At 36.7% G+C, this 243,793-nt stretch overlaps 2 protein-coding genes across 2 annotated transcripts; one reads left to right on the plus strand and one right to left on the minus strand.

Annotated features, from left to right (window-relative positions):
* Positions 1-15,427: 15,427 nt before the first annotated feature.
* On the plus strand, positions 15,428-46,232 carry GREM2 (gremlin 2, DAN family BMP antagonist). Its single transcript, XM_026669326.2, has 3 exons — positions 15,428-15,980; positions 40,469-40,548; positions 43,501-46,232. Exons 2-3 carry the CDS (start codon positions 40,514-40,516, stop codon positions 44,006-44,008), a joined length of 543 nt encoding a protein of 180 aa, XP_026525111.1. The 5' UTR covers positions 15,428-15,980; positions 40,469-40,513; the 3' UTR covers positions 44,009-46,232.
* A 3,269-nt stretch (positions 46,233-49,501) lies between these two features.
* On the minus strand, positions 49,502-243,431 carry FMN2 (formin 2). The gene is given in 19 exon segments (XM_087967456.1): positions 49,502-51,314; positions 52,044-52,125; positions 66,394-66,543; positions 79,964-80,015; positions 90,702-90,794; positions 100,908-101,028; positions 102,343-102,402; positions 104,507-104,653; positions 107,760-107,889; positions 109,418-109,509; positions 122,145-122,206; positions 159,300-159,387; positions 176,527-176,671; positions 178,653-178,957; positions 178,960-180,207; positions 201,233-201,294; positions 206,981-207,128; positions 216,239-216,405; positions 241,463-243,431. Coding segments are annotated over 19 exon segments (5,091 nt in total). The 5' UTR covers positions 243,375-243,431; the 3' UTR covers positions 49,502-51,287.
* Positions 243,432-243,793: the final 362 nt, after the last annotated feature.

The raw sequence follows: 243,793 nt of genomic DNA on the forward strand, positions 1-243,793 counted from the left end.
CTTCCACCAGTGCCTTTTAGCCAAATCACTGGAGAAGGGTCATCAATAGAGTAAAACTGCAGCTTGGATTAGTGTGATTTAATTAAGGTGGAGCCTCTTTGAAACATTTTCCTTCCCATATCATTGCCATTAGATTAAGCTGCCTTTTCTAAGATAAAGTGAATGCTTCTTTTCCCACTTCCCACAATATTTTACCAGCCTTGATTAACTGTTCTACTGCTTTTAGTGGCTCATTTCTAACTATGGTTTCAAACTCTGCAATCCTTGCTAGAATGCATTGTTGCAAATCACACCTAATATAAACATGGGCAGATATGCATTCCAAACCAGAAATGGCTACATTTGGATGGACTGTAAAAAGCTGCTCAGAGTCACCTTGCAGCGGGATGGGTGGCAAACAAGATAAACAAACTGTAGGAAGTTAGCACCCACCCCTCTCCTAGAATAATGAAATATCCTGGGAAATATTAAAAAGGCAGAATATTTCCCCTAAAAAGAGTAGAAAGTCAGAAGCAGAAACTCACCCCCACCTTTGTTAATGGGAGGGCCATTAAGGCCTGGGCCAGAATACTTTACATAACAAAGATCTCCAGGTAAAGCTATAGCAATTGCCAAAAGCCCTTTTCAGTGCATCATCTTCCAGCAAGGCTCAACCAAGCCTGGAACTCAGGACAGCCTACAGAGTTGACCCTGCATGGCCTCATGGGAGTCTGACAACCAATCAGAATACAAGCTCCAATTCAAATCCCAACAAAGGTTATAAAACCCAGGCACTCTCAGCACCTCAGCCCTTTCTTGATCTCTTCCTTCACCCTGAAGCATGTGATCATCCTTCCTTTTCACTCTGGAGCTCCAGGCCATGTGGTCCTGTCCACTATTCAACCTTCCAAACCGCCTCCATGTCTCCAGTGTCTTTTTCCCCACTTGGAACTGAACCCAGAAGGATTTTTCTTCCAACAAAACACTTCTTATAAACACTTCTTATAAACCACATACTCCTCCTTTCTTTTTTATTTAACTTATTTTCGATATTATCGGTTGCAACTATTGTTCTAGACTCAATTCAAAGTAATCAAAATTCAAATAATGACCCATAAAGCCATCATGGGACCAGGTTATTTGAGAGATGACCTTCCCAGATTACCTCCAAAAGGTCAGTAGGAGAAGCATGTAGCATTTCCCCATCTGTTATAGATGTTATCCAGGAGAAGAACCTTTTCTTTTGTGATCCCTGCCTATGGACCATTCTCCTCCCAGAGATGAAATTGACCCTGATCCCAACCTTGTATAATCGCTGGGATGATCCCAGAAATAACAAGATTTTATTGTTTAAAAAAATAAAGATCAATAATCAGTAATGTGACAAATGTTTATTTAGGACATCTTTACCAGTTCTCACGTTATTGTTTCATGCACAACTGAATGCTGATGTGAACATGAATGAGCCGGGAATCCATTGATCCTCAGGTCTTTCAGATGCTCTTTGAAATCCTGCCATGATTCACATGTCTGTGAAAGGGGACAAATTACCAAAGATCACCTTGCACTCTCTACCTACTCTTTTACAAACATATTACTTAATTCACGGCTGTCAAACTTGCGATGTCATGTTGCCATCACGTGACATTTCATGATGTTTTTTTCCATTCATGGAGCTGAGATGGGCGTGGCCTGTATGTGATGCATCCGGTCCACCAGTTTGACACCCCTACCTAAATCTTGACATCTTTCTTCAACCTATAGTAGTTAGGTTTTTTTTTAATGTTCTTAGATTGCCCATTTCCAAAAATGAAATCTAATTTCTCATTTCTTTCTATAGAATCAAATGAAACGCTAAGAAAAGATGATACAGTTTTGCTACTACTAAGATCAAAGAATGACAGTGAGTCCCATTAAGGTCCCAAAGCAATCTTCTGTGGCCAAATTTACATCAGGGACTTCAGGGACCTCTGCAGGAGGGGGAAAGTTCAATAAAAGTCAAGATGGATCTTACAACTGTATAAAAAGGAACAAGATGTCAATTGTACGGTTATGACCACCATTGTGACAATTTGGATTTTCCTATAAATGTCCCTGAAGGACTTACACATTTTAATCAAGAAGCAGCACACTCCTCTTACCTACAGGAAAAGAAGAATAAAGATTTTCTGGTTGGAAGAAAGATTGTACATTTGTTTACAATGGCTAGATCTATATATATGAAACTAAATTGTCTTTTGCCAATATGTATCTTTCAGATATGGGGCCTTCATTTTCCACCATGTGGAGTTGGAAAATAACACTAGGGTGGAGACTGCAATAAACCTGAATAGTGCCAAGTGGGGGAGAGCTGCTGGTTTTGAACATTTTTTTTTGTAATGCATCATGAATCAGCTGTGTTCTTTTGTTGCCCTGCACAGGAGAACGGGGATGGAAAGCAGGTTAGTGAGGTGGGGAGAGAATGGTGATTTTACAGTATCCTTCCCCTGCCATGCCCATCAAGCCACCCCACGCCCACCAAGCCACGCCCACAGAACCGGTAGTAACAATTTTTGAATCCCACCACTGACTTGTACGGGAAAGCCATGGACTGGGTTCATATAGCATCTTAGACAAATGCCTGACAAATCAAATAGTGGCTTAGAACCAGAGTGTGTCCATCCTAGGCAACTTTAAGACTTGTGGACTTCAACTCTCGGAATTCCCCAGCCAGCCTTGCTCACACCTCAAGTCTTTAACTTAAAATTGCCAAGGTTGCTCACCATTGTCCATACACCTCCTTTTTTACATAATGAAAGAGTATTTTTTTTAAAAAAAGTGAGAACAGTATTTAATTTATGAAAGTCACAATAAAGCACTGATTTATTCCAAATCCAAATGTGCCAGAAAAAACCCCTCTTGCTTTGATTCTCCAAAATATTCAATAAGTATTCAAGCAAATAGAGACAGTAGTTGAAATTGTTGAAAGGTATTGCTGGACAAGCCTGCCAATCTAAAGAGGCCAAATTGTTCAGAAAATAATAGCAAAAACCATAGAAAAAAAAACCTTACGAAGTACAGTAAAAAAACTAGTGGCATAAAAGATAAAAAATCATCAGCATAGTTATCTAGAAGGACAGCAAAAGTATTAGAAGAATTTAAACATTTATACTTGAGAGGAAGTTGCAGTCATGTAAAATATTTATGAGAAGTTTATGGTTTACCAGAACTGTGTGTGTATATGTAGACACACAAACATATATCTGAGAGCAGCATTATTTATAAGAGAACATGTGATCATATAGCTCTTCAGGAGAGTGGCAAGGTACAAAAATCCTGTCTTACACAATGTCTTGGTGACAACCAGCTACCTTACCTATTTTACACTTCAAGGTGTCACATGGGGAGTCTATGTTTTCATTGTATATATCAGTTATTTGTGTAAGAATAGCTGGAAGCTTTTAAGGCTGCATTTTCCAAACCACAGCCCTCCAAGGAAGTCCAGTCCCTGAAATGATCAGTTCTATACTCTCAACCTATCTGGAGGGCTCCAGGTTAGATATTTGGCTAATGTAACATGAAGTACAATGAGGTAGCTCAACTTAGTTTCAAGAAAGTTCATTTAAAGTCATAGATCTTCACAAGAGGAGCAGGCAAGTGACATCACATGAACCATCATATCATAGTACAAATGATACAAATGACAACACTTGTGTCATCGATGCACAAAATATCATAGGTTCTACTACACTTCCATGCTTAAGGTAGTGTCTATTACAATGAAAGTAAAATATGACATATCCCACATACTAATATTTCAACTCCTATCCCATGCAAAAAAATTAAGAAAATCAGCAGTGATGTTACATTTGGCATCTGTATTATTTCTCTTCAGATTCTTCTCTCAGCTCTTCCTTTCATAACTATTTATGGTACTCCATCACTAAGGATAGTCATATCTATTGTGAGACATCAAATGTGGCTTGCTTTTTGCCTTTCACTAAATAGGAATATCCTTTCTCCACCCTTGTTCCATTTTGTCATGCTCAAATATAATGCAAAACTAGCCCTGAATTGTTTGTTGCATTCAAGAGAAGCAGAGAAAAAGGATTTGTGTTTGTGTGACCACTAGATGGCAAGATAAGCAGAAACTGATTTTATAACACAATCTTACCCAACTTGCTGTCTTTCTGAAGTCTTGTACTAAAACTCATAGAATTCTCAGGCAGTAATAAAATGGCTTGGAAGTCAAAAAGATGGTCCACCATCTCTAGAAAGCACCAGGTTGGAGAATTTTACCTAAATATAATACTGCAGTACTTATGTTCACAAGTTATTATGATAAAATTAAATCCATTGAAATGCGTAAATTTTATTTCTTCCTCTTCATCCTTCTGGCAAGTTGCTTGTTAAATCAATAGATTCATTGGTGGTGAAAACAATAAATAAAACAATATTCTGAGGCCTAAGAACAACAACAATCATTGTCCTTTTCTGTGGTTTTACCTAGGCTATAGACCCTTTCATTAATATTAAACGTTATTTTCCTTATACTTTGTTGATATTCTTTAAAAGTTCTTTATTGGATGACGTAATTCATATGCTTTATTATTCTGGAGCTTCTCTCGTGAATATTAGTATTTTGTTGTTGTTGTGTTGGAACTATACAATGACTCTCAACTTGTTCTTCAATTAGTTAATTAATGATCTTCATTATACAAAAAAATTATCCAGCCAAAGTAATAATTTATTCCCACTGAATGCAATATGTTTTCAGGAACTCCAATAGATTTCAGTTGTTTGAGTCACAGCAAAGTCCCATCAATTTGAAGTCCTAGATGTTCTCCATATTAAAGCAGAATGGAAACGGGAAATGACATCCACTGTAATAATTGTTGTTGTTGTTGTTGTTGTTATTATTATTATTATTATTATTATTATTATTATTATTATTATTATTATTTATTGTAATCTCAATGGATTCTGTAAATGGTGTTTTGATGGTAGCAGCACTTCTATTATTCTATAAGCCCAAAATTATATCTATTTCCCAGCCCTAGCTGAATAATTTATAAAATTTGCAGAAACATATATCCATAGGCAAATGCATCTTTGAAAAAAGGGCAAAAAGTGGCAAGTGGTCCATCAAACTCAGCAGTAAAACTTTGACCACTCTCAATTTAGGACAGCAAGTCAAGACTTTTTGATCCTATACTCGGGGGTTGATTCTTTTCCCACAGCTGGACCAAATATGACCTCCAGGCCAAATCTAGCTTATGAAAGCTTTTTCATCACGTTCTGAACTGATAGCGATACTGCTGTTTTATCCCTGTCGTACAAATGTTGACCCATCAGGAATCGGGATCACAATTTCAGTATTATTTTAATGAATAGCTCAGAGAACCACCTATTGCCTGAAAACAGAATGAGTCAGGACTCCACAGACATGAAAATAGAGATGAAAGCAAGGAGCACAAGTTCTTGCCACAGGATGGGTCCTTTTCATGAACTCCTCTGTTTATAATGCTTTTTGTGACTCATCATTCAATCATTATCTGCAGATGTAGGCCTTGAGCTCCACATGCTGTCCATTTTGGGTACAATCCAGAAAAGGCTAATGCAGAGGTTCCAGACGAGCCAATGTCAAAATGAGAATTAAGCATGCTCAATTCCCTCCACCAAACATTCTTAACTGTGGCTAAATTATAACTTTAATGTTTAATTAGATGAGCCATCTGATGTACATCATCTGTGATATTAATACTGCACCATATTTTTAGAACTTTGATATACATTAAAGAACTACCACATGGAACCCAGATTTCATAAAGCTGCCATTGGAGTAACATATGAACATTCCTGTGCAGTTCCAGTAAATAATACTGTGTTTATAATTTGTTAAGTTTTGTCTTCTCTCCCTAGCTACTTTTTTCCTCTTATTTTGCCAGACTCGTTTCCTTGCATTCTCCTTGATAATCCTGCACATTTCAGTAATGAGAATACATCTGCTTGTCCTCCAGATGTGTAGACTGGGACTACAAGTGCAGTACTTCCCTGGCTGGCAGCATGATAGCAGGAAATTCTGGAAACTAATTCCAACATGTCTGGAAAGCACCATACTAGGGAAGGATGAGCTAGCTAGAGTTTAACAGAATATCTGGTTAAACTTTCTATGGGTAATACAGGAAAATGAGGAGCAGTTTACAGAGAAGTGCATGTCATGGTAGCTTGGCATTTTTATTTCAAAACATTGTCTAGGTTGGGATGGGCTAATAGCTAATTCCTAGCAGCCTGAATAGCACATGCCTAGAGGCCAGCATCTCCTGATGCTAGGGGTTTTCTCTTGAGGGACATATGCTGCTTTAGAAAAATAAGTATCTTAATGGGACAAAAAAGAGAGTTTAAAACTAGTAACATTGGATCCACAGCTAGAGTTGAGTGGTGATTCTAGTGATGGATTGGAGGCCAAGGCTCAAGTTCTGGCTGAGCATAGAAGTCATTGAATGACACCTGCCCCATTATTCTCTGCCAGCCCAGCCAGCCTCACAGAATTGTGATTGTGGGAATAAAAGGGAATTTTCTCTATCTCCCATGTAAGCAACTTTGAGTGCTTAGGGGGAAAAAAATCAGGATGTAAATGCAATCAATCAATAATCCATCAATCAATCAGCCCTCAGGAATCAGTGGAACTCCTGCTTGTTTCAATGGGTCCGCTCAAAGCAAACTGGAGATATCTATAGTACCTGATGTGGAAGAAAATGGGTAGAATCTCTCCTATAGGGTCATTATAGGACAAGGGCACATTGTCTGACCTTGCCTGTTAGAATAATTGCAACTAGCATGTGTCTGTTGAAAGCAGTTCTGGAGCAGTTGTTTTAGTATTATCCCATGTCCTTAGCAAACATTACTGAAAGACTATCTGGCAGTCAAGCAGCTATTTTCTTTATCTGCATGAGCTTTCTGCTAAAGTTTGACTAGAGCCAAAGCCCAGACCCAAACTTCTTTATAGCTTGGATTATGGAAGGAATTCAGTTCTCTTTATGTCCTAATCCTGCTAGTCCTGAAATACAAATCTTCAATTAGGATTAGGTGGTCTTTGGAACAGTTGAAGAATGATGTCAGTAAAATGTCTTTGCATTATTGTCTCTTATGGATAAGTATACAATCAAATATATCTGACGGATCATTTTTGACTTAATATGCTGCCAGAAAGCAAACTTCGATGGTGTTAACACTGAACGTATTTACATATAATATCTCATTCAGCAGTGGCATTTCAAGCTTGTTGTGAATGAAAGGGGGGGGGGAAACCCACGGACCAGCTAATGAGCAATTCACACTGAAGTGGTACTCTTGAAGTTAAGTGGATTGCACTACACAAGTGGTTCATAAATAACTCTTAGAAGTAATCACATTTTCACGAGGAGGCTTTTCTCATGATGATGAAAGTTCTTGTGGATCCAAAGGAGCAGAACAGCAATGGAGACAACCACTGATCTTCCCTAAAGGCCCATCCAGAAGTTTACAATGCTAGGCTAGATAGGCTCCCGTAATATTCTCATGCTATGTATATACTGTATGAGCAGAACACTTCAGCATGTTTATTTAGAAATAAGTCTTATCAACTCCATGAACTTGCTCTGCAATAAGCATGTTTAGGTCTACAGTCGTAGTTTCACTTGCTCATGCAATGCTTGAGCACAAGGGGTAAAAGAGCTCTTCTACACTTTGTCCAGACAGATCATCTTAGGGTCACCGTGTAAATTTTTTTTTTTTTTTGTTAAAAAGCCAAAAGTCTTAACAAAAAACTGGCAAATGCCTGGTGTTTAAAAACCCATCAAACCACAAAGAGGTGGGGAAAAATGGAAACAGAATGTATCATTAAGTTCATATATCATTCTCCCTTTCTTCCTACCCTTGACAATTTTCTCCTAAGAGAAAAAAAATCAGGATGTAAATGCATTTACCTTCCCTCTTCCCTCTGGAACACATTTGAGAAGTGCACAAAATAGGGATTTTAATCGAATGGCAGAAGGTGCACATGCCAGTAAAACAAACCACTAAATTAAATTTATAATCAGGGAGCACACAGCCACATAATAAAAGCAATCAAAGACAATCCTTTTGCTTATCAGTATTACCTTGGGAACCCAAGCACTGACTGGTTACAGCGTCTGTTTAGTTACTTTCTGTTTTTTTGTTCTAAAAGCTGGCAAGGCAGGCAGGCAGGATTTCTTCAATATTTCTTTTTTGGTTACACAGAGATCAAAGAAGGTTCAATTTCCATGGTACTGCAGCAACAGCTCCTTTTTCATTATGTTCATACTTTTCGTTTTAGGGTGCATTGGTAATAAATGAATGTTATAGCTAAATGTATATTTATACCTTAAATGCTCATCTAAACTTGAGAATGTAATCTGAATGAAACCACATATGCACAGATAAGGGAAACACAAAACATTGTGAAGACTGTACTGCACTCTCATTATGGAGGCACAATGTTTCTAGTGCAGCATAAGAGAAGGGTTAGATAGAGAACTAAATTAGACATTAATTTTGGCTTCTTATTTATTTGGCCTCTTGGCCTGGTGGGACAAAATTCTAAGTTTAAGATATAGCACTGGGACAAAATTCTAAGTTTAATTTATATAACCCTGAGCCTAAGCAACACAATATGCAAACACACACTGACATTAACTATGTGCTTAGCACACTCACTGGTTTTCAACTTAACTGCCATTTTATTCCACCTATATGGACTAAATTCCTAATGGACTATATATACAGTAGGATAGATGTGTCAAACATGTGGCCTGCAGGGCAGATCCAGCCCGCAATAGGCCATGGAGTTGCCACGCCCACCCAGTTGGCCATGATGACCAGGCCACACCCACCCCAACCCAAGGGCAAACAAACTTGCAAAGCGGCCCGCGGCGGGATTGAGTTTAATTTACCCCTGCAATAGAGGAATCAAAGCTACAATAGCCCCCAAGAGCTTTCATTCAATTCCTCCACTGATCAATAGAGCTAAGCTACAAGAAAGGACTAATCAATCAATTGGATTGAGATTATATCAATTCCAGTATCTTTAAACCTGACCAGATGAGCAACTTTGCCATTTGCTTCTTTCACACTAACTAGAATTAAGCACCTAATCCCCAATCTGGTGTTCCAAAACAGATTCAGTCAGCCCTTAGCTAACATATAGCCAACATTGATGATGGCAGTAAACAGCTGGAGTTAACAGAGCAGTCTGTAAAACTAGCAATTAGAAATATGTCCCACTGAAAGATATGTTGGGGGATTCCAGGGGTCATAAAAATCGCCTGAGGGCAGCATGTGAGCGGTGGATTATCTACCATTGTTCTAGTCCAACTCCATTCTCAAGGCAAACTTGAGAATGATGCTGATGCTGGATGATCCACTGATGCTGGATGCTGCTACTCAATGTCTACGAGACGGCTTTCCAGGCCTCCATTCAATCAAAAGTCTGCCCACAGCTTTCACTCCTACATAGATTCACTAGCTTAGTCAGCTGGAATCTGCTTTTTTTGTCTTTCCTGCTCATTGATCCAATCCTGCTCTTTGGAAAAGAGTGAATATCTCTGCTCCCCTGTCTGCCTTTGTCAATCTTTCAGCTATTTGAAGCCTGCTATCATGTCTCCTTTGTCCAAGCTAAACATTTCTAGCAGCTCTTTAACAGTTCTTCATAGCACTTTACATTCATCCCCCCCCACCCCCCGCAAGTGATTGTCAAACTTGTTTTCCAGGTATCTTGCAAGGAACTGGCTAGGTTTTTACCATTTGGTAAAGCCATCTCCATTGCAACAGATCAAATTACATGGAACATAAAACAATAACTGCGATGGAGCGTATCTATGTTTTATTCTTCTTTATACCTTATTTTATTTAAAATGGATGCAAATGGTTCGGAATTGGAGAAATGGCTGAATATGTGTATAGTGTATTGTGTATATATGTGTATATATTCCTATGCACTATATTCCTGGCCAAACTAAAATAAAATACCCCAACTTCATATTTGAGAGGGGTACATGATTTAGACTGGCAAAGCTGGATCAGGAAGAAAATCTGAATAACTCATTTAACAGCATAATTAAAGTGTGTATGGATGTATATATACATTGCAGAATAAAAATCTTATGTTCTTATGTTCTATAATTCACCATGCTGGTCCAATGCAAGTTGGCAGATTTTTTTTTTTTAATTTCGCAGTCTAGCACTGAGAGAAAGACATGCATCAGGCTTTCATGCTTAAGGGAGATGTAAAACTTGAATGTCTTCACTCTTAGTCCAGGACTTTAACTAATATACCCATACTTGCTCTCTCCTAAAGACAGATATATAAAACAGTTGAAAATTTAATGCTGGAAAGTCATTATTTAGCTTAGGAATGCTATGTCCAGCATATATGGAGGACACTAGCTTAAAGAAAGCTACCGGACATCATTGTCTACATTTATAGAACAACTTGTTTTCTGACTCAAGATATCAAAGCCCCATTCTTTCACTTAACTTGTTGCCCAGTTAGAATGAAAAAAATGACCATTTCTTTTGCTAGGTTTGGGGGATGGATGGGGATTCCTCATCCCTGCTTGGCCCCCAAATAAGCCAGATAATTGAGCAAATAAAAATATTTGCAAAGTCAAGTGACTTTGAAATACCCATGTTCCTAATAGGATTACAATAACTTGTGGAAGGTCATTATAATTCTAAATGAAAAGATTAAATATGCAATCAGGTGGGCAAAAATTAAACAGACTCATGTAAAACAAATAAGCAGACAAAAATGAAAAAATAAGATTTGGGAAGAAACTTAATGATGGTTTATTTAGAATGATGCATGGAATATGTTGAGGAGAAATTATGCTACTTATATTTTGTTCAATGTATTTTAATGAACTACTCTGCGTATTTAAATATATTTTAAGTAATTTAACATAGTATAGTTGACGGAGTTGAGAGATTGCTTTATCTGATTGAAGAATGAAATGTCAACTTCATACAATTTTATGTTCAGTAAATATTCCTTATTAAATTATATCCCAAATTAATCAACATTTCATTTGTATAGAAAAGATATAATATGCTGAAGATTAGTTTCTATGAAACTAATATGATGAAAGCACTGCTTCCCCTCCTCCTCTCTGTCATACACATATATACCATAACACAGCGTATTTGTATTTATTCTACCAAACCCACACTGACTACTTTTAATTTCCTTTTTCTGTTACTCAGTCTTATAGATTTCATCAATCTGTCTACTTTGAGTGGTGTCTGACTCCTCAAATCTGTGATTTGGGATTTAAAAACAGATTGTTAAACTGTCAACATTTGAAAATTAAAACCATACCTTGTAAGCAGCTATATAAAAGTTAGAACTCATAATAATAATAATAATAATAATAATAATAATAATAATAATAATAATAATAATAATAATAATAATAATAATAATTATTATTATTATTATTATTATTTATTGGCCAAGTGTGATTGGACACACAAGGAATTTGTCTTGGTGTAAATACTCTCAGTATACATAAAGAAAAGATACATTTGTTAAGAATCAAGAATCATAGCGTACAACACTTAATGATAGTCATAGGGTACAATCAACAATCAAATCATACTAGGAAACAGTCAATATAAATCGTACAGATACAAGCAACAAAGTTACAGTCCTACAATCACAAGTGGGAGGGGATGGGTGATAAGGAGTGATGAGAAAATTAACAGAAATAGTAGTGCACACTTTGTAAATAGTTGAACAGTGTTGAGGGAATTATTTGTTTAGCAGAGTAATGGCTTTCGGGGAAAAACTGTCCTTGTGTCTAGTTGTTCTGGTGGGCAGTGCTTTATAGCATCGTTTTGAGAGAAGGAGAGAAACAGTTTATGTCCGGGATGTGAGGGGTCTGTAACACTTAGAACATTAATAATTAATTAATTAATTAATTAATTAATTAATTAATTAATTAATAATAATAATAATGTAATACTCAGAACATTAATAAGGCTAATTTATTCTTGGGAGTCATAGTTACATCCGCTCTGCCCTCAGGACTTGAATTTGATGGAACAATCAAGTCCTCATCGACTTTCTGAAAACCAAGGTGGAGGAGGCTGTTTGAATGTCAGATGTTTCTCCAGACAAGGGGACAGTGAGTGAGAAGTCATGTCTCTGTGTCTTGTGTAGGTGACACTTTCTGTTTAAGAGGACATGTAAAGAGCCCAATTACTAGATTTTATTAGGCAGGCAGAAGTCATCAGGACAATGTGGTCACACTAATATCCAGATCCTGAAGGACTTTAAATGTGAGAGTCAGCACCTTGAATTGTACCCAGAACCCAACCACTGCAACTCTCAAAGTAGGTGCAATGAAGGTGCCTCCAGGTGTACACATAACAATTCAAACTGCTGTGATCTAAACAAATTCTGAATTATCTTTAAGGGGAACTCCTTGTAAACCACATGGCAATTGTCCAATTGAGAGGTTGTTCAGTTGAGACTAAGGCATGAATGACATTGAATGAAAATTCCATTTCTAAGAATTCCCATTCTTGCAAATGGTACATGAGATAATCTTGTGCAAAGACCTTGGGTTTGGGGGAATGCAGCCCCATGCAGAACTAATTGTTTCCCATCCCATTCTGAGACTCCCTGGACACTTGGACAAGACTTTGACAACATCACTCGTTTGGCCAGGGTTGAGATGTAAAATTCAGCCTCATCAAAATAGTAACAAAACATGACCAGATTGTCTGACACATTGTCTTCCCTATTGATTGAACAGATTTTGAATAGGAGTATGGAGCACTGAATCCCATGGCAGCCCACAATTGAGGGGCACAGGGCACAATTTTTCCTCTTATACCATTATTAACTGGACCTGTTCCTTAAGATAGGAGAGAACCATAAAACCATAGACTCCTTACTCATAGAGACAGCTCAGCTCAGACAATGATGACTGATGGTACTGAAAGCTGTTGAGATCAAGCAGGATCAGGAGGATCACACTACACCTATCTTGGTCTTATCAGAAATAATCCACAAGTATGCCTAATGCTATCTCTGTTCCTTATCTAGACCTGATGTCTGACTTGAATGGCCGGGGATAATCTGTTTCCTCCAGGGCTTCCTACAACATTTTATTCTGGTAAAAATGCAGATTTGAAGGTCTTACAAAAGCTTCACCTCGTTTTACCAGACGGCACAGTGAGGGGAAAGTGCCTCATTCAACCTTCTGATTATTTGGGGGGTGGGCGGGGGCGTTATATTAGATCCTTAAGGGACCCCTTCTCAAACTTGTCTCCCCCAGGGCATTTGAAGTACAAAACCTAGAATAACTGCAGAGGTGGTGCAGTGAAGAGAATGCAGTACTGCAGGCACTGCACTGCTCACTCCAGGAGTTCGATTCTGAGCGGCTCAAGCCTTCCATCCTTCCGAGATAGATAAAATGAGAACCTAGATTGTTGGGGGCAATATGCTGGCTCTGTAAACTGCTTAGAGAGGGCTGTAAAGCACTACGAAGTGGCATATAAGTCAAAGTGCTATTGCTATATACAACCTTCAGCCATAACTGACCCAGATGAGGGGGAGGGAGGGAGAGGGAGGGGGGAAAAGAGTGCACCTGCCTTGGTTTTTGCAATAAATACCAGCCCTTTCTTCTTCCCCATTCACTGCTGGTTTGTTGGGTCATTCACATAACTGTATGGTGCTTGCAGCAGAGTGGCAGACTTCAGTAAGTGGGCACCCTTGAAAACTGCTCAAAGAAGTCTACTTAGATCATTAAGCAGCCACCAAATTCACAGCACCTGAAAACTTTTATCCTTTATTCCCACGCACCCACACACTACAGTGAAGTTTCTTTTGAATTGAGCCTGATTGCAGGTGATGCCCATATTGTCAAGAAAGCTACAGCGCAGAAATGGTTTGCTACTACTTTACTCTGTTGTTTATTTATTTGCCAGTCTAGCCTGGGAATTCTGGTTTTGCCCATACCTTTGCCCATACTACATACAGGTAGTCCTTGACTTACAACAGTTTATTCACATGGTCAAAATTCAAACTCTTGGCAGCTGGCATCTGTTTATGATGATTGTAGTGTCCCAGGGTCATGTAATCCCTTTTCACAACTTTCCAACAAGCAAAATCAACAGGGAATCCAGATTCATTTAACAACCATGTTACTAACTTAACTGCAGTGATTTACTTTAACAACTGTATCAAGGAAGGTTCTAAATGAAGCAAACCTAAATTAACAAATGTTTCACTTAGCAATAGAAATTTTGGGCTCAATTGTGGCTGTAAGTCAAAGACTACCTGTACTTAGGCCTCCCTTTGCTTAACTTCTAAGCACAAACAAGGTGGACAAGATGAAAGTGAATGTGCTTGGACACATAACCGATAAAATATTAAGAAGCAAAGTAACACTAAGCCTATCATTGCTATCATAGTTTGTTAATATAGTACTGAATGCTAACAAATTAATTTGGCCATCACGCTACATATTATGAGAATGTATGAACAGTGTCATAGCCTTAGTGTTACATGTAATTCAGGTCAGCAAATTGAACTGCTAAAATATCTCTATTCGGGTTATGTTTTACACAATCCAAACATTCCTCAGACTGGAAAAGTTAAAAAAAAAAACCCTCTGCTTAGCATGTTTCTGGAAAAAAGATCATATCTTCAAGTTATATATTCAACAGTGTTTTCAAATCAACAATGCAAAAGTGCAGTGTTTCCATTTTCATTAATCTGCTCTCTGATATATTTTTCCTAGACTAAATCAGACATATTAAATGAAGGAGTTTCGATTTTTTCCTTTTGTTAGCCACTCCGAAATATATATCGATTTAACTGCATCCTTTTAAAGTTGATTCTATCTTGTTTCTCTGGCTGATGCTCCCCAAAACTCTCCCACACACGCCCTCATCACATATATAGAACAATGTATTATTCTATTGCAAATGTCTTTAGCTTTTATACAGGAAGAATTGAAAAAGCCGCCAGGACGCTTGTATCAGCTCTGACATTTTCCTCTGCCGCTTTCAGAGTTTCGGATCCTAAAGTTGCGACCTTCTGCCATCTCATATCATTTGCATCATCATGTTAATATGATGCAATAAATTCCGAAATGATTTTCCCGACACCAGTTTTCCCAACACCACAGACAAGAGCGAACAGTCCCAGCAGCCCCTCCCCGAATTCATTTTTTAAAGCTTTCGGGCAACTTTTGGCTTTTTCTTTTTTTAAAAAGTATTTATTTCTCCTCAACGGCACGCAGTTCGAGGAGGAGGAGGAGGAGGATGACGGCGGGGGCGGCGAAAACCTTAAGTTTAGGGGTGATTTGGAGAGGGGGGGGCAGAACGGTTTTCTAGGCAAGCTCCGCGGATCCAACGGCAGAAGATACTTGTAGGCTGCAGGTGACTAAAACCCGAACCTTCAGACAAGCGTGCAAACCCCGGAGAAGACCCAGAGAAAAAAGCAGAACGCGCGCCTGACCGGAGGGCGGCCGCAGCGTTTGTTTAAAACAAAAAACAAAAAAACAACAATCAGGAGGGGAAACAACCTCCTGAGCAGAAAGCGGCGGGCGGGGCGAGCAAGCGGGACCTGAGGGGAGCGCTGAGCGGCTCCGAAAGGGGAGGCGAGTGTGATTTGTTTGGTGACCGGAGCCAATAAGAAAGCGTAGAGACTTCGGCAATATCCCCATGCGGTGACCGAGAGGAGTCAGAGCGTAGCGTCCCTTCTCGCACCTTCCCGCCGGCAGCAGCCCTTTTCCACACGGCTCTCCCGCGCCTTGGCTTGCTGCGAAGCGTGGCAGCACCGCGCCGTCCTCTGGGAAGGAAAACGCGTCCCGGGAGCAGCACTCGCTGACTACTCGGGGGTCTCGGGTTGGAAGAGGAACCCAGGGAGAAGCTTCCCTTGAGACCCGGAGGAAGAAGAAGAAGAAGAAAAAACAGGGCTGGCGGCCGTCCGCCTCGGCAGCTGACAGGTAAAGCCGCGCCGTCGAAAGGGGCTGGAGGTGGCGGCGGTGCCTTTTTAGGACTAGAAGAGAGGAAGCGTGGAAGCAAGACGCCGGCGGGTCCCTTTTCTTTCTTCGGGCAGATTTAAGATGCACGTGGACATCGGAATTTCTCTTCCCCCCCCCGCCCATAAAAGAAAGGGTCAGAAGCGGTATTTTTTCCCCCTCACCTTTGGGGTAGATTCGTCCCCTCCCTTTTTTTTGGGCGGGGGGGAGAATAGGGTAGCATCCCAGCCCGCTTTCTGCTCGTGAGCTGCCCTGCACCCTTCAGGCTTTCGCCTTTCTCAAATCAAAATCGCGGTTTCTAGACCACGGACTACAAGGCAGACGTGTAAGCCACACGGTTACATCCTGGTGTGTTTGAAGCAAGGGGTGGATCGGGCTGTGCTCCGCAGCCGAAGATCGTTCTGTTTGTCGCTGCAGGTGTAAAAATTGAGGGCTAAAGCTTTTATAATACTGTATGTCACTTTGAAACACCCCCCCCCCGTACTTTGAGGTAAACCCGGTTTTAAATGATTTTTTTTGGATAGGCCTGGTTTAGCGTAATTAATCCTAAATCAGGATTAAAAAACAACAAATAACTCGGGAGGGGGGAAATAGTTCTAAGGACGTACATCAGTTTATAACCATACGCTTTTGAAACACAGAATGTGATTTTAATGATTTTTTTTGACCAAGAGTGTTACAGGGATAGAAATTCATCCTTGCTACTATTGGGAGGAACTTTAAATTGCACCAAAATTTGGAAATAAATTTGATACGTTTTGAATTTGAGCTAATTTTTTTTTTATTTTTTTTTTTTAGCAAACTGTCTCGTACACAGAAACTTGGAGAAAGTTTTAATTTTAGGTGCAGGCATGTGCAAGTAGTTACTTAGCTTTCTTTAAGGAAGATTTTTAGGAGGATACATTTTATTTTCAAGAAAGCAACCTTCTTAAAGGAGGTTTGATTTTATTTTCAAGAAAGCAACCTTCTTAAAGGAGAAAAAAGGCAGGAGGGAGGGAGAGAAGGATGGGAATGTGGACAAGCACTCACTTTGAAAGCCTCTTCAATACTGTAAGTTGAACCTGGGTTCCAGCCAGTTCCAATAGCTGTAGTAAATGGTTTTTGATGTAAATCTACAGGAATCCAAACAATGCCTTCTGAATCAAATAGCAACAGGTGCATGGTCCACTCACTGGGCCTTAATTAGCACTTTGCATATCAGACCACAGTGGTGCTGCTGCATGCTAATTCACTATGAAATCTCACATCCGTTCAGGTTCTTGACTTCCCACCAGCACAAATACAATGCAGGCACTGTGTTTCCTTGCAGGGTTTATTTTCCTTTTTTTAACATGTTGAATAAGGTAAGGAAACAAATATTGTTGAAATCATTGTTCTGGTATGCTTTGCCTCTGACTGAAGCCAAGCAAATGTAGTTTTCTTTTAACTGCTATGGGTATATTTTTCTAGCCTTTCTCCTTTTGTTATCTGTTTATTATAAACTTGAAAGTAGAGACAAAGAAAGCACTTTTGAATGAAGGCTGATAAGGAAATGGCCAACCCAATCCATAGACCTTAAAACTTGTGGGCTGGGAACTGAAATGATTGACACCTGATCCCAAGCATTTTCAGGTGTAAATGAAAGATCCTGCAGCTGGGAGCATATATATTTTTGCCCTTTTGAGATTATGTTTAGTTTTTGCTAAAGATCTGTAAAGCTGGCTCTTAGTATGCTTGCTTCTTTGACTGTAAGATTTGCTGATTATATGAATCCTCCAACTCAAGTAGTTGGAGTTCAAATGCTATTAGTTTAAAAACAAAAGCATTTAATAATTCAGAAGGTGAATTGCTTTCAACTCAGTGGGACTGCCTTTGGAATAGAGATGCAAGAGTTCTAATGCAAGTCTTTTGAATACATTGCTTGTTCCCAGAGCTAATAACCTGGGGAACATGGGACACATTTGTTAAAACTATATTTATAGGTAGAAGACATTAAATGATTTCATCTAGCACTGGACTGATAGGACATTTGTAATGTAACTTTTTGAAAGCTCTTGGATATACTTTAGAAAACAATGTGAGAGTCTCGATTTAAAACTGGAAGTGAATAATGAACCTATGGTTGATGTTTTCAAGAGTCAGCTTCCTAAGGAGAGCTGATTATTCAGGGAAGCAGTGGAGGAGGTCTTGTTCAATGTTAATGCTAAATGTTTAATATAGCAATTATGTTAACAGTGTCATAGCTCTTTATATCTTCTCAGAAGAGTTGTTTAAATTAGTCTGTTAATGTCAGAAACTTGCATTAGCAACAGATGTTTTTTTTTAAAAAAAACTTTTTTTAAAAAAAATAGAGAACATAATTTAGAACATTTAAAACAACCAATTTAATAAAACAACAGTGAATATTTTTGTGATACCATAGAAGTTGAATCTGTTTCCTTTGGATGGGAGAGTCCTGCAGATGACAAGTTTTGTTGAGCAGAGGAAATAATCTGAGAGAAAGGAATGAGTCTTTCCTTTACAAATACCTCTTTTTGTCATTCTTGTACTTATTTCCTCTACCCAGAATGTGTTCCGTTAAGGATGAAGGGAAAGGAATGCTCCTGACAAGAGAACATAAACTATCCAATTGAGTGTTTTTTTTTTAATGTTCCAACAGATTAATCCAGCTATAACTTTAGAAATGGCTAATTCTGCTTTTATATAATTGCTGAATTTATTTAGGGAATTATATAATGAGAAAATAGGCAAATCTTGACTGTGTTCCCTTAAGATCCCTTTGATGAAGGAATGGGTTCTCTGATGAGTGCTTCTCACTCTTTAATTGTATCAGATTTTTCTGTCTTTTCCCTGGAGAATCCCTCTTATAATAATCTGGAAGTTTTAGTTGCACATCTGATAAACTGCAGTTAACAGAAAGGTATGAAGGTCCTTAGTGAGAACAAGCCTGAAATTATTTGTGTATAAGACATTATGTGTGTATAATTATGCACACACATATGAAACAGCGGTAATAAAAATACTTAAATACACCAGGGAGATTTTTAGTGGCTCCTCATTGCTTTAGTTAGCAGATCTGCAGGAAACTCAAGACAAATCCTGTGAATCTGTCTGCCTTGTGGCTTCAATCATTCAGGATGGCTGTCTTTGCTTCAGTAAGGATACACCTATTGTAAGGAGTCAACTATTATATATAAGTAGTTGGTGCCTACTACCATCTGTGAATCATTTTATTGGATATCACCATATTTTTTAAGCTTATGAATTGGGAAGCTGTTATATGCATGTGTCCAAGATTAGGTTTTTTTTATTGCATCTTTTTAATATATAACTCAAGGCATTGAGTTACCTAATACTCTTGCCTCCTCCTATATTTCCTACAATGACAACTCGGTGATAGGGCTGAGAGGTTGACTGGCCCAAAGTTATCCAGCAGCTTTCATACCTAAGAGAAACCTAGAACTCAGTCTCCTGTTTCTAGGCCAGCATCTTAACCATTCTCCAAATTTGCTCTATTCATTATTTTGTAATTCACTGAGTTACCATGAGGTGTAGGGTTGTTATTGTGGCAAAAGAAAATCTCTGTATCCATATTGTTCCCCTTATGCTTCAATTTAAATATTTTTCTAAATCTGGATTCTTATTTTTTCTTGTTGGGAGACTACCAGTATTATTAACTCTTAAACCTGTAAATTTTTGCCTGGTTAGAAGTATAGCGGCTGGAATGGTGTTACAAAAAAGCTCTTGATGCCTCTAAATTCAATTCTACACATGCTTTTTCAGTTAAATTTTGTGTAGTGTGTAGTGACACACTCATTGTGTGGTTTTTGAAAGAGATGTCAGACCTCTTGAGGCAAATTTATATATTTATTTGCAGAGCTTATAGACCATTTCAATTTGAGCCCAACAATTTGAGTTAGTGTTTTTTAAAAATCAAAAGTCATATGGAAATGTTACTTTTCCAGAGTAATATTATGCATATTTATGCACAACCTGCATTTTCCCTGAATATCCAGTATAGATAGGACTGAAGTGAAAGACATTCAAGCTGAAAATTCTTCTTTTTTCTCTTTTGGCCAAATTAGTAGGTTAAATAATGGCACAATTGAGATGTTAGCCTTAGACAGGGATCCACAAACTCTTCACCTCATCAACTTCTTCATGAAGTTTCAGATTGTTCATTGGCACCCAAAATTATATGGAATATAATTAAGGTAAAGATAAAGGTTCCCCTCGCACATATGTGCTAATCATTTCCAGCTCTAGGGGGCGGTGCTCATATCCAATACAAAGCCAAAGAGCCAGCGCTGCCCCAAGACATGTCCATGGTCATGTGGCTGGCATGACTAAAGGCGCGCGGAACACTGTTACCTTCCCACCAAAGTGGTCCCTATTTTTCTATTTGCATTTTTACATGCTTTTGAACTGCTAGGTTGGCAGAAGCTGGGACAAGTAACGGGAGCTCACTCTGTTACGTGGTGTTAGGGATTCGAACTGCCAAACTGCCAACCTTTCTGATTGACAAGCTCAGCATCTTAGCCACTGAGCCACCGCATCCCCTTGAGTGAATATAATTAATAGTCCTTTAATAGTACTATAATGATAATCATAAAATAGGTAATATTTAAATATGAAAAATATAAGATTTAACATACATTTATCATTAATGGGAAGGATGCTTCTGATGAGTGACAACAAGGGCATTGATATTTGGTTGGAGAATGAATTTTAGTTGTAAATCACTACACTCTTCCAGCTTCAGTCTATTTATATTCAGTATATTCAGGTTCAGTCGAGCGTGAACCAAACAGCTGGCAGCCAAATAACTATTTTGTGTTAGCATTATAGACTCCTGACTAATGTAACATAGATAATTTAGATTAGAGAGATAGATTAGATAGATGATAGAATATTCCTGTTGATCACCAGTCATTTATTGATAACTTGGGTAGTCCTATTGACCCTTGAGAATTAATATTGATCACTTTGGAGAACCCTGGCTTAAGATAAATTCATCAAAGATTTGAGGTCTGTATCTAGAGAGGTTATTATAGGCAAACTAAACCCAACATTTATAAACCAAGTTTGCTTCTTTTTTTATAATAATATGACTTTGAAGTTTTGAAGTCTCATTGGAAAATGTTATATTATACAAGACAAACTCTGTCCTGAACGTAGCCATTATTCCTTTCCAAGTAAAATGTATTATTTCAAGGGAGTTCAGTGGTATGAACTATAACTGAGTTAAAGGAACATTGAAAGTCAAACTAAACTCAAGAGGAAACTGATAAACACACATTGTACTTGTGGGGACACTGCCCAGCAGTATTGGGAAGTTTACAGTTTCATTTTGTTGGTTGTTCAGGCTTCATCATATGGACATTTATAGCCATCCCTTAATAATTGTGTCAGATTTCACAAAGGTTGGGAAATTATGATTGAAATTTGTAACATGTCATTTTATTCAGTTCTCTGAAATTATTCTGCTTTTATTGTTGCTTTCTAAATATTTTAATTCTTGGAACTAATGACCGGGGTTAATATTTAAGAAGACAAAGTAATAAACAATCAATCTCAAAAACAAAAGCAACTATAGTGTGAGCATAATAATAATCATACTGAAAATGTATGTAGAACCTTATAGTTCAGTTGCATTTCTAGAACTGGCATCTTGTCTGATTGAAAGAGAATATTCTGAAAACTTGGGTTTATTGCTGTTTGCCAAATCATGCAGTGTATCTGTATAAGAGTACTTTTAAAAGAACAAAGTTAGAGGTCACATTACTGCTTCTCAGATTTAAAAACAGCACAGGATGGCACACTGTTTATGTACCAAGATGAATGGGAGTAAATACTTGAGTAATAGAATAAGCAAAGATCTTTAGCTTAGAGCAGCTGATTTAATAAGCTGTGGGGAATATAGTAGAGTGACCTTGCAATTTGTTCTGATGGTAGGAAGGCAATATATGTACTAATAACAGGAAAGAATAATGAATTATATCAAACTGTCAAAAAGAAACCGCTGGTGTTTTAGCAAAGTTTCTGAGTTTGTTTGAGGAATGAAATTGAATATGTAGGAGATGGTGTTATGTTGTTTGGATTTGTTGCTGTGTAGGGAACATGTCCTTACAGAAAATTAGATTGCTTTTCTATCAAATAGCAATTGGTGTGTGTTTAGTTCAATGGCTGTAGCTTAAAACAATGAAGAGAGCCCACAAAGGAAATGACAAAGTACACAAATTAAGTCTGGTCAGAATCTCTGGATTCTGTATCCCCCCCACCCTCCATTGGCTTTTTGAAATATTCAGCAACAACTGGAATAAGAAGACCTTGCACCAGTGAGATTTAAACCAGCACAATGAGCTATTCATGGGACTTCCTTTGAAGACCACCCAAACACTACAATTGGTCAAAGTCAGTAGCCTGTATGTTGGGATGTACATGGTGTTAACATATGACACTAATGTTGTGGGCTCTTCATTGGCTACCAGTGATGTTCGGTGTGCAGTTCAAAGTAGTGATTTTGCTCTATAAAGCCCTAAATAGCCTAGGCACTTTCAGAAGCATCTTCAAAGTGAATCAACACATTCTGTATAAGGAATTCTAGGAAAGGTTCCTGGTTCTTTTGCACTTCTGTGATATGCGGAGATTAAGACTGGGAAGTGTGGAATCATCATCCCTGAAGATAATGGGGCATATGATAATTAAGTTCACCATTATTTATTTTACTGCCGTGATAGTTAATATCTTCTCAGTTAATGTAATTTTTAAAGTTATTTTAATTAGCTTTTTTACTGACAATATTTCATCTTTTACATTATAAATATTTTAGTCATCACTTGTAAACCAGAGAGTTTATTATAGAAATACAGCACATCAATTTATCATCAAATGTCTGGAAAGCTACAGGTTCCACAAACTTGTAGCCTAAGTACACAAATATTTGTCAATGAAAAAAAAAGTCCTCTTATTATGGGACCTAGGAAACACACTACTGCGATTCTTGTCTTTGCGAATGATCCTGCCATCAGTGTGGCTCCTACACTTATGTTTAAAGTATTGAAAATCTGGTTACTCTCTCGGGATTTAGGCATGCTGATTGATTGTTGGACCCTCCTCTTGTCGTTTTGCTTGTTTTGATTTGATTGGACTTGTTTTGAATACTTTGCTCTTCCAATTTAGTTATCTGTTGCTTTACATATATACATTCTTAGTTGTAAGATGCCCAGAATCATTTTGGAGTCAGGCAGCTTGGTTTAGGAGTCACTAAAGGAGAGAAAATATTTTTTTCTTCTTTGACTTTTTTTCTTTGTCCTACTTCATTTATTCCATACTGTATACTACTTTTGAAAATGAAACAACCTTTCTTTTCCTGCTGACTTTTATAGAGCTGATTACCTTTGAGTCACACGTTAATACAGCTTCTTAGCTTGCTTTGTGGATGGCAGCACCTGCTGACTTGTTGGATTTAGACATTTAGCAATGTTAGGGCTGATTAATAATACTTTGATGGAAGACAACCAGGAAGTTTTATAACTGTAGACTAGACAGAGAAATAAACAGACAAACCAACAATATCAAAACACCATTCTGGAAGAAAACAGTGGCAAACCACAATCAAATTGTTGCCGAGAAAGCTACTTGGTTTTGTTGATGCAGTCATCAGGATCAAGCCTGATTTTAGAATATCTTTGTCTTTAAATGCAGCCTCCCTCTGTGCTATAACAGGAATTGGGGAAGAGTCGCAGTGACTTTTACTAAGTGATGAAATACTGATCTGTATTATTTGCCAGGCAGCTCTTATTTTGTACTGTTTTAATGCCTTCACACTGACTCTTGGTAAGATTTCTTGTCGTGATTTTTGCTTTTTTTTTCTAGGGTTGAGAGAAAGTGACTAGCCCAAAGTCACCCAGTTGACTCTGTTGCCTAAAGCAGGACTAGAATTCAGTCTTCTGGGTTTTAGCCTGCTGCCTTTAACTGCTACAGATAGATCACTATTATGGCCACTACTGGACCAGAATTTCCATTGCTAAGCAAGGTGGTTGCTAAGCAAGGTGGTTGCTATGACTTTTTTGAGATGGCTGTTAAGTGAGTCACTGCAATTTTTAAGTGAATCATTGTTAATAGGCAAATCTGGCTGAAGGTTGAAAATGGTGATCACATGACCTTGGGATGGTGCAAGCATCATAAATACATGCCAGTTGCCAAATGCTTGAAGTTTGATCACAGGAACGTGGGGATGCTATGACAGTTGTAAGTGCGAGGACTGATCATAAGTTGCTTTATTCGGTGCCATTGCAAATTTGAACAGTTAAAGTCAAGGATTACCTGTACTCCAACCTGGCATTCAATCACAGAATGGGACAACTTGCCACAGCCAACTCGCCATGACCAATTCACCACAAGACAACTTGCTGCGGGACATTTCAACAATTTAATTATTTAAAATATTTTTTAAAATATTTTATTTTTTGTCATTCACATGTCATTTTGCCTCTCCCTTTGCATCCTTTCTTAGATGATTCTAGTCCATCATTCTTTGATGTTTCTGTAACTCTTTTCCTGTGGCAAGTTGTCCATGATGAATTGTCCCACAGCAAGTTGGCCATGGAGGGTTGTCCTAGACCCACAGGATCCCTGCAATGCCTTCCTTTGTATATATGTTGATACGATTCTCAGTTGTATCATGCTACCTCAGGCCATGCCAGAAATGCCATCAATTTATTAAACCAGTATTTGGAGTTACAGGCTGGATGTGTGAAACAAGCTGAAATTTAATCACAGCAAGATAGTTTGTACACAGAGGTTTGCAGTCAGCTCTGACATTGTCATTCATGGGACAGCAGATCCATAACATGAGGATCATCTTGGATTCGTGGCTGCCAAAACTGAAGAAACTCCTTTGATGAGAAGCAAAATGTCTTCAACGAAAAACACAGAAAGTCCAGTTACTTCTTGAAAAAGCAGCTTTGGGACAACCATGACCTGGCTCTCCATTTAGTATTGACCCCATTCTCATAAAATTCAGGAGTCCAAGACTTGCAAGTAGTGTTTTTAAAAGCTGTGTCTGTTATAATTTTCTGTTAGAAATCAACCTTGTTGATATAGTTACTGCTATATAGTTACTCCTCTGAAAACTGGGGAATTGGAGGGCTAGTCTATTGCTCTTGGGGTCTTAACATGTGACCATTGTATGTGTAGAAGATTAGATGAGAAAAGTCTACATTGGGGATGGAAGAAAAACCAAAAGAAAGCTTCTTCTCTGGAAGCTGATTGTTAGCATCTGGCATTTGGATGTCAAACATTTGGGAGCATACAAATGAGAGGTAAACCTCTTTCCCAACCATCCATATTCAAGTTATGATGCTCAGTTCTCTCCTCCCTGCCCACTTCTTGGTTGCTGCATGTAATATGGAATTCCTCAAAACAGTAGATGTGGCCCTACAGCAGGGGTCTTCAAACTTGACAGCTTTAAGACTTGTGGACTTCAACTCCCAGAATTCCTCCACCAGTCATGTTAGCTCAGGAATTCTGGGAGTTGAATTCTACAAGTCTTAAACTTGCCAAGTTTGAAGACCCTTGCCCTGCACTGTTTCTTTCCTAAGATCCTAATGTATAAAATGTCAGAAATATTTATGGCATTTGTAGTGCTGTCTGAGATTGATCATTTGTGTTCAGATGTTTCATTACCCAACTAGATAACATCAGTCCTGAGTGCACTGAAATTACTGTTGGTGATGAAACTTCTGCAAGCGAACAACCAAGCTCAGAGAGCATCAAAAACTTCATAGTTCAGCTTTGAGTTATATGTATGTTTTTCCATTGGAGAAATACCTGTTTAAAACCTTTTGAGTATATAATTCCCTTCTCACCCTTATGGGGCGGTATGTGTCTTTCTCAGTCTTGGATTCTTTGCCAGAGGCTTAGGAGTGTGAAGGTTTTGTACAGCAGGGGTCCCCAACGACCGGTCCGCGGACCGGTACCAGTCCGCGGAACAAGTCCTACCGGGCCGCTGGTTGCTGGGCACCGCCATCTTTTTTTGATGAAAAAGTGCTTCCGGTGAGCTTTTCCGGGTAGAAAGCTCACCGGAAGCACTTTTTCATCAAAAAGAGGGTGGCGCCAGCGCTTCCAGTGAGCTTTTCCGGCAGAAAGCCATTTCTACCCGGAAAGCTCACGAGCGCTGGCGCCGCCATCTTTTGATGAAAAAGTGCTTCCGGTGAGGTCACCGGAAGCACTTTTTCATCAAAAAAAGATGCCGGCGCCCAGCTGATGCCGGTACCGGGCCGCGGCGCCCAGCTGATGCCGGTACCGGGCCGCGGCGCCCAGCTGATGCCGGTACCGGGCCGCGGCATAAAAAAGGTTGGGGATCACTGTTGTACAGTATCTTGGCACTGCCCTCTTCTGGACAGATATTTTTCTGAGATCTGTTGGACCCATTTCCTAACTTAGGAGTCACAGCCCTGAATTCTTTTACCACCATTGGGACCCCTTTGGCTTTGGCTTTTTTACATCCTCTCTAATTCTCCTTTAGGCCCTGGTATTTCTCCATCTTTTCATATTCTTTCTTCCTGATGTTGCTGTCACTTGGCATAGCTACATCTATCACTGCTGTTTTTCTGGTCCCTGTATATTACCATGATGTCTGGTCGATTGGCCGATACTTGTCTGTCCATCTGAATCTGGAAGTCATGCAGGATCTTCGCTCTGTTATTTATTCTATTGACTTTGTATAGTGCAAGGCATTCAGAGATCCATGTGTTTAGCATACAGTGGTCAACTTCATGTCCATGAAAAGCTCACAAGGGTGATGTGAATTCACGAGAACTTCACGGCTAAGAAAATCATATTAGAAACTTACCTTCTCTGATACTAGATCCCCTCTTAATATGACATATTTCAATGTTATCATTGGGTAATGAAACATCTGCAAGCAAACAACCAAGTTCAGAGAGCATCAAAAACTCCATAGTTCATCCCTGAGCTACATACTTAGTGCACTTCTATGTATGTGTTTGTGTGTTTTACAAAATCAAATAATTCATAATTCTGTTTCACCTTTTATTGTATTGTTTCTAATCATAGGTGATAATTTTTGTAAGGGGCAGAAAAAAAGAAATGGTTCCTTCTTGTCTCAAACATGCATCAAACAGGCTTTGTTCATTTTTATCTGCTGTTATGCACCAGAACAACAACCATAAGCTGATCAGAGAAGTTTTTTTTATTGTTGCTTGCCTTGTTACAAGAGTGTCATCAGACTAGCTACGCTCTCTTGGGAACAAGGCCTCAAGGATTTTAGGGTAGGGGTGGGGGAGTTGGTCTCAGTCGCTTTCTCCCCTGCAGCAATTCCAAGCTAGCCAGTCTCTTAACCCCACCACCTACTCCAGCTGCAGATTCTCTCACATCTGCAATATGTGAGATACCATATTAAGAGGGAATCTAATATTGAAGAGGGTGACTTTCCAAGTATGATTTTCTTGGCTCTGAAGTTCTCTTGAGTTCACATTATGCTTATGGGCTTTTCACTGAAATGTAGTTGACCACCGTAGAAAACCAATCTCTTTGGCCTTATGACTTTAATCTGTTTGGATCTTCTGCTTGATTAATCTGAATTAATCTAATATGAAGTTTGTGAGGGAGCATTCCATAAAATTCATTGTAATGTTGTAAAAAATACAAATTTCTGCAAAAGTTATATTTATATATTCCAGGACAATTTCTATCATAACATTGTATTCACAGTATTTATTGCATTTGCAAAGGTATCTTTGCGAGAATCCCTGTAATTGAAACACTATTAGAGGGATTCATTTCTTATTCTGAATCAGGGACAGGAGTGCAGTAGGGGTTTTATTTTGTTAGTGAGCAATGAATCTTGGTGACATTGTTTTTATGTCCTCTGCAGGAAGGAGAACTGGAAAAACTGAAGAGATAGCTAGTTGCATGGCTTGTTTGGTTTAAGCTATAGGGTAGTCAGAAGTGAAACACATTTTTCACATTGTATACAAGCTGCTAGAAATAACTTTTATTTGTTTGTTTGTTTGTCCCACCTTTAATATTTTTACAAATAGCTCAAGGGAGCAAACATATCCAACACATCCTCTGTTTCCCCCCAGATCAACAACCCTGTGAGATAGGTTGGGCTGAAAGAGAGTGACTGGCCCAGAGTCACAGCCTGATTTTCATAGCTAATGTGGGAGTTGAACTCATGGCCTCCCGCTTTCTAGTCTGGTGCCTTAACCACTAGACCAAACTAGTTCTGAATAACAACAACTGCTCCTACCAAATATGACATTATCTGAAAAAAGACTAACATATTTGATAGAAAAATGAGAAGAATAATGGAAGGTTTATAGTATAATCTTATGCATGCCAAATCAGAACTAAGTCATTTCACCACAATGTTCAGTAGAATTTACCCCCAATTAAATAATATAAGCTGAGAAATAAAAGAATTCAGAGTTTGGCTAGGAGTGAAAGTAATTTTTCCATAAATTATTATGTAGTCCAGCCTTAACAAAAACTAATAGCAAATAATTCTAATAATCATCCAAGCCCTCCTTTTCAGTGGAGGTCACCTTTTCCTATCAACTCATCTAATTGACTTTAAAATGTGTCTGTAAACTGAAGCCAGAGTTCACATATATTCACCCAAATCTCTTTCACATATATTTACAAAACCTCCTTACAGAGATAACTTAATCAAGAAAATATCCATGTTTTAATAAGGCACATATAGGACATTCCTTCTGGATTCCTTTAGGCTTATTCTCTTAAGAGCAAACATACCCAGTGCCCAAGCAAGACACATTTTTAGCTATCTGTTGGGAATGGGTGGAATACTGGACACAGTCTAAAGCAAAATGAACCCTGTTTGAACTGTTCACAATCTGAACACAAACTGTACATAATTTAGGGGTTCTTTTAGTTTGCTCTTATCTCTGGACTCTCACTACTGTCTAGGTAGGAGTGTGTTTTGACTACAATGGCTACTCACAAGTATAAAGAAAGCTATCCAAGGCGCTTTCCAGCAGCTATCTATTTTATTTTGGCTACATTCTTTTTCTTCTCTTTGAGTGTGTTTTGTACTTTCCAAACTGATTGATAATTTCATGATTACTAAGGTTTGGAAGAGGAAAAACATGTTTTCAGAGGTTGCCAGGCAGACTTGCTTTGTAAAAACAAGTTTAAAAATGTAATTTTTTTTTGCTACAGGAGTTATTCAACAGGCCAATGCACCAGAAAACAATCCCTTCCACCATTTTCTACTCCTGCCTTTATCATTTCATGAACATTCAAATTCTCTTCTGTTCTCCTGCTCATTTATTTGAAACAAGTGCTAATTTTGCTATAAATCTGGGAAGGAAATGAAGTTATTTCCCATTTTAAGTACTCTCAAGGGGGAGGAGCCCATGCTCAAGAGCCATTATACTCAAATGCATTTTAATGCTAGTCTGTAGCTCTTCTAGAACTGGAGCTGTAAAGCATTGTGGATGGTCATGCTTTGATATTTTGGTTAAAAAAAAAACAGGACCAGTGCCAAGGAACTGTGAATTTGCTGCATTCTGCACGGTAAAGCAGAAAGTATTTAATTCATTTGTGGAGAAGGGGATTAATTACTGTATATTAACCCTGCAGAATACTCCAGCATTTATTATTCCATCTTCTGTTGTGCAGGTTTTAAAAAAAAACAAGAGTAAAGAAGGTCCTGAAATTGATCAGAGAAGCAATTAATTTATTACAGAGTATAGGGGTTCTGGAACATTAAGTAAGGTTACAAGTTTCATTTCTTGGGTGGGTCCTCTCTTTTACTCTTGGAGAGGAGGACTTGCTGGTGAGGCAATTTGTCATATGCCCAGATTTTAGAGTTTTCCTATGTGTCATTTGAAAAAGCCTCTTACTATGAGAATACCCAAAAGAGGTGCAGAATTCTCTGAAGAGGTGCTTTGCTCTGATGAAGATTCAAATGAAGCACCCACTCAAAAGTCGCTCTGAGATTCATTGGCGCCCCATGGCTCCTAGGAACAAAGTGAAGCAGCCATGTGGCTCTGCTTGTCTGTGCTTCGCAGCCCCTCCAATATCTGCTGGCACTTGCTAAAGCTGGAGGAGGCTATTCTACAGGCACAGCCCCTACTCAGAAAACTCCTTCAACTCTGGTGTGTGTGTGTGTGTGTGTGTGTGTGTAAGCTGGCTGGCTGATTGGGAGTCACCTCTCTGCCTCCTCCTGAAATGAAAGCCACAGGCACATATTGGTGGAAATAGCTGCAAGATGACTCTTCACAGCCTTTTGGCTGTGTCAAACCTAATATTGGTAGAAGGTTTGTGAGGAGAAGGATTGCATTTTCCCAGTAATGTACAAGCTTGAAAGATGGAGTGCTTTGTTGAGGTAAATGCATTGTCTCTTTGCTTTGATGAAGAGGTTTATATAATTTCTATGGCACAATACTCTTCATCAAAGTGAATCTAACTCACCGTGTACAGGTAGCCCTTGTTTAGTGACTGTCTTGTACAGTGACTGTCCACCATTATAATGTTAATGAAAAAGCAACATTGGGACCAATCCTTGCAATGTATAACTTTTTCAGGTCTGTAAAGGAAAGAAAATTTGTGAGATCATAAGCACAGTCACTGTTTCACCTAGTAATCACTTTACTTAATGTCTATTCTCATGTTTAGTTGCTAACTAAGGATTACCTGTCTACTATCTACACTTTTTTTATGATATATGGAGAGCAAAATCTTGGGTTGGGCTTATCAACAAGGTCAAGTGTCTGAATCACCAGTGTAGATTCTTTCTGAAGTTAAATCTTATATAAGTTGTAATTAGATTCTAGCTTTTACTGAATGTTACACGATTTAGGGGCATGTTACAACCTTCTGCAAGCATCAAGAGTTTCCTTTCCTTTTTCATGCAAAGCTTTGCCAAGCCCTGTCAAAGTGGTGATTGAGTGGAATGGAGAAGAACTTTCTAGAGAAGATAGATCACTCTTTTTCTGTCAGCCCAATTGATAGGTCATCTCATTTGTTCTCTCCTGGAGTGGTTTATACTCTGGTGAGCTTCTGAATCCCAAGACCTCTGCTTGAGAAGACCACTGAAGACCAACACAAGGAATTTCTCTTTCTATCTTGACTCTGTGTTAGGGTGCTTGCCTTGATGAATCTTTGAAGTATCTCCTTTAAATAACTCATGAGGCTCTGCCATATCCAACTGACAAAATTGCTAAATGAGAAAATTTCTGCCTGGACACTGAGTGAATAGGCCTCTAGCGGCAGAACAACCAGCCTGTAAGGTATAAAATGTACTCTGTTGAGCCAGATCCCTGCAAATCTACATATCACTGCTCTTTATTATATGGAGTATGTGGAGTACAGTAAAATTCTATTGAGTCAAAATCTACCACCTTTCAATATTTGTTAGTGTTTGGGGATTAACCCCTAGCAGAGTATTGCAGCAGTAGTCAAGCCAGGCAGCCAAAACGAGAGTGGAAGGGCCCCAGAGTATACACACACTGAACACAAACACTTCTTTGTAGTTTAAATAGTTTTTAATCCATTTAGAGTTTAAAGCATTGTCATTCAGTCCATTTGTCATTCATTATATTTCCATCCAGTAAGACTCACTATTACAGTCCAAGTTAAGAGTCCTTACAATATCTTTATCAGCCGATAAAGATATCTTCTCCTCCTCCGGTGCCTCTCTCCAGAGAAACAAACGCTGGATATTCAGCAAGACGCTCAAACAGTAGAACAGTTGAATTCCGCAGTAAATCAGCAAACAGTAGCAGACAGGATCATCTCGGTCACAGGCACAGTACAAACAGTATTCACAGTTAGTCACAGTAAGCTTTCCAGCTTCTAATGCTTCCTTATATTGTAACTTCTAACCGCACCCTTAATCGGCTAATTGCCTGCAGCATTGTGCTTAAAGTGATAAGCACTTAAACCATGATATCTAAGTTTTATATATTTATTCACCCAAACCATATTTGGTATCAATGTTATACCTAACAATATTGATTTACTATTTTCTCCTAGAAGATTCTGCCCAGATTTCCTTAATTTATATATTTTATTTGATGACCAAAACCCCCAAGATGATGATGATGATGATGATGATTGTTATTATTGTTATTATTGTGATGATGATGATTATTATTATTATTATTATTATTCTTGTTATTATTGTGATGATGATGATGATGATTATTATACACAAAATGACAGTATACACAGCAAACGAGATAACTATGCTGGGTTTCATATCACAAATCACTAGTTGAACACTTCCCAAGTGTTTAGGACTGTGTGATGTATCGGCTGATTATTTGAGCAGATCCCAGTAAGGTGGCCTTCTGCAGCTGACCAATGGTGATCTTGTCAGCGCCAATTGTTTTTAAGTGCTTGCCTAGGTCTTTGGGCACAGCACCCAGTGTGCCGAGTACCACTGGAACCACCTGCACTGGTTTATGCCAGAGTCTCTGTAGTTTGCTTCTCAAGTCCTGATATCTGGTGACTTTTTCAAGTTGTTTCTCGTCAATTCTGCTGTCACCAGGTATGGCAATGTCGACGATCCACACTTTTTCCTTCTCCACAATCATGATATCTGGGGTATCGTGTTCCAAAACTTTGTCAGTCTATATTCAGAAGTCCCACAGTAGTTTTGCATGCTCATTTTCGATCACTTTTTCAGGCTTACGGTCCCACCAGTTCTTTGCTACAGGCAGATGGTAGTTGTGACACAAATTCCAGTGTTGTGACGTTGTTTGTAGTCAGTCTGAGCGATTGTCTTGGAACAACTCAGTATCTGATCGATGGTTTTGTCAGCTTCTTTGCAGAGTCTGCATTTGGGGTCATCAGCAGATTTTTCTATTCTGGCTTTGATTACATTCGTTCTGATGGCTTGTTCTTGGGCTGCAAGAATCAGGCCTTCTGTTTCTTTCTTCAGTGTTCCATTGGTCAGCCATAACCAGGTCTTTTCTTTATCTACTTTTCCTTGGATCTTTTCAAGGAACTGTCCATGCAGTGCTTTGTTACACCAGCTATCAGCCTAAGTTTGCATCACTGTTTTCCTATATTGATTCTTGGTTTGCTGCACTTTGAGCAGCTTCCTCTTGTTGACCTCCATCAAAGCTGGTTCAACACTGTCTTTCACATAATCTGTCAGAGCATGCTTTTCTTCTTCAACTGTCTGCTTCACTTGCAAAAGTCCTCTGCTGCCTGCTTTTCTGGGCAAATATAGCCTGTCAACGTCACTACGCGGTTGTGTTGTTGTTGTTGTTGTTGTTGTTATTGTTGTTGTTGTTGTTATTATTATTATTATTATTATTATTATTATTATTATTATTATTATTAAGAATAGTATGTAGGACAACAAACTGGCTTAATATATCTTAAAAAATAAAGAGAAATTTGTCCAAATTGACTCCCCATCACCATTCATAGAAATATCTTCCTTGTTACATGATAATTCTGAATCACTGCCCTGTCCATGGGACCCTTACTTAACCTAAATGTATTTTTTGTTTCATTCAAACTATATCAATTTTTTCCAGTCACCTGAGAGATCCAGAAGGGTTTTATCCTAAGCTTCCAAAAAGTCCAGAGATTCCTTCCTTTTTGAAAATAGTCAATGAATTGCTGTAGTTAGCCTGCAAGAAAGTAATATGCTATTGCCTAATTGTATAGGAATACATGAGGTTAAAATAGTGGAAAATGTGTTCAGAAGCAGAACAAAATGTGCCATGATACTGCTTTGAAGATTCCCTTCAGAAACTATCCTGGCTATGGGGAAAATGGGGAGTGTAGGTAAGCCCTTAATGTAAGGCAAATTCCTGTGGTATATCCTGGAATACTTCAGCTGGGAAATTTGCACTGTTAATTTCCCAGGGAAGTAAGTAACAGAAATTGAAATATAGTCTTATAGACAATTTCCAGAGCTATAGAAAGATGCACTTGGATTCACCTATGATAACTCTCATTAAGCTCCCATTGTCTTCCTGTAAAGTTTGCCAACAGTTTATATTAAAAGAGAAATCAAATAGTTGTAGTTATTTTTTTTAATTTGATTCTTGGTGCACTCTTGAATTGTTAACAAAAAAATCAGTCCCTTTGTTATGCTTTTGACTCACACACTCTTTCGTTTTAACCAAGATCTAATAATAGATCTATAGCTCATAATAGATTAGCCGTAATTACTGCCCAGTGGTACCATTACTAAATTCTTCATTTGTACAGGGGGTTGCATTGCACCAAGGAAGATTAGGGTCAGCTCTGCGTTGCTTAAACAATTTGCCTGGTACGGCATTTGCTCAGATGAATGGGGGCGGGGGGGGGGGATTTAAAAAAATACAGGCATTGCAGTGAAAGGGCAAAGCAATAATCAATACACAGACTTTTGTTACATGAAATCAGAAGGAAGAGTTTACAATTCAAGCTAATGTGGTTTTATTTGAGTCTTTTTCTGATAAACACCTCTTTTTATGCTTAAATTATACAAGGATATTTCCAAAAAACCATGCCTGACTTGAAGAGGACTTTTGAATGATTCAGTATCCTTTAGCTAACTAGCTATGTCCTCATCCTGTTGTTCTCCCCTCTCTTCTCAGAATATCGTAACATGCCAGGAAATTTTCAATTAAACATTCTGTTACGTCCAAATTAGGAAAATGTGGTTAAGAGTTTCAGAATGAGATTGCATGCTAAACCATGCTTTGAAATTGGTTTCAGATTTTGTCATTTTTCCAAGGATTAGGAAAGTATGGTGAATGGAAAACTTTGAGGTTATATTAATTGCAATGAATGGAGTGGGGAAGAGACTGAATGCCATGATATGAAGTTTGTAAGAGCCCGTTAAGTCAGGGTGCTAATATTTTTAATTGACTTTGATTTCTACGTTCAGAAATTTAAATTGGTGCTTTTGTGTGGAATATTAAACAAAGTTGATGTTTTTTATAGATTGGATAGAAATACAACAGAAATTTTCATTTTTAAATGTGCATTCATAAAAATACATTGGTACATGAAATAAAGCCTATCCCCCATACTCTCTCTCCCAGTTATCACTCAGAATTCTCTGGTGAGGAAATTCATTCTCCCTTCCATGCTTAAGTCCTGCAGGGCTTTGTTTTTGTGTTGTTTTTTTTTAAAAAAAACAGGATAATAAACAGGGAAAGGTGGAACAAATCTGGGATTTTTTCTCCTTCAGAGCAGGAATAGTAACTAAAATACTGAACTTAGTTTGGCAAGAAGTAAAGTCAGTACACGAACAATGCATTCATGTTTTACTGTTAAAGATAGCATAGAAAATCAGAGAATGTACGTGTTGCTTTCCTTCTCTCTAGCCTTATAAGTGGTAACTGCTCTTTGCCAAATTATTTAATTAATGTAAAGGGCTGCATTTCTTTGGAAGAAGATAACTGTAGGTCTGTAGATAGATCTTAAGTATCTGGGAAGTCTTTATATGTGTAGTCATATCAAATCATGCTAATGCTAACAAATTCTTCTCTGGATTGTTGTCATCCAGAAGTTCAGTGCCATAATCCCCATTCTCCAGATGTCTGTTTAGCTTTACCCAATTGTTAAAACTTTGTGCTGATGCACAAGCAAAGCTGTCTTCTGTTGGGCAATGTTTTTTTTTTAAATCAGTCTATTCATTATTTTGAATGAAATCTTTTCCCCCTTTTCTACTTGAAGTACTCCTAAAACATATTCAACAATTACTCTTCTTTTAAAATATCAGGGATTTCATCATAGCAAATCTAAATGGCTTCATTTACTTCTGAAAGAGTAGATCTCTCTGAAGGTTAGTGCTGTTTCATTTAATAAAGTTGATAAGTTGAGTAAACCAGTTTTCTTCTTAGTAAAATAAATTGCTTACTCTGAAGAGCTGCAGCCAACAGACTGTCTGGTGGCTAAGTTAAAAATTCTTAATATTTAATCAGGGATGTTCTTTTGCCCCTTCCCTGCTTTTCCTTTAAGAATTAATCTACCTGTGTAGAATATGATTCTTTAACTTCCTAAACCATTGTAAGGAAAGGCACTGTGGATCTGAAGACAGTTTCTAAACTAATATTTTCCAAACTTTCCCCCTCTGGATGTATTGGTCTATCACTCCTGTTGTCCACAGGGGACACCCAGGAGATCTGGAAGGCTATCCCAAACCCATTTAATCCAGTGTAATAAACATGTATAATCAGAAATAGCTTGCTTTTCCTTTCCTAGACATTTTCTATTTCTCTCCTACAAAACTGGAGAAAAGTGCTCATTATGGTATAACATTTTATTGCTGCTTACTTGGCCAATTTTTTCAAATGTGCCAATAAAAACTTCATAGTACTCTGTTTATATTGTATATTATATTATCTTGTATATTGTTTATCTTGCTTATTTTTGCTTTTGTCCTTGGTTCACATCTCTTCCCCCCCCTTCTGAAATCGTAGTTTCTATGGAAACTAATTAAGATTCAGTGCTGTGTCTGTAACTGTGGAGTGTGACATGCATCATTGGTCAGTCTTCCAATTATCAACTACAGTTATAGCACTCATCTTCCAAATTATTATTTTGATGGCCCTTTCTGAAAGCTCTGCTTGTAACTAAGATTCAAAACATTACAGGAGTGTTCGCCAAGCCATTTTCACTTGATACCTCTTTGGTCTGGTTTCTCCCTTTTGGGGAAAAGAGTTCTGTAGCACATGCCTGCTTGCACAAGAAAAAAAATAAAAGCTTTGGTGATTATCCCCGTGCTGTCTTGTCATTACGGTTGGTGTAGGGAGTAAACACTGCTTTTCAAGCTGGATCCAAGTTCATTGATCTCACCCATGTCAGTTCTTTTCTAAAAGGCTGGTGTTCATCGATTCTGAAACTGAGACTTTAATGTAGTATTCTGAGATTTGGCAAAAGTTAGAATGAGCAAGAATCTCGAATTTTAATTTAAAACTTCCAAACTGTCTTATTTTTTAGTTTGAATGATGAGTCACTTGGACTTACTGGTGCATCCTCCTGAGTTTTACTTATACTTTACTTTCTTCTTTGTTCACCTTCCAAACTAATGTAAAGCAAAGTCTAAAAGATCCCCAACTTTTCATAAAATTCTAACCTCCAATTCTACAAAATCAAAACAGAATTCAGCTAGGTTTGCTTGCAGAAATTGTGGGTGCTTCATCACTGGAGGGTTTTAAGAAGAGGCTGGTCAGCCATTTGTTTGAAATGGTGTAGGGCAGTGGTGGCTAACCTTTTTGGGCTCCTGTGCCAAAAATTGTGTGCGGGCTGGCACTTGTGCACTCGTGTGCCAGCACCCAGAAGGCAATGTGTCCCCCGCATGCCCCCTGCGCATGTGTGCGCAATCCCCCCCACCCCCCTGCCCCCTTACCTGCACTGCGCCTCACAGCTGATTTTCGGCTGGTTTTGAGGCCTTTTTTGGCCTCCCAGAGGAAAAAAGCCTCTGCAGGCTAAATAGGCCCCTTTAGTCACTTCCGGCATTACAGGAAGTGATGAAACAGGCCTATTATTTGGACTGCAGAGGCTTTTTTCAAGCCTCTGGGAGGCCGAAAAAGGCCTCAAACCAGCCAAAAAAAAATCAGCTGTGAGGTGCGCGCATGCGCAGTGAGGTAAATTTGCCTGCAGCTTGTGTGCCAGCACAAATGGCTCTGCATGCCACCTGTGGCACACGTGCCATAGATTTGCCATCACGGGTGTAGGGTCTACTGCTTGAACAGGGGGTTAGACTAGAAGACCTCCAGGGTCTTCCAACTATTATTCTGTATTCTGTATAATCTGAATATCGAATCACAGTAGAGTCTATTACATTTTATATAAGAGTGCTTGCTGTTTATGCAGAATCTTCTAAGGGTTGTTGTTTTTTTTTTGCAAGCAGGTAACAGAGAAGAATCTTTGCCCCCCCCCAAAAAAAACCCTACAAAGACAACATCTATTTTCCTCTTGAAACATACAAAGACAACGTCTATTTTTCCCTTGACTATTATTATTTCATATTGCATTTCCATGAGATACTCCCATGGACTCTGCTTTCTAATTTCTATTCATCAGTGTGCCACCTTTCCTCTGTTGCAGGCTAGTATAAATTTAAGGCTGCCCCCCCTCCCCCCAATTTAATGTCAATTGTAAGAATGTGGAATTTCTGCACAATCTCTACTGTAAGGAAACCAATGATAGTAGTAGGACCGGACCCAACGTCTTGTCTGATATGTGTACCGATTGTAGCTAGCAGCAGCCAGATGCCTGTGGAAAACGTGCGGGTAGAATGAGCAGGACATTAATGGCAGAAATCACCCATTAATGTTCTCCAGCAACAGATAATCGCAAGCCTACTGCTTCTGATATTGAAAGTAATCTGGAGTCATCATGACTGGTAGCCAGTGATAATCTAATCCTCCTAATCCTTTTAAAGCTATCCAAGTGGGAGGCATCACTACATTTTTGTCTTGGCAAATTGTCTTCCTTTTATCTATTTGGAGTTTTTCATCATTGGATGAGCTAGGGCCCTAGAAAAACAAATAGATGCTTTCCCCCCATTCTGCATAATTTGTACACTTCTATCATGTTCACTTTATTTTTAAGTGGGTTATAATATTGGTGGTGTTAAAAATATTTCTTCCTAAGTATTTTTTTTCCTATTTTTTCCTTTAAAAACAAACAAACCAGAGCAGCATATTGCACTGATTTCTTCATTGGTTTCTTATTCAGAAGATACTTTTTCTAATCAGATAATTTTAGAGCAGTCATTACTTTCAGCTTAGAATTCAAGAATTCTTGTATGCAAAGATGTTTGTTCTTTCAATTTCTGATAGAATAACATTTTCATGAAGATTGTATTGACTGATTGATTGTATTGATTCTGTTTTCAAACTATATTGGCAAACTCTTCTCCTTGATGGTACCTTTCCTGATTTGCAATACTCTTTCATCATAGCCAGAATTTATAGTATTTTTCTTCCAAAAGTTCTAGGAGGATTTGATCCTCTTGATTTCACCATAAAATTTATAATATATTCATATATTTCACATATATTTTGTTATTGCATTTATTTTAAACATTTATATGGCTGCCCATCTTTCAATCAACTATGAATGTCTCCCAATCATTTTCTTTTGAAATCAACCTAAGATAAATCACTAACTTACTTTTGAGATCTGGCACTGTTCTCCACAGTGGCCTGGGGACACTGAGTGATATTCACCAATAGGGATTAAAAAGAGTAAAAGAAGATTGACTAGTACAAGCAAAAGACACCCTACCAACAGAGTATGGATGGGTAGCTAGTCCTCATATCAAATGGTCTCTTGAATAGACACATCTCTGGGGCCATTTTAAAGTCCAGCAATAATGGGGTGGTCCAGACGTGGGGGCAAAATATTTCACAGTTCCACCAGTATTGAGAAGGCTTGATGGGACTTTCAACAAGCTTTCCAGTCTTATCATATGGATAGTTTTAGTTTGGAGAAGGCAATCATAAAGACATCCAGATCCTGAGCCATATAGAATTTTAAAAGAAATAACCAACATCTTGAATTTGGGGATCAATATAGATTCAAAAGGAATGCAATGCAGCTGGTTTGGTTACCAAAGAAAATGCATTATGTGGGGGAACTTTGGAATAACTATCCAGGCCGCCTCATGCATCACACCAGCTGAAGCTTCCTAATGGTCTTAGGGAAATCCTAAGTTGACGGAATTGCAGTAGCCCAGCTTTTTGTTAGGCAAAACTCTTAACAAAGATACCTATGAGAAGACAAAAAGGCAGATTTCTTGTGAACTTTTAGAAACTGATATAGAATGGGGAAAATGAATATAATACTTTTTTAAAAAAAAATCTGTTCTGTCACTAGAAAGAAAAAGGAGGGAAGGATTATTTCATTACAAGAATCTGTACAATGGCATTAAGTTTTGGATTCATATGAATAAGTAGGAAAACCCAGTATCCAAACCAATGATGTATATATGTTTTCCAATCACTTGCATTTTGAATAATTAAATAGGCTTAGATTCAGATGAAATTCTGACTCATTGTTTGTATATTTTTGGGTCTGGCAACAAGGAGGGAAAGGAATAATACTAGATTCAGTTGCATCTCCAGAGAAAGCTGTGATTAGCTGATTGGAAAGAAATTTGGCCTCTGCATATCCAGTTGAGATCCAATGGTTTTGGCCACAATAACTGAGTGTTAGTCAAGTAGAGTGCTATGACTCCTCTGAAGACTGGCTGGAGTCTTTTGATGGAGATAATCATTTTACATTTTGGCTGCGATCCTGAGCATACTTATTTGCAAGAGAAGCTCATCGATTTATGCTGGATTTGATTTTACAAGAGCTAGAAATAAACATCTTCATGATTTAAGATCACTGAACAAGTGAAATTCAGGCTAAGTCAAACTTAATGTATAAATAGTTTAAATTGTGCAGAAAATTGTGTTGGTAAAATAGCTGTGCTCAGTATCATTTTTTAATGATTTTTTTTGCAGGATACTAAGACAAATAGTCCCTTCTACTTCCAGAAGGTCAAGTGAATGGCTCAAGATTTTGGCATCAATTTTCTGCTTAGGTAAGTGGCTTCAAAATGTTCACATCCTAAGTTAAACTCACGTTCTCTTCTGTGTACCAACCAGTTTACACACTTAACTCCCTATGTAAAATAGCCCCCTTCCCACATATACTGTAACTTTGTGTAAAGCAGGTTTGTGCTTGTGCTGCTGAATTCTATGATTATGCAATTCAGTAACCAGTCTCAGTTTTATACCGGAGAATCATTTACTTCCAGTCTCTCTGCATAGTACATGGCCAGAAGGAAAGCTCGAGGGCAAATATTTATCTGATTCCATCTCAGGTGACTCTAACTAATATGGAGTCTGTTCAAAGCATCTGGATATATTTGTTATATAAGCATCATTCTTATTGTATTTGGCCTTATGCTTGGGAAGAAAGGTGTGGACCGATTGCATTGTATTGAGCCCTGGTGACTTAATTCTGTTCATTTCAAAATTGGGCTAGGACAGACATCTGGCAAAGCAGTTCTAGGCTCTATCAGACCTCTTATGTTTTGCATCCTGTCCCTCTTTACACTGGATGCAATCAGTCTGATAATTAACTGATGGGCAAGAAACATAATCATTATGGTGCCTCCTTTCTTCCCAGAAAGCAACTGAAAAAATACTTTCCTTATTGGTTATAAGATCAATTAAAATACTAGAAGAAGAAGAAGAAGGCGGCCTTCTGTATACTTGTGATTGTGTACAGTTGTAAGTTTGTCCTTTTACACCTTGCAGTGCATGGAAGTGAGAAGATGAGATTGCATGTTTGCATAAGACATGTTTTGATGAAGTCATGGAACGCTTTGAAAAGAATTCAGGAAAAAGGGCTATGGAGGGGATAGGAACACTTTCTGCAGCTCTTTAAAAAGCAGCCATGTCTCTTCCTGGGACTTCAGACCATTGACAGACAATTCCAAGGGAAAAAAATAAGCAATTTAAAAAAGTTTCAAATGGGTTCTGCATTCATGCTCCAAAATATTTTTATGGAATTCAATCCTACTGTGCCTCCAGGATGAAAATAAATCATACTGGCTGCATTTTAATATCTTAGCAGGTGGCAGCAGATGGTTGACCTTGTGTGGGCCAACTTAATACTTATCGTGTTTCTCCAACAATACGACCTTCCCCAATAGGAAGACCCAGCATGTTTTCTAGGCATAAAATGAAATTAAGCCCCTCCCCCCAAATTTAGGCCTATTTTAAAACATGCAAAATGGGAAGGGCGGGGGACTTGCCGTTAGGAGCGCCCCGCGGGCAGCAATTCCTCGCCACCAGCTGCTCCTAATGGGTGATCATGGCAGAGCGCGGAGAACTCCCTACTCCTGCCAAGCACCTTTGCGGCAGACCCAAGACCTTCAGCGCCTGCCGCTGTTGATTTCCCTTCTGCCCATGCCGCCGCCACGTTTGGAGCTGCCACTTCCACGTTTGGAGCACCACTGCTGTTTGGAGCACTGCTGCCATTTGGAGCTGCCACTTCTGCATTTGGAACTGCCACTGCGTTTGGAGCTGCCATTTCCACGTTCGGAGCGCTGCTGCTGTTTGGAGCTGCCACCGTGTTTGGAGCTGCCGCTTCCACGTTTGGAGCTTCCGCGTCTGGAACCCCACCACTGTTTGGAGCACTGCCGCTGTTTGGAGTTGCCATGTCCGTATTTGGAGCTGCCGCCGCGTTTGGAGCTGCCGCTTCTGCGTTTGGAGCAGCCGCTTCCGCGTTTGGAGCACTGCCGCTGTTTGGAGCACCATCGCCATTTGGAGCGCCGCCGCCACTCCAAACACGGCAGCAGCTCCAAACGCAGAAGTGGCAGCTCCAAACATGACGGCGGTGCTCCAAATGGCGGCGGCACTCCAAATGGCAGCGGCACTCCAAACATGGAAGCGGCAGCTCCAAACGTGGCGGCGGAATGGGCAGAAGGTAAAGCAACAGCGGCGGGTGCCAAAGGTCTTGGGTCTGCAGCAAAGGTGTTTGGTGGGAGTAGGGAGCTCTCTGCGCTTCGCCATGATCACCTGTTAGGAGCAGCTGGTGGCAAGGCTGCCCGCGGGGCGCTCTAGATGAGGATGCAAGGGGGGGAATTAAGTCACCCCTGAAAAGACGGCCTAGCCGTTTTTTCGGGGCTCAAAAAAATATAAGACCCGGCCTTATTTTATGAGAAACACAGTAGAAGGAAAATCACTAGAGAACATCAAGAAATATGAAAGATTTTAGAAAAAGGCACTGGCATACCTCTTTTGTAATGTTGCCAAGGGCATGGATATGGACCTGAGGCATCTTTACTTTTTAAAAAAATTTGACCAATTTATAAACAATTTCATAGGCACTAATATTTCTTCTATTCTGTCATCCCTTCTTTTATTATTAGTCATATTATAATTAGCCCTGTCTAACCCTTCTGTTTGGAAAGGGTGGAGCCTTGCTGATTACAATCTCTTATAGGACAGCTATACATTATAATGGTACTGTCTTATATTTGTGATATTTTAAGAGAACATTTTTCATAAGTTGGTTTAACTGCAAAGTAATTTTACTGCCAGGTATATGATGTATTATAATTATGAATGTTCAATTGATATTTTCAAAAATTTAATTCCAGAATGGAAGTGACTATTAAGAGTCATTCTGTGGTAAGATAGCAGATCAATACATTTAATAAAATAAAAATAAATTTTGGATTGAAGCAAGAGTCCTCTAAAGCAGACAGATTCTGATCTCCCCCAAAAGATATACTGTATTAGTGATTCTGTTAATGAAGTCAAGTTTTTTTTTTTAAAAGTCCTAATGGTATACTATTCTGCCTTTCCATTTTTAATTACTTATTTATTTCTGAGTTATTTCCTAACTCTCCTAAAAACCCTTTGAGAATGCAGAATAAGACTCACAGAATTAGAATCCTTTGAATGATCCATTTTGAAATGACGTCTTGACTGTTTCCTAGAGGGATAATATCTATCCTTGTTTTGGTATCTTCTTGCAGGATGATCTGGAAACTTGCTTTATCACTGTTTCTCATGTCCACTCTGGTTCAAGTGATAGAACCCAGGAAAAATCGTCCTGCGGGAGCCATCCCTTCCCCTTACAAAGGCAGCAGAAGTAATAACTCTGACCGGCGGCCGCATCTGAACAAAGAAGTGCTGGCCTCCAGCCAGGAGGCTTTGGTGGTTACAGAGAGGAAGTACCTGAAAAGTGATTGGTGCAAAACCCAGCCCTTACGGCAGACTGTCAGCGAGGAAGGCTGCCTTAGCCGTACAATTATAAACCGCTTCTGCTATGGCCAGTGCAACTCCTTCTATATCCCCCGGCATGTAAAAAAAGAGGAGGAATCTTTCCAGTCATGTGCCTTTTGCAAGCCTCAGAAGGTCACCTCCTTCACAGTGGAGCTAGAGTGCCCTGAACTGGACCCACCTTTTCGACTTAAGAAAATCCAGAAAGTCAAGCAATGCCGATGTATGTCGGTGAGCCTGAGCAGTATGGGCAAACAATAAAAGTGACAGTCGGCAGCTGACTCTGCCTTAAACCCTGTCTTCAGGCACAAAACTGGTTGATAGTTTTTGCGTTGACTCGTTTTGGAAACATTTCTACAGCAGCATCCTTTGCTTTGTCTGCCTACTGGAAATGAAGGCTGCTATCAGCTGATTGAAACATGCCATCCTTATTACCCAAACTGCTCTTAGACCACTGGGCTTGCCACTAAGTGAGAAGTCATTGTCGTATGTGAAAATGAACATTTTTGGGGCCAGTGATATAAATTCAGTAATTGACTCTTCCTTCCACTGTGTGGAAATCGTTTTGGCTTTCACCTCACGCTTTTTGATGAATAATGGCTAGATGAAGTATTTGTCATTTTCCTATCTCATTCTCAGTTAACATTTTGGTGTATTTCTGACTACTTAATCCTGTCTTCCGTGGGATGGATATAGCTAGGAACAGCAAAGGGAAGCAGTGATCTGTCTTGATTGATAAGACTTGTGTGCCTTTTAAACAGCCTTATCTTCCATGGATATATCAGCTTGCACTTTCCAATGAAAAGGCTGAAGTGGATTTATACCTATTTTCAACTAAATTGTCTCAAGTACAAGCGCTACAGCAATGTCTCATTTGTCATGTTACCACAAATAATTGTTAAACTTTTAAATGTAGCATTATAAGCATGTATAATTTGTGAGATGACTTCATATTTGAAGGGTTGAGATAAATCTTAAATATGAGAGCAGATTATCCCTCACAGCCCACAGAATTTTACTAGTGTTAATTTTCCTTCCCTAGTCTCACTTTTGAGAATTTATCTCCATCTCTTGAGTGACTATATTTGTGAAGGAAAGCAATATTGTGTTTGATCTATAGCAATACCATAGCACAAAGCAAGCAACATACTGTATTTTTTCTTTAAATTAACTCTGTTTCATTTGTACAAAATTGCATCCATGTACAATAAAATTTAATGTATGAAAACTTGATAAACCCAATTAATACAAGGCTGCATGTTATGGTTTTGCATGTTCCAGAAGTTACCATTTAGATTCCTTTGAAAATTTCTGGGTAACTCTGATGGTGACCTCATTGCATGGCTTGAAGTTTGCATTTGTGATAAGTATAGTCAAAGTATTGAAATGTTCAAATACGTTTTTTTGCTACTAGTTTCCTCCTGACATGATCAGATAGGGTTGAACAAAGCTGCAAATTTATGCCACCTCAAGGGTTCAATGGCATAGTTCTCTTTTTATGCTGGACAGATTATTTTGAGAGGTTTTGAGTGATTGATCTCCATTAGGCTTGTCAATTATGGGAATTGGCACAGGAAGCGAGGATTGGGTAGGTATGTGGGCCTTAGAATTCAATCCCTTGATATTACACAAGAAAAATATCATGCTTAGAAAAGTATAGTAAAGAAGAATGGGGCTTGCTTTAGTGGTTTTAATGATCATAACTTATGATTTCTATCAAAGATCTTAGGGAAAGAACTAGTTAGGATAGCTGTATTTTTATGTACAAGCCTGCTGCCCAAGAACATTGCTTCTTGGTGAAAGAGAACACTGGGTTCTTATTGTTAGGACTTGGTAAAAAAATTGTTCAAGCAATAATGTAGGATAACTAGAGCTCTTTACCAGCCTGTTACAAACAAACCAGATCTGTTATGATAGGGGAATGCTTTTCGGGTTGTTTTATAAGAGTTGAGTTAATGTTGTAATAGTTCATACTATTTAAATTTTGTTTTATAAATGAAAATGAAGTGGAATAAATATTATAAATATAACAATTATTTTTAGGCGTGTTAAATTATAGAAAAAAGCTGCTCTAGAGATATATGGAATTCATGTATATTTGTTTCATGTATATATTCATAGAGCTTAAGTTTAACCTTCATTAGGGAGTTTTCTTCATCCACTTAATTTAAATATGAAATAATTAAAATATCATAGAGCCATTATAGAATATTTCAGTTAAAAGCAGCATACATGTAGCTGAAAATAACCAGTGAAAACTATCACTCTGATATTGTATGTATGGAAACTGAATGTAATAGACGCACATTAATTTCCAATTTTCTGTTATATCACAGACAGAACTTTTAATTCTCCAGTTTTATTGCATGTCATCAACCCCAAGGATATGGTTGTAATTGAGCAGTGTATCAGAAATTGAAGGTCCCATGTCAATGCAATGTATGTTATGTATAATATATATATAAAATCTCAATTCTTAAATAAACTGGGTTTAATTGACTGATATTTTGGAATGGATGAAAGTGAATTTAAGGGTATCATGATTGATCTACTCCAAAGGAATAGTTGTAAGTACACAAACTTCAACATAACATTAACATAACACCTAGTTAACACCTAGTGTGCTCTTTTGATAATCAGTTGGAGGTGGTGTCATATGAAAGTATTATTTTAAGGGAAATAAATGAAGGAAACCTTTCTTTACAACTGTACTAAAATTGGGCTACTGAATTTTCTTTCTAATATCTCAACTATGTTCCTCATTGCAACTTTCTATATTCTTTTTTGAAAGGTGTAGGACTAAGTGTCAAAGCAGTATTACCCTAAACATGACATTAAACAATAAATAGGTAACCATTGGAACAGACTTCTGTTTTGGGATCAAAATTAAACATGTCCCAAAAATATGAACAAGGATATTCTATCAATATCCATAACATATGAGTGGTCTAATTCAGGAAAATCAATAATGTTCAGCAGCTCCATACAATGGAGTCTTCCAAGGTACTCTGAACGTATAGACCAGGGGTATCAAACTCAAGGGCCAGGGGGTGCTTAGATCTGGCCTACAAGGCCACCCTGCAAACAGCAAAGGACTGGCCTGTGGTGCCTCTGCCAGCAAAAATGGAGCCTGGAAATAGCAAAGGACTAGCCCACAGTGCCTCTGGCAGCCAAAATGGATGTGGGGGGCGGGGGGGGGGGCTCCATTTTGGCCAGTAGGGTGCTGTAGGAGGTGTCCATCCTGTCTCTCCCCCTCCCCTCTCCAGCTGGCCTGCAGAGAAGAACTACAATGGTGATCTGGCCTTCAAAGAAATCCAGTTTGACACCCCTGGTACTGTGTAGACACACACATACTTGTTTTCTTCTATAGAAGGGGCATTGAACTGGATCCAGTTTTAGTTCTATGATCCACTGAAATCAGAGTGTTTCACTTTTAGTTATAACCAGAGTTATCATCCAAATTAAGAAACAATCAGTCCTGATCTCAACAGCTTTTTCCTTTTAGCTCTTCCGCTTTTGCTTGGCAGGGGTGCTGAATCTTGCCCAGTAAGGAACTGGGTTAGCCAAATTCCTGAGTTCTAATGGGTTATTGTCAATAGTAGCCATGACTCTAGACAAGACATCTTTAACATCTGGATGTTAAATCTGAATCAAAGCCACTTTATGTTCCTCCCAAATCATACCCCCCAAATCATACCCTGTATTCTTGTTGCATGGTATTCTTTCAATTTTATAGCAAAAAGTCTTGCATTGAATTATTAAGGAACTACTATTGCAACTTTCTCCAACCCGGCATTCCAGTTATGTTACAATAGCTCTTATAGTTCCAAATAACATGGCCTTTGGAATTGGAATGATGGAAACCACATAAATTAATGCAGAAAGATGAAGTCTGAGCTACTGACTGGAATGCTATTCAGTATGATATAAAACTTACAAATAGATAAACCTTTTTTCTTGCTAATTCAAAGCTTCTAATATTTTTTAAGACATTAGTCTGCCATCTAGTGGTAGATAGATTAATCCATCAGTTATAAATTGTCATATTCACAGATAATATCCAATACAAAGATAACTCAGTTTCTTGTCTTGGGTAGGCTTTCAGTTGCCAATCTTGTACTATAAGATATTCTTACAATAACCACATCTTGAATTTTCAGTAGACCGGGAACAAGAACCTGGAAACTTAAGAATTATTTGCAGACATAGGAATATATAGTAAGTTATAGATCCCAAATTAGTGATATAAAACCATTATCTCTAATTGTTTAAGGAGATTCTCTGTTATCCAAGTCATGGTTGTCCAAAAGGTGCTTTTTCAAAAGGCAACTGGACTTTCCTTGTTTCGCTTGAAGATGTTTTGCTTCTCATCCAAGAAGCTTTTTCAGTTCTGCCAGTTCTTTAGTCAGAACTGAAGAAGCTTCTTGGAAGAGAAGTGAAATGTCTTCAAGCCAAACAAAGTCCAGTTGCCTTTTGAAAAAAAATCACCTTTGGGACAATAATCTCTAATAATTCTTACCCGCAACCTATTGTTCTAGGCTTCTTTTCCTGGCACCATAGATAGCTGCGGTAAGATAAGAAAGCAATATGATATAGTCAATAGAAACCAACTAACAAAACCAAAGCATGAATTGCATTTGTTTGAAGAAAGGACAGATGAATGTCATATGATGGCACTTTTAAAAAATAAGCCGTTACGCAGATTACTTGCAACCAATTGACCAAAACAGAAGAGGATGCTATTTTGCCCTGTAATGCTGGTTTAGAGGTTAGAAAAGGGATTCCTTTTTCTGGTAAGGTCCACAGTACCTTATTTAAATTTCATTAATGGGTGAGGCTAAAGCCAAAGTGGATGCAATTCTTATATCTGTCTGAAACCAACAATGACAATACTGCTCCAGGCATTCTGCTAACAACAACTTCTTATAACAGTTTCAGTGTAGGAAATGGGATTAAGTAGATGTCAATAATGTAGAGCAGGATGCATTTTCTGAATGGTGTATGGCAGAGAGAAATGAGGTATGGTCAGAGAAATCCAGAGTAAGAGACCTAGATGTGCAATGGTTAAAGTGCAGTATTGCAGGCAAACTCTGCCCACAACCTGGAGTTCAATCCTGACGGGGCTCAAGGTTGACTCAGCTTTCCATCCTTCTGAGCGTGTTAAAATGAGGACTCAGATTGTTGAGGGAAATATGCAAATAATGCTTCTACACTGTAAATTGTAAAGAGTGCTATAAAACAATTTGGGGTGGCATAGAAGTCAAAATGCTATTGTTATTGGTAGAGGAACTTCCCCTCATTTAGATCTGAATAGGTTGAGAACAATATGACAAATGGCGCCCTGGTGATGCAGTGGTTAGAATGCAGTATTGCAGGCTAACTCTGCTGATTGCCGGTAGTTCAATCCTGACCAGTTCAAGGTTAACCCTTCTCAGTTCAGTAAAATGACCCAGATTGTTGGAGGCTGTCTCTGTAAACTGCTCAGAGAGGGCTCTAAAGCACTATGAAGCAGTATATAAGCCTAAGGGCTATTGCTATTGCCCAAATGCTAAACTGAGCCAGAAAGCATCCCTCAGCTTGTATATCTGTTTTCCCTTGGTGTTGACTTCATGTGTTGTTTTAGATTATATTGTACATTTCTCAAAAGAGGAAGTTTTAATTTTGTTTAATAAAAAAAATCATTTTTTGCAACCAGAGTGATTGTTAATCATCTCAGAGCAACAAAAACTGAAGTACTATATGCATAATACAACATTGATCTCATTATTTCTTTTATTTTTCATATAAATTAACATTCTAAAAAAAATTGGAATAGAAACACTAAATACAATATTGCACATAGCGATCTTAGTTAAGTGTAGCATTATTCAGTTTAGAATGGCAATATACACACAGTAGATACTGAAGGGAACAGGAAATCTACAAAACAGAAACATGCTCCAATGTTTTTAAATGCATTTAAATGAAAAAAAAATGCAGAAATGCAGCAAGACTATAAATTACATAAATACAAACATGAGTTTTAATCAGTGCTATTAAAAATATGTCTTACTTCTTTAATTGCTTTTGATAGGTCTTTTTGTAACAATCTTCTCTTTTCCCTTTCCCAAAGAAATAATCTTTATTCCTGATGCTATTGGATCATATAACACAGTTTTGGGGCTATCCTGAAAGATGATAGAGTTTCAAGCTGATTATGTAACAGGAAATCATTTCCCAGTGGAGGAAAAATATATTTTTTTAGTGATTGGTATTTTAAAAATTCAATTCCTGAGGTCATATTTTATGCAGCCCTTATGATTCCTGGAATCATATATTAATCTCTGGACAACCAGGCATCATATAGTGGGTTACATGGAGAAAAATAAATATTTCAAAACTTAGAAATTGCTTCACTCTAGCACCTTCTATGCTAAGAGGCATTGAGATATATATACATCGTTCCCTACTTTTCGCTTTTTTAATCTTTTAAAATGTTGCTCTTAGAAAGTGTGGAGAAAATGTGGTAAACTAGATCTGTCCAATCATTACATTGTTTTTAGCAGTAGAGACAGAAGTATTGCAAAACAATTGCATCTGTTGTACTTTTTGTAATATGAGTGCTTAATAAAATGTGAGATCAAACAGAAGTAATAATCATTGCTTTATCGCCAGAAAAACTAAGGCTCTTAATAATCCATCATAATTTAGAATGAGAAAAGAGAAAGATCTTTAGTTCTTTAATTTTTTTTAAACTCAAGAGTTTGATAGAAAGTCTACCACAAGTTTCCTGTTACTCTGCAAACAGTTTCTTCAATGAATATAATATTGAAATACCCAAGATTGTTTGGTATCTACCAAGTGAGTCCTGTGCTTAACTGTAACTGGGTTTCCCCCTTTTTGTTTTCATTCCATTCATCAATATCAGCAAATCATGATCAACTTTGTCAATTATAATAATAGCTGGGTTGAATGTCATATTTAGGATATATTTTGTGAGGAGGCAATGAAGTAACTTTGGAGATCATGGCTTAGAGTGTAAAAGAAACACTTGTACCAATTCAGAGTACACTTACAAGGTCAATAGGAAATAGATACAAAGAGTTCTTGAGAAGTAACATTCTCCCTAATCTAAATGCAATGTTGTAATGTATTTGCTTTGGAGAAAAAAAAATCCTACAGGAATGGAACATCTATATGAAGTTAGATGTTTATAAAGTTTTCAGTATGTTTAGGACATACTGAAATACGGCTGCTTACACAGACTACTTTAGTCTTTATTAGTATTTTACCATATAAATTGCAAAATAATGTTTGGATGGAAAGAATGTAGTGTATGGGGTGCCTGTAAGAGAGAGATATCAAATAGCTTCCATTATTGGGTATCCATCGTGCAAATCTGTTTATCAGTGAATGTTCATAGTAGTCAGTGTAAACAGGAAACCAAATGCAAGAAAATCAAGAAAACAAATGGGCTGAATGGTAATATTTCTTTTCCTCTACCTCCCAAGGCATGATCAATTTATTGAGTCTGGGAACAAAGACATAAGTTTTTCTTCTTTCATATTTTCATGCTTATCTTTGCTTTCTGAAAATGAAGGACAGAGAACAGTGTGAGCAAGAAGAGATCCAGTATTTCAAAGCATATTCATAAACACTGTGAAACCTGTTATATCGCCAAAGGTTACCCCATTATTTTTATAGTCCTGCATCTGTTCAGTAATGTTTGATACTGTTCAGTTTGATGCTGTACAGTATTACTCTAACTCTGCTTCCTGAAAAATAACTGTGCTGCCTTATAGGATCAAAAATCTCCTATGCATGCATGAAACAACTATGCAGTTGAAACATCTCCCAATAGAAAACATTAAAAAGCCCTGCACATTGAAGTGGTTATGACCCACATCCTTAGTGAATGTGTGTCTGACAATGGATAGTTAAAAAAGTAGTTACCAGGGAAATGTCACAGAGTAAGATTTGCTGTTAATAGTCCAAAACAAGACAAACAACCACGTGGAACAATGTTTCTATAACTCAAAGATCAAAATTCAATTAAATCAGACTATTTGTATATGAAGTTGAGTTTTCCCAAGATATAATTTCCAGGTGCTTAAAACAAACCATTTATCTTGCATTATGGTTAAGTGACTATAGCAGATCAGTTAGAGCAACTTGGTGCTTAGTCTACTGCTATCACCATCACTATTGCCTAAATCTAGCGATCTGCTTAGTTTTATTTTAAGACCTTGCATTCATTTTTTACATTTTGCTGTTAACATTTAACATTTTTATAGATAGTAAGAATAATCATACTTACAATTCCCGAATCATGCTTTTGTTTTATATTGTAAAGTGATTTTCCTTTTTTCTGTCTGCATACTTCTTCGGCCTCTTTAAGTCTGCAATACATTAAAGTTAATTCATCATCAATAATCCTTGCAAAATACAAGACTGTTGTAGGGCAAGTTCAATATACAATCATCCAGATCACATGCAAAATATAAATTATCCAGAAATACCATCAAGGAAATCCTATCGGGCACCAAAAAACACAGTAGTTACTGTAGCTGCTCTGTGTTACTGTAAAATAGAATTATAATTAATAATCTTAGAATTATCCTGAATAGAAAGAGAACAGCTACCCAGAAATTGCTTTTTGAAAACCGCAGATACATTGCACAATATGTAATTTATATACTTTAAATAAGTAACACTACAATAATTGGCTAACTATGTCTTCATGTGAAAGTTGGCTCAAGAAGAATCTAGACTGTTCCCAAACAAATATACTTTAGACTCTTAGAAAATTGGAGAGCAAAAATGAAGAGCATTCTACTGATATCCTGCTGAGCTTTGTTAGATTTATATCCTGCTTTCTTCCAGGAATTTAAACTGTCCCAAAGATGTCCCTTCTCCAATTTCTTCTACAACCACTACCACATGGGTAGGAACAGATGGTGAGTGACCTTAAGTCATTGTCACCATGCTTGAAGGTGGACTTTAAGCTGTGTTCTCCTGGTCCTAAATCCAAGATATTTGCAGTTATATCACAACTACAAATAGGTCTTTCACTGTACGTGTATGTATATGAGTGTGTCTCTATGTCTCTATAAAAACTCCCGGGCTATGTACCAATTCTTAAATCATTTTGGTTCTAAGATAGTAAAATAAATATGTAACACTTATGCTACTTATTTCATATTTTTCTATTTGTTCTTTTTTCCTTGTTCCCACTATATTTTCAACCTGAACATTTCTAGAAGAATGAACTTGTACAGTATGTGACAAATAAACCAAGAACTCAAAAGATTTTTGAAAGAGCCTCAACAGCATTTTATGCCATCCAATGAGGTGTAAATTCCCACTCTTGAGTGAAACATTTTATTATCACAAACTCTCAGAATCTGAGATTTAATGTTTTCATGAAAGGGAGGGTCTTTGCTCTGGCAAGGCCTTACCATTCCTCTCATACAGTGATTTTGACTTATAAGCTCATTCCTTCCGATATGCAGGCAATTTGTTAGCAGTTGTAGGGAAAGAACAGAGCATTTCAGGAGACAGTGTGGCTACATGCTAGCGTTTCTGGAAGCTGTCTGAGGCTTGTTTAGATGGAAAAATCTACAGTCCAATCCAACACATACACAAAGAAACTACTAAAACTGCAGCAAGAGAAGTTATTTCTCTGATTTTTGTTCAGAACAGATGGCGATGGTGAAATTGGCTATCTGAATAAAAGCATTCATTTGCAAGAGTATTTTCCCTTAGACTAAAATGTTGACAGAGTCCAAATCCACAAACAATAAAATTAATGAAAATAATCATTATAAGCTGCGTTGTGAGAGATAACTTAGATGATGGTTTCTCAGGACCAAACAAGATGCCTGTGGCATGGATGCAAACAAAACTTCAAAAAACTGTGCATATTTTGATCGTTTGCTTTCACCGCAGCACAACCCAGTAGTTCAACCACATTCCTGTTTTTTTGAAACCCTAATCTATATTGGCTGCAGCAATGGCTGAGGAAAAAAGCCAGGGACATAAAAGCTTGAAGGAGATGCAAGCTTTAGGAGGCCTAGTTGATGAATTCTCTTAGCCATAGCAACAACATGTTTGTTCATCTGAAGCCAAGGGAGGCTGATCTGCATAGGCGAACAGAGGCATAATAGAGTCCTGTCTGGGGCGCTCAAGATTGTAGTAAAGACATCGCACTCCCAAGATGGCAATACTTCTGTTTTTATAGAACATGACAGCCTTGGAAAGAAATCCATCACACACAGGAAGAAGGAAATGTTCCTTAGAAATAACATTAGGCAAGGTCTAAATGTAATTTAACCTTCCAATTTTTTTGAAGGGTAACAATAGGCTATTTGGTGATGATCTCAGAAAAACTGTGGCCACTTTATTACTAATGGTAAACTTCAATAATATCGATATGAAATAATCTTTAATTTGAAGTTTTTAAACTCATGATTGGTGCAATCAATATTTCAATATTGTTTCCTTTTATGTGCGACATACAAACTATGGAATGTAGGCAGAAGAAGAAGGCAATAATAATTGTCAGGATGATGCTAAATAAAAAAATTAACTCCAGAAATTTCCAAGATGACTTCCTTGGAGATGCTAGGCATTAGTCCAAGTGAATAGTTCTGTTGTGAGGACAAGATTCCAAGAGTTAGGATTTGGGCTGGCTAAGCATTAAGGGAAATGTTTTGGGACAATCCAATTGGCAAAAGCAGAGAAAGCATCTCTTAATCCAAAATAAAGCCAGATCATTGATATTTAATATAAACAACATAGAGAGCATTAAATTGACCCATGGATAAAAACCAGGAGGTGATTTAAAATGAATCATCCTGTGGGCATCTGAATGAAAATATTTCTGGTCAAATTTGGGACAAGTAGGGTTAAGGAATGAATGAATGTGCACTTGGAAATGCTCGCTAGCCCAAAGAGTTAATTGTTTTCAACACCTACAAACCTATACAAATAGAACTCATATATTTTCCCCCTTATATTAATGTTATATTAATTAATATCTTCTTCAAGATGAACAGTTGGACATGATTACTGTAAATTAAAACATAAAAATAACAGAAAACTGCTGGAATCAAGGGGACTCCCAAATAAGCTATATCTAGATATAAATCAAACAGACCTACTAGACAGAGAGAAGGGAGCTGTTCTGTGTTTCAAAGAGAGGTCTATGTTAAAGTAGAAACTTGAAAAAGTGATAGGTTCCACTTCAGAATCACTGTGGATTACAGAAGTAATTGAATTCAGGAGACTGTGCTACTGCTTCCTAGACCAGGGATCTCCAACCGTGGCAACTTTAAAGCCTGGTGGACTTCAGCTCCCAGAATTCCCCAGCCAGCTGGCTGGGGAATTCTGGGAGTTGAAGTCCACCAGGCTTAAAGTTGCCAAGGTTGGAGACCCCTGTCCTAGACCAAAAGTAATCAGAGTGTTGGGTTCTATTATCCCCAATGAACTTAGCACATGCATTTGAGAAAGGGATAATATTTCTAGATTTCTTATATGGCTACATTTAAGAGAGTATTTTGTGGAACTGATCAAAAGAAATACAGACCAGGAATTAATGATAAGTGGCATGGAGAGGTTTGTGCAAGACATACATGGTGTAGAAGTAAGGGAAGCAGTGACCAGTACATACTGTTCTGAAAGATGATGAAGCAAAATTACTTTAACATGCAGCCTGAACTAGTGGTGACTTGGTCAGGAAAGATCCTGGCATCGTGGTGGATGATGAGAGAAATGAGAGAAACTTAATGATGAGCAGCATGAATTCTACCAGTATTGATCTGTAAAATAACTGGAACTATCAATACCAGAATGTGTAGCATTATATCTCAAAGGCCTATTTTGTGGAGTATATGTACCCATGCTTTGATAAAAGTCTGAAACCTGAGGTTCTATTTTAGATTGTTAAATATTAACGAACATTTTCCTTGTGTGGCAAACTTCACTTTCAAAACGGATCATTTCATGATCAAGGAAAGGCATTTAGAATTATCTATCCCTCCCAGCTTGAAAATAAACCCCCATGCACAAGACTTTCTGTTACTCAAGAGCTGGGGTGAAAATGAAGTCAATATAAATAAGGCACTTTAACTTTTTATACTTTCAAATGAAGTACTTGGGAAAATGACATGACATACCCACATACTTCATTTTGTGTGCACAAATGTATGAAGGTAGATAAAGATGTATATGAAACCTATTCCTAGTACTTAAGAATATTTTTGAATGTTTAAATAGCACTAGCACTTAGACTTATATACTGCTTCATGGTGTTTTACTGCCCTCTCTAAGCGGTTTATAGAGTCAGACTCTTTCCTCAACAATCTGGGTCCTTAATTTTACTGACCATGGAAGGATGGAAGGCTGAGTCAACCATGAGCTGCTCAGAATCAAACTCCTGGACAAAATTAGCCTGCAATATAGCATTTTAACCACTGCACCACCACAGCTCTTAAAGCTGATTGCAAAGCCCTTTATCCACAACATCCTCAAATTCTGAATTGAATAAATTCAGACAGATAGCAGAGGATTAACCTGGACAAATAGAACAGTTCCTTGTTTCCATCATAATGAAATTGTTTGGTTTCTTTTCTTCCCACCCCCCTCTCCATCCCTCTTATTTATTGTCAGTGTATACAAAATGCTGGTTGCGATTAAGACTGAAAACAGCACGCAAGATGAGCAAGATTAAAAAGAAAAAAAGGGGGTCGGGGTGGAAAAGAAGCCAGACTTCCCTGAAGCAACCTTTTATCCTTTTTCCTCCACCAAACACCAGCTGATCATGGGCTTATCCTGGTGGAAATTCTCCCATCCTTCAACCCAGCCAGAAAAAAAAAAAAAGACACTTCCCATGCGACTAAGCATTAATAATTTTGTCTGAAGAAATATCTCTGGGAGACAGATTCATTTCCGACTGGCTCCAAGTAGGCTTGGAGCAGATACCTTTACACTTTTCCCGAGTCTAGTCATACATGACTAATTTAAACAGACTGGCAAGCCTGGAATGGTTGTGTGCTTGAGAGATGAAGGTGTCAGAGCAGCAAGTCCTCTCAGGAGGACTTTAAGGAATAGCTTCCATTCTTTCTTAAACACACACAAACACACACACACACACACACACAGAGGGAGGGAGGGAGGGAGGGGGAGGGGGAGAGAGAGAGTATAAATAAGACACTGTGACTTTTTATACACTCAAATCGAAAAATTGGAAAATGAAATGACATATCCCTACACACATATTTCATTTGCATGTACCCATGTATGTAGGTAGACAAAGATGTATTTGGAATCAAAGTCTAGTACTTAAGAATATTTTTCAATGCTTAAAGCTGCTTACAAAACCCTTTATTCACAACATTTTCAAATCCTGACTTGAATAATTTCAGGCAGATAGCAGAGGGTTAACCTATTTTAGTTCCAAGACCCTAGCATGGCATTTATTCATTTATTCATTTAATACTTTCTGGAAAAGGAAAACAATCTTCCTAACTATTGCATTTTAAAACATAACACCAGTTTAATTTGCATTTGCTTTTTAAGATGAAGGTATAAAAATTCTATATTGATTTCCCAAGATTTATAGTATGGAGATTCCCACTTTTCCATGGCTACTGAAGATTGGATTTTAAAGTAAAATCCACAAATGGTGTAATTTGCATTTGTAACTTAAAGATTGAGCCAACAGATCTGCAGCAGACCATATTTTTTATCAATAATATTTCCTTCACTACGACTAACCACAACCAAATTGTTTGATGTTTAAATGCAGCAACTTGGGTGGGGAAAATTTAAATTGGCAAACTGGCATGATTTAAACCCCACTCCACACCTCCCGATTCCAATCTTTTTCAGAGGGAAGAAAGCTGCTTTTAAATTAATGCAAAGTGCTGGAAGATCAGATGTCATCTCCAACTTAGCTAAGATAATTTGGCTCTTGAATTAGCAGCAACCATTACTGGTGGGACTTCAAGGAGTATGTCAACCTCTAAGCATCAGGAGGATCCAGAATGAAGAAATGGGCATGACATGGAAATTGTAAACTGTGGAGGGAGACTGAGAGGAACAGGCATGTGCACAGAATGGGATGGAAATAGCTGATGAGGAAGAAAATACTCACAGAAATTACCTATGCCCAGTTTTCAGCCTTAAGAACTTTAGCTACTCCTGATTTTGTAGGTAAAACCCAAGTATATGGGGGGAATCTCCCAGCCTCCAACCTTTTGTCTTTTGATTCTCCCAAGAATGAGAATTCCTGTGTCTCCAGGTGTCTTGTTCCTGAGTCAAATTCATTGACTTCTCTTTGGTGGGTAATTTACTTTGAGAGCACATGCCTCGTGCTACAAGATTTAATGCCCTTCTTTGGAAGTAGCAGTGACAGCTTACCGGCATGCTCCTTCCTATGCAGTGCTTAGCTACACAATACCAGACTTTAAATCGTTCAACAGCAAGCTTTAAATCATCCTGCCGAGTAATCTGTAGGGAGACATACCAGCCTTTCTTCGGAGGGAGATCAATGAGCTGTGGAGACGTATTGGCCAGGAATCTATGCTTTCATCTAGAAGTACAACATGACACACCAGGTGCCAGCTTAACTGTTATTCCTGCAGAAGGGAGCAACTTTTATAGCAAAGCAAGTCCCAGATACATCAAGGGGCTTGATATTTTGGAAGTCAATAGTGGGAAGCATTCAGATATTTTTGATTCAATCTGTGATACACTTGGTGAAATGTGATTAAGTGTGTTTTGCATTACATTTAGGGATATACAATTTGGAAAAATTAGTTATTTTCAGACTTTTTATTTTCAGCTTTAAAAAAAATTAAACTAGACTCTAGTGCAAGATAAGAATAGTTTGTGGATATAGAGAAAAAGAAGGCCTGAATAATTTTCATTGAGTGAGCAAGCATTATAAAAATATAATGGCCATGTCTTCACTTTATTTGGTACAATTACCTTAACAAGGCAGAAATGAGAAGATAAGGTTTCAGAAAAGAGATTAACAAGATCTTCAATAATGTCTCCACATTCTCTTCCTTAAATCTATCATCATGAATAAAGATACTGGTGCTTTTATCAGCTTTGGTTAATCTAATTGCAAATATTTGGGGAGAGGTAGAACTAGCCCAAGTAATCCATGCTAAATCTGGATAATCACAACATACTGTACATATGACTACTCCTGTAGATAAATCAAATGTTTCAACCAGTACAAATCAGTTATCTGGTTTTTGGCTGATATAAAATGGTTTATACACATTCCAAATTTAAAACAATTTCACTGGATGTTTGGAGACAAAAATATCTAATCTGACTGGGATCAGACAGAAATGGGATGCCAAAAATCTAACTCAACTAAGCATTACCTGTTTATATACCTTGCCAAAAAGGAATCATTACTATGCTCCCTGAGATCCTAACAGATGCTGTACAATGAGTTCCCAGAAGACTTTCTACAAATTCAATATGTAATTTATAGAAATATACTGCTAGGCTAGACAATGGCCTAGATGCCTTCATAGGAACTATTTTACATACTACTGTATGTCTGGGATGACTTAGACCAGGAGTGTCAAATTCAAGGCCCACGGGCGGGATCTGGCCAATGGAGTGGCTAGATCTGGCCCATAGGGCTGCCCTGTGGTGCCTCTGCCAGCAAAAACGGAGCTCGGAAGGGCCACAGAGATGGCCTCCTGCAGTCCTCTGCCAGTGAAAACAGAGCTCCGTTTTCACTGGCAGAGGGCTGCAGGAGGCCATAGCAGCTGAAAATAGGGTCCAGGGGAGCACATGTGGCCCACCCAAGCTCCATTTCTGCTGGTAGAGGGCTGCAGGAGGCTGTGGCAGCTGAAAACAGGGCCCGGGGGGGGCATATGTGGCCCACCCAAGCTCCATTTCTGCTGATAGAGGGCTGCAGGAGGCTGTTGCAGCCAAAAACAGAACTCAGGAGCCCATTTTCACTGACAGAGCACTCAGGTCACCACAGGTGCCCTCCGTACAAGTGACATGAAGCTGTCCATGCCCACCTTACCCATGCCCACTCTGGCCCCCGAGGTCAAACACAGCCCTGATGTGGCCCTCAATTAAATCATCTTTGACCCTAAATATCTGAAACAGTGCTATTTTCATAGTTGCCATAGTATTGGATTATATTAGCATTGATATAATATATAGTATTGGTATTAGTATTTATCAAGAAAATATTACCGGCATTACAGGCATCAAGTCTAGCATTCTGCCTGATGCAGAAGTTGTATTTTTATATATATATATATATATATATATATATATATATATATATATATATATATATATATATATATATATATATGGATCTTTGGTTATTCGGGTTCTCTCGCGTAAGATTCAAAGTATCTGAGGCAGCGTTTGGCGAGGTCCCACTCGCCATCTTCAGGCTGGTGCTTCGGCTTAGTGCCACTGCTTGCACTGGCACTAAGCCAGCACCAGCCTGAAGATGGCAGTGGGACCACGCCAGCTGCTACAGATACTTTGAATCTTACGCGAGAGAACCCAATAACCAAAGATCCACATACAAATACCCGCGAGAACCTCAGAAAACATATATATATATATATATATATATATATATATATATATATATATATATATATATATATATATATATATATATATATAAGAATTTAGAGACTGTCCATCTCACTCAAAAAGTGACTTTGCGTTTAAAGTAAGATATTCCTGATAAAGAACATTTTAGCCTTATTGATCTCATTTAATAACTGAAAGTGTGCTACTTCTCTAGACATGTGAATCCATGGGCAAACTATATTTTGGTGTTTCGGTCAACAGTCAATTGGAATCAGTTTTCTTGCAATTTTAGCCCATCATTCTGGCACCTACGATCTATAACAATATACAAATCCTGGCATTCTCTTTCCTGATAACAGTGTTATAACATTCTTCAGTATTTTTTCCCTCAGTATAAACACGCAAATCTTTTCAATGACATTTGTTGTTTAGAACAGCTAGACACAAGAAAAGTTTTTTCCTGAACGCCATCACTCTGCTAAACAAATAATTCCCTCAACAATGTCAAACAATTTACTAAGTCTGTATTACTATTACTATTAATCCTCCCATTCTTCCTTTCACCCATCTCCTCCCACTTATGACTGTATGACTGTAACCTTGTTGCTTGTATCCTAACAATTTTATTGACTGTTTCCTAGTAAGATTTGATTGCTTATTGTACCCTATGACTACTATTAAGTGTTGTACTTTATGATTCTTGACTTTTAATGAATGTATCTTTTCTTTTATGTACACTGAGAGCATTTGCACCAAGACAAATTCCTTGTGTGTCCGATCACACTTGGCCAATAAAGAATTCTATTCTATTCTATTCTATTCTATTCTATTCTATTCTATTCTATTCTATTCTATTCTATTCTATTCTATTCTATTCTATTCTAAAGTAGTTTCTACAATACTTCCTTGATAAACCTTTGGCCTTCCCTTGATCTCATTCTTTTTTCAGCTTTGGTGATCAGAAGGGGACACCATACTTGAAATGGATCTTGACCAGTATAGAATAGGGTAACACCACTACTTCCCATATTTGAATGCCATATTTCTATTGATTTCTTCAGTGCTTAGGAAGGAATTCATCTAACTCTGGAGACTTGAACTCATTGAAAATAAATATTTCCTGACCATGTCTCTATCTGGCTGTTCAACTTTCTCCTTTCACATTTTCTATTAGAATACATGCCCATTTTTGGAGAAGACTGAATGAAAAAAGGAATAGGGATACTTATCCTTTTCCGTATTACTTGCTAGGCTAGCAAATTGACATTTTTACTAAACAGATTCTTTTTCTTTCTGAACATATCTGAAAAAGCCCTTGTTCTTATCTGAGCATCCTTTATCTAGTTTAGGTAATTTTGAATTTTAACATTTATAGTTCCAACTTTTGTATAATCTTCCTTGAAGACACCCTTATTTTTAAATTTCAGATCATCACTAAACTCTTTGGTCAACCACATAACTTTTGATACTTTTCTGTTTTTTTGATATTTTTCTGCATAAGAATTACTTAGTATAGTTCTTCATTTTTTGTGTCTATAGAGATTCTCAGTCATCCAGGTCATAGTTGTTGTTCCAAAAGTGCTTTTTCAAGAGGCAACTGGACTTTCTTGTTTTTCTTTGAAGATATTCTTCAGAGCTGAAGAAGCTTCTTGGATGAGAAGCAAAAAATCTTTAAAAAACAAGGAAGTCCACTTGCCTCTTGAAAGCACCTTTAGGCCTCCTTTCTTAGGAATTTCTAATCCTTATAGTTCTTTTCCCCACTAGTTTTTTCTTGTCATGGAATCCTACTTAGCATTATTCTGTATTTATTAAAATCTACTTCCAGTCCAAGCTATGTATCTGTTAAATTTTAGTTCTTCTTAAATTCAGACACTTTATTATTATTACAGTCAGTTGTCTCCAGTACAACATTTCTGTTACTTCTCTTTCATTAACTAAACATTCATTATATATTAGCATTAAGTCATGGATAGCTTTCTTTTGGTATCTTCCTTCAGTAATTTTTCAGCAAGACAAGTCTGAATATTCTGGTGAGACAACATTTAGTAATCTGTCTCCCAATGGTTGTCATAATTACTTATGATTCCCTTGAAAGGTCTGCAAAATGCTTTCTGAAAGTATTTAAAATGATTCTAATTAATGTTTAAAGAGTGCATCTTCTGTACTGTTAATATATTGGTGTTAAGCCATCCTACACTGAAATTTTTAAAAGATCAATAATACACTATCTATGTGGCATAAGGCATAAAAATAAATACAGAACTCTCAATCAGAAACAATTGTAGATTGCTGTTGTGACTAAAACAAACAAACAAACAACAAATAGAAACCTTTATAGGAAAGTCTGCAAAATATGTTAATTGGGTTCCTAAGGAATGATCTGTATTGGTGCAATATTCTGTCCACAAAATGTCTTGCGTTCCCAACAGTTTAGTTAGAGTCTTCACCTCAGTTTTCTAAATCTTCTACTGTAGTAGAGATAACAGTTAATAGTACTGAGAAAAGGCAGTTTCTTCTGCTACAAAGAAAGATGTGATCAGAAATGCTGATGCCCCTCTTCCAGAGACCTAAGAGATGCTGTTCATTTCAGGAATAAAATCTTTCCCTTTCAATTCACACCCTGCCTAAAACACAAGAGAAATGGTAGAGGATAAAAGGGTTAGGAAACCTTGGAATGAGCAATTAAGATTCCTGCCATCAAGTCAGAAGGATAAGTTGTTCTCTCTTAGCCAAAAGTGAAGAATAATGATGACTACTAAAAGAACAGAGTGCAGTCACATTCCATTGCTGTCAATGTTGAGCTAAGTAAACCTTTGGATACCCTCATGCATTATGAATGACTGGAATGTAAGCCATTGTTCATGCAAGCAATATCTGGTTACTCAAAGATTCAGTGCATACCACTCTGAATTGTGGTTTTTTAAAAGACCCCTGCATTTAAAATAAAATTCTAGAAAAGAGAAAAAGGTCAAAGGTTCCAGAGTAAAATTAAAATACAGACAGCAAGTGCAACATTTGGATATGATGTCAATGAGAAAATGCCCATATTTTGCTAAAAACTTGAGTTTGAGATTCTCCTTAATCTGAATACATCATCATATAGATACCATGAAATAAAGCTTATTATAGCAGCTACAATTACAGAATCTTGCAAGTTTGAATGTGCTTCCTTCCATCTCTCCCTCACTTACCTTCATCTGAACTGGGGAGGGGCCTGACTGATGCATTTAATTAAATTAGTTTCTTGCAACGGGCTCAAGCCCCAATTTTCCTCCTGCCCTTCAAGGCTTTTCCCTATTCCCTCTGTACTCAAATAACTGGAATGCTTCTTAAAAGTCCACCAGAGAACAAATATAAAAATAATGATTGATTAGAAAATCAAGTGAAATAGGTGCAAAAGATCCATCTGCCTCGGGTAACTTGGTGCCCACAGAACATTTCTATCAATGGATTGTAGGAATTGAAAATATCTGGAAGGCATCAAGCTCAGATCTATTTTAATCATCTTTGGCATCAAAACTTTTGGTTAACCATGTTTTATTGCCAAATAACTTTTTACTGATTTCCAATTGATATGGGCTATATTGTTCCTTTATATCTTCATCTTTGGTATAAGTAAATTTTCATTGTTGCAGTTTTATAAGCCATAATAAACTTTTATAAACCATAAGGTAGAATATGGTAGAAAAACAGAAGATAAAAAACATTGAAATGAATGTTATTGTACTGAGGATTCTATTTTCTTCTGAGTTCAAAACAGCACTGTCAATGAAAATAATACACAAACACCTTATGTTGAAATAATATGACTGCATGTCTTGAGCAAATAATTAAGAGTTACAACAGTAACATGAATCTCTTTCACATCTATTGTTTTGAATTATTGTGTTGGAGCAGCAGAAGATAAATTGTGATAGACTGGGAGATTTGAGTGATTTGCAAAAGATTAGCAAAGGTTTTCAGTTCTGCTTAAATGATAAAAGTTTTGGTGGGAGCACCTGGAATTGAATTTGGACGCACAGCAACTGAAAACTTTATTTTAGTTTTGCTAATTCGAAATATATTTTAAACTCGGAATTTGGTAAATTTGACAGCATGTCTTTTGCTAAGTCAGGACAAAGCACCCCAAGATTCTTAGCATAAAAACAAAATAATCATACGCTTACTTATGTTTTATGTTGTTAAGGAAATGAACCGAGCAACAGCTTCAAATCACTTAGAGTGCTGTCCGGGAATGGTTGGTGCTGATACATTCAGGCAGCAAAACTGATGCTTCATATTCTTTGCCTGATCTATTCCCACTGTTCAAAAATAGAAAGAGGATGCTGCTCCCTTTGATAGTGAATTAAGAAAACATTTAGTAATAGGCTTGTAGGAGGGCTTATTCCACCTTTTCTTTCTACAGAAAAGGTTAGTCTTTCTGCTAAAAAAAAAAAGATTAAACAGCAAAGCTTTATCCAAGTATTCATTTTTAAATGCAATGAACTAGGTCTTTTCAACTTAAAAAAATAATCCATTTAAAGAGTATTTTGAATTACTTAGGTAGAACATGGCTGACTTTTATGTCTTAACAACGAGTACAGGACACAGAGATAACTGTAGCCTTTGGTAGTTTAGCACAATACTTGAGTTTTTTCTGTCTTTATACTTACTTGATCAAGTCTTCAGGGAGTTGCAGACTCCCACTTCCCAAAAAAGTATTGCTCACTTCAGTTAAAAAAAAAAAGCCACTATCAGATAAACTAATGCAAAATGCACAGGCCTCAGTAATGTGACCTTATTCAAGACACAGACTTGGTCATTCTATACCTGGTGGTTTGCAGTACAAACTAGACTGTGTAGCAAATATTGTCAACAGACACTGCTTAAGAGGAGAAAGTGGAGACCATATGCGCCCCTGGAGTTTTGGTATGATTTCCAGCCTCCTCCTCCTCCTCCTCCTCCTCCTCCTCCTCCTCCTCCTCCTCCTCCTCCTCCTCCTCCTCCTCCTCCTCCTCCTCCTCCTCCACTAATTATAAGTTTAAAATAAATATAATCATTTTAAGATGTATGGCACAGTGTGATAAACTTAGAAAATCTTGGAGAAGACATAGCAAAGAGATTTTAAAAGAGACAAATTTGCTCTGGTATGTCCCAGGTATAAACAGTGCTGTTTTGGAGTCTTATCTCAGGGTAAAATCTTGCCAGGATATTTAGCAATACTGTTGTAAGAAGAAGTACATCATGTTCTATGGCAGCATAACGGAGAGCATATAAATTATAGCATGTGTTTTACCAGACAAAGATTCCACTATAATCTTTGATGGAGATTCTAACATCAAAATAATTAGACTGTAGTAAATTTGCTAGAATTTGAAATGCTCCGGTACACTTTACTATTTTCATAATGACAGAATCTAAAGGGCAGTAAGCCTACCAGCCATTATTATTTATTTTTGTTTTCAGATTTATCTATTGCTTTCTTGAGTTACAACCAAGATTGTCTGTCTGTAAACAGTCACAATACAGGTAGTCCTTGACTTACAGCAGCTCATTTAGTTGACCATTCAAAGTTAAAAGAGCACTGAAAAAAGCAACTTATGACCCCTTTTCACCCAAACATTGCAGCATCTCCATGGTCATATGTTCAAAATTCAGACCCTTGGCAACTGACTCCTATTTTTGATGGTAAGCAGTGTCCTGAGGTCATGTGATCACCTTTTGCAACTAGTTCATATTTATGACTGCCGCAGTGCCCATGGAACATGTGATCAACTTTTTGTGACCTTCTCACAAGCAAAGTCAATGGGTAGGTCAGATTCACTTAAGAACTGTATTACTAACTTAACCACTGCAGTGAATCACGTAACAACTGTAGCGAAAAAGGTGGTAAATCGGGGGCAAAACTCAGTTAACAATTGTCTCGCTTAGCAACATAAATTTTGGGCTCAGTTGTGGTTATAAGTTGAGGACTCCATACATAAGAAATGCATGAAAGAAAGAAAGAAGTCCCCTCCCCTCAGTCAGAATATCCAGGCTAAACTTCCCAAAATGTTCTCACAAATTTAAGTTGATTAGATGTTACTTACCTTTCTTGCAAAATAAGCTTATTTTCTTTTTTCCAAAATTCTTTAAAATCCGAACTGAATTCATGCCATATGCTGAAGAAAGCATTCAAGGAGACCTCTTTTTCACCCATTTTTGGTTTCATACAGAAATATGCTGCAGTCTCCAGAAAGCTATCAAAGAAAACAAAGATGTCAACTATTTATTTAACATTATTTTATCTGCTTCTCTCATACAAAGATGATATTTTTTTTTTACAAATTACTTGATATTTATCTAGAATACATGCATGATTCCTTCATCATCTTAATCAGCTTTAGGAAAGGTAAAAACTGATATTTAGTATCTGCAAGGGATTGCGAAAGCAAAATTGCATTGAAAAGTTGCATTGGACCAGTTTTTAAAACCAAGAAAACCAAGATTGCTCTTACCATTCACACATCACTTTTCCATAGCAAATCAATCCTTTTACAAGGTATGTCATGCCTTGCTGTTGTGATTTTTAGGGAAATTTTAATTCATGGCTAGTACAACAAAGACACAATGTATGCTTTTATCTGGCTGCCTGTTCCACTGGAAGTTTTTTTTTTAAACCAATTAAAAAAATAAAAAAGAAACTGTCACACTGGATAGCAAAGCATCACTGACCAATAAGCTTAGCAATGATTTGTGAGGGCTGGAAATGTTATCTGTGCATGGCTGGCTACATTTTGTGCCTATATGCAATATTTATTGCCTGTATAGAATAGAATTTTTTATTGACCAAGTGGGATTGGACACACAAGCATATTTTTAATTTGTTTTTTGTTTTGTTATATATTTGTATATTTGTTGCCTGTGCAAACACATTAGTTTTTTTCTCTCTGTGAAAATATTCTTTTGTTAATGTTGTGGATATGAACATGCGAAAATCCCAGATCCCACCTTTACTTTCTACTTTTATTCTTGAGCGACCTACTGCTTACTTTTTAGTCTTACCCATTTGTCTTCTAGTCAATGAATTCTTCATCGGTGGCAAAGTCACCATGGCAGTCACTGTTCAGAATGAGCTAGACCCCTTCGTTATGTTAGCTATTTTATGAATGAATGCACACAGGGGTGGGATTCAAATTTTTTAACAACCGATTCTGTGGGCGTGGCTTAGTTGGTGGGCGTGTCTTGGTGGTCATGTGACTGGGTGGACATGGCTTTGTGGTCATGTGACTGGCTGGGCATGGTCAACTCAACATCACTCACATCGAGGCACACATCTCCTCACATGGCCTCTCATGACGGTGGGGATGCTGCAACAGTCGTAAGTGTGAAAAATGGTCATAAGTCACTTTTTTCAGTGCCATTGTAACTTTGAATGGTCACTCCAGACAAGCAAAGTACCAGCAAAGGAGGAAAAAAACAAAACACCAGAGACATTCCTGAGACAGGAAGTCTAGTCCTGCTAAGAATGTAATAAGAGTTAATGGAGAGGCAGTTTCTGTAAGCAACACCAGAATGTTTCCTTCCTGCCTTCCTTATAGGATTAGGCCAGTAATTTCTTCTAACAACCGGTTCTCCGAACTGCTTAGAATGTTAACAACCGGTTCTAGTGAATAGGTGCAAAGTGGTAGAATCCCACCCCTGAACGCACAACATGCCCTTGGCATTCCAAATATGGCCACCAGCAAAGTTAGTATTCAGCAGGTTCTGACCAGTTCTGGAGAGTAGTGGAAATTTTGAGTAGTTTGGAGAACTGGCAAATACCACCTCTGACTGGCCCTGCCCACATCTATTCTCTGCCTCCCAAGTGCCAGCTGATTGGCTAGGTCTTCTTTTGTTGCCCTGCACAGGAGAACAGAGTTGGAAAGCAAGTTAGTGGGGTGGGAATTTTGCAGTATCCTTCCCCTGGAGTGGGGAGGGAATGGAGATTTTGCAGTATCCTTCCCCTGCCACACCTACCAAGCCATGCCCACCAAGCCACGCCCACAGAACTGGTAGTAAAAAAAATTTGAATCCCACCACTGGCCACCAGCCTTAAAAATTGAGGATTGCTGAACAGTTGTATCCTTCTTATGAAATAAAGATATGCCACAGTGGTGGGTAAAAAGGTCCTGCAATCAAATCAAGTCAAATCAAGCCATCCCCAAAACAATTATGAAACAGCCTTGTTCTAGAAAATTGTACTAAAGGAAGACATTTTTCTTTGTTCCTTTTGTTGTAATCTGATAGGTGGCAGATTTACACAGAATAAAACTTGGTCAAAGAGGGATTTATGACAGGTGAAAACAATCCTCTCTCCCAGACTGAGTCAAACTCATGGGAATGGACACTATTCTAGGTCAGGGGTCTTCAAACTTGACAGTTTTAAGACTTGTGGACTTCAACTCCCAGAATTCGTCCTCCAGTCATGTTAGCTCAGGAATTCTGGGAGTTGAAGTCCACAAGTCTTAAACTTGCCAAGTTTGAAGACCCTTGTTCTAGGTCTTCAAAGACACTTTGCAGTCCCAAGGTGCTTTTTTTCAAGAGTCAATGGGACTTTCTTGTTTTTCTTTGAAAACATATCACTTCTCATCCAAGAAGCCTCTACAGCTGAAGAAGAGAGCTGAAGAAGCTTCTTGGATGAGAAGTGAAACGTCTTCAAAGAAAAACCAGAAAGTCCAGTTGCCTTTCGGAAAAAAAGCATCTTTGGAACAACCATGACCTGGATGACTGAGAATCTCCATAGACAGCTCATTCAGAAAGAGGAAACACTAAATTTCACTAAATTCTCCCACAAATGCTTTATATTTCTCCAGACTTCACATATTTGCTAACCACCACTATATATGAAACAACTGGAACTACCTAGGAATGATGTGTTAGGATCACAGAACAACCCTACATTTACCCAAGGATACATAAGATTAAAAGCATCACATTTAAAGCAGTCCCTCCAAGCTGTACATTTAAATATAACAATAAGCCATAATTCTCCATCTCAAGCCTTTTCAACAATCGAGAAGCCAGAGTAGATTGAAATTCTCACAAATAAATACTTGATGAGTTTGATAAATAGCACTAACATTTACTGGAGACATGAAAGCTTTTGTTAAGAATAATATGTGATCAAAGAGGGTAAAAGGCAGGCTTTTGCACAGATCACTGCTAATCTTGCTGGGAACCAACAGAAAGCTGATTCAGACACACGGAGACATTTAACTGCCAACAGAATTCCTTTATCTAAACAGCTACGAGAAATAATCAAAAGTCCTCAGCTGGGTCACTTCTGCAAAAGTGAGCTTGTTTGTAAGATGCAAAACATCAGACACTGGAACGCCATCAAAAATAATACACAAATATCATTTATATACAAATATGGAGAATAGGAATTGGAATACTAGGAGGCTTAGAAACAGGGTTCCTGAGGAATTAAGTTGTTTATCAAATGAGCGCAGGCAACTTGCATTTAAAGTAATCACCTCCATTTGTTCTGAGAAAGTTTCCCATATATGGTGATTAAACCAACTCCACAGCATTCATTTATTTAAAAAAAAGAAAAAAGAAAACAGAGAAGTGAATGCAAGGTTTGGTATACTATCAACCCTGACTTCAGAACAACTAATTCCGATATATAGAGAGTGCAAATATCTGAACACTGAATTTGAAGGGAAGTAGATTTTTTTTTAATAAGCTAATATTTTAAAGTAAATTTTTATAGTTAGAGAAGAATTCTGCACATTTACAAACAACATTTTAATTCATAATCCATTCATTCTGAGTAAGAACCTTATCAAGGTTAATAATTGAAAGATAAAGTTTCTATTGCTAACCAGATTAAAAATGCTAATTTTCCCATGTAAATTTACATGTATAATGAGGGAGTATCTTTTAGCAAACAATTCAGGATTAGTTTTAGGCAGAGATGCAAATGAACTGTGATCAATTCCAAAGGCCGGTAACAAAACTTCAGAAAAACATATGTATTTAAAATGACACTTCCTAAATTTTGTTACAGTTGTATCCAGCTATTTCTCCAAGTTTGGTGCAGAAACAATTTGGCAGCTGTAAGATTTTTTTACTTTGACTTTTGCTATGATCTAACTTGTTTCTTCCTTCTGTCTCTGTCTCCCTTTGTCTTAACCTTGGGTTTAATTTCATTTAGTTTTGGAAAATTGGAAAATTATTTTACTTAATAGTTCATTTTACTGTTTTGCTGTTTTGGAAGGCTTTTTAAAGGTTAAAAAGCAGGGTAGAAATACATTTAACGAATACAGGATGCAGAATTAGACACAACTTTTTATGAGCTATTTTCTGATGGTTTCAAATGCTATTCTGTTATCATCCTGCTTGTACAATGAGGTGTTTCTTTCTCACTTACAGCTCTATAAAACCCCAAACCTATTTTAAAGGATCCTCTCTTTCCTAAGCATGTTTTCCTATGAGTCTTGCAGCGAATAAAAGAATCTGTCCTGTGAATTCCTGGATGTTGTACTGCTGGCAGGTGGGCAAACTGGAAGCAACTGAGTGTTTAGAAACTCATTAAACTAGGAATGAATTGAGGAGCAATTGATCAAAGGAAGTCCACTTAAACAAAGACATTTTTGACAATAACACAAGCGTTAAGGGGGGGGGGGAGAATCTCAAAGTAAGGCAAACTTTAAAAAAAAGGCAATATTTTATTGCTATCACATTTCCTGTAATAAACTAAGCTTGCGAAGGTTGTAAGATAAAAATGGAAATAGAGCATCTCCTATTTATTGACTGCAGCAAATGCTCAATAAATAAATCCTTAAAAGGCAAAGAGGAGGACAAAACCAGGGTCAATGATTTCCCAAGTACAAGGGCTGGACATAGAAAACTGCTGAAGTGTATGTGGGGAGGGTGTAGAAGTAGTGTAATTAAAGGAAAAACCTGCCAGCCAAACTCCCCGGTTCTCATCATGGGTTTGCTAATTACATTCTTGTCCTTTTGGTGAGGACACTTCCTAATGAAGAGCAGTCTTTGCAAACCAGTGCAGGAGGTTGAAAGCTCTCAGCTTAGATGCTTATCTTGAGGGTTAGAACACTGTACCTATGTTTCCACCACTAACACAGAAGGTGGGGGAGGTCACTGTTGGGGATTAATAGAGGCAGCAAAGGTCAGGGGCTTTGCTTCAGCTAGCATGACTTTTCAATCCTGCTTAGAAAAATGAGCCTTTGGTTGTTCACACCGCTATTTTGTTTATGGAGGGCAGAGGCTAAATATCTACTGCAAGGATTTCCAAGCAGCTCAGATCCCCCATATTCAAGACCGAGATATTCTCTAATAAAGAGAGTGCAATTGATATTTGCTTTTTATGGCTTCAATTTTGGAATAATTAGTGGAACGAAATCCAGCAGAATTTTTTCAGGAAAACTAGGGTGGAAGAGATTCTACTAGCAACACTTCAGCTACATAAGTGCAAGAGGATTATTTTGTGCCAAAATAGATCAAAAGGCAAGGCTAAGGGAATATCTTGGCTTGTAATCATCTCCCACCCCCCAGGTTCTGGATCCTCGCCAGCAGAATTTTAAATACTAAAAAAACCCAAATTCTCATGTAAAGGTGACAATTTCGTACTGAAATGTTGTTAAATATCACTTGAGAATGCTGCACTCCTGGGGAAACATCTGAATTTCAGAGGAACTGTATTTTAAGGTATAAGGGATATCCAGTACCTAAAAGCACTCTGTATTGATCCTTGGTCTATGAGAAGTGCATCTCATTACTTGGTTACCATCACAGGAAGACCCTATATTTATCTGCCTAATCCATGAAGACATGGGACATCTTAAGCAAGGCCTAAAGGTATAATTTTTAAAAATACAAATGATTCATTTCTTTATGCATGATCTTTGCTGCAGTTAAGCAGAGATTTTAGATTTGAACTTTTTATCACTATAGAAAGCATGGCAACATCCCTTATAATGCTATTCCTGTTCCTCATGGAAGGGCATTCACAGTGGCAAGATCTGATACCCTAGTCCTTGAAAGGTTATGAATAATAACATCCCTTACCAGGAATGCTTATCAGTGTGCTTGGAAGTAGAGGTTGAGACAGCTGTGCATGTTCTATGGAGCTGCCCTTTATACCTTACCTTGCAAAGCAGAGCTAATTTCTCCCCTTATTAGCAGATGCTTGGGCTGGCCGCAATCAGAGATTGTAAGTATTTTATTAAGGGATCAGTCTAGTGAAATCTCCAGGAAAGTTGCAAAATTCTGCACCACCGCAATTGCTATTGGAAGGCGTTGGGTCTGATCTATGCATAGACAAGAATAGATTTTGATAAACATACTGGATTATGAAGCTTTTAAAAATTATTTTTGCTTGCTTTGTAAGGTTGCTTTCAAGTAACTTTTCCCCCCTAATCTGATGTCAACCTTTGATCTATAAGCTACGGTATGTGTATGTGACTGCATATGTAATATCTATATATCTCTGTGTATGGAAAATGCTATTTTAAAGTTTTTGAAATTTCTGTCCATGAAAACATATACCAGTGCAGGTTAGAGTGCATCTTTGTGACCAGTAGGAGGAGGGTATTCTACAAGAGAGCAATTGCATTGAAACCAGCCTTTTTTATATCACTATATGGTCTATTCCGAGGCAAGGTAGCACCTAGAAGAGAGATTCCTGCTAAATCTTAGTTAACGGGGATGCGTAAATAAAAGGACATACTAGCATTTCTTCAATTCCTAAGCAGTATGGGGCTTTGTATGTTATTATCTCTGCTATGGATTTAGAAAACTGACAGCCAATGCAACATTTTCAGACTAATTTAGTAACTATTCTAACTATTTAATAAGCTAGCTGTGGCATCCTGCACTAGTTACAGTCTATGGGCGAACTACATGGCTAGCCCCACATGTATTTATTTATTTATTTATTTATTTGATTTGCCAATTGTTTACAAGATAATAAGTATAAGTGTATACATAGTTGTGAATACATGAAATGGGTACATATAAGAAAAATACATTTTACTAATCTAAGATTGGGATTATTTTCTAGGTTCATATGACACTTGTACAGAAATCATCCTGAGTGATATATAAAAAATGTAAATGTTAAAAGCATGAAGTTCTCAGTATTAAAAAAAAATCTTCTAATGCTCTAAAAAGATAGGAGAAAAATATGTGTTTTCAGTCATCTTCTAAACCTTTCTCACTTCATGAGGTGGCAGCAGGGGTGGGGGTCAAGGGATGGTTTTGCACATGTGCAAATGAAGCTTTGTGCACCCACTGCTTGCGTGGCCCAATTCTCAACAGCCCATGGACCAGTACTATTCCACAGCCCAGGTGTTGAAGACCTCTGTGCTAAACTATAACAAGGAAGTTACAGGCTTCAATTTTATAGAACTATGTCATCCAGCATGTATCCTGGACTGAAGCCTCGCAAAGGTGCTTTTTCAAGAGGCAGCTGGAAAGAAGCTGAAGAAGCTTCTTGGATGAGAAACAAAACTTCTTCAAAGAAAAACCAGAAAGTCCAATTGCCTCTTGAAAAAGCACCTTTGGGACAACCATTTTGGGACCTTTTGGGACCCCTGGTTGACTGAGAATCTTCATAGACATTTAGTTATGCACTTTGGCTGGACTGAAGTAATGTAAGGTTATACTATACTCGACCTACGTTTGAATCGTGCTGTAGAAGTCACTTGTACTTCCAACAATATCATGCACAGCATATAACATTTCCAGTTCCTGAACAGAGTAACTACATTTTCAAAATGCATTGTCTCCATCTTCTTGAACTCACTACTCTCCTCCAGTGAATACCACTTCCAGATTCTGGTCTTGCACAGACTTTCTTGATACCGATAAAACAAAAAGGTCAGGGAAATAAAGTTGGATAGCAGTGGCATAAATCCATATTTCCCAATGTTCTTGAGATATCAGTGCTTTACTGCCATGAGAAAGAGGTACGCTATACTCCGAGTGCGGCCATACTACCATAATGTTCTGAATTACAGAAGAACATCATGGTGCCTAGAGGTCTAAGAGAATAACTAAAGTTGTGCTTTAATGAAATAGCTGGTGATAGTTTCAAGGCAAGACAAAAAAAGGTACTTCAACAAGGCATTCAATGTTATTTCCACAGTTCACAGAGATACATTATTATTATTAGTTTGCAGACCTCTAGAAACTATTAACAATCAAAGAGTCAGAGCACATTTTTTTGAAGAACACATACCTCCATCAAGATATCTGGCATTATAGGCCAGATCCATCCTGTCAGTCTCCTATAGTTAGAGCAAATTGGCCATAACAGGCAGAAATAGAAGCTGGGAAGACATGGAGCTGAATGCATAGTTGCTCACACGCTTGTGTTTCTAGAGCTGAAATCACTTCTACAAAATGGAAGTGGATGGGACCTTGAATGCCCCCTTGCACTTGCATCAACTGAGGCAAACCACATCAGCACAAAACTGAGTGATTTTATTCCAGTTATGCTGAGGCAGAGCAGATGTCTGTGGGTTCCACAAAGTTCACTGGGTAGCAGCAGATGTTAAAAGCCCCCAAACCAACTACATGAAGCAACTTTCCTGGATGCTGCTATGTTAAAAAAAGAAAAAGGAAAAAAAAGAGAGGACATTTTCCCCTTAAATAAACCTTCTTCTAGTTCCTTGATCTACTTAATGAGAATGACAATGAAGTTTCAAATGCCAACTCTTTATCTTTATTTGAATTCTAGCTCCAAAATAAGTTTGACTGTGTTTGGGATACTATATTAAGATTTCTTTCTTATCTAGACAAGACTATTACAAAGACAACATGCACTGAAATGAGCATGAAAATGGTTTATAATGGCTATTTAAAATAAAATAAAATAAATATTTCTATTTTTAGTTTTCTTGTATGTCTGCTATGAATCCTGCTAAGAGTTACTGGAGTAGGAATTTAAAGCATTGCTGCTTACACAACTGCCTCCACTCTTATTACCAGAAGTTCACAGTTGCTACTATGATACTCAAATAGAGACATGTCAATTTGCATCACAGACCAGCTGAGAAAAAAGGACTACCGCAACATCACCAGTAAAGATACTTTGCTGAGAAACTAGCAGCATCTCTTAGGAACCATTGGATATGGGAAAATATTCATATGCCATTTTAAATAATCAGTCATAGGGATAATTAAAGGACTGTGTTATGATATAATCATGCATTTTTCAGAATTTGCCATGGTATATCTTTTATATATCATCCAAATGCCAAGGAAAGAACATACTGTATGTGCATGACAATAAATAATAGCTAGTTAGTTCTAGAAATGTACCAAACAGTGAAGCACATAAAATCAAAAGCACACACAGAAACAATCTATAGAAAAGGAAGTCCAGGACAGCAAAAATTATTCATCATGATTACTGGAAAAAAATTACTATGAAATGCACACTTTCAAGAATTGACACACAAAGATGCACCACAGAATCCCATGTTTCACCTTGAAACATATATGTGAGCTTCTCTTTTGACTTTGCAGTATATCCACATACATACAGATGCCTGGGTTCATTTTCCTGCTTTCCCAGCTACCTTCCCTCCATCCGATATAAACTCTTCAAGACAGATAAATTGTTCGCTTTCAAATTTCTTTTAAAAAATGGAAGCTCAAATAATAATCGACATCACAAGCAATGTAAGTAATTGTCCTTGACTTATGACCATTTGTTTAATGATTATTTGAAATTAAGACAGTATACAATTATTATACAAAGTGACTTATGACCAGTCCTCACACTTATGACTGTTGCAACATTCACCTCTTTACATGATCAAAATTCGGGGCTTGGCAACTGGTATGTATTTTACAACAGTTGCAGTATCCTGGGATCACATTGTCACCATTTGCAGTTTTGGGGGCGGCGGGGGGCTTCCAAAGAACAAACTCAATTGGGAAACCTGGATTGGTTTAACAGTTGTGTGATTTGGTTAACCACTATGGCAAAAAGGTAGCAAAATCAGCTGGGATTCACTTAATAATCACATGGCTTAATGATGGAAGTTCCAGTCCCAACTGTGGTCATAAGTTGAGAAATAGCTGTATCTAGCATTTAAGGCAGGAGCTTTGCTGGCTGAGGAACTCTGGGAGTTGAAGTCCACAAGTCTTAAAGTTGCCAAGGTTGGACACCCCTGATTTAAGGGCTAAGTCAGAAATTGAGATAGACAAATGAACTGATTTTTAAATTGCTTTAGGCCAGATAGTTCCTTAATTTGAGATTCTAGCTGTTTCAGTCAAAACTTATATAGCTTTTGCACAGAATGCTGAAGATCTCCGCTCTCCAGAAGAAAAGTAGAGACCTTTTTATTTTTTTTTCCCTGATTTCCTAAAAATGGGATTTCTCTTTCTACCTCTCCACCTCCAAATTAAAGACACGGTGCTGATTACGCACACATCAAGTTTCACGCAGTTGAGTCGTCACTGAGCAGAAGGACACGCATTTTTTTTAAAAAAAGATAACAAATTCCATTTTTGCCAGACCTATTTTTGTTTAAAAAAAAAGGATCTCACATAGAATGACTGAGAAAAGACTTGGGGCTGAGATCTTGAAAAAGAGTCTCTGTCTTCACAGAAAATTGTGAATGTTTATGCCTGAGACACTCTCAAATCTTTCTTTTGAAGCAAGCTGTATTTTTCACTTGACTGTGTCAAATATTTTATGGCTTCTTGAGAACTGCTCATGAAAACTGAAATTGGGAAGTGTCATATCTTTTGCTCTTGCACTTTATCAATATTATTCAGGGACTGATGTCATTGTTTGGGGCTGTATCACTTCAACTTTAATAACAGGCTGGAGCCTTCCTTGTCTGCCTGTGTAAGCTGGATAAACACAGAATGGTGTGGGGTTTTTTCTTGTCTCAGGATCCTTACCCAGAGATCACACAATGTGCTGTTATTGGGAAGTAAACATTTCACTTTTCTTTTTTGCTCGTGTGCCAGAAACCCATTTCTTGAATAAACACTTCACACTTTGTCGGTCTTAAAGTCACTAAATATGATAAATAAATAAAAATGTATACAGCCTTTCAGAAACGATTAAACAGCTCACTTCTGACAAATGAACAGCCAGAGACTTTATAGAATCCACAGGTCAAACATACCATTTCATTATGCGTGAAAGATTAATTTTCCATTTCAGCTCAACTGATAAACAATTAGATTTTTCTAGAAGCATTGTGCTTAAAACAGTATCCACTTGAAGAACTTTTTAGCTATTTCATTTTCTTTCATGGCTGGTTGGCTTTACAATGCCATAGAGAGGCAACGTTTGTAAAACCGTTTTTCCATTTCAAACAATGAACCAATGTTTTCTTGTCATTCTAAGACATATAATCATGACATAGACACTCTGTGGCACATAGTCACTTCAAAAAGAAAAATCCAACCACATTAAATCACATTAATTGTGCTTCAGCTAATCCATCACTGCAGCTAGCAGTAACTCGTCTATTCACCCAGTGCCTAGCTATTTTACCCATGATTAGCAGAATGCAACTAATCTCTTATTTATTTAGTTTTCTTGAGCTCTCCTCTCACCCTCCGCCCCAAAAGTGTCTTTGACATTGACATAGTTTGAATGGTAAATAAAATTTTGACAGCATGTATATGTTAGAGGAAGAAAAAAACAACCCAGTTTACTGTGGTAATATAAATAAGTATTTTTCTACACCATAAAAAGAAAATTATTTTACAAACAAATTGCCCTCCTGTTGGTTAGCAATATTAAATGCTAAAAAAATTCTGAAAGTTCATACATACAAAGCAAGTTAAAGACATAGATAGTTGTATTTTTTTAAAAAGCATATTCACGATGACATGCATTTATGATCCCTGGAAGATTTTTTGCCTCTAAATGTTTCAGTGCCACACATGTGTATTATAGGATGGAATCCAAAGGTATATTGTTGTGAATTAATTTCCACAGAAGAATTCCTTTTTTCTTGTATTATAGGATGGAATCCAAAGGTATATTGTTGTGAATTAATTTCCACAGAAGAATTCCTTTTTTCTTGCATCTTTAAAATCTGCTCTAGGAATAAACTGAACTACTATCTGAAATATATGGGGAGAGCATGGGTGGGAAGGAGGGGAGCTGGTAAAATCCTGCTATTTAGATAATCCTGTATTTAGACATTGATCACATAACAATGGATTATCACAGAGTTCAGTAAGATAATGTGATTTTTAGAAAACCACAGCATGTTATGTTGTTGTTGTCAAAAGTTTAAAAAGGTTAAAAGTTTTCAGTTAAAAAAGAGACAAAATAGACAGAGATAGAAAACCAAAATCAGCCGCCTGCTTCAGGGCTACTATTAAACAATGAAACACTGGCAAATTGGAGATTGCCCAATTCATCTAAAGATGCTTTAATGAATTCTTAAGCACTACTGCAATAATTTTATAAATGCAATAACTGAAATATCCTCATATACAAAAGATGAGATCAATCTCTCTCTTTCCCTTCCTTTACTGTATTCTAATAGCCAGTTCTCATTACACACGAGAGGTATATTTTTCAAAGTGCAACTATAAATCTGCAAAAACATGACTATAATCAATCAAGGATATAAGAACTCATAGACTTTATGTGGCCCATGTCTTCAAGACTGCACAGTTCCTTCCTTGTGTCTACTCATACAATGCCTCTAAGTAAAGTGTTTTCAATTTAACAGAGTTTTTTCTGCCCAATATATGAAGACTTAAATTAAATAAATATTGAGATTCAGACTTCTCCAACCTTTTATAGAGTGAGAAGGAGACTAAGGCAAGCACCCAGGGATTTAAACTACTAATGAATATGAAGCAAATAATGGACAAACCACAGCTACAACCAAAATAAATTCAAAGCCGTTTAACCTAAGGAAACATTCCTAACCTAATTAGGAATACATTTTTCCCTAAGGATGTTCTCTAGTGTTCCTAACATTTCTAGAATCTGTTTGGACTTAGGCAGAGATACTTACATATATAAATACTTAATTTTGTAAAGCCATGATTCAAAATTTGGCAGCTCTGTCATTTCCAGCGGATTTGGAAAACATAAATTTTAAGAATTGGCTTTAATAGCAGTGGAAATTTCTAAAATATATTCCATTTGCTACTAAAACCAGTTCTTAAAGTAAGCCGCATTAGCAAGGAAATTGCAAAAAGGAAGAGAAAAGAAATTGTGCAATAACAACTAAAAAGTCTTCAAAGCCTCAGTTCTTGCTAATGCTTACATCATTACTGAATTAGACAGACAGCAGTGGGTTCTTTGCAAACTTAATTTGACACATAAAAGCAATGTTGAATTTTCAGTATGATTAATAATTTAATACCATCTTTTTTCCTTTCCTTTGTATGTAGTGGGGAGCCTTAAATATAGAATAAGAGTAATGCATCTGTTTTTAGTCTGGAGAAAAATTCCCATAATTTCAAGCAAACAACCACTTTATTTGAGTGCTTTGTGTAGCGCTGTAGTACTTTCAGCAAAAGCCTGAATAATAATATGTGAGAGCACTTGCTACCCAAAGATCTCAAATAAACTATCATTGCATGATTGTCCTTTAAGATTTCTTTCATGATCTAGGATCAATGGGTACCAAAGGAAATCTTTTCAAATTAAACTTGTTCATCTCTCACCTTTTGTGCGTCTCTGCCAGAGATTTTTCTTCCATCTCATGGTCAGTTTTAGCTAAGTAACAAACAGAAAATAAAGTTATAGATAAATAAAGTTATAAATAAATTGTTGCAGTGATGTTATTAAATAAGCTCTCATTGCACATACTCTGGGGGAGAAAACTAATGTCTCGGGATTATTTACATGCTTCTTGAATAAATGAGCTTGGCCTTCATGTTAAAATCATGAAATGTAGAGTTAGTACATCCAGAAAAAGTTTAAGACTTGAGTTTGACACCCCTGCTGTATTTGATACCTTTTGATGATGAGTTATAATACAAGATGAATTCTCCCTTTTGGCAAATTATACTAATCAAAAGTTACTGTGAAACTCTGATTTACCTGTAATTACACAAGCACTTATATAGTCATTTTAACAAAAGCTGAATAGAAGCTAGACTTAACAAATCTTGGTGAATTTTTTTTTGGATATGTTGACTGCAGTTAGTGAGAACTTGCCAAACATTTGGTCCAAGAGACTTGAAGAAATAGTTAAACTAAATAGGACAATAGAATATCAGAACCATTAAAGTTTCTATTATGTCTACCATTAAAAGTTAATTAAGTTGAACTAAATTAGGTGTTAATTTAACTTAATGCTGAAGCAGTCTATATCATATCAACAAGAAGTTTCACATAGGTTTTCTTCGTCATTCTCCTTCAGTGATTTTTTGTTGTTTTTGTTTTTGTTATGATTGTGTAATGATCTCTGAAAGCTGTTTCAGAGCATCCTGGTGTATGAATGTACCACTTGTCTGTAACAGTTTAAAGTGACCACTCTGTTATTAATGCTACATAGAGTTTTCTTTTTCTCAAATCCCAATCATCATCTCAACACCCCATCATTAGACAAAATGCTTAGGAGAAATTGAAAAATGACTACAACCACTTTTAAAAACCATGTTTTTAAAATAGAAACTTGACCACTTTTTTTGTTAAGAACCATTGACAAAGGATAGAGAAAGATAAAGCTTTGTTAATTCATGGAAATGAGATCCAACTTTCAGGTAATCTGGATGTATGATTCCACATATTTTCATCATATTGATTTTACAACCCTTGGAGACACAGAGTTTGATGACAGGGCACCCAATTTTCCCATTAAGTTATCCACAATAAGAGTCAATGTTAAACTCAATTAAGTTAAGGCTCACAAACATGCTTCTTGGGGTTGGACAGCAGGAGAAACATAACATTAGCTTCACAACCATTTCATTTTGTTCCAAGCCTGCAATTTAACATTAAGCCAAATTGGGCCTGGAGCCAAATAAATTTGAACTGGGTAAAGCATTACATAATTATCCTTTGAGCAGAGGTATACTTTTTTAAAAAAAAATTAGGCTTAATTACAGCTATTCCTTAACTACAGATACTAAACGTTATCATAAAAGCAGTGCATCTCCTTGGCATCCACTACAGTTGTTGAAATACTGTTTAAGATTTTCCTAGTATAGGAAGGTATGTTAGTGAATGTTACTGCAGTGTACAATTAAGATATAAGTGAACCCCTAGAATGAAGGCAAATATACATGTTGCAGGATAATGTTACAGGATCCAATCTGGGCCAGTGTACAGGACTAGAGGTTTAGTCTTTTGAGCACCAAATATCTAGAGTTCATTGCCAAGCTTATTCATTTCTGAAGGAGCCACTTGAAATGGCAGCGTTTTTTTTTCATTCTTGCTTATTCCATGGACATGTAATCTTGTGTAAAAGTGATTTATACAAACTTTAGACATTTTAGTTTTAAATCATGAAATGTGGAATGTTGTTCAATTAGTTTTCTGAAACTATTAAAACGTTATACCATAAAAATATGGATTGTTGTTCAATTAGTTTCTTGAAACTGTTAAAACATTATACCATAAAAAGGAGATCAAGCAAAAGAGATGAAGATTCCTGCACTATAGGCAGGATATTGGACTAGAAGACTTCCAATGTCTCTTTCAACCCTATGATTCAAAGATGTGTCTCCGTTTCCCCCCTCCTCCCCTTAGGGCAGTTCATAAAAACATTTCTTTTCCAAAATAAGCCTCTTGGAGATGAGAAGGGCAAGAATATGAGAACAATATGTGCATGACTGCATTCCCACTCATGCTAGTAATACTATTGCTAAATTTGCAGATGATACAACAGTGGTGGGACTCATCTCCGGGGGGCGGGGGGGGGATGAGTCTGCCTACCGAGATGAGGTGGACTGGTTGCTTTCATGATGTGGAGACAATAACTTGTTCCTCAACACCAAGAAGACCGAAGAGCTTATAGTGGAACGGATCAGACGTCCAGCCCTTGCTTATCAATGGAGGAACAGATCCGACATCCAGCTCTTGCTTATCAATGGAGACTGAGTGGAGAAAGTGGCCAGTTTTAAGTTTCTTGGTGTTACCATAAAAGAGGAACTGGCCTGGGGTGCTCACATTGCAGCACTGGTCAAAAGGGCCCAGCAAAGATTATACTACCTGAGACTTCTTAGAAAACAACAACTGAATGAAAAACTTCTACTACTGCACCATAGAGAGTATTTTAACTTACTGCACCTCTGTATGATTTGCCAATTGCACAGTGGCAGATAGGACAGCACTCCAGAGGGTTAACATCATTGACCAGAAAATCATTGGTTGCCCTCTCCCCTCTTTGGAAGAGCTTTATAGCTCCCGCTGCCTTAAGAAAGTTCAAAACATTCTCAAAGATCCATCTCATCCTGGGAACCCTTTTTAAAAAACTATTACCATCTGGCAGACAGTACAGAATAATAAAAACATGGACAAATAGGCTGAAAAACAGCTTCTATCCCAGGGCAGTAGCTCTTTTGAATTCTGCTGTATAGTGCAGTATAGGTGAGGTTTCGGGGTTTTTTGGTTCAATGTGTGGAGGGTGAAGGATGTGTGTTTGTATTTATTTTCATGGTCATGATGTGCACTGAAGATGGTGTTTGTATGAGGTGCAATGACAATAAAGTAAACTAAACTAAATTAAACAATAACCAGCACTGTGACTCTCTTTATGATTGTGTGGGACATAGAATAAAAATAGAAGTAGAAACAGAGAACATGGGAATACTTTTCCACTGTAGATAAAAACTGTACAAGTAATAACAAGTCCAGAAGCTTAACAGAACAATGAGAAAACATGAGCCAATGTAGATGAGTGATTGCTATCAACAGTCCTATGCCACATGTCTTACTCTTGAAAGAGGTGGGAAGATGACACAAAACTATGTACAGAAATAACTAGAGAAAAAGGAGCTAATAATTTCTGACTCTCAGTGCCACATTCATACTGCTTAGTTACTGGATCTTAACTCTTAATAAAAGGCAACTGATACTGGGAAGGCTTGTGATGAATAACTGTTGAAATATAGTTATCTTGAAAGAAAGTATGCTTAGCATGAAGTTAAAAAAAAAGAAGATAGCAGGCAATTTCTGCATTACAGCCAAAAATAAATTTGCTGAATGTTCTTGGAGACCAAAAGTTTCATTGTTGTTTCATGAGCTTGCAACTGTAAGAATGGCAATTACTTTTCAAAGAAAAAGTCATCTCATTGACTAAAGTAAGAACTGGATTCAGAAAGACACAACGAATGGAAAAAATGACGAATCATATTAATGAGAAAAAGGTTAAAGATTACTTCCTTTCTAAGAACATGTATGGAACAAGTCCATAGAAGCCAAGCTCTCAAATGGAATATAAAGAATTACCCATAGTGATGAAACCCAATCTTATTTTTTACTAATGTTTTTAATTAAGTTAAGGAAATTATTACACACATCTGTTGAGAAACTTGTACACTGTCCTGAAAAAAGCTGAGTCTCTTTATAATCTTCATGAACTATGGAAAAATTAAATTAAAAAAATGAAAATTCCATTATTAAAATAAAAAAGAGAAATCAACATTCTCTTTAAATACCAAGGTATACAGAAAGCATCCTGAGATCTTGAAATCTTACAGTGGAGTTCAGATTGCAGCTCCCATCATCTTTGATAGGTGGACATGCTGGCTAGAATCAATGGGAACCGGAATCAAATGATGTCAGGAGTACTGTCAGTCTATTTGATCTTAAAAGAAACATCTCAACTTCCCAGGGTAACTAAACATTAAACTGGTATGAATAATCACAGATGGAATGCAGCAAGAAACTTGTCATCTCCTTGTCGGAATGTTTCTGCATGCTTACTGATTTTGATTTTCCTCATTCCTTTGCTACATTTAAATAATACTCACATGGTAAAATTTGGCCATATTTCAAACAGCAAGATGGATAATGTGAATTTTCCACATTTAAATCAATACAGCTCTTTAAACAGAAGTGTTAAAATATTGTGCATATCAGTAGTGGGATTTAAATTTTTTTACTACCAGTTATGTAGACGTGGCTTGGTGGGCGTGGCAGGGGAAGAATACTGTAAAATCTCCAGTCAGAGGTGATATTTGCCAGTTCTCCGAACTACTCAAAATTTCCGCTACTGGTTCTCCAGAACTGGTCAGAACCTGCTGAATCCCATCTTTGGTGCATACATGTAGCAATGTATTATAATGTATTTATATGTGATTAACTTAGAAATCAGATTGAAAATGGTTGTAAAATCATGCAATGACTTAACAATCACATCATTTAGCAACCAAAATTCTGGTCCTAATGTTAGTTGTAAATTGAGGACTGCTTGCATACATACATATATACATACATATATATATATATATATATATATATATATATATATATATATATATATATATACACACACACACACACACACACACACACACACACACACAGACACACACAGAGTTCTAGCACCCAGGCACTTAGACATTTTTCTTATTTTAATTAGGACTTTTTATTCTTAGCACTTTAATACAACTATATCAAGGAGGAAGAAATCAGAACATTTGACATAAAATAAATTATAGAATCATATGGCCGTATGATTCTATAATTTATTTTATATCAAATGTTCTGATTTCTTCCTTTTTGAAGAAAAGGGACTTTGGAGACCTTCTAGTCCAATCCCCTGTCTTATGTGAGTTGCCAAAATAGGTAATCAAAAAGGCAGAAAGTGGAAGCTCCTAATTATCATGTAATGGCAATCCAGATATTTGGAAGTCCAGATAAACTAGCGCTAATATTTCCCTACAGGATTATGTTAATTATGGGAATTAACAGATGTCTGGGGCAAAACTAATTTCCATTTCTGGTTAGATGCCTTTGGGACAGAAGTTTATAAAGTTTATATAAAAGTTTATAAAACAGATAATTTTGTACGTGACTTAGAACTACGTCTGCATTAAATATGTGGAGTTTGAGGCTGCACTAGATAGGAAGATTATGGAAAGAAAGAAAATAAGTCCAGCTGCCAGGACTCAACTTCTAGACCCGGAAGACTGAGAAGCTTCATCAACATATCTGGAAGCAAAGTAGTTTCAAGACAGTAGTTGCTATTGCTAGTTGTAAGTGAACTCCTTATTTCCTAGAAATCCTTTTCTTACAAGATTTTGGCAAATCTGCTTTCAACCAATAGATGAGGCAATACGAAGAAGACTAGACTGAGCAGAAGAACTCGTGTACAAAAAAATACGAAGCGTGATTTCCCTTTTTTTTTTAAAAAAAGGAAATGTTTAATCCATGAACTGCATATTGGAGAACTATATACTCACTGTTAGATTTAAGAAACAAAACTTCAAAAATTGTTTTGAAATTATTTCCTGATTACATCCTTGTACAAACAAATCTTCAAAGTGGTCCTTTTCATTTTTATTTATTTTTTCCACAATGGAATGCTGGAAAGAAATGCCGTGAAGGAGCTCAAAATCTGTCTGTCTGTCTGTCTGTCTGTCAGCATGGCAAGTCTTGCCAAAGTGAAAAGAGCAAGTCTTAGTTTGGTATGGAAGAGACGCCAGCAAAAGAAATATCAAGTTTGAACATGGACTGGATCCAGTTAGGGGCTGCAGAGATTCCCCCCCTCCCGTTTAGTCCTATGGGAGAGGTGGCTGGATAGCAACCTGGAATGCTGCTGGCTGCTCCATTCTGAAGCCCTCCGCCCTCCTGGTCATGTGATCCTGGGTGGGCCTCCTATGAAGGGGTTGGAAAGAATTTCAGAAGCCGTGCTCTGCATGCTTTCCATTGTTTTGCTTGTTCTCCATTATCTGTATGTGTCCAGTCTTGCGGAAGCAACCCGTTGATTAAATCGACCTCAATAACAAATGACCATAGAAAAACCTATTGCAATTGAAGCCTATCAAATTCTCAGGCGGGAAAGAGAAATCCTGCACGGACTTTTTTCAAGTTTGAATTTGATCCAGCCAAATAAAAATGAGAGGATTTTATATTCCAAGCTATATAATGTTACTTTAATTACAGAAATTAACCAAAGGTTTTGGTCATACATCTCCTATAGGGCATTTTTAAGAAAATAATAATACTCTGCTGGGAAAGATATTAAATGGAAATGACATCTGCATGGGAGAATTATCTGACAAGAAGAGCGTATATAGGATCACTGCTTCCCTTTCCAATCAACACATCCATGTCCTTTGTGGTACTTTTCTTTCTATAACAGAGTTTTTCCAGGTGGGAAAAACTGCCAAGAGGAATGTTTCTAAGGGGAGTGAGAGGAGAAGAGGCTAGAGAAAGAGTTGAAATCAGATGGAGATATGATACAATTGGGAAAAGAGCCCCTTTCTTTCCATTGGGGTTCCTACTGTTTCTTTAACTGTGACAGATAAGTAAAGGGAACTATGCAGGGGTGGGATTCAAATTTTTTTTTTTTTTTTTTTTTATTAAAACAAGTTTTATTAAAAGTTTCAACAACAAACAAATCATTACATATTAAATCTTTCCCTGTCTTTCTACAATAATTTCCCCAGTATTCTCATAAAACACAAACAAACACAAACAAACATAAAAAATCTTTTAGTAAAGTACCTTGGCCCCAGTTACCTCTCTTTGCATGGGCTAAAATAATAGCGCATATCACTCTTCACAATTCTATCTTATTTAATCCATCTTAATTAAATCATTAAATTTGTATCTTTTGCCCATTCATTATCCCTCTATCTCTTCTTATAATAAAAAGAATTTCTCCTGAAATCACTAATCAGAGTATGATGCCTTTCTATCCTCCCCCTAAGTTAGTAAAATTAACATTCAACATAACAAATACCCAATTTGGTTCTGCTTGGTACATTCTATCCACCAAAAATGTTTAAATACATTGTATCCTCCTTTCCTTCGATATTTTATTACATTTTAAAAATCAATCATTATTAAAAACTTCAACATTTTAATTTCTTATTAAATCTTAAACCATTCTAATTTACTATTTCAAATATAAATGTTACAATACCATCTTCTGTACCTTAGCAGAATCTTTCTTACAGAAATTTATATTTCATCCTTTGTCTCTAAAAAAATCCCTCTTCTCCCATCCAATTTTAAAGCTTTGAGGCTTTTCTCCGCCTTTCCCCTTTCTTTCTTCCCCCACCAAATCTTCCTACCCCCTTCTTCTTCTAACCTCTGCCTTGCTGGGATCCCTTCTCTGTAGCGTTCCCTTTTTCTCTTGTTTGTTATCATTATATTTACTTTGCATCATATTTTTCTCTTTCTCAAATGTTTTTTTAGATCTTAAGTCCTTCATTTTCCTTGCTCTCTTCCTTCCTTCTTCCTTAGATAAGTTTTGGGATTCAATGAAGATGGCGTCTTCGTCTCTTCCTTGTTGTTCTTCTTCCGTTTCCATCTGTTCCATTGTCTGTTGGTAATTGACCAGCGCCATTTCTAGAAATAGAAAAGCTTTTTCCATGCCATCTTTGCAGGCTGCTTTTGTTTGCTCATATTCATCCCTCAGGTCTTCAAAAAGGAAAGCCATTATAAATAAATCTTTTCTTTTCTTTATTCCTCTTTCTTCTTACACCAACCAAATATTCCGAGAGAAAGGCAAAACAATCCCAAAATCCACAATCCTCAATAAATCCAAGCAAGCCAAAATTCCCCCTTCCTCTTCCAGGGTGGTATCAAACAAATAAAAAAAAAGAGTCCAAATCTATATTTTAAAGCCTTATTAAGATTATATTTCTGTCCTCAAGTCTTCAAGGCATCTCCTCCAACAAGATCCAAATTTATATATTTTCTTTATCCTCTCCCTTCCGGCTTAATTCCGTTAATTACTCAAAATAGCCGCTTTTTTTTTCTCTTGTGGAAAATCATCAAAAAACCATCTTTTCCAGGAATTAAATTAGATAAATCTCAAAGCCCTGGGTCGACCAAGAAGAACTTTCACTTTCAATAACTTTCTCTTCTTCCTCCAGCGCATACTTGCCCGGCTGTCAACTTCTTTGTGGCGGCCATTGCGGACCGCCGCTGCACCGTCCTGGTAAAAGGGGTTCTGCCGGCCAGGGGGGGGTCTGCAACACCCCAAACCCTTCCTCCGGATCCCCTTACCTTCAGCTACCCCTGCAGGGCAGCCTTGCTCCGCACCCGTCCGGGTCGGAGCCCCAAAACGGCTAGCGCGGCAGGGATCGCGCAGCTTCGCGAATCCCTACCGCTCGCGAAGCCGACAAACCGGAAACTCTCCGGGGTGGGATTCAAATTTTTTAACAACCGGTTCTGTGGGCATGGCTTAGTTGGTGGGCGTGGCTTGGTGGTCATGTGACTGGGTGGACATGGCTTGGTGGTCATGTTATTGGCTGGGCATGGTCAATTCAACATCACTCACATCGAGGCACACATCTCCTCACATGGCCTCTCATGACTGTGGGGATGCTGCAACAGTCGTAAGTGTGAAAAATGGTCATAAGTCACTTTTTCCAGTGCCATTGTAACTTTGAATGGTCACTCCACACAAGCAAAGTACCAGCAAAGGAGGGGAAAGAAACTCCAGAGACATTCCTGAGAGAGGAAGTCCAGTCCTGCCAAGAATGTAATAAGGGTTAACGGAGAGGCAGTTTCTGTAAGCAATACCAAAATGTTTCCTTCCTGCCTTCCTTACAGGATTAGGCCAGTAATTTCTTCTAACAACCGGTTCTCCAAACTGCTTAGAATGCTAACAACCGGTTCTAGCAACTAGGTGCGAACTGGTAGAATCCCACCCCTGGAAGTATGGAAATCAGTTTTGAGCCTTAGCAGACAGTGATGGCTACATGGTAGGGAAACCAGGAATTATTCCCCAATTCAGATTATATGAATTTATGAATAATTTAAGGGCTACAAAAGATCACAAAGAAGGGGAGGAGTGTCAACCTATTTTCGAAAACACCAAAAGGCAAGACAAGAAACAATGGATGGAAACCAATCGAAGAGAGAAGCAATCTAGAACTAAAGATAAATTTTCTAAGTGAGAACAATCAACCAATGGTATGGCTTGCCTTCAGTTCCATCACTGCAGGCTTTTAACAAGAGATTGGAAGAGCCACTAGTCTGGAATGGTATAGGACAGGGGTCTCCAAGCAAAGCTGGCTGAATAACTCTGGGAATTGAAGTCCACAAATCTTAAAGTTGCCATGCTTGGAGACCCCTGGTATAAGACAGTGGTGGCTAACCATTTTCAGCTCCCGTGCCGATAACTGTGCATGTGCTCCTCACGTACCAGTACCCAGAAGGCAATGCGTATGTGGGTGCGATCCCCCCACCGTGTACTATGCGTCTGCTGCCCCCCCGTGCATGCGTGCCAGATACCTGACATTCAGCTGTCAGGTGGCGGCGTGCACGCATGCGCAGTGAGGCTCTTCCGGGCGAGCTCTCGCATGCCGGCAGAGATGGCTCAGTGTGTCACTTCCGGCATGCGTGCCATAGGTTCGCCAACACAGGTATAGGATCTCCTGCTTGAGCAGGAGATTGGTGCTAGAGGTCCCTTCCAACTCTGTTATTCTGTTATTTGTCAGTCTTCTGATTCTTGGCAGAGTCAGCAGGTGTCAGAATAATTTAAATCCTCCATTATCACAATTGCATGCCTCTTTGAAATACTAGTCACTTGATATAGAAAGGCCTCATCTGTATCGTCTTCCAGTATTCTGGAAGAATACTGATAGTATATTTGTTAAGAATTTCATGGTACTACTACTACTACTAAAGACACTAGAAAGACACTTTCTCATTTCCAAAGTAGAGGTCCTTTTTTTTCCCTTAAATAATTTGAGTGTGTGTATTTGTGCATATGTTTCTGCGGGCATGATATTGTGCCTGCACAAAAGACATGATAAAGATCAATCACTGAAAAAAAAATGAAGTGAAGATGAAAAAGAAACTATGTCCTACAAACCCACATTTCTTTTTATATTTCCTGAACGTGACCTGGACATTTTTAGAAAATTCTTTGGATTTTGTTTCCAAAACAGATGACTGTCCAGAGGCAATCTGCAAATGAAATAACCCAGAAGTTTACAGGCCCTTTGAAAAATATCACCATGTATCTGGACACAAGTCAAAGCACCAGTTTATGAAACTGTCAAGAAACAAATGTTGGAAAATTGTTTCCAACACAGAATACGAACTCAGAAAACTTTCTTAGTGAATAACGGCCACTAATAGCATTCCGAAAGGGAGCACAGAACAGGTAAGCTATTTTGAAATAAGAAACCATCTGATTAAACTAATCTGCACATTTCTATGGCTCCAAAATAAAGAGACACGTCATTCACCATGTCTAAATATTGTTTCTACAACATTCTTGTGATAAAGCTCTGAAAGGTTAAATTACTAGTCATTATTTACCTTGACTAATGAATTTGTCCATGTTGTCTTTAAAGGGCTGGATGTGTTCTTCTAATGAAAACTGGCAAACCTTGCCTGCTTCTGTCTCACATGCTGAAAATTAAAGTAACATAAGGTTTTGAAATAAAATGTTGCTTTATAATATTCATTATAAAGAAAAGTAGACTTTCATTCATAGTTTCCCTGTGTTGGATCCAAACAGACATTTAGGATGTGTTGCAAAGACTGATTTCTCACTGAAAACGTACATGTTTTTGTTGGATTACTGCCACTTAGTCTGTCTAAAGTTTAATAATGACATATGATTGGTCACAGAAATCTTATGAAATTTTAATGTACAGGAATACAACTTCAGTAGTTATAATTGGCAATGCTGCATATCTAGAATAAACATGTATCTCATAAAAAAAAAATCAGCATGCAGTATCACAGTAGCAATATCCTATCTGTCATATAAAAGATGGATGCATACACAGGCAGAATCCAGTAGCAAATCTGAAAGTCATTTAAATATATTGGCCAAAGTAGAGCTCTTTAACATGCAGATCAGTACATCTGTAGTCTCTTCCCCAAACCCCAAAAACTTTAACCTTAGACTGTCTACTATTGACCTCACCCCTTTCCTAAGAGGTCTGTAGGGGGCGTGCATAAGCGCACCAACGTGCCTACCGTCCCTGTCCTATTGTTTCTCTTATTCTTTTATTTTTCTTATATGTACCTATTTCATGTATTCACAACTATGTATACACTTATACTTATTATCTTGTAAACAATTGGCAAATCAAATAAATAAAAAATAAAAATAAATAAATAAATCTAAATGTTACTATTGCTTTCATTCTCAAAACAAACAAACAAAAAGTATTGAATTCCACTAACTATTTCCACACCTACTGTAGGTGAAATGTGCTGAATAATTTATCTTTTATTATTACAGATTTAATACTCATTGTTAGATTTATAGCTTTTTCTTCAGAACTCAAAGATACATACATAATAACCTTACTCCAATTTTTCTCCAGTAGCCACCACATGGACAAGTTGTGGTAAGTGATAATAATAACTGATCCAAAGTCATCAGTGTGTTTCATGATCACCAAAGTACTTCAACCTGGGTCTTCTCAGTATAGATCCAACACCTTAAACACCCTATATTCTTACCATGATAAATCCATAAAATTCTCTTCCGAACAGGAACTGACATTCACAATTTAAGAGAAAAGCAGAATAAAATTATGATAGACCTTTAAAATGTTGAATGGTCTGCAAAGTTGTGGGTAACCGTAACCATTTATTTCAAATTATATCTGAAAAAACAACTGCTTATGCTCATGCTAAGATATTGAACTGAACAATGTATTTATCAGATTAGGTTATTGAGCTCAGAGAATTTAATGGTTATGCTTCATTGTAAACTTCAAATGTTAAACACAGAAAAGAGAAGTGATCTTAACTATTAAGGGTACACAGGTGTGGGTTTTATTTTGCCTATGGTCCTAAAATTTGGCAGAATGGCAATTAAAGTTTCAAATTTATAATAACTGGAATTAGGAAAAATGACATTTTGTGGTAAAACCCAATTTTTAAAAATTTAAAAAACAACAAAAGGAATTAAGGTAGCTTTTCTCATCTTGGCACCTTCCAGAAATAACTAGACATTCTATAAGAAATACTTCCAATAAAAATTAAAGAAGATTGAGTCAAAATGTACTACAGCTATTTATTTGTTTAATTCCTTAACATTGCTTTTACATGAATATAAAATCAATGACATGGCTTTGAAAATAAAATAGTTTTTGAATCAGTCCTAGAAAAGGTGCATTAAGATTGCATTGGGAAATGAATATTCATTTAAATCAAAACTGCCAAAAGTCTTAATGACAGTAGTAAGACTTGTTTAATAGGTGAACCTGTTTTGATTTTTAAATTAACTAACATTTGCTGCTTGAAGAGATTAAAAAAAAGAATAATGGATCTGCCTTACAGGGATAAGGTTTTAAAACTTATCCACAAGAGTAAATCAGATAGCCAAAACTATTTTTAAATTCTGTAGAATCCTTTACTCAGTTACAACAATTTACCAGGGCTCAGATCACACATGCTTGTAAACATGTTTAACAACCCTACCATGTAAATTCTATTGACCTCAATGAGACCATTCATGGTTACCAAGTTTAGTGTTTATAAGGCTCTGTGTCTAAACAAATGTGATGTTGGGCCAATTACACAGTAAGTGAGGGAGCTGCGGTGCAATATAAGCTTGTTTTGATCGCTTATGTGGTTTCACTGACTTCTGTTGTCTCTTCAGGGAAAACCAGTCTGGTTACTGACTTCAAGAGCAGAAAGTAGAAAACAAAATGTATATGTTTAGAGTAAAAAATGAACCATTGGCAATTGAAAATGGAGTGATTTTATTCTCTTTACAATGCTCAAAGCCTTGGACAAGGCAAACAATGATCCTCATCTAGAATATGCACACAACAGATTCAAGATCACCTCTCTCTCTCTCTCTCCCTCCCTCTGTGTGTGTGTGTGTGTGTGTGTGTGTGTGTGTGTGTGTGAGAGAGAGAGAGAGAGAGAGAGAGAGAGAGCGCTGACACATTTTGGTTACCGAGGTATAGGAGGAAATATTGATGTTATTATCAACAACAATTAATTAGAATCAGTATTTTGTATTATATCAATCGCCTGTCATTTCTTTTGCCCAACTGAAGACAAAATAAGTGGATTCAATTTAAATTTATGGCATCACAAGGATGTGACAACTCACAGACACATATGTCTGGATTCCAAATTTGCTGCTGCTTCTGGTAACAATATGCTATTGACAAAATAGCATGAGATGTCCACAAAAGGACAAGACTTTCTCCAAATACAGCAGCTCATTCCCAAGCTTCTGGGTATATGTGAAGAATCCAATATGCATTGAATTAATTTGTCAAACCGTAGCAAAAACAAAGCAAGCAAACAACAACAGCAAATCAATTAGAATGTAGATGGTATTAATATTGAAGAGTGGAAATGTTATGAAAGTTCAGCCAAACTTCTTTAGTGTATAGTGCATAGTGATGCACTTCCTTGTCTGCTTCATCTTAGTTTGGTGCACATGGAGGAGGAGAATACTGATGTGCAAAATGCTGTTTGTTGATTTTGGTTTGGCGTTCAGCACAGTCATTCTCTAGTATTTGGTGAACAAACTGGGCCTATTAGGTTTTAATACTTCTTTATGTAATTGGATACTTGATTTCCTTATTGATAGGCCCCAGTTTGTGAGAGTTGGAAGAAAAGTTTCCAATTCCATTTCCTTGAATACGGGTTCCCCACAGGGCTGTGTCTCAAGCCTGTTACTGTTCACCTTGATGAGCCATGAGTGCTGTGCCAAGCCTGCTACAAATCATATTGGGATGACATGGCAGGGGTGGGGCTTAACCGGGATGACAGTGAAGATTCTGGTGGACTGGTGCAATAAAAATAACCTGGTTTTGAATGTTAACAAAACAAAGGAGATCATTGTTGATTTTAGAAAGAACTGGTATAGTCATACTCCAATTTGTATCAAGGCTGCAGCTGTGGAGGTGGTCAACAGTATTAAGTATCTGGGGGTGCAGCTAACTAACAATCTGACTTGGTCTCTTCATCTGTTCTCTTTAGTGAAGTGCGCAAACCATGTTTGCATTTCCTGCGTTGGATGAGGAGAGCACATCTTTCTCCTGTCCTGGCCACTTTTTACACAGGCACAATTGAGAGCATTTTAACAAACTGCATCACTGTTTGGTTTGATGGTAGCAGTGCCTCAAATAGAAGGTCCATACAGAGAGGGGTAAGAACAGCCGAGAAGATTACAGGAAGCTGATTTCCCATTATACAGGATACTGCTTATAAGCGCTATGTGCTTAGAACTTGAAGTATTATTAGAGACCCACACCCACCCACTTCACAGTTAGTTTCTGTTACTCCCCTCAGGAGAAGGATTTGAAATATCTATATAGACTACTAGATTCTGTAAAAGCTTTGTTCCTTAATGCCACCCGTCTTGTAAACTCTCAGGATTCTTCTTCTTCTTTTTGGCCATATATATGTATACATCCCAACTAGACTGTGATGTTTCTCTGTGTCATCATATAGGTGTGGGTATGTGAGTATATACATAATGGTTATTTTTTGAGAGCTGAATGCAACAAAATTTCATTTTAATGTATGCTGAGTAGGGTACATTTAAAGTGACACTAAAGTTTTTATTGTATTCTATTTTAACCTGAAATTGGAGGAGAGGATATTATAATACTAAATCTCAGTTGCTACGCCTCTGGAAAATGTATTAAAAATACAGTCAAATTTTACAAATTCAATACATGAATCGTCCCTGCAATTTAAAAATGGAAAGATATGTGTGTCATGAATGCATCTTATTTCCTGCTCTAAACATTCTTCCAAACAATTTTTTATTAATATATCATAGATATATGCATTTAAAAAATATTCACTGCAAGATACTCATCTGATTTGACTACCTCACACCCATACAGAAGCGGTAAAAGTTGGGAACTTTAAAGATATTTTGGAATGTCACATCCAAAGGGGAAATCACATTTGACTGTGGGCATACACCTTCTTCTTTTAGTTATTTGTTCTGGGAAAGGATTGTTCTGATTCAGCCCAATGACTGTTGGGGCTTCATAACCTTCTCCAAGAAGAGCCTTGTTTGAAGCTTTAAGGATTGTAAGACATGACTCAGAGACTGGATGAAGTCTTGCCTTTCATTCACATATGGTTTCAGTTTAGAAGTCTGGATGCAGCAGTGTTTCAGTCAATTAACCCTTTCAGCCATATTTGCAAAGACTACTGCTGTCTATGGATGCGGCAAGGATGATGAGCTGGCCACAGGAGCCTTTTCTGAGAAGGGTCAGCAGCAGTCATGCAAACCACTGAGAACTTGAATAGCCTTATTACCTTAAATTGAATCACATCCAGAGATGCAGCTCTTGTATGCTGCTATTCCTCATTCTACAGGAGAATAGTTTTGGAGTGTTTTTATATGTCACTCTGCAATGGAGGTCTATCTAAGTGGTTTAGGGTTAGCATGGCGTGGAGGTTCCTAAGAGTGATTCTGCACTGCCCTCTATCGGGGTTACTGACCTTGGTTAGCCAGAAAGTTTGTTTTGTATTCCTATATAGCTGATAGATCACCTGACATGCCACTTCTCAGATGTATAATTTTCCCATTAAACTATGTTTCCCAACTTGGCAATTTAAGATGTGCTGACTTTATTTTCCACACATCTTAAAGTTGTTGAAGTAGAGAAATAGTGTCTTAAAACTTACACAAGTACATGTACATACATTAATCACACCGATTAAACACCCATTCAGAGCAAAATATAAGTTAGACATATTTATAGCATAACTGTAGAAAGCATCCCAAGAAAAATGAAAACCTTAGGTGGCAGAAAATTAAAAATAAAGCTTCAAACAAAATTATGAAATTTTCTATAGGGAATTATGTTTTAACCTACTTATAACCTACATATTTCAATGGTATAATGTTTCCTAATGTTGACTGTGAATCATATAGTACATTGTGAAGTAAATCGGAGTAATTCAAATAATAATATGGCATGGTCTCAATATTGTTATATAATTATAAGTTATCATTGAATAAGATTATGACTTTTTCCACTTTTTTTGAGTTCATATTTACTGATCTTGTATTTTTAAAGTTATGTATAATCACGTAGATGTCTGAAAGTAAAATCTCTTAGATTCAAATTTGGATTTTGATACAGTTGGAATTTCACTTACTGAATTGTGGCTAAACTGAGCCGGTTTGTTTCACTTAGTTCTTATAATTTAGAGCAGGGAGTGGCTTTCCCCAGCAATGGATATCATAACACCATGCCTCAAGAGAATACCTCTTCCTAGCAATGTTATAAGATTACAAGTTTAAAAAAAACCATTTTATACCTGAGTTGTTTACAGAAGATTTAGCAGGTGTTTAGCATCAAGGGTGGCATGCTACAGACGCCTGAGCTAAAGTTTCCACCACTGTCTGCTATGATTTAAATAGTGCAATGAACACTTCTCCACAACATACATTAAGTTCTAACTAGTAAGTCCTTCATTATTGATACTGATGTTTTTACTGAGGGTGGCGGGGGTAGGAGGGATATCCCTTTCGATTCAGGGTTGAGTCCTAGTAACTGCCAGTAGTAATCCTGCAATTTTTCTTGGCAAGATTTAGGAAATGATTATCCATTGCCTGTTTCCTAGAACTAAGGGAGTGACTCCTCCTGAGGTCACCCAACTGGCTTTGTGCCTAAGGCGGGACTAGAACTCATGGCTTCCCTGTTAGCTCATTACCTTAATTGCTACATAAAACTGCCTTTTATTTATTTGCTTTTTTAAAAAAAGCAGACAAAGTTTTGCTTTTTAGGTTAATTAATAGAAGTACATAAAGTACTTCTTAATGTAGATACCAAGAGTTCCTCTGTGTCCATTTTCTTCTTTAGAGGCCTTTCCTGCTCCCTTCATATACTATATAATAGATATAGATAAGAGGTAATTCCTGTAGGTGTCCAAGGTTTCACCCTGTGGAATAGCTTCTCTGTATGTATGTCTTACTTAAGATCCTAAGAACCAACATATGTCACTCATAGTCACTTTGAACTGCAAGATGGGTGGCAAATAAATAATAATAATAATAATAATAATAATAATAATAATAATAATAATAATAATAATAATAATAATAATAATAATAATAATAATATCTGATGGCCATCAATCTTATTTCCAAGCTATTTTTTAAAATATCTAATAAAAATATTATGATCAAGTAAAGTGAGATTTTCAGAGTACCCAAAATTAAATTTCCCAAATTAGGATTATGCTGCAGCAAATTTTGAAGGAGGTTTGTCTAACACTGCGTCTTGGCATAAATTGGGAATAAGTTTATCTCAACTTAAAAGAGGTTTACTTCTGGGTAGATGTGCATATTTGCAAAACTTTTTTTTCCTAACTAGAACTGAAGCATCTTGAAAATGTGCACTTTAAAGTCCTATTTTCAGTTAGTTCTAAAATGTGTGCGATTGTGGTGGGAGGGATGAAGCTTTTCAGAAATCGATATCAATATTACATGTAAAATAGCCTTGTGTTGTTTCAATGGACCCAGCCATTCGATGAGCTTTAAGACAGTGAGGTAATTTAGGTCTTGTAGCAAGCACTAACATTTTGAGTGCGGAATGAGTGACTTACCAAAAGTCATAGCTTTTCGTCATTACCAAAAGACACAACTAGATCAAGAAACTCTGATGACAGTCAAGAGAGATCAAAAGCAGATCAGATTGCTTAATAAACTCTGTGTCAAGGAACTGAGAAAAGCACAGCTGAGGATCCTGAGGAGAGCTGTGAAATTGAAGGGCAATTAATGGAGCCAAACTGGTAGATATATTAATAAAATCCTGAGCTGTCTCAGACCCTTTGTTTATTAGAATGTCTGTCTGGTATATAATGGATTAATACCCAGCCACATAAAGCTTTAAAACAAATGGAAAAGAAACGAGTGGCATCTGAAGAAGAAGTATTATAGAAATTGTTACTTCAGCTACAAAAAAAAAAAAAAATAATTAAAAAAAAAACTCGTATTCTTCCTTTTTTTTAAAAAAAAAATCAGTTTAATTCTCCTTTTTAGCCCTATGTATACTAAAGGTATCAGCCTGATTATGTACCCTAAAATAAATATTGTAATTACAAAAATAGTACTGGTTTGTTTGAGAGCCAATTTGATGTAGTGGTTAAGGTATCAAGCTAGAAACCAGGAGACTGTGAGTTCTAGACCCACTTTAGGCACAAAGCCAGGTGAGTGACCTTGGATGTGTCACTTTTTCTCAGTCCCAGAAAGGAGGCAATGACAATTATTTCTCAATCTTGAAGATATGTGGACTTCAACTCCCACAATTCTCCAGCCACCTTGGAGATATTTACTTTTTTAATCGCAACTTTATGCTGTGTTTCAATTTTCATACATTCGTCCATTTGCATTCCAAAAACCTATTTTCTGTTCAGTCCAATGCTTTCATTATTTTAATCCAATTCCCAAAGCAAAAGCTGTTTTTAGCCACTATATTTACTGTATTTACTATTTACTAGTATCTACTGTATTAATCAATTAATCAATATCACACACACTCACAAAAGTGTTGATATTTTGCTCCACTATGTATTTGCTTTTGCTGTATTATGGTGCTTCTGCTATTTTTAAAGCCTGTTTATCCAGTATGAACAGTTCCTTTTGGAGTTCTCTTTGTGAATCACCAGTCTTGGTTTCAATCCTTTGGGACCCAGAAAATGAGGGCCTGCCTATATAATGGAAATCAAAGTTTAGGGAAAGTGGCTAGAGCCAAAGATATTAATTTTGACAGCTGGAAAAAGTTAGTATATTTTATATCAGTTTTCTTGGCAGGAGACATGTTCCCCCCCCCCCTCATTCTTTCTCTCGGTCTCTCTCATTCGTTCTCTCTCTTTCTCTCTTATATAGTATTACATATCTATAATCCTTACAATAGGCCCTTAAGACCTGCCAATATTACTATTCCATATTAGCATTAGCATACTGGAGAGAAGGTTGAGGCTTAGAAACAGAACTAGAGCAGGACACAAAATGCTTCACTATGTTTGTGGGCAGAGCAACTGGATGGATGGTTTCTCCTACAATTTCTCCAAGGTGACCCCCCACCCTGATAACTGCTTTGAAAAGATGGGATGAATTCCTCCTAAAACTTCTCATGGGATTTAACTGATGCACTGGGAATCAAGCAGAATGCATACCACTGAAGAGATATTTCTAAAATAAAGAACATTTTCACATACCCTTTGGCTACATTTTAGCACAAAAAGCCCGAGGCTATCACGTTCCCTTCTTGAAAGGAAGTTTAAAGTTTCTTGACCCAAACAGGCCTGGCTGCCTAGCTTCCTGATTTGGACACTGCATTTGCCACACAATTAAGATAAAAAGGAAAAAAAAAACATAGTAGGGATTTTTTCCCCTTGATCTGTGCTAGACAGAACAATAGTAAATTGCTTTAGAGAAACTAATACTTGTGGAAGAGATTTGAACTGAGCACTTTCAAATCTTTCTATTCTTTGCCCAATCTCCTAGGATTTCCACATAGGTTGCAGAAACATGCAACAACCTTGGTGGATCAGGATTATGGAGGATTTTTTTTTTTTGCAACTTGGCAACAGAATTATATAAGTGTCTGTATGGATAGAAATCAGTGGTGGGATTCAAATTTTTTTACTATCGGTTCTGTGGGCGTGGCTTGGTGGGCGTGGCAGGGGAAGGAGACTGTAAAATCTCCAGTCAGAGGTGGGATTTGCCGGTTCTCCAAACTACTCAAAATTCCCGCTACCGGTTCTCCAGAACTGGTCAGACCTGCTGAATACCACCTCTGATAGAAATCCTTCTGAGTTTCATGAAACTAATTTCTGGGTAATTCTGCATGGGATGTAGCCGAAGAAGTCTCCGAGGTTTGTTTTTAGAAATATACTGATAATTTAAAAACAATCTTCAGCAATTCCTAGATGTAATTTGATTTCATGTATGTATGTGTATGTATGTATGTATGTATGTATGTATGTATGTATATATATATATATATATATATATATATATATATATATATATATATATATATATATTATATTATATTTTTCCAAGTCATTCAATAGTTGTGCTTTTAAAGTTGTGGCAGCGTTTGGCAGAATCTCATCTGCCATCATCAGGCTTCAGACGAACACTATACAGAAGCCTGATGATGGCAGATGAGATTCTGCTGAAACGTTGCTACAACTTTAAAAGCACAACTATAATGACGTGGGAAAATACCCGAACCAAGCCGAACACCATACATGTAGGTACCCGCGAAAACTTAAGAAATATATATATATATAAAATTTAAAATAAAATGGATAATTTCAGATTTGCAATTGAATTTTCCCATTTCCTTTCTTAAAACAAGTCCATCTAAATCTTTAAATATAATTCAAAACGCAACCTAAGGTCTGACACATTTCTGTAGTTGAGAATTTGACTGTCATGGTGGCTTTCTCGTTGCCATTTCTTGTACACTTGATTAGAGGTGTTTACCAGCATGTTCCAATGTATCTGCCAGCATGTTCCCATGTCTGCCTAGAAGTCAAAGCTTTTACCTCTCAAGTCTTTTCTCAGTTTGCGAAGCTCCTTATTGAACTCTTCAAATTTTAGCTGAGAAACTTGAAAAAGATCCTGTGGTTCTGGAAGAGGGAAGATGCATTGTTCTTTGCCGGCATCCTAGTAAAACAAGGTTGAATAGATAACATTGAGACAAGAACTATATATTTGTCTCCCTTTCATTAAATATATTATCAAAGTGATTCAAGAGCAAGTATTACTTAAGGCAGGGGTGGGGAATCTGCTGCCTTCACATTACTTTGTTTTGGCTCAGCTAAATTTCTGTATTAGTGATAATATAATCTGTAAAGGGAATGTTCTTGATTGGGCGGCATTTAAATGTCAGAAAAAACAATTCAGTGACAAACTTAAGAGCTGGTTTGATATAGCAGTTAAAGTATCAGGCTAGAAACCAGGAGACTGTGAGTTTTACTCCTGCCCTAGGCCTGGTGACTTTGGGCCAGTCACTCTCTTTCAGCCCAACTCGCCTCCCAAGGTTGTTGCTATGGGGAAAATAGGAGGAGGAAGGAGTATTAGCAGAGGTGATATTCAGCAGGTTCTGACCTGTTCTGGAGAACCAGTAGCAGAAAAATTGAGTAGTTCTGACTGGCCCTGCCCCCATCAATTCTCTGCCTCCCAAGTCCCAACTGATCGGCTGGGTCTTCTTTTGTTGCCTCGCACAGAACGAAGCAGGAAAGCAGGTTAGTGGGGTGGGGAAGGAATGGGATTTTGCAGTAACTTTCCCCCAGGAGTGGAGTGGGAATAAAGATTTTGCAGTATCCTTCCCCTGGAGTGGAGTGGGAATGGAGATTTTACAGTATCCTTCCCGTGAGTGGGGTGGGAATGGGGATTTTGCAGTATCCTTCCCCTGCCACGCCCACCAAGCCACATCCACAGAACTGGTAATAAAAAAAAATTGATTCCCACCACTGAATATTAGATATGTTTGCCACCCTGAGTTATTGATAAAAATAAAGACAGGATACATATATACACAAATCCAGTCAGTTTTGCTTTGTTTTGGCAGATTTTAGCCAGTGATACTATTGAGTAGTGTGTTAGCAACATCTTTCACTTTTGAAAGTATCTAAGCCATCAGCAAACAACAACCAAATTTATCAACTGCCTTCATTGCATGCTTAAGGAACCAGAAGATAAAAAGATGACATTCAATATTGTGAAAGAAAGCCCTTGAACATGCAACATTTTTTAAACTCGCCTTCACACTGCACAGTTCCTGTGCCCTTAAACACCTTCCTTAGAGGTTGAGGTGGAAAAAGCAGATTTTGAGCACATATGAAAGGATTTGTCACCTTATTCTTAGTTCCCTCAAGAAACTACCCTACTAGATCTCATCAAAAGTTTTTATATTAAATGACAGAAACAAAAACTATCTGAAAAGAAAAAAAGATTAAACTGGAAGTTCATACTTACCTCATCAAAATTGCGCAAATAATATGAGACAATATATGACAGAAGACTCCTGCTGTTATCCTGTATAAGGTCAAAATTAAATAGCGTTTATATATGAAGTATAGAGACATTTAGATTGAATAATTTCTTTTTGTATACATTTGGAGCATAGGTAATCCTCAGATAACAACCACTTGTTCAGCAGCCATTCAAAATTATGATGGTGCTGAACGAGGAGACTCATGACTAGTCATAGTAGCTGCTGCTGTGCGATCGTGATTTGGGCACTTGGTAACCAAGTTGCAATTATGATTGTAGCAGCATCTTACCGTCACATGAGGAGTGCTGGTGGTTGCAGTGGTTAGAATGCAGTATTTCAGGCTAATTCTGCCCACAGTCTGGAGTTTGATCCTGATGGGTTGTAGAAAACTCAGTTTTCTATCCTTCTGAGGTTAGTAAAATGAGGCCCCAGATTGTTGGGGGCAATATGCTGGCATTGTAAACCACTCAGAGAGTGCTGTAAAACACTATGGAGTGGTATATAAGTCTAAGTGCCATTGCTATTGCCATCACATGTTGTGATATTCACTGCCAATTTCCAACCAGCAAAGCCAATGATGAAATTGTCAGGACTTCTCAAATGGTAATTATGTGACAATGTTTGTAACTATAATGTGGAATCCATTTAACAACTGCAATTGGGCTTGCTGGAACTGCTGTTGTAAGTTGGTGCAGTCATACGATGTCACACACTTTATGAGATCTCTTAGCGATGGAGTTGCCAGTCCCAGTTATCATCATTAAGTGAGGACTACCTGTGTTATGCAAGAAAGCAAATGAAACCCAAAAGTGGAAGTGAAAACAAAATCAAAAGGCTTCCATGCATTTATGCAACAGATAATATATATCTTTAATATCACCTTTAAGACAATATGATCGTTTTATAGTGTAGGCAAGAATTCTAAGAAATTTTGAAATGAAAAGATCTTCCCCTTTGTGAGCCTTACAAATGATCTTTATCCAGTTTGTAATTTTTTTTTTATGTTACTGAAATATATAAAAAAGGAAAATATACGCCAGCAGTGGGAAGATTACTTAGATGTTTTATAAATTTATTGTTAAATGGAACACTTATAAAGTTTTAAAACCACTGAATATGTTTATTTTTCAATATTAATAGAATATGTTAGCAATAAACAGGATTTTGTGATAGATTAATTTGTCAGGTTCGGGTTTCTTCCATGAGCACAAGTTTATTTTAATCTATTTCAGTATGAATCTACAAATTTGGAAGAAAAAATACTATAAAGCTAACTGATCATTGTTATACCTCCTGGTACATCCTTTTTCATATATTTTTTCCTAATACACATACAGGTGGCCCTCAACTTAACACCACAATTGAGCCAAAATGTTTGTTGCTAAGTGAGAAATTTGTTAAGTGAGTTTTGCCCAATTTTATGATTTTTCTTGCCACTTTTTAAAAAAGTAAATCACTGCATTTATTAAGTTAGTAACATGGTTGCTAAGTGAATCTGAATTCCCCAATGATTTTGCTTGTCAGAAGGTCACAAAATGTTGACCACATGACCCATGGACACTACGGCAGTCATAAATATGAACCAGTTGGCAAGCATCCAACTGTAAATCACATGACCATGGGGATGCTATAATGGTCATAAGTGTCTCACGTAACTTTTTTTCAGTGCCATTGTAACTTTGAACGGTCACTAAACAAAATATTTTCAGTTGAGGACTACTTGCATTTCCTGAAAACATTTTGTTAGGCTTTGAATTACAAACTACAAAAACCTGTAATTCCAATTTTGTGGACATTAAAAATGAAAATTGTGCAACATCAATTTATTACACACCACTAGTATCCAAGAGTTACTATAAGACTAAATAACATAATAACATGTATTATGTCTACATGTGGAGATTCCTTTCTCCCTCCCTCCCTCCCTCCCTCCCTCCCTCCCTCCCTCCCTCCCTCCTTCCTTCCTTCCTTCTTCCTTCCTTCTCAGGTTCAAACTCCTGGACTGAGCAGTGAGTCAGCCTGCAGTACTAACCATTGCGCCACCACAAGCACTACAAGCACTGTAAGCATGGGCCTTTCATGTTTAATAAAGCAATACAGCATATTAAATGTCATAATAATTAAGGCATGGGAGGTAAAACTTACACTACTCTTGACATCTTTGAGTTTGGGAAGTATGTCTAGTCCAAAGCCATCGGCTTGTCCTCTTGTTCTATTTCCACCATTCATGTAATTCCCAAAAGCCAGGACCAAGCCTAGAACCCGCATAACTCCTGAGCCACTTTTCAACATCTGGGGAGACAAGACGCAGAGAAGTTACTACAGAACATATTAGAAGCATTTCATTTTATTTAATAAAAAATGTACAAACACATAGCTATTGTCAAAATGATTTAATTTTAAGTAGCTCATAATCACATCAGGATGATCCCAAAATAATAAAAAATCTGAAACTTTAGTAATAATTACATTTCTAATTCCTTACTATTACATAGGTGTATCACTAATTAAAAAATCAAGGACATTTATATCTTGAGAAAAGGAGTTATTGAACATTTGAAGCCAATAGTAAAGGTAAAGGTTCCCCTTGCACATAAGTGCTAGTGGTTTCTGGCTCTAGGGGGCGGTGCTCATCTCCGTTACAAAGCTGAAGAGCCAGCGCTGTCCGAAGACATCTCTGTGGTCATGTGGCTGGCATCACAAAACATCAAAGATGCACGGAACGCTGTTACCTTCCCACCAAAGTGGTCCCTATTTTTCTACTTGCATTTTTACATGCTTTTGAACTGGTAGATTGGCAGAAGCTGGGATAAGTAACAGGAGCTCACTCTGTTACATGATGCTAAGGATTTGAACTACTGAACTGCTGACCTTTCTGATCGACAAGCTCAGCATCTTAGCCACTGAGCCACCACGTCCCTAACTTGAAGCCGATACCCAAGTGCTATTTCCAGATGCAGAAATATTAATTCTGTGAGCCTCAAACTTAAAAGTATTTTTTATTGTAAGATTAGTACAGGGCTGGGGGGCTTAAGACTTTTCAAATGTTGTTCAAGTTGTCCACTATTGGACAGGGTGGAAAAGAGTTGTTTTTCAGGAGTATTAGTAATGACATAAGCTCCCCACCTATACCGTAAGAGGAAGATTTTCTAACATTGCTTAAGAGAATAGAAACAAAATAGTGAACTATAGTTTAGAGTTAAAGATATTCAAGTTCAGGTACTTGTCATTTTTTGCCAAAGCTTGTTCAAATTTCTTTAAGTTAAACCTTTTTCCTTAATATTAAACAATTTTAGCATGATAGGGCTGGGCCCAGAACCAATAGTATAATCACTTCTGGAGAAATGATCTAGACAATTCTTGACATGAATCCATCATATAAGAGATGCAGGAAGTGCTGGGTTAAATAAATGTAATAGCATTGGAAAAGACCTTTGGAGACAGAGCCAACAGATGCTGCCCAGGGAACAGTCAGATAAGAGAGCACAGCCCACAACTGGACAGTGGATGGGGCAAGAGACTCAGAAGAAACCTTCCCTAGTTTCTTGGGTTATAAAGGAGGTGAGGGGAGGGAAGAGAGGTGTACTTTCAGACTTGCAAGATTCTCCCAATTTAGCTTTACAATAAAGTATAATTAGCTCATCCGGTTGTGATTTTCATTTGGTTTACTCCGTGAGAGTGACATCAATCTTGCAATCTTTTCCCCAAGAAACTAGGGGAGGAAGGAAGCCTTCTGAGATGGTTGCCCATCCCACGATACAGTTGTAGGTCATGTTGTCTCTTATCCAACTGTTCTCTTGGCAGGCTCTCTTGGCCCAGTCTCCCAAGGCCTTTCCCATACACCATCACACCAGCCTCCTAAAGCTACTATGCAGGCAGTGGAACAGAGACAAGCAGCAATTGTAGGAGAATGAATTAACTCTCCTGGCACTAAAATACTTGAAAAAACCATGCAGGCTGAGCCCTATAATCAGTGCAAACATTTCTGAGTGGAAGTAGGCATCTGGCAAAATTAAACTATGCAAATTAAACTTTATAAAGTATATTCGTGATTTGGCAATTGTGAAAAATACAGAGCTTTGTAATAAAGGGGACACAGATTTATCCTTTCCTTAAGGCATAGGAATTCTTGACAGCTATGAAAAGTCTGGTCAGCAAAAAGTATCCCCCTTTTGTTAAAGAACAAATGGCTATATTGATAATAGTATGATGATAAAAAGTTGGATAGCCTCATCTGTGCCTTCTTGTCCTCCTTCAAGAAAAAGTGGGATACAAATAAACAAATAGGCAAACCACACACTGGATATAAATGGGAAACTTTGATTTAATTGCCTAGCAAAGTGGATACACTACTGCACTGTATATTATTCCCATTCCAGGGAGGGGCATATAGATGGATTCCCATGACAATTTTAGATGGAATACAATGCAAGGACTTTCTATTCCCTTAGTGACACTGCTTCCAAGTTAATTCCATGGATTATATGGAATGGCAGCAAAACGTTCATCAATGGATTGACCTCAGATTGGTTGCAATGCAGAAAGCCTTAAATAGGAGGAAACTGATTCCAGCATAACAGCAGTGGCAGTGAAACTGGCTGCAAACAAGCATGACCCAAGCTTTGAAAAATGGCAACAGAGTTTGGTGACTGAGGAATTATTAAGTCCCTGAGGAACATGTCTTTAACTGAACATTTTTAAGCAATCCATCAATTCCCTGTAGACTTTTTCACATGGAGAATTACAGTTATGAAAGCCTCACGTGGAGTTGAGGGTATTGAAAAAAAAGGAGTGTTATATAACCTCCTCCCACAATAGTTTCAAAATCATCTTTCCAGCATTGTAAATAGCAAGTATGATTTGTTGAGACTGAAGAAGAATCTTGAACTTATAGCGATATCTTCAAGATTATATAGCCTATGTAATATTAACTAATATTTGTTCATTGTTATAAAGCTAAGTGTGGGAGATTGCTTGCTCTCGCCAGTGCTGCCAAAAGTACAGTCGGCTGATTATTATATATTATTACAGAAACAAAGAACTTCTAAAAGAAAAAGTCAATGTATGTTTGTTTGGAAATGCTGAAGGAAAGCCAGTGCCTGTTACAAAGAGAGAAGATTTTGCTTTGGCACAGGAAAAAGGTATATTATTCTCTAGAGGTTGATGTGCATTGGCTATAGACTTGTGGTGTTATTATACTTCAGCACTGAAAGCCAAATCTTAAGATTTACTTTGATCTTGAAGCACAATCATAAAATGTTCCATTCAGCAGGACTGCTATCCTTCACATTTAATGAGCATGTAAAATAAATAAAACTTTTGAAATATGAGTATTGTTGAATAAGGAAGATTAAATATCAGCCAATCTAGGTCTTGCATCAGATGGTCCAGAACCTACCTCACACAGTTTCTGCAACAATTCAAGTTTGCTTCGGAGAGAGGAAATGCTTTCAGAGAATGTTGATTGAAACAGGATACAAAAAGCTCGTTCAGAGAAGTTGGGAATCAGGGAGAGCTCATAAAGAAACCTGGAGGCATTAAGGAAAAATATGACTGAGATCTATTAAAAGAACTTGATGGACAAAAACCAGTTCTGAATTATAGTCTAAAACCATTCCCAATGAAACCAATGAATAATGAAAATTTGTTCTGAATGGGAATAGATTATCTCTATGATTGTGGAACCCAAACATAGGGGGAAGGGTAGAAAAGGACTGGAAGCAGTTAAAGGATATTTAATGGTTCTGGACCCAACGAGACTAAAGAACAATGAGATCCATTTCTTCTCTGAAACTGGCAGTGAAACCTCTGGAGCTACCTAGAAGTCTTCCACCTGAGATGAAATTTTCAGTAGATATAGATACCTCTTCACCACTTACCAACCCACTTTAGCCAGTGCTAAGCAATGGGGAAAAAACAGTTTTGCAGATAGTGACTAACTGTCATTTTAATTTCTCATAAGGACACTGATATCCCAACAGAGAAATGTTCTGGGCACTTTCCTTGAGGAAAAAGACTGCAGGGAAAGAAAAGATTTATTAAAATATGTGTCCCTTGAAAGGATTTAGGCCCTCAAAGAAGTGACTAATAGTGCTATCCTGTTAATGGGGCTCAGAGTTTTGGTTCAGATATTGAATGTGAGTCACTCAGCAGCAGCAGGAAAAAAAATAGATAAAAAAGGATAAAGGTTTTAGATGGAAATATAGACTTGGGGTCTGTACAGGTTTATATACTTCTTCCTGAAGAGGATGGGTACAGCCATCAGAGATTGCTGCAAAACCTTACTTCTCTCTCTTGATAGAGGACTGGTTAATACAGAAGTACACATATATATGCACACATATACATACATCTTTGCCTGAAAATATAAATTAAAAGTCTTGGGACTTTCCATAACAAAAATCTTGAGAGACAGGTGAGATCTTGCAAGATTTCAACTATCTAAAATAGTTGAATTATAATGTGAGATAGCTGAAATCTTGCAAGATCTCACCTGTCTCTTAAGAGACAGGGAGCTCAGGAGATGAAGTAACCTTATAAGAAAACTGACATCAAATATATTTTGGTGTCTATCGAATACTATGTCTGTAAGTGAAGTTACTATACACACATGCACACACAAAGCTAAATTGAATACATTTGAAGTAGGGATTAAGATGTAAATTCAAAGAATGTGCAAGAGAAAAGGAAGTATCAAGGTTATGGGGAAAAAATAGCTAAGCAGGGGGATAAGGATCAAATTAAACCTATTCTCATAAAGAACGAGCAAATACTTTTTTCTGGGGAGGAGCAAACAACCCAAAGGACTTGTAGTAAATTCATCTACTGAAAGAAGAATTGGGAAAACAGGAGGACACCACTATTGTGCATAGCCTGAGGACATTGTAATCCAGTTTTCTCAAACAAAGTGGAACTGAACCTCATAGTTATTGGATGTATTGAACAGGTTAATTATTTGTTTCAATTAGAACAATTTGTGTTGTATCTGAACCCGAACTAAAAAGTTAATAGTTTTGACTCTCTCCAACCAGTGTAGATGGTTTATAATATCCTTACTGTTCAGGTTTGTCCAAAGATTTGGCATTCTCCTTCTCTTTACTTGATTTGCCATGCTTTTCTATCTTTTCCAGTTCATCAGATTGTGCTCTCTTGAAAAAAAGATTCATAAAGAAAATTATGCATGGAAATAATACATAATCATATGTATAAATAATTACCTAGGAAATTAAATAATGCTTAAAATTCAATTATAACCATTCAGTTATAATTCCTTCAATTTATTTTAATTATTTATACAGAAAGATATTCAATATTTAACATAAATATGTGGTAAACTTCCTTCATGAAATAATGTTAGACATGAAATGTTTACTCAGACAACTATCACTAAATAAAAACCTACATAGTTATGATTTTAAACATTTGCAATGTCATTTTATTCAAGCATGGATTAAGCTGATGCATATGTGAACTACAAAGCTACTTTTTGTTTTTTCAATGGAAAAGAAAGACAAAAACTTTTAACAGACAGGCATAATTATTTAAATTCACACTCAAGATGGCTTTAGTTATGGGAGATTCAATCAGTTTAGAGGGCACCATTTAAACAGAAATAGGCATGGCAACTTGAATCCAAAATTGGAGTGTATGATTTTTGCAGTAAATCTTAGTTGCCTTTATATTAATAAATTGATTTTTTTCTCTCCAACTGTATACAAAGGATACCAAAAATGTATTTTTACACAAAAAGCTATTTTGAGATAAAAGCAATACAATGAAAATTCCGTTAAAGCGTTCTACAACTTATCATCTAGAATATACCAAATTGGAAATGACTGATTTACAGGTATGATTAGGAGATGCTATTTTCTTTCAGCAGTATTCTGTTCCAAGTAAAGAATAACAGTTTATTGTTATTAATACATTTACAACCCATCTTTATTTTTATACAGCTCAAGCCAATGTGCATACTGTAATGCTCCTGCCTCCTATTTTACCCACAATAACATCTTCCCTGAGAGGTGGGTTGGATTGAGAGACAGTGATTATTATTTTAAAGTATTTTCAAAGAATTTTTCCTAAATAGAAAACACAGAACATTCACAGAACTTTAATTCCTATAAAAACATGTCCTTCCTTCTGAAATTGAAACCAGACATATAGCTTAGGCTCTCGCCATAACCCTAGCTCTTAAACTATCAACCTTATAACTTATGCATTAAAAAAGAAACTTGTGCAAAATCTTTAATGCTGTTGCATGATTTAATATTGTGAAGCAAATTTCTAGTATCTAATTGGCAAGGATGTTCCAACTGAGCTTTACTTCTAAGTAAGAACTGTGGTAGTAGATTCTGACAATGTTTCATAATTAGACTACAAAGAAGATAATCGGTCTATTTATGAAAACTAATTGAATAAAACACAACCATACCTAGTACAAAATGTTTGAAAAGGTTACAGCATAGAAGTATCAGATTTCTAACATAATATAAAATATTCTGAATTGTGCAAGAATCTGTGTTAGAGCAGTGATAGCTTTATTTCCCCAAATATAGCAATGTATTAGTTATTCACAAAGGAATCATACACTGAAAACTTGCACGAAGTACAAAACGTCATTGTCAGCAACAAAAGTTGCCAGCTTACAACAATGTAAGACACAATCCTGTGAAAGTGGTAAGCGTGGGGATGGGGGAGATACTTTGCCAGATTGAGAGGTCCAAGAGCTGCAGGGCACATGGGAAAAATTATGCTAAATTAATGCTTGAGGATGTTTTGGCAAATCCATGTTTCTGTAGTGGCTGTCCAAATCTTGTTAGATTTTCTGAGATTTACTGCAGCCAATCAAAAGTAGAGTTACAAAAGATCAAGCACTTTCTTAACAATGAACCACTTGCTCAAATCCCCATCTGGAACAAAATGAATAAGCAGCACATGTGTATGCAAAAAGAACAACAGAGGTATGCCCTCTGTGAAATAGGTTCTTAAAAATTACATATTATTCAGTTCTGTAGTTCTCTCTGTTATTTTTTATGCATGCAGAGAGGAATTTTGAGGATGTGGCACAGGGGTGGGATTCAGTTTTTTTAACAACCGGGTCTGAGAGCATGGCTTAGTTGGTGGGTGTGGCTTGGTGATCATGAAACTGGGTGGGTGTGGCCAACTCGACATCACTCATGTCAAGGGGCGCTTCTCCTCACCTGGCCTCTCATGACAGTGGGGATGCTGCAATGGTCATAAGTGTGAAAAATGGTCATAAATCACTTTTTTCAGTGCCATTGTAATGGTCACTAAATGAACTGTTGTAAGTCAAGGATTGTCTGTACAAAAATACAAAAAGCTTCTTTGCTTGCAAAAAGCTGCCCTAAATACCAATCATTAGATTAAAAATACCTGCAAGCCAGAGTTACAAATCAGGCAGGGTGCCAGAGCACCTTGAGGAATGAAAATAGTTAAAATGCAGTGATAACTATCAAGCAGCCAAATCTTGCTCGTAAAGTGAAACCCTTTAGCAGAGAGGTCATTTAAGCTCTCCAGAAAAAGCACACCCGGGGAAAAGTAATCCTTAGATCCATTTTCACCACTTAAAGATACCAGCTGGTCTCACTCACCTCACAAGATATCCTAAGGAAATCATCCAGATTTAAGAAAAGGTCACAGTAAAAAAAATCAGTGCCAAGCTTGCATCCTTCCTCTTGGAAGTATACCCCAAAAGGACAGTGCCGGATAGTACTAAAACAGTGAAGAAGACCCCCTCCCCAGATAGAAAAAGAAACCATGAGACAGGAAAAAATTCAAACACAATACAAATAATTAAATCACAACAGTAGCTGTTGCTTGTTGAAGCTGAATAGAGAAAATTATCCCATCAATAAACACAGGATTAAACCTCACCAAGCAGAGAATTAACCTTCACCAAAAACCAGTTTTAGACCAAAAGTCAGAAAGGGTATGTAATGTTCACGTTTGAATGTCAATCTTTCTAGCTAGCCAAGAAGCCTTGCTGAATGTCACTCATCTTGATTCCCTGTCACTAAAAGCTTTGATTCATTATTCAATTATTTCTTCAAAGTGCTGATTGTCCAGGGAAGTATTTCCTCCCAACAACAGTGTGAAAATCTTAAAACAACCCTTCCCCTTTAAGAAAGTCAAGCCCCAGAAACTCCAGAGAAAGGATGTCTAGGCGTACTGGCAAGAATGTAATAAGGGTGAAAAAAAACAAAAGGAGATTGCTTCTAACTACTGGTTCTCCGAACTGCTTAAAAAGTTAACAAGGGGTTCTATAGAACTGGACAGAACCGATAGAATCCCACCCCTGATGTGGCATCTGATAATAGGAGAGAAAGGCAAGTTATCATTAAAAATCCAGGCTAATGCAAGACAGCATTGCTTCTAACGTATGTGGACCTGGGACATCTATCATAAGTGAAATCTACTTAAAGTTTCCAGAGTAAACAGAATAAGAGATCTTCTGATTCCCTAGAGTTTTTCATCAAAAGACATTCATTGCTTATCAATGTTTATTGATTAGATTTAAATGTTGTCCAACTCTATGACTTTAGGCCAGAAGTCCCCAAGTTTTGTGGACTGGAGAGGGGGAGAGGGGATGGTGCCCTACAAGTGGCAGGTGAGCACATGCACATAGTTCTATTTGCACAAGTGGCGGCACACGCATCCACTGCTCACACAAATGGAGCTTTGAGGGTGTGTGCTTGCCCACTACTTACATCAGTAAACTATGCACATGCATACACTTGCCTGCCATTTCCGTGGCCCAGTTCTGAATGGGGTGTGGCTCGATATTGGGACCCTACCCAAAGGTTGGGATCCCCTTATACTAAAAAACAGAGAAGAAAAAAGTCCCATGGCTCCAGAGAACCATATTCCTATAAAATGTCAGACAACCAACAGGATCTCTATAAATTAGTCTCTATCCATGCCATTCCTCCAGGTTTGCTTATAAATACAAATCTTAGAAATGTTAAAATCCTTAATAAACATATCTAAATAAATTAAATCACACCAATAAATCCATTATTTTCTGAAACAGGTATGTTTTAAGGGCCTAAGAAGAGATCAGTATTACAAATTTATTTGAGTCACTGATTATCGAAGCCCAGATGAGATGGGTGAACATGTTTTCAGGATGGATGACCACTGTATGCCTGTCTGGTTAGTGTATGGAATCTGGGAAGAGACCTCAAGGTCAACCACTCAAGTACTACCAGAGTTGGAAAAAGAAACCATACACCACTGTGACATCCAGCCAAGAGAACTGGAAGCTATAGCAACAGATTGGAAACCAGTGGTGAGCCCTGTGCTTTTTCAACTTTGTGAAAAAGGTGCCACAAAAAAACTAATAGAAAACCTTGAGCAGTCTTAAAATAACACTCGTGGTTACTACAAAATGGACTCCCAGTGCCCCCACTGTGCTTGATTCTGCACTTTCAGACTGGGACTGCAGAGTTATCCCTGTGTCCACAGATGACCTGCACAACAGGGTATCTACTCCAAGCCTGAAGCATTACTCTATATATTGGATTACTGAAGGAATCTGGAATTTTATGCAAACATAGATTAGACTTGGAAAATAATTTTATCTTTCTTTTATAATGCTAAAATTCTGAAATTCAATGAAACCGAGTGGGGAAAAGTTAGAGAAAACTTGCAATTAAAGTATGGGATTTGCAAAGCCCCCTAAATTTCACCTACAGAATTTGTAATAGTCTCTATTGTAAACAGAAACTAAAACAAATTGACCAAAACTAAATGTAATTAGTGTCAAAAAGATCACAAAATTAACTACTAACTCCAGAATCAATACAATATGATTCTGAGTATCCATCTCTTACCAATAATCGTGGATTATAGGATTCATGCCTTACTATTTGGATTTTTATCCACTGTGCACTAGGTAAGATCCAACCAGGCTCTTACAAATGATGAGATTTAGAATAGACTAAAGCTCATTTCGTCTTTGATGTGCACAATACAAAACTTAGCTTTCAAACCTTTAATTATTTCCTGATTACAACATATCTGGATGAAGCTTTGGTGAGATGGCAAAGGATTAAGCATTCCTCTCCCCTGATTCGGATCAGTGTCACGAACAATAACAAGTAGGCTTGGAAGTTATTATTCTGCATCAGTTAGATTACTACATATTCATACATCATGGTGGAAATGTTGTTTATACCATTATTTGGGAGAAAAACAAGCAAACATCTTGAAGACTTCTAATCTCTCTGTAAAATGTCTCTTGTTTTGAGTCTTGAAATCAAACACAAGTTTCCACATGGCACCTAATGTAGTGTGAGCCAGAAAACCTCCTTGATGCAGTGATTTGGGTGTATGAGGCACCATCTGAGAAGGTATCTGTGTGCATGTTGTACAATAGCAAAGGCAGACTTTGAAAATATGATTTTACACCTTTCCAAACATCAATATGAACATGTCCAGGAAATAGATAACTTACTATTCTCACCAGCTCTTTCTGGTGCAAGCAGAATTTTGTAACATATTATTTGGATAACGAGACAGAACCCTTTAAAGATAATTTTAGCTACATATCACTCCTTTCTTCTTTTCTTTTTTTAAAACCTAAGCTAAATATATTGTATATATAGGAAATAAGAAAGAGGAATTTCCCCCTCACAGACATTGTATCAAAGGAATATTTAGCAGATGGTTCACATAAAATTTCATTAGCTCCTGATTACATTTGACACATCTTTGAAATGATACATTGAAATAAGTTAAATAGAAACCTGCTGGGTGAAAACTAATTATAATTCAGAACAAACAGAATGCAGGATTACTATATACTCTTTTACAATTCTCTATTTGTTATCCTTCACATTAGAAACCGAAACATTTTGATGAAAACATCTTGGAAGGCAGTCTTCAGAGCCTGTAAATCTAGGGCTGTTCATAAAGATACAGTTCTTTACAGGTATTATCTCCTGCAACAGAACTATATCTGTGGCTAACAAAGCCAATTTCAGGACCTCTCTTTGGCTGACCCCCTTATTGGACTATAATAAATGCAGTTTAGTGAAGGAAACAAAAAAGAGTAACAAGTCCACACCTTGTGAATGGTTAAATGCAAGGCTGTGGCATCTTGGCCACAATCAAAACTGAGCAGAGGGCTAGGTGAAAGGCAGAGAACTGAAAGTTGCATCTCTTTGTTGTTAGCCCACTCATTCATCTCATGGTACTGGTCTAATCAGCTGAGGCCACCTTGTGAATGGTTAAATGCAAGGCTTCACCATCTTACAATAGAAACTGGGATCTCTAAAACTGATCACCCAGATTGTTTCATTTAAATGAGGAGGTGTTTCAAATAATATGAATCAGGGTGTTCAAAGCTAATGCTATCAATTTAAATTATATAGAGATCACTCATACTCAACTGCTTCTAGATATAGTCAATATTTTTTTTTCATTATATACATAATGGAAATGGAAGAGGTATTACAATCAAAGTCTCAACTTGGGTTGTTCTTCTTTTCGCCTTTCCCATGATCTATTTTATCTGTCTATGAACGAGGATAATAAACATACTATCTTTAATAACAAGGTGCAAATTTATAGAAATAAAGCACTGTAAGTGAGAAACAAATTTGCAACCTCAAGGCTAAATATTCTTTCTTACTGTAATGGAATGTATGAATGACCTTGGGAAAAGAGAAGAGGAAAAAATCAGATAAGATAGGCAGGATCCCACAGTCACTTAATGATCTGAAAAAGGAACTCAAGAAAGACCTGCCCAAATGGATCAAGTAGTTAAAAGTGGACGAAGGAAGTTTGTGCCTTTAGACTTGCAAGAGTTTGTTAAGCAGCCTTACAATAAAGCAAGATTAGTTCATTTTGTCATGTTTCACGTCTGGTTTGCCTGGGGAAGGCCGACACCTACATCTATGTAACAAGTCTGTTTGCATTGTACTTACAGGGACTCTTTTTTCCCCTCAGAATTCTTATTATAATCAGTATCTAGTGGGAACCCCCTTGAATATATAGCACTTCCTTCTGTAATTCTATCAAATTCCTTCCAGAGACTGGAAATGAATGATTAATTGATGCTTTTCAATGGTATATATAACAATACCATCATATATTTCTTGCCTTTTTTCCCACTGCTTCATAGTCTTCTTCCTATCTAGTTCTTTTCTATCTAAAAGATGTATAGGTAATTCTCAACTTACAACCACAGTTGAGCCCAGCGTTTATGTTGTTAAGTAAGAAATGTGTTAAGTGAGAATTTTATGACTTTTCTTGCCACATTTGTTAAGTGAATCACTGCAGTTGATAAATTAGTAACATGGTTGTTAAATGAATCTGGTTTCCTCATTGCCTTTGCTTGTCAGAAAGTTGCAAAAGGGGATCACATAATCCCAGGACACTGCAAGTGTCATAAATGTGAGTCAGTTTTCAAAAATCCAAAAGTAAATCACATGACCATGGCAATGCCGCAATGGTCATATTAAGTGTGGAAAATGGTCATGTCACTTTTTTCAGAACTGTTGTAACTTTGAATGGTCACTAAGTGAACTGTTGTAAGTCAAGGACTACCTGTAATACTTTTCTTCAGTTCAGATGATGTAGTGCAAATTTAATATGAATTAATACGAAGACCTGGCTCTGCCAGTTGGTAGACCTGGCTATCCCAATGGAGTATATCATTGGTTAATGAATTAAGAGAAGGCTCCCTGTTCCCCCTGTGCATCCTGCTCCCTTCCTCCCCAGATTTTTAAGTATAATCTTTACTATTATTAGAAACATTTATTCTTTATGGTTTTACTGGTTTTCATTGTTGTAGGTTGTCCAGAGTTGCCTCAAAGTGAGATGGTTGGCAAAAAAATTACAAAACTAATAAATAAAGTAAAATAAATTAAAAAGTTTGTGTTAACACGAAACATGAATTCTTCCTATACTACTTTATCTTGAATCTTTCATTAATTCTGACATCTCAGTTCATGAAATCATAGCAAGTTGATTATCAAGTATAAGAGACTTTCTAAGTAAAAAAATCAGCAGAAGGTAGTAATAGTTTGATTTCTTTCATTAGCTAAAATGAAATGATTATTTAGACACCTGTAGTTTAGTTAGTTTAGTCATAAAGGAGCAGTAGTGGTCATTTAATGCATTATTATTCTATTTTTATCATTGGGGAGAAAAAACAGTAGTAGGAATGACAGCTTAATTTAACTGGATGAGTGTTCATTTGGCAATGTTGTATTTCTGCAGATGGCTAAATGTTTGGGCAAATCCTAGGGTTTACGTTATTCTTTATAAAGCCTACTACAGTAAAAAGATGGCCAATTACCCATTTTGTATGAATAAAACTTTCCAAATGCTTTCAAAAACAACAAAACAGCAAGATGATCAACAATAAAAATATCAAAATGTATGCAATACCATTGTAGGGAAAATGTCATAATTTTAATTTAAAAGTATAGGAATGTATGCAGAATTTCCCAAATAATAATATATTTTTTTCAAAACTCAAACCACATTAACAATGGGAAAACAGAGGGTTTTCCCCCCAGATATTTATGTATTTTAGAAGTCATCCAATTGCAGAATGATTCTGAATCATTTACATTTAAAATAAGACAAAATAATAACTCCAGGTCTTGAAGGACAGACATGTTTTAAAAAACTTGTGGAATGATGGGATCTAGATAGATAGGGAATCTTAATCCAGAGAAGACAGACCTCCTGGGTCCTAATAATTGGCATTGATTGAGAGGACTCAAATTGCACCAACTCTGTCTGATCTTATTGGATGGACAAACATGATCTATAATCCTCCTATGAAGGCATAAAAGGAAGAACTTAATGGGACGTTATCAATGGCTTGGGGGGTTGGACTAGATGATCTACAAGATCCCTTCCAACTCTGTTAATCTGTAATCTGCTTGAATTAGCCCTCAAACTTCAATGGCAACAAGGGCAGCCAGTGGAGCAATGGAATCATATGGGCATATAAATCATTGTCAATGCCATTGCATTCTGAATCAGCTGCAGCTTCTAAGTAGTCTTCAATGATACTCTACGTACACCACATTGCAATTTTCTGACATAAATGACCATCTGGAGAATTCCTGATCTAGGAAAGGCTGCAACCATTGAACAGATGAAACTGTACCAAAGTCTTAGCTGTGAATCCAAAATGACCCCTACATTGAGCACCAAAGGAAGATATACAATTGAAATAAAATTGTGGAAAAGGCCCAAGTTATTTTAAAGAAACATGACAATGTATATGTTGAGTTGTCCATCTTAGATATTAGTTCAATACATAAAAATTCATCAACTGCCAAGTCATTTGGATGCTTTTTATTAAAATGGTTCCATAAATTAAATTAAGGAATGCAATGATTGCTGAGCAATTGATATATGAATTTGATATTTTATATATGTATTTATGCCTTTATCAAATTCCCTTATTAGGTAAGTAAACCTTTATTGGAGCATTTGACCAACATATGCAATACACGCACACACACACACACCAAATACATAAATATATTTAAAATTAGAAACCAAACTAAAAGAAAGCATGAAGACCAAAGGAAAGTAGTGATAACAATGTTCTCCTTGAAAAAAGGATAGTCTATTTTTTTTCAAATAAAAAAACTTAATAGAAACTGTGGAAAAACAAATACTTGTGTAACGATTAGATAAAACTATATTTACTGTCTCAAAACTAGATAGATTAATAAGCCTGAACTAGAGTCCTTTGCTGTAGGATAATGACCAAAGGACTACAATATGTTTAGTAATCATATAGTCTAACAATACTTGAATTCCTTAGTAAACAGGAATTGAGCCTCGGGATTGTGGCTTTTGAAATTAGGGTGTGTTTAGACTTGGAGGCTGCCCAAACTTCTTTCACATCTAGAAGGAAAAGCACCATGCCAAACATATGTAATCAGCAAAAAAAAAAGTGATTACATTTTGAAGAAAGATCATAAAACAAATGCTCCCATATGTTGTAGAGATCAAATAGAATATCTGAGAACTTGCACTGCAATGTTTTAACTATATAGTGAAAAGAATGTTCTGATCTGACAATTAATGCAGTGTGTGAAAAATAACAGAAAAGGTCATGTAAGTTAATAAAGAATTTTAGAATAAGGAACAACTTATTCTAAAATGTATGTGTGGGTATAAGTTTTGCTTAACATCTAATCAATTCAAGTAAGTAATTTATCATCTCCTGAATCAGAAATTGTGGGTCAAAGACAAAGGAGAATGGGAACCATTTAGTTCTCACCATCCTAACTTTCTTAATGGAGAAATGAATGAAATGATTATCTAAATCAGTATATTTACAGCATATATGGCACATCAGAGTTGTTACTGAGTTTATTTTGAGTGAATTAGATGAGTGAATTAGAATAGAATAGAATAGAATAGAATAGAATAAGCTGGAAAGGACCTTGGAGGTCTTCTAGTCCAGCCCCCTGCTCAAGCAGGAGAACCCATACTATTTCAGATAAACGACTGTGTAGACCACAGGTGTCAAACTTGATCATATCATTAGGCAGGTATTTGGGTCACTTGGAGTTTCTCTAAATAGAAATGCATGATAAAATATTTAGCAGAAATTAAATGAATTGTATATAATCCAAAGTTTTCATCATTTTATACAGCTCACCTGGATAAGAGGACATACTCTGAAAATAAAAATAGATGCTACCTAGGGCTGCATTAGCTTTTTTAAGCAGCTGCTGCACACTTTTGGCTCATACTTAAGTGCTGGTCTGCTAAGACACTAACTCCCTTATTTGCTACGGTTGAGCCAGGCACCACCTATTTTATACCTGTGTATTTGATTTTTCTTCTCCATATGTGGCACTTGCTTTTCTCACCACTGAACTGTATTTTGTTGAATAGGATTCACTGTTCAAACCTGTCAAGACCCTTCTGAATCTTGAGTCTATCTTCTAATTGTTACATATTTCCCCTAGCTTGGTGTCATCTGCAAATCTGACAAGTTCCCTTTCTACCCAGCCCCATGTATATCATTTATGAAGATGTTGAAGAGCATCTTCATAAATTACATAGGGCACAGAACCTTGAGGTACCCCACTGCATGTTTTACTCCATGTAGAAGTAGTTCCATTGAGGACTACATCAATGAGTCCTGGTGGTGCAGTGATTAGAGTGCAGTACTGCAGGCTACTTCTGCTGCCTGCCAACTACCTGCTACCTTCAGTTCAGCGATTCGATTTTCACATGCTCAAGGTTGACTCAGGCTTCCATTCTTCCAAGGTCAGTAAAATGAGGACCCAGATTGTTGGGGGGGGGCAATATGCTGACTCTGTAAATCGCTTAGAGAGGGCTGTAAAGCATTGTGAAGCAGTATATAAGTCTAAGTGCTATCGCTAAATGCTGCTGGCCAGCCAATTGCAAATCCATCTGGTGGTGCACTGTTTATCAAGAAGTAGGCTATGGTTTTGTTTTGTTAAATATATCAAGTATACTAAGTATTGGTTAAATATACCAACTAAACTGTCCACAGCATTATCCACTGATTAAAACATAATTAGTTCCATAGTAAAATAAAGATGTCTGACATCACAAAAAAACTTTCACAGTGAATTTTTAAATAGTAGAAGAAATTAAAATGTATCTTAGCTATTCCGCAATGAAATCAGCAACTGGATTTAAAAACTCATTAACAAATAAGAATAAATCAAAATTTTCTTTGAATAAATATATTTGGTCATGATATTTTTTTCAATGTATGATATCAGATGTAATAATGAGGCATCATATGAATTCTAGAAAGACCTCCAAAGGTCCGTAAGATGGTGTGGATCTCTATGAGAAGACTTGAAACAAGGCCGGCACTGGATCTATACAATATAATCCTGTATACTCTGTTGACATATAGTTAGAATGGGAAAGAGTGCACTAAGTGTAAATAAATTTACACTTATTTATTTATTTATTTTGTCAATTGCTTACAAGATAATAGGTATAAGTAAAAACATAGTTATGAATACATGGATACATATAAGAAAAATTAAAAATAAAATAAAAGAAACAATAGGACAGGGATGGTAGGCACATTGGTGCGCTTATGCACATCCCCTACAGACCTCTTAGGAAAGGGATGAGGTCAATAGTAGACAGTCTAAGGTTAAAGTTTTGAAGGTTTGGAGAAAAAACCACAGAGTCAGGTAGAGTATTCCAGACATTGACCACTTTGTTGCTGAAGTCGTATTTCCTGTAATCAAGTTTGATGCGATTAACCTTGAGTTTGTATCTATTGTTTGCTCTTGTGTTGTTATGGTTGAAGCTGAAGTATTCATTGACAGGTAGGACATTGTAATGTATGATTTTATATACTATACTTAGATCGGACTGAAGGCGGCGTAGTTCTAGGTTTTCTAGGTCTAGAATTGGCTCAATGGAAACAACAAATTTAACAAAGAAATATAAATTCAGGGAAGAAAAAGACAGCTCCTTCTATCTTCCTTTTGGCACAAGCCCAACAAATCTTGCCTTCTGGTAATTAATCCACCCTGGTTTCTCCATCTCTGTATGACTTCTCTGTAAGGGAATCTAACCCTAATTTATAATACTGAATCCAGGCCTGTCCAATTTCACAATTGGTAACATTCTTTCAATTTTTGCATGGTATTTACATTTAATTGTCACTGTGATATTGTTCTACCATAGCAATACAATCAGTCATAATCGTGATTCTGCCATTTTTGGCAAACATTGTAAACTATAATTAGTACATTTTTGCTTTGTTACTCACATTCTCATAAAGAGCTTGAAGAGTCTCTAAGTCCACCACCGAGTTGTCCAAGTTCATGACAGCTATGAAAAAGGCAGACAAAAATTTAAAAAAGGATTACATTTCAAGAAAAGACTAAGCACTATACAGACACTTTTTTTAAAAAAAAAAAAAGTTATTTACTGTCCATACAGCTTAATGGATCACAGTTTATTAATGTCTTTAGAAAATGTTCCATCTAACGGTAGACAAGAAAACTAGTGGAACCTGGCATTTACATTTTAATACAGTCAAGTCAACTTCCCCCCACAATCAGCTGCTGGGCCCGCCCACCCTGGCTCTATTCTGACCTTTATTTCCTGGTTTTGAAGCTCAGCTGCTTCGGTACAACAGATTGGCGCTCGTCAGCTGTTGAAGACACAGGGAGAATGCAGGACTGCAGGAGAAGGTCAGTAGCAAACCCTCTGTGTGTGTGTGTGTGAAACACGCGTTTGACATGCGCACGCAAAGTGCAGCCACCAAACCACGCCCACAGAACCAGGGATAAAAAAATTTGAATCCCACCACTGGTGAGCTTATTGTTACCCATGTTACAGAAAAAGTCAAATGGTAACAATAAGTTTTACATCAGAGTTTTATGGTCTGACTTTAAAAAATACACATTATAGTCAAACAGCAAAGGGGACCTATCTCTAGCTGAGTTTCAGCCTTTGACTATTTAATCCATGGATCAACCTTACCAGATATCCAACTTATATGTAACAGATATAAGTTTGCTTAAAGTAACCTATGTCGTTAGTCATTATACAAACAGTTCCATAAGTATGACTTCAAAAGAGAAGTTTCATTTAGAATTAAACAGGAAGGGCAAGTAACATATTTAATAATAGCAAAGATATAAGGATTTAGGCTGGTAAGACAGAATTCATTAAGAATGATTTCAAAAGTTTATCTTAGTGCTACTTAAAAAGAAACCAAGAAAGCAAAATTAGTTTTTAATATATAAAAATCTCTAACAGAGAAAGGAGATCAAATTTCCATGACTTCTGACAGGCAGGAAACATTCAGATAGAGAAGCATGTATACCAGTCTTTTAACCATGCAGCCTGGTTACATCATACCAGAACAGATTATCTAGTGGGGCAACTGCAAAAATCTTGGTTTATCTTTATTAAGGAAAACCATTCTTCACATATTGAAATCAGCCTCTGTTAAATTCACATACCATGTTTGTTTATAATTTACCAAGTCCGGAACTGTATTTCAACAGAATTATCCACATGACAGGCTTTCTACACACCCTATAAAGTCATTTATTTAAAATAGGTTTCTGTCACCTTTTACATTTTATCAGAATGTCAGGTCTGGGGTAGAACTTACATATAATAACTACTAAAACAAAATAACTACTAAAGTAAAGTTTCATCATCATTTTAGCCATTGTTTATCCACTGTAGGATGAAGGCCTCTTCTGCATGTTTCCAACCAATATGGTCCTGAACTTAAATTTAAAGAACTTAATTAAAGCTGACACAATCTAGAAATTCCCAAGAAAACAAAACAACTTGAATGGGGACAAGGTACTATTGTAGTACCAAGTCCATGTGAGTTATATTCTTTTTCAAGATAGTTTTTTATTAGTTTATAATATAGCATACAAAGAAAATACAAAAGTAAATAGTAGGGAAAATAGGGAAGGGAAAAGGGAAGGGAAAAGTAAGGGAAAGAAAAGGGGAAAAAGAAAAAAAGGCATTGACTTCCAACTTCCTGTGGTGCAGTAGAATAGGGTATTAACTAAAAGCCTCAACTTTTTACTTTTACATGATCGTATTAATTAGCCATTTCTATTGTAACAAATCTCTTTAATTGGTATAACCCAAAATCAAAGTTTTACTTTTTTCCACCTCAAGTACAAAGTCCAGAGGTGGTTTCTAGTAGAAATAATATTTTTTTCTTTGATCAAAGAGGTCAATTTAGCCATCTTTATTATCTCCATCAGTTTTTGCAGCCATTCATCCATTGTGGGGATCGAGGCAACCTTCCGTTTCTAACATAAAGTAGTCTTGCTGCCATCAACATATATAACATCAAAGTTTTGATTTTTTTTTCAGGTCTTTTTTCATTAAACCCAAAAGAAAAAGTCTCTGGTTTTCTTTATATTCACTGTAAGAATTTTCTATATTAAAATATGAATCCCACTCCAACATTTCTTGGCTTTATCACACATCTGCCATAAATGATAAAAAGTCCCTTCTTTATATTTACATTTCCAACATTCATTTGAAGTACATGTGGGTTAGATTCTTGAATTTTAATTTACCATAAATATTCTGTCCTCAGAGGAGAGATATCAAATCAAATCAAATCTTTATTATTGTCATAGACTAGTGGTTCTCGACCTTTTCTTCACCCTGGATTCTCTTTAAATACCCTTTGTTGTCCTGACTATGGACATGGACCTCCAAGATTTAACTCGAGATTTAAATCATAACATTTTTTCAAGCCTTTGTAGACCCCTTGTGATGACATTGTATACACACACACCAGCATTCTGTGGAGCACAGGTTGAGAGCTACGGTCATAGACCATCATAAGAAGGGTAGGGAAAACTATGGATTTTGTTGATTCTGAAAACCATCCACTGATGTCTTTTCTGACTGCAGTTAAGTGCCATACACCCAGCCCCCAAAAGGGAGAAAACCAGCCATCTGATTACAATGCAATTGCTTTCATGTTTCTTCTTTCTTCTATTTAGCATTTTCTTCTGCTTTCTATTTAATCTATATACCTATAAGGAAAATCTTGACCTGGAGCAAAACTTAGCTTGAATTTCCTTTGACAATTCCTGACAAAAACTTAACAACAGATTACATTGCCCTCTATAAATCAGTACCTTTCACTGTTGCTAAATGATTTTGTGTATACACCTCAAGATTAGAGACAATATAATTCATGCTCATTTGTTTTTCATTGCTGTAAAGCATTTAGTGATAAAATCCAGTGTCTGGGACTCATCACATTTTCTCCCTACAGGTCTGAAATATAACTTTAGTTACAGTATAATAAAAGAATATATAAATAAGGAAATGTTGATCTTGATTGCATGAAGCAGAGTCCAGAGTGTTCTTAAAGATTGGAGGGAAGAATTAAAAAAAGATAAAAATAACATTCCTTCTTTTCAGGATATATTCTTTTTTCCAGAGTCTTCTGAAAAAAAAAAAAAACATTTCTTTTTTCCAAATTGTTTTATCATGTTTTACTTCTTTCCTTTTCTCATTTACCTATTTTCACAAAACAGTTTTGTTTACCAATAACTTATCTTTTTATACATCTGTATGAAATATTTTAAAAGTTAGTTCCCTATGATATATGTTTTAACTGTTTTTCTTCTTGTAAATTGTAAAAGTTAATTTTTTTATAAAAGCTTTCTAAAATCAAACATCTAGTCCTTAAACTGAATAAATTGCATTAACATTTCAGCAAATCAGATTGCCTCATTTGAATAGCAACATAGATCAATATCATAATGCACCACAATAGAATTTCATGTAAGTTATTTTGCATGTAAACCAAAGCAAATCATCTCCCTACAGTAGAATAGCTAAGTACAGTTTTAATTAAGTGTGGGCCCCCATGTATCAAATATAACAAGCAAAGTCTAAGAGATGGCAAGAAAGATTTGATAAAGAACAAGATGGGGGAAGGGAGACAGGAAGATAAAAATATACCTTGTTTTACAGATGCATTGTCATTTCCTATTTTCAATAAGCAGAAATTGTCTATGGTTAACTATACACTTCATTATGAACAAAAGCTTGCAAGGTATTTTATGATGGAATAGACTGAATCTATCTTGTACAGACAATATTATCCACAAGGATTTAAAGGAATACAAGATTTCAGGAAAATTGCAAAGGGCAGGTGTAATCAGTTTAAAAGGAATCAAATACTTTACACAACCCAAACATTTATTCATTTTTTTAAAAAAATTTTATCTTGCCCTTTATAAGTACCTTAAGGCAGTCAGCATACATAATACTTTTGCCTCCTATTTTTCCCACAGCAATGCAGTGAGGTGGGGTTATCTGGGCAAAGGCAGAGTAACTAACCCAAACAGCTGTTATGACTAAAAATAAATATAAGCCATCAGTGTGTAGCAAAAATAAATAAATATGAGCTAACTATGTGTGGCAGCAGCCAAAAAAGCCAACATAGTCCTAGTCTGTGTTAATAGAGAGATAGAATCACGATCACGTGATATTCTAGTATTGTTTTACAAAGCATTAGTAAGATCACACTTGGAATACTGAATCCAGTTCTGGTCACCACAATATAAAAAAGATGTTGAGACTCCAGAAAGAGTGCAGAGAACAGCAACGAGAATGATTAAGGGACTGGAGGCCAAAATATATGAAGAATGGTTACAGGAATTGGATATGTCTAGTCTAATGAAAAGAAGGACTAGGGAGACATGATAACAATATTCCAGTATTTGAGGGGCCCCTACAAAGATGAGTGGGTCAAACTATTTTCCAAAGCACCAAAAGGCAAGACAAGAAACAAGGGATGGAAACTAACCAGGGAAAGAAGCAACCTAGAAATAAGGAGGAGACATTTCCTAACACTGAGAGCAGCCAACTAATGGAACAGTTTGCCTTCAGAAGTTGTGGGTGTTCCATTATCGGAGGCTTTAAAAAAGAGACTGGACAATCATTTATCTGAAATGATATAGGGGGTTTGAGCAGGGGGTTAGACTAGAAGACCTGAATTCTACCTTCTATGTTCTAAAATTCAAAGCCTCCTGATTTTCAGTCTTCCTGGAAATCACAAGACTGAATTTTAGAACATAGCACCATAACCACTACACTAAACTGGCTTTTACTTAATTATATAATTATTATATATTTAATTATATTATAATTATATAACTGTAAATTTATATTACAGTTGTATAATTACAATATATAATAACTATTAAATACAGAATATTGTCCTCATGATAAACACCTGTACAGATTTAACATGCAAAATGTTTTCCCAGTCTTTCCCCAAGAGTGTTGCTGAAGACCTATTGTTAAGAAGTTAAACAATATTGAATTTCTTTGTTTTCCTAGTATTTGAATTACGTTAAGCCCGAGTTTAACTAATGCTTAATAGTCAGATTAATCTTTTCATATACTTATTAACAGCCTATTAATATTTGTACAAATACTGCAAAACGATGCCTTCTACAGGTGTTAGTGAATTCTGTTAAAAAGGCCAATTTTTTTTAGTATATAAGTGTTTCTGCAATTCCTTTGAACAATTTAAGCATATTTTATCACAGCAAAAGAAACATTCCCTTATGGTAAATATGACCATTATGGAATGTACACTCAAATACAACTTTTTTCCTTTTTGAAATAAAAAATATCACACACTGTTTTTGCATTCTCTTTAAACTCCATCTTGGAACTCAAAAGTCCGCTCAAAAATGTTAACTTTCATGAACAAGAAATATAACATAGCTTCTTGTTTTACATTTTTCAAGCTTGTTAAGATTACCAAAGAATGAGACGCAGAGCAATAGAACACTTCTGTTTGAATATTTAGAGGAGATAAGAGAAGGTCTGGTCTGGTATCATGGTACCAGGTGGTTTGTGTATCTTCAGTGGCACAGATATGCAGGCTACTGCCTGTATTTCACACAACTGCTCATACACTATGATATAAAGCACAATAAAAACAACTCCTCTATAATATCATATTATTATAGCCAACAGATACAGCACAAAAATAAAAATCACTACCAGGAAATAAAATGCAACTGGTTGCCTTACTATTGCTGGTTCTGTGAGATTTGCAATTTGCCATGGTGTCTCTGGCACAATAAATATGTTAATTTAAAGGCCTACATGATTTAACAGTTGACTCCCATCTTCCATTATACATCTGTACTGCTGTTGATCAATACTAGAGGCCTTTCAATGATGCTTCTGGTGTTATTTTAGCACTTGGGATAAGGCCTTGTGTTGCACTGTTTTTAAATGTTGGAATTTCTTTTGTCCCTCACTCTCTCAAAGTTCTGCAGTTTAGAATAGAGTAAAATAGAATTCTTTATTGGCCAAGTGTGATTGGACACACAAGGAATTTGTCTTGGTGCAAATGCCATCAGTGTACATAAAGGAAAAGATACCGTGTTTCTCATATAATAAGGCCGGGTCTTTTTTTTGGCGAAAAGGCGCCACTTTCAGGACTCCTTCCCCCCACTTGCTCTTTCGGCGGTGGCGGATGTTGACCTCCTGGGGCCTGTTCGGGGTCGCAGGGCCCTCGGTGCCAACGGCAAGCCCCACCATTCCCCATTTGCATGTTTGGCCTTAATTTGGGGAGGGCTTATTTCTTTATGCCTATACACTGGGACTTCCTATGGGGGCTTTTGGAACAGGTCAAGAGTCAAGAATCATAAGGTACGACACTTAATGATAGTCATAGAGTACAACAAGCAATCGAATCATAGTAGGAAACAGTCAATATAAATCGTAAGGATACAAGTGACAAAGTTAACAGCCATTCAGACAAAGTTACAGTTTTGCAGAGGTGTAGCTTTTTTATCAGGTTTTTAACTGTTCATTTTAGTATCCATTTGAATTAATATTTTGCTTTGCTATTTAAAAAAAATCATAAATACTGTACCTTTGAATAATTGCTATAATAGAAATCTGAGGTAAAAAACTGACTAAATATACATATAACTCTACATTTTAAAACAAACATCAGTGACCTTTATACAATGCTACATGGATATGTTTAATTGTACTCTCATTACCAGTTTTTTAGTAGCACAGCAATGAAATGACTTGTCTTGCTCATTTTCTTGCTCAACGCAATATTATATGCCAGGAGTTGAGGACAATCCTGGTCATTTAGGACACAGTATTTTTAGAGGGAAATGAAAGCTAATGCCTGTTAGATAATTTCGTGCCAGGTTTGCTTATTTAGAGGTTGTCTTGCAGGCCAACATATTGTTACTATATCCCACAAGCTAAGTAGGATATATAATGCATTGGCACATCCATTGGTTGCTAGAAGGCTGGAAGAACTATCTTGAGTCAGTTTTATGGTATGGAGAGAAGGAATAAAGATTGAATTGCAAAACAGAACTATAAAAGAAGATTGAATGGTTTGAGAAGAAAGGAAAAATAGAGGAAGTTATGATTGGAGGTAAATGATGAGATCTTGAGAAAGGTGATAAGTTTCAAGAACAAAAAGAAAATATATGAAATGTGCATATATTCAGGAATGGTTTGCAAGGGTAGAAAAGTACAGAAAATTATAAAGAACAGTATGGGAGTAAACTAGTTTCAGATTCCAATTTTTTATTAGTTTATCATAATATAAAATACATAGAAAAATGAAAATAATGGGAAAGTAGGGGAGGAAAAAGGGAAGAGAAAAAATGTAGGGAATAAGGGGAAAAAGAAAAAAAAGCATTAACTTCCAACTCTTTTTAGCACAGTAGAATAAAATAATATCATGCACTCTAACATTTTACTTTTTCATAATAATATGTACTATGTACCATTTCCATGAAAATAATCAACGTTTCATTTTTTTCCCACTTCAAGCACAAAGTCCAGTAATGGCTTCCAAGTGGAAATAAAATTAGGTGTATTCTTTTCTGGGAGTAAACTAGTTTCCGTTGTTTCCTTTCTTTTAATTGCATGTCTTTAATGATTTACTGAGAATTTGTTTCTTCCTTTCTCCATTGTATAATAGCCCTTAGCAATAGCACTTAGACTTATGTACCACTTCACAGTGCTTTACAGCCCTCTCTAAGCGGTTTACAGAGTCAGCATATTGCCCCCCAATAATCTGGGGACTCATTTTACCAACCTCAGAAGGATGGAAGGATGAGTCAACCCTGAAGTTGATGAGATTTGAACTGCCAAATTGCAGGCACCCTGCTGGCAGCAGAAGTAGTCTGCATCACTGAACTTGTTGACCTTGAAAGAAATACTATGATGTGTATGTATGTACCCTACTTTGTGATTTATAAGTTCATGCAACAATGCAATATTGTACTTTCTTAACAATCTATATATATTTTTGGTGATTATTAAAGCTTCCACTTAAAGAGAAGAAATGTGTCCAAAGCATTCTCACTCCTGCCCATTTCCTCTATTTTAAATACTTAATAAAAGTGATATAATGATGACCTGAGATGTTGGGAATGTTGATAAAATTAATATTTTAGTTCATGTATCTTTTAATATGCTAATATCATTTGATAACTGGCTTAAATGTTATTTTTGCTATGTATTCCCTGCCAAAACTACTTCTTATGTGATGTATTCTGAGACAAAATAAAGTATTACATTAAACTGAATGAAGTATTGCATAAAGAAGACATCGGCAATTGGTTAATAACTGGCGATAGTCCCAGCAAAAGTCCCAGCAAAAAGAACAACAATAGGAAATTACAGCCATGTGCACTAATCAAACAGGTGGCAAGAAAGTAGGGGCAGGAAGGCACAACACAGGTTATGTAGACAGGAAACACAGTGTCAGACATAAAGATCTCAAGTGCCTATATACAAATGCACAAAGTCTGGGGAACAAGCAGGGTGTACTCGAACTACGAATACATGAAGGTAAATATGATATAGTTGGAATAACAGAAACTTGGTGGGATGAAACCCATGACTGGAATATTCTGGTAGAAGGATACAAACTATTAAAAAAAAAAAAACCAGACCCCATAAAAGAGGAGGTGGAGTTCCACTGTATGTAAAGGACCACTATATTGCTACAGAAATGCATGAAACCAAAGATGAAAACCTCCTAGAATGCATATGGGTTCAATATAAAAGAAAAAAAAGAATGACATGGCCATAGGCGTATATTATAGGCCACCCAATCAAGCAGAAAAAATAGATGTCCTTTTTGCCAGCCAACTAACAAACATATGCAGGAAACACACAACAATAGTAACGGGAGACTTCAATTATCCTGATATCAATTGGAAAACTAATTCTGCACCAAGTGAGAAATCAAATAAGTTCCTAACCAACTTAGCTGACAACCTTGTTGTCCAAAAGGTAGAGGGTGAAATTAGAGGGACAGCCATACTGGACTTAATTCTTACAAACAGAGAAGAAGTGATAGAGGGAGTTGAAACTGCAGGAACCTTGGGTGAGAGTGACCATGTCATACTAGAATTCAACATAACACAAACACAAGCAACAGAACATCATGACACCAGAGTCTTGGATTTTAAAAGAGCTGATTTCAATAAACTCAGAGAGAACTTGGGAAAGATTCCATGGATGAAAATCCTAAAGGGGAAAACAACTCAAGAATCTTGGGAAACTCTAAAAAGTATGATCATAGAAGCCCAGACCAGCACAATACCACTGAGAAAGAAAAACAAGAAATCCAAGAAGAAACCAGCATGGCTACATAAAGAACTCTTGGGCAAATTGAAAGAAAAAAAGGACAAGTACAAAAAATGGAAAGAAGGACATACAACTAAGGCAGAATATCAGCAGATAGCCAGAATCTGCAAAGACAAAGTCAGGATAGCAAAGGCTCAGAACGAACAAAGACTTGCAATAAAAGTCATAGATAATAAAAAAAGTTTCTTCCAACATATAAATAACAAGAAAAAAAAATCAAGGAAACAGTCTATCCACTAAAGAGAAAAGATGGCAAGAAAGTAACAGGCAACAGAGAGAAAGCAGAACTGCTTAACTCATTCTTTGCATCTGTCTTCACGCAAAAAGAAACTATAGCTCAACCCACCAAAAACATAACTGTAAAAGACAGACCAGAAATAAAAGTTAAAATAAGCAAAAAAAATAGTAAGAGAACACCTGTCTGATCTTGATTAAAACAAATAACCAGGGCCTGATGGATTACATCCCAGAGTTTTAAAGGAGCTGGCAGAGGATATCTCAGAACCACTGCATCATATCTTTCAAAAATCCTGGAGCACCGGGGAACTACCAGAAGACTGGAAAAGAGCTGATATGGTTCCCATCTTCAAAAAGGGAGAAAAAAACAGACCCAGGAAACTATAGACCAATCAGCCTAACATCAATACCCGGGAAGATACTGGAAAAGATAATAAAAAAACAGATCTGCCAACATCTAGAAACAAGTAAAGTAATAACTAGCAGTCAGCACAGGTTTGTTAAAAACAGATCATGCCAAACCAATCTTATTTCATTCTTCAACACAGTGACTAAATTAGTAGACCAGCAAAATACTGTGGACATAATATATTGAGATTTCAGCAAGGCATTCGATAAAGTAGACCACAACCTACTTCTTAGTAAGCTAGAAAAAAGTGGAATAGATAGCACCACCACTGGATGGATTCACAACTGGCTGGTAAACCGTACTCAACGAGTAGTCCTTAATGAGTCTAAGGCTACACGGAGGGAAGTAAGCAGTGGGGTGCCACAAGGTTCCGTCTTAGGCCCAGTACTCTTCAATATCTTCATTAACGACTTAGATGAGGGAATAGAAGGGGAACTTACCAAATTTGCAGATGATACTAAGCAGGCAGGAATAGCTAACACCCAAGAAGATAGGCTCAAGATCCAGATGGATCTTGACAGACTAGAACACTGGACCATATCTAATAAAATGAAAATCAATATAGAGAAAAGTAAAGTCCTACACTTAGGCAAGAAAAACCAAAAGTACACATATAGACTGGGTGAAACCAGGCTCAATAGCAGTAACTGTGAGAGGGATCTTGGAATCTTAGTGGACAACCAGCTAAATATGAGCCAGCAGTGTGCAGCCGCCGCCAAAAAAGCAAATGCAATCCTAAGTTGCATTAACAGAGGGATATAGTCAAGATCAAGGGAAGTACTAATACCACTGCAGCCTTAGAGTACTGCATCCAGTTTTGGTCACCACATTATAAAAAAGATGTTGAGACTCTAGAAAAAGTACAGAGAAGAGCAACCAGGATGATTAGGGGACTGTTGTAGGACGAACGGTTGCAGGAACTGGGCTTGGCTAGTCTAGTAAAGAGAAGGACTGGGGAGACATGATAGTGGTCTTCCAATATTTGAGGGGCTGCCACAGGGAGGAAGGGGTCAAGCTATTTTCTAAAGTGCCTGTACGCCAGACAAGGAATAATGGATGGAAACTGAACAAGGAGAGATTTAACCTGGAAATAAGGAGAAACTTTCTGACAGTGAGAACAATCAACCAATGGAACAGCTTGCCCTCGGAAGTTGTGGGAGCGCCATCACTTGAGACTTTCAAGAAGAGATTGGACTGCCATTTGTCAGAAATGGTGTAGGGTCTCCTGCTTGGGCTGGGGGTTGGACTAGATGACCTACAAGGTCCCTTCCAACTCTGATTATCTGTATCTGTAGGCTTATAACATGCTTGCCTATATTTTTAAATTATTCACAGGCATAAGAGTGGACAACATCCAAGATTTCTTAGAAGAAAATAACAACCCTCCAGTAGAAAGAAAGGAGACAACAAGAAAAGCAGAGGTACAAAATATCAACTTCTGATTGATAAAATCATTTGGGAGAATTGCAAAAAGTGCAAAATCAATTTATACATGGTCCGGGTTAATTTTAAAAGGCATTTGATTCATTACCACATGGCTGGATCATCAAATGTTTCAAAACAATTGGTATCAATAAAATGTTAGAATGTTTATTAAAAAAATAATGAAGAAGTACAAGACAGAATTGTTGGTTGGAAATGAAAAATCTAACAATAGTTTTTAATGTTAACATTAAGCACCTTCCAGGGTGACTCATTATCACCCTTATCTTTTGTCATTCCCATTATCCTATTTTCAGTGACTGGACTGTTTGGATCAAAAAATATAGCTAATAACTATTCACTATGCATTTCATTCCTGATTTGATACTGATAGATTATACCTGCCCCACAGAAATAGAGGCAAGATTTACTTCAAGTGAAACAAACTACAGGATGTTCTCAACTTACAACAGTTCATTTAGTGACTATTCAAAGTTACAACAGCACTGAAAAAGTTACTTATGACCATTTTTCACACTTATGACCATTGCCGCATCCCTAGGGGGGATTACTAATTTAATAATTGCAGTGATTCACTTAACAACTGTTGCAAGAAAGGTTGTAAATGATTGTAAAATGGGGCAATACTTAACAAATGTCTCACTCAGCAACATAAATTTTGGATTCGATTATGGTAATAAGGCAAGGACTACCTGTATCAAAGCAAAAGAATGCATTGGTTGATTACATAAAAACATTCAAGAACAAGCACTGATGCAAGTTAAAAATTGGAACCTAGAGACTTCTGGTGTCAAGATATGGATGAGTAGAGGTGCTGAAGCTCGCTTTGTTACCTTTCTTGCCATTGGAGCGACCCTTAAGGGTGCACATATCCTGTAGAGAAACGTGCCAGTATGGGGAGACTCGAGTTATGGTGTGGAGAAGGCGACTCTCATTGCGATGCAGAGAGACCCTGTAGAGACCAACAAAACAAGAGACCGCCATCCAGAGGAAGCGAGTGAGTGACAGACTGTGGTGAACGGAGAAGAGTGTAAGTGAAGGAATCTATGATTTTGATAGAGTGTAGCGCATTGGAGAAGTCTAGTAGATGACAACAACATCAGTCAGAGCGAAGCCCGAAAGTAGCGGCTAAAAAAAAGGATGCAAGTGGTGGTGAAAGCGAAAGGGCTCGTGAGATGGAAGAGGGTAAGGATGCGAGCGATCAGACAGAGAAGATAAGAATGTTGGAGAGGCTTGTGTAATTGACAGTAACGGAAAAAAAGAGGAAAGAGTTTAGCTTTTGGAAAGTGTGAACGATTTGGATTACTGATATTCGGGAAGATTGGATTAACAAACCTGAGACCGGGGTAAGATCGGAAGTGAGGAAGTAAACAAAGTTACTGTATTTCTATAGACGATACTTAACAATTTACTGGAATCTTTTTGGACTATTGACTTGGAGGTAGAGTAAGTGGAGGAAATCTGTTAATTGAAGAGACCATATGAAATTTGGAAGATTGGACTGCAAGATTGGACTGCAAGAGTTTTGAACGAAAGGAAGAACGACTATAGCGGAGGGTGTGGTGAGACTGTAAAACCAGAGACATTACTCAGCAAGGCTGCGGTTCCGGTGTGTTTGGAGATGGAACTTTCTAATTTTAGAGATGAAGAGTTGAACAGTTACATTAAGATACTTCATGCCCTGTAGCCTCTGCTGTTTGGATTATTTATCTGATATCAATTTTCTGTTTCTCTCCCCAGGTATTTGATTGTGGTAAACATGATCTATATCTGATTTAGATGATATATTAGTAATATTGAGGTTTATATCTTACTTTAATATATAGGGGAAAGATAATAATTAACTGTATTGATATTTGATTATATGTGTTGATTATATTAGACTAAACAATTAATTGTGATACCCTTATTTCAAATAATTAACTGTTGTATAGTAAGGTCAACTTATTGCTACTTAGACTTGTAAACACTTAAAACACTATTTTATAATATTGATATTTAGATTAAGAGTTCCATAGCATTTATAGACATATGGATTAGTAGTACTTAGAACTTAAGTATCGGAACCACCCTTCTCCAACAGCCTAAGGAAGACCCATTTTATAGCCCCTCATAAATTGAAATTTAGATTAAGGTTCCATAGCATTTATAGACATATGGATTAGTAGTACCCCCCCCCCCGAGGTACTGCCCCCCCCCCCAAGAACTTAAGCCCCCCGAATTAGTCGAAGCGGCAGCCATTCCTTGATATAAACGTAAAATTTTGATATACTAAAATTTATAAATTTAGACACTTAATTTGGAATTTAATTTTGAAATTGTTTTGGATAATATTTATACTTATAAGAGTGTCTAGTCCATTAATATACTAAGGACATCAGGAATCAACCAATTAGAGTAGTGGTTACTTCTATCTGATATTTTTGAATAGTAAATGCTAATTTGGGATAACATATTTAGTATAACACAAAAAAAGAAACAAATTTTCCAAGAAATACAACTAATACAATGCTTAAAACTGGGAAGAAGACTATTCCAACATTAACAACCATGGAAGCATCACCCTCAATGATGGCACAAAAGACAATTGAGGAGACACTGCCTGGAGAGAAACAACCCTCTATCACAAATGCCAATATTCAGTCGACACTCCTCACCTTACAAGAATCTATGCTGAAGCTCCAAGAAATGATGACAGAAAAAAAATGAACTAAAAGAAGAGATGGGGAAATTAAAGGCGGAAATGAAATTAGATATTTCAAAGTTGGATGAAAAAAATGGAACAATCCAGCAAGCATGAATCAACAATAAAGGAGGTAGAGAAAAGAACTGAACAAACTGAAAAAAAACTGGAAATGGTTGATGAACATCTAAGAAACGTGAGCAAAGAAATGGATGACTCCCTTGTCTATTTGGAGATGGATAAGGCCGCAGCATATTTGAGATTCCAGAATATAGTAGAATCAAAAGAAGAGGATTTGGAACAAGTGATAGCAGAAATATTAGCAGACGTGTTGGAAAAAGACAAGGATGATATTCTGAAAGAGTTGGACAAAGCTTACAGAGTGAGTACAAATTATGCAAGATGCCATAAATGCCCAAAAGAAGTTCAAGTAAGATTTGCTAGATGAAAGGTCTGGGATGTTATATACAAAATATCCAGAGAAGAAACAATTATATATAAAGATAAAGAAGTCTTGGTGCTTAAACAAATCCCAAGAAGAGTGAGAGAGCAAAGGCGAGACTATAACTTTTTGGCGGCCCAATTAAATAAAAAAGGCATTGTATTTAGATGGTTAATCCCAGAAGGGATGCTAATCTCATGGAAAGAAAGGAAAATTAGAGTAGACTCTGTGGAAAAAGCCCAAGAATTCTATGAATGACTGGTAGGCCTGGAAGAACTGAGTAGTAAAGATGAACTAGAATCAAATTCGCAAGACAACCAAGATTACCAAAAGAATAGAGACAGGAGTCCCAGGAATCCGAATATACACAACAACAACAAGAGAGAAAAGAACCGAGGACACGTTACTAGCCACAAAGAGAAAGAGGAGTAATTACAAGACAAAGAGCAAGAATCAACTAGATAATGGATGAGGAAAAGAAAATATTATCAATTAACATAAACGGCCTGAATTCTAGGATAAAAAGGAAAAGAATATTAACTAAACTAATTAAACAAAATGCAGATATAATATGTTTACAAGAAACCCATATAAGGAAGTTAGATGAAAAATATTTAGAATGCCCCAAGCTACGGAAACTATATACATCACCAGTAGACTTTGGGAAAAAGAAAGGGATAGCAGTATAGGTGAAAGAGGATATGAAATCAGACCTAATTTGGACAGATTCCAATGGAAGAATTCTGGTTTTACAAATCTGGATCAACTTAACCCCAATTCTATTAGTAGTAATTTACGCCTCTCATGAAAACCAAAAAGAATTTTTTAAACAATTACATGAAAAAATAGTGGGATTAGAAAAAAATGAATATTTGTATCTTAGGGGACTTCAATGCCATTGTGGACCATCAAAAAGACCACAGTAGTGGGGGGAAGAAGAGGAAAAAGAGAGAACTACTGAAAACATGTGAGGAAATGATGACTGAATTGAATTTGATAGATGTGTGGAGAAAATTAAACCTGGAGAAAAAGCAATTTACATTTTACTCCAATCCACACCAATCATGGACACGAATTGATATGGTGTGGATGAATGCTGAAAAAGCAAATGAGTTAAAAGAGATTGAAATATTACCTAACGAATGGGCAGATCATAATCCGATTCAGATATTGTGGAAAGGTAGAAAAAAGCCAAGGAAAAGGTGGATGCTAAATACACAGCTAATTAAAGAAAAAGAGTTTATGAATAGACTTAAGGAGGAATTAGATTACTTTTTAAAAGAAAATAATAATGAGGCAACTGCAAAGCAGAATATTTGGGATACAATGAAGGCAGTAATAAGGGGCACAACGATATCATATACTGCCAGGAGGAATAAAGAAAATTACGCCCAACAAAATAACTTAAAACAAAGAATTAAAGAACTAGAAACCCAGTTACAAAGTACTCCAAAGGATTGTAGATTGCAAAATCAGATGACAGTAACTAAACACAAATCGAACTTAATTGAACAGGAAGGAATGATTACAAATTTGAATCTAACTAGACAGATATTTTTTGAACAGGCCAATAAACCAGGAAGATGGATGTCCTACAAACTCAAAAAAGAAAAACAGAAAAGATTAATTTATCAATTAATAGATGGAAATGGGGATGCCCAACAGGGAATAGAACAGAAAAAAGAAATTGCATATAAATATTTTGAAGACCTTTATGAAAAGGAGGAGGTAAAGGAGGATATGATAAGAAATTATTTAGGTGTAACAAAAGACAAAGTAATTGGGGATGAGATGAAAGAAATGCTAATTAAAGATATTACGTGATCTGAACTGAAAATAGTAATACAAAATAAAAACAACAACAAAACTCCGGGACCTGATGGGATCTCAGGGGAACTCTACAAGGCAATAGGAGAACAAATAGGACCCCTCATGGTGGAAGTATATAATGACGTTTTACTTGCAGCATTGATTTAGCTGATTCTGAAGGAAGATTCAGATCCTCGACTCATACAAAACTATAGACCAATTTCTTTGTTAAATACTGATTATAAAATATTTGCTACTATTATAGCAAATAGACTAAAAAGAATTCTGAATGAATATATACATAAAGACCAAAACGGATTTTTCCCCAACAGACAAATGAGGAACAATTTAAGAATAGTGTTAAATGTTTTGGAATACTACAAAGCCCATCCGGAAAAACAAATAGCCCTTGTATTCTTGGATGCACAGAAGGCCTTTGACAATTTAAATTGGCAATTCCTAATCCAACAAATCTACAATATGAATCTAGGCACTAAATTTGAAAACATCGTAACCACAATTTGCGCCTCACAAAAGGCGAATATCATAATTAATGGAAAATATATGTGGTCAATAAAAATAGAGAAAGGAGTTAGGCAGGGATGTCCATTATCTCCCCTGCTCTTCATACTATCTTTGGAAACACTGCTTACATGAATTAGGCAGAACTCAGGAATAAAGGGGTTAAATATTAAGCAAGAAGAATATAAATTGCAGTCATTCATGGATGATATGGTTTTTTTCATAGAGGACCCAATTGAAGTAGGTCAAGAACTGTTGAAAGAGTTAGATAAATTTGGGAAAGTTGCAGGACTTAAAATTAACAGGGAAAAAAATGAAATTAATAACCAAAAACTTAACAGAAAAACAGAAATCAGAATTGGAAAAGGCAATGGGATTACAGGTGGTAAAAAAAAATCAAATATTTAGGAATATGGCTGACGGATCATTGTAAGACACTAATGGAAAATAACTATAACTAACTACTACAACAGGTTAAAAAAGACCTAGAGTTGTGGGTTAAACTGCAACTCTCCCTATTAGGGAGGATTGCCACTATTAAAATGACCATTCTTCCTAAATTTATTTATTTGTTCCAGACAATACCAATACAAATACATAAAAACTACTTTGTGGAACTCAATAGGATAATCGCAAAATTTATTTCGCAAGGGAAAAAACTGAGGATAAATTTAAAAGCAATGCAAGATATGAAGAGCAGGGGGGGTATAGCACTCCCAAATTGGGAACTATACCACAGTGCAGCCTCCTTACTATGGCTGAAAGAATGGGTAAATTTATCAAATAAAAGAATATTATTTCTAGAAGGCCATGATTTACAGAGGGGGGTCTTATGGGACATGGGGAAAACCAAACAGAATTCCTTCCACAGACATGTAATTAGAGACTCTTTATTGGCTAATTGGAATAAAATAAAGAAAAACACTATCTAAAGATCCCGATTTGGATCTCAACGATGGAGGCGATGATACATCCGAACAATTTGAATCTTAACAAGATGATAAAATACAAAGACCTACTGGATTCACAAGGAACTTTAAAATCATGGCAAGATCTCCAAGAATAAGGGCTATGAATTGACTAGTGGGCCTACCTCCAAATACAAAATAGATATAGACAGGATAAGAAAGTTTTTGGAATTTACAGTAAGCCACAACAATTAGATAAAATCTTACTAGGTTCAGACAAAAAAAATATAACCAAATTTTAGAACTACCTATTAGAGGAGGAAGTAGTCAAAGGCAATATGATAGCTTGGAGTAGAAATATAGGATATAGCATCACCTTAATAGAAGGGGAAAAGGTCTGTATCAGGAATAATAAAATCATAAAATGGGCAACATATAAAGAAAATACCTATAAAATGTTTTACAGGTGGCATCTCTCTCCTTCGAGATTAGCGAACATGTCTCCTAACATGAATCCAAATTGCTAGAAATGTAAAAAGAAACACGGAACATTCTACCATATGTGGTGGTCCTGCACAGAAGCCCAAAGATACTGGCGGAGAATCAAAAAATGGTTGGAGGAAATAATGGCGGAGCAGATTGAATTAAAACCAGAATTCTTCCTATTAGGGATATTCAATAGACAACTCCCCACATAATATTACACATACTTACTGCAGCTAGATTAGCTTTTGCACAATGTTGGAAACAAGCTGATATTCTAAGAGAGGAAATGACTATTCAGAAAATAGTAAGCTGTGCAGAAATGGACAAATTGACCCTAGCACTTAAGGATAAAGACTCATCAGAATATTACAAAAGCTGGGAATGTTGGTATGATTGGATAGAAAAAAGATAGATAATATAATAGTAAACATTATTAAACCATAAAGGAGGAAGTAACAATATACTTGCATTAAGATTTAATTGTAAATATGACACCAATAATGATAACAAATAAGGAACCACGAACTGTTGATAATAGAATTGCCTTTTATTCATTATTTTTGTTTTCTCTATTTTTTCTATGTTGTGTATGTGTTTGTTTGTTTATTTTAATTGTCTATTCAATAAAGTTTGTTTAAAAAAATTGGAACTTGGATGTGCTAAAAACAAACATATTGAAATAGTATAATAAGGACAAGAACAAAATGCTAGCATGGAAAAGCATTACATGGTTAATTTCTACAAAAGATTGGGTGGAAAGTAAAGTAAAACCTGGCAATGGCCTACAACCTGAATATCAGAAAAAGAAACTGAAGGCTTGATTTTTTTGGATATTCAAGAGCAAGCTATTCAAACTAATTCAATCAAGGCAAGAACTGAAAAAAATCACCAAATGATTCAAAATGCAGATTGTGCAAAGAGGCAGAAGGAACAGTAAATCACATATTCAGCTTCTACAAGCAGATTGCACGAATTTATAAACAATGGTGTAACACAGTTGCCTAAATGTTTCAGTGGAACATTTGTAAAGTTATGTGTCAACTCTGAAGCTGGCCTGACTGAGGCCATCTTGGAGGCTTCGGTGTTGCCACAATGGTGCTGAGGGATAGGGACAAGGAAAATAGAGATAGCTGGGGTTTGTAGCCAAAACATAATACTTTCCCCTGCAAACCAAGGATATTGTCATAGGTGACTGAAAAGAGGAGGAGTGAAGTTTCCAAGTAACCTTGATTGGGCCATGTGTCTAATTGTTTGGGAAAGAGGGAAAAGACTTTACCTGTGGGAACCTTTAGAGTCGGTTTTCACCAGTTTGTGCCAATATATGTCCAATAAACCTGTTCTTTGAGGAACCTGCCTGAGTTCTGTTTACTGTCATTATGTGCCAGTAAGAAAAAAAATAGTGGGAACACACTGCTGGCTCATAACACACCAGATTTAACTTTGTTGAAAAGAAGAAAGTGCAGATAATTGATGTGACAATACACAGAGATAGTAGAATAGAAGGCAAAAGAATTGGAGAAGATCACATGGTATCGTGATCTGTAAATTGAAAGATTATGGCATAAATCAGCTGGGGTGGCTTATGAAGGCCCACATCAATAACCGAAAGTTGTAGTTTCACATTTTTATGTATATAATATAAAATTTGGGCCTTTGAGGTAGGCCAGGCCAAGAAACAGTCACCACAAAGATTCCAGGAAAGGTGCTTTATTATTAAAGAGTATATTAACACAATCTCGAAAGGTTGCCACCAACTATTTGGCTTCTTTACCAACAGTGGTCACAGGTACCATGTCCTTTTGTGAAACAAAGAAATGTGATCTCTCTCAGTGTGTTTAATGTGACCCAGAGAGTGGTCTTAAAATAGAGTAGTTGCCAACAATCCAAAATGATGCTCCATTGTCTTTCCCATATAATGAATTGGGGAAATATGGAGGGATTTCTCCCTGTCCTAACATGCTTCAATCTGATCACATTGATTAATGAAGTAAAACTTTTTTTGTTTTTGCTGTCTTCTTTTCATACACACAAACTGTTCATACACACAAATCTGTTCTGTTCAATTTGGAGTGTTGGTTTTATTGACAGTCACACAGAGTTCCAACTCTCTACGTAATGTATTTTCAACATTCTGTTGGGTTGGAAAGAACATGACCTTAAACAACTAAAACTAATGGGCAAAATAATAATGTTAGCATTAGGATTTAGTTTTTCCTAGTGTTTCTAGTGTAAATGTATGGATTTGAAGGAGGGAAGATTTTGATTCCATGTGCAATTTTATGCATGTGACTTATACGTATTTCTTAAGTATTCACTTCTCACAAAGGACTGTGTGTGTGTGTGTGTGTGTGTGTGTGTGTATGGGAAAGGGTTCTATAAAGTATTGTGTCATGACCATTATGTTCTAGTCCATAGCAATAATGTTATGCTGATATAGGTTTTAAAGAAAATGCTATAAAATAAAAGGTATTTTTAGTATAAACATTTCCAGTGCAGGCATCTTGAGTAAACAAGCTTATATAAATTCAAAGACATAAGTTACTGATTAAATCAGCCAAAACTTCATACACCTATATAGTTTGTTTATAAAATTTGTGGAAGTTAAATTCGTAGAGAACAAATACATTTTGTTTAAGTCAGTGTGTCGCCTTCTTGTCTGGGAGGAAAAAAAAAAGACCCCTGTGCACTAATTCTTTCAGAATAAAATGTTTAAATGCAAACATGATTAGTATTGTAGACTGTTTAATCTAGGGAGATTATGTTGCATTTCTATTTTTTTAGAGTTTTATTGATATGGGCCATACTGATTTTTTCAGTGCTTATCTTAATTATTTGGTCATATTTATTTAAATTTGTAAAGTAATAAAGACAGGCTGAATAAAATATGAGGATCTTAGATGGATGGGCAAATATATTTTTAAAGGAAAGAATCCAGAAAAAAACAAATCTATCAAATCTGTCCCTTAATAGATTACAGCAGTCCACACTGATAATATATAGTAGCTCTCTATGAGTAAAAACAGAACTGCAGTGTGTTTCATAAAAAGTAGAAAGGATGCTTTGGAGTTCATTGGAATGTGAATGTAGCACCTGTGTGACCTTCTTTAAAGCAAACATATCTTTCTTGTCCTGGTGAGCTAGTGGAGTGTTTCATTAAGTCTGTGGTTCTAAATTGTGGACAGTGGTGCCCAAAATCACTGTAGAATCCTAAGTTACTACCTTGAGGTAGTTCACAGTTTTTGTCTAGGGAAGCTGTTAAAAAAACTGCAGGACACTCTGAACTAAGAAAGTTTGGGAAGCTCTGCATTAAGCAATGTGAAATGTGTTTCCTATAACATGAAAAAATGTGGTTAATGCAACCAAAAATATTGTACTTTTCTAAAAATACTGAACATCTCAGAGAATGTTCAAAAGATGTTTAAATTACCTTGCAGTTCTAAATATAACTTGGGAGTTGAAAGAATAACCCACATGGCTTGTTCTCGTCAATTAAAGTTGGAGGTGAAATCAAAAGTGAGTGGACTGACGTATTTTTTCCTTAGCTCTATTTCTAGTATTTGAAATGTATTAAGACAAGCAAGGATTGCAGATTTTTCAGGTATGAATGTTGGTCAAAACAATTACTATAATATAACAGTACATGGAAGGAGAAATCTATTTTTGAATTGCAGCAATAGAATAAACCAGTGTTTTGGGAGTTGTTTTGTTGATAACATAATTTCCGGGTCTTTTAACATTTGTGCTTTTGTGCAAATTGCTAAAGTTTTGTGGTTGTGCTGATCCTTCGGTATTGTTATTATATCTGTGTTTTCTTTTGTTGATTAGTTTAGTCTGTGTTTTCAAATTGTTGAGCGTGCCTGTGCTTTCAAATTGTTAGATTTACTATAGAGAAGTTAAAATTAGTAACAAATTATGTAGGAAACTGCCTTATGAAATATGAGACTGAGTCAGCTAATACTGATTAGTTAGCTGCTATACATGAAGATTCTCTACCTTTTCCTGATAAGCTGGAGTCACCAGCTGGGACCGTGTGTATACTTTGTGCAAAGTATAAGCCATCTCATTCTAATGTTCAAAAAAACATTATAATTTATAACAGAATGGAGAATATTGTTTTGCAGTCAACTTTTAATTCTTTAAAATTTCATTGGTGTATAAACTATGATGGAGAAAAATGCAATTTAACAAAAAAAAAGTTAATAACTGAAACATACTCCTTAAATCAATCGTTGTCAAGGGTTTGAAAATCTTTTAAATATTAAAAGAAGTAGAATGCACATTCTTGATGCTGTTATGAAACAAATGACAACACTGCCAGAAACTATATTTTGAAGCATCTTAAACCATTAAATCAAATTTCTCAGAGAGAATCTTGAGAAATCTATTAAAATCCAGATAAATTTATGGAATCAAAACAAATCTAACTGTTTCATAGTCTTCAATTATAATTACATTGTATATAACCTCATATTTTCAATCAATATATTAAATACATTAATATCATTATTAATCAATCATTTGACTATACTTTTATTCATGTTTTCCAAAATGATCATATTTTACTTAATTTGTTTTATGACAATTCAGATTATCATCCCAGATCTATCCTAGAATCATTTTGTAGATATAATAAGAAAAGAATACATCTTTATATATTTATTATTTTCTAAAAGTCTACATATTTCATTACTATATTTTATTTTCTAACCATTGATAGAAAAGATCCCAAATTTTATAAAATTGTTTATCATCTTGTTCTCTAATTTCAAATGTCAGTCTACTCATTTCAGCACATTCCAATATTTTCTTAATGATTTCCTCCTGTGATGGTATTTTCTCATTTTTCCAGTTTTTAGCAAATACAATCCTAGCCTCTGTTAATATATTTACAGTCAGGTATTTCAAGTCTTTACTATATATTTCAGGTAAAATTCCCAATAAAAATATTTCTGGTTTCAAATCTATATGCTTTTTTGTCATTTTTTCCAACCACGTGTGGATTTTAGTCCAGTATTTTTTAGCATCCGCACAAGTCCACCACATATGGTAATATGAGCCAGGTATCTGATGACATTTCCAACATTTTTCGGATTTATTCTTGAACATTCTTGCTATTCTTGTCGGGGGAAAGTGCCACCTGTAAAACATCTTATACAAATTTTCTTTATATGCTGTTGACATTGTAATTTTATAATTTTGAGACCACAATTTTTGCCATTTCTCTAGATCAATCCCATATCCAAAATTCTTCCCCCAAGCAATCATAGTTTCTTTAACTTGTTCTTCTTCTAGTTTAATTTCTAATAAATATCCATACAATTTTTTAATCACCTTTTCATCAGTACCTGTCAAAATCTTATCTAAGTCAGTCAATTTATCATAGAAACCTTCTGTTTTAGAATCTTTATCATACCTTGAATGTATTTGCACATATGAAAACCAATTCATCTTTATACCTTGTTCCTCTAGTTTTTGTACAGATTTAAGTTCATCCTTTTAATTCAATATTTCACCATATCTAACTGTTTGTTCCTTTTTGTATATTATAGGATAAGAAAATGCTTCAATAGTTGATAGCCAGACTGGAATTTTCAAATAACATTGTCTTTTAATCTCCCAATTTAACCACAGAGACTCCCGTATATAATGTCTTCTAAAGTACCCCTATGTTTTAAAAAGCATGCCACCCCAACAACAGGTCATGTCCTTCTAATGTCAACAATCTAGTATTTCTTAATGTTATCCATTCCTTAACCCACATCAAATTTGTAGCTTGGTAATACAACTCCCAATTAGGCAAACCAAATCCTCCTCTTGTTCTAGCATCTTGCAAAAGTTTTAACTTTATTCTCGCTTTCTTACCTTGCCATATATATTTCAACACAATTTTATTTAAATCTTCAAAGTAGTCTTTTCCAAGCCTAATTGGAATTGTTTGAAACAAATATAAAATTCTGGGTAATATATTCATCTTGATTGTTGATATTCTCCCTATTAATGACAGTTGTAAGTTTTCCCATTTCACCAAATCTAGCGCTATCTGCTGTTTAAGTTTGATATAATTATTTTCTTTTAGTGTACTGCATCTTGCTGTCAAGTATATCCCCAAGTACTTGATCTTATTAATGACCTGAATTTTCAATAGGTCTGCCAATTCTTCCTTTTGTCTTGATAGCATATTCTTTGTCAAGATCTTTGTCTTATCTTTATTTATTTTCAAACCAGCCACCTTTCCATATGTCTCTATCTTTTCTATCAATTTTGATGCTGTTTCTAGTGGGTCTTCTAAGATAAAAACCAGATCATCTGCAAATGCTTGCAACTTAAATTCTTCCTTTTTAATTTTCATCCTTTTTATATTCTTTTTATCTGTAATATTTCTATTTAGCACTTCCAAAGTTAACACAAACAACAGAGGTGATAGTGGGCACCCTTGTCTTGTTCCTTTTCTTATATCAATAGAGTCTGTCAGTTCTCCCACTATCATTACCTTTGCCGTTTTCTTATGATATATAACTTCTATTGCTTGAATAATTTTTTTAGCAAAGCCCATCTGTTCCAGTTGTAATAACATGAATCGCCAATTCACATTATCAAATGCCTTCTGTGCATCTAGAAATATCAGAGCCATTTGTTTTTCAGGATGTGCCTCGTAGTATTCCAAAGTGTCCAAGATTACTCTCATATTGTCTTTGATTTGTCTCTTTGGAAGAAATCCATTTTGGTCAGGATGGATAAAATTATTTAAATATTTTTAAGTCTTTCTGCCAATATTGAAGAAAGATTTTATAATCTTTTATAAGCGTTTAGTAGGATTTTATAATCTTTTATAAGCGTTTAGTAGGGAGATAGGTCTATAATTCTTGATTTGTAATGGATCAGTCTCCTCTTTTGGAACAAGTGTGATATAAGCTTCTGACCATGATTTAGGTATCCTCTTCTTTAACATAACTTCATTCATAACTTCTAGCAGTGGAAAATTCAATGATTCTTGTAATGTTTTGTAAAATTCTGCCAGAAGTCCATCTGGGCCTGGTGCTTTTCCATTATTTTGTTTCTGAAGTGCTTCAGTTAACTCCATCATCGTTATATTGCTTTCTAACATTGTTTCAATCTCTTTAGGTATCTGGGGTAAATTAGCATTCTGTAAATACTGTTTAACTCTTTCCTCATCAATATTCTCTTGTGTGTATAGTTTCCCATAATAATCTTGAATAATTTCCTTCTTCTCTTTACTACCATAGCAAACTTGGCCTTGGTCATCTATTAATTGTGATATTTTCCTTGATTCTTTCTCCTTTCTCAGTTTATATGCTAACCATCTACCTGGTTTATTTGCATCTTCAAAATAGTTCTGTTTGGCACCTCTAATTTTTTGTGCTAATTCTTCTTTTTCTATTAGACCCATTTTATGTTTGGTTATATCCATTTTTAACTTAATGTCCTTTCTCTGTGGCATTTTCTGTAGCTCTTTTTCGAGTCCTTTATACTCATCTTTTAAGGCCTTGGAGGCTAATCTTTTCATGGCACAAAACAATTTGTAAATCAACCGGCACACTGTATGTACATATATGGAAGATGATTTGATGTTTTTATGTTTTGTTTGTTTATGTTTGTTTTAAAAACCAATAAAAATTTATAAAAAAAAAAAAAACAAATTTAACTGCCTACAAATTACTGCTAGCATATTCTGCTCTACATTATAGTCATTACAAATTAAAGTGCAAAAATATTTTATACAACCTTTTTATGACATTCACATTATTCATAAATAGTCTCTCAGCACAAAAGGAAACCATGTTATCAAAATGAAACTCTATCCCCAGTATTTTTCAATACAACCAATGTACTAAATTATTGTTGTCATCACTTTTCAAGAATAAGCGAGAATAGCCTTAGGGATATACTGCTGGGCTCGTCTATTTCAAAAATTAAAATGTTTAGGTCCCCCCCCCCCAATTTGTAGTAAGTAAAAATTTTTAAAAAGAAAAAGAAACAGCCAAATTTGGGGAGGCAGAGAATAATTTATGGGAAATAAGATTGTCCATTGTCTTTTCCTCATTCTGAAATGAAAGCTCACATAGGCAGGATGCATCATACAGTTTTCATGGCAATCATACAGCAGCGAATTGTCCTTATTATCTTACGAGCTCCTCTTCTATTTGCAGAAATCTATGAAACTCTTCTTTCTGAATGTTAGCTTGGATATCTGTACATATTTATTACTGCAAATTTAATCATACTCTGGTACAAAAAAACAAAGAACTACTTCTCTCCTCTCCAAAATAACAACTATTAGAAAAACAGAATGCTTTCTATGGAAGTTTTCTGAGTTGGAGGGCTTTGCCTCTCATACAGTTCTAGCTCACCTATAAATGCTAACTACTTCTGCTGAGAAAACAAAGTGTTCCATTTTTGAACCATGCTAGTCTACAAAGGAACAGATGTTCATTTTTATGAATGATGTGGTATATCTGGGTATCTAGTTGGATCAATGCAACTCCTATGTTGGCTTAGAATGAGCGATGGTGGTGCAGAATGGATGCAGGCAAACTCTGCCCACAGCCAGGAGTTTGATCCTAATTGACTCAAGGTTAATTCAGCTTTCCATCCTTCCAAGGTCAGTAAAATTAGGGTCCAGATTGTTGGAGGTAATATGCTGACTCTGCAAACTGCTGAAAGAGTGCTGCAAAGCACTATGAAGCAATATATAAGTTTAAGTGCTATTGCTAGAATGAGCTATTCCCAGGTAGACTCCTTAAGTTGAGTCAGGCATCTTGCATCACCTTAAAACCTTCAAAATGTTTATAGCAAATAGAAAAAAGTATCTTAAAAATACCTAACAGAATTATACCAAAATCTGCACAGAAATATTTCAGTTTTAATATTGTTGGTTAGAAATGAATAGAGAAGCTGGCTTCAATATAAGCATAAAATGTCTTTTAATCATAATGTCAAAAGTTTAACCAAAAAGCATCTGTACTTTATATTCCCACAAAAGAATGGGTGTCAAACCAATAGTCGTAATGAAGACGCCATAATGATATTGTCCAGATGTAACAGTGATGATAATAGTAACATTTTACTAAGGAAATAATCTTTCTTAAATTATCTTAAGACATGCTTGTTTGGAAAATGCAATAACCTTGATTCAGCCACAGCATAAATAGTAGAAGAAGGAAAAAAGCTATCCAAAATTTAAATGCTAACAAAGTATTTAATACCCTCCACTCTTTCTCTGCTTCTTTTCATAAGAGATCATTTTGAACTGACACTATTTCCATATGGGAGAGAGACAGCGTGTCCAATGCTAGTAGGAGAATAAGCATGATCCTCATTATTATTTTTATTTATCTATGGGAGAGAGACTTTTTAATTATAAGTGGCTTCTTAAAAATGTCCCTGCTACTATGTTCTTCAATGAGATGGATCAATTGAAGGATGATCAGAACTTTGTTCTGAAGAAACCTAGTATTTCAAAAATGGTGGCTACACCTTAAGAAGTACTTTTTCCACAGTACACGAAACTATTTTCACAGTAGAATGATTGCAAATAAAGCCCTATTCAGTAATTCCAAAGAAGCTGGACCACTTATTGCACAGATCACTCGTAATATAATTGAAAAAAATGTCAATTTGAGTATCCTGCACTATTAAGGGTTCCAGCTCCCATGGCAGCCTTTGTCTGTAAAGCATTAGATGCTATGGTTACTGATTGTATGGTAGACAATCATGTTCTTCAGGGAATCAAGGAACTGAAGTAACACTCTTATATGGAACATACAATAAAAATCAGTAAACTCCAATTCTCTTCCTCCAACCCAATCCTTGCAGCTGGTGAAATGACTAACAGTGATGTAACAATGAAAGTATGTGATAAGCTAAATTTGCAACGATGAAGGCAAACACATTACATTGATTAGATTTGTTGTGGACAAGAGTAGCAATTAACCGCTTTTCTATAGCAAATACTGTCTAATAAACAATTTGGTTTCAGAAAAAAAACCTATCCTGTAATCTGCAACTCTTACACTGCAAAAACATATGGACTACACAACTCGATCAGGGCAAAGCAATAGACGTAATCTATATAGACTTCTGTAAAGCCTTTGATTCAGTGGTACACGACAAACTACTCCTAAAACTAAAATCTTATGCTGTCTCTGGACACCTGCATAACTGGATAGAAGCATTCCTGTCAAACAGACAACAAATGGTCAAAACTGGGAGTGTCCTATCAAATTCTGTACCTGTCAACAGTGGTGGCCCCACAAGGCAGTGTTCTAGGACCAACTCTTTTCATACTCTACATAAATGACCTCTGTGATCATATGAAGAGCAACTGCATCCTCTTCGCTGACGAAGTAAAGCTAGTCAACACCACAGACAATACTGCTACCTTTCAAAAAGACCTTGACTATGTATCAGAATGGTCAAACAAATGGCAACTTCAAATCTCAACAAACAAATGCTCTGTCTTACATATTGGCAAAAAAATAAATAAATTAGAAAATAAAATACAGGCTGAATAGTCAAGACCTTGTTGATTGTTGAGGTAATTCCCCGTTAGGAGAATGAGGGCATACAGGGAAACGTATAGAGAGTAGTGTTTGAATAATACACACACAGTACACAGATACACTGTACAGTAAATGTAGGTTTTTACTTCCAGAAAGATTAAGCAAAGTTCAAAATAAGCAGTCCAAAAATTGTTAGGAATATGAGTCACCTAACAGGTAATTGGGTTAGAAATATATAAACCAGGATAGACATTGTAATACTGTCTCTTTAAGAGCATGCTAAAAACTGCAATTTGGGTGTGGTTACTCAAACGGCCATAAGATGGAGCCAGAAACCTGGGTTGTCTTAGTCACACTCAGAAGAGAGTGTATCTGAGTATTTTCTTCTGTTGGAAAGTATTGCCGTTCCTCCATTTTTCCTAATTGACTGATATTTCTGGATTTAATGTAAGTCTGATACTGAACTGTTTTTGACACTGGAATTTGTTATTGAATTATCCCTGGATTGAAAACTGACTGATTTACCTGTGAATGACTTTGGATTGCTCATTTTGGACTTCGCTTAAACCTTTCCGGAAGTAAAAACCTATATTTACTGTACAGTGTATCTGTGTGCTCTGTGTGTATTATTCCAACACTACTCTCTATACGTCTCCCTGTATGCGCTCATTCTCCTAACGGGGAATTACCTCAACAAAAGTAATTCACAGTTAAATCAGTCAGTTTTTTCAACCCAGGGATAATCCAAATATCAAAGTCCAGTGTCAAAAAACAGTTCAGTAACAGACTTACATTAAATCCAGTAATATCAGTCAATTAGAAGAAATGGAGGAGCAGCAATACTTTCCAACAGAAGGAAACAGACATACACTCACACTCTCTTCTGAGACTCAGACTAAAACAACCCAGGTTTCTGGCTCCATCTTATGGCCATTTAAGTAACCACATCCAATTGCAGTTTTTAGCATGCTCTTAAAGAGACAGTTTTAAAATGTCTATCCTGGTTTACATATTTCTAACCCAAATACCTGTTAGGTGACTCATATTCGTAACATTCTCCAAGGACCTTGGAGCACTCATCTCTGATGATCTAAGTGCTAGAGCCCACTGTAACTACATAGCCAAAAAGGCATTAAGAGTTGTTAACCTAATCTTACGTAGCTTTTTTTCTGGTAATATTACACTAAGAACTAGAGCATACAAAACATTTGCTAGACCAATACTCAAATACAGCTCATCAGTCTGGAATGCACATTACCTATCTGATATTAACACAGTTGAGAAAGTCCAGAAATATTTCACAAGAAGAGTTCTCCACTCCTCTACTCGTTGCAGAATACCTTATGCCACCAGAATTGAAATTCTAGACCTAGAAAATCTAGAACTATGCCACCTTCGGTCCGATCTAAATATAGTATATAAAATCATACATTGCAATGTCCTACCTGTCAATGAATACTTCAGCTTCAACCATAACAATACAAGAGCAAACAATAGATACAAACTCAAGGTTAATCGCACCAAACTTGATTGCAGGAAATACGACTTCAGCAACAGAGTGATCAATGTCTGGAATACTCTACCCGACTCTTTGGTTTCTTCCCCAAACCCCAAAAACTTTAACTTTAGACTTTCTACTATTGACCTCACCCCTTTCCTAAGAGGTCTGTAGGGGGCGTGCATAAGCGCACCAACGTGCCTACCGTCCCTGTCCTATTGTTTCTTTTATTTTTCTTATATGTATCCATGTATTCATAACTATGTTTTAGTTATACCTATTATCTTGTAAGCAATTGACAAATCAAATAAAATAAATAAATAAATAAATCACCAGAGAGCTAATTATAGCAGGATGTTAATGATATCTTCCTGGGGCTGAAGCTGTAGGACAGTTTTACCATTTTATCAGTCACATGGTAAAGAGGCACATTCTTTTTGCTCCCTTTGCATTCATGTCACGATGTAACAAGTGAAAATTATCAATGAAATACAGTTCATTTACCATGGTTTTAAAAAAAAAATCACTTCAAAGGGACAAATCATTTTGGAGGGAGATTTGATCAAATGATCAAACAAATCATGGCTGCTCTTCAAACTATCCATTCAAAATAGGTACATTCCATTGTTTCAGAAAGATTCAAAGGCAGTTGGGAAATTTGATAGATTTTTGAAAAGTCAGTAGCGAATGAGTTTCTTTATTTCCACTGCACAAAAAGATATTTAGGGGAGTGATTGTGGTGATCTACTTGTTGTATCTTATTAATCTGTTAGAATGTATTTAGATAGGTTTACATGAAATAGAGGGGATCACACTGTATTCTGTTATCCTTTTCTATAACTCCTTTTAGCTCTGTGACTAGTCAGTAGCTCTTCAGCTTTTTAATTCTATTCTCATTCTTCCAATTTCATCAAAACAACATTTAATTTTTTTTTGTTTTGGTCTTTGCTGATTTATAGGTCATTCATATTATCAGTCCCAAAATTGGCATTTCAGTCTAGTTTGAAAATGCAACTCTAATAACTCTCAGGTAATAAAGGCAAATTTTAAAGTTCAGACCTGGAAAAGTCTGATCTATTATTGAATTAGATCCTGCATGTAGAACAGCATGTGAAGAACAGCAAATAATGCTTTAATCCCAGAAAACAATCAACTGCGCCAACAAATTATTAGCTTAATGTCTTAAATAAATTATTAGCTTATTAGTTTTTTAAAATGTTAGGGACCTGAAGATGGTGGTCTTTTCAGTCATTTGCAAGAACTTACTTTTACAATAATTTTTGAAAATATTATTTTTAGTTGAAATCGGACACTCTCAGCATTGGTCCAATGAGCCTGAAAAAACCTGCAGCTCCTTCAACTAAAATGAATCAGTTCATTAAAGTCTATGGAGATCATCAGTCATCCAGGCGCTTTTTCAAAAGGCAACTGAACTTTCTTTGTTTTGCTTGAAGATGTTTCACTTCTCATCCAAGAAGCTTCATCAGTGCTGAAGAACTGAGCAACCTTCTTGGATGAGAAGTGAAACCCCTTCAAGCAAAACAAAAAAAGTCCAGTTGCCTTTTGAAACAGCACCTTTGGGACAATTCCTTAAAGCAGATGGTCCCTCCCCCCATATGATGGGATAGGGAGAGTTATTTTAATGAATAATAAAGATTAATAATAAAGATAACATTTGCCCAAGGTCCATAATGCTTCTCCTGAATCATTTTTGAAATTTGCACAGCCTTCTACAGACTATTACTGAGCCAAGTTGCTACACTCTCCTTTCCGTATTCCTTCTGCTTATTTATTTCATTATTGGGATATTATTTCCACCTGAAAGGAAATGCAGGGAAAATGATTCAAAAACTTATTGTAGCAAAATCTTTAAGCTATCTGGCTGAAACTAGACAAGATTAAAGTATTCTAATAGATCTACCATTTTGTCTTATTTTGCCAAAAACTAAAGCAGCTGTAGGCATTTTGATGCTTCTCCAATAAATACTGTAATTGAAACTTTATCAGATCACATCTTGCACCAATTGAAATAAAGCCTTGGTGCTTTTGAAATTCAAATTCAAATCAGAATTTGCCAGCTTTGAACCTTGAATCAGTCTTCACTGATCTGCACACATCTATTAGATGAATCTCAAATTTACATCTGAAACTACATTAATTTATATTAGTTTCTCCAAACTAGAATGGTATACTTTGCCCATCATTTACATATATAATATTATGATTGGATGTTACAGGTGGACCAGCCAAATGAGAAATAAAGAAGACTCTATAACACATTTTTTTAAAATGTTTTTTTGATTTTTAAAATGGCAATGAACAAGAATGATTTTTTCCTTATTAAGAGATACAATAATAAAGAAACATAATCCATATGGCTTACACAAAGTAATATATTTACATGAAGTTTTCATATAGCACAATGCCCCATTCAATCCACATTTTAAGAGAATCCAGCCAGTGTCTTAACTTGTTGCAATGAACCAAACCATAATGTCCTGCAATAACAGTTTATCTGATGAGGATACAATACATCTATGTTATTAACCAGGATTTAGTGACTGAGTATTTTTTCTTACAGATGTCTCAGAAGAACTAGGTGTACTAGCAAATCCTTCACATCTTATAATCACACCAAAAACATATCTTTATTTAAATATCTTCTTTTAAATAGCTTCTATTTAAAAGCACCAGAACTCTGTCTGAGATAATCAAATATTCTACTTTCCTTCAGTTTAAAATCTAGTCAAATTTCCTGACTCAAATCTCCTCTAAATCTCTCCACAGTCTTCAGAAAACAGTATCGGCTCAGTGAAAAGATGTGGAACCAGTTTTACAGTTGGGTATGAGGCTTTGAGAACTGAGAAAACACTGAGAGCTTTCAGTTGGAGTTTGTTGGAATGGAGATGCAGCTTTGATTCCTGCAACACTGACTCCATAGGAACTTGATACAGGGTTGTTTTACGGCTGTTCTTTAGGAGTTTGTATATTTTTCTGAGACTCTGTTTGCCTAAATATAGGCATAGAACAATTATAAAACAAATACTACAAAGATAAGGCCACGCTCTAAGCATTCTTCAAATTCTACCCATCCCTTAAAATCTTCAGGAAAAGATCTCATCCTATCCCACCATGAAATGCTAAAAATGTGATGTTCAGCATTAACTATTGTTTACCTCTAATTGACTATTTTAAGAAAACATGGTCCAATTTCAAAGCCATTTCCTTCAGTGACATGACAATGTGTATGTTCAGCCTCATCCTTATGCAATGGGTTGGGATTAGTTTACATTGAGGAAGTTGATTTATTCATAGAAATTACAAGGAATAAAAGTCCTCAGATCTGATTTGTTCAGCTTTCCCTTATGCCCGGGAGAAAAGAGATTGTTGGACCAAATTTGAGTGATTAAAGGATTCCTAGCCAATATTAAAGTTTTCAGGATTATAGAACATCAACATTTTTAAAATGAGGAATACATGACATTCTTTAAAAAGCAGATCCAATAAAGATTGTAATAAGACATTTGTTAATAGGATTTTTAAATTTTTCCCAGCACTTAAAACATCAATTATAAACTTAAGCAGGATGTATATATTGTTATATGATGGCATATTTTACTAATGTCTGGAGGGAATTGTTAGGGAAAGAGCTAGAATAGTATTCACCCCATATGATTCTTTTTGGAATATAAACTGAAATTTCATTTTCACCAAAGTATTGTACACTGGCAAAGATAGATGTGCCTTTAATGTTTTTTTAAAATTTAAACATATTCTCTTTCATCTAAAAGCCTTCTAATACTTTTGTTTTCCAGTTGCTTCAATGTGATACCTGAAGAGGGATCTGCTTGCATTTCCTCTCCATTTATGGTTTCACTGTTCTGAAACCACTGTTGACCAATGAAAATAAATGGACTGAAAACAGCTTTGCGTTATTAGGGATACACTGGCTGTTCTCGCAAAAAAGTTTAGAAACACTGCCCATACACACCTTTGAGTTTTCTTTACAGTCTTTTATTATTTTCCCCAAACTAACGAAGTACTAGCTAACAAAGTACTGTTCAAGAAGCAGAGAAAGCAGGGATATTTTTTCCTATGCTTTTATGTGACATCCCAGGCCTTCCTTTTTCACTTGTTAAAGAGGAAAGAACAGGGGTGGGCTGCTGGGGGTTTGCAGGGGTTCAGGAGTGCCCCAAGCTAAGATTATGTGCAGTTCAGAGAACCCCCAAATCCCACTCCTGGCTGGCCCTGCCCCATCCCGCCCACCCCTCCCAGGAGTCCCCATGTTTTGGATGCAGGTAAGTGTAGGGTGCGCCCGGAAGCTCAGGGAGGGCAAAAAACGGGCTTCTTGGAAGTTCGGGAAGGCTGGAAATGGGCCTGTTTCCAGCTCCCAGAGAGCCTCCGGAGCCCGGGGAGGCCATTTTCACCCTCCTGGAGGCTCAAGAAAAGCCTCCAGAGCCCAGGGAGGGAAAAAATGCTGCCCCCAGCCGTGGTGCCCAACATGGCCATGCTCACCCAGCAACCAGGCAGAGAAAATTTTGCTAACATTTTTGAATCCCACCTCAGGGAAAGAATATATCTGGACCTACTCAGATTAAAAGCAACCTAAATTCACTGAATTTGCTATTATTCAGATTTACCACACAGGTTCTTTTATAAGAGTCAATCTAGAAGACCCCAATCTGAACTGAATTTCCCTCCTGCTGTATTCTCACATAATTAGAATGCTTTTTCTTGGATAAATTAGTTTCAAAAGACTATAAGTATATTTATAGATTAAACAACCTGATCAAGTTATATAGTAATGTCAAGTAAATTTTAGCAATATCTACATTTACATTTTATTTAAAGTGTAATTGGAGTTAATTGTGTGTTTTTGCCTAGCCTAGTGGAACAGTCTCAGTTGTATTGCTGGCTATTCACACTTACCTGATTCTTAAGGAAAGAATAGCAAAGTTTGGAGAAGGAGCCAGTATATTTCACAAATACATCTGTTCAAACTGGACTTTGGTGGGTTGACATTGAGCAAATGATGGCAAGATCTCAGAAATACGGAACAAAAGGGACTGTCCTACGTTGCAGGGTTGAATATTTAAAAACCATTCCCCCTAGCATAAAATTATTCAGGGCCTTCCAGTTTTAAAATTAATCTGAGGGGAAAAAAATGGATGCTCATTTATCTCTACATATCCAGTGTTTGATTTAGATCAGAGACAGCAGTTCTGCACTGAAATTGTGGGGAAAGGAGGACCCTTCTGGCTATAAAAATATAAAGACTCCAGGTTAATTTATTTATTTTTGAATAAGGGCTTCTAGCAAATGGGAAATGGAAAATAGAAGGCTATTTATAGCATATAAAGATTTATAAGAAAATGGATATATCTGTTTGGGATTGATTTTCTCTACAATCCATTTATTTTTCTATGTTCAGAAATCCTGAACAACAGCTTGTAAACAGCTTTTGTCAAATGCCTTGTAATACTGCCGCACTCCATTTAACAAAAAATAAACAAATAAATAACATAAATAAAAAACAGTTCTTCATAAATATGCACATTCTTCAAGACCAAAATCTAAGTACTAAGCTCAAGTGAGGGGGGTGGGGGTGGGGGGAAAACGCTGCAGGAAATTTCGTAGGACAGAACAATTACTTGCACTTAATCCTAACCTCTTCAATGAGTGACATTCATGCCATATTATTGTTAGCGTTGCATGTTAAGCAAGCAAATTTTCAATCAACTTGTGTTGGCTTTACCACAGACACAGATGTTAGGCGGACTCCTTTGTTCATAAGGTTCTCATTATTAACTCAAACCAAGCTGAATATTTGACTGAAGGAAAGACCATATCATTGTTTTCAGATTTCACTCTATGACTTAACTGAACTACATCTGCCAGCTTTAGAAATACCGAGTACTTCTTGGCGCCAGTACTGGCGCCTCAATCTATGACTACCAGCCTAAATGCTTCAACTTGAGGAAGTTTAATAACCATGAAAACAACATAAGAAAAACTTAAATTGTAATTAAAAATTGCTCACAGACTGACAGGGTGCACCAACATTTGCACTGTGTTGAATATATTCCACCAAAAAAAGAAAAGGAAATAGAATTCATAATTAAAATAGGTAGGTTAGAAAAGTCAGAAAGATGTTTTTATGATTTATGAAGTCAGCAACATACTTGAAACCATATTTATTTAATAGGTAAGCTAGCACTATGCTGTTCGTTTCCATCTGCTTTAAATCTATTATAAGAGGAGGCAAGAAGATTACTCCAAATATAAACATAGCTCCACTTTTCACCTTTTTGCAAAGCTAACTTTAAGTGCAGAGGGAAGAATTATAGACACCTCCAAAGATGCATGTGGATGTCAAACTTCCAAAATAAAACAAATGAAACTTCAGTTTTGATTGACAAAATAATTATAATTAAAAGTTATGAAATTTTAAATTCCAGTGCTAGTTTTTGAAAGTTGCAATCAGCAATGCTCTGTTTTACATAGGAATCCTTCCTGAACAAACTAAAAGAAATAATATCCTATGGTCCAATCCCTATTCATTTCAGGGAGAAACATATCAGAGAGTAAATGTCAGTAAATTATTCATAAAGAGATAGATTCAGAGATAAACTTAAGATCTAGACTATTCGATTGAAATATATAGATTTATTAATTGAATATAAAATGATATTTTATTATCCAAAGTTATTCTTTTGTTAAAAGACCAGAAATTATTTTCAATAGGAAAACTAGAAGCCACTTAATTAAAAATATATCTTGCTTACCATGCTGTATATCTTTCATGTCTAAATGAAGACTGGACATTAATATACCGACTGCTTGTGATCTTTTGTTGCTTAATAACTTGACAACCTGTCAGGAAAGGAAAAAGGTATCATTTCCCACATAATAGCTAGCAAACATGCATTCCCAGCATTCACATAATAAATTTGTAACACACATTATTTTTATTTTTATTTTTATTATTTTTATTATTTGTTATTATTATTATTATTATTATTATTATTATTATTATTATTATTATTATTATTATTATTTAGCATACGGCATATCATATATAGACTAGCAATATATATTAACATTGCAACACACAAATTATATGGAATAAGTATAGTAAAATGATGGTTTCTGATTCAGTTTAATACTACATCTGACAGCTTTTAATTTTGTGAAGAAAATGTGTGCATAATATATTAAAGAAATTTCTACGTGTCTGTTACAAAAAAAACCTCCACAAGAGGTTTTAAAAGCATATACAGTATGCTTCTATTATTATTATTTATCTCATTGGCATTAACAGTTTCAATCAATATTTCAGGTAAATAATAATAAATAGTAAACAAATAGGCAAAGAATAATTTGAGAGGTGAATCAACATATTTCAAATAATATTTTACCCACATTTAAGTGCTTCATCAATCTATCTTAACTGACTGCTGGTAATTGTAACATATATTCACCTGTTATTCTGTGCTATCCATAATTTCAATACTTTTTAAAAATCAGTTTCTAAAGAATTTTCTCAAATACCCTGATGTTGAATGTAGCTTTCATAGAGTAATAGAAAAAGCTGGAAAAAGTCACTGACTCCCACTGACATTCTTTTATTGAATCCCAGAAGCTGCTGGAGATTTTCTATGGTTAGTATATACATTGTTTAAAATATTAAAGTTAATTACATTGCTATAATTAATATATGTAACATGACTGAAGTTTGACTCAAATTAAATAATTTATAGTCACTTAATGGAACAGAGGCCAGCACATCAATGTCGCTTCTTTCTTTTTAATGCAAGACAAGCTTGTCCTCCTGAGGTGCAACTGATATCTCAAACAGCACAAAAGCAACATAATAAAGTTATGTGTATTGAAGCTTGCACTAAAGAAACAGCTAGCACAAGTATTAAAAGATGCCTGTACTGTAACATCAGATATAAGCAGCAGGTGACTGTAAGAAATAAGCCAACTAATGTAGAGCATGGCTGCAGGTATAATTTAATACCCTGGATACAAAATCAACAAACAAGAATAAAAGCCAAGCAGTGCACCAGCAAAATGGAAGTTAAAGCTAGAAAAGTAGATCAGCAAACTAAGATCAGATGCACATAAGCTAGAACAGATGAAAGAAAAGAAGCTGAAGATGACCAAATAATATCTGATCAAGAAATATCATCTAGAAAAAAGGAAAATTAAGAAAGCACGGAAATAATAAAGCAGCTAACTGCTACAGTCAGGAAGATCAGCAAATATGAAGCTTAAATTGCATGCTATAAGGTAGAATCTCCAATTTCAATCAAATCAGTAACTTTTCTATCAATCCATTAATGGAGAGACTGCAGTGAATCAATGAACACTCAGCAAAAAAAGGAAATGGTAATGTTCAGTAGTAGGATTATTTTTTTTTTAACTACCAGTTCTGTGAGCGTGGCTTGGTGGGCGTGGCAGGGGAAGGATACTGTAAAATCTCTAGTCAGAGGTGGTATTTGCCAGTTCTCTGAACTACTCAAAATTTCCACTACTGGTTCTCCAGAACTGGTCAGAGCCTGCTGAATACCACCTCTGGTAATGTTCTGGTTGTCACTATAGGACAACTAAAGAAATACAACAAGAATGCAACTTGGATAATTGAGGTGGATAAGAATTTTTGAAAAAGCTGAAATGAAAAAAACATATACAGATATTCCTTGACTTATGACCACAATGAAATCCAAAATTTCTGTTGCTAAGTGAGACAGCCATTAAGTGAGTTTTGTCACATTCTGCATCCTTTCTTGCCACAGATGTTAAAGGATTCACTGCAGAGATTAAGTTAGTAACACAGTTGTTAAGTGAATCGGGCTTCCCCATTGACTTTGCTTGTCAGAAGTTTGCAAAAGGTGATCACATGACCCCCGGGACACTGCAACTGTCATAAATACATGCCAGTTGCCAAGTGTTTTAATTTTGATCACATGATCATGGGTTGGGTTCAATGATTGCATGAAAAATTGTCATGTCATTTTTTTTCAGTGCCATTGTAACATCAAACAGTCATTAAATGAATTGTAAATTGACAACTATCTGTAATAACAGCAGAAATGGTGGGGAAAAGGCAAGGAAGATTAAGAATTATTCAGTACCAGGTAAAGATGAACTGCATGATTGTTGCTGAAATGTCTGATTGATCTAGATCCAATGACTACCAATCAGTTTAATAATATATTGCAAGGAGGTGAAATTGAAGATTGGTCAACATCTAGCAAAACTTACTTGATAATGAAGTACCCTATCAGAAAGGCACCACCAGGTAACTATAGGCCAATTATCAACAACTTTCAAATGGCTAACTGATGTGATAGCTGAAGCAGTCCAACAGTGAAACCTCGGGTCGTGAACGCTCCCATTTGTGACCAAATCAGGTTCCAACCCAAAAATCCACCTGATTTGTGAATCAGGTCACGATTCAAAAATCAGGTGGTGAACAAACTTAGTCACGGCTGATTCCCTTGCTGCAGCATCCCCTTCTGTGCATGCGCAATCCATCCGCACATGCACAGTCGGTCATGCTTCCAGTCACGACCAAATCGGGTTGTGACCCTAGTCCTGGAACGAATTACGGTTGTGACCTGAGGTTCCACTGTTGTTGAAGAAAGCTGTTTCCACCTGAGCAGAAAGAAAATTGCCCAACTAGCAGAGGAACAAAATTCTCACTGACAAGATAATTTTGGAAAACTGCAAGAGAAGGAAAACCAATCGAAAGTAGCTTGGATTGCTTTACAAAAATGCATTTGACTCTCTGTCATATGATTGGATAACCAAGTGCCTAGAAATAACAGGAGTCAGGAGAAACATCAGCAACTTTATGCAAAAAACAATGGCACTATAGAAGACACCGAGGTCCATGGTGATTTGGGAGAAGTTAATATCAAGAGAGGAATATTTCAAAGAGACTCACTATCACCATTATTGCACTGATTCCTCTGACAATAATACTGATCCAGTCAGATCATGACTATCAAACATTTATTTATTTCATTAAATTTAAATGCTGCCCATCTCCTTAATAAGGCAGCTCTTATCATAAGAGCCATAACTTATCATATCATACACGTCTGCCAGGCTATACCACTTCTTTTACATGGATGATCTGAAGCTGTATGGAAAAACACCAGCTGAAATAAAACCACCGCTCAACACTGTCCATATATACAACCAAGATATTGCAGTAGAGTTTGGATTGACAAATGGGTCACCCTCATCATCAACAGAGGAAACATAATGAAAACCGAAGGAATCGAGATGCTCTATGGCAATAATATCAAGAATCTGGATGAAAACAATAACTACAAATACGAAGCAAACATCCTCAAGCACACTGAAATCAAAAAGGTTAGAAGTGAGTATATCATAAGAATGAATTTTAAAATCCCAACTTAGTGAAGGAAATACCATGAAGGCGATTAACACCTGGGCAGTTCCATTCATTAGCTATATGGTACAGCTGGAATAGTGGACTGGACTCAAGCAGAATTAAAAAGTCCTCAATAGAAAGACCAGAAAAATAATAACAATGATTTTATACCCTTCATTCATTCACACTGCAATATTGATAGACTCTATTTACCAAGGAAAATAGGAGGGCTTGGAGTATCGCAAGTACATCAGACAGTGGAAGAAGTAAAAAGGACAGTGAAGAAGATGCTCTGAAGCTAGTACATCATGAAGGTTTACAAAATACCAAAGAGACCAAACTATCCTATAAGAAAGGTCAAATGAAGAAGAGAAAAGAGAACACAGGTAAGGCAAAGCATTACATGGCCGGTAGATTTTTTTTTTTTTTTTAAAGCAAGCAATCAGATCTGGCCAGTGGCTAAGAGCAGGAAAATTGAAGAAAGAAACAAGAGGGGCTCATTCTGGTTGCATAAGACCATACTTTCTCAAGTTGCATTCCTGCCCGAGACCCACCTTTCTTTTTTCTTACAGTTGCCTTGATAGTGCTTTTTCCTCCTGTTACTCAAGATTATTCCTTCCACCCGTTACACTCAGAAGAGAAGTTAATTAATTAATATATCCAGTCATCTCATACAAGTGATTCTGTGTGGATTACAAGGATTAAAACACAGAAAGCCTCACCACATATTACCCGCAGCATCCAAGGATAAACAATACCCCCAGACATTAAAACACACAACAACAACACAACAACAAAGTTCTTCTCTCCATCTAACCCAAATGTCTGTGGAAAGAGCTATGTCTTCAATGTCTGATGGAAGGACAAGATGAAAGACTGCTATAAATAAATAAAATTGGCAGAGATGAATTGGCATAATACCATTTCTCAGTCCCTGGCTTTCATGTCTTCCTGATAAACATGTTTGTGAACACAAGTACTGAGGTTTAGCTTTCCATCAAGGACACTTATCTTCTGAACTTTAATAAAAAAAAAAACATTGACATATTTTCAGAAATATGAAGGATTTATTTTTACAAGAAGTGTTTTGGGGTTACACATTTATTTTATTTGTTGAAAGTAGCATATTTCCAAGTGCAGTTTAATAATTACGCTGGGCCATTTATAAAAACAAACAGACAAATGTACAAATGTTTTCAAAGGAAAAATAAAGTAGATAATTATGAACAGCTAAGATTAAGAACTGGGAAAGAAACCATGGATTTTTTTAAAAAGAAAAACCAAATGTGAATTCTAGTAGTTGGATAAGCTTTTCTTGCAAACTGACATTAAATAAATAAATAAAAACAAATATATAACAACAATAAAACATTGCCTAGGGCTCTGGAGTTAAAGATGCTCACCAGTACAAAAGAGATAACACATGATACAAAAATCATTTCCAGACATGATGGTTCTTAAATTTAAATGAGGCTGCCAACCATGAGTGAACAAGTACCAAAATGGCTAGTAAACAGGAATATAGCAATAATTTTTTCCCCATTTATATGTTAAATGAGCAAGTATTATGTTGTCTCTGGAGTCCATTAAAACAGAATGTTCATAGAAGACTTCCTCAGTCAGTGAGAGTGTGTGTTCATTTTAGAGTAGTTAATGCTTGAATTTAAACACTTTCAAGCAGAAATATGCACATGATGGTAGAGAAACAGATACACAACTGTGCTCAAAATTAGGTTCTGGTAGGAGCTGATCTAAGTCAGGGGTGTCAAACTAGATTTTATCGAGGGCTGCATCAGGGTTGTGTTTGACCTCGGGGGCTGGGGTGGGCACGGCCAGAATGGGCACGGCCAGTTTGACATCATTTGTGTTGGGGGCGTCTGTGGTGGCCCAAGCACTCTGCCAGCAAAAATGGGCTCCAGAGCTCCATTTTCAGCTGTGACGACTTCCTGCTGCCCTCTGCCAGTGAAAACGGAGCTCAGCAGAGATATCATTTTCGCTGGCAGAGGCACCTCAGGCCAGTCCTTTGTTGTTTCCAGGGTGGCCCCATGGGCCAGATCTAAGCATCCCATGGGCTGGATCCAGCCCCTGGGCCTTGAATTTGACCCTCCTGATCTAAGTGAACCCATATCCTCCATAACAGATTGAAAATTGAAATTGTCAACACTGATGAGCTTCACTCTCTCTAAAATACTGTGTTCATATCAGGGCACCAGATTCAGAAAAACTGGGACAGGTTCAGAGAAGAGGACTGAGGATGAGCAGAGGACTAGAAACTATGTCCTGTGAACAGGGAATAATGGTGCTGGGTAAGTTTAGCTTTGAGAAAAGATGACTGAGAGAAGCTACCACAGCACTCTTCAGTTACTTGAGATGATGTCACATCAAAGAATTTAAGATTTATCCTCTATGACCTATATTCCAGGACAAAGGAAAGGATTTAAATTATAGGACGTAGTTTGTGATTAAAGGTTAAAAAGCTTCAGAACAGTTCACGCTGGAACCGATTCTACTGAACTTCTCCTAGCTGAGTTGCTTAAAAAGAAGATATGAAGCTATCGGTACAAAATGGTTTAATTTGGATTTCTGTCCTGAGCAAGGGATTGGACATGTTGGCCTAAATTGCTCTGCCCAACTCTATTTCCTTGCAATGAAGTAAAAGCAGGAATAATGGAAAAGCAAACAGTGAGATGATGAGTTGTCAAAACCATGCAAATGACACCAAAAGAAATGATACCTTGTGATAATTTAATAAAGCTCAGCTTGGTGGCCTTTCAGCCTAAAGCTTCCCAAAAGAGTCAAATATATTTTACTACTACATCTTTGGGTGCTTTTATAACTACATACATAAAATAAAAATCACTAGAGAAAGGAGAAAAGAAATCACACCACACATAAAAACATAAAGAGATGAGACAAATTACATATTAGAGGTTTAGATAGTTGCAGCCTTCTTAGTTCTCGGCCCTCCTCATTATATTATTGCTTCTCCTTATTGCTAATGCAGAGATTGGCTACTATCATGTGCAAAAGTGCAACAACTACACTGTTTCGGGAAGATTTCACCTTCACTCTCCAGCATCCCCATTTAAATGAATTGGGTAACAGATAATGGGAAAGAGCTCTGTTCAAGATGACAAATATCAGTGAAGATAAATACCAGGTAGATTAACACCCCCCCCAAAAAAACCCATATATGGCACAAAACAGGTTCTTAATACTTTAAGAAGTGATATATTATAATTATTCAACAGAGGGAATATAAAATCCTCAAATTCTTTGAAGAACCATAGAGAAGGCAACATACATTTCTTAAAACAAATATTTTGTTTATAGGACCCAAAGATAATATGTGGATAGCAAAAGATCTTTTATAAAACTATACAAACTAAGCTAAATATTTAGTTCTCATTTGTTGTTTAAAAAGTTTCATGAGCCTAATGAATTTAAAAAACCTCTTTCTTTGTAGAATAGTAATTGCTTTTGTCACCAATAAATATAACGTTAAATGTTTCCTAAAATTAAAAACATTTTGAATGAATACTAAAGTATCATTTTTCCTCCAGCACAGTGGCTGTAACAATACATGGCTAATTCTCAAAATATGAATATTAGCATAAAGGCCTAAAGCTGTTCCCACAATTAGAAATAAAATAAACCTATTAACTGTGGCCACACAAGCCCACAGGCTACAGACGGGAGACGCCATTGAACTGAGCAACTACAAAAGTTTGCTATTCAAATTGCCTCAAGATCAAACCATCTCAGACACAATACAGATCTCCTTTTTTAAGTTAAGAATTTGGAACAATGTTTTAAAAACAACTTTTAAAAATATAAAAGAAGCCCAAGATATTATCAGAACATTAACGTCTATGAACAAGTTTCTAACTGTTGAGTGGCCCTTATTGTTGATCAGTAAACAAACGACATGCCAAATTTGTTCCCGCACAGATAACACCAGCAAAAAGAGTCAAATACTTAAAGAGATATAATGAAATGCAGATGTTACATAATTAAACACTTGGAGAAAAAGAAAGTGCATCCTTTTACTCCAAAACAATAGTAACTCCCTGAAGAATTTGTTTTGAATTAAATTCCTTTGGAAAGAAATTTAAATGTCGTTTGTAATTGATAGTGTCTCAGAATTATTATTCATTTTAACCAACCAAATTATTAGTTGATTATAATTTTTTATAAAACAACTCCAAGTTTACAATGCAACAGTAACATATAAAATGACAAATGTAAATGCTTGTGTTCAGGCTTGCAAAATCTGGCAAAATGGGCACATACTCCTTTTTTTCTTAAATGTATATTCCCAAAATTTACTACCAATGGTCTACATTTGTATAACGTTAATCATAATGAAGTATATTTGCTTTGGCTTAACATATGTGAATTTAACTATTGCAGTTTAGTGTTACGAGTTAAATAGGCTACTATGTTTTGTTCAATAAAGCATGGTTAAACATTCTGATTTAGCATGATGCATAAATCCAGCCAACCTCTTGCTCTTTCACCTCTCATATTATTGAAGTGTTGTCAAACTCAAGCCCAAAGATGATGCAACAAAATCCAATAAAGTCCAATCCTGATGGACAGAATCTTGCCAGACTAAATAGCAACAGCCCTTAGACTTATATACCACCTCACAGTGCTTTACAGCCCTCTCTAACTGGTTTATAGAGTCAGCATATTGCCTCCAACAATTTGGGCCCTTATTTTACTGATCTCAGAAGGATGGAAGGCTGTCGACTTTCAGCCGTTCCAGACTGAATGTTTGGCAATCGACAGAGTTAACCTGCAATGCTGCATTCTGACCACTGCACTACCATGGCTGTAATCTAAACTACTCGATATAGCCTGAAAGATTTTAGGATGTGGCCTTGCTGAATCTTTTTGCACTTGCCCATCCAGCTCAGAATTGCTCACTCTTAATCTGGGTTCTCTCTGATAGAATGTATTCCCTGGGAAAACTCTGTACTGCCAAAATTCCTCTTTACTATTTTCCAAGTGCACATTCCATCACAGGTAGTGTCATCTTAACTTTGGTACTTTCATTTTACGTAGACCTCAATTACCAGCATTCTTACCACCAAGGGAATAAGTCTGTAGACAACTACTAGCCAAATACTATAAATATTACCTAGCTATATGTATTTACATGTTTTTAAAATTAGTTTACATAATACATTTTTTTCATATTGTGCCAACACAGAATGTTTATAATTGTTAAGACTTATGTCATAATTGTTCAGTTGCAACAGTGGATTGCTGATATGTGTTTTCTACAATTTTTTCAGATAATTTTATTAAAACTATACATAGCATTTAATAAAATCATCTGAAAAATATTATATATATACATATATATATGCAATACAATACAAACTACAAAAAATATAAACAGAAAAATACAGAAAAGGGGTAGGGGGAAGGTGGTGGTGCTATGTGACAAAGGAACAGAGAAGAAAAAAAGGAAAGAAAAACAAAAAGCAATTGCCCCCTTCATTCCAGCAGATAATAATTTTAATAGATTATTGCCAACTCCAAATAACACATATTCTTTCTTCTCCTCATAACTTATTTTTTAGAATAAGAAAAACAAAGTCCAAATACTCTCTCAATCAATCTTTGTCAGCAAAAGTCCAGTAACCACATCCAGATGTAACTTTTTTCTTCTTTTAACCTTGGTTGCCCAAGTCATTTTCTAAATCTTCCGATTTCTTTTTTAAACAAGTATTCTTTAACTCCTTTAAAAAAAACAAGTACCTGAGATGTTTTCTATTATTTAAATTAAAAGGCTATACTAGTCATTTAACCGACAATATTGCTTGGATTTGCTGGATTAACATCTTTTTACAAAAGATGTTGGATTAGTTGGATTAACATCTTTTTACAAAAGAACAAGTACTTATTGTGGTTTTAAAATAGTGCAAATGATGTAAAGTAAATATCTCAAGAGAAAAAAAGACAAGCACCTAAACCTCTTTGAGGGAACTGGGCAGTCTAGAAATGCAAAATATGAACGAATGAATGAACCCATGAAACTGAGCATAGTATGAAAACAGAGACATCGTAAGTATGCCTGGTTAACATTCCTTTAGTTGAAACAGTACTTTGTACCCATCCTTTCTTTTTCCCCTTCCACCCTTGTTTTAGTGGGGACTAAAACAACTTCCAAATAGTAAGCAGCATTTTGGGTTGAATCTTTTTTTTTTCCAGCAGCAAAGAATGTATTACCAATCTTTGCAATTCAGTTAGTGATGTCACAACGTTCTCTTTTTATACAATAAAAAATATTTTTCTATGGCTTATCTGGAACTTCATCTAACTCCTATATCTATGAATGCTTACTCTCTATTCTAAATTTGTAAAAAAAAAAAAAAAAAAGGAAAAATGGCCCTTTCCCAACATTTTGGTCTCTTTTCCTACCATCTCACCCTACCCATCATCCACTGCCTGATATGAAATTCTTTTAAACAGAAGTCTTCAAATTGTAAGCAATCTTTCATTGTATTTTTGTCATTAAGATTGCAGTATTTCAACTGGCTGGATAAAAGAAATACATTACATATGTTGTTTTAAAGAACTAATCCCTAATTAAAATAGAACTGCTCTTGTTAATGCTTCTTTGTATGACATTGGATGAAAGATTTCTCATATTGTTTAGATTCACATATACAGCAATAAGTAAAAATAAGCATTGCGTTCTACAACAAGAGACAGAGCAAGACAGATTTAAACATTTCACTAATTAGAACCAATCAGAGAATCCTCAGCAATAAAAAAATATCCAAGCAAGTGAAGAAATGTTTTCTAATTCTGATTTTAAACTAAATTCCTTGTACAGAATATCATTAACTATGTTTAGTTAAAAAACTAAACATAGCTGATTATTAGTTACAAAACTAGCAGCATTTCACTCAGTGACAGAAAGAATACTAAAGAGAAATCTTTAAAAGTCTCACCCATAGCACTACAGTATTGCACTTGCAATATTACATAAAAATAAGAGCATGATGCCAAAAATACTAATGTACACAGGAGGAGGAGGGGTGGGCATTACGGCTTCCTTCTGAACATGAAATTTAATTCTTGTTGTGATGCCTCCATTAACATGTTTCAATATTTAAATGTTCCTTATCTCAGCTGTCATGAATTACTGTTCTTTCTTATTAGGAGTGGTATTAGCTCTATGTGCATACAGCTCAATGCAGCTATGCATTGGATTATGAACTGTTTCCATACTACTGCATACTAAAGGTTTCCTAATTACAGTCTATGACTTGAAGACTGTTCTGTGTACACATGAGGATTTTTCATCCTATTCATCATGAAGAAAACTGGGCAATCTACCATGCATATTCTCCAGCAAACAGTGTCTATTTTATTAACGCAAGAACCGTGAGCAACAGCTCATCATTAAGCACATCTAATAGTGACAGGTTGAAATATGGCAATTCTGTGATACCTTGTTACTCAACTGCTTTGAAACTCATTAATTTGGTACTCAACGCATTTTGAAACAAAGTTGAGTTTGGTACTCAACGGAATAGCTACAACTTGTCAGTGCCAGCTGCCTTATGACTCACTACATTACTCCCTATGACAAAAAATGGTTTTGTACTTATTGTTTTTGATACTCATCATGCCTCCTGGAACCAATTAAGGATGAATTCTGATGTATCTCTGGACTATTATAATGTCCTTTTTTGCTACTAAAATGTAGCCCCTGTTTATCTCACATTCAATTGCTGGGAAAGGCTACTATAGTATCATATTCCAAATTCATTAGTTACAACTGAGTTTGGAGGGTTTTTTTCTGAACACTCAGGGGAACATCTAAAATGTAATGGATTAACCTTTTCCTCATAGTATCATCATGTTGAATTACGGCTGGAATGGAGAAGTCTCTCCAAAAAGTGGTGACTCATTCCATCACTTTTTCAGTACTGTTTTTGTTAGACATTCTTCCTTTGGAGCATTAAAAAAAACCCCAAACCTACAAGCCAGTATCTTGTTCATTTATACAGCAATATAATATAATATTCGTAAATGTAATATGCAAGTGTTAAAAATGATTAAACAAAAGTCCCTCTCCTTGTACATTGCCTCTGGTCTATTTAATGAGACAAGTTGCTCATTAGAGCAACAGAAGCTGGACTCTACAGTACTAGTCAAAGATCTAGCAGGAAATCTTTACAAACTTAATTATTTCTATGACTATAACAGGAGTGATTGATTATCAGATTTCAGACTTCTTTACAAGGCAAATGGTCAGGGAATCTTTTTTTCTTAAAAAAAGATATTCAGTATAATTCAGATGCATTATTCACATGGTTGTGTGTGTATGTCAGGGTGGGTATATATTTAGTATATGCATAATCTTGTGTTAATCTATCTATTTAGTTATTTTATCATGGTTATGTGGTTTATATCAGGGGTCCCCAACCACCGGGCCGCGGACCGGTCCCGGTCCGTGGAACATTTCCTACCGGGCCGCCGGTTTGCTGGGCGCCACCATCTTGTTTGACGAGAAAGTGTTTCCGGGTGAGCTTTTCCGGTTGGAAAGCGGCGTTTGGGTCCTGAAGGAATCCTCGCGCCTTAGTTTCATCGAAGGGGGGGCTTCGAACGAAACTAAGGCGCGAGGATTCTTTCAGCACCCAAGGCAAGGCGAGCCGAGCGACCGTCCCGAAGCCATCCCGAAGCGAAGCCCATTGACAAAGGTACAAAGGAGGAGTTGAAGGTGGTGGGGAGAAGCGGGGGACGGCTGGCTGGCCGGTTGCTCGGCTCGCCTTGCCTTGTCATGCGTGCTGATGCCGGTACTGGGCCGCGGATCATTTTGTGATGCCGGTACCGGGCCGCGGCACAAAAAAGGTTGGGGGCCACTGGTTTATATTGGAGGTGGTGACCCTTTGAGGGGTCACCCTGTATGCAATGAAATTTCATTTTAATGTATGCCAATTAGTGTACGTTCAAAGTGACAATAATCCTAATCCTATTCCTATTCCTACTCTCTATTTCTATTTCTATTTAGACAAGTAGATGACATCCAGCCAGGAACTTTTGCAGAGGTTTTTGTTCCAGGTTCTGCCCAATCACTGGACCAGGAGACCTTGCTCACACTCACTTATGTCTTATGCTATTTCCTGGTTAAATGACTGTAATATATTGCACATAGGACCATTTTTAAAGAACATCCAGAAATTACAAGTGGTCCAGGATGCAGCATGTACATGTTTTCCCATAGTACATTATTGCTGTAGGAGCTGCACCGGCTCCCAGTTTCTTTCTGGGTGCAGTTGAGGGTGCTGGTTATTACTCTTAAAGACCTGCATGGCACAGATCTTTCCCTAAGGATATTTGTCTATTCTACCAGGCTAAATAGAGCAGCCCAGCTCCAGGTCTCTCCCTTAGATGTTGTCAACTAGTAGGATCTAGGTTGTACGGTCTTCTGGGCTATGGAATACTCTTCTCTCCCAGGATCAAGGAAACTCCAACTCTTCTAGCTTTCCAGAAGATCTTTTCCCTCAGTCAATGATATCAGGTAAGGCTGGAGCCAAACATCTGCAATTATGTTTTGGTTGGGGAATGTTGTTTGGTGTACTATCATTTTTTTTTCTTTTTTGTATATTGCCTTTACTGTTCTGTTGTGTTTTCTCACTGTTTGGGAGTCACCGGAGCTTTGATGTACAACAGGGGTGTCAAACTTAATTTCATTGAGAGCCGCATCAGCATTGTAGCTGCCCGGGTGGGTGTGGCCGGCTGGGCATGGCCCAATGGGTGGGCATGGCCCAATGGGTGGGCATGGCTAGCTTGGGCATGGCTCATGGGGGATTAGGCAGGGTGGGGGGGGATAGAGGAGTCTCTGGCAGAAGGGGATGGGACCAGGTAGGGTGCCATGGCCTGATCCCCCAGAAGTATAAAGAGGGGTTGCTGTGAGACGGCCCAGCCAGTCACCACCACCCTGCAGCCCCTGCACACTCAGTCCCCTCCCTCAAAGACTGCTCCCCTTGCCCCCCATCCCCAATGGCCTTGGAAATGGGAAGGCAGGGGCCTTGAGTTTGACACCCCTGATGTGTAAAATGGGTGGCCATACATGTTTTTAAAATTGATTCATTGCATTTGATTAATTACGTCAAATTCTCTTTACAAGTAGTCCTCGACTTAGAACCATACATTTAATGACCATTTGAAGTTACAATGGCACTGAAAAAAGTGACTTATGGCCGTTTTTCACCCTTACGACCATTGCAGTATCTCCATGGTCATGCGATCAAGATTCGGAGGCTTTGCAATGGGCTCATAATTATGATGGTTGCAATGTCCCAGAGTCACACGATCACCTTTTGCGATCTTCCAACAACCAATGTCAATGGGGAAGTCAGATTCACTTAACAACTTTAACAAGTGCAATGATTCACTTAACAACTGTGGCAAAAAAAAAAGTCGTAAAATTTCTGCTTAGCAACAGAAATTTTGGACCCAGTTGTGATTGTAAGTCAAGGACTACCTGTACTGTACATCAGCACCATATTCCCACAGACATTCATATTTTTATCAGAACTCAATTACATTTTCAATAAACCTGTTTTGTAAAAGAAACATGTCCTTTTAGAGACCTTTCAAGATATTCTGCTCCAAGTTTTAAAAATAATACAATAAAATGCTTACTACTGCAAAAGAAAACAAATCCTGCCAGACGTTGAAACCACAGCCCCTAATGTTTAACCACAACTACTGCCTGCCTATTTAATCACTGTTTGCAAAACACAACTCAGTAGCCATCATTTTATTGTTTGCAGAAGTTTGTGTTTCTAAATTTCATGTCAAATGAACTTAAAATGTTACAGACACTTTTATTTTAACATACAGCATCCCTATCATAAATAACACTGAAAAAATGCACCTTTTAAACTATCAAATTATTTAATTTCACATATATTTAAAAAATCTCTATAAAGCAAAACCGAGTTCTATACAAACAGATATATTTAAAAGCTGAGCAACTGTTCTAACAATGTCAGCTGTGTACTTAATGTACACAGATTCTCCTAATAATTGAAATTCCTACTTATTTCTATTTTAAAAAACCAGAAATACTACATTCTGATTCCTATTTCTAGCTGTTCTACATTGTTATATATTTTCAATGCTAAAATGTAAATAAGCATATTTATAATTTAGAATTCCTAGGAAGAAATACCCGGTCTCACAGTCCCGAAAATGAATGAATTCCATGAGTATTCATTTAATGATGTGCTTACTGCCTTGATAAAGCAACACGCTATGTTTGGCCAGAAATGCCACTTTGCTCTATCTCTATCTCTATCTCTGTCTCTGTCTCTATCTCTATCTCTATCTCTATCTCTGTCTCTGTCTCTGTCTCTGTCTCTATCTCTATCTCTATCTCTATCTATATCTCTATATATCGATCTATTTATCTATCTATCTCTATTTATCTATCTATCTATCTATCTATCTATCTATCTATCTATCTATCTATCTATCTATCTATCTATCTATCTATCTATCTATCTATCTATCTATCATCTATCTATCTTATTACATTATATCTATATCTTATTACACTGTCAACTCAATACAAAAGATAATTTTTGCTGTGTTTCTAAACATTTAGATGCAAATTATCTATGAATGGGCTCAAATCAATTAAAAGATTCCTAGGTGGAAGACTGCTTATCTGCCTGATCCCTTGAACAGTCATTAGCAGTCATGAGATATTCTAGGTCTGAATAGAGAGAAGAAAATTAAAAGATAAATAGTATTTCAAAAGAAGAATATAATTGTTCAAGCAATCTGATATCAACATGATTGATGATTATGTGCCATCAAGTCAGTGTTGATTCTTAAATATCTCATTGATTTTCTCCAGCAGGATCTATCCTCAGCTTGGTTCTTCAGCTCTTTCATCTATTGGTATAGTGCAGGGATGGGATCTGACCGGTATAACTACCGGTTCTGTCGCTCTGTGTCACGTGCACATGCGTGCCCACGAGTCGTGTGAGTGCAATTTACAACCTGCTGAGTTGCCCGGACAGCTGAGCAGCGCAGTGTGTAAGTGCGCAGTGGTTGGAAAAGCCCTTTTTTCCTGCTTTTTCAACTGCAGCTATGTCGCGCAAAACAGCTGCGGTTGAAAACACAGGAAATAAAGGTCAGGTAAGAGCCTGGGCAGGTGGCTGGGCCAAAACAGCAGAAAACATAGAACTGGTTCTATGTATGCTCTCTGTTTGCTGATATTCAGAGCAACCGGTTCTACAGAAGTGGACAGAACCAGTAGAATCCCACCCCTGGTATAGTGTTACCTCATGTTTCTCCACTAATTGTAATGATATCAGTCTTAGATGCAAAGTGCTTTTGACCAACAATTGTCTAAAAATAGTAAAATCAAGTAAAAATGGAGAATTCTTAGCTGTCTACACTGTATCACCTTAAGTATCTTGTAAGCGATTGACAAATCAAATAAATAAATAAATAAAATAAAAATAAATAAGTTCTAGTTACTAACAAAATCCTGAAAAAAACTAAATATATTAAGTGATAAGCCTGCATAGCAAAGATTTATACATTCGTACACCATTTCTTTCTAATGCTTGGCACTCAAACTGTTAAAACTAATATCAAATTTATATATATATATATATATATATATATATATATATATATATATATATATATATATATATATATTCTTAAGTTTTCATGGTACTTAAATGTATGGTATTCAGCTTTGTTCATCAGACGAACACAATACAGAAGCCTGATGATGGCAGATGAGATTCTGCCAAAACATTGCTACAACTTTAAAAGCACAACTACAATGACGTGGGAAAATACCGAACAAAGCTGAATACCATACATGAATATAGTATATATATATATAAATATATATATAATATATATATATATATATATATATATATATATATATATATATATATATATATATATGTATATTATATGTATATGTATATGTATATGTATATGATATATGCTAAATATATATATATATATATATATATATATATATATATATATATATATATATATATATATATATATATACACACATACATACACACATACACATTCATTAATAATTGTCAAGAATTAATACCGGGAAAAAACAGTGAAATTATTATTAGTTTCCAAGTTTTATTCAATTGGCCATATTATAAGAAGCCTCAAGAAATTCTCAGTTTATCCACCAGTACCCTAAACCTGATCAGACCCAAGAACCAATGAAAAAGAGGTTCATCTCCCTCTCCATTCCATTCCTTGCCTATCTTTTGCTATTATACATCTAATATCTACGTCGTATCTTCTCTCTATTCTGCCTTGTACATTTTGTTTTTAATTTTAACATTTATTCTCCCTTTCTAGCCAAATACATATATTCAACATAGCACTGTTCATAACCATTTGTTTCCACTGAATGTATCTCCGTCTCCCTTCAGACTGCTGCACGAAGCAATCGTGAAATACTTACAGATCTCCTACTCATGCTTGCTGTCTTCCAGTAGACTTAGCCAAAGTTTTCTAATTCCCTCTAAAGAAAAGTATAATTTAATACTCACTTGTTTATTTTTTGTCTTGGTGATGGTATCCGAAATAGGTTTCTTCCTCTCTTTAACAGCTGTTTTAGAAAACAGTTCTTCAAATTCATGATAATCTATTGAAGGCTCTTCAATTTTTTCCCACACAAGTGAAGCACTAGAATCTCTAAAGTTAAGCAAAAGACCTATGTAGGACAACATCAGACTAAATAGTCACAAAATGGTGGGATGAAGATAGATGAATTATCAGTTTCATTGCTAAATTCATTTTTCCAATTGAAAATGAACTACAAAAATATCAAAACTTTCTGATTCATAAAAGAGATATGTTGCCAATTTTTTGCACGACATATAGATAGTACTTTTCAGTGGGATCTATATTTATACTAAATATAGACATGCAATAACTTATATATTATCAGATTCATACTGAAGGCTGCTTTCCATGATTATTACAATAGTTGAGAAAAATAATATGTGGAATAGTAAGCCAAAAATATAATTAAGGAGAAGAACAAAAAGAAAACATTTTCAGAAAATATAGCATGAACTTTACATAATGCATTGTCTGATAATGATAACTATTATGATTTTCTATAATTTTCAACAAGCATCATCAACTAGTGCATAGCTCACAGATTATTTCTGAAAGAAATTCATATTGAGTAACCATAATTTTTTTTCTCCCAATTTCTTGAGATTTTCCTAGCACTGTTATACCTTTATCCTTTTCACAGCCACTCAGCCTCATCTTCGGACCTTTTCTCTTTATACTTTTTATTGATCAGCCTAGAACTTATTTTAAATGTGAAAGTAAAGAACATGTATAAGTTAAGAACTGGGTGATTTGTCTGAAAATATGCTTGGTTCTCTACTTTGCACAAGGTATAGTGATTTGAAGGTACAAATTCCACTTAGATAATGGATGGGAGATTTACATTTCAGAAATGCCAAAAACCAACAAGACACTCAAAGAAATAGAAGGTACAAGGTTCTATCATGTATGGCCCTCATCTGAGACCTCCTTTCTCAAGTAGCCTCACTGAAGTTGCTCTCCATCCCTATAGAACAAGTCTTTGAAATTTTATTACTCAAAAGTCTAACACAGAAAAAGCTTTTTCCTGCAAAATGACACAATGATGCAAAGTTTGATATTACAAAGGCCTATTATAAAGTTTTCAATATGCAAAGTTTGGCATTATGAAGGCCTATAACACAGATTTCTTCCTCAAGCTCTAAAGAGCTTATAAAATAGTAATAATCTTCTGAGCATGTGTAAATCAACCCTTTCCTTAAAACCACTTGGTCTTCTTCATGAGGAGAGTGAAATTCAAAAGCAGATCAACTTATTCAATATCTGTCATTTCTTATTTGAAGGTAAAAGCACTGCCTCCTAAACTGAGCACCAGTTCTAAAACATATAAACAGAACATATCCTTGTTCACTCATACTATCTTCTAGCAAATCCAAACAATTTCTGGTTCTCTACTGTGTGCATAAATTATTCTCCCCATTATCAGTCTTCAAACTTGCTACCAGAGGGAACTTTTGGATATTTTCAGACAAATGATGGTAATAAGGGTTTTTGGGGTGAGGGTGGGGTGAGGGGAGTGGTCCAGATTGTTCATGGAACAAGTCTGTTATTGATTCATTTCCAACTACCATTTGGACATGTATTTAGGTCTGCTAAAATTTAGCAATGAGGAAAAAAAGAGCAAAAAGAGGTAAGAAAAAAAATAACAAAGGAGTCTGGTACTGGGTATGAACTGGTCATTGAGAAAAGCCAATATACATGGGGGGTGGGGATCCAAATATACCCATGTTATTACATATGATTAAGAAAGGATAATAATACACATTGCTGCATTGGAAAGATAAATATATCCTGCCAAAAACTATGTGGTAAGGCTATACCACATGGTAGTATTTACCTTTAAAAATATTTAGGGTAATATTTCTTCCTAACATTGTTTCACAAAGGCTTAAAAACCAACACAGTGAAAAAGCACTTTAAGCTACAGTTCTGAATTTATAGCACTACAGAAAGAACAATGTACAGACAAATGGCTTACTGTATTTACAGTTCTAGAGAAATTGATATTAACATTTCAAAAGCTTCAGACCAACGTTTTTAACATATTGTTTACCTTTTATTATGAAGCTGGATTCTTGTCCAATAAAGAGGCTTCATGGGTCGAGAAGGTTCTATTGCATGCTTCCTGCTACTTTTTTCCTGATTAATTCCCATTACAAATAAACCAGTTGGCAAAGGAGGAGGAAGAAACCCAGACACTTGTGGTAGACTAGGAGCCGGGGGTGGTGGCATGCCCATTCCAGGCAAAGGAGGAGCTCCTGCCCCAGGCAAAGGGGGTGGAGGAGGCAGCACTGTCGGTCCTTGCAGAGGGGGAGGAGGTGGAAGTCCCCCCATACCTGGCCAAGGGGGTGGTGGAGGCGGGGTGGCACTCCCATACCTGGCAAAGGTGGAGGAGGTGGAGGAGGCACTCCCATGCCTGGCAATGGAGGTGGGGGCGGAGGGGATGGCACTCCCATGCCTGGCAAAGGTGGAGGAGGTGGTGGAGGAGGAGGCACTCCCATGCCTGGCAATGGAGGTGGGGGCGGAGGGGGAGGCACTCCCATGCCTGGCAATGGGGGTGGCGGCGGAGGGGGTGGCATTCCCATGCCTGGCAAAGGTGGAGGAGGTGGCGGAGGGGGAGGCATTCCCATGCCTGGCAATGGGGGTAGTGGTGGAGGGGGTGGCACTATCCCTGGCAAAAAGGAACTAACTGGTCCTGGCAAAGGTGGAGGAGGTGGAATTCCAGTTACAGGAAAAGGTGGTAGAGATGAGATCTCGGTAGGTAGTCCAGCCGTAGGCAAAGGTGGCATAGAAGAGATGCTTGCAGGAGATAAAGAAGGGGTAGATGGCATCATGTCCATTCCTGTCAGACATGATGGGGAAGAAGTCCTTTTGGTGGGGAATGATGGAGCAGAGGTTGGTACTATGTCAGATGAAGACCCTAAATATCCTGAGGCAGAAAGGGATGAGGGGGGTGAACCCGATGAAGATAAAAAAGGGCCACCTGCCCCAGGCAGAGAAATTCCAGTGTCAGTAGATAGAGGAGCAGAAGTGATGGGAGAAGATAAAGATGGGGAATGTTCATTCCATGTTATGGTCTCCATACTCAGAGGAAGATGGGGAACTGATGGCACAGATTCCTCTTGAAATAAACATGGAGTTTGTGGCGTTGTCAATTGTTCCTGGAAAGCATCCAGCTGTACTGAAATCTGTTTTGGTGACAAAACTAAAGCTATTTCAGAGCAAAAGGTGGGTTGTGGCTCAAGTGTTGGCAACGGCTGAGTTGGCCCTTGACCTGGATCCCCTTTGAGGTGGGGAGGTGCTTGTGGCAGTGTACTGTCTGAAGGCATTATGTGTGTTAAACAATCATCTGTTGGAGATGTCTGCACAGATGTTGCAGTTATAGTTTTAACTAGAGCGCACAATTCATGTTCTTGAAAAGCTCTGGTAGGTAATCCTTCATGAGTCGGTTGTTGGGTCTCATTCCACACGCTTCTGCTTGAAACCAACACCTCTGTTGCTGGAAACTGTTTCTCTAGCTCAGCAATTTTTGTTTTTAAATCCTGTATGGTTTGCTCCAGCCGCTGAATTTCATTTGCCCGCATTTCTGATTTCATTGTAACATTTTCCTAGGAAACAGGAAAGAAGAGTCAACATGCAGGAAGAAAATAAGACTTTGCATAAGACCTTTGCCTGATACATACTGAGACTAACCATATAAAGATAATATATAGCCTGTGAATACTTTAACACATTATGAAAGTCTTAATACTATTAAATGCTCAGAGTGGGTTATATCTCACACATTTATTTTAAAGTTTAAATCATATGCAACCTATAACATATAGTATAGATATATTATAGATAATATTATATAGGTAGCTATCCTTTAGTGTTGGACTGTGCTGAGATGGTTAAACTTACTTTGGAACTGCAAGATAGAGAGGAATCAGAACATTATACAATCTGGGATAAGTGGCATAGTTGGTTAGACAGTAGAAATAAGAATTAAAATATAGATAGATATATATAGATATATATATATATATATATATATATATATATATATATATATATATATATATATATATGATATGATATAGATATATGTGAAATTGTTGACGTCAGAGTGTTGTAAAGAATGTACAAGAGATTTGTAATTGTGGAAAAGTACAATAAAATTTGATTTAAAAAAAAGAATACCATTTCAAAATGTTGAATTTAACTTTGTCTTTCCACAATTTCTGTGCATGTGCATGTTTTACCCAGTTCTTTTTATTTTTTCCAATCCAGTTAAATGTTGAAAATTAGTGGAAGGGGCATCTATCCATGTATGGAATTCAAATTTTTTAACAACTAGTTCTGTGGGTGTGGCTTAGGTGGTGGATGTGTTTTGGTGGTCATGTGACTGGGTGGACATGTAAATGTCACCTGTAAAGTCATGGAATCAATTATTAACCAATCCATTATCCTCCACTTAGAGACAAACAACCTACTCGCTAATAAACAATTTGGTTTCAGAAAAAAACTATCCTGAAATCTGCAACTCTTACACTGTAAAAACATATGGACTACACAACTCGATCAGGGCAAAGCAATAGATGCAATCTACATAGACTTCTGTAAAGCCTTTGATTCAGTGGTACACGACAACCTACTCCTAAAACTAAAATCTTATGGTATCTCTGGACACCTACATAACTGGATAGAAGCATTCCTGTCAAACAGACAACAAATGGTCAAAATTGGGAGCGTCCTATCAAATTCTGTACCTGTCAACAGTGGTGTCCCCCAAGGCAGTGTTCTAGGACCAACTCTCTTCATACTGTACATAAATGACCTCTGTGATCATATCAAGAGCAACTGTGTTCTCTTCGCTGATGATATAAAGCTATTCAACACCACAGACAATACTGCTACCCTTCAAAAAGACCTTGACTATGTATCAGAATAGTCAAACAAATGGCAACTTCAAATCTCAACAAATAAATGCTCTGTCTTACATTTTGGCAAAAAAAATCAGAAAATAAAACACAGGCTGAATAGTCAAGATATTGTTGATGATCCAAACTCTGTAAAGGACCTTGGAGTACTCATCTCTAAAGATCTAAGTGCTAGAGCCCACTGTAACTACATAGCCAAAAAGGCATTACAAGTTGTTAACCTAATCTTATGTAGCTTTTTCTCTGGTAATATTTTACACTACTAACTAGAGCATACAAAACATTTGCTAGACCAATACTCAAATACAGCTCATCAGTCTGGAATGCACATTACATATCTGATATTAACACAGTTGAGAAAGTCCAGAAATATTTCACAAGAAGAGTTCTCCATTCCTCTACTCGTTGCAGAATACCTTATGCCACCAGACTTGAAATTCTAGACCTAGAAAACCAAGAACTATGCCACTTTTAGTCCGATCTAAATATAGTATATAAAATCATACATTGCAATGTCCTACCTGTCAATGAATACTTCAGCTTCAACCATAACAATACAAGAGCAAACAATAGATACAAACTCAAGGTTAATCGCACCAAACTTGATTGCAGGAAATACGACTTCAGCAACAGAGTGGTCAATGTCTGGAACACTCTACCTGACTCTGTGGTTTCTTCCCCAAACCCCAAAAACTTTAACCTTAGACTTTCTACTATTGACCTCACCCCTTTCCTAAGAGGTCTGTAGGGGGCGTGCATAAGCGCACCAACCTGCCTACCATCCCTGTCCTATTGTTTCTTTTATTTTTCTTATATGTATCCATGTATTCATAACTATGTTTTTACTTATACCTATTACCTTGTAAGCAATTGACAAACCAAATAAAATTAAAAAAATAAACATGGTTTGGTGGTCATGTTATTGGCTGTGTGTGGCCAGCTCAATATCACTCACATCGAGGCACGCATCTCCTTGCCTGGCTTCTCATGACTGTGGGGATGGTGCAACAGTAGTAAGTGTGAAAAATGGTCAGAAGTCACTTTTTTCAGTGCCATTGTAACTTTAAATGGTCACTCCACACAAGCAAAGTGCCAGCAAAGGAGGGGGAAAAAACTCCAGAGAAGGTCCTGAGACAGGAAATCTAGTCCTGCCAAGAATGTAATAAGGGTCAATGGAGAGGCAGTTTCTGTAAGTAACACCAAAATGTTTCCTTCCTGCCTTATAGGATTAGGCCAGTAATTTCTTCTAACAACCGGTTCTCTGAACTACTTAGAATCTAGTGAATAGGTGCGAACTGGTAGAATCCCACCGCTGTAATCATCCTATTCTTTGAACACTCCCCAAACTAAAATGGAAGGGAATTAAATTTGCTATGGTTAGGAAAGCTGGAAAAAGAATAATTTCAAAAATAAGCAAGGGCTGCAAAGAAAAAAAATCTGGAAAAAATTCTCGATTACATCCCTATGGAAGAAACAGTTCAGAAGCAGCATAGAATATTGTTGACTGCTTTTTTCTTAACCCCTCTGTCCTCCTGATCATATGAACTTAAATGGAGATTTTGTTTAAGGAATTCCATAAGCCATTCTCTACCTGCCTTTCCTTGTTTGCTTCTCAATGTATTTGCTTTTTAAAGTTTCCTTTTGCAAGAATAAGGACTAATAGCGTATGCTATTAAAACAATTTTTTGAATTGGGAATTTGCTTAATTTGAAGAAGGTAAAACCACATCAGCCCCAAATTAAGTCACAATATCAGAACAACAGATGTAATGCAATTTGTCTTTGGTGTTTAGCTGCAACTGATTTCACCAAATTTAATAGGTAGTACCAATGCATAAACATTAACTATCAAATTTGGGAAGAGTGTAAAGCAAGGGTCTTCAAACTTGGCAAGTTTAAGACTTGCGGACTTCAACTCCCAGAATTCCTGAGCTAACATGACTGGATGAGGAATTCTGGGAGTTGAAATCCACAAGTCTTAAAGCTGTCAGGTTTGAAGACCCCTGGTATACAGGAAAAGACCTGTATTGCTCTTCCATAAAGGCATAGTCTATTTTGACTGATTAACATTGCTGCATTAGCCATTTGGGATTAATCCCATGGAGCAAATAACATGCTACAAGAATGTTAAAATAAGCCTGTGTTTACCACTGGAGCCACTTTGATTTGGGATGTTTGAAAAGGCCAAAAAAAAAAAAAAAAAAGAAAAAAAAAAAAAAAAAAAAAAAAAAAAAAAAAAAAAAAAAAAAAAAAAAAAAAAGACAACAAAAAAAAAAAAGAAGAAGAAGAAGCAGCAGCAGCAATCTAAAGCTCTAAACAGTACAATGGCAAGAGAGTAGAGGGTAACTTAGTTCATTTCTCCAATTACATTTTGTGCCAGTTTTTTCATTCATCAAATTTCCAATTAAAATCATGGATGATTTTTCTGTTGTTGCATTTGCTTTGTTTGCTTATTTGAGGAAGAAACACAGACATTGACGATCACTTTGTTTTAAAGACGTACATAAGAAGAAAGAAACGCGACGAAACATCAGCTAACTGTACAGTTGATTGGTGTAATATGAAAGACTCAAAAAAAAAAAAATCACACCCATTCTGTAACATCTACAAACACAAATGTCAGCAGCACTGTAGAGAACATTGTTTACTGTAGCATGCATTTGAGATAGCTATAGAAATAGCACTTAGATTTCTATACCACCTTTAACAGCACTCTTTGGGCAGTTTACATTGTCAGTTTATTGTCCCCAACAATCTGGGTCCTCATCTTACTGACATCAGAAGGTTGGAAAACCGAGTCAATCTTAAACTCTATCAAAATAGAACTCCAAGCTGTGGGCAGTTTGCCTGCAATATTGCATTCTAACCGCTGCACCACTAGGATTCCTGGTAAGATACTAGTTAACTACACTGATTTGTTTTCTACCAAAACCCATGTGAAAGAGCTGATCACAACTTATTCATATCTTTCTTTGATCACCTAAGGTTTCTTGGTGCACTTTATAAACAGCAAATTTCATGGTGATCTATCCACTAAGATATTGAGACATTAGTAAAGAACTATAATGGTTTCATGCCTCCCCCCAACATCTAAGTATAGTATATAAAATCATACATTGCAATGTCCTACCTGTCAATGAATACTTCAGCTTTCAACCATAACAATACAAGAGCACACAATAGATACAAACTCAAGGTAAACCGCACCAAACTTGATTGCAGGAAATACGACTTCAGCAACAGAGTGGTCAATGTCTGGAATACTCTACCTGACTCTGTGGTTTCTTCCGCAAACCCCCAAAACTTTAACCTTAGACTGTCTACTATTGACCTCACCCCTTTGCTAAGAGGTCTGTAGGTGGCGTGCATAAGTGCACCAACGTGCCTACCGTCCCTGTCCTACTGTTTCTTTTTATTTTTCTTATATGTATCCATTTCATGTGTTCATAATTATGTTTATACTTCTACCTATTATCTTGTAAGCGATTGACAAATAAATAAATAAATAAATAAATTTGACTCATTACAGTTTGCTTATTTGAAAAACTGCTCTATAGATGATGCACTTTCCTATGTGCTTCATCTTAGCTTGGTGTACCTGGAGGAGGAGAATACTCATGTGTAAAGGCTGTTTGTTGATTTTAGTTCAGCATTCAACATAATCATTACTCAATATTTGGTGAACAAACTGGGCCTATTAGGTTTTAATACTCCTTTATGTAATTGGATACTGGATTTCCTTATTGATAGGCCCCAGTTTGTGGGAATTGGAAGAAAAGTTTCCAATTCCACCTCCTTGAGCACAGGTTCCCCATAGGGCTGTGTCTTGAGTCCGCTACTGTTCACCTTGATGACCCATGACTGCTGTGCCAAATCTGCTATGAATCATATTGTGAAGTATGCGGATGACAAGGCAGAGGTGGGTCTTATCCAGGACGGTAATGGAAATGCATATAGGGAAGAGGTAAAGGCTCTGGTGGACTGGTGCAATAAAAGTAATCTGGTTCTAAATATTAATAAAACAAAGGAGATCATTGTAGATTTTAGAAAGAGCTGGCATAGTCAGACTCCACTCAGTATCAAGGATGCAGCTGTAGAGGGGTTCAACAGTATTAAGTATCTGGGGGTGCAGATAACAATCTGAATTGTCTCCACACATGATCCTTAGTGAAATGTGCAAACCAGCATCTGCATATCCTATGCTGGATGAGGAGAGTACATCTTTCTCCTTCTGTCCTGGCCACTTTCTACAGAGGCTCAATTGCATTTTAACAAACTGCATCATTGTTTGGTTTGATGGCAGCAGTGCCTCAGATAGAAAGTCCATACAAAGAGTGGTAAGGACAGCTGAGAAGATTATAGGAAGCTTGCTTCCTGTTATTCAGGATACTGCTTATAAGCACTAAATGCTTAGAGCTCAAAACATTGTTAGAGACCTCACACACCCACTTTACGGTCTGTTTTTGTTGCTCCTCTCTGGAAGGAGGTTTAGAAGTTTTTCTAGCAGGACTACTAGATTCTGTAACAGCTTTATTCCCTGTGCCATCCATCTGGGAAACTCACAAGATTTGTTTTTTTTGCCATGTATATGTATACATTCAAACTAGACTATGTTGTTTCTCTACTATGTGAGTCTATGCATAATTTTGTATTTATTTATTTTATTTATTTATTTAGTCATGTTTATGTAGTGTATATTGGAGGTGGCGACCCTTTGAGGGCTGTATGTAACAAAATTTCATTTTAATGTATGCTGATTAGTGTACATTCAAAGTGACAATAAAGTTATTTTAAATCTAAGTGTATTCTAAGAATAGTGGCAGATATGGCTGGATCTTTTACTCAGAGCAAGTACCTGTTCTATACCAATGTATTCGTTACCAGGGTTTTGAAGGAACACCTGTAAAGGTTTCATCTCACTACCCATAGTTGGATAGCAGAGAACTTCAGAAAACAACAACAACAATAGCCACACACACACACACACACCCTTGCCTGTCAATGGTTTTTTCAGCTTCAACCACAATAATACACAGGCAAACAACTGATACAAACTCAAGGTAAACTGCTTCAAACTTGATTGCAGAAAATATGACTTCAGCAACAGAGTGGTCAACGCCTGGAACGCTCTACCCGACTCCATTGTTACAGCCTGAAACCCTCACGGGTTCAATCACAAACTGTCTACCGTAGATCTCACCCCATTCTTAAGAAGTCCTTAAAGGGGTCATGCATAAGCACACCAGTGGGCCTACCATCCCTATCTTACTGTCCCCATTTATCTGTATTTACTTCCTTTGTTCATGTTCATGTTTATGTTCATACCTATACTTGTTATCTTGTACATGTTTGACAAACAAATAAAATAAATAAAAATACACATGCACACACAGAGGGTTAATCATAGAATCACAGGGCTGGAAGGGACTTCTAGTTCAACCTCCTGCCCAAGGCAGGAATCCTTATGCCATCCCAGATAAATGGTTGTCCATCCTTTTCTTGAAGACCTCCAGCATATTATACAGTAAGCATACTATACAGCACTCACTTGTTAAACCAAACAACATTTCTATTCTGCTTCTGCTTCTCCCAGTGTCTATCTCTTTCTTTTGTTCAACTTTGCCCCCACTTCTTCATCCCAATTTGACAGAAGTTGGACTTTACACCACAGCATGTCTTGCGCTGCAGACTTACATGATTACTCTTCCGGAATTCATAACCACAAAATTATAAGCAAATCACAGACTTATGGGAATTCATTTCAGAAACAAGGATGCTTTCAAAGACAAGAGTGTTTATAGACTGACAGTTTCGATTTAATGTAAAAAATGAGATAAACAATCAACATTAATGAAGGAATTTCTTTTACATTATACACACAAAGGAAAACAAAGTTTAATGTGCCCCCTTATTACTTACTTCATTGTTTCTGAAAGGGTGAGGGGAGAATGATAATGAAAAGAACAGCAGAATGACAGAGGAGATATACAACTATATGACTGGAATACAAAGGTTGCTTAACCTTTGTTTGTATACTTTAAAAAAATGTCCAACATAAACCTGCCAAGAATGGTGTATGATCCATTGATATGGAGACATAAGGACAGTCAGTCTCTGCAATATTAATGTCACTGTGCCAGAAACAGAAAAGTTATGTGTTTTCATTTACTGTGGTTTTTAATGCTTGTTTGTCTTATATCCTCCCAAAGCCACACAAACCCTTTAGAAGAGCTGAAGTTGGATCTTTGCTTGTCTGGAGAAGTAGAGACAAAATCAGGACCTATACAGACCCAAAAGACACTGTATAGACAGAAAGGCTCCTTCACAAGGCATTGTCTTTTTTTTTCTTCTCTTTAGCAGATAATTTGTCTCCCAGTTTAAAGTGCCAAACCAGAAACCCAGAAATGTTAATGTAGGCAAAAATATGGATATTAAATTAAGGCACAGTAATATTATATTTATAGCATGGATAAGTACATGATAGAAATGGCTGTCTTATAAAACAATTAAGGGAGGCCACTGCACACATCTGCTAATAATCAAGTTTTATTGAAGTTCATTGATTCACACAATTGCACTCAATCTTTTAATTGATGCATCAGGATAGCAAGCCAAGTAGGGAACCATCAGTTCACTCTGAACACATATCATATTGAGATAAATATTAAATTTAAATATGCTTATAAAAGTTTAGTAACTTTGGGGGGTGGGGTGGGGGGGAACAGGTTGGAAAATACTTTTAGTCCCAAATCTTCTCCAAGGGTTAGAGAGAGAGAAAGAGAGAATATCTTGCCTCTTTTAATTTTTCTGAATCTATCCATCCACTGAAAGAACTGCTTCAAGCAAAACAAGTTGGTAACTTTCTCCATACAAATTGGCTTGCCTCTGAAATAACGTTTAGAATGTCACTAAAAAGAATAATTCAGTTTATACTATCTAAAAATCTCATTTGTGGAAAGATAGAATTTTTCCTTTGAGTTCAGCCAAAGAGAAAAACACTGGATTGGCTACATCCTTTAATTTTATAACATCCGTACAAAGCAATTCCAACATGAAGAAATTGTTATTAAACAATAAGACACAAAAAAGATGGCATTTCTGATTGAAGACAGTTTCTTTTGTCTGTTTAAAATTAAAGTTGATTTTTAAGTCTCTTTTGCAGATATCAAGGTCTTTAGGAATCTTTAAAAAGTTTAAAGTTTAACAACAATAATTTTCAATACCCACTTATACTGTATAATCAAAAAATTGAAACTAAGTTATTTCTCTTTGGAAAAGCAGATTATTTTGATTTAAGTAATCTAATAGCTTTTAAGTTTGTTTTATATAAGACACCCCTAATCTGTTACATATGCAAAACAGTGAAAGTTCTCATTCAGGTACGCATTAAGATTAAAAATGTGTTTACTGCAAATATTTACAAACAGTAAAATATTGGACAAAATAATTGCAAATAAATCTGTTTTGCGAAACAAATTAACTGTATTTTTGCGTGTAGTTCAACAAAATCTAGAATTTGTTTGTAACGGTGGCATGAAAGGGATTAACAATTTCCCTCCAAATATGGTACTCAAGAATTCTATGCCATCCTTACACTAGACTCTGTATCACTAACTATATATTATGTACAATTGACTCATCTAAGCATAACATAGATGTATTACATGAAAGCATGGAACTGCAACCTTTTTGCACAACTACAGATTGTGTTTTAAAAATATCAAAGATGGACAAAGTGTCAAGTTCCTCTTGGTAAAAAAAATCATGCTCTACAAAAATAAACAAAAAGAAATTCATAGCTGCCATTTAGAGTCAAACAGAGGTGCGTCTTGAATCTAAGCAAAGACTGAACACAGTTGGTAAAGTTAAATTTTGCTGCAAAATACCTTCTAAGCTAGTTTGGCCACAATGGTACAACTATGCACTACCCTGAATAGATTGAATGGTAAAGTATCTGCAGGTTGGGGACATAAAGATATGTATTTTCTTTCTAAAACAGAGATGATAATTCCATGTCTGAATTTATTATGTCCTAGATTGAGTCCCTCCTGACATTTTGCCTTACAGCTCTCACAGTCCCTTACTATAGCTGGACAACTAATGAAGGAAGGAAGTTACAGGTGAGATCATCTGGAAATATGCTATTTGGGATGAATTGTTATAAATTATCAGTGCTGTTCACTTTTTTTTCAGGTAGATCAGTAGTTCTCAACCTTTTCTTCACCACAACCAGAGATGGTATTCAGCAGGTTCTGACCAGTTCTGGAGAACTGGTAGCGTAAAGTTTGAGTAGTTTGGAGAACCAGCAAATACCACTTCTGACTGGAGATTTTACAGTATCCTTGCCCTGCCACATCCACCAAGCCATGCCCACAGAGGTAGTAGTAAAAAAAATTGAATCTCACCACTGACACAAAGTCCCTTTAAATACCTTTTGTGGCCATAGACCATGGCCACCCACCACCAAGACTTAACTGAAGATTTAAAACTTAACATTTTTTCAAGCCTTCGTGGAACCCCTGTGATGACATCATGGCCTCCTGAGTTCTGCAGACCACAGGTTGAGAACCATTGTGGTAGAGCATTTGACACTGCTTCTCATTTTTTCTCTTGATGTGTTATCGGAGAGAAAACAAATAATTCAGTGATATTTATTTTTTAAACCAATTTATATAGTTGCCCATCTCACCGAAAATTGACCCTTGGCAGTGTACAACAAGCTAAAAACAGTTAATAAATAAATTAAAAAATACAAAAAATATACTACTTTCTACATATATCTTAGAATGATTACCTAGTAGAAGACTGAAGAAGTCTGAAATATTAAATGAATATACAAAATCTTTTAGTTGGCAAAAGTTACTATTATCTTGTATGGGAACTACCATACAAGGTAATTGGGCTCTTATTTCAAATCATCATTAATTCAAACAGACGTCATTTCCTCTTAATCGTTTGTCAGGAAACTGATATCCTAACACTAACCCCTCATTTCTCTTAGAATGATCGTTCTTCCATCAAGATATTTAATATCTGAGCCATTGAATAAAATAAACACATTAAATGTAGTTGAGAATGATTCTCCATTCTCCAATTCATAATTATTAAATTATATTTATTTATTTAGCGTATGGCACGTGTTAGCAAGGGATCTCTGGGATGTCTGGCTGCCTCTGTGAAAGGAATTTTTTGGGGCAGTGTTATCTTTATCCGTGGGATGCCTGAATGCCCATAGGCAATTGGGGGAGGTTCCTTTCTTGTCCCTACACGGTTTATTCACTCACGGGAATCGAGCTGCCAACTTTAGCAGCGCGCAGGCCCAGCATCTTACCATTTGAGCCACCACAGCCCCTATTATAATATTACTGGGAGTTCTGCTAAGCAAGCAAGCTTTCAATCTCATCAATTCTTCAAATTTAGTCTTGAATCTGAGGAAGCATATTTTAAGTAGCAGTTGCTGTGGTGCAACACTAGAGAGGTTAATTATGCTTTGGCAGAACTGAAGAAGCTCCTTGGATGAGAAGTAAAATATTTTCAAGGAAAAACCAAGAAAGTCCTGTTGCCTTATGAAAAGCACATTTGGAATATTCTCATGCTTGTTCATGCTGAAAGAATTTCATATTACATATTATGTCTATGACCTTCCATCTCACAAAATGTGACTCTGAGTGACATACAACAATGGTGTACCAACAATGTTACAACATATTATTATTAAAGACCAACAAAGGAGAATGTCTATCCATGTGTTGTGAAATTAGTTTTCATTGATAATTTCATAACATGTGGACAGACTTAACTATTGCGTCAACTAGGAAACTGTGACCATCCTAGACCAAGCCAAGTCTAATAATGCTAGGGAATTTCTAGAAGCTTGGCACTCTGATAAATTAGCCATCAAATAGACACAGATATAAACAATATCAACATATTGTGCAAAAGGCACAATCAACAAACCAAAAAGGAAACAAAAAGACCAAAACACCTCCACACCAGCAATCAACAACCAGACAAGCATAGATTAACTCCAAGATAAACATGAGACTAACAATCAAGAAGTAAACAATATTCCAACCAAGGAACTGCCAAACAAGCAAACAGTAAACAACCCAACCAAAGAACCTCCAAAACTATTCCCACTGCCACTGACATAGAAAGCTACTAGAATATAATCTGAGAGCAAAACTTATTCCTTGCTAGCACTGATGATGTTACCTTTAACGAAACATCTGCAAGAAAACAATCAATCTCAGAGAGCAACCAAGAACCCATCATTGTTAAGTAGCTATAAATAATTTTATAGATAGATAACAGATAATCAGAGTTGGAAGGGACCTTGTAGGTCATCTAGTCCAACCCCCCACCCAGGTGGGAGACCCTGCACCATTTCTGACAAATGGCAGTCCAATCCCTTCTTGAAAGTCTCAAGTGATGGCGCTCCCACAACTTCCGAGGGAAAGCTGTTCCATTGGTTGATTGTTCTCACTGTCAAAAAGTTTCTCCTTATTTCCAGGTTAAATCTCTCCTTGTTCAGTTTCCATCCATTATTCCTTGTCTGGCCTACAATAATTTATATAAACTAAGATAACAATTTATATCTTTCTATACTGAAAAATGATTGAGGAACAAACAAACAAGATGACCTGTTCTTTTTATAAAAGGTCAGGGATTGAAGACTTCCAAGCTCTCTTTCATCTCTCTTATTCCATTAGTCTATTCTGTTAATTCTTATACAGCAAGGGCAATACAAAGCTACCCTCCTCTCATTCTTTGAGTTCTGATAAACTCTTCTTCTGAACAAATCCTTAACCAAGATTAGGAATTTTGCAATGTTGTTGAAACTTAAGTTCTAGACCTTAACACATGAAGGCTGGAATCGAGATTTAGCATAAAATTTGAAAATGTTACCCTATGGAAATTTTAAACATTACCATGATGTTAAGTTACAATGATCATTTCATTTGTGTCCCTTTTTTTTTCATGGTGAACTTTTACAAATGTAAAACATCGCAGTAAACCAGAAGGCCTTACTTAAGAAAACTAAAATGTTTACTTTTAATCTCTTTAATGAAAGCACAGTTATCATTTGACCGATAATCTTCAATATATCTTGTTGACCAGTGAGTCACATAGGCTGCTTGATTAGATTGGCCATAGGCCTGTTTTAACAGGACCCTTCTTGTGTTTATACATGGTTTTGGACAACTAAATGATGGACACAGTACACTGGAAAGGCTAGAGGCATATAGAGTTGCTGAAGTATCTTACAACTTCGGTAAGTTGCCCTGCAAATAGTTCAGAACTGCCAAACTTGTAAAACTCTGTAGAATTTCACATAGTAGCATTTTCTGAAAGACCAAAGCTCTTCCCTTGCCAAGCCCTTCTATCCTTGATAAATTTATTTATATCTCAGCAACACTTTAACGTTGAGCTTAAGTTTGCCAAAACGTTTGTCCATTTCCAGAGAGATTTACCAGTGTCTCTGAGAAAGGAAATTATTACTACTATTATTTCCATCATGAAGACTTAGTAAAGAAATATTAGGAACATATGTCTCTTATAATAAATGATTGTGATTGTATCCATGATTTACAGTATAGTGTATTTTTCTTTAGCTAATATTAATATTACCCGTTTGTTATTTACTGTTTAATCATCCTCTCCCTTTTCAACTTTCATATATCATCTCTTTTGTTTTACTTATCAAAATCTCACACTGAATTATTCTGCTATAATCTGCCTAATTTAAATGACAGTGTACTGTGACAATTAAGGTGGTGGAGTATGAGCAGGGAAACCCAGGTTCAAGTGTCCACATGATCATATAGCTCAGTGAATGATTTAGAGCAGGGCTGTAAATCTGGATTTCTTTGAGGGCCGGATTAGCAGTAGTTCTGATCCGTGGGCCATCCGGAAGGGAGGCAGACAGGATGGATGCCTTCTGCAGCACCCTGCCAGCCAAAATGGGGTGCAAGGGAGCTGGGGGGCTGCATGCAGCCCCTGCGTGCCCCGTTTTTGGCCTGGACGGCCTCCTGCAGCACTTTGTAAGCCAAAATGGGGCATGCGGGGAGCAAATCTCATTTTGGCTGCCAGAGGCACTGTGGCCCGGTCCTTTGCTATTTCCAGGCCAGCCCTGTGGGCCAGATTTAAACACCCTCATGGGCCTTGAGTTTGACACCCCTGATTTAGAGCCGCTCATCTTTTTGTCTTGGCCTAACCTCAGTTTTGTTGTTATATGAATTAAATAAGCAGGGATTATTAAACTTTCTAACAGTGAGAACAATCAACCAATGGAACAGCTTGCCCTCAGAAGTTGTAGGAGCGCCATCACTTGAGACCTTCAAGAAGAGATTGGACTGCCATTTGTCAGAAATGGTGTAGGGTCTCCTGCTTGGGCGGGGGTTTGGACTAGATGACCTACAAGGTCCCTTCCAACTCTGATTATCTGTTAAATCTGTTAAACCCTTTCGAGCAGAAACCAGCGTCTTGAGAATTCTTTGTATCTCTATTAGTTTCTTCAAATTCTCCAACTGACTTTATAACAATTACCCTCGGACAACTGAATTCTAACAATTTAATGCACAGAAAATTCCTCTTGAAATGGCAATGTATTGGTTTTTGTATTAGCAAGCTATTATTATAAGAAAGATTGTAATTATTGTACAATCTTTATTTTTTTCTTCAAGGACATATTTAAAAATATTTCTATCTAGTCAATATATTTTAGGGTATTTCAGGGCACTTTGATAATAAATGTATTTCTAGCTCTTTATATACAAAGACTTCTTTCCTATATTTGAAAACTTTATTAGGAAAGTTGCACAAATATGTTGGCACAAAACAGGAAGGCTATTCTAATGAAAGTATAGCTTTTCAAGTGATTACACCGAATAAGGATCTGATTTACTACCCCTGATTTGTATTACTATGTCAAAATACATTCTTTCATACTTTACATGATTTGTAAATATTGCCACTGCAATTACAATAAAGAAAATATTTCCCTCACAATAATGATTTTTAAAATGGACAAATTTTATGGAATTGATTAATTTTTATTTTGTTATTCTGTAAACATTGAGCATGTTAACTATTGAGTCTTTTTTTATGCTCAATGTATGAAATTAAAACCACCTTCTACATCTCAATATTGGAATATCATACAGAGTTAAGCATTATTTTTTCAGATTTGGGATGTATGGTAAAATTCCTCACATGACAAAGATTTATTACAATATTTGGATTCTGTTTACTCATAGCTCTATTAAATCTAGGAAGATCCTTATATTCATACAACCTGTATTTAATATCAAGTTATAAGGAGTGCTTTTCCTGTTTACTTGTTGAGATCTTCATCACAGTGTGCCAATATTCTCAGAAAATTAATTTTCTCATTTAATTGAAAAAGAGAGAAAGAGAACATTTTTTGGTGGTTCCATAAATGTGAAGTTGTTTTCCCTCAGTTGCTTTGTGTAAGAAGGCCAAAACCTTTCTTACTTTAAAAGGCTTTGGGATTATAAGTGTCTGGTCTCTGTTTTGATGCAATTTTGAAGTGCAGTGTTTTTATTACAATTTGTATGTTTATTAAAACAGTGTCCCTTTCTTTTAAATTTATGACAAGTTGATTATATTTACTATTGTCTATAATAAATTAAGTATTTTTTTAGCATAAGGAAATGTTAAATCACCAGTCCAGTTATTTTAAATACAGTTAAGTAAACAAATCAGGGTGTATTATGTGGACAAAGTACTCTCAGGCCTTATTCCATGGAGGGCAATAAATATATGTTGGACTTCACAGCTATAAGACTTCAAGAAAAGCTGGCCAGTTGCGATGACATAATGGAGGCACCACTGCAGCAATTCAGACAACCACGAATATCTGCCTCAAATAAATAAATATACCCACTAAAAATAACAAGTTTGACAGGAGAAAAACACTTGGCTGGATCTGCAAGACTTATTTTGAGATGTATAACTGCCATCTAGTGACTAAGTAGAGATCCTACAGAAACTCTGTATTAAATATATTCTGTTAAGTATTTTCTTTTGCCTTGGTTTTAGGTTGGTCTCATGCAACTTAAGAAAGAAGGCTGACCTTGCAAAATAAATAGAACAAAACATTTAAAGAAACTATTTCTAAATTATAGCTCCAAATACTAGATTTAAATATTAAATTTACATAGTGTGCGTCAAATTAAAGATTAAAACATTTTGCTAGTGTTCTACCAAGAAAACTTTCTAGTAATTCTAGTGACCCTTAGAGCTGTACAGTACTTCAGCAGGAAGGCAAAAAAAAAAAAAAATCATATTTAGAAACATGCAGGGGTGCAAATGTAATACCTGCCCACAACTTCTTAAAGCAGTTGCACAATATTAGGTAAAGTGACATCACTTTAAAAATTGGCAACCAGGTGCCAGCTTTGGACCTTGCATGCTCAAGGCAACTTTTTACCTTTGAAGCTGAAATACAGCACAACCATCATGATTACCATGGAATACCACAAGGGTTTATTAAGAATACCTGATCCTTCCTCTTCTTCCTCATTAAGTCTATCTGAAGTCTGCTGGCCTGACAGTTTTATTTATAGTTGTCATTTCTGGCTTCTTGTTTCTTTTCATTGCCCACAGCTTATCTACTGCCTTTTACCTGTCTCATTCTTTATTTGGGAATTAGTGCCTGGCTTTATGTTGTCTTCTGTCTCCGCCTAATAACCAGGGGTGGGCTTCAAAAATTTCAGCAACGGGTTCTCTGCCTGGTTGCTGGGTGGGCGTGGCCATGGTGGGCATGGCCTAGTCCAGAGGCCTCTAAACTTGGCAACGTTAAGACTTGTGGACTTCAATTCCCAGAATTCTCTAGCCAGCATAGCTGGCTGGAGAATTCTGGGAGTTGAAGTCCACAAGTCTTAACGTTGCCAAGTTTGGGGATCTCTGGCCTAGTCGACCTCCTGCATCACACCATGTTTCACCTGCCCCAGCCTCCGCAGGCTTTCCTCGAGCCTCCGGGGGGAGGGGCGAAAACGGTCTTCCTTCTGGAGCCTCTGAGAGGCCCAGTTTTCGCCATCCCCCAGCCTCCATGTGGGCCCTGCACTTACCTCGCATCCAAAATGGGCTGCGTGGAGACTCTTGGGAGCGGAGAGGCCAGCCAGGGGTGGGATTTGGAGGTTGTCTGAACCGACCATAACATTTGCTACAGGTTCTCCCGCATTCAGACGAACCCATAGCAGCCCACCCCTGCTAATAACCCTAACCATCCCTGAGTTATCCCAAAAGTGCTTTTTCAAGAGGCAACTGGAGTTTCTGGTTTTTCTTTGAAGACATTTTGCTTCTCATCCAAGAAGCTGAAAAGGCTTCTTGGATGATAAGTGAATCATCATCAAAGAAAAACCGGAAAGTCCAGTTGCCTCTTGGAAAAAGGGACAAGCCTGAATGACTGAGAATCTCCATAGACATTCCTGAATTGCACAATGATTAACCAAACAGAAAGGTCATTCTTCCTGAAAGAACCACCCTCTTGGAAGGGGCCATGAAGAAATCCAAATTAAAATATCCCAAAAGATGGTTGGCTAATTTCTTCCCGAACATATCCACTGAAAGGAGACCACTACTTGTCTGGGGAACTAATTGCAATGCTTTTTTGTTATGGGTTTTCTAACATTCAGTTAGAACCTGTTCCATTATATCTATTATTATGGATCACTTCACTCTGATGAAAAGCCATTGATGAGCTCCCTCTAAGTATAATTTTCAAGCCAGTTATACAAGGACAGACTTGCCATGCAATCCATACTTCAATGACCTGCTATCAGACTATTATGCAATACTCTTTGTCAAATGCTTTACCTAAACTCCAACATTCAGGCCTACTCCTTACCTGTTCTGTACAATTGCCTGAAAGAACATATACCTTTTTGCAGGAAAAGACTAAACCCAAATCAGTTGAGTAGCACTATCAAACCTCCATCCACCCCATCTGCAAAACATTCCCAATTTACTTTAAATCCAACTATTGTCCCACCACTGGTAGTTCCCAAATGCATTTAGAATGAGTTGGGAGCTTCCAAGCAGCACTTTCATCAAATCATTGCTCAGCTCAAGCTAGCTGTAGGGTAAATTCAGAATGCTACTCAATTACAGACAGCTTTAACAATAAAAAGTTTATATATTGCAAAATCAGACTATTCTATTTGATTAATTGTACTGTATAGCTTGGGTTGAAAATTGATACAATGGTGGAAGTTAAAGCTGCATTATAGTTATTAATTTTTCAAACATCGATGCCAAATGTACACATCTTTCTCTGGAGGAAAAACTGTTCCATTGCAGCTCTAAAGGAGATATAATTTTTCTCCTGTTTATTCCAATAGTGAAATCTGTTTTCATCATAAGGTTCTATCCAAGCCGCAGTCTCAAACTTTGATCCACAGTTGTAACTCCACACCAAGGCAATGGTAAAGTATCCAAGATCAAAAAATAGCATAGCATTGACTAATGTCTGTCTTGTGGATAAGGAAGATCTAAAACAATAAAGAATTGTTATGTTCCCCGAACATGATATTTTGATAAATTTCCAGAATAAAGTACTTTTCCAGACCTCAATAATTAAGTAAATGACATGTACAGTAATCCATATAAAGACACAAAAAACAAGTAGTTGTGATGCTTGCTTTGTCATCTGAGGCTATGTTGATTGATATACTTTTAAGAACCACTGAGGTTAAAGAATTGTTGGGAGCCTTGGTTAAATTTTTCTCCTATTAACAGAATTGCTGTGTGAAAGTTCTCAAATCCCAAATTATAAAAAGAAGCTCATTCCCACAAGGATGTGATCACAAGAGATTTCTGCTAGAATCCCTTGAGTAAGATCAACAGGTGGTGAAAACATACATAATTGTGTACCCCAAGGCCTCTTTTCAAGGTTGTAGAAGAACTTTGCAACTTTCCCCCCAATGAACATATAATAGGTTGGTGTTCCTCTATGCTACAACTGCACAGCCTTAGCTACTGCTATAGCAAGAGAGAATAAAGGACCTATTGGTTTGGGTGGGGTGGGGTGGGAAGAAGGGAAAGGGTCATTTCAAAGTCACCACTTTTCATTCAAGAATGACTATGGTAGATACTACAGAAAGCCCAGGACTCACTCAAGTGGATTGGTAGAATGAAAATTGGTATTCACTCTATTGTATCTTTGGAAACTGCATAACAGTGCTTAATGCTGTGGGAAAGGCAACACTCTTTTGGTTTAATTGAAATTGGGTAAAAAGGAAAAGGGAGAAGCTACTGAAGCACAGAGGAGCATTAAACTACCGCTGTTTCCAATTCCTACTCTTGGAGAAAGGGTCCTATGCTTACCAGAGCATAAATTTGGGGGAAAGGATGTTTTCCCTAATTCTATGCTTCCAACATGAAATCTTGATTTCTAAAGGGCAGTTACATGATGAGGGAAACCACTGGTGTAGAAATACATCATAATGGACTTCTCTTTAAATTTCACATCTGTAACTATTGAATATGTGTCCAGAAAATAAGATGATGCAGGAAAGCTGAAGGTAATGGAAATTCACATTAAAGATTTATAATAAGAAATGTTCAATATTTGGTGTTTAATGGTGTTATTTCCGGGATCTGGGCTGCATCTTTTTCAACGATCTTAGTACAAGGAACATCCAATTTATTACATTCCATAATAATTTTTCTAGATTCATGTACGCATTTCATTCAGTATATTATTTCTCTTCAGACTGAAAAAGAAATTTATCGAAGTGATTAGAGGTGAAATTCTAATACATTCCATAGTTCAGAAGCCAAATGAAAAATCTCCCCCCCCCCAAAAAAAACCCTCCCTCTAATAGCTGTTCTGGGTTCTTTCTCCTAAGCATTGTTTTCTTCTATTTAACATTTAGCATTAAATAACAAAGTCAAATTATTGTCTGTCTGGCTATGTTTCACACCGTTAATTTCATGCCTGCAATTATTGATATCTTGAGTGTTTTTCTCCCTTGTCTTTAAAAAAGGAAAAATGGGGAAAAAATATTCATGAAAAATTAACAGATATTTGCATATGAGACTAAATGAATATATTCATTTTAAAAACTGCCTGAAAATGTGAGGTGATAGGCTTGCATATGTAGCTTTCAAATAGCCTTGCATACTTTGACCCAGGCTTTTCCATTGTTACACAGCAACTTGTGGAATCCTGAGACTTTTATTTAAAAAGGCTTGTATCTAGCAACAACAAAACACAGGTAGTCCTCATTTAGTGACAGCCTCAGACAGTGACCATTTGCAGTTATGGAAGTGATGAAAAAGTAACTTTGTGACCAGCGCCCACATTCATGACCTTGGAGTGCTCTCTGTTGGCCATATGTTTGCCATTACAGTCAGCTAGTACACATTGTCTTGTGTCTTTTTTTTTTTCTCTTCTCCTTTTGCAGAATGGTGAGCTTGCAAGAACAAGATACTGTATTTATTTTTGAGTTGCTTTTCTCTGCAGCCCAGTGCATTCCTAAAAAGTGCTAACTGCAAGTTAACAAGCTCAGTTCTATGACTGATGAAATTGATTAGAATCTACTGCAGGCAGCAACTATGCCTGAAACTGACAGGTTCCTCATCAGTTTCACATTAAAGAGTTTTGTTTGCCTCCTAAGTGGCTCTCTTTAATGTGTGTTCCCCATTGTATGCCTGCTCACTCTCTTGTATTCCCCTTATATTTATATAATATAAATATAATAATATATATACCTTACTCCTTAAAGTAGCCACTACATCTTTCCTCAGGCTAACATACTGTAGAAGAAAAAGGAGCTGCTTTAATGAATGGCACACAAACCGTTTTTCTGACCAAAGTCCAAAATATTGCTTCCTGATGGGCACTGCCTTAGTATCTATTACCATTCACATATTTAGTCCCTTCAGCACTTAAGTATTTTGCCATTAACACATTCTGGATAATAAAGCAGCTATATAAGTTTAGGTTTAGAATATAACTGTTTTGACAGAATATAAGTTAAAGCAAGCTATACGTGTGCCCAATTATCTTCTCCTCTGCTCATCATGCCATTCCAAGTTTCTCTTTCAGAATATGTTATGAACAATAAACAAAACAGAACCAATGAACCCACTGCTTGTTAATCCTGATTATAAATTTAAAACAAACATTTCCAGGGGTGTTTTTTTTTTTAATTTAAACTCATTTAAGTCACAATATAGAAATAACAAAAAAGTAACCTTTCTTTCTACTGCCATGATGCTAAGCAAACTTCCTTAAGAATGAACACTTTTATTATAGAGAAGAATAATCTAACACAAAATCATTAAAATGGACTCTGTAACTGTAAGCATATGAAGCTAGCTTTCTTTTGATGAAATGTGGGGGAGGAAGGGGGGGGGAAGGAAGGATGGACAGTCAATCCAAAGATTTTTCAAGTTGAACAGATGCTGATATTGAGTTGTATGCTGTTATCCCACCTCCTAGTGCTTTCTGCACGGTTTGGCCCCTTCCAGGCCTTTGGCCCAAAGATGTATTCCTATCAGTGATTCTGAAAAGTAAACTTAAAACCAAATTATGTTATGCTAAGAAATATAACCAAGGGCTTTACTTTGTATGTTGTAAGAGATTTGTTTTCCATTTAAATATTGTCTTTAGCAATAGTAATTTAAATATGGAAAGTTTGAATATACTGTAGTTAAGGGTTCTCCTAGCAAGATCTTACCTGTACCTGTTGAACAATCTCTGTATCTTCTGTCTCTGTTGCCTCAGCAGCAGCTTCAGGTTCTGGGTTGGGAAGTAAAATTAAAAATTATTTTTATTGTTCCAAATATGAAGCTATTTTGAAAGGCTCATGGCTCCTAGATACACATATCTAATATAGAGACACATAATTTCTTTGATTTTAAGGTGTCTTATTTTCCTCCATTTCTGAGCTGAATCATGCAGTGACTCAGTGTGATGGCTTATTTAAATTATCCTCAATAGGAAGTGTATTTTTTTAGGGATTTACAATTATCTTTTCCAGGTCATCTGATGAATCAAGCATCAGATACCACCCTGTTGTACTGATTAGAGGGGGGAAAAAGAGAAATAGAAACGCTTTCATGGTTGAAAGTAAGATATGTTTAGAGAAAGAGACTATTCAAGATTAATTTTTTACAAGAAAAATCTTAATATGATCACTTCTGTTTCTACTGTTGGCATCATAAAGAACATCATATACATATTGACTGTTAAGACTATAATAAATTATTTTGACATTCTGACCTCTAATGAAAAATTACTCTTCAGTTGTTTTAAATCACAATATTTTCTACTAAGACAATTATTTCAACTGGATATGACATTTTCTAACTCATTAACTCATATAATACTCATGCATATTCATTCACATTCAATTTAACTTTCCTCTAAACCCTGACATCAACCATTTACTGTCCGCATGAATGAAAAGAACTGAAGATAGTCACAAAGTAATTTTTACCAATAAGCAAATTTCAGTGCTTGATTCAGTTTGAATAATTAAAATCTATACTGCATAGTTAAATGTACTTTTAAAAGAGCACACTCATCAATAGTACAAAGACAGAAACATTTAGCTGACCTGCAAGAGATTGGCTGGAAAAACCTCTCCCAGAAGATGTAAGTACCAAACTGTATGATTTATAACTAAATTTTATACTGCTGACTATCAGAACCTGATGGCAGTATTAGACAAAACAAAAGATCAGAATAAAACATACCGCGATATCAATTAAAAGTTAAATTAGAAATGTCAACAATTAGAAAACAGGTCACAAAAATGTATCTTTAATGCCTTTTTAAAGGCATTAAAGGCATTTTAAAATATTAGCAACTTTGGTTCTCTAATTTCATCAGGAATGAGCAGTGCAACAGAGATGGTACTGAGTTGGAAGAACTTTAAACTTGCATTTAGAGATATGTATAATCTCTTTGCTGAATGCATTTCTAGTGAAGGTAATGTTTTATCAATTACAACAACTTTCCAAGCAGCATTGAAAAAAACATTTCTCCCCCTAGCTGCATATTTAACAAACTGTAGTACAATCACTTGGGGCAGGATTGCCTTCCTCCACGTGACACTCATATCTTTTCATGTATGTTATATGTCATGACAACCTTGCTGATTATACAGTCTAGTACTCCATACCGGAGGTAAGAATTCTAGAAGAAAATGTCTAACTCTTATCATGAACATGGTCTCAACTTTCAAGTGCTGATATTCCTGGTTCTATACCAGGAGTCCCTCACCTCCGGTCCGTGGCCCATTACTTGGTCGTGGCTTGCTACCAGCTGCAGCCCATTGGGAACTGGGCTACACAAGCAGCTGGTGAGCTCATGAAGCTCCATTGTGCATAGCAATAGCAATAGCACTTAGAGTTATATACCACTTTACAGGGCTTTAAAGCCCTCTCTAAGTGGTTTACAGAGTCATCCTATTGCCCCCAACAATTTGGCTCCTCATTTTACCCACCTTGGAAGAATGGAAGGCCGAGACAACCTTGAGCCTGGTGAGATTGGAACTTGCATGCCTGGAATTAGATTGCACATGTGAAACCATCCCCTCCTGCCCACAGGCACTGCCACCACAGCCAGTCCACAGAGCCAGAAAGGTTGAAGTTTGCTGATCTATATCAATAACTTCCAGAGTAAGGGAAATCCGTTCTACCTACCATATGTGGGGCAAGAGCAAGTGACAAGGGCTGAAGGATAGAAATGAATGACAACTAATTTAGGAAGAAACCATTGTGGAATCTTTCTAGGCTGGGACTGTAAGGAAGTTTACAGAAACATTGTTAACAAGTATTCATGGAATTCAGGAGTACATATCTTTGCCTGCAATAAAAGAATATGTGCTTCTTTGGAAACCATTATAATAATGAATATAGCAGAATCAAATACTTACACAATCAAGTAATTTAAATTAACATGGAAGATCATATATCATAAATTACTCTACTGATTATTTTAAAAATCCCCACTATTCCCACAATTGTAAAATCTGAAGTATTTAATGACGGAGTGAAGAACAGAGCTCTAGAGTAATATAAACAGGGATGTACCTGCTGCAATTAGCTGGCTGATGATTTAAGCTACTCTCAGTCCATATGTGATTTTCCCAGATTGTATTCCCAACAGTAAGGAGTTTTTTTTATCTTTCTATGCAGAAACATTTACACTGCAGCCAGTTTTAAAATGATAATGCCCATGGAGTGTAGTATATTCAGCTAGAGACAGAAATCAATATGTTGTTCTTTTCAACATATTGAATCATTTATTTCCTCCATTTCTAATCTGACTGATTCTGGGCAGCAAATCCAGTTTGTATTACCAAGCTTCCCTTGGTTGTCTAAGTAGTTATTGGGGGGGGGGGGGGGGGAGAATCAGAAATAAAATTCCCTTTTCTCCTTCTAAAACTATTAAAACCTACCTACCCAATTTGTGCAACAACAAATACTGTAGATATAGTCTGTGGGATTGAAGAAAATTTTCAGGAAGGATGATGACAATGATCTAATTTGCTTTGTGTTCCACTCCATTCCATTTAATCTGCTATTTTCAATACTCTTCAGGCTAACCTAGATATGTACTGTATGGTGTATGTATGTATGTATGTATGTATATATTTTGTGTAAGTTTTATGTGTATATATTTTCTTAAGTTTTCGCGGATACCCAGACGAACACAATACAGAAGCCTGATGATGGCAGATGAGATTCTGCCGAAACGTTGCTACAACTTTAAAAGCACAACTATAATAACATGGGAAATAAGTTTTCGCAGGTACTTACATGTATGGTATTCAGCTTTGTTCGGGTATTTTCCCACGTCATTAAAGCTGTGCTTTTAAAGTTGTAGCAACGTTTGGGCAGAATCTCATCTGCCATCATCAGACTTCTGTATTGTGTTCGTCTGTGAGTCAGACTTTGTGTTCATCTGTGAGTCAGACTTGAAAAGTCTGACTCACAGACAAACACAATACAGAAGCCTGATGATGGCAGATGAGATTCTGCCCAAACATTGCTACAACTTTAAAAGCACAACTATAATGACGTGGAAAATACCTGAAAATAGCTGAAATATATATATATATATATATATATATATATATATATATATATATATATATATATATATGTATGTATGTATGTATGTATGTATGTATGTATGTATGTATGTATGTATACACATATATATGTTTTCATAGATTTTCACGGGTACAGGTATGTAAGTCTAGGTGTGTTCGGGTCTTTTCCAGTGTAAGATTAAGAGTATCTTGGCGACGTTTTGCGGTCCCACTCGCCATCCTCAGGCTGGTGCTTTCGGCTTTGCACTGGCATGAAGCTGAAAGCACCAGCCTGAGGATGGCGAGTGGGACCTCGCCAAAACATTGCCAAGATACTCTTAATCTTACACGGGAAAAGAAAAAAAACAAATACACACACACACACACACACAAATTTGGATACAAAAAAATTGTACTAATTCATTTTACTTTAATTTTGCTAGTTAATTGGACATACTTACTGAGACATTTGAGTATGTTTTTTTCCAATAAAAATGAAAACATAGCACTTAGCAGCCCAGAGGAAAGCACTAAGAATTTAGAACCATCAACATTGGTTCTAAAGCATTCTTCCCAAGACAATATTTGCACTGGATGTATTTCTATGGATGTTAAGACTAGGAAGAGGTCAAGCCAGTATTTGAAAATCAGAAATGAATTTTTAAAAACTGAAGAAATGACAGCTCATTGAGTGGTTAATTTATGTAAATGTCAGAGCACGTTGAATACACAGGATACACATTTTCATCCTAAAATTGATTGATAGAAATTATAGTGGCAATTGCAAGAGAACAATTGCCACTATATGATTGCCACTATATTGCCTTTCCTGATTAAGAATAATGTACCAACAACTAGCAAAGCGAATTACAGAATATAACATTAACTCCTCTATTGCTATGTTAATACCATTGTTACCCAGATGATAAATCTAAAACAATAACAGATATAAAGTAAAAATAAACTAGAAATCCACCAACTATCAGTTAAAAATTATTAAACCAAAAGTAATATTTAAAACAAAGGTACAAGTCTTTTACTATACCCACATAAAATTTAGCTATTACATTGTAAACATAACGAATTGTTTTACATCCTAAAGGAGAAGGTTCATGTAAAATTTATCTGGCCTCCCAGGGAATTTATCTATTAGGGGCACAATGTAGATTGATCTAATTTACAGTGTAATAGTAAATATAATATGGTTTCAACCTCCATATCAGAGATAGTTGACCTTTTGTAACTTTGAGTTCAAATGTTTTAAGTGCCATTAAATATGGGGATGTCCAGTCACAAGACACCACTTGATGGAAAGGGTGAAATAAAAAGTCCAGCACTTTTCTCCAAAAATATCATAAAAAGGCAAACAAAACCTGAAGTATAAAGTCACTACTTTCAATTCTGCTGTTCGCTGCTCTGCGCAGCACTTGTTTCAGTGACTCTACCTAAATCATTGTTATATATATTTCTTTAAAATGCATTTATTCCTCCAAATGGAAGCAGAAAGGAAGCATGCCAAAACCATTCTTCTCAAATTCATTACCCAGTTAGATATACTGCTAATATATTATTTTAAATATATAATTTAAAGAAAGTTCTGTTCAACTTTATCTTCATCATTTCACCATAATTTTCTGCTTCACCATATCTTCATGTCTTTTCTCCTTTTTCTCCTGTCCCGCCTCTAACTGCACCTCAAGCAATTTGCCAGCTTTAGAGGCAAACAGGATATCAATATAAAATCAAAGTGGAGAAAGATAAAATGCTCATGAACAGTAAGAGCCAAATAGATGCAATAGTTGGAGCAGTGAAATAGGATTGGGGAGACTCAGCTCCACATTAACAACCCACCAATAGGTTGTTACTTCTTGATAGACTGCCAATGCCACAATGACAAATACTGTATTTTTATTTTGTTGTGTTGATATTTGCTTTGCAAATTATCTCAGGAAGTATTTTAAACTTTTTTTAAAAAAAAGGGATGAAAATAGGCAAATTGCTATTAAGGCCCTTAAATCTTCTCCCTGAAATGAACTTCTTTTTTTGCTGAAGCTTCAAAATTAAATGTTGATCCAGTGGAAAAAAAATAATGGAAAATTAATTTCACAGTCTCATGTGAAATATATTGTATGATATGGAGTGTGTGAATACAAAACTTCCATTCCACCTTTTCTTTATTTTATTTATATGGTGCCTTTCATTTAGAAGCTCATACCAGCATCCACAGCATTCCTTCCTCATATTGTTCTTCACAAGAAGAACTTTTGAGGTAGCATTGGCTTTTTAAAAAATAGAATTAAACTAAATTAATAGAAACGTTGGCTTTAAATACAGGCTTAAAGATTTGGTAGTTACTGGCATCCCTTCCATGTACCCATTTACCTTTCTTTATATGGTGCACTTTCTGTTCTTCATCTGGAGGCTTTGGTGCTGGCCACACTGATGGAGTTCTCCTTGGAAATCTTCCTTCCGTGTAATCTGATGAATGAGTGGGTTGATTGACTGCAGCCCAAGTATAAAGCTGATCTTGCTTTATTTACAAGACAAAAACAAAATACAAACATTATGCATTTTCAAAGCTATTATCTCTCAACTGCTTTTAACCATGCAGTGCTGCTCCAGACTTTGTTTTCACATTTTACTTCATGAAACCTCAAATTGAATTTATTTAAAAAAAAAAATCTTGAAAAATCTTGGATCTATATTTGCTGAGCTAGCAGTATTAAAAAGTCCGCCTTTATATCTGCCTTATAAATAACACCAGAATATTAAATATTTTAAGTCAAAGTTTCTGGGGAACTCAATTGTATGAACAAAATTATCTTGATCTTGTACGAAGAAAGACTTCAGGGGAATCCCAATTACCTGTCAACAGGGTAGAGAACATTTAAAACTAAATTGTGTATATGGGACAGCACACACTGAACTCAGAAGCAACTAAAGGAGTTGCTTGGGTTGTTTGTTAGCCCAGTCAATTTAATTCATAAACACAACGCCATCCTCATGTTGCTGTGGAACAATACCTTGGGCATAGCACATCTAAAATGAACTCTTTATTGACCTTTAAAAAACATAAATTGTGAATAACAAGTTTATCTTAGAATTTGACCTAATTTAATGGTATATTAGACTAAGGTGTAATATTGGTCAGCTTGTTTACTTAAGTTGCCATGATAAGATTTGTTAATTTAACTTACTAAAGCTGAAAACTATAATTTATAAATTTACAAGTACTTTAAAAAGTATTGAAGCTGTAACAGTATTATATATGTAATAATTGCTGAAAACATGACTGTTATATCCCAAGTACCTCGTGTATTACTATAAAGGAAATATCAGTAAAAATACTATACATATATATCTTTTAAAAACTCCCTTTATACAACCATGTAGTTCCTATCTGGGATATTTTAAAGGATTATATAAATCTGGGGTCTGGGAAGAAATTATAAAGTCATCTTTGAAATTCACATGATAACCCATTTCTATTTTCCTTGCCTAGCAGCACTGACAGCTATTTGCAAATGGCAACCTTTATACTTTGTAAAACCTCATTCATGCTCATGCACACAAAAAGTTTTTGAAGCAAAACCCGGCATAGCTGCTGAAAATACAGAAAACAATCAATTCTTAATACAAGACAGCAATGTTATCGTTTTACGATATTAGCATATATACAGCCTTTCATCACAAAAATTGAACATTTAACTATGAAATTTATATATTTGTCTTCCTTTCTCTTCTTTCCCTTGATAAATCAGATAGAAGTTTACCTTTCATACCTTTGCAGAAGTCATTTTGGTTGACAAGGAAGGAAAGTTCTTTATTGCTACTGTCATATATATATATATATATATATATATATATATATATATATATATATATATATATATATATATATATATATATATCAACCATCCAATTTTTCTTTAAAACTTTCAATAACAATAACACAATAATTGTAATACAAACTTTTCATCTGTTATTAAGCAGAGTAGCTCAGCAAGCAGCTGCTGACGAAATGTATATAACATATCCTCTTTCACAATGATGTTGGCTTCTGGTTTAAAACTGCGGAGCTATCTTATAAGGGCGAGGCACCCTGTTTGCCTGCAGAATCTGGAAAGTGCATCCAGTTTCTAATCAATACAGCTACTGCCTTCTCTTATTACTTTCACCCAAACAGTTCTAATTTGCTCACAGATCTACCGCTATTCTAGTTTAAAAAACAGTTACTTCCTATTGATAGGAAATTACATTGTTAACTGCAATGTTATCCGTCAAAGCCGTAGAGTACTTACATTAAGAGCAAACCAGATGAGACCTGCAAGCTGAATTATAGGAATGCTATTATCTTGTTTGTTTCTATACTGACGTAGGCAGAGTCATCTTATGAATAAGTAAATAGCAACTAAAATCTTACAGCGCAGTTAGATATTTTAAGAAGACAAGCTCAGGATCCAAAAAGATCTTGACAGATTTGAACAAAGGGCCCTTTCCAACAAAATGAAATGTAATGTGGAGAAAAGCAAGGTTTTATACCTGGGCAGGAAAAACCAAAGCTATAAGTACAGATTACTGGCTCAAAAACAGTAACTGTGAGAGGGACCTTGGAGTCCTAGTGGACAATCATTTAAATATGAGTCAGTAATGTGCGGCGGCAGCCAAAAAAAGCTAATATAATCCTTGGTTGAATAAACAGAGGCATAGAAACAAAATCACATGAAGTATTAGCATCATTTTATAAAACCGTAGTAATACCTGGACCACGGCATCCAGTTTTGATCACCACATCACAAAAAAGATGTTGAGACGTTGGAAAAAGTACAAAGAAGAGCAAAGGAGTTAATTAAAGGCCTGTAGACAAAAACATATGAAGAACAGCAGGATTTGGAACTAGGGGGACATGATAGCAGTATTCCAGTGTTTGAGAGGCTGCTACAAAGAGGAGGGAATCAATTTATTTTCCAAAGCTCCAGAGTGCAGGACAAGAAACAATGGTTGGAAATTAATCAAGGAGAAAAACAACCTAGAATTAAGGAGAAACTTCCTAACAGTGCAGACAATTAATTAATGGAACAGCTTGCCTTCAGAAGTTGTGGGTGTTTCATCATTGGAGGTTTTCAAGAAGAGATTGGAGAGTCACTTGTCTGAAATGGTATAGGATCTCCTGCTTGAGTAGTGGGCTGGACTAGAAGACCTCCAAGGTCCCTTCCAGCTCTATTCTGCTTCTGATCCTGAACTCATAGCACTCTCTGTTTACAATAGTATCAGCTCTTGGAAAATCCCCAAACAAGGAAAATTTAAGGGTCATGTGTGATAAAAATTGAATTAAATCAATCCATACTTAAACACTTTAAACAGTTGAAAGGAACTTACAATGACTTTTAGTCAGCAATAGGAAGGAAGGAAAGAAGGAAGGAAGGAAGAAGGAAGGAAAGAAGGAAAGAAGAAGGAAGGAAGGAAGGAAGGAAGGAAGGAAGGAAGGAAGGAAGGAAGGAAGGAAGGAAGAAGGAAGGAAGGAAGGAAGGAAGGAAGGAAGGAAGGAAGGAAGAAAGAAGGAAGGAAGGAAGGAAGGAAGGAAGGAAGGAAGGAAGGAAGGAAGGAAAGAAGGAAAGAAAGAAGGAAGGAAGGAAGAAGGAAGGAAGGAAGGAAGGAAGGAAGGAAGGAAGGAAGGAAGGAAAGAAAGAAAGAAAGAAGGAAGGAAGGAAGGAAGGAAGGAAGGAAGGAAGGAAGGAAGGAAGGAAGGAAGGAAGGAAGCAGTGGTGGTATTTGACTGGTTCTGCCCGATTCTGGAGAGCCGGTAGGAGTGATGAGCAGCAAAGACTGAACCGGTTCTCTCCACCGCTCTGCTGTTGGGCCCACCCACCCACCTGGGCTCCTATATTCACCTTTATCCACTGAATTTGAAGTGCAGTTGCTTTGTGCGGCACAGAATAGTGCTGCGTGGCAGCTGCTGAAGCGACCGGGATCGTGCAGGCTTGCAGGAAGCGAGCTAGAATGCCTCTGCACCTGCACAAATGCCTCTGTGCCTGTGCAAAGTGTTCATTTGGCATGTGCGTGCATGCAAAGTGCACCCACCAAGCCACACTCACTGAACTGGTGGCAACAATATTTGAATCCCACCACAGGAAGGAAGGAAGGAAGGAAGGAAGGAAGGAAGGAAGGAAGGAAGGAAGGAAGGAAGGAAGGAAGGAAGGAAGGAAATGAGATGAGATGAGATGAGATGAGATGAGATGAGATGAGATGAGATGAGAGGGAGGGAAGAGGCAAAATAAAAAGTACTGGGAAATTAAAAGACAGATATTACCAGAAATTCTATTTCCTCTTCTTTTGATTTGAATTTTCTTGAACATTTTCCAGTTTTTTTAATAATAAAAAGTCCCAGGTATAACAGAAGACTAATGCCATTTCCAAAAAGCCTCCTTACTTGTTTTTAATCATTCACTTTTGATTAACAGATAATAGGCTTTTCTTTCAGAAAAAATTAGCAGTGCATCCATACTAAAATGTTTGTTTACTTCCCAAAGCCTTCCCAAGACTTGCTTTGTTATCTGGTATAAAGAATGTAAATGTTGAGAGTAGAATGAGGTTTTGCAAAATCAAGTTTCTCAGAATGTCCCTGCTTGTCTCCAGAGTAAGAATGTATTTCAAAACAAGATTAGAACAGAATCCCTAAACAGGCATGCCCCAGCATTGGGGAATATGCTAAGCATTGTCTGGTGGTTTGACTTATCCAGAAAGTTCTGTTCTATGCTATTTGTGAGCAAAGAAAGACAAGAAAACAGACATGCTCTTATTGCAGTCATGTTCTTCTTGCAAGCAATTGGAGATAAACCTTCAATGTTCATACCACTGATAGTTTCTTGTTCAATGTTCAGAAAAGTGGATGCTGTTCTTTAGACATGAAGTCTCTTGGATAATACTCAGAGCCTGCCAGTGACTCAGCTGTCAGGAAAACTGGGATGAGTCACTGGTTCCTGTCATTAAAATCCCATATTAGAAGGAGAATGACATGATTCACATATGTGTCTATCAGTTCTTGATGCAGTATCTGAAATCTTGCTCATTCTGGAAGGCTTACACATATCTCCCAGGCAGGAATGCAGAATATGAGCCCACCGCATGGATGCTGAGATTCAGAGAGTCTTTCAAAAATAAACGTGTCTTCATTTTGCAGCACATTGTATAATTTTGACGTGAACTAGACATAAAAATATGCCCATAGACACCTGCTGCCAAATGTAATACCTTAAAAGGACTTGTCTGTGCCGGCTATGGGTGGCTTTTTGAGCTTGAATTCATGTATCTATTGGGATGGAACTTCCAAAACTTTACGTAAGATCGATTACTATACTGGTTTCGGTTTGTCGGCTTCGCGGCGGTAGGGATTCGCGAGCTGCGCGATCCCTCCCGCGCTAGCCGTTTTGGGGCTCCGACCCGGACGGGTGCGGAGCAAGGCTGCCCTGCAGGGTAGCTGAAGGTAAGGGGATCCGGAGGAAGGGTTTGGGGGTGTTGCAGACCCCTCCCTGGCCGGCAGAACCCCCTGTTACCAGGACGGTGCAGCGGCGGTCCGTAATGGCCGCCACAAAGAAGTTGACAGCCGGGCAAGTATGCGCAGGAGGAAGAAGAGAAAGTTATTGAAAGTAAAAGTTCTTCTTGGTCGACCCAGGGCTTTGAGATTTATCTAATTTAATTCCTGGAAAAGATGGTTTTCTGATGATTTCTTCCACAAGAAAAAAAAAGCGGCTATTTTGAGGTGCTGAAGGAAAGTTTACTCTCCTCCCGACGGAATTAAGCCGGAAGGAGAGGATAAAGAAAATATATTAATTTGGATCTTGTTGGAGGAGATGCCTTGAAGACTTGAGGACAGAAATACAATCTTAATAAGGCTTTAAAATATAGACTTGGATTCTTTTTTTTATTTGTTTGATACCACCCTGGAAGAGGAAGGGGAATTTTGGGCTTGCTTGGATTTATTGAGGATTGTGGATTTTGGGATTGTTTTGCCTTTCTCTCGGAATATTTGGTTGGTGTAAGAAGAAAGAGGAATAAAGAAAAGAAAAGATTTATTTATAATGGCTTTCCTTTTTGAAGACCTGAGGGATGAATATGAGCAAACAAAAGCAGCCTGCAAAGATGGCATGGAAAAAGCTTTTCTATTTCTAGAAATGGCGCTGGTCAATTACCAACAGACAATGGAACAGATGGAAACGGAAGAAGAACAACAAGGAAGAGACGAAGACGCCATCTTCATTGAATCCCAAAACTTATCTAAGGAAGAAGGAAGGAAGAGAGCAAGGAAAATGAAGGACTTAAGATCTAAAAAACATTTGAGAAAGAGAAAAATATGATGCAAAGTAAATATAATGATAATAAACAAGAGAAAAAGGGAACACAACAGAGAAGGGATCCCAGCAAGGTAGAGGTTAGAAGAAGAAGGGGGGTAGGAAGATTTGGTGGGGGAAGAAAGAAAGGGAAAGGCGGAGAAAAGCCTCAAAGCTTTAAAATTGGATGGGAGAAGAGGATTTTTTTTAGAGACAAAGGATGAAATATAATTTTCTGTAAGAAAGATTCTGCTAAGGTACAGAAGATGGTATTGTAACATTTATATTTGAAATAGTAAATTAGAATGGTTTAAGATTTAATAAGAAATTAAAATGTTGAAGTTTTTTAATAATGATTGATTTTTAAAATGTAATAAAATATCGAAGGAAAGGAGGATACAATGTATTTAAACATTTTTGGTGGATAGAATGTACCAAGCAGAACCAAATTGGGTATTTGTTATGCTGAATGTTAATTTTACTAACTTAGGGGGAGGATAGAAAGGCATCATACTCTGATTAGTGATTTCAGGAGAAATTTTTTTTTTATTATAAGAAGAGATAGAGGGATAATTGAATGGGCAAAAGATACAAATTTAATGATTTAATTAAGATGGATTAAATAAGATAGAAATGTGAAGAGTGATATGTGCTATTATTTTAGCCCATGCAAAGAGAGGTAACTGGGGCCAAGGTACTTTACTAAAAGATTTTTTTTATGTTTGTTTGTGTTTGTTTGTGTTTTATGAGAATATTGGGGAAATTATTGTAGAAAGACAGGGAAAGATTCAATATGTAATGATTTGTTTGTTGTTGAAACTTTTAATAAAACTTGTTTTAAAAAAAAAAAAAAAGATCGATTACTATACTGAGGTTTTGGTGTGTACATACACACTGCTGCTCATAGGGTATTTTCTATAAATATGTCTTAATTTCAATTGCCATTTTTTTTTCTTTCTGTTTTGTCTACTGAAAGTGTCAAGACATCCTTTGTTTTCCTACTGAGCTAAGGATGTGTGGATAAATTATTTTGTTTTTTTGGGGTTTGTCCTATAAAGTTCTTTTTTTGCTTGCTAGTATTCTATGTTGTCTTTCATTCAGGACCTTAGGGCAGAATATGAAGCTGGAATTAAAAATAAATAACAGTTTAGGCTGTTGCTTGAAGTATTGTTTGGGATTTTGTTTTGTTTTTTTGCTGCAAATTCTATTTTTCTTGAAATTTGCATTTTGAGTGAAACTCATCCATCTGTCTGTTGACATATAGGCCTAGAATAGGAAAATACTAACTGAAGGGACTTAAAATGGGTTACTGCATTTTTCTATGTACTTCCATGGTTTCCTATGGCCACTCATTTCTTTTCTTTTAAAATACTACCTTTTGCCAATTTTTGCCAAGGCCTAAAGACAAATATTCCAGTCAGCCTCTAACTAAATGCCCCAAAGAAAGCATTTTATATTTTACTTGAAAAAAGCATCTTTTCTAAGTATATTCTAAGATTCTGCATAATGTTTGGGCAAATATGTTTCCTGTAGGCAGGAAATGTTTCTTTTATAATTATTTTTATTGGTTTCATTTAATTAATATATTGAGTTATTAAGTAATTTACTAAGTATAATTGACTGCATGGCCTAGGATCATGAAATAAAGTATAAGAACAATTTATCGATATCTGCCAATATCTTGCTTACAGAGTTTTCAAACAACCAAAAATATTATTTTTATACATGGACATCACCAGACAGAGTCCATCCACAGCAATCAGATTGACTATATTGTTGATAGAAGGAAGTGGAAGAGCTCAATTATAACAGCTAAGAGATGGCCAGGGGCTGACTATGGAACAGGTTATAAATTGCTCATGTGCAAACTCCAAGTAAAATTAAAGCAGAAGAAAGCCAACCAGTTTCCACAATATGGTCTGGAGCATATACTGCCATTTTCAAGGAAAACATAAGACATCACTTGAAGTCCTGCATGTTAATAATGGTGAACAGAAAAACTGTAGGATGAACTTAAAGAAATTTCATGAATATAAAAAGAGACTGCCAGAAAATAAGAAAGCAAATTGGATGTTAGAACAAACTGTAGAAATTGCCAAGAGGAGAAGCCCAAGCCAAGAAAGATAAAGATGTTAGGAAAGAACTTAAACAAGTTCAGAAACTTATTAGAAGATACAAATTATATATCTATCCCTTCAAAGATTAGAATTGTGCAGGCAATGGTTTTCCTTATGATACTCTATAGAAATGGAAATTGGACTCTGAAGAAGCAGGATAGAAACAGCATTCAAGCTTTTGAATGTTTTTGGAGAAAATTTCCAAGAATAACCAGGAATACAAACAAATGGATCACTGAAGGAAATGGATAATTTTGTTCTCATTCGAGAAACAAATGACTAGGCTCAAATTATCCGACTTCAGATGCATTATACAAAGACCGAACTTCATGGAAAAATCTAGAATGGTGGGAAAACTGGAAGAAAAGAGAAGACAACAATCAATAACAAGGCTGACAGATCCAAATGCTTAGTGGTGATGGGCACATTATATTAGAAGATATGAAGAACAGTTTGAGAGCAGATCCTTCTGGAGAAAACCTATCTTTGTGACTGGTAAAAATTGACACCTGTTTGATGGCATTTCTATTTAATCAATTGATAATATACGTTAGTATATATTAATATATAGGTAATCCTCAATGTAGGACTAGTCACTTAGCAACCATTTGAAGATAGAACAGACCTCCCCAGAGCTACTTAGGATCTATTTTTAAAGTTCAATAGCTGCACAGACACACACATACAAACCCATAGTCAAGTAATTGCATTTTGAGCCACTTGGCAACTGAGTCACCTTTATGACTGCTCCATCCTGTAGTTATGTGACTATGGACTGTAACATTTTTTTTTGCCAGTTTCTGGTGTTTGCTTCTAGCAAAAAAAACACCTATTAGGAAAAATGAATTTGCTTAACAACCATAGCATTTGCTTCATGACATTTGCTTAAAGACTGCTGCAATTAAAAAAAAAAAACAGGTCCAATCACATGATGCCATGACTTATGATAACAACAACTTAGAACTGTAATTCCAGGCTTGATTACAATTGCAAGTCAAGAACGACCTGTGCTGAAAAAGCCTACATGGGTTAAAAAGATAGTACAAAATAAAAAAAAATGTAAAGGACATCATATCTTATGGACATTTAAATGACAACCCAAAGTAAGCATCTTAAGAATGGGATGCAAACATAAAAGAGCAAACTATCACAAGAATCTCTGTTAAATAGAAACAAGTGTTTAAGCTATGGCTTACATCAAATGCTGGAGCATTTTGTTGTGCATTCTGACTACTTGGCTCTCTGAAGCAGTCACTGAAGGGAAGCAAAAGACCCATTGCAATGATCCAAGAACAAAGCTTCTCTGCTTCTTCTTGGGGTGCATTCTCCTGTTGACTGGAGAGCTTTTCTAGCAGAGTTCGCCCTGGAGGAAAAGAAAAAGGTTAATGGGTTAAGGTTAGAGTCACCACCATCTGTGACACATCACAATCTGATGGGTAGAAAATATTATCAAGACATCATATGTGAATAAAGCACCTCTTCAAATGCTTTACTCTGGCTTCTTATTTGATAAGCATCAACACCATCAGGACAATATGATTTAGGTGACACCATCTTGGGTTTGGATAGGCCATTTTGGTACAGTAACTGCTACTTTAAGAGCAACAATTTCAGAGAGTTAAGTACTAACTACAGAGACCTACAGGCTGCCTCGGTCATCTGTGGGGAGGTCCTTTGCTTCAGTTATATCTCTTGCATGCATCATGGTCACATAGAAGTAGATTGGAGGATTATATCAGCTGCTTGTACAATCTATTCCATAGTTTGCTCTGTAGTTAAGTGCTCATTAAATAGCATTGCCTTTTCATAGCTTAATTAAATTGCTGCCCACAGGGTACTAAAACTTAATTTTTCATTATAAAGATAAGTTCTTAAATGTAAAATAGTGTTTAACCTATAACCTGCTGTTTATCTGGGAAGACTTATTGGATGAAGCATCAAGCTTATTTACAGACAAACATTCCAAAAAGTTCTGCCTGACAGTGAAATGTGGGGGAAGAAAAGAAAGAGATTGAGTATAATTATCATAAACTATTGCTGTACTTATAGGGGCCAGCTCTTCTACTGGTCAGCTCTTTTCTGAGCTTACCAAGCTCTTAAGAGTATGATTAGAAGTGGGAGGTTGTGTGGTAGCAACAACCTACCAAAGGATGCTTTTTCTGCACTGAAATAGAATTCTGCCAGGAACTGGAACTGTTTAAATTGAGATATGTTATATCTAACTTCATTGTCCTTGACCATCTTATCAAAAACAACATTTAAAAATATGCGTGCTTAAATAAATAAAGAGGAGATCTTTGACACCAAAGCTCATAAACTGAACTACATAAATGAGAAGCATGGTATAGTGGTTTAGGTCTTGGGTTGGAAGAAGGCAGACCCAGGTTCTAATCCAACCTTAGCCAAAAAGCTCAAAAAAGTTGAAATGGTGACTGCAACAGTACAATGCAAGCTCCCAACTCCATTTTTTTTAATGTGCAGCTGCCCCCCCCCCCAAATGTGGTTTTAGATGACTTGGTCCTCAACACAACCTCCCTCATAAGGCTCTTGAGGAAAAATCAGAAGATCCTGCTATGCACATGTCCTTGAGCATCATGTATAAAAGATAAGATGTAAATCTAATAAATAAAAGTAAAAGTACGTTTCAAACGTCAGTTGTAGTGAGACATAAGATATTAACTTTTGTGTATTAACTTTTGTGAACATTTTCAGTTGTAGAGAGGAACATGTGCATGAAACTAAAAACATAGGTTGTCCTAATTTCACTCCATGTAATCTACACACACTCATTATTAAATCTATTATATTCCATATTTTAATTTAAACATGTTCAAAATTATATTTACTTAAATATCCATATTATCCATCAAGCCTTGTCCCTGAAATATACAGTAGCCAACCACAATTCTATTGGCCTTTGCAAAAGCTATGAAGACCTGGCTCATCCAATGTAAGTTATGTGAGCTCTGCTATGGGTATATGTGATTAATGATTTTGTGATTTTGCTGAGCTTCAGTGTGGTTTTATCTGGTCTTTCTTAGTTTAGTGGAAGGCTTTGTTTTTACTTTGTTCACCACCCAGAGTTTCTTGTACTGTCCACTTAGATGGCCATATATTATTAGATTAATAAATAAGTAGTAAAATAAATATTTTCTTTAAAAATATGCACAAGTGTTGGAGGATTTTGAGCAGCAAAATCTGACAAGTTCTCTAACCCACCCACTAATCTAGGAAAAATGAATCAGATGTGTTTGTTTAAAAGAGTAAAAAAGAAGAAATGACATTCTTGAGCCTCCCCCCCACAAGAAACATGATGTGGTTCCTGCGAACTTGCCAATCTGGCAATTTTTTTATAAATAAATCTCAATTTACCCAAATTCATCAAATGGATTAGTCTGTTTTTGCTGGAAAAACAGCAGAAAGTTCAGTTTATGCTCACATGTGCACATAAACAGAATATAGCAATAGTACACATAGAAGAGTATCAAAAAGGTACAAGGAAACAGGAAATGTACCTGGTCTAGGGAGCCAGCCAGCTTCTTAATACCAATGTTTTGAAGATGAGTTTTTACATCCCTTACAACAAACAATGAATATTGTTTTATAGAATGGAAAGATTTCCGACAGCAGGAAGGAGGCAAATATAACATTAATCTCTAAAGAGCGACAAGATTTGACTTTCATGAGAACTATTGACCAGTGAAATTATTGATTTTACTGAATAATTGTTATCAATTGTTTGCTATGCTACTGCTCTTAATGCTTATTCCTATTTATAGGCAACCCTGTAACAGAGTTGTTAGTTGACTCACACAATAGAAAATACATTCATAAGGGCAATAAATCCTAAACCCATACTACAGAACTAACCTCACAGAACACAATAGGGTTTATTTATAAAATGCACAGGAGACATCATTAGTTGCTCATTTGCTCTGAAATAATCAGCTGTCACATTCAAAGCTACCTAATGATTTTAGAAACACAAACTGTTCCAAACAGCTGCTTGAGACAAGATTTTTTAAAAAACAAACAAACCTATAAATACCAATGTATTTTCACTAGAACAAAATAAAAGAAGCAAATCAAACCTTTTTCATTCTTCAAATAATTTAAACATATTGACCTACCAATTCAGTGATTAAACTCTGCAGACCATTCTAAAGGAAGAGTAAGAAGAAATAAATGAGCATTTTGTGACACACTAGTTACTGAATTTTGCATTGTTTTTTAAATAGGTGAAGATGCAACACAACCATTTAATGAAAGATAAGCTCTCAGGCTAATATTTAGCAGCAATGTATGAATGCTAGGACTTTTCTGTCATTTAAAATGGTTGCTGAAACTTCCAAATAGAATTGTAACCCCCTTTGACAACATCAGGAAGAAAAACAATACAAAATCCAGTTCTGTCTGTTTTAATAATATGCACACTGCATACCTCACACTGCATGATCATGTATCCCATAAACATTTAGTACACATATGCTCATACACAAAGCATAGTCCTTCCCTAGATGGAAGATTTCTTCTTCTCAATCTATCACCAGACACACACATCCCTTAAATACATGGTTTGTGTACATAATCAGACTTCTGAATGTGAAAAATAGGGAGTAGTACCAAAGAATGCTAGAATCTAGACCAGTGCTTCTCCATCTCAGCAACATTAAGATGTGGAGGACTCCACATCATTCCAGAATTAATCAGCCTCCCAGAATTCTGGAAGCCTAGATTTTAAGAGTTGAACATCTGAAAGTTGCTGTGGTTGAGAAACACTCCCACCGTGATGGCGAACCTATGGCACATGTGCCACAGGTGGCATGCAAAGCCATTTGTGTGGGCATGCGAGCCCCAGCCAAACTTACCTGCACTGTACATGAATGCACCTCCCAGCTGATTTTTGGCCCGTTTGAGGCCGTTTTCACCCTCCCGAGGCCCGAGGGAAGCCTCTGCAGCCTCAGGAGGCCGAAAAATGGGCCTTCCAGAAATACCAGAAGTGCCTGTTTTCAGACTCCGAGCTTCCAGAGGCTTCCCTTAAGTCTACTGGAGGGTGAAAACAGCCTCCACCAAGCTCCAGAGGCCCTCCAGAGGCTGAAAATGGGCACTTCTGGTATGTCCAGAAGGCCCATTTTTCGGCCTCCCGAAGCTGCAGAGGCTTCCCTTGAGCCTCGGGAGGGCAAAAATGGCCTCAAATGGGCCAGAAATCAGCTGGGAGGTATGCGCAGTGCAGGTAAGGGGGCAGGGATGTTGCAAGTGTATGTGCAAGGGGGGATATTTGCATTGTGGGCACCGGTGCATGCGCGTGTGCTTTCAGCACACCACAACAAAAAGGTTCACCATCACTGCACTACCATCTACCATCCTGTGTGGAAATTGCTCTACTCTATTATTATAAATTCAAATAAAAAAAATTCCCAGCTAAAAATATGCTCAAAGTCTATGTAATATAATCAACCTTTATAAAATTTAACATGAACAACAGTATGTGGGTTTACAAATATAAGCCAAAAAACAGAGGGATTTGCTTGCAAATTATATTGTTAAAAATGGAACTGATTCCTGTAATTCTCCAGCACTATTATGAGAATGCCAAGCTGTGGGATGTCCTTAGGAAAATAAGAATCCCACAACACCTCATTGTCTTCAAGTAAAATCTATAGCAACAAGAAGCCAAAGACTGTATGAAACAGACTGGTAGGCTGACAAGACAGAAAAGGCAAGATTCTCTCCTTATTTATTCAATTTATATATAGAATATGATGTACTGGTTAAAAGCATTGGGCTAAATTTCAGGAGACTGTGAGTTCTAGTCCTACTATAGGCGTTAAGTCAACCTAGGAAGAAGACAATGGGAAACCACTTCTAAAAATATTGCCATGAAAACTACAGGGACTTGTCTTCACAGTCGTTAAGAGAAAAGACTAATTTGAAAGCATACAAGCCTATAGATGAATATATATATGAAAGCAAGATGAATTATAAGAAAATAACTGTGGCTGTAAAAAAAATAGAAGAAACATCAATAATTCTATGCTGATGATACTATGTCAACTGAAAATCCAAATGATTTGTTCATACTTTCTAGAAATGAAAGTCAAGGAACAAAGTGAAAAAAGTAGAACCAAGATTAAATATAAAGACCACCAAAGTAATGGTAACAAGTACAGCTATCAACCTAACTGGACAACAAAGACATGGAAGTTATAGATAGTTTATTTATTTATTTTATTTTATTTATTTGTCAAGTGATTATAAGATAACAGGTATAAGTATAAACATAGTTATGAATACATGAAATGGATACATATAAGAAAAAAAACAGTAGGACAGGGACAGTAGGCATGTTGGTGCGCTTATGCACGCCCCCTACAGACCTCTTAGGAAAGGGGTGAGATCAATAGTAGACGGTCTAAGGTTAAAGTTTTTGGGGTTAGGGGAAGAAACCACAGAGTCAGGTAGAATATTCCAGACATTGACCACTCTGTTGCTGAAATTGTATTTCCTGCAATCAAGTTTGGTGCGGTTGACCTTGAGTTTGTATTTATTGTTTGCTCTTATGTTGTTATGGTTGAAGCTGAAGTATTCATTGACAGGTAGGACATTGCAATATATAATTTTATGTACTATACTTAGCTCGGACCGAAGGTGACGTAGTTCTAGGTATATACAAAGTATATATATATACTATATATATTGTATATTATATATTATATATACACTGCTCAAAAAAATAAAGGGAACACTTAAACAACACAATGTAACTCTTAGTTAATCACTTCTGTGAAATCAAACTGTCCACTTAGGTAGCAACACTGATTGACAATCAATTTCACATGCTGTTGTGCAAATGGAATAGACAACAGGTGGAAAGCATAGGCAGTTAGCAAGACATCCCCAATAAAGGAGTGGTTCTGCAGGTGGTGACCACAGACCACTTCTCCATTCCTATGCTTTCTGGCTGATGGTTTGGTCACTTTTGAATGCTGGCGGTGCTTTCACTCTAGTGGTAGCATGAGAGGGAGTCTACAACCCACACAAGTGGCTCAGGTAGTGCAGCTCATCCAGGATGGCGAGCTGTGGCAAGAAGGTTTGCTGTGTCTGTCAGCGTAGTGTCCAGAGCATGGAGGTGCTACCAGGAGACAGGCCAGTACACCAGGAGAGGTGGAGGAGGCCGTAGGAGGGCAACAACCCAGCATCAGGGTTGGTACCTCCGCCTTTGTGCAAGGAGGGACAGGAGGAGCACTGCCAGAGCCCTGCAAAATGACCTCCAGCGGGCCACAAATGTGCACGTGGCTGCTCAAATGGTCAGAAACAGAAACTCCATAAGGGTGGTATGAGGGCCCGACGTCCACAGGTGGGGGTTGTGCTTACAGCCCAACACCATGTAGGGCATTTGGCATTTGCCAGAGAACACCAAGATTGGCACATTCGCCACTGGCACCCTGTGCTCTTCACAGATGAAAGCAGGTTCACACTGAGCACATGTGACAGATGTGACAGGGTCTGGAGATGCCGTGGAGAACGTTCTGCTACCTGCAACATCCTCCAGCATGACTGGTTTGGCAGTGGGTCAGTAATGGTGTGGGGTGGCATTTCTTTAGGGGGCCGCATAACCCTCCATGTGCTCGCCAGAGGTAGCCTGACTGCCATTAGGTACCGAGATGAGATCCTCAGACCCCTTGTGAGACCATATGCTGGTGCGGTTGGCCCTGGGTTCCTCCTAATGCAAGACAATGCTAGACCTCATGTGGCTGGAGTGTGTCAGCAGTTCCTGCAAGATGAAGGCATTGATGCTATGGACTGGCCCGCCCGTTCCCCAGACCTGAATCCAATTGAGCACATCTGGGACATCATATCTCGCTCCATCCACCAATGCCACATTGCACCACAGACTGTCCAGGAGTTGGGGGATGCTTTAGTCCAGATGTGGGAGGAGATCCCTCAGCAGACCATCCTTCACCTCATCAGGAGCATACCTAGGCATTGTAGGGAGGTCATACAGGCACGTGGAGGCCACACACACTACTGAGCCTCATTTTGACTTGTTTTAAGGACATTACATCAAATCTGGATCAGCCTGTAGTGATTTTTTTCTACTTTAATTTTGAGTGTAACTCCAAATCCAGACCTCCATGGGTTGCTAAATTTGATTTCCATTGATAATTTTTGTGTGATTTTTGTTGTCAGCACATTCAACTATGTAATGAACAAAGTATTTAATAAGAATATTTCATTCATTCAGATCTAGGATGTCTTATTTTTGTGTTCCCTTTATTTTTTTGAGCAATGTATACACACACACACACACACACACACACACACTCACAGACGAACACAATACAGAAGCCTGATGATGGCAGATGAGATTCTGCCGAAACGTTGCTACAACTTTAAAAGAACAACTATAATGACATGGGAAAATACCCGAACAAAGCTGAATACCATATATACATATACATATACATTATAGTATATATATAGTATATATAGATCTTTGGTTATTCGGGTTTTCTCCAGAAGATTGGAAGTATCTAGGCAACGTTTCGATGAAGTCTCATTCATCATCTTCAGGCTTCTGTCTTCAGCTCTGTGCTTCTCAGAGAAGCACAGAGCTGAAGACAAGCCTGAAGATGATGAATGAGACTTCATCAAACGTGCCTAGATACTTCCAATCTTACGCTGAGAAACCCGAATAACCAAAGATCCACATACAAATACCGCGAGAACCTCAGAAAACAAATAGTATATATACTATCTATATACTATAGATAGTTTCGGCCTTTCAGGATTGACTGTCAACACTAAATAAACCAATAGCCAAAAATATGCTACAATAACATTTAGTAGGACAGCAATAGAGGCTGTGATATTCTTTATTTACTTAAATTAATTTAAAAGTTAGACTTTGAAGGAACAAAACTGAAACAGTATTTTTGCTTTTGAACATTAGTACTGGAGAAGAATCTGGAGTATACCAAGAACAACCAGAAAATCCAAAGTTCTCACTCAAGGCACAAATTACCAGGCTCAGACCATCATACTTGGGACTATATTACCTAAAGTCTCAATCCTTGAAAAGTTCATAATGTTTGGAAAGGGGAAGGAAATAGAAAAGTACAGCTAAAACAAGGTGGATTCATTACAAGGCAATTAGTGTACTACTGAGAAACTTAGACAGCTGGATTGATGGCATATTGACTTGGAGGAAGTCTGTCTAAACAGTCACTAAAAGTGGACATGGAATTGATGGCACTTAATCAACTAATCTGAGAAAGTTCCTGTTATAGCCAATAGCAATTGCACTGAATTCAGAAAGGCCTGTTTTCATTTCAAGATTTGCTTCAACATATTATTTTGCTTACTTCTTATTACAGCATATAAGGAGGAATTCTTTTCTGGTAACTCATTCCATGTTGACTAATGGAACAGACATACAGATGTTAATATCAAGAGATGATTGCAATTACCATGTAAATTAGCATCTTAAACCTATCTCACAAACAGACCTTTTATATGTCTCTTGTATTCATAGTGTCCTGCACTTTCAGAAGTAGATATTTACAAGACATTAAAAATAATTCCTGACCGGCTGAACAATGATTGTCATTTTTGTTGCAAAGTAGTAAATAAACCTCTGCAGTTATACTGAGGTTAGATCCCTTTACTAAATTTTACTGTAGCTGATGGGTATTTCTGCATTTGACTCATTCTCAAAAGCACTTAGGGCAGAGTTTTTCAGGATAATACCTTATTCTTTCTTTTCAATAATCATGTTGGGTTTGACCTGCAGATATTTATAGGCTCTTAAAAGTGTCCTTGAAATATATAAATACAAGAAGCTCTCTTAGCACTGGCTTTATTTATTAAAATCGTTTCTCTTAGTTCTGTGCAAATAATATTTGAGTGGCTTATAGCAATTAAAAATGCAAATGATTAGCAGAATAAAAAGCAATAATCAGAAGTAAAACTAAAATCACTACCAGCCAAATCAACTGGTTTATAATTAAGAGATCAATGGAAGGGATGGGCTGTTGCCATTTCCCTAAATAGTGTTAAAATTGGGGCCATATGTTCTCCTCTGGGATGCAGTGTCCATAGTCCACAGGAATCCACAGGGGAGAAATATTTCTTCCACATGGCTAGATGAACTTCTACTATTATGGATTTGTAGGACTGCATGGCTCAGATTTCCTCTCTGAAACAATGTCATCTTTTGAAGCAAAAGACCTACTCTGTTGCAGTGCTTCAGACAACATACAAACGGCTCTGTTTCTGTTGGTCTTTTCTAAGATAAGGTCTTAAACACTGTTAAAAACTAAGGTGTTGATTGACCTCATTCAATCAACCGTTAACTATTTTGGAATGACACAGGTGCTTTTTCAAAAGGCAACTGGACTGTTTTTTTTTCCTCTTGAGGAAGAAAATGTTTCCCTTCTCATGCAAGAAGCTTCATCAGTTCTGATGGGGGATGGAAGGATAGGTTCTGATAGAATGGGGGGATGGGAGAATTATATTAGCACTCTCTCTGAAGCAGTTGAAGACACTTGGGGGTTCAGCTGTGCCTTCAGGGTCATCTGAATTACATTGAATTGGAATGTGCATATGGTGTGATTTGCCATCAGTTGTCTGTTGTATTGTATTAGTGTAATTGAGTTACTGATTTTTGGCTTTTTCTAACCATTTACATTCATGTTAATAGAAAAGCAGTATGGACTAATACCAAGAAAAGTGACAACACAAGTAACACCACTGGTCCATCTAGCATTGTCTACTGAATTCAGGGCTTTGGATAGGGATTTTTGTCTCCCAATCAGAGAATGAATATAAGCATGCAAGATATGTATACTATAATGGACTTTTCATAGCTAATATCTAAACAAAAAGTATATATAAAAATAAAGCTTTGACTTTTATAACTATCATATATACAGTACATAGCTTATTTTTGTTGTGTATCTGAATTATTCATTCTGAATAAATCATAATTTAGTGTGTCTGTTTTCTTCTTCTGAACAAAACTCTTAGTAATTCTTTTATTTGATGATTTGCAAAAGTCCTCTGATCTGTAGTTGTGTGATATCAATCTTAATAAAATCATATAGTCAATGGACTTAATTCAATAATTTGAACAGCATTGTCATGGAAGTCAGGCACGTTAAAGAAAATAGAAATTAGACTTCCACAAAGTAATATAAGTATTTTTCTTGAATGGTTTCATATTTAAACTACTTTGAATTTCATTCAAACAAAAAGAAATATCAAGGTTTCTCCCCTTTATTCTCACATTTATCCATTATGTTCTGTAAGTTTTTACTGTCTTTCAGCATAATCAGAAAATATGGTTCATACCTAGTAAAATTCAACATGTCCATTTATTTGATGTAGCAAGTCATTATTGTCCTTTTTCAAACTTTTTAAACAATCAATGCCATTATATCATACCAAAAATTAAAAGAAGATTCCCTAACAAATAAAAATTTCATACAGGGGGAAAAATTGGATGCAATGTGGAGCAGATACTAAGCTTTTCCACTTCTAGTTTTTGCACTGTTAAGTGATGGCCCAGCATCCTTTAAGAAACATTAACAATGTATGTGAATATGCATGTGTATATGTATGTGTATATGTATACACACACATGTACACATATACAAACATACATACATATACATGCAAACTTATATACATATGGTACAGTATTGCTTAATATGGCCTATGGGGATCCCATTCCTATTTGGAGGTGGGAAAAAGTTGTGGTCCATAACTATCAAACTTCAACATATACTTATTGTACATGCTTGAAAAATAGTTACAATAAAGTATAATTCAATTTCATTGAAGCAGAAGAGTTTTCCCTCCACAGAAAACAAGGTTGTGCAAAGCTCTTTAGTAGTCCTTTCTTTTAATACAGGATGTACAGGAGCATCTTCCAATGGCTACCGCAATAGCTAGGAGAGGCCACAAGCCAAAGTTTAGTATAGAATGTTCAGGATTTTAAAAGTTCATTTGGTTATACTTTTCTCCCTCAGAGGTGGTGGACTACCCTCAGGTCCATTCAGTTTTATTCTCATTCCCTTTGTTGTTTTAAGAGGCTGAATAGACTGAGGGCAGATGCTTTCCTTGGACAATTTCCAAGAAAAGGGCAATATTGTACAATGCTGGTTTATGTAACATGGAAGTCAAAAAAATTTCTACAGCACTGACTCCACAGCAGATTGTTTCCTTGGAGCGGATTTGAATATGTCAATATGCCAAAGTTTATGCGAAGCTGGAACATAAACCATATAAAAGTTTAGCTTCCTCTTTTTTCACTGAATGTGTTACATTTCTGCCCCTCATAAAGAACCAGAGTATTTGAAGAATAGCCTCAATGACTAAACATGTTCGTTCTTGCCATCCCCAGATTCTGTCTTTTTAAAAATAGCTGTGACGGATAATTAAGCTCTGAAGAATAAACTCTTTGAAAATACCCCCAAACAGCCTTTTTTTTTATTTTTGTCCAATAATGTGATCATATGATATAACTGTTTATTCAAGCTAAAATAAAGAATCTAAATGCCATTAAAAGAGAAAGTGGATGTGTCATATCCAGCAAACAGCATACTTAACTTCTAAATCCATGAGCTCACATATTTCTATCCAAATTTCACAGCTAAATTCTGGCTGTTGCTCAAAGACATATTAGCCAGTGTTATTTCTTAAACAAGTAAATCCTTTGTACAACTTTGTTCACAAATTTATTATGTAAATTTGGCCATGATACAGCATTTTTGACTTTTTGCCAAAAACTCCTAAGAATGGCTGCATTTATATAGAAGTTTCCAAAGAATGTCAGTTTGATACCACTCAGAGCAATTACTGATTTGATTCATTTCTTGGTTAAAATATAAATTTGTTAGAAACATCAGGTGACTGAACTGCAGGACCAGTGTGTTTTTACAAAACACAGTAAAATATATCAGAATTGTTCTGTATATCCCTAGTGCTAATAGCAGTCACATTCAGAAGTTCAGCATACAATTAAGGGACAAATGTACCATCTGTTTGATGGATGGGCGAGGCCTATAGCACCATCTGTTTAATTATAGTGGAACACTAATAGATACTGTAAAGTTCAATCTGTAACAAACATTTCTTTGTATTTTTACTTCCACATCTTGCAAAGTAAATCTTTTTATTTGTATTTGAATAGAAATGTCCAGGCTAAATGTTAAATATTTTGTGAAAAACAGGAGTTTTCCTTTTATGATATAGAAGGGGGATTTAAAGAGGGGAAAAAATGAAGATATTTGTATATGCCTTGCCTAATCAACACAATGTATATTATTTTTGTTGTATTTTGCCCAAAACAACACTTCTGACTACCTTGGTTGTTCTCAAGACAAGATAAAAAAAATTGAACTTCTTTCAATCATTATGAATATTCTTTGTTAATTTATCTGTCCTTTCCTGATGTTACAGAAGGATTCTTGCATTGAGTAGCCAAATCATTCAATCCTGAATAAATACTGTATAAAGATTTTTTTTAAAAACCCATCCCACAGCCAATTGCCTCACATTAGATCATGGACAAGGAAATAAAGCCCACAATAATGCCAGATAAAAGCTTGGTAACAGATTTTTAAAGTCTGATTACTAAGAGATATAAACAGTGATAACTGACTTGCCAACTGAAAAAAAACATTGTGGTTGATTATACTTTCATTGCTCTAGAACAAAGAGCACCGAATAAGAGGCAAACTGAATACCATCATTTATCCTTGGTTGTTTTATATTTATAATTCTAAATATAAAAAGAAGAGGGAAATAAATACTATTTACCATCTGCATATAGAGACACAGACACATTCTAATGGGATTTGACCTTAAGGTTTTTCAATAGCTTCTGTGTATGTGATAAAAACAATGAAGCAGCTGATTTCTAACAAAGTTCACCAAATGGTAAAAAAAAAATATCTCTACTTCTCCAAAACTAACATTGCACAGCCTGGTTTTTTTTTTTTAAATATTTTTGTAATTATTGAAGAAATGTTTGCATAATGTTGTTTAATTTATGATCCACTAAAAAAAAAACTATTATTCCTCAGACAGGGGCTTGTTATGTATGATTTGGGAAGAACAAACACAAGCTTTTCATTTTGTAATAGTTGTGTGGCTGAGCATGCCTGACAAATCTTTTTTTCTTCTTCTCAGCCCTGTTTAATGGATGACAGCTGATGGGAAGGGGAGACGCAAAGAAAGCCAACAGAGCCACTTAAAAAGCAGAAGTTCTTTCCTAATTAAACAAAAAACAAAAAAAGCTTAAACTCTAGTAAAAAAAATACAAAGAAACATTGAGAGGAAAAAAAATCGAAGATCCTACTACCCAAACTGAGAACATACAGGTACTTCTTGACTTATGACCACAACTGAGTCCATGTCATCCATGTAAGTATTTGTTCATTGACACAATCCTATATTTTCCTATTGTGGTTGTTAGAGGCTTTTCTCTGCCCCACCATTGGCATGAAGAAACCTGCTGCAGGCCAGAAGCCCTCAATAAGCTAAACTCAGTGGTGCATGGGCCTCCTGATGTTCCCCCTACTTGCAAGAAGCTTGATCTCCTCTTTCCCCTCCCATCACCCCCAAGAAAAAGAAAAGACCCTGTTAAGAACCTTTGTTAGCTTTCTAGCTGAAGCTCGCATTGACTGGATGCACCAGACAACAGCTGCCGAGAAAGGTATGGGGAGGGCAGTGGTGATGGTGAGAAGGCTTCTTGGAAGTGGTAGATAGCAGGCCAGGCTTCTCAGGACTGATGAGGGGAAGAGTGTTTTCATCTTCACAGGAATATGATAGGAAGTACCTATTTGTTAGATTTATATTTCTTTTTTTTATTCAGGAACTGAAGGCAGCTCTTCCTTTTCTCATTTTTTCCAAAACAATAATCTTGCTAGAGAGGTTGTCTTGAGAGAGTATAATTGGACCAAAGTCATTCATGAATTTCTATGACTAAGAGTGGATTTAAAATTAGGTGTCCCAGGTGCCAGACCAACCTCTTAACTACAGTATAAAGCCATCATAAAGGCTCTGAAGAAGCTCTAATTTTTAAACAAAGAAAGTGGGTGTCTTAAAATATTAAATTAAGGCTTACTTGGCTTGGGTTTAGTATACGGAGTGTGTTAAGCTAGACTTTGTAAACTATGAAGTATGACTTTTATATAGTGGAGTATGAGAATTTGACCATGTGACAGTTAGAAAGTATTGTCACATATTCACAACTGAATCAATTAAGCTCTTAGGAAGAAAGCAGAGATTATTAACATTTATAATTTCAAGGCAATTTGGATTCAAGAGATTATTCATAAAATATATGGTTTTTCTATATAGAAATTAAAGAAAATATTATATTTAGCTACCATGTTCTCAATCTTTCAGTCAAAATAAAGTAGTTTCAGTGTGGTGCTGCGGTTTTAATATTTAAAGGCTTATTGTTGATGTTTCTAAATTGTTGTAGACTGCCTTGTGGGATTTTTTTAGCAAAAAGTCCTTATAGAAACAGAAATTAATAAATAAATTCACTCAATGAAACTAAGGCTAAGATTGGAATATATAATTTTTTCTGTATCCTGTACAGAGATGGATTTATAAACTGTACAGATGCATATAGACAACTCAACAAGACTTCCATAACGAAGTACATTTATTGGTTCATCAGGTATCCTCATAACTCACATTTGTGATGAAGTTCTTCTTTAATGACCAATCCTTTGTAGTAAAAGATGGTTATGTCCTAACCCATCTCGTAGCGATAGAAAGAAGCTGCCATGAGTAAGAGAGTTCAGGCAAAAGTGAGGAAAACCTCCCCCAACCCTTCAAGGGTCAATTTAGTGACCAATCAGGATTACAGATGTAGCCACGTGACACGAACTACATTTCCAGGATACCTTTAACTACATTTACCATGATACATTCCCTTAAGGGGACAGCTCATAATTCCTAAGTAACTATCCAATTCCCATAGACTGGCTGGGACAGCACATAATTAGATCTGTTGTCCCAAAGGTACTTTTCAAAAGGCAACTGGACTATTGATTTTTTTCTTGAAAACATTTCACTTCTCATCTAAGAAGCTTGTTCAGTTTTGACTGAATGATGGGGAAGGATTTATATTCTTTTCAGTCATCTGGTGTTAGCCCTCTGAAGGTCAGTCATAAGCTGTTTCCTAGCTAAGATCTAGACATGATTTTTCCCTGAATCACATCACTTCATATTTTCACATTGACTCAGAGTATCAGCTGACGAGTAGGACCTTGAAATCAATTACATAACACATTCTTTGTCAAGATACTCTTGAATTGAAAATATGGTACGTACATTTTAAAAATGTATGTAATCTTCTAATCAGAAGTGCCATTTTCAAATGTAATAAATACTAAATATTTATACACAGAATTTCCATGTATGACTGCTCCCATAGCTTTGATTGCCATCAGTCACCACCCCTCAATAGATCTCTTGCCTTGTTTTGAAAAAGATTGTTTTCCTTCCACTAATTTCGTGCAGGAACCTTCCTTTTGTCACTATTCATATCTCTGCACCTATATACCCAAGTACTTGGTTATTTTATTTACTTTATCGCATTTTGGAATTGCCCACCTCTCACAGAGTGGCCCTGGACCGTATACAATAATACATAAAAACAATATATAGCAAGAAAGCTTAGACCAAGGGTATCAAACTCATGTCATCACTGGTGTGTCATGTGTCATATCGGGACTTTTTTCACCTTTGCTAAACCAGGCATGGGTGTGGCCAGCATGTGACACATCCAACCTGTGGGCCAGGAGTTTGACAGCCCTGGCTTAGACTTATATACCACTTCGTAGCACTTTACAGCATTCTCCGAGCAGTTTACAATGTCAGCATATTGCCCCAGCTTTATTTTACCAATTTCAGAAGGATGGAAGACTGAGTCAACCTTAAGCCAATCAAGATCAAACTCCTGGCAGTGGACAGAGTTAGCCTGCAATACTGCATTCTAACCACTGCATCACTAAGGCTTAATATATAAAAGTTAAAAAAATGTAAAAAGATGCAAGGATGATTAAAACACTGTTAAAAATTAATTAAAAGGCAAAGGGCAGGCTTATTCCTTTTACTTTCAACACCCTTGGAAATATATATTTTTTCCATGAATAAATAAATGTAATAAATATAAATATACTCCATAAAGGTGAGAAATTAATTCCATATAATAAAGAAATATGACATATAGGCAGTCATCTTTGGAGAATAATATTCTGCAACTTCATTTTGGAGAAAACAGATCACAAATGACAAACGACTGCCCACATCATAATTTAACTTTAAGTTGCAAATTACTTTTCTTTACAAGGAACTTTCCAACAATTTAGCATATCTCCTCAAACCTCCACACAGTATCCAAGAATATATCAATCCCATCATATTTTTTCAAATTTATTAATTACCATTACTCTCATTTTTGATTACATGAAATGAACTATTTCTACATTAAATGCCATGCTACTACTATTACTAGTCTTTCATTGGGATGTTTCACTGGTAAAATATCTAAGGGATTAATCTTATTATTCAGTTGCCACATCACTAAAACTAGCCAGTAACTTTTTCTAGAGGGCAGGAATGGATGACATTGTGCTCCATTAATTCCCCATTCACCTTGGAAGTGACTTGAGGACATGCTTCTCTGTTTCACTTCCAAAATACATTTTCCCATCTTATGTTGCCTAGGCCCTGGGGAATTTCTGCCCACCTGAGACAGAGAGTTCAGATTATTTTACATTAACCTCAACAGTTCATTGGCTCTCTTGTTGAAGATGGGCCACATATGAGGCAGTGTTTTAATAATAATAATGTGCTTTAATAGTACCTTTTATACTTTCCCTTGACAGCACTGCTGAAATAGAAAAAGTCACCAACCTGAAACCTATCAGAATTTTTAAAATTATAAATATCTTTTCCTAGAATAGAATTTTGTCTCTTACTATATCCTATTTTGGCTTTGTTTTAAAGGCCCGATTGGAGAACTAGCTTACTCAAAAAAAGAAAAAATGTTTGTCTCTAAACATATCTTGTCTATGCTATTTCTTAACTTAACCACTCTGCCTTTCGGCAGTGCTCATAAAAGGAAGTATAGAACTTATTCAGACTTACTAGAGTAGAATAGAGTATAAAGAAGTACCTTTTAGAAAAGTGTGCATATCCACATATACATATAGGTAGTTCTCGATTACTGATTGCCCTCTAGGCCAGCTGTCTCCAACCTTGGCAACTTTAAGACTTGTGGACATCAACTCCCAGAATTCCTCAGCCAGCTGGCTGAGGAATTCTGGGAGTTGAAGCCCACAAGTCTTAAAGTTGCCAAGGTTGGAGACCCCTGCTCTAAGCAATCATTCTAACGTATGACAGCACTGAAAAACTTATGATTGATCCTCAAACTTACAATGGTCGCAGCATCCTGAGGTCACATGATTGCAATTCAGGTATTTATCAAGCGGTGCTCATTTATGACAGACACAACACCTTGCAGTCACTTGATTTCCATTTGCAACCTTATAGCTGGTTTCCAACAATGTCAATGGAAATGCCGTCAGTAAGTCACAAGTTGCGGTCATGTGACACCATTGCAGCAGAACTGACCTTGTAAGTTGGATGTGATCATGTGATGATTCACTTAACTACCATGTCATTTATTGATGGATTTACCAGTCCCAACTGTAGTCATTAAAAGAGGACTACTTGTATACAAGTATATATGTCAAGAAAGACTTGACTATGAAAGAAGAAAGTGGGGAAATACTTCGGCCTACAGTCTGGGCTGACTATCTTACAAGCTGTTGCAAAACATCTCAGTCCAGACAGGATTGTTTCAAGTTATCATTAGCACACATTAAGATGTTGGATAATCATTTGTCTGAAGTTGTCAGGTGGTGCTCCATTCAAAGTCCGAGAAAGAAATGCTTAGACTCCATTACATAGAGAAAAGATATCTTTTACTGAAAATCAAGAGGTAGCATCAAAAGAATTCTGAATCTGAGGAATTGCGCGCGAAAAACACATATACAAAGTGATGGCAACATTCCCACCCACAATAGTTCAAACTGTCCATCCAATTGAAGTTGTGTATAATGTCATGTGGGGCAACTTCAGGTGGTGATGCAGCCATCTGCCCATTGACCTTGGCCTGTTTTGATAAAGAGTTGCGACTGCACAGTAAGCAAGCAAGTAAGCATAAACAATAAATTTTCCAAGTTAAACAGTTCATTCTCTAAACCTCCACCACATTTCTCACACCCAAAAAGCCCAAATATTTCACCACCACCCATTACTATGGCAGCCAAAAGATGCAAAGGAAAGGGAAAGGAATCTTGAAGGCTGACAGAAGTGGTGTAGTGTTTCCTGCCTAAGTAGGAGGTCCCTTCCAACTCTATTATTCTATTTTATTCTACATCAAGGAAGCAGCTTAAATGATAAGTGTGGATATGCCGTAATATAATTCCTCCATCATATCTATTTCCTATTGAACATTTAGATGTTACAAGTATGCATTAAAAAGCAGCTATCTTTCATCCACCCTCTCTCTCACACACCAACATACATTAAGTCCAGCTGGGATGAGGATCAAGCACAGTGTAGAAATATAGTGTATTAAAAGAGAAATGATTTCCCTAGCTAGCACCATTATTTTCTTCCCCAGATAAGAAGAGCTTATCTGGGAAAGAAATATAAATATAGAGCACTTACATAGTCATGTAAATCCATAATAGTTATACCTTAGTTGAAATCCTTTAAAAACTGCAGTTGCAGCTGTTCATTACCATTTACGTCATGTGTTAGAAAATCCTTATCCAGAAAAGAACACATGGGCTGGGCTACTTTAAAAGTAACATGGCAGAAAGCCCAGGTATAATGCACTGCAAACTAGGCCACTATTTGCTCACTTCAGCGTTACCAGTAAAAACAGATAAATTGAACAGAGATGCTTTAAGTTACATATAGCAACTGCAACAGCAGATTTTTTCATCATGTACGCAGAGCAAACTCTATGAGACATGCAAGGGAAAATATCAATTGCATGCAGTGAATGGGAAACATTCTACACTTGGAATCCATTGAATCTACACCCTACACTTGGAATCCATTGAATCTAAGTATTCTTCTTCTCATTTAAAAAATCAGTGTGTCTCTGCCAGACAGTTTATCTGTTATACTACAACCAAGAAAGCCCAAATCCTGGTTTTGGAATTGGACTTAGTTTTAATCCAGTTGTGGCTGTCTTAGTGATGATGGCTACAGAAGGAAGATTAGGCTGAGACGTTTAAACACTGAATAGGGAGAGATCATTCAATCAGTTATTGCTCAGAGTTGACAGCACTTCTTTCCATAAAGAAGTCCTTATCTTCTTTATGGAAGTCCTTTCCATAAAGAAGTGAAGAAACCAGAAGCCATGCTATGAAATTGCATTGAAATGTCAAGATGGCAGCAGATTTAGCATCAGAAACCTTGGATCTGACCTCTGATCAAAGAAAACCTTAGTAACCAATTCCGAAACATCTCAATCATTCCACAAACAGCAGAAATAGCTTGAGGTATAAGACAAATAATGTGCATCATTTGTTCCCGAAGGAATGCTGGATGAAGGGATGTCTAGTAAGATTGAAAATTTTAGAAACAACTTGCTAACCATAATATCAATTTGAGGGGGGAAATGACCAGGAGATCTATGGCCTTAACTTCAAACTGATGTTTTGTGACTCTTGTAGGAAGAATAGAATGGCACAAAATATTCTAACATTGGAAAAATTGAAGGACACTTTTGAAAAATAGAGTCAGACATGAATGCTAACAATGTGAATAGTGATATCTGCTTCTATAGACAGACTGTATCTAAGAGATATTATGGAAGATGAACAAATTTTATCTGACAAGACAGAGACTGAGTTGAAAATGGATTTACAAATGACAGGCTACAAAAATGGTATCGGAAAAATGTTATAATGGACATACAAAAGAAACCAAGTGATATTTTAATAATTACAAGGGACATATAAACAACAAACCAAGAGAGTGACCTGGATGGGTTTTTTCCCCAAAAAAATTGGGCATGCAAAAGAGATTTGTTAAAGCTTTGAAGAATCTTGTGAGAAGGGACAAAGAAGAAATGAAAAGAAATCAAGTTCTCTGACATTATTTGAGTGGACTAAATGTCAGCGTTCCAGGGAAAATCCATTCCTGTCAGTAACTCCAAGACACACGTCATCTCAAAGTACTTTTATTAGAACAGCATCTGGCACATACTATGGAAATCTAGAACTAAATCTTCCCGGCTTCTCCACAAAGTCCCAACCTACAAACCATCCCCTTTTCCTCATCACTACATCACATGCACCAATCCCAAAGTAAGTTCTAATTCTTTCTGCGCCATACTCTGTAACCTTGAACTATCAAAATAAAATATTTGTCTACTAAGAGCTACTCAATTAACATCACCCCTCCCACTTTCTCAACTATGTGGCAGCGATGAATTCCATAGCTGACACTAAGGATTAAAATTACAAGTAAACGGAAGGAATATAAAGCTGATTTATTTGACCAAGGTTAAAATAGATATATTATTACCAATAAAAGAGCATATTTGTAGATATATTGTTATATCTAATAACCCTTAATGGACATTTCATAAGACCAGAATTGAAATGATGGTACCTTATGGGTTTGTTTATTGGTTAGAGAAGGTATATTGAAATTTAAGAGGAGGTTAAACATTACTAAAATTGTTTATACTTGTGATGAAGTTTGGAAGTCTCTCTCACACACATATACAATATTCTTTTCCTTTTTTTCTCTTGTTTTTCACTTCTTCCCTTTTTTCCCTTTGCACTCTTTCTTTGAATTTATATTAGTTTGAATGTTATATTAGTTTATAGTATTGTAATTCTAATGTTTAAGAAAATTATTCAAAAAAATTGAATTCGATCTTCTATTTGTGTTTTATAATGGGAAACTTTAGCTTGTTTTCAGCAAGATGCTGTCATGTAAAAGGACCTGCATGAACTGAAAGGCAGAATCAGCCTCTTGCCAAATTAATTAATTTATAATTATTTCATTATTTATTATAAAGGATAGAAGTTTTGCAGCAAAGGACAATGTACTATAATGTCATATGAGAGAAAGTCAGATCAGGGGGGAAAAAAGGGAAACTCTGGAAGGAAAAAGAAAGTGGGTTAAGAGCCTGAAAGCGAAATAGTCATGAGATCTCTTGTGCTAATGCTTTAGCATGACAAAAGCTAACAGGGAAAGTGAAGCAGCTTTTTAAAATGCAAAGTGTACAAGTTAGTGACTCAATTCAAAACATCAAAGACTTTTTATGAGTGAAAAGAAAGTTAGCTATCTTAGAAAATAGGTCTCCATACTTAACAGACATCTGCTGGGTTTAAAATTGAACAAAAATTCAACATTTTCCTTATGAGAAAGAAGAAAGAACTAAATGTTAAAAAGAAAGAACTAAATGATTTACAGACTTCTGAGCAATGAAGGAGTCCCCCCCCACCACAAGTTAAACTATCAGGCCATCCCTGCTTAGTAAATTCTCCTGCCTCTTTACGTGGAAGCAATAGGATCCTTCAATCACAACCAAAAATAAAAAGAAGTAAGCTGAAGATTGGACTTTACTTGTGACTGACAGCTTGAAAGCAATCCCAGAATAAGGATTTATACCGAAATTCAAGAATCAGCTATTGTATATGACTAGACATTTTGCTGGGACTTTTATTATTCTGCAACTTTCACTCACGATACAGAATAACAGAGTCAGAAGGGACCTTGGAGGTCTTCTAGTCCAACCTCCTGCTTAGGGAGGAAACTCTATACTATTTCAGACAAATGGTTATCCAATCTCATCTTAAAAACTTCCAGTGTTGGAGTATTCACAACTTCTGGAGGCCAGTTGTTCCACTGATTAATTCTTCTAACAGTCAGGAAATTTCTCCTAAGTTCTAGGTTGCTTCTCTCCTTGATACTAGCATGTATTTTCCTACAACATATTACTGTATGTCAATTTCTAACCTATATCAAGATTTGGTTTTCAAACTTAACATTTCTTTTGGATTTCTGTTCAAGCTGTTACAATGATGTAGTAGGGTTGGGCAACACTTCAAATTCAGAGGCTTTGGAACGTGTAGGGGGATATACATATGATCCCCATCTGCAACTCCTTAAATTAACCTCCCCCCAGGTTCACACAGGTATCCTTGATACCTACACCACACCTGCAGCAAAAGACTTATTTAGTTTAAGGTTGCAAACAGCTGTTAGCCGGGCCCCTATGCAACATTGCACTGCCCCATTTATTAATTCTAATCTACCTGTTATCTTCTACCTGTTATGTCTGTATGCTTAGTAAACATTCTAAAGCACAGCTTATAATAATAATGTGATTGTTTCACAGTGTGTGACTTCATTTTTTAAAAGACGGCACACTGCTTACCATTAGATGGCTGTCTTCATATGGCTCACTAACATGCCAACTAATCATAGATTCTTGTACAAATTCAGGCAATGTCTTTATAGTATGGATAATAAGTCACATGAATCCCCAAAATTGGATTAAGTGAATTATGTTTAAATTAACTATGGGTGTATATTAAAAGCTCTATCCCTAAGTGGTAGTAATTGATTCAATTGTATTCAACTGTTAAGAGAAAGATTATAAAAATAACTAAATGTTATATGGAGACTTGCTGTTTCAGAATTTCTGGAGAATTACAAGCTGCCTTGCCTCTATATATTGCTACCTGAGTAATACCAAGGGAAGAAAATATGAAAAACTCATAGTGCAAAGTCTCTTAGTTTGTATGGATGTCAATATATGTACAGCAAAACAGGAACAGGTATCAGAAAAAAACTAAAATCAGAGAGATCATTATGATTTCTTAATATTTAGGCAAAAGGGTAAGATGACATCTGTAAAGGACCCCACATTTACCTCTGCCCAAGTTATAATATATTGACATAAATTGCAGATTTTAAATAATAAATCAAATATCATCCATCATCTTATTCTGAAGTAACATTTTATTTGGAAAACATTTAAATGTCATTCCTAGCACTACATGGATTTTGCATCTATGGTCCAGGACTTTTTCATCCATACAAACTAAATTGAATTTCTCTTTGTTCACAGTGAGATCAGTGGGTGAAGTTGCAAAATGGGAACTTACTCTCATGACAAAGCTCCCCAGGACTATGAGGATACCAGCTAAAATTTGTCTGGGTTGTATTCTTGAAATGGTTCTCCAACCATTCCATGGGTAGGTGTTAGTGTAGGTGATAAATGTAATAGAGGATATTTATTTGCTATGCTGCTCAAATTGAAATTAGATCAGAGTCACCCCCATATCCTATTGATCTAAAGAAGTTCTTAAGCTACACAAATCATATAACCCAAAACAGAAAGTCAGAGATAATTAGGCCTCTATATTTATTAAACATCAGATTACAAAAGGGGTCATTCACAACATTCCCTCCATTAATGTCTGTGGGGAAAGAACCCAACAGGTTTGGGTGACATTTCTAAAACCTAGCAGAGTATGGTTCAGATCTGGACCTTGGGGAAATGTTACACCAAAGAAAAAGGGACATTGATTGAAAAGGCATATCTCCAAGGCCCCTAAAAATGGCAGTCATTAAATAAGGGGACTTAAAGTAAGATCTTCTACAAGATCTTATGGATGGATTAGGAGAAGGCAATCCTGAAAATATCTAGGTCTTCTATCTGGAAATTCTTATTGAAAACTAACTCATTCACTGATTGAATACTTTGCAAGTGATTAATTGATTGCTAAGCCACAGTCTCATCAACTCAAGTTGAATGCACTTTAAAAACCATGTTGCCTAATGGATAATGTTCAACATAAAAAGGTAGACTTTTATTTAAAAAAACCACAAATGGAGACCCAATCTTGGTGTCAACATGCAATATTTTTGGGTGAGTAGAGAGGATCCTATGTAGTGCAATATAGTAGTTACTGACCCTAGCATTACAAAATGAAAAGTACAGGCTGGCCTGAGAAGTACAGAGCTGGGCTATTGCAACATCACTTCTTCCCCCAAAATGTCTTTGGGTCCTTTCCTCAACACACAAGTCCTTGAAGTGCTAGTAGATTCATAAAAGGACTACAAAAATATGTCTTTGTTCGTTACCAGGCTGGGCTTAGGAAAAAGTTGGGGGAATTGTGATGTCCCTGTTACTTCCCATCCAATAAGCTCTATTTAAACCTAAACTTGGTAATGAATCAAGTACTGGGCCTAATTGCCTTGGTCCCTTCCTTTCTCTGATCTTCTTTGTAGAGATTTCATATTAATATTGCAATCAGATCACAAAGAATGCTGGATGGAGACAAGCTCCAGAGGTGTTTCAGATAGAAAAAGTAGCTGCGAGATGGTGGGTATCATAGAGGGACCCAGCACCTCAGCCTTTGAAAGCTTGCAGGAGATTCAAGGCCCTCTTCAATTTGGTAGGGGTCTCTGATTCAGAAATGAACCCTAACGCTTGGGTACAATTATTAATTCCCCTTTGTTGTTATTTGAGCTTTTTTTTTAATGTAACAATGATCAGTCTTAAGGGAAAGAGGTGAAAAAAGGAATAAGTTATAAAATGTAGTATTCTTTAGAAATAGACAGAAATAGAAATTTGTGTAAGTGGCAGATAAAGGCCAGATTGGCTCAGGAAATGAAGTGTTAGGATTCTATCTAGACTAAACCATTAATCTATTGGTCAACTATGATCACTCTTACACTTTCAGGAATCCCTGTGTTTAAAATGGCATGGGACCCAGAATATAATAAACCTCTATCAAAGCTAAAAGATATTTTCATATCACAATCGATGCAGAAAATAAATCATCATTATTAACAAGTTGTTCTATGGGCACAATAGGTTATTCTCCTCCAAAGCAAAAGCCTCTAATTGTGTTGGGACTACATTTCCCAAGACTCCTGAGCTGTCATGGTTCTCCAGGGCAGCAACCAGAAATCTCAGTCATCACAAATACACCAACATATCTGGAGGACAATAAGTCTGGAAAGTCCCACACAAACCTTGACATTATATTCACTGGCCTTGATGCAAACAATTCACTGATAGTTTATAATGTACTACATCACGTTGCCTGATGAGTACTACTAACATGCTTTAGTGATGAATTTTGCAACAAACATTATACTCATTTCTATTGAAAACACAGAACTCCTGTAGTTATTTGCAGAGGTTGGAATCTCAGCTGAGCTGTAAATGAAAATCAAGTTAACAAGAGAAAATAAGTTGTTGTTATGACGCTTAAATGTTTCTGCTTCAGAGATGAAGCTGCAGCAACTGTTTGTTTATGTAGGACACTTACCTCGAAATACATTAGGGAAGGCATCAGTAGAAGGTGGCATTCCTGAGAACTTTCTCAAGTGATTCAAAGGCACTCTTTCCCCTTGGATACCATCTCTGGTCTGCCTGTACTCCAAAAAATCTGCAGAGCCTGACTTTTGAGCGATTTCACTGGGCTGATCTGAAACCTCGTGAGTCCAGTCTGCAGATCGGCTAAACGCCCCTGCCAAACTGGCAGATCTCTGTTTCTTGCTTGGTGCCTTCTCTTTCAGTCGAGCGGGCTCTCGTCTCCTTTTAAAGAGAGGGCTCTGCAAGGGGGAGAGGCAGGGTGAACGGTTCGGAGAGCTCAGCTGCCTAGTGGTGGTTTTGACATAGCAGGGGTTGATGAAAGGGTACGATCTAAAACATTTGGAAGTGTGCACTGGACTGCTGGAGACATCCTCTGAGGAACAAGTCCCATCTTTCATTTCCACAGAAAAGCCCTCCTCCCCTGCTTCCCTGCTAGCTGACAAACTCCATTTCCTGTCCGTGGCCACAGCCACCTGATCCTCGCCTGCACCTGCCAGTTCAGCCTCTCTTTTGCCACCTGTACCTGCAACTCTGTCAGTCTCAGACTCCCCAGCCGGGGGTGGGAAATTAAAGACCGAGCTGCCCAGCAGAGCCCCCTCCTCTTCTGTAATTGCAGCGTTGGGAGTAGAGAAGACGTCTCCTCCTTCAACAGCAGGTTGTTCCTCTTCTGATGACAATTGCTCAGGCCCTTCCTGCATCTCAAACACACTGCTGCAGGAGTGCTCCATTCCGTTTGCCCTTTCCGGCACTTCAGCCTGACAACTTGGGACATGTTCTACAATTTCTGATTTTGCAGAGACTGGCTGCTCGGTATCCGGGCTACTGTCTTTGTCACTGCTGAGTGAAAGAAACCTTTCAAAATCGAATGGGGTTGCTTGAGAATTAGCCATGTGTAGGGCCATTGTTTTGGTGCCCTGCTGCTCAGTTCCAATGTTAATTGTCCCCTGCTGCTGCTGCTGCTGCTGCAGTCTAATTGCCTGCTGAATATCAGAAAGCAAATCCTCTTGTTCGGTGGCTGAATGAAAACTGTATATATCCGTATCTGAGCCGGAGCTGGTTCTTTGTCCATCTTGCGGCTTGGCAGCTGCAGGGCGAATTTCATTTGTATTTTCAAAATGCTCTGCATCGGTATCCGAGAGACCCCCTTCATCTGCAGAAATGCTTATATCAGGAGTTTTGGTGAGAAGGGAGTGAGCACTGTCTAGCTCTCCTGTGTGCACGGCCTGGCTCTCTAAAACATCCTCTCTCGAGCTGCTGGTTCCATCTTTAGATTTGGAAAGATTTTTCCGGATGCGCAGATTAGAAAACACGGATGACCTGGCTTCAGACTTGCCCTTCTTCTTTGATTCTCCCCCTTTGCTGTGCCGGCCCAGAGTCTTTTTGCTCCCCCCTCCTTTCTTTGTGCCTTCAACATCCCTGGGCCCAGAAGCATCCTCACCTCCTTCGTGTACATCACCTGCGTTCCTCTTCAGCTTCCCATCTTGGTTCCCCATGGTGTTCAGCAGTCGGGCAATGTCAGGAATCAAGCCATGGTGCTTAGCTTCGTTCACCTGGGCAGGCAGGCCGGCCCTCTCAAGTAATCCAGGGTTGTTTTCAAGCTTTGGTGATGCAAGGAGCGTGCAGGCTTGTTCTGACTCTCTCTCGGCTGCTCGAGCTGCCTTTTTGCATAATGTGTTGCCAGCATAAGGCTCCTCTGAGGCATGCTCAGTAGAGCACTGAGAGATGCAGACAGCTCCTTCCAATGGCAGCTCCTGGTACCGTTGCCTTTTCAGCTTTCCTCGGCTCCCCTCCCGGCTCTGGCTAGATGGAAATAATTGTGTCTGGACAGCAGGAACTTTCTTCTCCAGTGCCTCAGTCTCCTGCATTGTGAACTCGCAGGAGGTCAGTTCGTGGCAGAGCACCTCAGGAGTCAGGAGTTCAACAGTTTCCTTCCCTAGAATCGGGTGTTGGAGAAGAGAAGAGGAGAAGGGAGAACAAAAAACAAAGGGGAGCAAAAATTAATAATAATTAAATCTCATGATCCATACCAACTTTCTGGTTATTCAACAGGAAATCTGGGATCTTATGTTGCTTTCTGTAGTACAGAAAATCGATTAATTCAGTCAAGCTTTTTTTTGGTAAACAATATTAATTTGCTCTTTTGTGCATTTTTATGAGAATCAACTCTCCATTTCTCTCTCTCTCTCTCTCTCTTTGAAACACAAACATTCCATTCTAACACACCTGCAGACACACAGTGCTGTACTTTAAATATATAAACAGCAGTATCTAACTATGCAATGGT

Source organism: Notechis scutatus, chromosome 1, assembly GCF_049901735.1.
Source record: "Notechis scutatus isolate UNSWTSFEM ecotype Mainland chromosome 1, rNotScu1.2, whole genome shotgun sequence".
Taxonomy (NCBI): Eukaryota; Metazoa; Chordata; class Lepidosauria; order Squamata; family Elapidae; genus Notechis; species Notechis scutatus.

Coding starts and splice junctions, on each gene's coding strand:
- GREM2 (XM_026669326.2), top strand. CDS start 40,514: ATGGCTCAAGATTTTGGCATCAATTTTCTGCTTAG. Junction 40,549..43,500: donor GGCATCAATTTTCTGCTTAG/GTAAGTGGCTTC, acceptor ATCTTCTTGCAG/GATGATCTGGAAACTTGCTT.